This window comes from Elgaria multicarinata, chromosome 6, assembly GCF_023053635.1.
Source record: "Elgaria multicarinata webbii isolate HBS135686 ecotype San Diego chromosome 6, rElgMul1.1.pri, whole genome shotgun sequence".
NCBI classification, from domain to species: Eukaryota; Metazoa; Chordata; class Lepidosauria; order Squamata; family Anguidae; genus Elgaria; species Elgaria multicarinata.
This window is the reverse complement of record NC_086176.1, coordinates 62174781-62463138: the sequence shown is the minus strand read 5'-3', so window position 1 is coordinate 62463138 and position 288358 is coordinate 62174781. Positions and strand designations below refer to the sequence as shown.

General features: G+C 40.7%; 1 protein-coding gene across 2 annotated transcripts; it reads left to right on the top strand.

Moving 5' to 3' along the window:
* The first annotated feature begins 110254 nt into the window (after window positions 1–110254).
* Window positions 110255–246728, top strand: PRR16 (proline rich 16). 2 transcript variants are annotated; one of them, XM_063128602.1, is made up of 3 exons: window positions 110255–110461; window positions 198827–199279; window positions 245429–246728. In XM_063128602.1, the coding sequence occupies exons 1-3, from the start codon at window positions 110267–110269 to the stop codon at window positions 245486–245488; spliced, it is 708 nt and encodes a 235-aa protein (XP_062984672.1). In that variant the 5' UTR covers window positions 110255–110266; the 3' UTR covers window positions 245489–246728. The 2 variants fall into 2 exon arrangements, with proteins under 2 accessions (XP_062984672.1, XP_062984671.1); XM_063128601.1 differs by having other exon boundaries at window positions 198827–199723.
* Window positions 246729–288358: the final 41630 nt, after the last annotated feature.

The following is a 288358-nucleotide window of genomic DNA, read 5'->3' as shown; positions in this document are numbered from 1 at the left end:
AGGTTATGGCAACTAGCTTGATTGATAACTGGCGAATAGAGGGAGAAAACGTGGAGGCAGTGACAGACTTTGTATTTCTGGGCACAAAGATTACTGCAGACGCTGACTGCAGCCAGGAAATCAGAAGACGTTTACTTCTTGGGAGGAGAGCAATGACAAATCTTGATAAAATAGTTAAGAGCAGAGACACCACACTGACAACAAAGGTCCGCATAGTTAAAGCAATGGTATCCCCCGTAGTAACCTATGGCTGCGAGAGCTGGACCATAAGGAAGTCTGAGCGAAGGAAGATAGATGCTTTTGAACTGTGGTGTTGGAGGAAAATTCTGAGAGTGCCGTAGACTGCAAGAAGATCAAACCAGTCCATACTCCAGGAAATAAAGCCAGACTGCTCACTTGAGGGAATGGTATTAAAGGCAAAACTGAAGTACTTTGGCCACATAATGAGAAGACAGGATACCCTGGAGAAGAGGCTGATGCTAGGGAAAGTGGAAGGCAAAAGGAAAAGGGGCCGACCAAGGGCAAGATGGATGGATGATATTCTGGAGGTGACAGACTTGACCTTGGGGAAGCTGGGGGTTGCAACAGCCGACAGAAAGCTCTGGCGTGGGCTGGTCCATGAAGTCACGAAGAGTCGGAAACGACTGAACGAATAAACAACAAACTTTAAAATAAATTGTAATTTCCATAAGAAATAACGTTTATTTTTTTAAAAAAGGAAAGAGATAGAGATGATTTTGTGAGCCATCAAAACATCCTTAAAAGTTAAGGGAAGCAAGAGTAATCAAAACAGGTCCTGCCCCCTCCCTGTCGAACTCTGGTACACTGCATTTAAAACTAATTGAGGCAATCTTTTATGTAACTATTGCATAGAGCTTGCATTTTATTTGCCAAGCTAAATGAAGCTCTTCTAAAACAATAACGATGATCCAGCCAAAATTAAGCTCTTTTAAGGGCTCCATTAATGACAATGACTGAAGTAAGCATATGCATGTGCTTCACTCTCTTCTACTGAAATGGCTGAAAGATAAATGTGTTTTAATTTTGTTTGGCTCATTGTTAATAAATGTTCATGTTAACTACAGTTTAGCACAGAATTTGGAACCCTTAAGGATATTGTAATCAATGGGCTTCATGTGAAACCCCACCACCACCACCACGCTATATGGGATTGTGGTTATTTTATACAATATTATTATGGGGTTGGGGTTGGTCTGAATGATATTTTGGAGGTCTCTGACAGCCATGTGCCTCTGTTTGCAAAGAGAATCAGGCAGTGGTGGTTGGTCAGTGTGTGTGTGTGTGTGTAAGTGTATCCACTCTGGGTTTCAGCCAGAACCAGTCAGAACTCTAAAGGAACTAAGGATAGCTCCTTTAGAGTTCTGACTGATTCTGGCTGAAACCCAGAGTGGATTCACCACCCCAGTGACATTAGAGTTGCCAGCCTCCACTTGAATCAAGTTCCCTCCCAGCTTTGTCATTCTTAATGCAAAGATTTGTGTACCTAGAGCTATCAGCGTGGGTGCCTTGAAGAAATCTTTTAAAGATCTGACAGAGGATGCTTGATGGCTGGTAACATTCTGCTGATGTGTTTCAATAGGAGCTAGGATGGCCCAAGAAGACATAGGTGATGGGTGGGGATGAGTCATCTTTGTTTCCCCTACTAGGCAAGAGGACCGGGAGAGTGGTGTGTGTGTGTGTGTAGCAGGAAATCAGTCTGTGGTGGAACGGAAACTTGAAAGGAGACAGAATATTAAATGTTCTCTCTAGAGGAAATCTTATAGCACTATGGATCCCCCCAGAAATCTAGTGGGAAACAGGAATATGTTGGAGTATAATGCTGTGGACCCTCATCTTATGCTCAGCATATATGTATGCATAGAGAAACCTTATATCACAGAAGCTCTGTAAATATCCAATGACCTCCTTCAAAGGAAATGGGTGCTAGAGGAATGAGTGTAGCCAGGGTTTCCATTCATTTCAGTAAACCACAACCCCCATTCTGCTTACAGAACAACAATTTTCTCCTTCTGTCCACACTTCTTTGCTCAAATATCAGTGCTTATGGAACTTCTGTTGGTGAGATCTCCTCATGCTTCAAGACAAAGCTCAAGGGATACCAGCCACTGAGGAACAACCATGGGAGAAGGCCCTTGCACTCATGCCTTGCTTGTGGGCTTCTCAAAGGCACCTGGTTGGCCACTGTGGGAAACAGGATGCTGGACTAGATAGGCGGTTGGTCTGATCCACCAGGCTCTACTTTTGTTCTTATGAGTTTTCTGCTTCAGGAGATAGCATGTCTTTCTGCTTCCGCAACATTTAGCTCAAAGTGACATTATGAAGTGACAGATTTAGTGGCCCAGTGGAATCCACATAGTGAAGAATAAGCTAGCAGAACTTGATAAGTATTGTTAAGCATCAGAATGAAATATTATTCCCAATGCATTGGAGACTCCTGCATATTCAGTGAAAGCAGTGGTGGCCACAGATATGTGTGTTCTGCTGATGTTCCAGTCAAAATATTATGCCTGTTCAATGCATAGATGATAGTGACATGAAACAGCTTGTAGAAGGGCTCCATTGCAATTGCAGCCATAGATCAGTCTCAGTGGCTCTGTTCATGTGTTCTTCAGAATTCATGAGGACTCAAAGTGGGGACATGTTTACCCTGCCCCCAGTATTCCAGTGTGTGATTACCTCTGCCACTTCATTCCCTGGGTGAAGTGTGACTCTGGGTAGGGATGGACAAATCTGTCAATCTTCGGCTTTATCTAGTACTTTTGAATTGGTACTGAAGTACACTGAAAACTGTTAGGCACATTACACATTCCATACACCATTTTTCTAGTGTTATTTCTTGCTTTTTATTCTATATTATCCAAAATACTGCAACAGATGTCATTGGGTGGGCTACGAGCTATTGATGTGCAAAGGGGATATAGCATCACCATGATGGAATTGTACTGATATGAGATGAGGTGTAGATCTGGCCCAGGTTTCTTTCACATTTTTATTTTTCCAATCTTAGGTTTGTTTCATCCTAAACTTTGAGATTTTTTGTTTTAAAATTTGCATGAAAACTCACAAGCATTTTGTACAACTTTTTCTTTTATATGCATTCTTTTGTATGCACTCATACACATTTTTGCGAGCAATTTTCTTAACATAATGCTTCTACACAGTGTTGCCTTTGCAAGAGTTGACCACAGAGATTGGCACCATTTCCTATGTGATTTTGAGGAAGTACCAGTAGAACTATTCAAGTACAGTAAAACTCTGAAAGGAACATATTTTCATATGTGGAGGAAAATATAGGAATTTCCAGTCAATTAGGTGAAGAAATTTCTAGGGCTATGCTGTACAAACATTATAAACAAGGTTTACTGGAACTCATTAAAGCTTTATATATTGTATGTAGCTGAACTGCAATATAAATATCTCATTCATGATGTCATAAAGTACCCATCTGGTCTAACTATGTCAGCATTTCCCCCCATTCTTCTAGAACAACCTTAGCTTACAAGAGAGAAATTGTTCATGCTGTAGTATAACAGCCTTTGTATCTCCTAAGCAACATACCAAAATAACTCAGTTAGAAGACTTGATATTGCGAATCTTATGTAACTTGCTAAACAAATTTGGCCTGAAAATTCTGGTTTCCTTCAGCCAATAAAAACTTGTTAAAAGGCACATGTATGAGGCCTCACTTACCAATATTTACCAATAGAACCAATATTTGCCAGGTTATCCTTGCTGGGAAGATGCTGCAAAGCGGCTATTGCAGTTAATAGAATGTGTGCAAGCTGAGGACAAAGCATCAAAATCTTGGGATGCTGAACCAGGCACAGTACATTTATACAGCGGTTCTGTAAAACAACATATACGGTTTAGCTATTCATCTCTAGTTAGTACTTTTATAACTATTGTTTTGGGGAAATTAGTTAAGTGTAATGACCTATAAGAAGATAAGAAGAGCCATGCCAGATAAGACGAAGGGTCCATCTGGTCCAGCACTCTGGTTATCTGCTGACCAGGTACCCACAAGCAGGACATGGTGCAACAGCACCCTCCCACCCATGTTCCCCAGCAACTGGTATACATAGGCTTACTGCCTTATCTGTTCTTTGTTGTGTTGTGTTGTTATTTGAACTAGTTCAAAATAAAGTCTACTTTAAACTTTATTTAAAACCATGATATTAGAAGGAGAAAGCTCCTCATTTTTGCACATTGCCAAACTTGGAAAGAGATTGCAAGACTTTCCAGCTTTTTGCCATTTTGTTTCAGTGGTCCACATTATGCGCTGGTCACAATTCTCCACTTTTTATAATCTGCCCTCCTCAGCTTGGTGCCCTTCTGTTCAAAGTCATCCTTGCTTAATACCTAAAGTGCCTTGTTGAATTTAGGACTGCCCCCCCTTGGTTTTATTCCTGTTTGGCTCCCTGTCCATCACTGGCCCACCTGCCCAAGCCGTGCACATGCCAATTAGCCAAATGAGAGAAGAAAACTGTTTCAAAGGCAACAACAGCAACAACCCATATCCAACCACAGTCAATCAGGTGGACTGAAGACATTTTTTCCTGCCCCTCTTGAAGGGTGACTAACACATGCACTCCCAGGGGATGACCTGTACCAATGGGTGAGTGGGTTGAGACAGTTGCCTGTGGAAGCCACACTAATCATCAAGAGTAGGAACCAGGTATAAATGTTTTCATTTAAATACTTCCTACTGATTTCAGAAAGAGTATTTTATGTTTTTAGGCTAAAAATGAAAGAAAGTTACAATAGAACTTTTTGAGTTATGAAACAGACTCCATCCATAATGTATAAGGTGCACTGTGGATAGTCACAGTGTGTATACTGGACAAAGTGTGAAGCTCTTTCAACAATTTATAAATATGCAGCCCTGTCCTGTGCATGTTTACTCAGAATTAAGTCATACGAGACGACCTTAGGTTTACAGCTTTCCTTTCATGCAGACATGCTTCACCATTTGAAAAACAACAGCAGCAATAGACAAATATAGATACTGCTTGGCAGAGGAGCTGCGTTAGCACTCAATTATGTGAACAATGTGAAACTATGCTACTGTGAGCCCAGGGGAGAAAAATGGCACAGCTGCTCAGAGATGCATTGGCAGTTTGGTTCACAGCAAATGTAAATAAACAGTGGATTGTCATGTCCTGATTTAAAAGGAGTTGACAGGGCCTATCTGGTTTTAAATAAGCCCTTGAAGGTTGTGTGAATCAGCCTGCAACTCTGTAGCAGAACAAAGACACAAAACAACACGGAGTCAGACTGGTTTACTGGGACCTGAAGCCTGATGGTTAAACTTTTTCCATATTGGTCATTGGTGCTTGTATAATCCATTTGCAAAAGGAATTCTTTCTTAACAAAACACAAAATCAGCACATAGAATTCTTGGTCATAGATGGTTGTGATGATCATTAGCGCAGGTTTTAAAATGATTTAAGTTGAGGAAGTAAAAGTTTATGATTATCTCTTAATAGATAATCCTGTAAGTTCAAAGACAGTGTACCATTGTTGAGCCAAAACCAAGGACCAATTATAGAGAACAGCTATCATTATCATGCCATACCTATGAGCCTTTCAAGTACCTTTGGGTGGCTACCATTGGTAGATTTCAGTATGATCCAGCAATGGAAACATAATGCCATGGCTTGTGATATTCCTCATATGCATAGTCAGTACATCTCATCTTCCAAAGCCAAAGCCAGGAGACTGGTGTTCCTATACTTATTATTACTTCCTACCTAATTCATCTTAGGCATTCTTAATGTGGTACTAAGTAGGCTAAAAGGAATGTAAAAATATACTTCAATGCATATTTGAAGTATATTTCAAATATGAAGTATATTAAACTGACAAAATGAATTTGGGATGGTGGCATTGGTTCACATGAGCCATCTCACAGACCAAGGACTATATTTATTTTATTTATTTAAAATAATGGAAAATCTTTTCAATCCATTTTCATTTTTACTAGACATACTTGGAGCATCTCATCAAAATATAACTTGCATAAAATGACATAAAACATTTTCTGTTGCTAGACTTTTGGTATTAATACCTTTAAATGTTTCCGAGCCCAATTCAAGGTGCTGGTTTTGACCTATAAAGCCTTACACGGCTTGGGACCACAATACCTGACGGAACGCCTCTCCCGACGTGAATATACCCGGTCACTACTTTCAACATCTAAGGTCCTCCTCCGGGTGCCTACTCCGAGAGAGGCTCGGAGTGTGGCAACAAGGGATAGGGCCTTTTCGGTGGTGGCCCCCAGACTGTGGAATGATCTCCCTGATGAGGCTCGCCTGGTGCCAACGCTATCCTTTCGGTGCCAGGTTAAGAATTTCCTCTTTGCCCAGGCATATGGCAGCACATCTTAATCACCCACATGTTTAGTTTTTTAATGGTTTTTAATGCTTTATGTGTGTATGTTCTGTCTTTTAAAATTTTAAATTTTGTATACTTGTTTTTATCTCAGTTTTAGAATTTCTGTAAACCCAGAGTGCTCTCGCTATGGGGGCAGTATATAAGTGAAATAAATAAATAAATAAATAAATAAATGGAGAAATTCTAAGTACCATATTCCCCATTCAGTATTGAATAGACTGCTCAGCTGATGGGTACACAGGCCCAGTGAGCTTCTAATAAGAAGCTCCCACAATCTAAAATATATAGCACATATTTATACCTTTTTGTGTAAAAAGTACCTCATAAATAATATTATCTACTGTCCCATAAATTAGGGCTCACAGTCTTAATTACCCCATTGTTACAAAACATTCTTAAAAAATAGAACATATAAAAGGCTTACATGTACACCTTTCAAGTTAAATAAGATCAATTTTGAATTATACCCTTGAGAAGATAACTCCTTACTCAAAATTTACCAATTAAACTTAAGTCTCTCTCTATATTTTTCTAGACATTTGTATTTCAAGCTTTTTGATGTGTATATGTTACACATTTTTTTTTGCTCATTAATTGATAAGCACAAACTTTGAGAACACCTTTTTTTACCTGGAATAATGCAACCTCACACCTGTTCATTATTCAAATAACTTTTTGGCACAAGTGATATGGCTTTAACTCAACATTTTATCTTTGGACACCATCCATGTCAACTTGACCATTATTTTTATGCCAGTATTTATTGTGAACTTGCTTTTGTCTTCTCTATTGGTATTAGTTACCTTGTTATTTATTTAATTCCCTGGATTCCTAATTACCTTTTGTGCAACATGCTTAATTGCCTGGGGGCTTGGAGCTCTAAGACAAGTCAGCTTTTGCTTTGCATGTGTGCATGTATGGGGTGGGATGGGGTGGGGTGGGGTGGGGTGGGGGAGGGGTAGTGTTGGTGATGGTTGGTGGAAATAGTCACTTCCTTCAGCAATCATTATTGAAGGGCCAATGCCACCAACCTTTGGTGGCAGATCCATGACACTGCACTGCCTCTAGAAAAACACTGGGCAGTATCAAGTGCTGGCAATCCACAAGCGCTAAATAATGCTCTGCAACTTTGTTCATTGTGCTAGTGGGAACAAGCATTAATGCAAGGAGAAGCTAGCACTTGCTAGTGCAACCTGGTAAACTAGCTGAAACTACACCAAGCAGTATTGACTTTGTCCCATTCCAGAAGTCATAGTTTCAGCTAGTTTCTTGCACTAGCTTTCCATTGCACAAGTGGATAATCCCCACTACCACACTGGAAGTCTTGGCTACTGCCCAGAGTGTACTATGGACATGTCTACACCATGCCTATATCCCGGGGTAGTCCTTGGATCATCCCTGTGCATCCACATGATGCACAGGGGATCCTGGGGGCAACCCAGGATGAGCAAGGACTTACCCCAGGATATCAGGAACTGCAGAAAACCTGACTTTTCCATGGTTCCAGGACCATCCCGTGGAGCGTGGGCCATGTGGCTGCTGCTCCCAGGTTGTCCTATCCTCCCTGCAAGTAGTGGGACACTTGAAATCGGCATGGAGTTGCACGGTAGCAGTTCATGCCCATTGGGGTTTCCCCCCCCCCCAGGATGTCGCTTAGCCATCAAGACACCCAGGGAGGAACGCAAAAGTCTCCGATCCTCCCCCTACACCCTTATGGTGTAGACATGCCCTATGTCTCTTGTACCAGGGTCAGGGCCCATTAGTCTCAAAATAGCTGCCTTGACCATACAGGAACACCAGAGTTGCTGTCTATCCTAATAAAACCTAGAACATTCTATTTAAGGATTGAGACAACAAGAGAGTAAACATAGTGACTGTAAAAGAACTTCTGTATTTAGAGGTATACCACTGAACACCAGTTAGGAGCAATTATAAAGGGGACCTAATTCCTTGGTGCTCAGCTTGTGAAGTAGAACCCAGTAGAAGCACTTCTTATACTTATATTGTATAGGAAGAGTAGTAAATATTCTAGCCTTGAGTACGAATTTCAACTATAAAACTAAATGCAATACATAGTTCCTCTGCTTCCAGATTTGGACAGTTCCAAACTCATTCCTGAACAAATGCAGATTATCAAGCTGATAGAAACTCAAAACAATTGGTTAAAGTAAGTGTGTTTTTGTGTATGTGTGTTTCATTAATTCAAATGATTTGCCCCAGTGTAGGATTTAAAATAATGTTCTGCAACTTTGTTCATCCTTCAGGCGATGGATAATTAAGAAAAATACTCTGCAACAGCATTCTGTTATTCCCTGATATACAGCAAATACATTTTCTGCAGAATGGTGAAGGCCATCACCTCAATAAGCAAAAGGCTCTGTAAGGTTAATGCAGTGATGGATACAGGAGATAAAATAAGAAGAGCTACCATAAGAAGCAAGATTGTGAAAGGACACAAAACCCAAGTAAAATAAAGTTGTTAGGCTAGACTAGGCCACTATCCTAAGTGCATTGATGTGAGAGCACTGGTAAAAGCAGGGGGACTTGCCTGCATGAGATTGTTCTAGTTAAGTAACTGCTTCTGGCTGTAGGATCTCTAGGAATGTCTGTGCAGACTGTACCATAAAGTTTGCAGAAATGAATTCAAGAACTCATCAGCTATGCATCTGAGCAGACACCGATATGGTTGGGGATAAATACACTGCATTACCAATGAGATGCCTCAAACTTGCTTGTTCGTATCTCTGACTAAACACCCACAGACACCCTCCCTACATTTACATCTACATAATCAATATCTATATCTCAGCCTCCCCCAACCTGATGCCAACAAGATATTTTGGACTTCCACTCCCATCAACCGTAGCCAGCATGACCAATGGTCAGGAATACTGGGAGTTGTATTTCAAAACCCCTGGAGGGTAGCAGGTTCTGAAAGGCTAATCTCACTTCACTTTCTTTTATTACAGTTGTTTAAACCTGTTCAGGTTAAACTACAAAGACACAAATATGTGAGCTTGTATATTTTTAAGAGACATCAGATAAGAAGGTGAAGTATCATAACTGGGCAGAATCCCTTGGGCCCTGGGAAAACAAAACACTTTGAGCCCTCATTCAGCATTTCGGTAACATACAGGCTCTTAAGTTACTGCTAAACTGAAGTAAATCTTGAACTTGAAAGCCCAGTTTTCTATTCAGAAATCAGTCCCACTGAATTCAACAAGGGTTTCTCCTAAGGCCGGCCTAAACCCTCCCTTGACCTGGGATAACCGGATCCGTTTGTGGCCCAGCTTTTCCGCAGTCCAGGGCTGCGGAAGGTCTAGTTAGTTACATGGCTTTTCCCGGCTGCTCACTTACTCACGAGTAGCCGGGAGAAGCTCCACACTGTGCCCATCGGGCTGGGGGGGAGATCACGGATGGGGGGCAGAGGGGGCATCGGACATGGCGAGTGAGTGAGCGAGCGGGGGTGGTGGTGGACAGGTGAGCGGGGTGTGTGGACATGGCAAGTGGGGTGTGTGGACATGGCAAGTGGGGTGTGTGGACATGGCAAGTGGGGGGCATGTGGACATGGCAAGTGGGGGGTGGACGCGCGAGTGAGGGGGGTGAGGGGGCAAGCGAGCGAGGGGGTGAGCAGACGGATGGGCGAGCGAGGGGGGTGAGCGGGCGAGGGGGGCGAGCGAGTGAGGGGGCGAGCGGACGGACAGGCGAGTGAGGGGGCGAACGGGGGGCATCATACATTGTGTGTGTGGGAAATCGGGGGCAGGGGGAGCGGGGAACCCTTTTAAAAAAAAGACTTACCTTATCGTTGGTGCACTCCTGTGCACATGGTCCCTTTACGTTTTTTAAAAAATGAAGGATGCGAGGGGGCTTTCCTTACCCCGTTACATCTTACGTGTAGAAAAGGGCAACGGCCCGCGCTAGCTGCAGCGCAGCCTCGCTCCTTCTCCTCTCTGGATTAACAGGTAGGTCTAGCAAGGCCCTTAGAGTGCAGTTATTCTGTATTCCAGGCAACACACCAGTTGGGGGAGGCAGGTTACTTGTTGGCGTTTGTTAATATTTTTATTTAACATTTTGATAATAATTCTAACATGTAATCTCCCTTGCAGTGCTCTGCTCATTCATTCTAATTACTGTTGCTCTTATACTGAAAACTGTTTACTACATTCATTCCATTGTGGTTTGTGCAAGCTGTTGCAAACAGCAGCTTTATATCACAGTAGTAATATTGGCAACCAAATGGCATAAAGAGCAAGGTTAGAAATACCGACTCTAGATCAAACATTTCAATTGAGTGTAATCAATGTTTCCATTGATGCTGATAAGCTACATTTGGTAGACACACCGCAAAGTGTGATTTAAATGGTGCACTGCTCCTGCCTGAGTAAATTTTGTAAAGAGAAGGACTGGCAGTATTCTTTTTGAATCATTTCCATTCAGTCGGTTTACTCAAGGGGAAGTGCAGCAGCATGCTGCCTAAATCTCAAAAAGATTGATTCACTGCACTGGAGTCTGGTGTCTGAATCCTGGTGGAAGTAAGCCACTACATTGCCATATTTCCGCTTCAGTAAATTTATGTGAGTAGAAATATGGCAGCAAACTTTGTGATCCTATGCATGTATTTGTGAACCGCCCAGAGAGCTTTGGCTATTGGGTGGTATAAAAATGTAATAAATAAATAAATAAATAAATAAATAAATAAATAAATAAAAATAGACAGAAAAAAGTCCTACGAAGTTAGGATTTAAAGTAACCAAATGACACACTGTCATCTTCTAAAATAAATGTCTTGGTTGGGAGTTGTCAACTGATTGTTCAGATGTTAATTATATTTATAAATGAAATGATAGGGTTTTATCTACCATTATCCCATCCACATATTTTAAAAGGCTATTAAAATATAATAAAAGTTTAAAATACAAATGGCATAACCTACTGGCATGGATGAATTTAAAATAGCCCATCTAGTGGATATCTTCCCCTCTTTTGTGCCCATACCTGAAAGAAAGGTGAGCCACGAGTATTGGGCTAACTATGGCCACAGTTTATTGAATGTTAACAAGAGATCTGCAGCAACTCTAAAGTATGGGAACTGGCTGAGGGGGGAGCCATCAGCTGACCTACCCCTCCACGACAAACTAATGGGGTGGGGGGGTAACCTTGCTTCGAGCCACAGGCCGCCCAATACCTGCCCTCAGTATATCTGGCCACAGCATCAGGTGCTGAGGGAGGCCCTTCCAAATCACAACCCTCCCAAGCCCCACATCTTTATGTTTGTGACCTGGATGAGCCTTAGAGGGGATCCATTCCCTGCCCCACAGGTTCCAAAGTCCAGAGAAGCCGGCTCTCTGGACTTTGGTGATTGGGTACTCCCCAATCACCATAAAGACAATGCAAGGCACTCCCAGTTGGCTGTTGCTGTTGTTCTTTTCCTATACTACAATGTCAGCTTGACCTTCCTATTTAAATGGTGTTTCTCAGGCCAATATTCCATAAACCTATCCAGGTGCAGTACAGGATAGGCAAACAAACAAACACCTACTTCCCAAAGCCAATTAGGTTCACAGATTTTTTTTTTTAAAAAACCCCAAAGTAACCTGTCATACCTATGTTGACACCTTTAGAGTGGGAGAGTGAGAGAGAAACAAGAGGCTGGACAAGAGGCAGGGCATGCTTACATGTTGCCACTGCATGGACCCATCCATTTCCTCCTGCCTCATCTCCTGCTGAGCCACGGGGAAGAAATGGCACACTACTTTTGTCAAGAAGTGGTGAAACCTGGCTTAAAATTGCACTACTGCTTTATAGCAGTACTGCAGTGAACTGATAACCGTTGGGGCAGATTACACGTCCCACAGACTGCTTTCATAGTGCTATTTCCTGCTTCTTCATTCCACATTATCCAAAATACCACAACAAATCTCACTGTGTGTCCTACAAGGTATAAATGTGCAAGAGGGATATGGCATTACCATGATGGCATCGTCAGGATTTGACTCAAGGTGTAGATCTGGCCCAAGTTAACTAAACTGACAAAATGAATTCGAATAAGACAATCCTGTAATTTCTTTGAAGTAAAACAGTCTTTATTTGTGTAATACATGAAGAGGAAGTTTGGTTCTGTCAGAATATCAAACATTGTATTCAGTTCCAGTATGTCATATGCTCTTTTGTTGTTTGTTTAGAAATATATATACACAAATGTGTGTGTGAGAGTAAATTGGAACTTTGCAGAAGTAAACAGACCAAGGATTGAGTTTCCTATTTGAGTGCAATTTCCCTGTTTTACATAAGCAGTTATTTGTAGATCTACACCTTGGGTCTATCATTATGGATGTGGAATAAAAAGCAGGATGTAATACTATGAAAGTGGTATATGGAATGTGGATTGTGCCCCAACAGTTATCAGTGCATTTCAATACCACTATAAAGCAGTAGCGTGGAAGCACCTTCAGATGGGGGCGGGGGGAAATCACATCTTCCCACCATCGCTTTGCCTCCAGCTTCTGTCACACAATAAGGATGAACAGCTTCCTGTTTCTTCACATGGGGAAGAAAGAGGAAGCAAGTAGTGACCACATGGCCCATTCAGTGGCCGTTTTTGTAGCGCAGCTTCTCTGGCACACAGCAGGAAATAGTGACAATTATTGTGAAGGCTAAGAAGAAACGGATTTTCCGGGTTGTAGTTTGTAGCAGAAAAAACAACAGAAGAAGCAGGAGACGAGCAGGAGGATCACTGCATCGTCAAGATGACCCACAAAGATCTGTAAGTGGCCAGTCATGAGTGTGCAATAAGCCCTCGTCTGAAGATGCTTTAGATCTAGCAACTTCTGATACATTTTGTACTGTTATTTCTTTGCCAAATTAGCAAGGGGAAAAAGGGATTTTTTGAAAGGCTGTGGTCTCTTGGCTCAGCAGCATCTCACCAAAGTGCCATGGTAAGACTGTTTTCTTGTTTTAATGTCTAAAAGGAACATTTTCCTGCCTTGATATTTAAACCTGATGGGTAAGAACAATATATCAAAAGCCATCATTGCCTGGAGATGATGTCACTGCTGGGCTGACACTGAAACAGACAGTTTTTGATCATGTCATGGCAGATCATGCTGGGCTGAGGCTGATTGGTGACATAATGAGAGATGAGAAAAACTAGAAATACCCTGGTTTATCAGAAATAGCTTATCTTCTTTATTTTACTATATATGAAAGCAGCCTCATTTTGACTGGCACCTCATTCCCTTAGATTCTGTAAATCAGAGTTTCGGTTCCTTCTCCCCCCTTCTCCCTAGTGTATCTTCAAGCTATCATTTTTGTTCATGCAATATTTTGCTTATTGGGAACTTTTTATCACAAACAGTGTTTTGGCTGTGCGTACTTGGAGTCCCTGTCTGTCAGTGGAAAGCAAGCTGGCTGTGATGAGCACACAGTGATAGCCTTTGCTGCTGGAACAGCCTGGCTGCCTCCCCAATTCTTTGTCTGCTCCCCAATTGTTCCACTTCAGCTTGAGATCTTGCCCTTTTAGGCTTCCTCGTTCTGTTGCCACTCTGCCTCATCTCAGCCCAAGTTGTGTATTTCATCACAGCTAAGATAAATGAGTGGTAACGTCAGTCACACACTAACCAATTTAGAACTGAATTACCCAGTGCTGGCTCTAGGCTTTTGAGGGCCCTTGAGCAAGACTCCCTTAATGGACTCCTTCCCTCAGCGGGCTTTGCTTTTCACCACCATTTTCAGCAGCTGCAATTACCACCATTTTCACCATCATTGCTACTACTTGTTTGCTTGACAGTGAGAATGTAGGCAATGGCGCATTTACTGCTCGTTCTTCTCACCCCCACCATTGTCTGACCCAGAGTGAAAGGCAGATGAACAAGCCAGTGGCAATGAGGAAGAGGAGGGGCAAGTCCAGGGGAGACTTCTCAAGGGCCCTCAGCAGCCTTGAGGTACCTCAGCACCCTCTATCTGTAGTTTGTAAGCTGACTTAATTGCAAATGCTTAATGTCCAGACTATGGTTTCCTGAGCTTCAAGTTGTTCAATTTAGCACTAAAGCTAAACTGAAGGGAACAATAGGTGACCAACTTACCTTATAGGAAATGTGGGGAAGTTGGTCTGTTCCTTCAATGTGTGTACTAAAATGGAGTGATTCATGTGACTGTATCGCTGACTGTTGCTCCAACCATGGTTACTGTTCTTATTTTATTTATTTTAAAAATAAATAGGTTGCCTTTAAGGGTAAAGCCATCTCAGACCAATTTGAATGTCTATAAGCTCTCCTCCACCATATCACTCTACTAAAACAATAATTATGCAGACAGATTGACTAGAGATGGATGGACTCACCTCTTTCCATCCTCACCAGGTGCTCGCCAAGCACCAGGCCATTGTGAGCCGCCCTGCAAGAGCCACTGGCTGGCCTGGCGAGTGCCCAGGATGTGCCATGCAGCTGTCTGCTCCCTCACCAAGCTGTCATTTTGCCTAAAAATGGTGGCTTGTGCTTTCCCATAAATTTAGTGTTACATAAATGGTGGTTGTAAAGAGGCTATCGACATGACATTTCAGGCGTAAATGGATCACGCCACACTTACCCAGTGGGGGTCCAGTAAGTGGGGTGGCTTGGCGAGTGAGGTCTGGGGAGGCTGAGTAGGTGGATGTCCCTTGGGCTCCACCTCACCTCCCAGGTATCCACGACATTCCTAATCATGATATCTGGGCCTAATCTGCATCTGCCATTTATCCTAGGGTCAGTTTGAGGTTGTTCCTGTGCATCTAAATGATGCACAGGGGATCCTGGGGTCAACCGGGGACAACCTCTCAGTTGTCCTGGGATAACCAGGACTGTGGTTATCCTGATACCCTTAGGACCGCAGGTGGTGTGGCGCGGGATCCCAGGTCCTCCCTTCTCCCTGCGAGTAGTGGGGCTCACCAAACAGACATGGAGCTCTGTGTGTGTGTGTGGGGGGTCCATGCCCATCGGGGGTGGAGTGGGCAGCATTTTTGCCATACTTGGGATGGCTCTCAGTGTGTTGGGCCCCTGAATTTCCCCCAAAATATTTTTTTCTTTTAAAAAAACTTACCAAGGCACTGGATCAGGCCCCCCAATTGTGCAAATGTCTCCCATAAAAAAAACAAAAAACTGCCGTGCCACGAGCATCCCTTTTCAGTTCCAGGATGACATGCTGGAGTTGAGATCCAGGGGGATGATCTTGGAAGCAGGTAAGCCTGGGATCCTCCTCCCCCATCCTGGAAAGCCTCTTAGGTGTAGATGAGGCCCTAGTCAGCCTTGCCTTTTATAACATCTGGCCTGATGAAAAGATCTGGGGATCTTGATAGCTTGCACATTATTTGTGACTTTTGAGTTGGCCTAATAAATGTATTACACCAGTATGGATTTTGGAATTCTATCAGTGTAAATCATGCCAACATGAAGCAGGATCCAATACTGCCAGTGCATCACTGTTACTTGTTGTGCTGGCAGGACCCACCTCTACCACAATGGGAAGCTAAGAGTTCCTAGAGCAACCCCAGAGTGCTCATTTCTGGAACAGGACAAGTCAGTGGACTTCCCTTCTGCTATCTCCACTAACCTACTCGGCTACAAAAACAAGCGTCAGCTCATTTCCCGCTGCTCTAAGAAGCGTTAGCTTTCCATTGAACTAGTGTTGGGTCCCACTAGTGTGTGGGCAGTCTTGGATACTGCCTGTGGTATTCACTATATTTGTCTCTGTTACAGCATGTAGAACTGCACTGCAAAACAATAGGTGAAAAATACACCATAACCAGGACTGCTTTTTAGATACACAACTAAAAATAGAAGTGACAGTCCATGCTAACCTCTTTGCAATGTAGGCACAGCAGGTAATAGAACTTATTCAATGAAAGAGACTTCCAGTCCTTTTTTATTTTTCAATAAATTGAAATATTCCTTAAAAACGTATTTACTCTTTTTCTATAAATAGAATTGCCACTTTTTTTTTTTACAGCTCCTTAGTCTTTCTTTGAACCTGAAATCTGTTCTAGCCACATGGAAAGGTTATTAAAGAGGTATAAAAATAAGGCCCATCATTCCATAACAGAATTCAAAGAACTGTAGCACAATCAGTTTGTAAGATTATGGGATGTGACATTATTTACATTGGCCTTGCATGGATGATGATGATGATGATGATGATATAATAATAATAACAACTGGTGAGATTTGGATTGTGGCATGGGGGAATGGAGTTTATCTATATGACAACATCTTCTTTAGATCAAGGCTTTTTCAACAAGAAACTAGTTTAAGGACATGAATAGGAAACAGCTAGTTGGAACAGGGATGATAGATTCTACACACCACTGGAAACATGGGTCATCCAGACCTGTTGTGATGTCAGGGTAGGCAGAAAATAGATCTCCAGATGTTTTGGATCTCAACTTCCAGCATTTCCAGCCATTGGCAATGTTGGCACTGTCTTCAAAACATCTGGAAGTCTACCTTCTGCCCATCCCTGGGATGTTATGGTATTGTGCTATTTTAACACTGTTTTGGCATCTCATATCACTTTAGTTGTTAATTTCATGAAGTGTCAAATACTATAGTGAATGTTTACATTCAGCCATAAATCCTAAGATAGCTCATATGTAATTGTTTAGTCTTCGAAGCCAGACTCTCATGGTTGCCAGATGGCTGCCTTACGATCCCTGCCCTCTGCAAACATTTGCAAAGTTTAATTGCAAATCATGCCAAGTGCCATTGGTCTGATGCTTGATTCTTGACTAACAATCTTCCTCCCATATGGCTGCTTCTTTTACAAGGTGAATATTGCCCAAGTAGTCTTAGCCAATCATGCAAAAGGACTCATCAAGAACATTTGTCCTACGAAAATGGATTTAACTTTTTCTGGAGAACAGCTCAATACTCTCCTGACTTCTTCAAATTCATTTGAAACAAACATGTTCTGTTTTGGTATCACAAGCAATTAATCTTTTACATAATGGTGCCATGACCATGTTATATAACAGGAATGTAATATTCCCAGTCTCCTGAATTATGTAATGCTCTTAGCATTAAACATCTCACTTCTTAAGATGAAAGTCTGAGAGTATATTGGATTATCATAGTATTGCACTAATGACAGATAGAAAGATGCCAACTGTCTTATTTAGGTCACCATATGTACAACTCTATCAGCACGCTCATTACTGGGCACTCATGGATTTTTGCAGGTCCCTCTCATGATGTCATCTGCCTCCTGTGTGCCTCCTGCCTTTTCTTGCCTTCTTTGCATCACAAAAAACACTCCAGTAAGTCCAATTTAAAATTAAGACAGAAGTTGCTGCTACCTCCTGCTGTATGCAGGAGAAGCAGTGCGATCAGAATGGGCCAACTGAATGGGCCACGTGCAAGTTGTTTACTTCCTCTTTTGAAAGAGGAAGTAATAAGCAATGAAAGCAGGGACAGAGAAGCGATGGCAGGGAAGTGTAATTTCCCTCCATCTGGTGGAGATCGTAATGTCTCTGGGCTCAGACTCTCTATGTTCAGGGGATGATTTGTCATGGACTGTGAGTAGGGGCTGGAGTGGGAATAACCTTCAACATCGACCTCTAGATCACCCCACTGCCTCAGAAGCCCCATCTGAGGAGTCCATCTTGCCAGCACCTCTCCAGTTTGGAGAGGAAAATATGATGAAGCCACAGTCTTTCCAATGCCTCTAGAGCCCATAATTGCTAAAGCAGCTTCTCCCAGTAAAGGTGCAGCTATCCATACAGACTGAGTTGCAGCCCTGTTTAAGCCATGGGCTGGCTAGAGAATGCTAGTTGGATTTTTTTCTGTCTAGGTATGTGTCAGGTTGTGTCCTTAGTCAATTAGAACATTCTTAACAGCTGTCTGGACCTCTTTCTCCCACTTTCTGCACTCAGATCAAACTAGTATCATGACAGTCATGTGATATCCATAACTCATAACAACAATAGCCATGCTAACAATTCATATCAACAATTTATTGTTGCTTGGGTGTTGGGAAACATCCATTCCTCATTCATGGAATGGAGGAGCTATTTTGAGAGAAGAAATGTCATGCTTGTGTAAAAAGTGAGTAATAACTGACCATCATTGCACACATTCATCATTTGAGATAGTTCTAAGTTATCAAGTAGGGCTTCATATTGGTGAATGAAGGAGATCCCATAGAATATTTGGGCTTTGAAATGCTAAATTAATAATAGTACATTTTGTCATTTAATTTCTCTGTTTAATCTATAGCTTGAATCCATATTTACTATTTCTCTTCACTACTTTTTTGGTCACTGTGTCACAATGAACATTCATGGCATAGCAATTTATTGATACAAAACCAGATGATTCAGCAAAGAGGGTGAGATGAATCATGCCCAAGAAGATCCTGAAATGGGTGCATTCAGATGTATAAAGAAGACATTTTGAAGAACGCTCTCACCAGAACTTTCAATTCTCCAGATTCACAAAATGAAGGGAAACCATCATTTTGAAAGAATAACTGAGATTGGGTTTGTTAACCAATTCCATAAGTATCTTGCTCTGGTGGCGTGACAAGACCCAGAAGCAAAAGGACAGCTGATGGCAAGAGATAGGTTGGGACAATAAGCTGTTGGTAATGAGAGCAGGTTGAAGGAATAGCAGTTAGTAAATCCGAGGCTGCAGACAACCATAAGATAGACAGTACAGAGAAATTTCTTCAGGCAAGCTCTGAGCCTGTGTGATTTCAGACCTGAACATGGACATGCTGATGACTTGAATATGGGTAGAAGCCTTGAATATGGGTGAATATGACTTGCATATGGGTAGTAGCCTTCAGTCTTGCAATTCTGCTCTGGCTCTACCACTGCCTCTAACTCCTTTCTCCTCAGTCTGCAGCTGGGAAAAGCTAATAAAGCACTCCAAAGCTGGTTCCCTTAGCTTTCTCCAGTTGGAGACAGAAGCAACAGTTGCCAGTGAGGAAAGCCAAGACCAAAGAGCTTCATCCAGTGCTGATTTGTCAGATAGCACAGGTTTAGAGACTGGATGGAATACTGCTCAAGTTCTCTCTTTATCTTCCAGCTGTCTTGATTTTCAGTAGGGGTGTGCACGGACCCCCCGCTTCGCCCTGTGGGCTGATCCAAAAATTTTGGATCGGCCCGCTCTGCTCCGCGCCGCTCCGCGCCGCTCCGCGCTGCTCTGCCCATACTCCGCTCCTCTTCACCGCGGAGCTCCGGCTCCGAATCAGAGCTCAGCAGTGGAGTGGAGTGGTGCCAGGTAAGGCCGGGAGAGGAGGGCGGGGGGGTTACCGGGCCCTGCCGCCGTCGCCGCCCATGTGGCGACGGCGGCAGAGCCCGGTAAGGGACCAAAGAGGAGGGGGGCCTTACCTGCCTCCGGCCGTGGTCCGTCGGCTTCTTCAATTGAGCCCGTGGTTCAGCCAGGAAGTCTGGGCCGCAAGTGTGGCCTAGACTTCCTGGTTGAACCGCGGGCTCAATTGAAGAAGCCGAGGGACCGCGGACGGAGGCAGGTAAGGGAGAGGAGGGGGGTTTACCGGGCCCTGTCGCTGTCACCACATGGGCGACAGCGACAGTGGCAGGGCCCGGTAAACCCCACTTACCTTTCCGGTGGAGCTCCGGATTGAGGCGAAGGATCCGCCTTCACCTCGATCCTCTTCGCCACGCTCCGCTGGCCCCCCAATCCTCTTCGCTAAGGGGAGGCGAAGTACCCCGCTCCGCTTGTAATTCGCCGGTCCGATTAGAAGCGGAGCACATCCCTAATTTTCAGCCCAAATCACAACCAGAAGCAGCATCTGCAGGATATTTCTTGTATCTTGGGAGCAGAAGTTGATCTAGCAAGTGACAAACTGCATTGCTATATCCTTGTGTGGACTTGATGACTGCCTACCCCTGTCCTTCAGAGGAGAATGAGAAAGAGATAGCATTGCTTAGCAGCTTCCTGATTCTTCCCCTCCCTGAAGCCCCACCCTTTGAAGGCTAGGAGAAAGAAGTCCTCATTTTTCTCTCCAATCAGATATAACAGGGGAGATCCTTCTGCCTGCTCACTTTGTCCACCTTGCATCCTCCCAATGGCTTTCTCTAGCTGACGGAAGCTTGTGCTCAGTGAAGCTGGATCCCTGGCTGATGCGCCAGTTGGAGGAGCTTCAGCCAGGGAGAGAATAATGTCAGGGGTGTGGCTCCACCCACTTACATCATTTGGTCCACAGAGGGCTGGGGTGTGTGTGTCATTTCAACCCCTCCCCATCTAAAAGCAGTTTCCCAGTCCTGCACTGAACTATTGGTTGAGCTTTACAAGCAATTACAGCCTACAACTGTCCAAAAGAAATGAATGCCTTGGAATACAATGAATGTTCAAACCACTTTACCACACTTTACAATTTCTGTCTGGCCTCAATCTGAGCTGAGAGTATATGGTGCCCCTCCTTTCCATTTTCTGTCCCAGCTGCCTTCCTCAGTTGTTTCAAAAAAGATTCCATAAAGACTTTTTTTTTAAAGAGATCCAGTGGGATCCAGGAAATTACAGGCAGGGTAGCTTAATGCCTGTTCAGGGTAAATTGGTTGAATGCATATTAAAGACAAAATTAGTATGCTTTTAGAATTCTTTGAGAGTGTAAATAAACATGTAGACAAGGGTGATCTAATAGACATTGTTTACTTGGATTTCCAAAAGGCTTTTGTCAAAGGCCTTAGCTAGACCTAAGGTTTATCCCGGGGTCATCCCGGGGTCACCCCTGCCTGCTCCCGGGGTATCCTGTGTGTCATTTACATGAACAGGGATGACCCTGGGACGATCCTGGGATAAACCTTAGGTCTAGCTAAGTCCATAGTCTCTTATCAAATACTCCTGAGTAAACTTAGCATTCATGGAATAAGAGAGGTCCTCTTATGGATCAGTAACTGGTTAAAGAACAGAAAGCAGAGAGTAGGGATAAATGGTAAATTCTCCTGATAGAGGGAAGTAAATAGTGGGGTCCCACAGGGATCAGTATTGGGACCAATGATTTTCAACTTCTTCATAAATGGATCAGGAATTAGGAGTGAGCACAGGGTGCTGCACTGGTGGCTGGGCTAGCAGGTGTGACTCCACTCCACACACCATGATTCGGGCTATAATGTACATCACTTGATTTCTAGTCTTGACTGTTGATTGCTATGCACTTGAAGGCTGGCCACTGTAGATATGAATAGGTTCCAATGAGAAGTGCAATGACAGTTCAATCTGTGCTCTCAGGTTTGTGAATGCCTCCTATTCACAGATGTAAGTCGTAGCCATGAAGTGCTAAATATACATTTGTGAACTCATCCTTAATACTGTTACGATGTTATTGGGGATGTGTGTTTCCTGTCCAGTCTATTAGTTATTATGACTTACTTCATTTCTATACTGCCTAATAGCTGGAGCTCTTTGGGTGATTCACAAAAAATACACATCACAATACAAGATCATCTCTAACCTATCTGGACCCTACAGCCTTCCCTATCCTGGTGTCCTACAGTTGCAAGTGGTGAAGGAAGCATGGAATAAAGAAACAGACACCAGAGCTTGGGATAAACTAGGGCCTCTTTATTTAAATAAGGGAACTTTACCCCTCCATGGATCTGCATGTGAAAGTGTGGGAATCTATTAGATCCTTTCTTCAGGCACTTAGCCTGCCATTGAACTACAGCTTCTATTAAATCTGGGTATTGGCCATCATGGTTGGGACTGATGGGAGTTGTAGTCCTAAACATTTGGAGAGCACCACATTGGGGAAGGCTATATTACTATCTATATTCCAGAGAGTTATTTTCTTTCGTGGGGGCAAGGAATTAAAAGAAAAGCTATACTAGATCTCAGAATAACAGCATTGCCAATGACAATTTCCCTCGAGGGAAAGTCCTTTTCGTAATGAAGAGAAATGTTCTTTCTCAGAGAATTAATTTTTCACTACAGTGATCAAATTGTTGCTGATCACGGCATGAAGCTGAATAATTGCTGCCGAGACAGATATAGGGGAACTGTCATCTTACTTGCTGTCATCTCTTCTGTCTGAAAGTTCCATGTTCCACTTACCTAGGAAATTACTGTCTCCCTAAAATAATACGCTGCAACACAATCTGTACAAATTGAAATTCTTCCTATAAAGCTTTGCACCTAAAATGGTTGGCTTTGCCTCTAGCTTCTTGCCTTGTCTTCCTTAAAAATTCTACATACATTCTACCTTAATTTAAGAAGAAGTTTCTAGATAAGTGCTTCTTATGCTTTGACATTCCTCTTGCACTCCTAATTTGTTTTTCCTCTCCACTTAGGTATATGTGCCTGTTTCTCTTCCATGGCCAGGGTGCAATTATAATTTAAAAGTCATGAGCATTCAAAACGTTCTGATTTTCAGGATTATAATGAACAAATTGCTATCCCTATGGACTGTGACAGGCTGAAGATTTATAGAACACTGATGATTTGACTTTCTTGAGGAACGGTTTTATTATTCAGAGAGTTTAAGGCTTAAATATGAAAGGATGATTCTTGACACAAATGAGTAGAGGAGTCTTATGAGGAACATATAACTATGAAGAACATGTAACGAGGATTTTTCAATGACCTTGACCTGGCTGTGTTTTCCTTGTATAGATCCTGATAGGGGGGTAAATGTGTAAAGCACTTTTCATACACAGTGACAGACCTTTTCTCTAAGGATGCAGTATCTGGAAAGACCAGAGGTTAACGAAGGGCAGAAATGAAGGTCTTAAGCCAACTTTCTTTGAAATCAATAATGTTTCATCACTTTGCATTTTTCATATCCTGACTGCTCAATGCAAGGACCAAGAGAGACCATGTCACCTTCCTTCTTTCTATGGGGAAGGAATCACTGTTGTCATAGGTCAACCTGAGCATTTGACCTTTTAGAGTTCAGCTTCTCCTCCTATGATTCTGCCCTCCAAAAGTAAGAAAGCTAACTCTGGTGAGCAAACCTACACTAAATTTGTTTCAAATTTGGCTTGGTAATTGCCAGTTTTCTCTGTGATTGAAAGGTCATCTGTTCTTGGAGAGTTCTGTCTAGGTTTATCATTTTGGTGTATGTGTGCACCTTGGGATATTTTGTTTGTTTATTTATTTATTGCACTTCTATACCAACTAACAGCTGAAGCTCTCTGGGCGGTTCACAAAAGCAAAAACCATCAAATACAAATCAAAGTATAAAAGCACAATATAAATGCACAATATAAAAGCACAACCAGGGTAAAACCAAGCAGCAATGCAAACATTTACACAGATTTAAAATACAGATTTAAAACAATTAAAAGACTAAGGCCAGATATACACCAAGCAGGGTATAGCACTATGAAAGCAGTATATAAGAGGCAGGAGCCACACTACTGCTTCATAGTGGTATTGAAGTGCACTGACATCTGTTGGGGCCCATTGACACATAACATATACCACTTTCATACCATCATACTGCTTCATAGTGCAATATCTTGCTTGGTGTAGATCTGGCCAATGATGATAAACTGTTAAATACTGGGAAAATAAGAAGGTGTTCACCTGGCATTGAAAGGAATATAACGTAGGTGCCAGGAGAACCTCTCTAGAGAGCTCATTCCACAGCTGGGGTGCCACAGCAGAGAAGGCTCTTCTCCTGGTAGCCACGTGCCTCACTTTCTTTGGCAGGGGCTCATGGAGAAGGACCCCTGAAGATGATCTTAGGGTCCAGGTGGGCATATATGGGAGGAGGTATTACTCCCGATAAACTGTCCCCAAGTTAGGGCTTTGAATGTTAATACCAGCACTTTGAATTGAGCCTCGATCTGTACTTGTTATTTATTTACAATATTTATATACTGTTCCACATCCAAAGAGGGATTGCTATGAAGGGTGGGAGGTGCCGCAGCCCCCTCCTCCCCAGCAGTGATCCCCCCACTGCATTTAGGCTGCATTTAGAGCAGGGAAATCAGAGTTAATTTGATTTTCTGCAGAGACCAGAGATAAGAGATTTTCAGTTATGAAAAATCTCTTATCTCTGATGAGCTGATGAGTGGAGATAAGAGATTTTGGCTTGGGAGTAAAGTGGGTAAGGACAGGGAAGAGAGGCTGGAGATAGAGGGAAAAGCTGGCAGGCCAGATGGGGACCCCTTGTGGCTCATGACAGGGCACAGTGTGGAATTTCTCCATCCATGACTCAATGTAGAGCAAAACTAGGTCCCATCTTGTATAAAATATCAAACTTGCATTGCAGTGACTACTTGGTCATGAGAGAACCTTGACCCAAGTTTTCCTCATAAATCTTCAAAAACTGATGAAGCAACTCAGCAAACAACATTCCCAATTATACATGGCCCTTATTGTGGAATATAGTCAAAGACACTACTCTAACTTAATAAAAGAGTGGTAGAGAACAATCCTACACTTGCCATGGCTCTGCTGTCTGGAGCTCTAATGTTGGGGCCTCAATCTAGGTCTTGCTGACAAGGTGGAAGGAACCACAGAGGCAGGTTTCTCCTGTTTTCACCCTGCCATGGGATCATTTTTTAGTTCAAGAAGATATTCCTTCTCATTGCAAGCAATAGGAGGGAATGAATTAAGATCAGCCTTAGGGCTGTTCTAACTTCCACTTTGTGTTTGGAGCATGATTGGTGTTGGAGAAGGCTGTGGATCCATATCCTTTTCCTCCCTGTCCATTGCTACACCCCCAATATGCCCCTTGGCCCCTCCCCAAGTTTGGGATTCTGATCTTGAGGAGGAAGTCACCACAGAGGTTTCCACAATGTCTGGGAGAGGAGGTCTGTGTTTGGATTTTACTCTTTGAGATCGGGGAACTATATAAAGTACCCAACCTCAAATAGCCTCGACTGGCTGCCTGTTTTCCATTAGGCCAGGTTTAAAATTCTAGTATAGTGTACAAAACCCTAAATAACTTGGGGCCAGGATACCTGAGAGAGTGCCTTCTACTTTACCGACCTGCACAATCACTGCATCGGAGGTCCTGTATCAGAGGACATGTTCCTGGTGGTTCTACATGGACCTATGGTCTGATTGGAGTCCATCAGGAGAAGAGCCTTCATGGTGGCCCTCTTCCTATGGACATCTCTGCCTTTGGAGGTCAGGCAGGTGCCAACATTGTGTTGCTTCTGGCACCTCCTGAAAATGTTGTTTCAGGAAGATTTCCTTGAGTGACTGGTCATGGTTCTACCAGAACTCAGGTTTTATCAGAACTTTTACCGTAAATTTGTAATATGGTGTTTTTATTCTTTTATCCAGTCTGTTGTTGACCATTCCAAAATCTTTTCAATGTGGAGCAGTATATAAATATTATAAAAAAATTGTTAAAAGCCTTTGAGAGAAAATTCATAGTACAATCTTATGGCTCCAGGGACACCCTCCCCAGGACCATAGGATCACTCTCTTAATGAAGAATATCTACTAAGCACATGGATAGTTAGCAGGAGAAAAGAGGATATAATAAAAAAGTTAAACATGTAAATAAAAAATGAAGAGAAAAATGAGTGCAAAATAATATGCAATAGAAAACCCACTGCTCTCTGCTTAGTGCATTTATGACCTATTTTTAGACATTACTTGCTTTTTAAGTGATTCAGCATGTTCCTGAGCTAACTCTTACACATTAAAAAACCCATTAGTTTCTACAGTTTTCACTTCAGCAGAATCACATGAGTTCAGGTTTTGGTTTAATATAATGTCTTCTGAATTCTATGGGACATGCAGTACGCCTAACACAACTGAAAAATTAATATTGCTTCAAATTGATTCTTCCTTAATTAATATTATTTTATTTGTGTGATTCATGACCAAAATAGTTGTGGAATTATCAGTATTTAATTACAAGTACACTCTTGACTTCATTAAACCATTTCTTCTTCTGGAACTATTCATGGCTCAGCTTCTAACTGACAGTGTACTCCAATAACTGATAGCAATATTGCAATAGATGTGTCTTGAAATCCTCAAAGGGAGGAATAAAGAGAGATTTATTCCAGCACTCCTTTTACAACCTAATCAACAAACCAACCATTTAATTTCAATTACCTGTTTTTAAGATTATTTAAATCCATTAAAACCAGTGGGACTCACCCTGCCCTGCCCACACACAGCTTCCAGAAGTTGTAATTGTAACATTTAGCAAATGCACATCTCTGATAAGACATGTATCTAGTAAGAGAGGCAGAGTAAAGCATGAAACCCTTTATTTAAAAGTATACCTAACAGAGGTACCAGAACTAGCAGCTATGCCTAGAAATAAACATATGCCATTGATCCTTTTACAGACTGCCTCCTTTCAGCTTGGTATAATCCCAGTTCTCTTAAAGATACAATGACTGCAAAATCACAAGATTTCTCCCCATTTTAAGAAACCTCCATAGTCCCACCACCCTAATCCAAGAAGGAGTTCATCTGACACGGAGAGGTTTCAGTTTCACTTTCTTATTGGTCAGGCACAGCTGCAGGTGTACTGGAATATGCATTGTAGTGGGCAGAATTGATAAGACTTTATTGTATCATGTAGTTGTTACTAGTTCTGTATGTATGTGTAGTGAGATAACTGTGAGGAATGGAAAATATTCTTGTAAATGAAAGAAGGCTGCCACAAATGGGTCAGTCAAGTGCTGGAAGCAACACATAGCTTAACTTGGCAGGGATACCGTAATCTGAGTGTTACTGGTATCAGTAGCAGACCTGGCAACACTGAGAACAATAGGAATGGTGGTCCAAAACTAAAGATGAGGTCATCGGTATCATGAAGGTTATAAAAAAACAGGTTTGATCTGTTTGGAGGGGGAAATTCTAGGAGAATGAGAAACCCACCATACATGATTGGGTTGAGTTTGCCCACCAAGTCCTCCATTTAAGTAAACATGAACCTTTGAAATTGAATGTTAAATTCAGAGGAACCTAGGTTTTACTATGGCCATAGCTAGACCTAAGGTTTACCCCTGGATCATCCAGGGGTCAAACCTGTTCATCTAGGTGACACACAGGGGATCCAGTGCTCAGGCAGGGGTGAACCCTGGATGATCCCAGGATAAACCTTAGGTCTAGCTGTGGCCTATGTTAACAATATGTGTGCTACTATTATCATTATTCATAGAATCATAGAATCATAGAATAGCAGAGTTGGAAGGGGCCTACAAGGCCATCGAGTCCAACCCCCTGCTCAATGCAGGAATCCACCCTAAAGCATCTTTTAGTGATTATAATTAGTGTGTGATTCAGAATGTTTGTGATCTGCCTCATCTTAGCTAAAGCTTGTTATTCTCTTAGGGCCTTCCTAGACAGGGCTTTACCTCGGTGTGAGCCCCGGGCTCACCCCTGTGCATCCAGATGATGCACAGGGTATCCCAGGCTCAGGCAGGGCTCAAACAGCCTTGGGCCTGGAGTAACCGGCACCACTTCAGGCTTGGTTTTTCCTGCTGTCTCAGGCTGAGCCCGAGACCACAGGCGTGTAGCCAAGTCCGCTGCTTTTCCCAGCTACCGGATTTACTCCCGAGTAGCCAGGAAAAGCGGCGGGCGGGCTGCAGTGCTCCACAGGAGTGCTGCGGCCATCAGAGCTACGGTTGGGACATGGGGGGCAGGAAATGGAGGCCGGGGAGATTGGGGGGAATCGTGATCCAGGGGAACCGGGTGGGACAGTGGGCGGGGATCAGAGATCACAGATGGGGTGGGCGGGGAAGAAGAATGGGGCTGGGGGAGCAGGCAAGGGATCAGAGATCGTGAATGGGGCGGGTGGGCGATCGGAGATTGTGGATGGGGGCGGGTGGGGGAAGGAGAACGGGACGGGGGCGGGCAGGCGGGGGAAGGAAAATTAAAAAACAACAACCCCTACTTACCTTTCCTGCGTCCTGCTGCTTTAACAATTAAAAAATGGCAGTCACGACGGCTCTCCTCAAGAGCTTGTCGCGGCTCCCATCTGAATAAGGGCAAGATCTCGCGTTATTCATAACGCGAGATCTCCCCTCCTCTCCCCCGGATTTTCCACCAGGTCTAGCAAGGCCCTTAGACTGTTTGAGCAATAAAAACGTATTCTTTAATATCATAATTGTGTTGTCTGTTGTGAGAGAAGGTTCAGGGACCACTACTCATGCATTAATTCTTGAACCCAGTAAAGTTTTATAAAACTATCACTGAGTGGGATCTGTCCTTTAATATCATTGTGTTCTCTCTTGATCTGATGAATCTTAGATTTACCCATTCAAGTTTGGGAAATAAGCTATTTGGATGGAGAGAGAGGTAGTTACTCGTCTCACTGGCTTAGGCTGGATCTACACTAGAGCTTCTTATCAGTACAGTAGTGCACCATTAACTGTTGGGACTCATTCCACATTCTGCATACTCCTTTTCTAGTGCTTTTTATTCCATCTTATCCAAAATACTGCAACAGATGTTGTTGCGTGTGCTACAAGGTATAAATGTTTAAGATGGATCAAATCAAATCAAATTTTATTTTCACTAAGCCAATGGCCATTGCAATTTATAACAGCAAAACAAACATAAACGTACAGTAAAATGTCCAATATTCAAGAGAATCCTTAACACAAATATACTCAGTATGACCAAGCAAACAAAAACATTGAATGCGGTTAGGAAGGATATAGTGTCTCATGAGAGATCAACAGGGATATAGTGTCACATGATGGGATTGTATTGATATGACACAAGGTGTAGATATATCCATAGTCTCTAGCGTGGAAAGGCAAGTCCTCTAACACAAAATGAGTATACACCTCATTGCTGCAGTCTGCTGGAACAATGTGAGAAGCGTTCCACAAACAACCACCAGAAAGTTTATAAGTATAAAGTCATTTTCTTTCAACAGCTACACAAGGGGGTGTAAATCTCTGTTCTCCCTTTCGTAAAATCCCATGTTTTCCAACTCAAACAAAAGAGTTGCTTTCAAATCTCTGTTCCTTAGCACCGTGACAGCTATGCTTTAGATTTCCTTTGCTTCTCTTCAGCCATGTCCCTCATCTTAGATTCCTAAGGTCTAGGGCCAGATCCACACACAGGCTTCGGGACGCCCTGAAGGCGCTTTAGGGCACCCCGAAATCGATGATGTAGACCCTACCTTAACCGTTCCAAGAAGAGGCGGAGGAGGAGGAGAAGGAGGCGGCCCCGCATCGCCCCTTGCGGGGACGGGATAAAGAGTTGCCGCGCCCGGCAGCTTCGCCAGGGAATCAGCTGCCGCCCACCTACCCGCCGGCCTCCTTTTGCCGGCGAAAGAGCCACCCGGGCCCACCCGAGTCGGAGAGCTCGGCGGAAGAAGCTTCCGCCGGCTTCCGCCGAGCTCTATGACCCAGGCGGAAGCCGGCGGCGGCTTCTTCTGCCGAGCTCTCCGACCCAGGTGGGCCCGGGTGGCTCTTTCGCCGGCAAAAGGAGGCCAGCGGGTAGGTGGACGGAAGCTGATTCCCCGGTGAAGCCGCTGGGAGCGGCAACTCTTCATCCCGTCCCCGTGAGGGGCGATGCGGGGCCTCCTCCTCCTCCTCCTCCTCTTCTTGGAATGGTTAAGGTAGGGTCTACATCATTGATTTCGGGGTGCCCTAAAGCGCCTTCAGGGCGTCCTGAAGCCTGTTTGTGAATCTGCCCCAGGCTTTAACTTCCCAGCCACATTCGATTTACTGTGCATCTCTCTTCCATGCAATAACTGTGTAGGATCTCTGTGTTGTTGCATGATGTGTAGCTCTATATATTTGCAATAAATAAATAAATAAATAACCAGTAGCAAAGGTTTTCCATGCTTTCCCTTCTAACTTAGCTGTTTGTAAACTCTCTGTCGCGATTCTGTTAAACCCTTTGATCTCCCCATTACCTTGAGGGTAATACAGAGATGATCTCCAGTGAATAATATTCCACTCAGTTAGAAAGGTTTCAAATTCCACTGTGGTGAACTGAACACTATTATCCAAAAACAGTTCTTTAGGATTTCCTTTTCTGCTAAAATCAATGAAAGAAAGATAATAACTGCAGCTGAGGTAACTCGGGATGTGAATGCTACTTCAGGCCATAATGACAATCAATTAAAGTAATAGCATAACGGCAATCAATTGCAAGGGAAGAAGGAAGTTTCCAGAAATAAAGACACAGACACCATAGCTTTGGGGAAAATTAGGGCCTCTTTATTTACGCTTGGAGATTCTCATTCCAAGGACCTGTGCATGAGCATGTGGGAAACAAGTTGTTTTATCTACAGGCTCTAGCCTGTCCCTCAGGGCGAGCAACTCAGTTGAAAAGTATGGTCGGGAATCCCGGCCCCCTTTCAACTACACTTGAGTGTTTGGTGAGACCTATTAGCGTCATCCCCACCCTGGCTGCAAAGCTAAGGCAGAAGGTCTCAAAAGGCAAACCATATCCTGGCATGCAAGCTGCAAAGCTCACGAGGAGCAGGACCTCTGATTTGCCAATCACCGTAAAGGTGCCATATTGTTCACTGTCCCTATTCTGCCTTCCACAATTCCCACACAAACCCTGCCTTTATAATTAACCTGTTTATCCTCCCCTGCTAATGATTGTACCCAGTATGGAGTAGGCAAAAACCTGGTCATCACTAAATGCCAGGGAAAATTTCTACTCAGCCATTCCACCAAAGGAAGTGACTAGTTTTATCTCATACTGATTTATAGGGAGGGTGGGTGGGGCCAAAATCAAAGGAGGCCGGAGCATCATAGGGGCGAGCCATTATACTCAGGCTCCCCCCCCCGCCTTGCATGGGCTGCGTGCGTGCCTGGCACACGTGCAGTCCATGTTCACTTCCTTTCTGGCTCCTCCCCCCTCACAACGGCCAGCCCGTGCCCAAACCATTCTGGATGGGTGCGGACTGGATTTGGAGCAGCCTTAAAAAAGTCCTACAATATCAATTGTAACCTTTTCCCATGTAGTACCTGGGCGTGGAACTGGCTGTAATGATGATGCCCGTGACTCGTGACATGATTTTATAGCTGCTTCTGTTTGGGAGTCCATCCCTGGCCACCAATACAGATCACTCAATCTCTGTTTAATTCTAGCAATCCCTGGATGGGTATCATATGTGAAACATATAAATGTCAACTTCAATTCCTCTGGCACAAATAACAGATGTGATCCCCGGAATGCTTATCCTTCTTGTAATGAGAGTTTGTCACATGAAGCAACAAAACGGTCTCAAGCCTTTTCTTATTTTTAGGCCTGTCAACAATCCCCATGGCTTTTGTTGGATTGGGCATGCCAAACATACAGCTAGGAACTGCTTTTGTCTAATTGCAGTAAGTGCACTAGTAATAATGACAGCTACTTCTTCATCACCTTCCAATGAATTCTCAGATGATGGTAAAGGCAGGTGATTCAAACAATCAGCTGTCACATTTTGAGGTCCTGGTCTGTATGCCATTCCATATGTACAGTAAAGGAAAGTAGTTTTGTTGACCATCCCACAATGCAATTTTCTACTCATCCCACTCCCTTTGTAGTTAACAATGTTGTCAAAGGTCTATGATCAGTAATTTAAGTACACGGCTCCAGAGTGGGTGGGAAGGAAGGCATTATCCAGTTGCTCCCTTTGGAGGGGGGTGGGCTGAGTAGGAATTTTACCTGCTGCAGGTTTTTGCCTACTCCATACTGGAATTGCGATTAGCGGAGGGTGAGTAAATAGGTGGATTAGATTGGATTGACAGGGGTGTGCGGGAATTTGCATATTACAATAGGGACAGTGAGCATGCTGGCACCTTTTCATGACCAGCATATCCAGAGGCCCTCTATGCTTGTCTTCTATGCTGCTGGGGGGAGTCATCCAGACATTTGGGGTGAGGTGTCATCAATATATGCATGAAATTGAGATCAATCTTTCATTTCCATCTACTTGTTCCAGGGAGGCTATGGAACTCTTGACTTGGTGTTTGGAGGTGGTGTTGTGATTGTTCAGGGCAAACAAGCTGAAACTTTATCCAGACAAGACAGAGGTAGGGAATCTGACTATTCTGAATGGAGGCTTGTAACTGGCTTTAGACTCCCTGCACTCCTTGTGAGTACTACGTTTGGCAGTTGCCCTGAATGTAGTACTAACTGAGGAAGTGCAATTGGTAGCACAGTGGTGGCCAGGAGTATATTTTTTTTATCAGCATAGGCTGGTACACCAACTGTAACCCTATCTAAAATGGCAGACCTTGCTTCATTTATCCATGCTGCAGTGATAACCAAGCTGAATTATATAATGTGATCTTTGTGGGCTGCCCATAGAAATTGGACATTTCTGGGGTTCTGCAAAATTATAACTTATCCCCTATGCTTTTAAATATCTTCACGGAATATACATAATGTAGCTGTTAAAGAACTGGTAAGTGATAGGCAGTTGGATAATGTAATACCTACTGTATATTGTACCAGCTGCACTGGCTGCCAGTGAGTTTTTAATAGGGCTGTGCACGGACCCCATGATCCGCTTCTCTTCCAGATTTGCAACTTCCGGATCGGGTCCAACTTCCGCCCCGCCTATGGTTCGCTTCGCTTCGCTTCGGAGCTCCGAATCCTAATCGGAGCTCTGCTTTTCCCCCATAGACTTGCATTGAAATCCAAAAACACCTACAACTTTTTTTCTGTTAATGTGTCCACAAGCTCCGCTTGTGGTCGCTTCTCTTCACCATGCTTCACTAGCCCCCCGATCCGCTTCTCCTCCGCCTGTAGCGGAGGCGGATCACCCCGATCCTCTTCTGCTTCTTCGATCTGAGGAGAAGCGGATCACAGCCCTAGTTTTTAAGCCCTGTTTAAAGTGTTGATATTGCCCTTAAATCCCTAAATGCTTTGGACCACCCTAATTCATAACAACTTGTACACACTCTGAGATCAACACCAGAAGCCTTGCTTTTGTGCCTGCCTGTCAAAACAATTGGGCTGATGGGCACCAAGTCTGGGACCCTCATGGAAGCCCACCTAACCCTTATGAAACACTGTTCCAATTGGCAACCTCCAGGCCCCATCATTATAGTACTTCAAGCAGGCTCTAAAGATTTACTGATTTACCTATTTAATTGAGTCAGGACTTTATCAGGTGCCATTGTATATATGGTATCCTCTGGTTCATAATTGATAATTTTGATATTATTGTTTTATTACTGCTTTTATTATTGTTTTACTGTGTTTTGTGGTTTTAAAATTTTGTATACCACCTTGGGAGAGTTAATCCTAAATGGTGGCTTAAATAAACAAATGCGGAATAAATGAATGGCCCTGCATCGTTTTAAGGCATTGTGGGTAAATAGAATGGTGGCTGTCACACGAAAAAGGGTTAATATAGCACAGTAAACACTGTAGCTTACAAACAGAGGGCATTTCTACACTGGGGATGGAAGGGCGAGGATCTCGTGATATGTCGATCACAAGATCCTCCCCCTTGTCCACACATGGCATGCGACTTCCAGGGACGAAGGAGGATGTTGCGCCCGCCATTTAATTTTTTTTTTTTTTTACTGAAGATGAGCGCATGAATGCGCCAACAAAATCAGTTTTTTTTAAAAAAAAAAATGATCCCAAAACCGTGGGAAAAATCAGGCTAAAAGCTGATGCACCCAAGCCTTGGGTGGAAAGTACCTGTCCAGATCCAGATGTCATTTTATTACAAGCTCTGCAAAACTGTCTCCCTGGCTTATTTTTTCATAACTTCTTTAGCTTATAGCAAAACTAAATAGACAAAAAAATCCTTCTAGATGCTTGAGTGTTCAGTGGAAATGCTGTAGTTTAATATAGTGCAAGAAACATTACTCCTTCTAATGATGACAAAGTGCTTAGTAAGCAATGGGGGGGCACCCAACAACAAGAGCCTGCTCATGGGAAACTGGAGGTTTGCTGAAGTGGAACAAACTATCCCCCCCCCAAAAAAAAGGACTGAGCATGGCATGTTGTGAATTTTGTGGCTGGGGGTAGGTAAGAATGGAAGTGGCCGCTGAATAGAGGGCATGTTCATGGCAGCCCAGGTGGCTTCAAAATACCCTTGGTGAGCTGCCTGGCAGATTGGCTAGCTGAGAGAGAAGGAAAGGAACCCAGAGAAGGTACATGACAAAGACAGTGGAAGGTGGATGGTTATATAACCATTTTTGGGAAGAGAAATAGGGGAGCGAGAGCGTGCAAACTCTGGAAGGTATTTTTTGGGGGATGCAGTTATCCCTTTCTGAGGGTTTGACCTGGAGCAGTGGATTTGCTGCTTGTAGAGTGCTATGCATCTATGTTCAACTTGTAAAGAAACCCAAATATTAATAAATCCAAATATTACTAAACACCATCAATCTCCTGTGACGTCTCCTGCAAAAGGAAAAGAAACCCAGGTAAGCCCTGTCCCCAGTAACTTCTCACCACTTGGAGAAGTGGGGAGTGCATGACAATCCATATAATTGATGAACTCTTTCTGATTCAAAGTGGCATGAGTTTGCCTATGGCTCCTGTAAAGCAGACTATCCAAAATTAGGGTTTCTGTTTTCATCACTGATACATCACCAGTGATACATCACCTGCAGTGGAATTTTAGGATGTTTTTAAGATGCGTAAATAATGTGTACTATGTTTTTAATGAATTTTATGTATTTATACTTATTGTTGTTCCCTGCTTCGATCCAAACAGAGAGGCGGGTAAGAATTATTATTATTATTATTATTATTATTATTATTATTACTATTATTACTATTATTATTATTATCTTACTGCCACTTCCTGATTTACCCTTTTTGAAGGGCTCAACAACTGTTAATAAAAACAGTATCACATCTGCTATTACAGATCTGCCAGTTTCTTCACTATGGAAAGTATTCCATTTTGTTCTTACATCAATAGATTCACAGTCCTGCTTTCTCAAACGATGCTATGCAGGACAGTGCCCAGCCTTCGGGTGATTTCTAAAGAACTGAGGTCAGCTGATTTACTGGGTATTAGTAATGCAAGACTAAATGGTTTATAGTTAGAAATAAATAAATTGTTGTCCTGAGGAGATCACAATTCATTAGCAGAAAGGTGATGAGTCAAAGACCATTGTTTCTGTCCCAATTTGATGTTTAATTAACCTGCAGAAAAGCACTTCAGGATTTAAAAAGGAACATGCTTATTGAAAGCACCTTCTAGTGTCAAGAAATGCTGTAAAATTTGTGGCAATAACCTCCACCCCAAATTGACAATCCAGAGGCAAAAGAGCAGTTCTAGTTGTGGCACTGGGATGTGCTAGCAGGGCATTTTTGGGTGGTGTAAATTGAGTCTTGGCCTGCCAATTTAGATGCCCTCCAGCAACCAGTTGCTGACCAGGGCCATGGGGTTGCTGACCAGGGCCATTCATATTTGGGGTTGCAAACACAGCATAGTCAAGTGAATTGCAAACTCTATCCCTAGTCAGAGCTGCCTTTTATCCAGAGCCTCTTCTGCTAAGAAGGCGTTATATGTAACCACCACAGCTCAATACTGGAAGCATTTAAATCAAGAGAAAGTGTATTTTGTTATGGTTTAGGTAGTCCCATAACAAGCTGTAAGTCTGCTGCATATTATGTGAAAGCTGTTCTAAAAGTATTTCTCAGAATATCTGGCAAAGGATATAGCAGAATATGTAAGAGTCTTATGGCTTCATATTGCCCAGGGAATGTGTTGAAGCTGGGTATTTAGAAAGAGGTGATGCTTCAGTCTAATGTATCCAACAATGGACAGTTTTAATGTACCACTTTTGTGAAAACTGTCCAGCTCTTAATTGGAATTGTCTGTAACTTCCTATAATAGCTTCTGTTGTTCTAGCACACTATCAGTAAGGCTGAATCGCAGCGAGGTTAAGTTAGCATTCAGGGCTCTATCATGGTTTGACAATTTTGAGCAGTAAACAGATCACTGCCAGATGTTTAGTAACACAGCACTGTAACACGTCAGTGATGTAAGAGAATATTGGTTGTTTTCCCCTTCAGAGAACTGTATCTTTCTAGAGGTTTACTACACAGCCACAAAACATTGCTTCAGGGTTAACACTTAGCATAGGGATGATTCATTCCACCTCCACAAACTCAAAAGAAATACCAATGTTTGTAAAATGTTAGATGTGTTACAAAAACAGTATTTGTTTAGGAAATGTCTTCATTGTTTTCTCTTCAGAGTTCTAGACATGAGCACTTGCCTTAGTAAAAAGCTTTGAGGATTTAAATAAAATATCTGTTTCATTTAGTTGCCTTTGTCTGTCTGTTCATATATATGTGGCTGTGTATATGATCTTTCCCACAACTGAGGGGAAAAAAAGAGTACAGGAATATATGCAATTCCTGACAAATGGCCCATGTGGGATTTTTCATAACTATTTTTTCTGCAATATGCTGTATTTCTTGTCCTTTGACAAGCTATGCATAGCTTTATATTTTGCACAATAGACATTCTTTTTTCTCTGATGTTTGGAGTTATTGTAGTTTAACCATGACTAGTATAAAAATACCATATCATCAGAGCAAATGTGTGAGTGGGGGGTACCTTACCTTTTAACACTAGATGGCTGAGGGTTTATTATTTTATTTCTTTAAAAGCCTTCTTTGCTGTTTACCGCCACTGGCATCTCCTTAGGGTTGCTGTGTTATATGGTCATTTGTATTGTTATTAATGAGTAATGCTACTGATATGCTGAACAGGAAACTATAAAAGGGGCAGAAGCTATGAGGAAGCTTTTAATTAAATGTATAGTATCCCTGAAAGGTCTCAATAGTATTTTGTTAATCCGTATTGGACAGGCTGGTGCTGGAACTGTGTTTTAAATTTTAAGATAGACTCACTGCAAATGTGGTCTGAAAAAAGACAGAAGGAGAGAGAACAAACAAAATACTGTCATGAAACAGGTTAGCAATAATGTTGCATAGATTCTTTGGAAAAAAGTGAGACAATAAAGGATGGCAATTCCAAATCAAATTGGAAGCAGCCAATAGAAACAGCAAAAACAAACAAACAACCTAGAAATTTACTCTTTTTGCTTTTTATTTTGGGAAATTAGTCTTTCTTCCAGCAATAGGAGACATGATCAGTGGCACATAGTCATATTACCTATGATGTCTGTTGTGGCAATATGAAAAAAAAATCCTTGTGCTACAAATCAAACCATTTGTTACCCAAGCAACAAAAACATTATGGAAAAAATACAAAGGACTTCACTCTTCAAATCACATTTTAGGAGCTTCAGAGAGATTGAGGCCACAGCTAGACCTAAGGTTTATCCTGGGATCATCCAGGGTTCGCCCCTGCCTGAGCACTGGATCCCCTGTGTGTCACCTAGATGAACAGGTTTGACCCCTGGACCATCCAGGGATAAACCTTCGGTCTAGCTATGGCCTAAGACTGACTTGACAAACTAGTACTTCTGAAATTAGTTTCAAATTAGTCAAAAATTCAAAGATCAGATGTTTTGCCATTATATCTAATGGAAAAGTTGGAAACATCTGTCCTCTTCCTAAAATGTAAACAATAACACACTTCCCAGCTTTCCACTTATAATACATGTTTCCAATTATTTTCCTGTTCTCGCTCTTGTTCTTTCATACAAGCTCTGAGTGTATGTTTTTAAAGATTAAGAACAAGCTTGGGACTCCAATGGCTTCTCTCTTAATTAGTTCCATATGCACTGTAATACAACTCTTAATTAGATGATCAAATGCATTTAGTCAGCTATCAACAATTTCATGCAGTTGAATAGCCAGCTCTTTTCCTGTTTTGAGATTATTCTACCCTTTAACTAAAGGCATGGGTGCTGTTTTCCATGTGGTCCTGTCCCATGCAATATCAATAATATCTACAGATGGGCTGTTATATAGGTCAATAATAAGTATAGTGTTCTACAGTCTTTGTTTATTCCCCCTTTTCATTGAGTTATCCAGAGCTTTGTTTCAGCTAGAGGATTGGACACAAAGTTACAATACAGATATGTATTCCATTCCTTCTACATTTCTTATGAACATGTTGCTTGTCCATGAAATGTCACCCTATGAAATTGGTTAGGTAGACTTTGAGCTGTTTCTCAGGTCCACTTTGTCCATTATGGTCTGGCTTTCTGCCTTATATATTTTTAAAAAATGCCTACATATTGTGATGACAGAATTCTCATTGTAGTTGAATGAAACTCACATTTCCAGTCCATCCTTTGAAGGTTCGTGACGATGTTTTCAACAACAAGCTGGTCCTGGGATGAAAACTTCACACAATTGCTTAACTGCAGACATACTTCAGCCAAAAGAAAATCTAAGCTGAAAAAAATGACACTCATCATTGGTAGAATGGTTCTTGAAACCAGTCTTTAATAGTTTTAAAATATGAACAGAATCAGGTTATGGGTAATATCCACTGCTGCCATTCCACTTACACCACTGGCATAGGGCTACAATAAGTGACCTCTAATGCAATGCCAATACCGTATGCTGGAGTGATGGGTTTTATGGGGGAAATCTGTTGTTCCAGTGTACACTATTGGCATTGTGCTAGATGTCACTTTGTGCTAGCACTATGTTAGTGGTGTAAGCAGGGTATTAGTGGATTCTGCCCTGTGTGAGAGGACAATGTTAGAGAAAGAAGCTAGTAGACAGCTGAGAACAGATTTTTCCAACAGAGCAAATTGCTTACCAGGTTTTCTGTTGCACAGGCTGATTTGAGATAAGAATTTGATTGCATGTGTATAACAAACTGCAATTTTTAAAATGTTGGTGAGTTCATACAATTTTATGCTTAAAGCTACAGGAAACCAGATTCCATCTGGACATCAGAATAAAAACTTCCTGACTTGTTAGAGCAGTATGACAATGGAACCAATTACCTAGGGAGGTTGTGGGCTCTCCCACACTAGAGGCTTTCTAGATGCAGCTGGACAGCCATCTGTCAGGGATGCTTTAAGGTGGATTCCTGCCTTGAGCAGGGAATTGGACTTGATGGCCTTATAGGCCCCTTGCAACTCTACTATTCTATGATTCTGCTGATTAAAGCCTTGAATGTTTTTGAATTTGTATTGTTTGGATTAATACTGTGATTAAAACTGAAGTGAAAATCATCCTTCTGAATTTACTGAAGTGAACTAAATTGTGTGAAGGGTTTGATGTATTTCACCCCTCTCATGTGAGCTGTAGCTTGAGATTTATGCTTGAAGTACCATGTGCCTGCAGTAATGCTAAGACAGCAGATGGAGAAAAATGAGGACAACAACTCTGTCACATAAGTATAATACCACAAGAACAGTGAATGGAATGTTCTAGCCTTCCACTGAACCTTTTTTTAACCTGTGAAATTAATATTTTAGTATTTCGTATTATTGCCCCTTTGTTGCTGGTTTGAGAACTGAATCCCTGTGCGTGAAAACTTGATCCCCTCTTGAGGAGCATCCATTCTCTCTAATAGAAATAAACTTTTCATTTTGACATCACTATTGGCTATTGTGGGAATTATTACTTCTGTGTTTATATGGTGCCTTTCAAAGGTCTCAGAGTACTAAAAGTGCAGCTGAGTAATAATACCCTGAACATAAATATTATAAAAGCAATGAAATGGCTTTATCAAAAAAAACATTCACTTCTTATTCCTACAAATTATTTCCATTCGTGCCAACAGTCATGCAAAACAAATACACAAATTGATAAAAATGTTGGGAATGATTGCAACTATGTGTCAGGTGGGGAAACAACCCTATGCACAATACCTTTTTTCAGCTTCTAGTTGCATTCAGTAAGGTTGGAAAGGAACAAAATAATGTGCTACGTATAGGTGAATAACAGAAAAATGTTAAACAAATATATGAACTACAGAGGGCTTTTTAAAAGACAGAGAGAGAGAGAGAGAGGAAGGGAAATGCTCCTATTAGAGATCACATCAGAACTACAAAGTAATGGGAGGATCCTTCACACATTTATTTGTAGTTTACTTAGGTCTACTTACAGTTTACTTTTTGAAAGTATATATTACCATGTTTTCGGTTAAAAGAACTTAAAAGGATATTCATCAGACTTCTCAACATCATGAGACATTGAGAACTATTTGTATGTTCTTACCTCTTAAAGATATAAACATATACCACAAAACACAACTTTTATAGGCATGTGTATTTTGGTCCACCCTATTCTCTCTCCTTAGGTTCTTTTCAGTCCTTTATCATGCAGCTGACTATTAGGGTTGTGCTCTCTGCCCTAGAATTATCTGGTAACCACAAACATCCGCAGAGCATTTGATCTTTCAGAGCGGAGACTGGCTGCTTAAAAATGCATCAAACAGTATCAGCGTGGAGATATGCCCAATCAGAGCTCCTAACTAGGGCTGTGCTCCTCTTCTCTTTGGTTCAGAGAAGCAGGAGCGAGGCGGCCTGATTCGCCTCCGGAAAAGGCGGAGGCAAAGAGAGTAGGGAGGGCTGCTGATCGAGGCGAAGAGGATCGCCTCAATCTGGAGCTCTGCCTGCAGGTAGGTGGGGGGAGGGGGACTCATCTGGCACTGCCAGCAGTGCTATCCATGTGGCGGTGGCGGCACTGCCGCCAGGTAAAGGAGCAGGGAGAAGGGGCCTTCAATTGAGGCCCCGGTTGAAGGCAGAAGTGAAGGCCTCAATTGCACAGATGCAGGTTAGGTGGCGGGGGGGCTGGCCTACCTGGTGCCGCCGCCATCCATGAGGTGCCACCGCCGCCGCCGCCAGGTAAAGGAGCAAGGAGGAGGGATGCTTACCTGCGTCCATCGCAGGCTTCAATTGAGGCCCTGGTTGAAGGCGGAAGTGAAGGCCAAGGCCTCTTCCAGCTTCAACTGGGGCCTCAATTGAAGCCCGTGATGGACGCAGGTAAGGGGGCGGGTTGGCTGGCCTACCTGCACCACCGGAGCCGCCATCCATGTGGCAGTGGCGGCGGTGCCAGGTAAGGGAGCAGGGAGGAGGGACGCTTACCTGCGTCCGTTGCGGGCTTCAGTTGAGGCTCCGGTTGAAGCTAGAAGTGAAGGCCGAGGCCTCTCCCGGCTTCAAGCCAGGGCCTCAATTGAAGCCCGCGATGACAGACACAGGTAAGGGGGTAGGGGGGTGGCTTATCTTGTGGCGGTGGTGCTGCCGCCGTGCATGTAGTGACAGCGGCGAAGCCAAATCTGGCTCCGCAGAGCGGGAGACGGGCGGCGCAGTGCGAAGAGGATCGGGCCCGATCCGGATTTTCTGGATCGGGCCACGAAGCGGATTGGGGGGTCCGTGCACAGCCCTACTCCTAACAACTCCAAAATTATCCTACTATTTTGTGTGTGTGATGTGTCTAATTGAAAACATCCCAATAAGGAACATGGGATGATGGGGTGGGGTAGTTTTGATCATTGTTATTGATATCTGTAGCTATCTAATTAGAAATTGCCGCAGCACTCTCCCTCTCTGTTCTGTTCTCCTCCAATCAAAGTGTTTGTGGGAGGGAATGCCAATTAGTGAGATTAGGGGGCATTTGTTTGCAAAGTGAGATTTGGAGAAGGAGTGTGTGTGTGAGAGAGATAGTGCAATCTGGTTGCGTGTTTCTGCTTGGATGCATAGAAGTCAGCCACAGTGCTGCTGGGCTGAGTCAAGCAGGCTGTTTTTTAGTTAAACTATTACTCCTATTGGCTGGCTGGGCTTCCAGTGCAGGAGGGGGAGGGTCCTTGTCATCGTCCTCCTCTTCCTCCAAGACATGCATAGCCTCCTATGGGGAAGCTGTTGTTGCCCTGACTCACTCCAACGCCTGACCAACAGTGGGGGAGGGGTGCCTCCTCCTCCTCCTCCTCTTGCAAGCCTCCTGTCCTCTCTGAGGATGGGCAAGTTGTGTGCTGCTCTTGTGGCATTTTATTAATATAGATTTACTTAATTATTATTGTGCCAAGTGCTTCTTGCTGCTTTGTTTCCCTCTCTCTTACCATACAGATCAAGGCATGCGAAGTGCCCGATAGGACATTTCAGTTTGGACTTTAAAAATTCTCTATAAATGACTGCACTCAGGGAACTGCTCCACAGCTGGCATACCGAAAGCCCTCTTTAAAAGCTGACACCATGCCCATTTCCATGTGTTTATCTTTAAAACTGAGTGAGCTGTGAGCATTTCAGTTAATTCCCATCAACGAGAATGTACTGGTTACCCGAAAACAGAATGGTTTTTCATCAAACTATCTGGCAGTGTGGAGAGAGGGACCCACTCTAGAAACCAGGGCAGGGAATCACCTCTATGGAGCTTTGTTCACCCCTACTGACTATCCTATGAACAGTAACTGCTGGCATCATTAAGTAAATATTCCCCAACTGCAATTTTTAATTAATTTACCATTTCTCCTACTGGTCAGTGTTGAAGCATTGACAATTTGTGTCTGTGTATCTGAGACAGTTATAACTGGGTTTTGCAAAAGCCTGGAAGAGAATAAACATGGCTGAGAGCTCTGTGTAATTGGAGATAATCCATTAACAGCAGGGTCAGGGAATGTTCCACATATGCAATAGAGTTTCATTTATGGAGCACTCTCACACGTTGAAATGAAGGAGAGCAATACGTGATCACACCATTCACTGTGTGTTTGTCAAACCTCATGTGTTTATTGCAGGACTACAGAACACTGTCTGGGTTTGGAACCTGTCTATGGATTGACCCTTCCTTTGTGTTCTGAACCATGGAGATGGCAATGGGGAAACCATGTTGAGGAGGCTCTCCGTGACAGTTGTAGTGATTAGTCTTTGACTGTTCTGGGCAGGATCTACACTATTGTTTTAAAGCACTTCAAAGCACTTCATAACAGTTTTGACAACTGTTGGGGCCCAGGACACACTGCATATACAGTTTTCAAAATGTTTTCAAAATGCTTTAAAGCAGTAGTGTAGATTCTCTCCCCGCCCCTGGAATTTCTGTTTTGGAGGCTGTAGCTACTGACAAACACCTATATAATTTCTGAAGGGGAAAACCATTAAGCTTTTGCTGTGAGATTTCCTGCAATAAAATTGTCTCAGTGATTTGGGTGTCCCATGTCAGTTTGCCAGAATGCGTGATTGCTGAGGGACCGGGAAACCTGAGAGAACACTAATACTGGGAAATGCATAATCTATAATTTGAAAAGAATTGGGGCCACACTCACTGTTATGTAAGTGGACTTCAGCTTGCACAGTGTGACTTCGTCTTCCTCTTCTCCCACCTTTCTGTTCCTGGGGAACCCCCAAATCTCTAGATCAGATTTGGGGAGGTCTAGAGCTTGCAGGAGGAGGGGAGATCAGTTCCGCTAGTGGCACCATTGGATGCAACACAAAGAAAGCAAGATTTCTTTGGCTTGGGGGCAATGAAGGGAGTTGTATTGGTCAGTTACCATGGAAACATAAAGCATTACCTGAGCGAGGACTTTCTGTGCACTAAGGCTTGCATTCTCTTCAGCTTTTGGTCAAAGTGTTGTCAGATTTTTTAAACCATCTATGCTGTTACACTATCTACCTGATTACAGATTGCTGTAATCTATAGGCAGTTTCATAAGCTTTAAGGATAATGGCTAAAGTGCCCCCTTGGAGGCTCATAACTGATTCTGCAAGATAAAAGAATATGTGATTGTTCCACAGCAATACTATCCTAATGTGCATGCAAAGGAGTAACTCCAATTCCTTGGTGTACAATCATTGCAGTCAAACATTTGTGCAAGATAATAAGTGTGTGTGTGTGTGTGTGTGTGTGTGTACTTACTAAGTGCATTTGGTTTAGTTTGTTTTGATTGCTCCTTTAGTAAAGATTTGTTTCAAAGAAACTCACTTGCCTTCAGAACCAGATCCAGTTTAGTTTAGTTACCAGAAAAAGAAACACAAAGGCTTCTATAACAGAAGGGGGAATCTCTGCTGGATTCCAAATCCCATCAGCCACAGATATCATAGCTAGGGGGTTGGGACAACATCTGGAGGGCCAGAGGTTCCCCATGTTCTGTAGCATGGCAGCTAAGAATATGAGCTGCGAGCAAAGAAATTTAAAGCTTGTCATAGCCATTAACCTCACTAGACAGTATGTTGCCTGCAAATGGTCAGTCATCCTCAGCATCTGCACTTACAGAGATCAGTATTATTACTGCCCAATCTTACAGGGGCGACTAAGCAAGTGGCTTGATGTCCCCTCCCCGGGGGTAGGTAGGAATGGGCACCCAGAGAGGGATTTTGGAATGGTGAGCATTCATAGGCACTGTTGTGATTACTGGTAATACCTGAGGCCCCCAGATTTGAGCCCCATGGCCTGGCTGGCGAGATAAGGGTTACCTTTGAGGGCAACCCTTCTCACCCACCCAGAGCCCTGCGGCCTGGGTTGGGGGTGACACTGGAAGGTCTCTCTACCCCGAAAGGGTGCCAACCCATGGGCCATGGATGGCTTGCCGGACTCAGAAAGGCCTGTTAACAGGCCAGGCTGGATGCCCTATAGGGTTTCCCCTTTATAGATCTTTAATAAATGTGGTCCTATTTAAATCCAATGTTCTGTGTTTCGTCTCATTATTTATCAACCTCTGTTCCACAATACTTTATGCAGCTTCAATACTGTATGGGCAAAAATGTATATTAATTAAAAAAAACTCCTATGGTTTATAAAACAACATTAAGGCTCTACAGTTTTCAACCAAGCACCAAAAAGCAGGGAAATTGGGAGTTAAGGCTAAGTCTTAATACCACATCCTCCCTAAGGAGGCAGAAAGTGCAAGTGCAATTCTCATTCTCCCAAAGCAGATAAACCATGAGGACAGGAAGGAGAATAGGATATGCAGAGGTGACTGTGGGGTTGTAGAAAACTGATGATGAGCAACTTAGGTTTCAAAGTTGTACACCAGCCCAAATTAATTAAATGAAGTACTTGAAGCTTTCAACTTTATAGCAGTATGGTCCAAACTCTTAGAAAAAAGGAAGGGAGCAGTGTGTGTGCATGAGGGGGAGGGATTAAAAGGAATGTATAGCTACCTATTCCAAGGACAGATCGGAAGACCAAGTTATCAGGGATCCAGAGGAAGGTTAAAAGAGATGTTTCCTAGAATCCAGGGTGTAGAACTCAGCAAAGCCCAAGTGGGGAAAATTAATCCAGGTAGAGAGTGTAGAAAATATTTTAAATGAAAAGTGCTGTGAAGCCCAACCTTCACCAGTGAGCAAAAGCAAACAGGGGATGAAAACTATACCAAGCTACTCAGGTACCTGGGTCAGAGGAACTCGGCTTGGGAAAAGATAGCCCCAAATAGTCTCAAAGCCAAAGAAAACATGCTCCAAAAGAGAAAAGAGGACTCTTCCAGGCCGAGCCTGCTTCTCAGACTTCAGACAGCAAAACTCTCTGCCCTCAAGGAAAGCCAGGTCTATTTATGAACAAAAATTTCACGCCCATTCAGTTCCATAGCTTCCTTGTGGTAGGGTCTGATCACGCTGAGGGGATTGGTACCATTCATGCACAAGAGGGAGGTTTCGGGGGACTTGGGGGAATCCAGGGTTTGCAGAAACACACACAGAGAAAAAACAGCATGCTGAAATCCAAAAACAGTGAGGACTGAGCATGTTCAGTGGCCATAAAATATTGAGTTCCTGTTGGAATAGGGAATGGTAAACTGAAGGTGGGTGGGTAGCTGGACAATGGAGTATCCATGGCTAGCTAGCTGGACAGCAGCACTCTGCATGACAACATTTTCTTGCACTTCTATTCCAGAACAAATTTGTGCTTCCCCCCTTTTTTAAAAAGTTCATCTCTGTGCATAGTGAAAACCAAGATGAACAATGAGCTATAAAGGATATGTACATGAAACATTAGCATTAGATTTACATTTTAACAAAGGTCTCTTAGTTGTTCATTAGAATGTAAATCATGTATTGGCAACCAGGATATCATGTAATTAACTATTATAAATATGGACCTATATTGATACCAGTAGATGTTTTACTTGGATCAGGACAATGTGATCTGTTAATCTGCATACATTTGTAACAACTTACCTTATTTGTATTTAGAAGATGCACATTAGGCACCATTTAGGAAAGCCTTTCCTAGGGGTGGGAGATGCCTTTCTTCATATTACCAGCTAATATCCATTAACCCAGTTGTCATTGTTGATACATACCCAGACACACATTACTTAACCCAGCTTTAAATCAATTAATTTTACTAATTATTTGACTCTAGCTGTAATCTTGTGGCCTTTGGTAGGGTGTCCTGAGGGCCATAGGAAAAAGGGGATCTCCCTCTCAGTGTTGCAGTTAGTTAATTCATGGCAATTTTGAACACAACTAGCCTCGGGATCTCTATAGCCTAGAATGTGGTTTCCTGTGGTTTTTTCCTCCTCACATGTTTGCTCTCGCACTGTTGCTGGTATAATGCCACACAAAATAGACTGAACAAGAATATTTGTGAGTAAAACTGTTTTCTTTCCTTTACTTAAGAAGGGTGTGGTCTTTTATTATTCAAAGATATCCTGTCTGCATGTGGGACTGGTAAACCCTCACTCTGTTTTACCTTTTGTTTTTCTCTGCTAATTACCTTTCTAACAGGAAGCATCATTAGTAAATAATCCCATCCAAATGGAGGCAATGCTCAGAGCAGATCAGGCGACAGCCTGGCTCTGCAGGGTCCAAATCACTCCTGTTTCCATTAATCCCCCACAAAAAACCGGCAGCTGAACTAAACCAATTCTAGAGCTGGCATACTTAATTTCCCCTCCACTGGAACCAACGGGAAGGAGGTGGAAAAAGGAAGCCAGATGAGGAAGTTGAAGCCCCTCCTCCCAAAAAAGCTGGCTTCCACCTGGTCAGTGTGAGCTGAGCAGGGCATAAGAAAAGGTGTTTTGTCCACCTCTTACTCTCCCTCCCTTGTGCTGTAGGATTGCTCTGTAAACGTTGCAGCCCCTAATTATTGTTGTAGGGTCAAAAACGATGAAGTGTCATTATGCGTAAACTACCTTTTAAAAATTGTCAGCAAATTCTAAATGTAACTCACTTTTAAAAGACACACTGCCACTAATTGGACTGCTGGAGAGAGCTGCAGATCAACCCCAAATGGGATTAACCGAGGCAGCCATCAATTCCGCCAACAACCACAGAGAGCAGGTGGTGAAGCCCTGTTAATGCACACACTACCTTGCTGCAGTTTTGCCAAGTTTTTACAAAATGTGCCCTTGTTTTAATAGAACATCTCACATTACACCAATCTAGGGCTAATTATCACCATGCATAATATCTGTTGAGCAATTTAATTAAAAATTAGCAGTACCTAGTGAGAGTCTAGCATTGAACAGACTGAATTAGATCTAGCTACTTATAATCACTTCGAGAAAAACTACATGTTTTGCGAATTGATTAGCATGTAGCTTTTTTTTTTACTCCAGTGTAAGCACATTAATCCCAGTTAATGCTCCAGTTCAGATCAGGATCATCATGCTCCAGGATGGTGGGTTAAACTTTCCCCACTGATTTCCATTCCCCAAATTTCGTTCCTGATGGAAGGATTAAAAAAAGAAGTATTACTAGGCATCAATGGAGTCTTTTTTCTCTTTTCCCTTACCCCCCCTTGCTCCAGAGTAGTTTGGCTCCCATTTTGATCCCTGGTAACTTGTCCAGAGGCTAATGGCATTTTTACTGTAATAGTCACTACTTCACTGGAAGGTAAGGTTGCTATAATGCCTGAAAAGTTGGATATTGCACAGATTGCAGGCAGATTGGTGGCTGTCCACTCACCATTCAAGGCTTAGTTGGGCCAGATTTTTAGGTTTTCTTTTTTAAAAAAACAAAACAAAAGGATAAGAGCCCAGCCCTACCTATTGATCGGTGAATTTGCCCTAAGTGAATTTGTTATTTGCTCAGAAAGTAACAAATTTATCCATGTATGTTGAGCTGACAGATCTCCTTTAATACGGAATCTTATTCTGCAGTGTTCACAGTGATGACAAAGGAAGCAGCTAGGTGACTGCTTCAAGTAAGTTTTTTGAACCTGGGACTACAACTTTATTAGATTGTAAGCCTATGCGGCAGGGTCTTGCTATTTACTGTGTAATCTGTACAGCACCATGTACATTGATGGTGCTATATAAATAAATAATTAATAATAATAATAATAATAATAATAATAATAATAATAATAATATATGAGTTTTTGGGCATGCATAATATCAAAGTGCATCTTGGGAGCTGTAGTTTAAAATTGTGTAGTGTGGCATGACATCATGTGTCACCGTTCTAACTGGTTTTTTTTTTAATGTGGCCTTTGAATGTATTGTTTACTGATCACAGGCATGAAGATGAACCCACAGAGTCCTCCTCTTCCTCTGAGCCAGAGCTGCAGTGTTCACAGTGATGACAAAGGAAGCAGCTAGGCGACTGCTTCAAGTAAGTTTTTTGAACCTGGGACTTCCTGTATAGAAGCATGTGCCCTACCACTGAGCTATGGTGCTGCTTCCAATGGTAGCAGGTGGATGAGTAGAGGAATGGAGATTTAGGTTCAAGTATGACTGGGATGGAGGGAAGCTCATGGGTGTGTTAGCGAGGAGTTGTTTACCAGCTCAGTTTAAATCTAAGCCAGAGAAAAAACTTGGGAGTGTTTGTAATGTTCATATTTGAGGAGAGAATGATAGTTGCTGAAGTTTCTAAGCTAAGGGCCTGTGAACATTGACAACATTTCTAGTATTAAACTGGGGATCAAAAAGTGTGGTCTGAGGGAAAACCCCAACACCACCTGCTACAAAAATCGCAGTGGTACTACCTGGGGGTTTCCTTGCTAGTGCTAGTAAAGGATTCCCTTTCTTATCTCTAAGCTTTGCTGAGTTACAATTAGACTATTATGGTTGGCCAGGCTGCTTTTCTCTGACCTTATTTCTTTCCTTGTCTTTTTGCTCTATCTCTGTCTAATCCTCCTGTCACAACTCACAAGAAGTAATATGTCAGCTGAGCCTATTTTTTTGGGTTTTATTGTTGTTTTATTTGGTTGAGTTGCTTCAGTATAACTGAAATGAATACTTTTACATTTCTCAATAACATCTAAAGTCCATTTAAATAAAGTGAGGTTGAGGGAAACCACACAAATACACAAAGGGCCAGTTTGTATTATTGCCGCAGCCCTATATGGCTTATTTAAGTCATAGTGGGTTGTGGTATGAGCTGTCTATGCTTTTGAATATTCAAGCCGCAGTGGACAGTTGCCATGGCTTATCGTGTCATGCAAACACAGCAAGGGTGGCTTATTCAAGTATTAAACAACCATCGCATAACCCATGGGCTGTTTTAGGTTGTTTAAGCCTTCCATGGGTTGGGCTGCAATGATTGTGTGAACCCAGTCAAAGCCTTCAGACAAGCAATTTGGCATGAGATTGCATGTTGCCTATTTGCCTATTGCCAGACAAATCATTGCCAGAGAATTGATTCATAATTCAGAATCTGACAGATGGCCATATACTGAGGCAGTGTATGTCCTGCAAACTAGCTCTGTAAAAGTTACAATGACCTGGAATAGAGGCAAACCACAAATTCTTTGGTGCTACAGAACTATACATTCCAAGCAATAATGTTGAAGTAATGTGTAATTAATGTGGGTTTCATCATATTAGCACAAATTCATAGAATCTGGCTCTATTCTAAATGAAAATAGATAGTCTTCTGTATCTGCTTACGCTTTTTTCAACTATTGTCTTTATTTTAATCACTACTCTTTTAAAGAAAGCCCTATTTCCCAAGTAATGAGCAGCATGAAGTAAACACACATCTTCACAGCAGGCATGCACTGTAATTACATTGGCAAATGGAGAATAAAACAAGATACCATAAACTGTTGTATTGTCCTAGGGTGGTTTAGTCATCAAATCTCTCACACACAGTTTGCAGCAGCTATGTTAAGAATGTAGATGAAGTCCTAGCTGGAGCTATGGTTGATAAGAGACACAGAACTACTCAGAACTACTGTATACATTCAGGCTAGAACTACACCAAGCAGAATATAACATTTTGAAAGTGGTTTGAAAATGGTATATGGGATGTGTCCTGGGCCCCAACAGTTGTCAATAGTGTTATAAAGCAGTAGTATAGAGCCTGTCTGTTTTACCTTAACCTTCATTGCTTGACTTCTGTTGTCTCACAAACAGACCACCATTGTAAGGAATTGTTATTAATATTATTATTATTACCTAACTGATCTACCACACCAATATTCACCCCACTGATCATGATTAGCTTCCTTAGCATATACCTGGGTGGGGTCACCATTAAACCACTCACTTGTAAGGGCCAGCCTCCTCTTTTGCCTCTTGATGATGATGATGATGATGATTATACACCCTCATAACCAAAGCTCTCTGGGCAGTTTACAGAGATTAAAAACAGTTAACATTAAAGACAAATATGCAAAATTTAAAACCATAAAAAGCATTATAGATAAAATGGGATTTGGAAATAAATTTAAAACTATAATAGAACAGTTATATAGTGGTGGTAAATGATGGACTCACTGAAAAGATACGACTAGCCAGAGGTACAAGACAAGGATGTCCGCTCTCGCCGGTTATGGAAGTATTGGCGAATGCATTAAGGGATGATGGAGAGATAGAAGGAATTGGAGAGGTAAGGGAAATAAAGTTGAATATGTTTGCGTATGATACCTTATTGACTATTAAGAACCCAATAAGAAAAATAGATAGAATCAAATCTCAATTGAGAGAATTTGAAGAAGCTACAGGGTTAAGAATAAATTGGTCTAAATCAGAGATGATGTTGTTTAATTATACTAAGAAGGAAGAAAAGGAATGGGAACATAAGGGAATAGAAATAAGAGTAAAGGAGGAGATTAAATATTTGGGAATTAAACTTACAAAAAACCTAGAGAATTTAGAAAAGGAGAATTTAACGAGGTTAAAGAAAGAGGTATTAGAAAAATTGGAAAAATATAAAAGACTAAATTTATCTTGGTTTGGAAGAATAGCACTAATAAAAATGAAGATTTTAGCTAAAATTAATTTTGTGTTTAGGATGTTACCAATAAAAATCTCAGAAACTGAGATAAAAAGTTGGCAAAATAGTATTAATAAATATTGTAACGGAGAAAAGAAAGGGAGGGTAAATAAGAATAATTGGTATTTAAGCCAAAAAAAGGGTGGATTGGGTCTCCCAAATATAAAATTATACTATGTAGCAAATAGATTAAGACATATTGTAGAAGCAATTATAGGAGTAGGAGATTTATATTGGATGGAGGATAAAATTACAAGTAATGTAGAGATGAGTTTGGAAAATGTCTTTTTTAAGGAAGGAGGGAGAAAGTGGGTTGGAAGTATAGATAATCCACTCCTGAGGACTCAATGGGAAATTTGGAGTAAATTTAAAGGGAAGCTGCTTCCGAGCAACTCTCCCTTATCACCGGTAATAATGTTAAAGAATTTTCCAGAGGATCTGAAGGGTAGATTATGTAAAATATTAAAAGAGAAAAATAAAATGAAATTAAAGGATTGGTTAAGAGATATAAAAACAAGAGAAGATATGGAAAATTTGTAAAAGGAAAAAAAATTATCTTGGTTGGAGTATGGGCAATTAGAACAATGGAATAAAAAGTGGATTAAAGACAATAGAGTTTGTAGAGAGATGACGAAGTTTGAAGAGTTAATAGTAAATAAGGAAAAAGGTAAAGGAGGAAGTATAGTTTTAAAAGGGTTAATGAGCGAAATATATAAAATATTGTTAGAAAAGGAGTTAAGGGATAGCTCAGGGAAAATGGTATGGGAGACAGATTTGAAGGTACAAATAGGGCGACAGAGCTGGGAGGGACTGTGGAAACAAAGAGTGTTGCGAAGTATGTCAGTGAGAATAAAGGAGAATTATTTTAAAATTTTGTGGAGGCGGTACCTAACCCCGATTAGACTGAATAAGATAAATGAGCAATATTCAGCAAATTGTTGGAGAGGTTGTGGAGAAATAGGAACATATTTACATATGTGGTGGGAATGCAAATATGTGCAAAGATTATGGAAGATGGTGTTTTTAGAAATTGAAGAAATAGTGGGAATGAAAATAGATCAAACACCAAAGATTGCATTACTGTCACTATTTGAAGATTTAAAATGTGGGAAAGAAATTAAAGAGTTGATATCGAGTTTGCTGACTGCAGCACGATTGATGGTAGCTAGGAACTGGAAGATTCAAGGGGAATATTTTATTGAAGAATGGTATAAAGAAGTATGGGATATAGCTATTAATGATAAATTGACTTGTAATATTAAGTGGAGAAAAGGCATAACTAAAATAAATGAGTTTGAAGGAATCTGGAAACAGTTCCTAATATTTGTGTTTACTAAGGGAAGTGGGAAACCGCCAGCAGAGGAAACGATAAGATTTTGGAATCAGGAATAGATCCCGAGGTGGGGGGTGCACTTTTATGTTAAGAATGATTATGCTGTGGTATGATATTTTATAGTTAATATCTATTCAACATATATGTATTCAACATTTATTTAGTATGTATGTAGTAGTTGTTTGATGTTGTTTTTTTATTATTGTAATGTTGTATGTATAATTAATGTAGAAAAATAAAAATTTAAAAATAATAATAATAAAAAAAGCATAAAAACAGACAATATCCATTTAACAATAGTGGCCACAGTACAATGTGGAGCTACAAGTATTGGAATTCTTTGATTTCAGTGGCCTTAAACACACTCAAAAGCTGTGTTTCCATGGGGCCCTCATCTCTTTCCAATAAGCACTGCCATCCTTAACACCGTTCTTGTAGCCTTGGTGTCAACTTCCTGTGTTGTACTTTCGGCCCTTTTTTCTTCTTCAGTCAAGTAAATAGAAACTGCATTTCTTATTTGCGTGGAAGATGGGCATGGAGCAAACCTTGCAATATGACCTTAAAAGGCTCTTTTCCTAGAGCACTCAGGTGTTCTAATTCATAAATGTCTTCTGTCAAGATACATAACAATTACTAAGTGCAATGTTTTTTTTTTTTTTTTTTTTTTTAATGACTTCACGTAATGTGGAGGTATAATCATATTCTGGCTAGGGGTGACTCTTAGTCACAAAACCACATACTGTACAGAACAGTACTCTTGCACAAATGCACAAGTGCATACATGAACATTGCCAGGGCTCCTCCATTTAATTTACATTAAATCAAGCCCAGTGGCATACATTCGGAGCTGCAAGGAGTGCAGCCATGCTGTAGAATGGGAAAGTGGAATTGACTTCTTTCCCATGGAGTCACCAGCATGGAATTTATTTATCTATGTATGCATTTGTTACACTTTGAATAATACCGATGTTCTTTGGGCGATGTACAAGATAAAAACAACACAGAAAATAACAATAAAAAATGATATTCAAATAAGTCAGATTAAAAAAAAAAGATCAGAATAGCAAGAAAACACAATAAGACCAAAAATAAAATCAGTAACAGGTGTAAAATAGTGCACAGATTTAAAAGCACTACAAACAGTTCCTAAAATGGTTGGGAAAATAAAAAAGGTCTTTACCTGGAAATACCATAACGTAGGCACAGGCAAGCCCCTCTGGGAAGGGCATTCTACAGTTGACATACCCCCTAAAAAGGCAAGTCTCATTTGGCAAGAGCACCTGAAGAATAGGCTAAGATGAAGAACTTTGGGTCTGGATAGGTAAATATGGGAAGAGACATTCCTTCTGAAGCTATTAAGGGACTCAGATGTAAAAACCATCACTTTGAATTGGGCCCAAAAATGGACTGACACCTAGTACAGATGAAAAAGTTAAAGAGTTCTTAGTAAGCATAGAGTGAGAAAGAGAAGCCAAGATGTGACTGAAAAAACCTCAGCAATTCTACACTATTCTAATTATCCTAGTATGCTGGTTGCTGATAGCCAAAATACATGTGCTATATACACATGTTTAAACAAGCAAGCTTGCAGTAAACAGCATTTGCTGGGCCAAAATGCAGCCAGGTAGGAGACTAGCAGAAAATTGGTGTGATCCGTATCAGGATCACCCAAAATGGCCATATTAAGCACGTTAGTTTAAACAGATGATGAATGTTGACTGAAATTCAGCCCTGAAGTTCATGGTAGGAGAAAAGCAAGCTCTGAACTTGAGCTGTGGCCACAGCTAGACCTAAGGTTTATCCTGGGATCATCCAGGGTTCGCCCTTGCCTGAGCACTGGATCCCCTGTGTGTCACCTAGATGAACAGGTTTGACCCCTGGACGATCCAGGGATAAACCTTAGGTCTAGCTATGGCCTGTGTCAGCAACACCACCTTGTGAGGGTTTTAAAACCTGAGAGGTGTTTTAGAAGTCTGCTAAGAAACCCATAAGTATAAAATCAATACAGTGCAAAGAGAAGTTATTTTTACCTCCAACTCCCTATGTTGTATGTATGGGTCAATTTTTTGGAGGGGAAAATTGGGGTTAAGGGTGCCCCACAGTGCACTGCCTCACTGTGAGGTTTCTCAGATGTTCTTTTCACCTCTCATGCCAGGATACTGCTTCTTTTAAGCTAAAGGAATTATTTTGTTTCACTTAAGAAATTAAAATATTTCTGCATACTTGGGGAATATCTTAGTTACGTATAAATCTCTACCTTGGGTGTAGATGGATCTATATTATTGCTGCATAGGTAGTCATAGGTTTGCTGATATTTATTTATTTACAGTATTTGTATACTGCTCCATATCCAAGTAAGTGCCAGTTTGCAGCCTTCATGTGCAAGTTGATATCACAACTCCCTGTGTGTGGGATAAATTATTGAGAGTCCGCTTTCTCTTTATAGCTCCATATCATAGACTGTGGAGTTCTGATTGCAGAGGTTTGGGGGCAAAGTGAACAGAAAGTTGTTCTTCTAGCCTTGAGCCATATAGTGTGTGTTTGGGGGTAGGTATAAGGGGAAGAATCATATTTTTACTATTCCCTCCCTGTGTTGTACAGGAGAACCTTGGACGAAAACTGGGGTGAGAGAATGCACATCATTGGGCACATATCCCTGAAGGAATTTCTCCCCTCATTCAAGGATACTTTAAACCCCTTTCATAGCTTAAAAAGACCATGGGGCTGTTTTCACGGACCGGGTTGGTGCCGCTCCACTTTCAAACCCCATGCTATCCCTGGTGCATGGTGGCGGCAAGATATTCTAATGAAGGGAGGCAGTGCGGGCGTTCCAGCAGCCATTGGATTCACCAGGCCCGCCCCTTCCCCTTCCTGCAGCTTCCAGCAACCAATAGGAGATCATCTTCCACCTCGGAACACACCTGGAGTGGCTCTGACTGGTGACAGATTGGTGGAAAAGCTGGGCTGCCCTCGATTTGGCTGGAAAAGTCGGTGTAAGTCCCCAACTTTTCAGCCACGCATCTTCACCTCTTTGCCCTTGGGTGGCTTCGAACTTGCGGCTGTGTCATCCAACTGACACAGCATGGATTCGGACCACCCTGGGGCAAAGTCAATGTCAAGACACATCTCAAGTAGGGTGATTAATTAGGACTGTAGGAACAGCTTTCCCACCAATTCTAATTAGAGTTGGATGCAATCCTCTGACTGTGGTTCCTCATCTTCCTCCAGGATACTATAAACTGCTGAGGTTCTCCCCCCCACTTCTGTTTTCCTTTTTTCTACTTCACATGATTTTCAGCTGCAATCAATGTTCCAAGTCTGTGAGAGATTTTGGCAAAAAACTGGGGTCACTTGATGGTATCTCTCTCTCGCCTTTATTTTGTCCTTCTTTCCAGTGTACTTATGTGCCCTCTCCCCTTTGCAATCAAAACAGTCCCTGTAGAGGTGAATATGTGCTCTTCCTCATGTCCTAATTGGTACTACCCAGGACTCCTTTAGCGTTAAAGAGGTAAAATCCTTTAAAGGCTGATAGTATTCTTGAATTGGGGATACTGTGTAGACCCTTAGGAGCTCTATCCCCATTCCATTTTCCAGTTTTTTAAAATGAACATCCTTAGTATCCAGCCCCAAGGACTCACCTATGCAGTGTTGTCCTTGTTGCTCAAGACACTGTGAGGGTGAAGCACCCCAGCCAAGCCGGGACTGCAGTGGTTCTGCAGCTGCTGTCTTGGTCATGGCGGGTTTGCCATGCATCATTTGACCTGTACCAGATTGGAGGGGGGTGTCATTTAACCCATCCCATTTTAGTTCTCCCCCTCCTCCGCTTTATTGGATGGTTGATAGTTGATAATGGGATAACTGCCCTCATCATAAGAAAACCATTGTTGAATCCATCCTTTCTTAGCTTATCTGAATGGGGAGTGAATGACTGTTGTTATGTTATTTTGAGGACATCTGTAGCATCTGCTTCTGTTCCCTGTCAAAAAAAAAAAAAGATACAGGACCAATGGATGAGCCATGATTCAGTCATTTTATATTCAGTGGGAAATGGCTCCTTACTGTCTTTAGCTGTTCATGAAGAAACCTCCGATAGTTAATTTAATCAATTTTTAAAATTGAGATTATAATTCCTCTTGAGTCAGCAATCTGTTCTGGGCAATGGAATTCTTTTGATGCTGCCACTCATTTGCAAGGGCTTCCCTATTTGTTTCAGTGGAGGGCCCAACTCCACACATAAAAATGGCCTGGTCTCTGGAAAGCATCCCAAGGTAATAATGGGAATAATGTATTTCAATTATAATAATGGTCACTAATGTATATTGCCTTTCATATTGATTTCTGACATCTCTATTGATCTCTTTACACAGTTATGGAGCATGGCTCTACTTCAAGTTTGTACTGTATTCTTGGAAGGTCCTGGCATTCTAAAGAAGCATCACTGGGTATTATTAATTTACTTCCATGTAAATATGCATTTCAAAGCCTCACTGCATTTCAAAGCCTCATTTATCCATTGAAATAAATGAAGGTATATGCTTGCTTGAGTTTATATTTCCATGAAACTAGGGCTCTAGATTAGGAAGAATGATTTTTTGCAACAACACATCTTGTTGTCACCTACCTGCATCTGCCACCTGAGGTGCCTGTTTCACCCTACCTAATGGTGGGGGGTTCCCTGGGTGACAGGCTAGCTTAGCGGGCACAGGGTCAGCCATATGGCATTCCCAGCTCCAACACCATGCTTCCATTCTTCATCCTTGAGCATCTGTTGACTAAAGCAGCTGCCTGACTTTATTTAATGGTAGGACCAGCCCAGGCTGTGATGTGAGGAACAAAGCACACCCACCTTGTCAGCCATCATTTTCTTGGCAAAACATTTATTTTCTCTCTCAGTTTTGGCAGGATGTGCACTTCTGGACTATACAGCATCAGTAGGGGAGTGCCCATTCAGCAATGCATGCTTAACAGGTCTCAGTTTTCATGCAGCTGCTTGGCTCTGATATGTTTCCATTTTGTTTAACTTGAGGGGAGAACAGCAGCATTGCTTTCCCCTCTCCCACCCCAGCATGGGTACTTTTCTGTCTCATTGTAATGGTATTCCGTGCTCTCCTACCCTGTAATGTGAGAACTGGATATTATCTAAATTACTCCTTATGGTAAGAATGTACACTACAGAAGGAGGCATTTGGGGGCACAGATGGTTTGATTGTGTGGAAAATCCACTTGTCTTGCTTGCTCATTATCCATTATCTAGTTATCTGTTTCAATAGCAATTTTTCAATGCATTTACTCCAGACACATTGGTAGCAATTCACTTTCGGTATAGTCAATGGAAAAGCTCCTATTGATTCAAATATTTCTGGATAGCATCCATTACATTTACCATTTCATCTCATGCTGAGATTGTTCAACACAATGCCAGTTTAAGTGGTTGCTCAAATTATATGGGGTTTATTTTGTTCAGAAAACAAGGACACCTGCCCACCATTTAACTTTGCTTTCCCCCTTGCTTTCCATCCTTAATAATGGAGCTCCATTTGAATTGCTGCTTTGTATTATCAAATTCTACTCTAGCTTTTCACAGTGTATACCTGTTACTTATACGGGCAAAAAGCACAACAAACATACCTTCAACTCGTGTTAGATTTTGATGATACTAAATGCATACTAGTCCCCCCCCTCTTCTCCTGTGTTTTTAAGTTCTTGTTCACTTTGCATCTAACCCTAAACACAATGAGTTTAAAGTAATCTCTATTAACATCAGTGGGTTTGACTTCTAAATATGTAGACTCAGGATTGCAGCATAAAGCTCACAGTGTTAGAATCTGATTGTTTAATTATTATTACTTCAACCTTGTTAGAGGCATCTTTGAGTAAAGAACACTTCTGAGGCACAGGCACACCAGGCAAATCAAAAGGATAGGGAGGTTAAGTGCAATCAAAGAGATCAAAAATTAGTTTAAAAATATTATCTGTTGCTTGGACAGGCAAGGAGAGAATTCACTGGAGCTCCTGGAGAATGAAAGTTGTAACTGACTGAGTAACTAATCTTTTCTCTCACATTCACATTTCTTAAAGTTTTTTCTGTTCCGTTTATGGGCTTTTCTTTGCAAGACATTTATTATGCCCTCCTCATGCTCTCATGGGTTCTCTAGATGATTTAATGATCCTCCAGTTTCACTTCTGTGTCCAACAAGCACTTTTGTTGAGTTTTTTTCAGAGCAGGAAAAATGCGGCATTTAATTGTGAAAGTGAAAGAAAGCGCAATTTCCTCTTGTGTATTTTGTGCTGTTCTGCTACACCACAGTGCCACCTAGAGGTTATGTAATGTAAAAGCAGGAAAGGAAATGCTCCTCTTGTAGTGCTTGGATCTCAATTCTGCAATGGGTTAACAGCAAATTAACAGCCTCATGTAGAAAAGCTCTATGAAGAAATTTGTGGATTTTTGGTAAATTCTTATCAAACAATGAACTGAATTAAATTCTTACTCATCTGCATTGGCTGTATTCAATAGGTATGGCTATTCAAAGAGAGGACCATGCTGTACCTATCTCCTATGTGGCTGTTAAAGATGTGGAACCTGTCAGGAAAAGAGGTGTCAGCCCTAATACAGCATCACAAACATGGCTGAATTCACAGGGAATCAAAGCCTGATTTTTTAAAAGCTAAGCACTCAAAGCCCTCTGCCTGGATGGACACATCTATCCATTTCGCTTTCTTGCACATTTGTGTATTTTAAAAAATATATATATCAAATTCTTTCCATCCCATTTATGAAGAAATGTGCAAATGTTTTTTAAGTTCTTGTCAAGAAATGAACCAAATGAATTTCTTGCCCATCCCTTATCATCTATGCTGTATTGTGCATACACATGGTTTCCGTTTTCTCCAACAAGCCATGATTATTTTTGTATCTTCACTTGAAATACATTTTTGAGATGTAATGACCTAATCCGACACAAATGCAGCTGTTTATGTCCTTCAGCGCAGTGGCTATATGCACGGCACACCTTCCACCAAGCAAATGACCAAGAGCAGTGATTACAAGCATTCCCTTCTTCAGTTGTACTTCTGAGGCAATAAATTATAATTAGGTGAATTACCATAATGATCGTAGTGCTAAGAGACACCAATACGAACTTGGCTATTTCTGCGATTAGCACAAGATAGGAAGGTTACAGTCATTCTTGCCGCCATCATCTTCACTATCATCCCGGCTGGGTATTTTTAAAGACTCAAGGCAGATAACATGAAAATGTTTAAAATAAATGTGTGGAACTCCCCATAAAATACAAATTGTAAAATAAAATAAAAAATATGTTTTATTGTTTGATTTTATTTTTCTCCCTTAAACTTTCCAAATAGCTTGTGGGGTGGGAGGGATACCAACAGTTCAAGAAAAATAAGAATAGACTATGGCTTTGCACTAACAGAAATCAGTTTTGCTCACCCTAGGCAGCAGGGCAATTGGCTTTTTGGGTCCCTCCTAACCCCTGCAGCCCCGTGTGTCCTTCAAAGCCATGCTCCTCGGGGTTGAGAGACCCTCCAGAATTGTTCAGGAGGGTCCCTGAACAACTGTGCAGAGGACTGCTGTAGGTAGGTAGGATGGTGGAAAATGTGGTGCTCCAATTTGGACAAGTGGAAGCACTCTCCACTAAGACGAAGTCGCCATTGGAATCAACCCAGAATATGTAATAGTCTAATCTCTCTCTCTCTTTCTATCAGACCAGCACTTCTAACAAGATAGGAATGGCCAGCTCCACTTCAACTGCTTTCCAGTCTGGTTGTGTCTTGTGCAGAACTTTGGGGACCATGGCAAAAGGGATATATCTGCAAACCCAAGCCACAAATTGTGGAAATGGCTCCAAGAATACTATGGCATACTCAAAAGAAGAGGATAATCATGAACTAGAACGCATTTGTTCTTGCTCTCTGTCAAGAGAAGATAGCACTGCAGAGCAATATCAGTTCACCAGCAGACATCAATCTAGCCTACACTTATGTTTTATTATCAGTCATGCAGCCAGGGGAGTTCTTACTGGTGAGAAAATAAAAAGGAAGTGTTATTTATTGTTTTAGCCTCTATACTGCATTGTGTGAGCTTGGCTAGGATTTCTCTCCAGAATAGGTTAACTCATACACTATTGTTATATAAATGATATTTTATTTTATTAAAGAAAGATACCTACCTCATGTCACTAATGCCTGAAATTGCAACACTGAATAGTACCTGCATAGAAACTGAGTGGAATGGGAAACTAGCCAAACCATTCAGGTTTGAAGTGCAGACAACGCTCCACAGCACAGTTTATGAATAAAAGCCTCACTTCACCTGCCGGTTCGGTAGATCACCTTTCAATAGCAAGTAACCGCATGGCTATAGTAACTTAAGGATTAGAAAGATTCTGTTGTTGTTGTTGTTGTTGATGATGATGATGCTATGGAATAGGGGGCTTTCTGTTTCATAGTAATAAAATTACTATGATTGCTTTGTTGGCTTCCTTTAATATAAAAGGGAAATCAATCACTTTGAAGTATCTCTCAAGTGATAAGAAAGAACAATTGGAAACAAAGAGGCTAACATGGATTGCATCATAGTCCTATTCAAATGGGCTGTTGTACATATTCACTTGCCATGTACAAGCATAATGTATTGAATAATGTTTTTGTACATAGAATTTTTTATTTGAATAATGGTAATTTTCCATGAGTTTCAGCTGGGGGAGATGTACTTCCCATAATGTCTTCAGTTTAGGATAACTATAACATATAAACTGTTGCCCAGTTTGTTGTTTATTCATTCAGTCGTTTCAGACTCTTCGTGACTTCATGGACCAGCCCACGCCAGAGCTTTCTGTCGGCTGTTGCCACCCCCAGCTTCCCCAAGGTCAAGTCTGTTGCCCAGTAAGATGTAGTAAAGGTTGCAGATTCTTCCTTTCTCCGCATACTGTAGTAAAAGCCACCTATCTTGGGAAACATGACATACTTCTTAATCAGGGCACTGTATTCCACTCAGGGCTGTATGAATCGTTAGGCTTAGTGTGCTATATACAGTCCCCAGACCCAGCCTGGTCTTCTAGTCTAGCATAATTATTTTGGAATACCATAATGAGGATAGCAGGGCTGCTTTGCTTCTTGCATCTGGCACCTTTAAACCCCACCATTCAAAGCATGATAGCTGAATGGAAAGCAGTAGTCACATGACTGGAGGTTTTCATGTCCAAAAACAGTAAATACAGTTGGATTTTTGGGAGACAAATGGCTTCTATTTCTGTTTTGCATAAATGAGTGTTAAGAGGAAATACACCATATACGCTAAGGGTGTGGAACAAATATGTCCTCTATAGCAACTCACTAATACAATTCAGAGCTCTCCTGAAAATATTATAACCATTCTGATGATTTTAACCTTACTGGAGGTAGTATAGCAAATCAGCTGGTTTATTATCTAATCCCAGGGCATGGGCTGAAGGCAACATGTAGCTACCTTGAGTTCCATGGTGGAAGAATGGTGGGATGTAAATCTAATTACCACCATCATCTATCCTTTTCTATACATGGTGAAATGTTGGCTTGCCAATCTTGGCCCATACCCCACTTGGCAGGTTTTAAGAATGTTGGAATTGCTAGCTAGCCCCACCCCATTGCCCAAGATAACTTGAGAAATAGCACATCACACACACACACACACAGAGAGAATTGTTTTCCTCCAGCATATTGCCATTGATGGAAATATCATCCCAACATTTTTGAATTCCATGGACTTTACCTTGTATAACACTGAGTAAAATGTTTCAATATTTCATTGATTGCTTCCTATGTTATGTGAAGGAGGGTATCTTCTCTGTCCCTTGTATGAGGGATTTCATTGCAACTCTTTGAGAATGTTAATAGTTAGCAGGACTCTCCCCAATATGGGGCAGAGCAAATCCCGCTTGACCCAAATGTAGTCAATCAACCTGATACCTTGGGTTAGATCCAGGATCTGCCTTGTGCAAGAGGAAGGGCTCCACTCATGAAAGATAGCTTCACCCAATTTTGGGGGGATCCTCCCTCCCCACCACACAACAGCTTGCCACATTCAGCAATTTATTAATATTAATATTTATTTATATAGCGCCATCAAGTTTTCAATTTCTGTGAGCTGAAGGGGCAGCTGTGGAAAAAAGTCCACTTCTACCAGTACATTTGACTCTGTGTAAGTCTGGACCCCTTGTCTTTACTAGAGCACTGCAATTTTCAGATTTGGTCAGTTATTGGAGTATTCAAAAGACTGGTTATTTTTAGTTTCTAAAGTAATCATTTTTTCTAGCCAGGTTTTTTTCAATATGCTGCACAGGATTTAATAAATCCCCTGAAATATGTTTTTAGCATGTACCATTTTATTCTTTATTAGAAGTAGATGTCTTCTTTTCTTGAAAATGACTAATGTAATATGTCAGGTCACCCATTTTTTACTTGCCAACCGCCACTGATCGCAAATCCCAAAGACAACAGGATATTGTCTTGAAATCACTGACAGCACAGTAGAGTTTACAATTTAATGCTCAGATTAATTAAGTTAAGATAGTGTCATCATGATAAAAACGTTTTGATGCATTTTATGGTACTGTTAGCTCTTCGTCTGTTGAAATGTGCACAAGAGCCACATAAGATTTGTTATCAGTATTAGCTGACACACTTTCAGTGGGCTTTCCAGCCAGAGTTGTTTAATGCAGTTTGAAACACACATCTTGTGCTTGTTTAATGCAGTTGCTTGCTTAATATAGTGCGTAATTCATGAGGGTGTTAACTTGGATTGCTTAGACTTGACAATTATTTCTCTAGATTTGAGTGCAATGAAATGAACGAACCCCTCAAATCATGTTTTCACTGTCAAAAATCCAAAACATTCAAATGGTTGAATACAGATTACTTTGTGCATTTGATGAAGAGGGTTTTAAGTCCTGGAAAGCTTGTGCCACAAGAAGTAGTTAGTTTTAACGTTGGGTATGTTTTAGTGGGGGAGGAATCTTTGCAGGCATGGGCAACATGGGTTTTGCTGCCCCACATAGGTTTTAAAAAGGGGTAAACCAGTGGTTTCCCACTGAAATTCAGCTGCAAATTGCTACAGAGGTTACTAAGGATAACCTTTGCTTATTTTCAAGCCATTTTTTTTTCTCCTGCTGCTGTGGCAAAAATGTGGCCCATAGGTATGTGCATGTCAGGGGGAATTGGCTCCCAATCCCCCTGAAATTGCCCACCCTGATGTAAAGAAATAACTCATATCAATATACACTATAAAGAAATATGCAATGGGAGATGCAACTGAATGAAGGTTTCTGGTATCGCACTGAACATTCTGGATGCTTCTAATTATAAACCAAACCCTCTTAATGTTAGCATTTGCTCAGCTGTGCTCTAAGTTGGACAATATCTTTTCTAGGCTGATGGTGAGCTTTGCCAGAAAGATGCTTGTCTGCCAATCTGTCCAGCATTCTCTTCTCAAAGGAAAGGGGTTTGCTGAAAGAGGATGCTAATGAATGGCTCTACTGAGATTGCCATCCTTTGGGAACAAGTGTGCATTATGTTTATAGTTAGGAGCCAAGTAAAATGGTGTTTCATCATCAACCCAGTCATTTATTAGATGGAAGTGCACATTTATCTAATGGGGAAAATGAAAACAACCAAATACACATTGAGATCTTCCCATTGGTGGCCTTTGTTCAGGTATGAATATTGGTATGTAGTGTTTCCTAATAGCTTGTTCCAAAACAGCCTGGTTTAATCAATGCTCAGCCTTTCAAACATGCTTGGTAATTAATTTGTTAAAGAGCATAAAGAGTGTTTATTTCCATCCCTCTGCAGTCTGCGATGATCTTGAGAAAGCCAGTTTCCATTTTTTCCCCTAAAATCAAATGTTTTAATATCTTTATATACCCATGGAATGTATTGTAATATCTTGGAAGTGGGCAGGAATTCATCCAACCAAACAGCCATGAACAGGAGTACTCTATTCATCAACATTTGGTTGCAGGTCCCGCTTGTCCCCATAATTTTGGAGGGAGCAACAATGCAAAGGTTACAGGAAAGAATTGTTTGTGATCTGGGTGACTACTGGGCTGTCAACCACACTGATTACTGTAAAAAGATAAAATGCAGAAAACCTTCATTCATAAGATTATCTATAGAGCAGGGGTGGGGAACCTCAAGCCCTGGGACCAAATCTGGCCCTCTTAGGTCCCAATCTGCCATCCGGGGTGCCCTAGGAGGCCCCACCCCCTTCATTGAGCCCCACCCCTCTTGTTTGTTTGATGTTTTTTCCCCATTCTAAAAGATTGAAATGACTCTCTTAAGTCTTAGGGCCTGGCAGTAAAAGCTTTAGGTCGAATTATGCAGCTATTATTATTATTATTATTATTATTATTATTATTATTATTATTATTATTATGGCATTTCCAGTCCCACCCCTTCTGCCTTTGGCTCCTCCCCCTTTACCTTTAGCTCCACCCACTACTGGAATGCAGTCCCCAAGAGTTTCTCCAAAACTGAATTTGGCCTTTGGGCTGAAAGAGCCTGATTACTGTAGCCCTGTTACTCCGGCTAGATGGAACTAAAGTGTACTAAATTTGTATGCCGTCTAATTGGACATAACAACTCCACAAATATATTGAGCTTCAACATTCTGGAAGTGATCCTTTTAGTGCCTTGTACTCTCTATACCAAGCAAAATGTTCCCGCTGTACTTCATCAAGAGAAGTAACCTATTTTTGGAGCAGCAATTCAGCTGAAACACCTGAGCTGCATTCTGACATTTGATGTAGAAATGAAGCCTTTTGAGAAACAGCAAGTGGCTTAGCTTGACAGAAAATTGTCCCATTACCCCTTCTCTCTCTCTCTCTCTCTCTCTCTCTCTCTCTCTCTCACACACACACACACACACACACACACACACACACACACTTATAACCAACACTGGCCATACCAGTAGGCAGAGTGAGGCGGCTGCCTTAAGCACTATATGCTGCAGTGCAGAGACTGTGGCTGAGATGTTGGAGGACAGAGCTGTATGTGTACCACCCAGAGGGATTCCACACGTCGTACTGAGGGCGCTTCCATGCGCCCCCAGTGCGCCCCCAAAGCCATCGTGTAGCTTGCCTGTTCGAAGAGACGAGGAAGAGGCGTCCTTGCCGCCACCCGCCACCCACATACCTCCTCGCCGGCCGGGTTGGAGAGCTCGGCCGAAGAAGGCGGGGTGGAGAGCCGTTTTCCACCCCACCTTCTTCCGCCTAGCTCTCCAACCCGGCCGGCGAGGAGGTAGGTGGGTGGTGGCAGCGGCGGCGGCAAGGACGCCTCTTCCTTGTCTCTTCCAGGCAAGCTACATGATCGCTTTGGGGGCGCACTGGGGGCGCATGGAAGCGCCCTCAGTACGACGTGTGGAATCCCCCCCAGTCTGCCTGACTACTCAAAAGCTAGACTGCTGCCTTTGATGTGGAGCATGCTGCCCTGTTGCCAGCATTGAAGTCCGATTCGACTGCCAGTCCAGCTGGCTTCTGTACATGGAAATGGTGGCGGAACACCATGTCCTCCTCAGGCATAAAAACCATGAACCAAATTTCTCTGAATTTCAATGCATTTGCATTATAGAAATAGCATGTGCGTGTCAGCTTTAAGAATGTACAAGTCAAACACTCCAATGCAATATTGGAGAGGAAGTCTTATTGGTTTCCGTGGTGTCAGCCTCATAACAGTAAGGGCATCTTTATCTCTGAAATGTTCTCTTTGTACACAGTTCAGCTGATAGCTGCCAGTGCCCCTGCCTTTGGGCAGGGCTAGTATCTGGCTCCAAAACAAGCCTGAGAGCATCAGTTATGCTCTTGCTTCTGTGTTAGGACCCTTATTCCCATTGCTATCAGCTGTGATGCTTGCAAAGTGGTTCATAGGATTGGTCCATTAGATGGCATCCATTATTAATTACCTGCAACTTCCAAATGGTAGCAAAACAACAGATGCTTTCATTAGGTGTTACTTCAAACTTATTATTGGTCTTACATTTTTTTAAAAAGGAATGTATAGGAACATTGTGTTGATTCTGGAATTTTTGAAAAAAGCCCATCCTACCTCACTGATATCAATGGAACAACTTTAAGCCTTAAGGTTAGATCAATGGAGTGTCAATTTGCTTTGCTTTGGCTGGATTGTGCCTCTTTTATTTTCTGTGTAAATTGCAATTACGCTAATTGCAATGCATTAGTGTTCCCTTAGCAATTTTATTTGCAAATTGGATTGACTTAACAATGATTTAGTTTATTAAATTGTAAGCCTTAAATGAATATATCGTCTTGCGATAAGAAATGCATTATACATTTTAACATACAGCCAATTTGTATTAACTACAATTGAGCTAATTATCAGTTTATTTCAATGTTACACTACTTTCTAGAAGTCTGTTGCATTTTTTTTTTTGCATAGCTATCAGCCATATTAAATAATTAAATCATTATTACTGATTGGAAGTGGTAATCATTTCCAGTTGTTGCATGCAGAAGGTTGGATCCAGATTTAGGTAGGATCTACACTACTGCTTTATAACGGTATTGATAACTGTAAGGGTCCAAGACACATTCCATATACCTTTTTCAAACTGCTTTTATAGTGTGCTTGGTATAGATCTGGTATAGAGTTTGGTATAGATCTGGCCTAGGTCCTACTTTGAATAGGCTCATTGAAACCAATGGGACTTAAGATCATCATGACTTCATTAACAGGTCTCTTTTATTTCATTGGCTTTACTTTAGGCATGACTAAATCTGGGATCCAACTCTTCGTATGTGCTTCTCTTTATAATCTGCAATTGATTTATACCATGCACTGAAATACCAAAGGGGAGGGGAGACTTAATTGTAAGATATGGAAGTGGAACAAAATGAAGATTTAAATTCCAAGTGATGTGCATGTATATATTTTACCTTTGTGTGTGTGTTTGTGTGAGTGTGTCTATAAAACAATTACAAAAACATTTGAGATTCAAAGTTATTTCAAGGTTGCCTGCTTTTCAATCATGTTTAGTATGGAAGTTAATTAATGAAACAATTGGAGAATGTAGGCTTACATACATATTAGAAGATACTTAAGGACCATTTGGGCCCATGTGGTAGTATATTCTCATAGCATCCTCTCTGGCTTTAGAATGCCTTAACCATTCTAACAAGTTCTCTGGCTGTTCAAAGGAAACATACAGCAGACTGATCAGCTGGAGGTCATAGTTCTTCTTGTTTTTCTGATTCTTCAGCAGATGCCTCCATCATGCATACTGGGTTTCTTCTACTTTTTCTCTGAGAAGGCCTAATGGCTTAATCCTTGCAGCATCAGCAATGGTTTCATTTCCTTATGCCGGAGGCAACCAACGTATCACTTAACAATGTACCATGTGGATTGCATGCGTCCATGCACTTCCACTTATTCATGTGATGTCGAGCAATACATATCAGGAAGCAAAAATGAGAACTTCACAAGAACCGTATTGTGTTAATATGTAAAATAAAAATAAAAATTGTTCCCCCTATAAGAATGCAAGCCTCTATAAGAATGTAAGCCCCTATAAGGCTTAAAATATTATGTATTTACTTATATATACCATCAGAGTAAATCACTGATACGTTCTTGGGCTGATGGAAATGAGTTATTCTAATTGATCTTGGTATCACCATCACCAAAAACCACCCCAGGATCTTTTACATTAAATTGGTTCTAGGGCAGGAATCTTAATGGATCCAACAGCATCAACAGCCCTCTTTGACGGAAGCAGCAGCCCGGAAATCACTTTGGTTCCTTCCATCTGTAATAATCTATAATTCACTAGCAGTATTCAGGAATTCCTGAAAGGGCTTATGTAAACATGTAAGTAGGGAGCCATTGCTTGTGGGGTTCTGACTCATGGGATCCTGACTCGAATGGAGGCCCATGCATGTTCAACCAAACACATGTAGTTTTCCTGTCTCCATGAGACATTTTTGATGTACTTGCAGACACTGGGGGAGGAGGCAACACTTGATGCAAGGGGTGGGGCCCTGCTCCTTATTCATGTGTTTACTTAAGGTCTTAAGAATAGACAATGGCAATCTATTGTTGTTGTTTATTCGTTCAGTCGTTTCCGACTCTTCGTGACTTCATGGACCAGCCCACGCCAGAGCTTTCTGTTGGCTGTTGCCACCCCCAGCTTCCCCAAGGTCAAGTCTGTCACCTCCAGAATATCATCCATCCATCTTGCCCTTGGTCGGCCCCTCTTCCTTTTGCCTTCCACTTTCCCTAGCATCAGCCTCTTCTCCAGGGTATCCTGTCTTCTCATTATGTGGCCAAAGTACTTCAGTTTTGCCTTTAATACCATGCCCTCAAGTGAGCAGTCTGGCTTTATTTCTTGGAGTATGGACTGGTTTGATCTTCTTGCAGTCCAAGGCACTCTCAGAATTTTCCTCCAACACCACAGTTCAAAAGCATCTATCTTCCTTCGCTCAGCTTTCCTTATGGTCCAGCTCTCGCAGTAAGCTCCACTGTTTTCAATGGGACTCACTCCTAGGCATGTCTAGGGTTGCAGCTTTAATCTTTTTTCAGCAGTTTCTTTAGGGCTCTCCCCATATTCAGGCAGCCATAACCTTGAATTGTTCTCAAATGTGCATGTTTCACTCTATGTGCTGAATCCGTAGTATAACTAAGTCCATCTTTTTTTATTCTCTTTGATTCTAGAGAGAAAATTAACAAAAATGTGCAACAATTATAAACAAAAACTAATGTTGTTCTTTAGCAACAGAGTTCCAGTTAGTCCTTCACAACTGGCAAAGAGGAGCAGCACCCATTTTTCATGCCCTCTTTGTGACAAACATCGTCTCTGTAAATGCTACTTTCTAACAAGACCAAATAAATAAATAAAAAAAAATGGAAATTGAGGTCAGGAATTCAGTTTAGGGGTGAAAGTTCAGGACTTTGAAGGGCAACCTGAAAGGGAAAGCATTAACTTATTTTGGATTGTGTTTAGCTGCTGCTTTCAAAGATTTGTTTATGCATGTGTGTATACATATGCCTATGGGAAGAGCCAGGCTGTCTGATCACATTACAGTGCAATTTCTGAGTCAAGGCTTAACTTAATCTACTCACAGAAAGATGTGTTAGATGCTTTATTCTGGCCTGATTTGGTGCTTGGGCCACCAGGTTATAAACCTTGAACTAATTATAAAATATCTGCATCTCTGAATATTGAAGATGAGAACTAGGGCCTGAAAGTGACACTTTTTATCCTAGAAGGCTGACCCCTTAACCCCACTGTCCACTCTCCCCCCATGCAGCCTCTTTTCACTGGTAGTTTGGTTATTAACAATTTCAGCATTCCATGCTAGGGAAATACAAAACATCAAAGAGTCAAACATCAGGGCCGTCTTCTGATTTGAGCCCCCTCCCTCCGGCAAAGAGCCCTGTGGTGGGCATTCTCCTACATCAAAGGCCCCGGTGACATCACCTGGCAGTGATAGTTGGCAACAGTATTGTTATCAGCACTGTGTGTCTTGGAGTGACCATATTAAATTTCTCTGTTTCTCTTGTTTTCTTCTATTGGCGCTTATGTAGTCCCACTTAAAATCTCTAATTTTAACGGTATTTTACTGTTTTAACTGTATTTTATTGTTCACTTGTTCTGACATGCTGGTTATTTACCATAATAAACTTGAAACTTGGTTCCACATTGAATTTTCCACAATGCCCCTGATGTAGTGTCACACTGGAGTATTGTGGGAAATGTAAAATAGTACCTCCAAGGCACTACGGTACCCAGGACAGCACAATTACGTGCCCTATTGGGGCCCAGGTGCAGCCCCAAAATGTTGTGCACTAGGCAGGATAAATTGCAGTCCCTAGGCATTTTCCTAGCTAGGAATGCTCAAATAAGAGATTGGCAGTGAATAAATTGGAGGCTCTGCTTATTGCCTCATGTATGTATGTGCAGTTTGAAGAGTGACCACTCAAAGTGGTAATGTGGGGGATGAACAGCATAGGAAGTTATGACCTGATCAGCCAAAGCTCTCCGTTCTCTGAAATGTTTTCTATGTTTCCCTTTCCAAATGAGAAGGGTTTGGGGTGCGTGCAAGAACTGGGGAGTTTAATCATAGTGGGGCACTTGACAGCCCAATTGTCTGCATGCCTACTCAGAAGCAAGCCCCTGAATCTAATGGGGCTTGTTCTCAGGTAAGTATGCATAGGATTTCAGTACCATTTGAGATGCTGTGAATGTATTTGAATTGAGAAGATCTGGGTTCGATATCTCTTCAGCTACCTTCTTAGTGAAATAGGAGATTCTGTGTACTGTGGCTAGAATTTGTATTTGGTTTCTAGTATCTTTGGTAAAAACAAACAAACAAAAACCCCACCTCCCACTCATGCAAAGTGGCACCCACCTTAACCCTAAAATCTGACAGCAACCAGCCATTTCTTGCCCTGCCACTGTGACAGCTTCATCATTTTCCAAAGTCAAATGTTTGCAGTTTCTACTCAGCATCCATCACCAGGCTCCTAGGCTGCCAAAAAGGCCCGATGCTTCACCTGCCAGAATGTTTTTGTCAAAATTTGTCAAATGCCTGCCAGTAGGCGTAAGTGTGTTCCTTCGTTGACATGTAGCTGGTTGTGGGCTTTATGATCCCCATCAAAAGAATATCTATATGCTGCCCGGTGCTGCTTCCCCCTAACTCTGTCATATAAATCAAAGACGTCAGCAACAGAATCAAGACAAGTGCTGGATGTGATTCATATTCTGGTAGGAGTGTGGGAATTTGGACAGAGCTTCCGCCGAGGTTCCTCGCATATGTTTGGCTGCCATAGTGGCTCTTCTCTTTACCCACCCCTGCAGGAACCTGAATTAGCAACCAGCGTCTGCATGTGGGCCCTGAAGGATGGACGTTTGGTGGCTGCCCATGACTGAAGTAGCAGTGGGAAGCTAAGTAGTTTATGGTGCAGTCCTTTGCATTTCCATGCAATCATAAGACCTGCTAAATTTAATAGACCTCAATCCCAATTAAATGTGTAAAACTATTCTTTCTCAACCCAGTTCTCCCCAGATGTGTTGGAATACAACTCCCAGCATCCCCAGCCATGCGTTGTACTCAAAATGCATCTAGCAGGCACCAGGTTAGGGAACGCTGGTCTATAGGATTGCAGCTTTAATTCAGTCCTAAATCCAGAGCTCACTGCTTAGTTCTTTATTTAGTTTGTCTGGCAGATTTGAAGGAGGAATAAATGGGTCTTTACTTTCCAGCAGTGGATGAATTCACACAGACTGCAGGAGGTGGACTTCATTCTTTTCCTTTTCAGATAGCAGCTTGCTGCTCAAGGCTATATTGGTGTGCTAGTAAGGACTGAAAATGTTCTTATTTCTAGTATTTTAGGTTTGAGTTTAGCTTTAGGGTTGTTGTTTTTAATTGTGAGAGGCTTATTTATTCTGTTTTTTAAAAATAAAAATAAAAATAGGGATGCCCTCCTTAGTAGCCACCCACCTCACATCATTTGGCAAGCTATACATAAAGAAGGAGTGCAAAATAAGAATCTTTCTAAGTTCTTTTGTGTAATCAGATCATTTTAAGATGGCATCATATTGATAATAATTTGATTAACTGTGTTCCTTACAAGGAACCATTGAGCAATTCTACAGCAATTCACCAAGATGGTTCCTCTTCCTCTCTCTGAAAACTTGAAGTTCACCAAAAGCAAGGGCAGGCAACATATGGCCTGCATACCAAATGCACCCTCCCAGGGTCTCATGTGTTGATGGTATGGCCCCATCATTGATGCATTCCCAGCAATTTTGCTGGGAGAGAAGGCAAGCGTTCCCCACTCATCCTGTTTCCCAGTAGAAATGCCAATTCTGCAGGTTACACAAGGATCATGCACCCACTTCTCTGCAGAATCATGTGTCCCAAAGCCCAGCAAACATTTTATTTGGGGGGGGGGAGGCTGGAGGGAGTGCATTTTGCTGAGAAAGAAGACATGTGCTCCCCCTGCAGGCCTTGCTTCCCAGCAGAATATCTAGGAATCCAGCCACATGGTCACTTCTGTTTGCAGCTGTTTGCAAGCAGCTCCTGGAAGGTTCTCAATGACAATGCATGACCACCACCACAACCCTCTGATCTAAAAAGCCTTTTTGCTGTCAGAGGAATTCCAGTCAGTTTGATCACAAATCTGAACCTTCAGCATTTGTAACTACTTTATGAGCCAACTGGTCCCTGCCGTATCCACAAGACAACAGGAAATGTAGAAACTTCTTGAAATACCTTGAAGAATTTGACCAACAATTTGCTGAATCATACATCAAAGGTTGTATGTAGGGAATGATGGATGTTGTTAAATTTCCTCAAACTATGTTTCACAGATTGTCAGGTATCTTTCATTCCATCATCCACACATTGACAGAATCAGTTTTTCCCCCTCCCAATTTTCCAAATGTATGTTCTTATTGTTAATGTGCACTTCTGAAAATGTGCAAAACCTACCCAACTGTGCATTTGCACACTTTAGCATATGGGGGAAAATATGTATTTTCTGTAGGGTTTTTTTAAATAATAATAATAATAATAATAATAATAATAATAATAGCACCATTAAATTTGTTTACAATTCTGGAAAGTAAAACAACAACAACTAGTCCACAGGTCCACCCAACTCGAGCAACGCTGAGTTGCAGAATGTGCAGATTGCATTCAAGAAATCCAGTCTCATTGAAATCCATTGTAGATTTCTCCAACTTCCCTAGTTATATGCAGTAATGGTTTTGCCTTACCTGAAAGCACATCCGCTTGCACAAATTGGGGCACCCATTTTTTTTCCTGTTCGTACCTACAGAAGAACATAAGAAGAGCCATGCTGGGCCCATCTAGTCCAGCACCCTGTTCACACAGTGGCCAACCAGCTACTGGCCAGGAACCCACAAACAGAACATGAGTGCAGCAGCACCCTCCCACTATGTTCCCCAACAACTGCTCCCTGTAGCAGTCCTCTCTGCACCACATCCCATACTATTCCAGAGGGTCTCCCAAGCCTTTGCAGCAGCTTTGAGGAGTAGGACTTAAGTGGATAGGAAGGATAAAATGAAAAATGAGTGCCCCACTTGGCATGAACAGCCACCGTAGTATTGTTCCACTAGTGAAGCAAAAGTAGTCCTCTTCAGTAGATATAAAATGTAGGGGCATCTCCTCTAGAAATGTTAAGCTAAACGAGTATGCTGACTAATCAAATTATCCATAAATTGTTTCAAGATATTAAAGAAATTAGGCAATTAATCTTTAATTATGACATTTTAATAGGGACCACAACTTTATTAGATTATTGAAATTCATAACTACTGTTGATAGATATGGTTGATAGAGAACCAAATGGTCTAATGCAGTCTCAAAGTAAGGAAGGGAATTTGTCTCTTACATCTTTTTTCCCCATGGCCTGTTACAAACTATTCAATGGGCACACTCTATCAAGACTGTTGTACCTTCGATAAGGAAGACATTACAGCAATCATTCCCTAAAGCATAATTGGATTCTTCCCAGATACATCATAAAACAGCAGTGAATGATGCCTTTCTTCATTCAAATTTGGGAACCTGAGAAATGATTGACCCAGATCCTCTATTAAACTCTGTGAGATGCAGACTTTCCCTGAATCCCTTGGTGAAGCTGTATTGATCGATTGAAAACAATCACATTGCTAGATAGATCCAGCAGGTACTTTATTCTAAGGCTGAATTTAATCACCAACCTAATACAAGCAAAGTACTGAGAGATTACTGGAGAGAGAGAGAGAGGTTTCTCAGTAAGTTACAGTAAGTAAGTTATGAAAGGATGAAGTTATGGATGGTTCACAATACAAATAATTATCACCCTAGATCACCCTGTCTGGGTCTTATAGGAGCTGTAGTCCAAAACATCAGGAAGGCACCCAGAAGGGGGAAGTGAAATCTGGATTATGGAAAATGGGGCTGCATTTTGATTTAGAACATCTAGCTGTGATACTTTCTAAAAAGAAAAAGTGCCCATGAGGCTTTGCTTGTACCTGATGATGATGATGTTTTTAAACCTGTTCCCTCCCCATGTTGTCTCCTGTTAGGAAAATAGTTTTGATTTAGAATGATTCCCATCTGGATAAAAAGGCACTGTTTATGTTTCTTGTACTACTCCTTTTTGTGCATTCACTCTTCAATCTTGGAAGAAAGTTAATCATAGGAAGAACAGGTGGCTTAATCGTTGTGGCTTTTCCAATCCAACTATGATTCCTCTCTCTTTTTTTTTTTTTGCTCAATCAAGCTAACCATAACAGCAGCCAGCTATGGCCTGGCTTAATCCTCATGACTTTGCTAACCTAAATATAATTCCTGTTTCACCTCTCTTCAAGCTTTGCATTTATATTTGTTTATATTAAATTTATATAGATCGCTTTTCCACCCAAAAAGGAGCCTTCAAAAGAGCATATGGCCAATCAAAGAAAACAATAAAAAACAAAAACAAAATACAATAAAAAGGATGTGCAATATTTGACCAATACCAACAGTACATTTAACAAACACTCTATACAAAATACGTTAACACATTAAAACTACCAACTTCTAGAGAGTCAGAGTTCATAACAGTTATATCAACAAATCCGTCTAAAATCACAGAGTACACTCAGGGGCTAAAAAGGTACGGCATGTTATTGCAATTGCACAAAATTTTGCTACTTTATTAGTAATATAAGGAATCTTATCCAAGAGTAATAAGGAAATATAAAATTTTGCAGTTCTACCCGGATATTTATATAAAATAGGTAGAATAAGATCGTTCCTAAGATCCCGATAAAAAGAGCAGTATAAAAGTACATGACTCACCATTTCAACATCCCCGTTATTACAGGGGTATAGACGGTCTTGGAATGGTATTCCCTGGAATCTCCCCTCCAAAAACTTGGAGGGCAGAACATCGAATCTGGCCAAAGTAAAAGCTTTTCTATAATTAGGGTAAGTCAGATAGGTCAGATAAGCACTTGACTCAAAGGTCTTATTTCTTAAGGGGCTGGCATAAGGCAATGAGCTGACATGCTCTTGCAATACAATATCCCAGATTCTCTGTTTGACAGCTGCCTTGGCATTTGAATAGCCTAAAGCTATTAAAGCATTGGGAGAAAATCCCAATAGAGGTAACTCCTTACCCAAATACTTTTTCCATTTCGATTGAAAGGAGTCCAACAATATCAAAGGAGCCAACTCAACTGGTAAGAATGTAAGTTTCAACCAATAATTTATCATATGCAATTTGGTACGGGCTTCAATGGGAATTAAACCAGCCTCTAGCCGCAAAGCAGCATTGGACACACAATGAGGTATTGAAAATATAGTTCTTAGAAATTTGGTCTGAATAATTTCTAAAGGGCGGAGGTTATAATAGGCGTACAGCTGAGATCCATATAGCATTTGGGCAATAGTTTTGGCCACAAACACTTGGATCGCGGAAGGGATATGTTGCCCGCCTTTAGTATAAAAAAATCTTATCAGTGCTGCAGTGCTCCTTCGTGCATTTGTCACCACATGATTTATATGAGTGAGCCATGATCCTGACGCATGGAACATCATTCCCAAATATTTATAGCTAGCAACCTGCTCAACAGGATTTTCATTAATCATCCATTTATGTTTTATTTTCCTCTTGCCAAAGACCACCACCTTGGTCTTTGAATAATTAATTGTTAGTAGCTCTTCATTACAATATAGATGCAAAGCCCTCATTAAGCGTCTTAACCCAATACTGGTTAGAGATAACAGCACAGCATCATCAGCATATAAAATAATTGATAAAGAGCAATTGTTCAACTTAGGTGGATGGAAGTCAGGGTTTGATAGTCTCTTCACTATTGAGTTAATATAAAAATTAAACAAGGTTGGGGCCAAAATACACCCCTGTTTAACTCCAATAGATGTAGGGACAGGTCTTGATAAAACCCTTTCCTTGTTGCAATTTACTCGAAGCCTGGTGTTTTCATGCAGACGCCGCATAAGCAGCAATAATCTTCTGTCAATGTTCTCAAATTTGGCCCATAATTTATCTCTAGGAATAGAGTCAAATGCTGACTTAAAGTCGATAAATACAGAGAAAAGGGCACCAGCTTTAGGAGAGGCATATTTATCAACTAAATGTTGAAGGACAAAACCTTGATCTGTTGTTGATCTCCCTGTTCTAAATGTGCAATATAATATAAGCCACATAAAAACAACAAGCATGAACAATAAAATATTTAAGCAGCAGAGAAAAACCGAATGAAGAATTTTTCTACAGGAGGCTTTTAATCCACAACTTTACCGAGTCTTCTGCTTCCAGAATCTTTGTGGGATTAAGATCAGCTTCTTTACACACATTTCCCTCCCCCCTGGTTTTCCTTTCTCTGCCTTTTGATATTTTCCATTACACAACTACTAGGTGGCAATATAATATAGAGGAATTCTGGAAATATACTAGGGCCTAATCTACATCTGCAGCCCTCTGGGGAGTAGGGAGGGATGATCACAGGGTTTCCAGCTTCTGAGATTGTCCCTCAGGGGCTACACATCAGAGAGTTTTCCTAGAAGTAAAGGAGAGCCATTATTATTATTATTATTATTATTATTATTATTATTATTAATTTATTTATTTATTTATATAGCACCATCAATGTACATGGTGCTGTACAGAGTAAAACAGTAAATAGCAAGACCCTGCCACATAGGCTTACATTCTAATAAAATCATAATAAAACAATAAGGAGGGGAAGAGAATGCACCAAACAGGCACAAGTTGGGTAAAACTAACAGTATAAAGTCAGAGCAAAATCAAGTTTTAAAAGCTTTAGGAAAAAGAAAGGTTTTTAGCTGAGCTTTAAAAGCTGCGATTGAACTTGTAGTTCTCAAATGTTCTGGAAGAGCGTTCCAGGCGTAAGGGGCAGCGGAAGAAAATGGACGAAGCCGAGCAAGGGAAGTGGAGACCCTTGGGCAGGTGAGAAACATGGCATCAGAGGAGTGAAGAGCACGAGCAGGGCAATAGTGTGAGATGAGAGAGGAGAGATAGGAAGGAGCTAGACAGTGAAAAGCTTTGTAGGTCAACAGGAGAAGTTTATATTGGATTCTGACGTGAATTGGAAGCCAATGAAGAGATTTCAGAAGTGGAGTAACATGGTCAGAGCGGCGAGCCAAGAAGATGATCTTAGCAGCAGAGTGGTGAACAGAAACCAACGGACTGATGTGAGAAGAAGGAAGGCCAGTGAGAAGAAGGTTGCAGTAGTCCAACCGAGAAATAACCAATGCATGAACAAGAGTCTTGGCAGAAGAGACAGACAAAAATGGTCAAATCCTGGCAATATTATACAGGAAAAAATGACAGGATTTAGCTACTGCCTCAATATGAGGAATAAAGGAGAGCGAGGAATCAAATATAAAGCCAAGACTACGAGCTTCCTTGACTGGAGTAAGCGTAACATTATTGACAGTAAGAGAGAATGGGAGATGAGGAGAAGGTTTAGGAGGAAAAACAAGCAATTCAGTCTTTGCCATATTAAGTTTCAATTGACGATGAAGCAACCAAGCTGAGATATCTGAAAGACATGCTGAGATACGATCGTGAACATCAGGAGAAAGATCCGGAGATGAAAGATATAATTGTGTATCATTGGCATACAGATGATATTGGAGGCCATGAGAATGAATAAGATTACCCAAGGGCAACATGTATAAAGAAAACAACAACAGGCCAAGCACCGAGCCTTGTGGAACCCCTACTGAAAGGGGAAAGGAGGAAGATGAGCTGCCATTAGCCAACACGCTGAAAGAGCGACTCGCTAGATGGGAGGCAAACCAGTTATAGACAGAGCCACAAAATCCGAGGTCATGAAGGGAATCTAAAAGAAGATTGTGATCAACCGTGTCAAAGGCTGCAGTTAGATCAAGGAGAATAAGAACGGAATAAAGGCCTTTAGACTTAGCAATAAGAAGATCATTGGTAATCTTAGTAAGGGCTGTTTCAGTGGAATGCAAAGGACGGAATCCAGATTGAAAATGATCCAGAGCAGAGTTACTAGAAAGAAAATCAAGACAACGAGAGTAGACCACATGCTCCAGGATCTTTGAAACAAAAGGCAACAAAGAGACAGGTCGGTAGTTAGACAGAGATAGCCTATCAAGAGTAGGTTTCTTGAGAATAGGAGAGACTGTAGCAGAAGGAAATGAACCAGAGGACAGAGAAAAATTAATAATATGAAGCAAGGAAGGGAGGATAGCGGGAGTAAGATTAATAAAGACGCGGGAAGGAATCGGATCACGAGAACAAGTGGAAGGCTTTGAAGAGCGCAGTATTGTAGACAGTTCATCAGCTGAGACCAAAGGAAATGCAGAGAAATTTGCAGGAGGAACTGGCAGATGAGGAACAGGAACTGGAAGAGGAGCAGAGCTGGCCAGATCAGAGCGAATAGTTTGGATTTTGGCATTGAAAAAAGAGGCAAAGTTATTAGCAGACAGAGAGGCGAGGAGCAATGGTGGATTAGGCTTCAGAAGAGAATTGAAGGACGCAAAGAGCCACTGAGGATGCCTAGCATTTGACTGGATCAACGTTGAGTAATACTGCTGTTTGGCCAATGAAATGGCAGAAGAGAAAGAGGAGAGAACAAATTTGTAATGGACAAAGTCCGCCCAGTCCCTGGTCCTACGCCAAAGGCGTTCAGCTGCCCGGGAACAAGAGCGAAGGTAGCGGATGAAAGAGGCGAGCCATGGTTGGGGTTGAGAAGGGCGAACTATCCGAGTTGTAGATGGAGCAAGATTATCAAGAGTTGAAGATAAGGAGGAATTAAAGAAGGAGACAGCTGAGTCCAAGGAGACAGCCGAAAAGACAGAAGGAAGAGAGGAGGCTAGAGACTCAGAAAAAGCCTCATAATTGATAGATTGCAAGTCGCGACAAGAGCAAGAAACAGGATGAGAAGGAGGAGGATTATGAGTAATCATGAAAGAAACTAGATTATGATCTGACAACGGAAAGTGAGCAGTAGAAAAGTCCAAAACAGAGCAATCCCGAGTGAGAACAAGATCCAAACAGTGTCCAAGGGAATGTGTGGGTGCATCAGACCAAAGCTTGAGATCATAAGAGGAAGATAATGAGTGAAATCGTAGAGCTGCAGCGTCTTGAGGGTCATCCACATGAATATTGAAATCACCCAAAATAAGAGTAGGACAGTTGTCAGAGAGGAAAAAGGACAGCCACGAATCAAAATCAGAGATAAATTTTGAGGATGAGCCTGGGGGGCGGTACAGAACTGCAATTCGCAGTCGCAATGGAGCGAAGAGCCTCACCACATGTACCTCAAAGGAGGAAAAACAATGTGAAGGTGGAATGGAAAGAGGCTGGAACTGGCACAAACTAGATAATAAAAGACCCACACCACCACCCCAACCCTCTGGGCGATAGTGTGAGAGAAAGAGAGTCCTCCAAGAGAGAGGGCAGCAGAGATGGCGGTATCATGGGCAGGAAGCCAGGTTTCAGTAAGAGCAAGGAGGTGAAGAGACCTAGAGATAAACAAGTCCTGAATGACAGGGGCCTTAGAAGCAACAGATCGACAGTTCCATAAGGAACACGAAAAAGGCAGCTGAGAAGAGGGGAGACACCAAATAGGAACTAAGTTAGGAGAGACGAACTTGGAATGAGCCATAAGGAACAGATATGAGGAGAAAAGAATTGAGAGGAGAAATGAGGAGAGAGAAATAGCAAGAAGCCAGAGAAGTATGTCCTGAATCAGAAAGTAGCAGCATCCGGTCCGCGGCTGGGGTTCTTCCTCCGAAGTAACAGTTCCGCTTGACCGGCTTCGCGCCCACAGCAGAGAGCCTCAGGCCGAGAGCCCTTGTGCTCGCGCCGAAGGCTCGCGCCTCCAGCAAACTGCAGGCTGAAATACCTGAAAGAGGCGGGTGAAGGTGGTTTTTTTTACTTCTCCTACCACTTGCGCAAGAGCAGAGGTGTGCTCCTTTGTGAAGCTGTGATTTTTTTAAAAAACAAACACACTCAGTGCTGGAAGAAGCTGAGACCCCTCCAAAACATTGTGAAAATGCTCTCCCCTTCACCCCTGATACCCATGGGCTCACCCCGCTGATCCCTGCTACTTGTGAGGAACAGCAACAACCTCGGGAGGTGGGGCACACTACCCACGGACCTTGGGATTGTCCCGAGAGAGGGGAAAAACCTGAAAAAATGCAGGCACTGATATCCCAGGAAAATGGAGTGGTCGTTCCTGGATCGCTGTGGGAGTAGGTGAATGTCATGTGGCGTGGTAGCGATGACCTCGATACTATCCTGGGATAAATGGCAAGTGAGGTTAGACCTAAACCTATTAGGTCTAGGTTTCAGACTGCTATTCAGAGATATTCCAGACTTCCCTTGATAGAAAAACAACACTAAACTTGCTATCTTTTTAATTGTATTTTGCTGCAAAGCATGGGAGAGACTCTTGATGACGAAAATGTCTTATAAGGACCTGCAAACTACCATGAGTGAAGAATCATGACTGCACAATAACAGCCTCATGTTGAAAGCTGCAAGTCAACCCATGATTCCACCTTATTTTAGCCATCCTACTGATAGCAATGTCAAAGAAATGTCAAAGAAATCTACAATAGATTCAAATCAGTTTGGATTTCTATGGTACGAATTTCTTCAGCAGACTGCCTTTTCCTGAGTCATGCATATTCCACAGACTTGAATACCAGGTTTCGTTTCTGGAATTGTATGCAAATGTAATCATACAAAAACATGAAAAATACAAAAACAAACTTAACCCCCCCCCCAATGAACATTCCTCCACCTCCCCACCCCCATAGGCTAGAGCATTAAAATATGGATGTTTGGGAAATTGAGAAAAATCCAACTCTGTCAATAAGCGGATGACAGAATGAAAGATGCTTGACAATCCATGAAACAGAGACGGAATGGATTTCACAAAATATGCACAGCCTTACCTGCTGTAGAAAATATGCTGGTAGAACATTGATGCCTATGGCACAGCATAATGCTGGCATATTTGAGCTGCCATGGAGACAACATTTCTAGTGTTCTTCCATCATAGTGGGACTTCTTCCACACCCTGTAGCCCCTCACTCTGCATAACAGAAGTATAGGACTTCAGTGTAGGTCCCACATGGCGATGCTTAGGATTGGAGCCTCATTCTGAACATTTTGAGTATGGATTTCGTCTAGATTGCTGTTGGGAAAAGACCCAAAAGGAAAGCTGCTGAAAACAAATAATATTTTCAAAAACCAAGGAAAGTTAGTGCTTCGAATGGCCTTGCTTTTTAATGGATTCACTGGATTTAAATTCAGATGTTGCTAGCTTTGCATTTGATTGTAGTTGGTGTGATACTGAAATTCAGCTTGACTTGCCAGCCATAAAGATCTCTTGTTTTTCCCCATGGCTAAAATATTTTATAACTGTATACATCAAAGAAATAATTTGTCTTGTCACATCCATTCTTAAGAAAGGTATTTAGTTTTCTGACGTTCCAATCTATCAAAACAAAAAACATATAGGGAGCTTACTCACATCTAAGCCCTGGACTTTGTAGTAGTGTTTGCAGGGGTGTGTGAAACTGAAGACCTTCCTAATTCTACAGTGCAGTACTTGAGGACACTAAGGTTGTAGTCTACAAACCAGGAAACACTGGCAATGATTTCCAATTATATATGGATTTTTAATATCTAAATATTTCTAATTTTATATAATATTTAAAATCATTGTACTTTGTTGATTTTCATAATGGCCAATGGCTAGATAATAAACATTAAAGACTGATAGACTGATAAAATTAATAATCTGCTAAAAGGGAAGATGAACAGAATTAGTACAGCAGTTGCATTAGATGCAATAGCAGCTGCTAAAATCAAGACAAAATATGCTCAAACAAAAGATGGCTAATTGTGAAATATGTGTGGCTTGACAAATTAGTGGCATGATTTACCTTTAATACAATTATGTGCTGGATTTTGTATCATTCTAATCTCATTTGTTCACTAGTTGAATTTTTTTATTTTTTATTTTTAGGAACTGATCCTATCGGCCAATTATATTAGCCTTTCACTGTTTATAGTTATGTTCAGGGTGCTTTGTGTTATACATGCTAGCTGTTCACTGATAAGTTCTAATGTCTAAACAACAATAAAGACTTTGTATAATATGATTCATACCCTGAGCAATCCTCATATATTGCAGACTCTCAAGACCTTCCTTTCAGAAGTAAAGGCCAATACAAACAAATGGGAAGAAACAATCACATTTTTTTTAGGTTGCTCCTTTCAAAACATCAGAAGAAGGAAAGAAAGAAAAAGAGAGAGAGGCCTGGTTCAGACAACACGCTAAACCATGCTGCTTAGCGTGTTGTCTGAACCAGGCCAGAGAAAGAGAGAGAGAAAGAAAGAAGGGTTGGCCTTAATGGAATGCAGATGTCACAAATGTAAACCTTAACTTAGGACATTGCATCAATAAAAGGCTATACAAACATAGCCCACATTCACCCAACTCCCATGCTTCACTGTAGATAGATCTGATCTTTGGTCCCAACTCCGACATGGCAGGCCAGCTTGCATTTGTGGAATTCTCAGCTATTTCTGTTAAATGAGTCCCTGCTCCGGATGATTAGACCATCTTGCTGAAGTGGAAATGAAGGATAGGTCTGGCCTTACTATGAAAGGTCATGAAGCAATAGCTTCAGGTGGCAGATTCTGGAGGGAATGCTCTTTTCCTGCTTCCGCCTTGTTCTTTGTTAAGCAGAGTCTTATTTTAAACCAGTGGTCAGCAATTTGTGGCCCTCCAGATGTTTTGGTCTACCACTTCCATTATTCCACACCATTGGCTATATGGGCTAAGAATGATGAAAGTTGTGGGTCAAAATGTCTGGAGGATTACAAGATGCCCACCCCTGTTTTAACTGTTCATGTAGTGCAAAAAATATGTCAGGCAAAATTGTGTGAAAATCAATGCTGCATAATAATAATAATAATAATAATAATAATAATAATAATAATAATAATAGTGTGTTCAACTGTTCAAGACACTCCACATGCATTAACTAGCTGTAATTCCTTACAATAACCCTGTAGGGTTACCCCCCAAACATTCTAGAGTTGTCAGTGGGAAATGGGGTTGTTTTTATCACCATGGAAAGTGGTTTCTCCCCATTGCTTGGTTAGGAGGAGAAGGCAGTCAATTATTTTCTCTACACATGCTGCAACACTACACTGTGTGATCAATGAGTGACTTTGTTAATTTATATAGAGATAATCATATGTATAATTTTTCTTCTCCATATGATCATTTATATATTCCTAATCCATTCCAAAGTATGTTTCAAATGAATCTAAAAGCTTAACTTGCTCTATTCATTGTTATGTCATTCTATATGTAAAAAAAAAAGTCTTTTGAGATTTTTAGCCGCCTCCTCCCTTGTCATATTCCTTGCTTCATTCCAACATCTCTCTCTCTCTCTCTCTCTCTCTCTCTCTCTCTCTCTCTCTCTCTCTCTCTCTCTCTCTCTCTCTCTCTCAGAGTGTTGCATCTGTTTCTGAAAGGTTTCTCCTAAGGGCAGTTTATACCAGACATTTTCTTCTAAATGGAAGCAGTTTCAGTTGTTTACATGTAAGCATTTGCATGGAAAGGGCAACTTATGAGATGGCTGGTCTCTGATGCAGCCAATAGAAATTCATAGGTTTCCAGCAGCTGGAAGAAAGGTCACCCAGAACTGGTCCAAGACATTTTGCCACCAGAAACAGTATGCCTCTTTTTCACGGGGCGGGGGGCGGGGAGGGATGTTATTGTACTTATGTCCTCCTTCTGGCCTTTCCACAGGCAGCTGCTTGGCCACTGTGTGAACAGAAATCTGGACAAGATGGACCTTTGGACTGATCCAGCATGGCTCTTCTTATGTTCTTATGAGGTGGCCCAGCCCAGCAGCCACTATGAACACTGGCTATGGTGGCTTCCCGCATCCCAGTATGCAGCCATCCCTGGTCCTGTAAACAGGGCTCTGCTTCCTCTGATCATATTTGCAATTATTCTGGCATGGGTTCTCACTTTTGCAAATGCCCCAACTCAAATGCTCATGACACCACTCATTAGCAAGGGATCAGGTTTAGCTCCATGCTTTGAAAACCATCATTGCCTTGATCCATCACTGATACTACCATTTCAGTGAGGAAACAGCTCAGGCAAGAGCATAAAGTGGCAAAGTGGCACAGATCTGGAGCAGATAAGGTTCAGGATCCCAGACAGTGGCAAAGGTACTGGCCCAGATTTTTTTGGCTTGGATTCAGGACCCTGGCTAGCAGTCCTACAACTAAAATAAGTGATAAGGCACCTCCATACTGGCCTGAACCAACTGCTAAGGTTTTATAGTCTGGCCTGGTCAATTCTTCTAGGAGTTACCCCCTCCCACTCCCCCAAGTACTGCACCTAGCTATCTTAAAGGGCTAGCACCTTTTCCTGACATTTCTGGTTTCTTCTGGGGTGAATGATTTGTGGATATCCCCAAGTTTTTCCTACTTACTGGAAGAGCCTGAGGTCTACTTCTTGGAGTCCTAGGGAACAGATACATTTCCAGAGTTTAGCTGCTGCAACTGCTGGAGACCTCAGTCTCAGTATGTGTATGTATGCGTGTGTTGGTGTAGGTCCATAGCAGTCGTGTGCTAATTGTCTGCATACTTTATTAAAGGCAGGAGCATGCCAGGGCATTTTTTTATGGCCAGTTGGAAACCCTATCATCTGGAGGAGGTGTATGGATAGGGCTTGGTTCTCTGACAACTAGGGCTTGGTTCTCTGTGCTGTTTGCCTATTCACTATTGTGCCAGGTTTAAGGTTCTAGTACTAGCATACAAAGCCCTTAACAACTTGGGACCAAGATACCTGAGAGAGCATCTTCTCCCTTACCAACCTGCTGAGTCACTGAGGTCATCAGAAGGCATGCTCCTGGGGGTTCCACATATACCTACTGCCTGATTGGAGTCCACCAGAAGAACAGCCTTCCTATGGAATTTCCTGCCTTTGGAGGTCAAGCAGGCACCAACATTGTGCTGCTTCTGACATCTCCTGAAAACACTGTTATTTCAGGAAGCTTTCTTTGAATGACTGGCCTTAACTGATTCTGTTTCTTTTAAAAATAGTAATTTTAGCATTATTATTATTATTATTATTATTATTATTATTATTATTCTATATGCTGTTCACTGGTCCAAAATCTTTTGGATGTGGAGTGGTATACAAATATTACAATTAAATAAATAACAACCATGGACATCCCTTCATCTCCTCCTTTGAGATGGACTAGAAGCAGTGGGGAAGCATAGCAGTTGCTGCTAAAGAACCCACAAGTGCTTCTTCTATTGTTCCCATTATTCTCCCCTAAAATATATACCACCATTTGGGGAGGGGGTGCTTAGGGCTATGAAGCAGAAGATCTAGTGATGTCAGAGTAGGCTTTGACACCACTAGATTTACATAGCTCTCATGCAAATCATATACCTCAATACCTAGTTTCTGGATTATATAATCTATTATATACATTATAAGTCTTTTGTAGTATACTAAACAAATTCAAATTTGATTTAACTGAACCTATATAGGGCATCACAACTTATATTTACTTAAAGGAAGCCCTTGTGGGCAGGATGAGAGATGCATATATCAACACAGTGTTAGAGGCAGTTAAATAGAATATGTTCTGCATCAAGTGCCAATGAACATTGTGAAACACATTTTTAGAGGACATAGTCTTCTCCCTCTACCCTCTCACTGCCTAAATTCTGTGGATGAAACCATGCCATTATGCCAGTTTCCAGTAAGTATGACAAATGCCTCTAATTAAGCCAATTTAAAATAACAGCTTTATGGAAAACATATGTGAAACCAAATGTGTTTAAAAATTAATTTTCTATTGCTCTTTTGTGCAAATGAAAGAGTTTCAATCAATGCAAATATGATTTACAAAAATTAGAATACTTAGGGCATGCTAATTTGTGACAAAAATAAAGAACATGTTTGGGTAATGCAGGAATATGCTATTAATTCAACAATCATAACTATTTTAACTACACTTTTTTGCAACTAATTGAGAAGTTGAAGACAGGCAGGCAACTTTACATGCATTTTTACTTTACATCTATTACTCTTGAATGCAAAGTTATGATTTTCCTGGTATTGCTAAACATTTAGCTGTATAAGTGCTCCTTTATTGATATTTTCATCTTCAATTATCTTTCAAGATTTCAATGCTGCAGAAATTCTAAATTTGATCTGCAAGCTCTCACAACAGGGATCCCTTCATTACCTTTGAAGTATATATAATTTAGGTATGTCAGAGAAATCCAAAATAGATTCAAATGAGTTCGGATCCAAGTCACATAGATTTACTTTTGGGGTGGGTGGGATTTGTACAGCTGTGCTCTTGTGCTAATGAGTATTAGCACTAATGTGCATTAATACAAGTGTAAATTAGTGCAAATGCACATTACCGCAGGTGGAACAAAATACACCCCTAAAAATAATCTGATTCCATCAGTGATTAGAAAAAGGAATGACAGAAGCTTGACAATCTGCAAAACACCGACAGAATTTATTTTACTAAATCTGTACATTTCTAAAATCAATCCTGTGGTGCCCCCTTAGTAATTATTTGTCCTTATTCTAAACTGAGAAAGAGAGGGGGATTTTGCTTTTGACTGAAGTGAACTTGCTAAGAAAGACTGCAGATTAAAATAAATGGGGCTAGATCAAGAGAGGAAGGGATCTTCTGTCAGAGAAAGGGCTCTGCCCAGGTAAGATCCCTTTGCCTGATTTGGGTGGATCCTCCCTCTACACCACACCTCATACCATTCAGCAGGGTCTCCAGACACTCTGTGTTGTAATTTCAGGGGGCTCAAGGGCCTATCTGGGAAGGAAGTCCACTTCCACTAGTATTGTTGATCCAGCATAAAACTGAATATAAAGTTTAGAAATTAAAAGCTCTGTTTAGCATTTACAATGGGTCAAAAAGAACCCACAGAGTCATATTAATGGGCCAGAAGGGATATTCTGTGGTGGATCTACTTATCTGAGAGTAAAACTGTGTTCAGGGATGCACCAGTGTGAACCCAGTCCTTTACAAAAACAAACAAACACACCATTAGGAATAGGCATGGACTTGGAGAAATTATGTCTACTTATGTCTATCCTGCTGTCTGTTTCAAAGCCTCAGTGAAGAAGACTGAGATAGTCAGAGCAGTCCCCTAGGAGCAATCATGTCAATGATCCTAGTCAATTTCTCATTCAATCATTAGAATAAATACCCATGTGAATAGGAAACACCTTTGGACTAAGCATTGCACATATTGCAACTTCTGCATTTACTAGAAGGGAAGTCAATATATCCCATTTACGACTTTGTCTTCTTCTGAGGAATCCAAAACAGGATGATATCCAGCAAAGGCCTTACAACCACACCTGGCTTGCACGGACGTGGGGAGGCAGTTGCAGGTGGGGGGTGAAGGAGATGTGTGGAGGCTCACCATTGCCAGCCTCCGGCGCTGGGAGGGGGTTAGTATCATATTTTATGGGCTGTTGCCCCTCCCAGCTACCACTTCACTTTTTTTGACCCTAATCACTTCTGGTTTTTTTTGCCTACTTCACACTGTAAGACAATGGGGGAGTATTACATAGTATAATTGGTTGAATTTGGTCACATTTTATTGGGGCAGCTGTGTGGGCATCAGGAGCAAGGATAAGGTTGGTGAACATTCTTAGGCACCATTGTGGTAATGGGTCACACCTGAGGCCTTTAGCTGGGAGTCCTGCAGCACCAGATGATGGGATAAGGGTTATCTCTGAGGCCAACCTTATTCACTTACTCAGAGTTTTGCAACCTGAGTGGGCGGGTGACATCGGAAGGCTATCCTACCCAATAAGGGGAATCCTGACAGATGGTGATATACAGGCATCGCCTATCAGGATATGAATGGCTCGCCCGATCCCAATTACAACCAAAACGTTGGCCAAAGATAGGATGCCCGCTTAGGCCTCCATCTTCCCTTCACAGAATTATAAATAAATGTGGCCCTATTTAAATCTATTTTCTTGTCTTGTCTCGTTATTTTGCCTTCCATTCCCACAACTGCATTTTCCCCTAGGGATGAGTACATCAGCAAAACTCAAGCTTGGTGAGGTTTGCCAATTTCCTCCTCAAAGCTTGTTCTGACTCACGGCCAGATCAGATTGTAACCTTTGGTGTCCCATCCCCCACTTTTTGCATGAACACATATATTTTTATGGACTTTTTTTTTCTTTCAAATGTGTGCATCAATTGTGCCATCCCCCCCACCCAATGTATGCACGTTTCAAATGCATTTTTATTGTTGCACATTGCCTTTTCACACATACATTTGAAGTAAGAAGAGCCCTGCTGGATCAGACCAAGGGTTCATCTAGTCTATCATCCACTTCAATTAGTTCCCTATGACTAGCCTATAAGCAGAACATAAATGCAATAAAAAAACATAAACCTGTCTCCAGCCCCCATAAGTGCTATAGAACCCACTACTATTGGATTCTGTATTCTCCTGTCCATGCCTCCATTAACTGATGGAGGAAGAGGAAGAGGACAACACACACACACAATTTCTATCTGCTTTGGCAAGAACACAGGGTGGATTTCAATTGCATTTGTCCCCTACTCAGGAGCTGGGAACCCATCACTCTCCAGATGTTGTTGGATTCCAACTCCGATCAGCCCCAGCTAGCATGACCAATGGTCAGGGATGGTGACAGTTGTAATTCAATGGGAAGGCCACATATCCCCCTTCCTTAACTGCAGGGAGCTGAACTGGATTCTCCCCCACTTTGAAACCTACACAGTCATTGAGAAAGAAAAAGAGAAAGGAACTTGTCAATATCAAGACCAAAAAAGTAGGGCAATTAGTATGGGGTCTGCAAACAGGTTAGATGTTTGCTTTCTCGTGGTGCTCTATGGCAATTAAATATCAACCATACTGGGTTAGATGGACCAAGGGTCTGACTCCATCTAAGGCAGGTCCCTATGGTCCTAAGTGCAAAGCTACAATGCTATGTGAAGAACTGGGAAATCCTTTGACTCCGGTCGTGGAAGTGCTATGGAGAGAAAGGCCTTAGCTAGACCTATGGTTTATCCCGGGATTGTCTCGGGGTCATCCTTGTTCATGTAAATGACACACAGGATATCCCAGGAGTAGGCAGGGACGATCCCGGGATAAACCTTAGGTCTAGCTAAGGCCAAAGTCATGAAAGTACTAGCTGGATCTTGCTGCTGTGCTTTGCTTCCAGAGAACTGTACTGGCTCAGAAAGAGATTGCACTGATAAGCTTGCTGAGATCTTAAAGAGACAGAAGCTCTGTCCTCAGATGACATACAGCAAAACTAATTATACAGGAATAAGTCCAGCTTTATGTAATCACACAGGAGTCTGTTTAGACTTTGTGGTGAGAAAAATGATTCCTCCACTCAGGGATGTGGATGTTCTGCAGGCAAGCTACATTTCAAATGTATATTGACCGTGTCTTACATTTCAGAGGGAGGAGAGACTTAGAGAAATTATTTCATTTATTTTGCATAGATACTCAATAGTGTTTAAGCCCAAACTCAATTGGTTTTATGTATTATTCACAAAATGGTTTGGCTAGCAATTATCTTAAGATGTGTTGTGAGCGATATAGTAGAGTCATAGTCAGCCCATTATTCTAAGCTTCAGTTTTTTACAGAAATCAAAGCAACAAGTGTTTACTCACACCCATGTTCACCAATGGTGAGCTGTATGCTGGAGCAAGGATAAACTTTCTGTATCTGTGCTAGAGATGGATGAATCTGTCAAGTTTAGATTCTCTCAATTTCTCATTTTTCAAATGTTATCTTGAACTTTGAGAATTTTACAAGTCTTAAGTTTGGTTTGTCCCGAACTTTGAAATTTTTGGTTTTAATTCACGTGAAAAGTCATAAGCATTTTTGTGCACATTTCTCCTAATATGTGTATTCTTTTGTCCAATATACACAGATTTTGCAAGCATTTCCTGCAATATAATGCATACTTGTTTTCCCTAATGCACGCATTCTTATATGTATGTTTGGTTGGAGAACTCCATTTCAAAAATTCAGAGAAGTTTGGATTTTGAAGGATAATGGAGTTTCAGTTTGCATAGTAGTGTAAATTTCTTCCCTAATCTGTGAACACAAAAAGATGTTGTATGGTAAGAAATAATATATGAATGAATGAAATATTTATTACTAAAAGCAATAAGCCATCACAATTTGATATAATTAGAAAGATAGAATACAAGTAAGAAAATGAGCTAACATAAACACAATAACAACTGTGAGTTTAAAACAAAATAAAAATGGTAAACGAAAATACGAGAATATAAAAATGCAGAATCACATTAGCATAAGTTAAGAGCTCCCCTATGGGGTACTACACCAATGTATTTAGGGAAAGTAAAAACATTTATGCCTCCTGATTTTGGGATACTTCTCCGGGCTGATGTGAGAGAAATCTGATATCTCAAAGTGCAAACTAATGCAGCAAAAGATAGAACTTTTGCTTGTGAGGGCTTTCCCACCATAAGTATGGGATCAATATAGAGAAAATATAGTTGCATCTTATCTACCTTGATACTTGTTGAATAAAGGGTAGATACCTGGGAGACACAAGCCATGCCAATTTCAGTAAACTAATTTAGTTTGAATCACTTTTTAGTTCAGATATAATTTTGATTAGGTCTTCTTCGGGCACTGGTGAGATTAGCTTGGGAAAACCCAAATGAACTTTAATCCAATTAAAGCATCACAGTTGCTTATATGTTGTTTCTCTAGTACAGGATACATAACAAGCGCACCAAAAATCAGTTTAAAAGAGGTAGGAAATGATCTTTGTAAGTATGAGACAAACAGAACACAAATATTTCACTTCCAGCTAGCAGTACTGATATGCATTTGGGTTTGGATCTAGACATGCCCTCCCACAAATGGAAGGGCTACCAATCCAGTAGAGGGTTCTGCTTGAGGAAGGAGGGTCAGGCTATTTTCACCTATTTCCTCTTCTCCCTGGAGTATCTAGCACCACCTCCTATGGTGCTCCAGAAAGTCCCCCAATCCTCTGGAGCAGGGGGCATCAGGGGGGCAGGGGAGGGACGAATGAGTGAACATGCATCTTCCCCCTTTCTCCAGCAGAGAGCCCTGTGAGTGGAATTTGGAGCCAAACCATGGAAGTTTGTAAAACATAGGAGTGATACATTCTAAACCAGCCTGGATGGAGGAAATAATGTACTTGCAAGTACATTTGCAGGGTGTTGTGTCTTTATGGTGAAAGATACATCAAACTCTGACTCTTCATCAAGCATATTTTATTGGAAGATAATATAAGCTGCATAAATCTCACCACTGATTACATTATTCCTCTTACAAGCATCTTTGATGGTACTGTAGATGTCTCCTTCAAAGTACCATTTCTTGGCCCACTTTATTCTCATATAGACCTGTGATGAATGCAAGATATTATTCGGCATGCACTTTGCTGGGATTGATGTTTCCAAATCCAAGCTCTTGGAAATAATTATGAACAAGTTTGACAAGACTTGATAGCCTGAAGGTGGGAACTGTAGGGAGTACATATCTGCTACTACACCCCTTGAAGATTTGTCAGTTGGAATAGGCTGCTAGTCATAAGGTAAGGTCCTGACAAATGTCCAAAAGAGAACTTGCACTGGCACAAAGTTCTCAGTGAGCTGGTTGTCAGAGTGTCTTCAGGTGATAATTTGCGAACTTCCAAATCCATACAACTTTCAACTGTGATAATTGGGAGTGATTCATTTGGGCACCACCTGGTGCTAAACTCCTACACTAATTCCAGTATATTGTCTTTGGCTATTTATCTCCCAATGACCTCAGTGGCATTTAAGTAGATCATACACATGATTGGAACCCTTAATTCTAACAAACAAAGAAATCACACTTTGCAGTCTTACAATGAATACCCTGCTTTCCCATTCTGTGATGACAGTTTTAACTAAAAGCTAGGAATAGACATTACCCCAGGCACAGAATGAAAAAACAAAGTATGTTCAAGACCAAAAAGACTCCATGATTTGTAGAGCTATGTTGACATGTACCACTTTATAGTGCATTAAATTCCATTAACTTTATGAGTTTCTGCTCCTGCATTAAAATCAATGATACTACTGTACATTCATACCTGAAATGTGAGCATTCTTGGCCTTCCCCTTGCTCACCCTCCAGTCATCTTATGTTGAGAAAAAAAATCATCTTGCATTCCATTGCAAGAGACCTCATTAGAAGTGAAGCCGGGCCAACATTCATACTATCCTACTATTTCTATTCAGATAGAAAGAATTATTTGCTATCATAGAAATGCTCTCCAAAGCATTTTATATTGATTGAAAATGGAAGTAAATAAACCCCAAACACTAACACAGCTGGATTGGGCATTAATTAAACCAGGTTTTAGCAACACCATCAATAATATAAACAATATAGCATATTTCAGGAGTCAGAAGTGCCTCTCTGATCTTCGTATATATAAAAGAGTTTTTACCTCTAGCAAGCATGAATGTTATCATAGTTTGAAACATTACCCTTGGTAAATTCTGGGTTTACAATGTATATAAAATGTATTTATTTATTTTGGACCCAATCAGAAATCACCAAATCACGATCTATTTGCATGTGGGGAGGGAGGTGTGCAGCTGATTGTGTGCATATGAAGGGCCAAGTTCTAGTTGCCTGTGTGATGTTGGAGGACAGGAAGTGGTGAGAAGGTATTAGGAGACAGAGCTGTGTGTGGTACGTGGCCACCCCTGTGCCCGCTAAACTAGCCTGCTGCCCTCAGATGCAGTGTAAGATGTGGTCCCATCACCAGTGTTCAAGTAAGATTCAGCTGCCAATCTGGTCAGTTTTTGTAGATGGAACTGGTAGGGGGGAGTTGGGGGGGGACTTTCTTGTCCTTCACCAAGGGCAGCAAAATGTCTTGGGCCAGCCCTGTCTTTCATATTTAAATATCCATAAAATTCCATTCAATAATGTACCTCACATGGACTTCAGTGCTCTTTGTTGACATGTAAATGCAAGTATTGCTGGTCTTTTCAGCCTTAGCTCCCCATTTTCAAAATGAAAATAGTAGTCTCCATGGATGGAATGAAATACAAACCGTATTGCCACGCCACACATGCCAATATGTGATCAGCGATAATGGACTCTGCACCTTTGAGAAGGGAGTTTTCATTCATTATTATCATTTACATAAAGTTGCCTTTACAGGAATTATGCTACTCGCCATGTTATTCTTAAAAAGTGATTTAGATTTTAGGAACTATCAGAAGGAAGAAGCTGGGGGCATGTGAACAAAATCTGGATTTTCTTATATTGTATAACTGTTTAAATCTCTACTATATAGAGTTCTACAGTGAATGATGCAGAAGGAACTGAGTACAATGGATTCTGTGTATATTTACTGCAATTGTTTTTAAGGAAAACAAACTCGTTTATCCTTCCACTCCTAATAATGATTCAACGTTGTACCTTTCATTCCCACATCCCTTTCCTGTTTTTACCCAGACATCCCTTTTTCTCAGCCTGCCTTGATTGTGCTGCTTTTGGAGAGAATCCAGGCAGTGTTTCTCTGCATAACTCCAGATGTTTGCAATAATGTATGACTGAAGTGAATGCCAGTGGTGAAGGGATACTTTTTCAACGGAAATAGTTTACATCTGACACTAAGCATTTCTCTCTGGGGCGGGGAAGAACAACAACATTTGCTAGCTGACACTTATTCAATAAACAAAAACAAAATAATAGGAAGACATTTAGAAAATCCCCCCACCCCAATTCATGCCATATTGAAATTACCATGTGTACAGTCTACTGGTTAATTCTCCAACACATCTCCCGTTGTAATGAATGGGAATCTTGCACAGATGCCACTTATTTTAACTGGGCTTGTATAGAACATCTCTATGCAGTGCTCAAAGATCCATCAAGTTCAGGAGGATCCTATTTCCCAAAGTAGTTAACCAGATGTCTCCAGGAACCCCACAAGCAGGGACATGAAGGAAATAGCTCTCTTCCAATTGCCCCCCTCCCCAGCAATTGCTATGCAATAGCATAGTGCCTCTGAACATACATTTTACATTTAGCCATCTAGTTAAACTTCTCCCACAAAGTTATATACAAGACAGTCTAGGTCTTATTCTTCCCACCCACCACCCCTGGTGATTCCATTTATTTATTTATTTATTTATTTAATTTCATTTCTAAAATGCCTAATAGCCGAAGCTCTCATGGATGGCCAACTTGTGGCTGTCTAGATGTTTTGGCCTGCAACTCTGATCAACCCAAGCCAGCATAGCCAATGGTGAAGGATCATAGATGGCCACAAGTTGTCCAGTCCTTGCTTAAATCTTCTCATCCTTTTAATTAACGATAATAAAAATCAACAGTGCAATCCTATACATGTTTAAGTTGGCTCCATTTGAAGAAGATACAGAATTGCACCCTAAAGGTGTTTATTGTTTTGCCATGTGTTCAATTTATCCTCATTGATAGTAAACTTAAGGAGTAATTGATCCAACGTCAAGTACAAATTACGGGGTGAATGTTGCTGTGCAGAAAAGAATGGACAGAATCCAATGGGGTACTTACATGCCTGCCAATTCCTTGAGCCTCACAGATTCTGTTGCACAAGCTGCGGGTCCTGCTGATTCTATTGCACAAGTGGGACCCACCACTTGTGCAAAAGAGATTTAGCATTTCCCAGAGGAAGCCCTAAAATGGGTTGAAACACTCGATTCTCGATTGGGACAGGTCAGCGGAGATCCTGCTTGGAGCTCTGCTGACCTACCCTCTTTCAGAAACAAAAGGTCTCACTCATTCCTGGTTCTTCCCAGAAGTGCTATATCTTTGTTCTGTGAGCGGTTGGCACCACTTGCAGATAGGGACTGGTGGGGCACCAGAGAATCGGCAGAGATGTAAGCGCCCAGTTGGATTGTGTCCTTAATATCCACACCATGGTGATCATTCTCATGACTTCATGTAATCCATGCCATTTTTTATCTCATTCCATCTAACTGCATTATCTCATTCCATCTAATGACACACTGCAGGGTCATTAGGCGAAATGAGAGGGCTGCCTTTGGCCATGGATGCTGGGGGCAGGAGTGGGGCAATTTATTTATTTATTTATTTATTTATTACATTTCTATACCGCCCAATAGCCGGAGCTCTCTGGGCGGTTCACAAAAATTAAAACCATTCAAAATATAAAACAACAGTATAAAACCATAATATAAAATACAATGTAAAAGCTCAACCAGATAAAAACAGCAGCAATGCAAAATTACAAATTTAAAACCATGTTATTTAAAATTTATAGATTGTTAAAATGTTGGGAGAATAAAAAGGTCTTCACCTGGCGTCTAAAAGCATATAATGTAGGTGCCAAGCGAACCTCCTTAGGGAGCTCATTCCACAGCCGGGGTGCCACAGCAGAGAAGGCCCTCCTCCTGGTAGCCACCTGCCTCACTTCCTTTGGCAGGGGCTCACGGAGAAGGACCCCTGAAGATGACCTTAGGGTCTGGGCAGGTACGTATGGGAGGAGGTGTTCCTTCAGATAACCTGGCCCCAAGCCGTTTAGGGCTTTAAATGTTAATACCAGCACTTTGAATCGGGCCCGGACCTGGGCTGGCAGCCAATGAAGCTGGAAAAGGACTGGCATAATGTGGTCTCGTCGGCCAGTCCCTGTTAGTAAGCGTGCTGCCCTGTTTTGCAGCAGTTGAAGTTTCCGGACCGTTTTCAAAGGCAGCCCCACGTATAACGCATTGCAGTAATCCAAACAAGAGGTTATCAGAGCATGGATAACTGTAGCTAAGCTATCTCTGTCCAGATAAGGGCGCAGCTGGTACATCAGCCTGAGCTGATAAAAGGTGCTCTTTGCCACTGAGTTCACCTGTGCCTCAAGTGACAGTTCTGGATCCAAGAGCACCCCCAAACTACGGACCCGATCCTTTAGGGGGAGTGCAACCCCGTCCAGGACAGGGCAGACATCACCTCGCCGGACAGAAGAACCACCCGCTAACAGTACCTCCGTCTTGTCTGGATTGAGTTTCAGTTTATTAGCCCTCATCCAGTCCATTACCGTGCCCAGGCACTGGTTCAGAACAGCCACTGCCTCACCTGGGTTTGATGAAAAGGAAATGTAGAGCTGGGTATCATCCGCATATTGATGACACCTCAGTCCACATCTCTGGATAACCTCCCCCAGCGGCTTCATGTATATGTTAAACAGCATAGGGGATAAGATAGAGCCCTGTGGAACCCCATGGCTTAGGTGCCACGGCACAGAGCAATAATCCCCCAGCACCACCTTCTGGAATCTGCCATCCAAGAAGGAGCGGAACCACTGCAACGCAGTACCTCCAACTCCCAGCTCAGACAACCTATCCAGAAGGATACCATGGTCGATGGTATCGAAGGCCGCTGAGAGGTCTAGGAGAACCAACAGGGTCACACTCCCCCTGTCTCTCTCCCGACAGAGGTCATCCCACAGGGCGACCAAGGCAGTTTCCGTTCCAAAACCAGGCCTGAAACCCGATTGAAATGGATCTAGATAATCCGTTTCATTCAAGAGTGCCTGGAGTTGTCCTGCAACCACCCGCTCAAGCACCTTGCCCAGGAAAGAGATATTAGCCACCGGCCTGTAGTTGTTAACATCCTCCGGGTCCAGGTTAGGCTTCTTCAGGAGTGGTCTAATTGCCGCCTCTTTTAAAGAGGCCGGCACCACTCCCTCTCTCAAGGAGGCATTTACAACCTCCTGGACCCAGCCGGCGATCCCCTCCTTATTTGATGTAATGAGCCAAGAGGGTCAAGGGTCAAGCACACAGGTGGTCGACCGGACTTGGCCAAGCACCTTGTCCACATCCTCGGGCCTCACTAACTGAAACTCATCCAATAAAACTGAACCGGACGGTGCTCCGAACACCTCTACTAGTGGAGCTGCGTTAAGTGTGGTGTCCAATTCATGACGAATCTAAGTGACTTTATCTTCAAAGTGCCGTGCAAACTCGTCGCAGCGTGCTACCGAGGGTTCCACCATCTCTCACCCTGGCCCAGAGTGTAACAGGCCACGAACCACACGGAAAAGCTCCGCCGGACGACACTGAGAAGATGCAATGCTGGTGGAAAAGAACTGTCTCTTTGCCACCCTCACCACCACAGAATAGACTCAATAGTGAGCTCTAGCCCGTGTTCGATCAGACTCAGCACGAGTTTTCCTCCACCTGCGTTCTAGCCGTCTCCCCTCTTGCTTCATTGCCCTCAGCTCAGGTGTATACCAAGGAGCTGACCGGGCTCTGCTCAGAGGGAGAGGGCGCTTGGGTGCGATTGTGTCAACCGCCCGAGTCATCTCTGCATTCCACAGAGCGACCTGGGCTTCGACAGGAGCACCAGCCATACCAGCAGGAAAATCCCCCAGAGCCCTCTGGAATCCATCGGAGTCCATTAGCCTCCAGGGGCGGACCATTTTAATAGGCCCCCCACCCTTGCAGAGGGGAAAGGCCGCCGAAAGTCTAAACCTCAATAGGAAGTGATCTGACCATGACAAGGGGGTAGATGTTAATTCCCCCACTTTCAGATCACCATCCTCCTGCCCAGTTGAGAAAACCAAGTCAAGTGTGTGTCCCTTTGCATGTGTTGGGCCGATGACATGTTGAGACAGCCCCATGGTTTTCATGGCGGCCATGAAGTCCTGAGCTGCCCTGGATACAGGAGCCTCAGCATGGAAGTTGAGATCCCCCAGAACCATCATCCTGGGGGTCCTCAACACCAGATCTGAGACAACCTCCGTCAGCTCAGGCAGGGAGACTGTTGGGCAGCGGGGTGGACAGTACACCAGCAGAATCCCTAATCTGTCTCGAGTACCCAACACACAGTACAAACACTCCAGACCAGTACTCGACTGAACAGGAAGCCTAGAGAGGGAGATTGTATTTCTATAGACCACGGCAAACCCCCCTCCCCGGCCCTCAAGTTGGTGCTGGTGCTGCACCAAAAACCCAGGAGGGCAAAGTTGGGTGAGAGTAACTCCTCCCAGTTCACCCACCCAGGTCTCCGTGATACATGCCAGGTCAGCCCCCTCATCCAAAATCAAATCATGGATGAGGGGGGGCAATCATTCCCCCTGAGCCCTCTGGCCATTCCAGTCTGCTGGAAGACAAAGTTACGTATGGCATGTGACCTGCCCAATACCCTTAGCTGGGCTGCTGCCTGGAGGTGAAGTAGGGAACATTGTCCTGTCACCAGTATACATTCAACTACACTTTGGTCAGCTTCTGTATGCAAAATTGGGGGTGGTGAGCCATCTTGTCCTTCACCTCAGGCAGCAAAGTATCTTGGATCAGAGTTGGCCACAGTGTCCTTTGCTTCATAGCCTTTGGCCATTTCTAGACATCATGCCTGCTGCTTCTTTCCTCAGTAAGTGGTGAGGAGAGACAGTCCACACTACAGGGAGGTCTGAGGCTGTGGTTTTAACACATTTCATGAATTTGCTGGATTCTGCCTTCCTTCTTAAAACAGATCAGGTACAATGGAAAGAAGCAGCACAGTGGAGAATGCTTTTGCTGGTTGTGACATTGTGCCTGATCTGGAGATCTGAAAATCTTGCACCTATTTATGACCTTTGAGTTTTTGTGTCACTTGAAGAATACTGTATTTATTTAGAGTGACCAGATAGAAAAGAGGGCAGGGCTCCTGCAGCTTTAACTGTTGTGATAACATACGAATGACACCTGCTGAAATACTCTTTTCTATACAACTGTTAAAGATACAGGAGCCCTGTCCTCCTTTCCATATTGTCACCCTAATTAGGACAGCTTTGTATATGTGGCAGCTGATTTTGATCTTCCACAAAGAGGGTAATATTTGAAGTCCAGTATCGTACTTCTGAGCATTGCACTGCCAGGGAAAGAAAGACTGATGCTCCTCAGGAATAGTTATTTAGAAGTGTGCTGGACAAAGAAGCAGATATCACGTATATTATGTGCATGTGGAGTGGACAAGGTTGAAGTAACAGCTTCATTTCTGAAGTAACCTTAGCTGTGGTTGATAAATACTGCCATCCTATGCATGTTTACATGTAGGTAAATCCTGCTATGGAGCTTACTCCCACATAAGCAGTCATAGGATTGCACATATATTTTTAAATGCACATACAATATGTCTTTCTTTTTCAACAATTAAAGCACCTTTGGATGGGGCATAATACCTACTGTGCCACTACAAAACATCCGTTATGCCTACACTGTGGGCAGATGTTCCAGTGTATATTTTATGATAGAATATTAAGGTTTTAAAAGTTGGGAAATAGCAAAATTAAACTAGTCCCATAGCACCAAGCTCTAACATCAGATATTTAAAAGTTTTCACCTCTAGAAAGGCAGGAATATTTATGTTGTACTATTATATTAGGCTGATGCTCTGTGTAACATTGCCAAGGGCTTCCCAAAAGAAGAGTGAAAAGGCCTTCTTCTGGTCTTGTCTAACTATTGTTCTCCAAAGGTAGATTCCCAGGTCTAAACATTTATTTTTATATCTTGTGGCTTCTTGTGAGAAGCAAGAGACAAACAGAATTAACAAGAAGTGCTTAGTACTTTACATAGACTTGCCAAGTGACCAGGAAAAGTGCCCCATACTGCTCTTGTGCGTTTAACAGCAACCTGATATGTAAAAATCAAAAGTTAGGAGAAAATCATTTACCTTTTAAAATCTTGTTATCTAGGGTGGCCATACGTCCGGTTTTGCCCGGACATTACCAGAAATGGTGCCCTCAAACCAGGAAAATCCCCATTTTCCTGGTTTTATCCGGGCAAAAAGGGGTTGGAGCATGGGTTCTCGGACTTCTGGGAACGTGTGTGCTGTGAAGCAGCCCTCCCAGAGCCGCTCTAGGCTTCAGCCGAAGCCTACAGCGATGCTGGGGGTGGTGCGGGCAGTGCATGTGTTCTCGGACTTCCGGGAATGCGTGCGCTGTGGAGCTGCCCTCCCAGAGCCGCTGAAGGCTTCAGCTGGGTGGGCACAATTGCGCCCGCCCAGGCCCATGGGGGTGGGTGAGAGGGCAGAGGACGTGTTCCGTCCTCCAGATCCCTCCCCAGCACAATTTAATCCTCTTCTCCTGGGCTGGTGTGAGCATCAGCTGAGGAAGAAGTAGAAGTAGAAGTAGAAGTAGAAGTAGAAGTAGTAGTAGTAGAAGAAGAAAAAGAAGAAGAAGAAGAAGAAGAAGAAGAAGGAGGAGGAGGAGGAGGAGGAGGAGGAGGAGGAGGAGGAGGAGGAGGAGGAGAAGCAGCAGGAAATAGGATGTATGACTGAGGGTTTTCCTCCCTAGGGAAATGGTTTAATAGCCACTTGGGGGTGGGGGTAGGGAATGATCTTCATCAAGATCATGGTAGAGGGGAGGGTTGATGATATTGATAATGCTGCTGCTGTTAATGATAATGGATGTTGATGATGATATTGATAATGATGCTGATGCTGCTAATGATGGTGATGTTGATAATGGATGATGGTGATATTGATAATGCTGCTGCTGCTAATGATGGTGATGCTGACAATGGATGCTGATAATGGATGCTGACCGAGGCCATGCCCCCTTGGGGCCGAACATGTTGGGGTGGCCACACCTCCTGAGGGGAGCCATATCGTCCTCCTTTTTGGTTTCCAAAATGTGGTCACCCTATGTTACCTGTTAATGTGTGCTGTACATCAGACTGCTATTAAAGGCACAGCTACAGAGGATAGTCAAAAAGTTACCAAGCATACCCTCACACAAGCTTGGTACCAGAATACTTGCAGGTCACGTGCTTGAAAAAAAAAGGTAATGAAGGGAAATGAATTGTTCTGCATTGCAGAAAATAACTATCATACGTCTGAAGTACACCAGAGAAGGTATTGCCAGTTGTGAACAAGCCCTACTGATGATCTCACAATTTGCCTTTTCATATCAGACATTGCCACCTTTGACAATTTTATTATACAGGTGTCTAAGAAACAAGTACAATTTCGCTGAGGAAAGAGATCAGAATATGAGTTGTTTGCAATCTGTTTTACTTTGTACAGCACCATGTACATTGATGGTGCTATATATATAAATAATAATAATAATAATAATAATAATAATAATAATAATAATAATAATAATCTAACTCATGCAACAGGCTTCCTCTCCTCTCCTTCCTGCAGCCCCAACCCCACATATCCCAAATCTGCTCTGGAAGGTCCCCCAACCCTCTGGAGCAAATCTGGGAGGAATGTGGGGAGTTGCAGAAGAAAAGGGGAACTATATTTCATTAGTGGTTCAGTTTCAATGATGGAATGACACCATTGGCTAGATCCCTATGTTTCCATTGTGAAAATGGGTATGTGCTGAGTGCTAATGAAATTTTTTATTTATTTATTATTTATTTAAAAAAGATAAAATGAAAAAGAAGTTGAGGATCTATAAATGTGAAGAAAACTCAATGGGCTGTATTTATTGAGTGGTATCCAACGTTAGTCTACATCTAGAGCCCTTTTGAAAAGCAGGAGGGATGATCGCTTCAGTGATCGTCCCTCATGGGGCACATTTATTTATTTATTTATTTATTTTATTACATTTATATACCGCCCCACAGCCGAAGCTCTCTGGGCGGTTTAAAACAATTAAAAATACTAAACATTAAAAGTATACAAAAATTAAAAAAAACATAAAAACAGTATAAAAACAACAGTGAGTTTGCCAATGAGATTGCCCACAATTAAGGAGATCTGTTCTGGGGTGAATTTTTTTTAATGACTCCCAACTCTTGCACAAGAGCAGAGTTGCGATATTTTAAGATTTTTAAAACACACACACAAACACACACTTGGCACTGAAAGACCCTGAGACCCATCCAGAACATGGCTGTTTCTACACCTGCCTTTTTCCCCAGGATTGTCCCAGGATCATCCCTGTGCATCCAAATGACACACAGGGGATCCCGGAAGCAGGCAGGGGCGATCCCTCCATTTTCCTGGGATAATCCTTAGGTGTAGAAAGGGCCCATGTTGACAATACTCTCCCTCTCACCCCCAATACCCATGGGCTCGCTCTGCACAGCTGTTTGCCTGTTTGCTGAGCCACTTGTGAGGAACAGCAACAGCTTCAAGAGGGGAGGGCACACCAGCCATGCGCCTCGGGATTTCTGCGAGAACAGGGGGAAAACCAGGACCAAGCTGTCATCGATATCCCAGGAAAACTGAGATCACTGTGGGATCAGCTGTGCATCATGTGGCGCGAACGACCTTGATACTATTCTGGAATAAATGGCCAATGTTAAGCCCCACTCATTTCAACAAGTCTACTTCAAGTATGACTAACATTTGACACAGCCCCTTTGGAGAAAAGAGGATAAAACCAGAATGGAAAGATTGACTAATATTTTGAGAATATTATTAAATGTTGTTGCTGCTTTTAATTAAAGATTGCAAAAACCACATTGTTATATACACCAAGATGACTCAAAGAGGCTATGCAAAGATTTTTTATTATGAAATTAGATACTGAGTTAATGTTGGGTTTCTAAAATTAAAAATTAATGTTTACACCCTTGAATATTATTTTTTATTTATGTATTGCATTTATATCCCACCTTTTTCCTCTAAGGAACCCAAGGTGGCATACATAAACCTTCTCCTCTCCATTTTATCCTCATAACAACCCTGTGAAATAGGCTGGGCTGAGAGTCTATGACTGGCCCAAACTCACCCAGTAAGTTTCCATGGCTGAATGGGGACTAAAACCCAGATCTTCTGCCTCCCAGTCCAAGACTCTAACCACTATACCATACTGGCTCTCACATTACTAAATGAGATGCCGGGCAGTCTTATGCACATTTTCTTGGAAGTAAATCACACTGTGTTCAGTGGGGCTCAGGTCTAGGTACACATCCAATTTCATGGAAGTAAGCCCCATTCAACTGAATTTGATTTCCTTTCAGAACACATAATATCATATATAGGTACCACTTGAATAATCAGCAAAAGACTAAAACTGTGCAAGAAAGGAATAGTTTCTTATCAACATAAAGAAATGGAAAAACAAAAGCATTCGAAAATGTTATGAGTTTGATGTTTTTCTGAAAATGTTGTTTAGAAGTGAGAGTCTGTGATAATTGATTATGGAAGTCTGAATTTTTTAAATTTCCACTTCTCCATAAATATGGCAGAACTATTTACAACAAAAAGTGCCTTTTCTGTTTTGTTAACAATGCAATATTGGTTTTGATTGAATATACTCAACTACTTGTATTAAATAGCTCAATATCCCAAGAACCATCCATTTACAAGTTGTACACAGTGTATTACTGGCCACTTAATACCCATGCAGAACACACACCCCTCCCATGATGAACAGGTCTTTCAGAAATGCTGCAACAAACTGTTACAAAGATGTAGTAAAATAACTAAATTTGCAACCCTAAACCCACATACCAGGAAGAAAATCTCATTGAACTCAATGAGACTCAACCTCTGTACAAGATTGCACTGAAAATTCCTCATTCCAGTTTTTATATGAATTGTTATATAATCAGTTGTCTGACCTGCACACTGCTCCCAAACACTTTCAAAATAGTTTTAAAACCAAACAAGCCAAAAACACTCAAGAATGACTACTACTACTTCCCTATAGGAAAATGACTTCTCTTGCTTAAACTAACGTTGATTTCATAAAATAGTTTCTGGCAGTTACATGATTCATTACCATTACTGTGAGATGCAGTATTGATTCCTCCTTGGTAAAAGTGACAACTACGAAGCCACTGAAATGAACACTTCATCAGCTCGGTTACTATAGCAAAGTCCCAACTTTGCTTAGCTCATGAGAGTTAGCTCGTGTCATAGAGCCAGTCACCTGTGCTCCTGATCTGGGTTGAGTCTGGCGTGCCAGAAATCACAGTCACACCATGATGGGGGTAAACACTTTATTAATCACACATATAAGATCTGGTAGGATTCCCATGTCCCGGGGCCGGGACCACGCATAGGGGAAAAGACACAGCACTAAAACAACCGCCCAGAGAGCTCCGGCTATTGGGCGGTATAGAAATGTAATAAATAAATAAATAAATAAATAAATAAACAAGAAAGGCAGGGAGACAAACACAACATTCACACACTCAACACTTCCCTTCCCCTGCTGTATACAGCAATTAATTGTATGCTGTATACAATATATATTTAGTGAGCATTCATTAAGCAGGTTTACTTGTATTCATTGGACAGTATTGTATAAACAACATATTTGGATGAGCTTTTGTTTGTTTGGTCTATTCTGTTACTCTTCACAGATTAAAACCATTGAATTGTGGTCATCTCATAATTTCTATGGCTAATTTCAGAAAACTGTCAACTAATCACCGGCCTTCCCCAATAGAGAACTGCATATTCATTAAGATAATCAGAGGAGGCTTTGCTAGTTGTACCACAACCTGCAGTTTGCCATTTTGCAGCAATCTGCAGGCAGGCCTTCTTTGTGGTGGCACACACCTTATGGAGGTGCCTGGTATTTGGGAGGTGCCAACTATAGCTTGTTTAAGGTGACAATGAAAGGCCCATCTCTTTACCCTGAGTGAGTGCATTGCCCAGTTTGTTAATTGTGGTGTAATTTATTATGGTATTGTATTAATGTTTTATATAAATAGTTTTAGTAATTATGTATTTTAATTGTATATCACAATGTATTTTAAGATATTTTAACCTTCTTGTAAGCCACTTAGGCCTTAGCTAGACCTAACGTTTATCCCGGGATCGCCCCGGGGTCGTCCCTGCCTGCTCCCAGGATATGCCTGCTCCCGGGATATCCGATCCCGGAATAAACCTTAGGTCTAGCTAAGGCCTTAGATATACTTTTCAATATGGTTAGCAGTACATACATCTATTAAATAATAATTAGAATAATATTTCAAGAACTGCTCTGTTCAAATTGCTACTCAAATATGAACATTGCTACAGAAGTATATGTGTATATAATGCTCATCAATGACTGAGAGTCTTCATGAAGAAAATTAATAGTTGGATGATACATATTTACTCAGAAGTAAGGCCGACCGAGTTCAACAGGGCTTCTTTCCAAATAAATATGCTCATGATTGTACTGTCACATTTCAATCCTATGCAGTCCATTTCAGTCCAAAGTCTTATTGGATGTTCAGCATAGTCCTAGTAAGCCCCATTGAGTTCAGTAAGACTTACTACCTTGCAAGTGTATATAAGACTGTATTCTTAACAGGATTTATGATGAGCAAATAAATATAGAATAAGGCTACTACATTTCAATGTTGTTTCTTCTTCTGGGCTAATAGAAACCCATGAGATGTCTATGATTTTAAAAATCAATGCATTGGTTTATTGTGCTCCTGCCAAATGAGGCAAAGTGAGTGGCTACAAAAGAGAGAGCGAGAGAGTATGTCTACACCTTAAGGGTGTAGAGGGAGGGCTGAGGGAGGATTGTGGACTTTCCTGCTTCTGGGATCCTCCCCCAGCGTATTGACAGCCACGCAACGTCCTGAAAGAAAGAGGGACATTGCGGCTGCCATTTTTTTTCAAACAAGGAAGACGAGCGCAGTTGTGTTCCTCTGCAACAGTGAATAAAAAAATCAAAAACAAAACCCACCCAACCCTGCTCCCCACCCCCGATGGGCACAGACTGCCCCTGTGCAGCTCTGTGTCCATTTTAATAGCCCTGCTACTCACAGGGAGGATGGGACGACCTGGGAGCAGCAACCACATAGCCTATGCTCCTTGGGATGGTGCTGAGACAATGGAAAAATTGGGTTTTCCGCAGTTCCCGATAACCCGGGGAAAGTCCCTGGTTGTCCTAGGATCCAAGGATGACCCTGGGATATAGGAATGGTTTAGACATGCCCAGAGAAGGCCTTTTCACTGGGGGTATCCCATTTGTGGAACACTCTCCCCAGAGATGTTCGCATGGTACTTATGTCTTTCTGGCACCAGGTGAAGACATTTTTATTCTTCCTGGAATTTTAAGTACCGCTTTTAGTGCTTTCAATACTCTGTGCTGCTGATTTAAATCTGGTTTTATGATGTTGTAATGGCTTTATTTTTTGCTGCTGGTTTTATATATTTTTATTCTGTGCTTTTTTCTTTTAGAAAACTATTTGTATGTTTTAAATGTATTGTACACCACCCAGGGAACTTTGGTTTAAAAGTACAGTAAATAAATAAGTAAATAATTTTGGGGAAGTGAATGCTAGCAAAATGAATACAAAGTTGTTTAAAGATAAGTGATTAACATGTTGGAATAAGTAGCTTTCACATAGCGAATTTGCTAACTCTATGAGACATTAAGAACCAAATTTTACAGTTTTTTTACCTTGTTCAATCCCCAGTAGAATTGTGGAATACAAGAGTGTTTTTCAGTTATCTTTACTACTGATCAATAAAAGCCACTATCTCCACAGTACCTCTGCGAATTACACAAGACTAGAATTTGGCTCTAAATGTTTAATATTTATCATTCCTCAGAAATTAAAGTGTGCATTTTAGAAGTTTTCTCTTTCTACTAGGTCAGGTGCAGGTTTCTGGGCTATTTTATCCAAGCGGAACTGTTTGATAGAATTTTAAAGACAGTACTTATAGTTCTCTGCATAGTTCAGGCACAACTTGTTATGGAATGTAAGGATTAAGAAGAAAAAGTTGAATCCTCACAAATGAATCTACCTAATAGATTTGGGACACAGCTATCCTTCCTTGCTAATTTCCTTGAATTTCTTTAAAGCTGATGTTCAAAGATAGGAACGTACTTCCCCATATTTTTCTATTGTTGTGCTAACTGCACTCTTGTTATTGTTTTCCTAGCTCATACGAATTGTCCTAATTTTTTGTTTCCAAACCTATTGCCATTAATCCAGTTTCCAAGAAGTTGCCAGCACGTTGTCCATTTGTACCCCTCTGAGGGAGAGGCCATGACTTAGTGGTAGAACACAAGTTTTGTATGCAGCAGGTCCCAAGGCTCAAACCCCGACTCGGGCTGGTGCCAGACTATTTTGCGCCCTAGGCAAGGCAAGCTACTTGCACCCCCCCCAAAAAAAAATGCCTACTTCGATTTTAAGGACAGATGTTCTATAGAAAAAATAAAAGAACAAAACTTGAAACTGCTACATTTATTTTAAATTGCAAGAATAAGTAATAATCAATTTTTGATTATCTTTCACAAATACAGAAGAAAATATTTTGGCACACAAATCATTTTGAACTAAAGGGCATACCTCCGCCATTGGCAACACAACATTAAAACCTTTTACTTCACACACCTTTAAGCATATATACTATTTAAGGTTACTTGCCGTAACCAAACCATCATGTTAACATACACCCCTCTGAGGTCTGCGTCCCAGGCGGCTGCCTAGTTGGCCTAATGGTAGCGCTGGCCCTAACCCCGACATCTCCAGGTAGGGCTAGAAAAATTCCTGCGTAAAAACCTGGACAGTCACTGCCAGACAGTGGCATGGGTATACACATAATGAGAAGCTGCTGTGGGTGAATTTCCTCACTGGGCTTCTCATTGGATATCTGAATATTCAGAGCACGGCAAGGGTACACCATAGTTTCTTGTTCTGTGCAAAACCTAGTGAGGGTGCGTTGCCACCAGCAACCCTAATATGCCCATGGTCAACTACCCCATCAACCCACCCTTGCCCATTTTACATGTAACGAGAACCGTTGTGCCTGGAAATAGTAAAAATGGTGTCTACTGCTGCAACTAGAAGCCCCATGTGGAAATTCACCCATAGTGGCTTGTTGTTATGTATGAACCAGGTCAATGTTTCCCTTTTGTCATTCTCAGTGAGCATTTCAGATTCTCCTCATAATTACTCAAATGGCATCCTATTTACTGCTCTTTTGTTATAAAGCCCATGTAAAATGACTGGAAATGGTTATTTGTCCCCTAATAACCCAGTAAAACAGCTTTTCTAACTGATTTATATTAATTGCTTGTTGTTGTTGTTGTTGTAATTTTACTTCACGTATGACCTACTCTGGTTTACTATTAAAAGTCCTTTTGGCTTCCACTGAGGCTGTCCTTCCCTTTGATCTCTTCCAGCCGCCTGAAATGTCCCGAGAAGTTCCATCTAAAGTGCTTTTTTATAGGAATCCTTTATGTAATATGAAACCCACGGAAAGCTACTGGCCTGCGTCAAGATTGCATCTCTTTCCTTTCTTTTGCCCAGCTCCTTAATTTCATTTTAAACGATTTTCTAATTTTCACTGCAATCGCGTTCTCTCTCTCTCTCTCTCTCTCCCTTGCAGGCTTTATTTTCTAAGCGATAATAACAACCACTTAATGGCCGGGTAGTAGCAGTTGTGTCATCATTTGGCATTCGCTCTCTCACTTTCTCCTCTTTGGCTAAAGCGCTAGAAGAGCCATAAAGGTGTCATTCGAGAAGTACTTTCTCTGGCTATTTTTTTTTTTAATTAAAGCCATCTGGCTATCTCTATCGAGAGAAAATGCTGTCCACGAGAACTACAGCGTCAAATTTGGGTGAGCGAAGCCCCAGTTCCCCGGGACCAATCCACGCCGCCAGTCTCGCCGCCTCGCTCTCTGACCCCGAAAGAACGGGAGGAAGCTCCCGATCTGTTCCGTGTAAGGAAGGCACCGAACCGTAGCTGATCTCCTGCGATCGGCATCCAATGGCATGTTCTGATCTCGGCGGGGACTGCGTGCTGCAAGCGAGCCGGGCGCCAACGAGGGAGGGCGGCGAGTCTCGCTGGGGAGGCACGATCGCCGTCGACTTTCCCCGCCTCCCCGGGCTCTGCCGCGCTCGCACCTCTCCCCCGTCGCAGTCACCACAGAAAAAGAAACCCTGCTCCCGCGGGCGGCCTTTCCAGGCGCTGGGCAAAAAGGGGGAGTTCAAGAGAGGCAAACAATTCTTTTCGTTTTCCCAGGCGGGAGGCGGCGGCAGCAGCGCGGGGGGAGTTGACAGAGGCGCTCCGCTCTCTTCCTCGTTCCCTCCCTTCTCGCCGCCGCCCCCGCCCCCGTTTCCCCCATCCCAACGACACAGCCTGTAAGCGCTGCTCCGCCGTCCCAAGGATTAGAGCGGATTGGGGGTTTTAAGCGACCCACGCGGCGAGGGCTTCGAGGCACGCGTGCCGCTGCCCGTCCGCCCGCCCGCCGCGCGCGCGCTCCGCGGGGGGTTTGCCCGCCTCCTCGGCGAGCCTCGGGGCGAGCGGAGCGCAGCGTCCTGCATGTCTGTGTCTGTGTGTAGCTGTGAGGGAGGGAAGGCAGGCAGGCGCAGGCGCAGCGCCCGCCCGTCTGCTCGCCTGCCCGCAGCCCGGGCTTTCTCGCTCAGTGCAGTTGCCGGGGAGTTGATGGCAGAGCCAGAGCGCGCCGACAGCACCGCGCCGCGGGGACCCGAGCCCAAGATGTGCAGCCGGGACGGAGGCAGCGGCCGCAGCAGCAGCAGCTCCGGAGGCCCGAAGAGGGACGGGCACGGGCGTCGTCGCCGCCCTTCGCCGGCCGCTCAGCGCTCCTGACCTGCCTGCTGCCGTCCGTTTCCCCCCCACCCGGCGCTCCCCCCAAAGAATGTCCGCCAAGTCCAAGGGGACCACCTCCTCCTCCTCCGCCACCTCCTCGTCCGTGTCCTCTCCAGCCGAAGGGGCGCCGGCAGCGGCAGCAGGAGCCTCCAAAGCCAAGGTGAAGGAGCAGATCAAGACCATCGTGGACGACTTGGAATTAGTCCTGGGGGACCTGAAGGACGTGGCCAAGGAACTGAAGGAGGTGAGAGAAAGATCGAGGGGGGAGAAAGAGAGGGGGGGAGAGAGGGAGGACCCCCCCCGGTAACCTGGGGCGGGGCGTGTATCTTCGGGGTGGGGGGGGCAGAAGAGGCGCAGGATGTGGGGGAGAGCCCACGCCGCCGCTTTCCCTGGGCAGGACTGGCCCAACTCTTGGGGAACTGTAGAGCGGCGCCGCCACATCAGTCAGAATCAGAGTGGACCGGACTGCGCCAGACTTGTTACACTTTCCAGTCTTGCCCGGGCCCGAGAAATCAACTAGTGTCTCCCTCCTTCCCTCCCTCCTTCCCACTTTGGGAGTCCGGCTGGAAAAGCCCGGGCAGCCGCTGTCTTTGAGTGGGTGGCCGGCCTCGCTCGCTTTCCAAAACGCCGCTTGATCCGAACCCTCCGGGGAGGATGTGAATGAGACGCGGCGGCGGCGGCGTAGCCTTGCGTTTGCTTTGGAATGACTAAGAGAAGCGAAGACTGCCGCCTCCCTTCCCCCGCGCCCCACACAACCATCCCCTAGAGAGGGGTGGGGAGAGGGGGGCTTGCCTGCTTTGCCCAGCGCTCCCCATTTCCACCCACTCTTGAGTTTGGTTTGTAATGGGGGAGGGAAGAGGAGGAGCTGTGAGTCTCCATCTCTTCGTGTGAAGGGGCTGTGTGGGCATTTCTCTCCCCTCCCCTCCCAGGATCTGGGGATCCAGATTTAGCGTTTAGTCATTGCATTCGCTAACTAAGGAGACGCTTCCTTCTCTGACAGCAAGCAGCGGCGTCTTTTAACGCCTTAGTCCCCACCCCCCCTTTCTTTCGAGGGTGGTTATTTCTGTTCTTTCGGCTGCGGATGTTATTTTTAGGAGGTTGAGGGGGGAGGTCGCAGCTTTGAGCCTGTCAAACTCATTAAAGTTCCTAGGTTGAGCAAAAGGGGATTTGCCATGCAGAGAAGGGCAGTGGGTCGGGCAAAAGGCAGGCAGCCTAGGGCTTCTAGGGGGATTCGGCTTTCCTGGAGGGGACTGCTTTCTTCTCAAGTTCCTCTGTCTAAACCCGGATGGTGTCTTCTCTGCAGAACACCACAACCACGACCCCGAGCCCTTAAAACCGCCCAAACGAATATGCATGCAAGGATCTGGGCACAAGACATCGTTTCTGCTTAAAATCAGGACTTCATCAGCACCACAATTTAAATAAATGTGTACCTGCACTAAGTGGGTGCCTAAATGATTGTGCTGCTGCAGTTTCCGCAAACTTCATTACATAGAATAGTGGGGTGGGTGGAGCTTTCTCTTTCTAAATGGACTTTTACTAGACTTGGACCTTTTGTTTTGCTTTGATGGCTACAGGTTGTGACAGAGTGTGGAATGTTTTTAGTGCAATGGAAGCAGAAGAAATCTCTGCTCATATAGTTGTATTTTGTATTGACAGCTGTCAAGTTCAGCAGGTTGCTTTCTTCTTCTTTGTCTTCTTCACACCAATTTGTGCATGCAGAACTGGGTATCTGGGGGAGTCCATGAGAAATGGTAGAGAGAATTAATGAGCCATCAGCTCCCACTCACATTGTTTGACATTATAACTTTAATGCAAAAAGCAAAGATACATTTGTTGGCCCTAAAAAAAATGTAAAAATCCAAAATCCATATTAAGGCAATACTTTTACTAGGCAAAAGGTATTATTCTAATAAGAATGTTGTAACTTTAATGTTTAACATTATGGAGTTGGTATCTGAATTGGATATGTCTAAATGACAAGAATGAATTCCTATATAAATCAATGGCTGATATAACCTATTTGGAAGTAAATCCCATTCAACTCACAGTGCAATGGGTACATGTGCACTCAGAAGTAAGTCCAGCTGAGTTCAATGAGGCTTACTCCCAAGTAAGTGGGTAAAGGATTGTAGCCTCAGCAGGACTTCGTAAAGGAGTTGGATTGGGGAATGGAACAGTTGGAAGTGCATCTTACATTTTAGAAAAAATTGCTAGAACCCACCTGAATCTTCCTTTTCAGGCTTGAACCACAGAATAATATACATAATATCTATTTGTCACATCTGTCTTAGAAACCAATATAGTATGTCCTTAGCCAGTGGGAAGTGTCAACTTCTATAACTAAATTTGCAAACAGAATGCAATTACTGTAGAGATGTTCTGAAATAGCAAAACATTGCAATTCAAATAATGCAACATGTATGCCCTTTTCAGAGCTTCCAAGATCTTTATTAGTGTGTGTGTTTGTGTTGCGTGTGCTGCACAACTGCTGGACAGATGGTTGGATTATGCACTGAAATTCAAGTCCATAGCACATGTGCATCCTCTGTAATCCTTTACATTACATTATACAGTTCTCTCCCCTCCCTCATTTCCTAATTTCATAGAGGTTTAACAAGGGTTTTTTAAGAGGCTTTAGAAGCAATTTTTCATTTCCTGGAGAAAGTTCTATAAAAGGTTCAGAAATAAGTATCTTGTATCTCAACCTTTCTTTCACCAGGGCACGTTACTATTTTTTCCTCTTGCAAATATGTCAGTAGCTGGTTTGTTATCTTAAACACAAACATTCTTCTGTCTTCCAATGTTTGTGGGTGTTTGTTTGAGATTTTCATGTGAACACTATTTAGAGTAATAACATATTTTCTTTTTAAATGTAAAATGGGCCACCAGTTCTACGGTAGTGTATACTGTTTAGTGTCCACAAAAAATACTTGTTTTCTATCCCATGAATGTTGTATCCTATTCATGCTGTATATAGTTTCTGATGGGCTCCCTCTAGAAACCAAGCAGGATTTCTATAAGTAGAAGTCACGTATTTGTCATTTACCGTGACTTGGTTTTAGGTAAGCAGACTTGCTTACTGTCATTGGCTGCATCACTGAGGAAAACAGTAACAGCCAATGTGGCCTTTGCTGATTGCTGCCAGGAGTGTATAGGCAAGTTACTTGCTCGTAGCTCTGAGAATTTTCATGGAAGAAGTGAAACCATGGTGTAATAGCCTGTCAGGAAAAGCTACAGCTTGTAATTACAACTTTATGCACCTAAAATAGTCAGTTTTAAAGTACTGGTTACTGTGAGAAGATACAAAGCACTGTTCATTAGTGCAAAGCTCATGTCTTGTCTTCAAATTGGTGAATAAGTGTTCATTAAAATCTTGAAAAGCCTGACTCATTAAATGACCCTTGCTAAACATGATTCTTCACTGCCTTGACAGATTTCTGGATTTATAAGTTATATTTTATTTATTTTCCACTTCTTGTCCATGGAATGCAAGTGGTGCACATAAGGTGCTCAAATGGTCTCCCATCCAGGCACCTGACCCAAACTGCTTAGCTTTAATAAGCATGCTGTATAATGTGCCTTCAGACTATGCCCTCAAAGTTTGCTTTGAAAGTAACAAAGAAACACTGCTAGTAGTCTTTCTGGCTGTGTCTACACCATGCATATATCACGGGGTCGTCCATAGGTTGTCCCTATGCATCATTTGGATCCTGGGGTCAAGCAGGGACAACCAGAGACTTTCCCTGGGATAACTGGGACCATGGATTTCCTGGTTTTTCCACGGTCTTGGGACACCCCCAAGGACTGCAGCCAGTGTGGTGTGCGATCACAGGTTGTCCCTTCTTCCCTGCGAGTAGCAGGGCTCTGGAAACGGGCACGGAGGTGTGCAGAGGCAGTCCATGCCCATACTAGATGTGAAGGCTTAGAACAAACCAGAAGAGTTTGGAGAAAAGCACATACACCCACATTCCCAGAACGTTGTTTGTTTTCCCCAAAAACTTCAAAAATATTGAACAATGTTAGATTGTGAAATATTTTCTTTTAGAATTTATGGACAGAATGTTTAAGACAGGATGATCACATATTGCTACCTGCCCTTTGCTCCCACAAATTGATTTCTGCATGAGACTAGATATGTAAAAAAAGTCTGGAAACGTTAAAGTGTTTGAATTGTTTTGATAGTAATTCTCTCATTTAGATTTCAAGCAGAGTTATTTCTTTCATTTGTTGCTTATTAACATTATTGATCTAATGTATCTTTAACTGATAGTCATTTAGGGATGCTTTAAGCCATGCACAATTTACCAATGTGTGACTAGACTTACCATATCATAATATGTGAAGAAAATGTGCATTCTTGACCAGTGAAGTTAATTTTTGGAAAATTTCCCAGTGCTTTATTTTTCCACAGATTTTTTCCCCCCTGTACCTATGACCCTCCCCAGTCAAATGCGGAGGTTGACAGATCCAGAGGAGCAGATTGTGTGCTTGTGCATATATGCACACAGGGGAACAAGAGCAAGGATAATCCCATTGCATGAGTAGAAGTCGGCTCAATTTTTTTTTATGGTTCTATATATTTCAAAGGGTGCGTATTTCAACCGGTCTAGTCTAAATAGGATTGAGTCTGGATCCAACCCATCAGGTTAGTCTATGATGAAGCCTGGTTCCATCCATTGCAGCTTCAGATATCTGTCATTTCATTGCCTTCTCCCATCATAATGAGAAATTGATATAGAATCATAGAATCATAGAATAGTAGAGTTGGAAGGGGCATACAAGGCCATCGAGTCCAGCCCCCTGCTCAATGCAGGAATCCACCCTACAGCATACTTGACAGATGGTTGTCCAGCTGCCTCTTGAATGCCTCTAGTGTGGGAGAGCCCACAACCTCCTTAGGTAACTGGTTCCATTGTGGTACTGCTCTAACAGTCAGGAAGTTTTTCCTGATGTCCAGCCAGAATCTGGCTTCCTGTAACTTGAGCCCATTATTCCGTGTCCTGCACTCTGGGATGATCAAGAAGAGATCCTGGCCCTCCTCTGTGTGACAACCTTTTAAGTATTTGAAGAGTGCTATCATGTCTCCCCTCAATCTTCTCTTCTCCAGGCTAAACATGCCCAGTTGTGGATGTTGCATATTGACTGTAAGCTTTGAAGCAGCAACTGTGACACTTCTATGTTTTGTGCAATACCCAGAATGCTGTTGATGCTAATAAATGTGCAGTAGCAATGTGAGAGGAGTATGATTAATTTCAGTAAAATCTGGATATACAGGTCTTCCTTAAATTAAAATTCTTTCCTTGTTTTAAAAGGTGGACAGCATACAGCAGCCAAAGGTAATACCAAAGTTTCTGTTAACTATTGGATGAGGCTCTTTGATGTCAAATGTTCTATCTTCTGAGAGGAAGAAGCTGTTAGGAATAGAATGCTGACAACAGTCCATCTTCAGTGTAGGGAGTAAATGTTCTCTTTGAGCGCCATCAGATGAGCGTTTTATTGCACGCTCATTACTGGGCACTCACCGATTTTCACGGGTCCCGCTCATGACGTTGTCTGCCTTCCATGCGACTCCCACCCTTCTAGCCTTCTTTGCACCACCAAACACACACACACCCACACCCCAGTAAGTGCAACTTATTTTTAAACATGGAAGTTGCCACTATCTCCTATGTGCAGGAGAAGCAGAACAATCAAAACGGCCCATTGAATGGGCCATGTGCACGTTGTTTACTTCCTCTTTCAAAAGAGGAAGTAATGAGGGACAAATGCACGGGCAGAGAAGTGACGGTAAGCAAATGTGATTTCCCCCATGTGATGACTTTCTTTGTTGCAAAATACCTCTTGCACCTGTAATTGGAAATGAATAGTATCAGGAGATAGAGAAGCTGAAGGGCAGGGTGCCCAGCAGCTGAGTGGCTGAAGGAAGGACTAGAAAATGGAAGGGTTTAAAAAGATAGGAAGAGAAGAGAAAAGGAGAAACCAATGAGATGGAGTCTTGACCCAGATAGCCTCGAGTCAATGAGGTTCCAATGATGATTTGATCTGCTTTGTTCACAGATAGCCAAGTCCAACATGAGGCAATTGTAAGCTGGGTTGCTCTAAGCAGGTATTATCTGTTGGGCATGAGATACCAGTGTTGTGAGCACTGGCACTAGGCTTAATTCTGTTCCTCCCTGCAATGTTAGCTGCTCTGCCTTTTAACAAGAAGAACAGAACTGCCATGAGAGGAATCAGAACTAGCCTAGGCCTTTCTTCCAGAATATTCCCTCTCTCCTTCCCTCAGGGATGTAGCTTTTACATGAGCCAGAATGATGGTGTCAGGCTTCTGTTATTTAAAAATAAATATATATTAAGAATATACAGTTTTTGATTTGTGAATTTTATGGAAGCCAAAGCCTAACTCATGTTCACTGTGCAGTACATCCCACTGATTTAAATGGACTTAATTTTAGGATTCTTAATTCTTAATTTTAGGATCTTTTGGATTCTAGCGTAGTGACAATTAGATTAAAGGCGAAGTGTTAAACAAAATCTAAATCAACAGGAGAATGCATTGCTCCTCCCTCCTCCTCCGCTTTACACATTAGGTTATGTTTATAACTCAGGCATGTAGCTCTTTTTGTTTTGGGGTTGAGGTGTGTTACAACTGTACAGATGTTCATACTTTCCTTCAAAATTAGTTCTTTTGCTACACTTTTTCTACTAAAGAATGTATTAGTTATTCTTGTAAAGTAGAAACATATGTATCGCTCCACTGAACAATTCTGAAAATAATTAATTGGTACCCATCCATGAATATGCATAGGAAGCCTGGTTTCCTTGTTGGGATTCTTAAGTTGCTTTGCCAATGGCAAAGAAGTAATCTGACATCCTTTAAATCCAGTAATTTTATTATGCTAGTAATTTTCATTGTAAAGGATCAGGAAGGATCTGAGCAAAATCATAGTCAGCACAAAATAATCATACCTGATTTGTGAAGCTTTCAGAAATATTATTGGCATATGAATTTAATGACTTGTATGATGTGAGTCTAGTTCTAACCAAAATAATAAACCTGTGTCTGGACTTTGTTTAGATTGAAAGTGGGGGTTTACATTGTTGAATATCCCCCCAAATAATAATAAAGTAAAACACCTGCACATAGAAAATTAAAAAGTAGGGGAAATAGATCTGTAGTCCTTGGAACCCAACTATGACACAGGTAATGCCAGGAAACATCCCACAAGAACAATAAAGTGATTAAGTGGGAATCAGGATCCTAGTAAATAATTAAGAAGCCACACAGTGATTTTAGCTTGGTAACATTTTATTACGTGCATTGTGTTCAAGACTGGTCTCTTGGCCAGGGAAACTACAGAATATTCAGTTCTTGTGGCACAGAAAGAAGCCCAACATTTCCAGAAATTAAGGTATAAATTAAATACAGTTGTACACAAAGGAATCTTAATGTAGTGATATATAAGAAGAAGGTGTTGCTTACAGCCATATCTTGATTGCAACTAAGGTTGCAATACTATACCCACTTACTTAGGAGGAAGTCCAGTTGAACTTAGTGGGTCTTACATTCTGAGTAGGTACATAGTGGCACTGTAAATGAACAGGATAATCTGAGTCTAGATATGGTGGAGCAGTTTAAGAAAGCTTTAAATTTCAAAGAGGTAGATGACTATGCTTAGTGAGGTATGTACTTGATGGTTTCTTCCCAGAAAGATTATGTGTAGGGAGGTCAGATGCAAAAGATAGGGCTCCTGCACCTTTAATATTTTTGTAGAAATGGGAATTTCAGCAAGAGTAACTGTTAGAGGTGCAGGAACCCTGTCTTCTTTTACATCTGCCCACCCAGTCATGTATCATATTCAGGCCAGAGACTGCTTGTGGGAATAGAGGTCAGTTGAAGAGGATGAGTAATAGCTGCACTGTCTAGGAATCACCTGTTGATACACTTTAAAATAAGAGTCTGAGGTTAAAAAATGGCACCTGAAAGACTTGAATCATTGTCTCTAATAAAGCAGAGATTACCATGTCCCACACATAGGCCAACAACCACTAGCCTAGCCTTTTCCCAAATACATTCCATTATGTGAGCTTGTCACCTGCAAACTATAGTGATACAACTGAAACACAGGCTTACTACCTTAGTTCCACATGAAATCAGATGCAAGTCATAATTTTGTGTGTGTGGTGTATCTACTCCAAGTGAGTATAAAAGAAGCTTTGGATCTCAACCCTTTAGTCCTCATTCCCTACTGAACCTAATCTTAAATATATATGTATGTGTTGAACTTCTCTTATTTACTTTACTTTCCAGCTTCCTCCTATCCATCTATTTCCTCTACATGCTGAATTTTAGATTGTAATCTCCATGGGGTAGGGACCTTTATTTTGTTGTTACTCTGCAAATGCCATGCACATTGATGGTGCTAAGTAACAATATTAAACTTGATCTGTGTTTGTCTTGAAATATGAGCTGAAGAGGTGGCAAAAGTAAAAGAATATTGCATAAAGAGAAGCTCAAATTCTTGTTGGGATCGTACAGTTATAGCTGTAGGTTTTTCTCCCCAGGATTTCTTGTGGGTTTGATTGACCTATAAACTACTCACTTTTAGAGTAATTCAGTCTGTCACTTTTTAACCTCCAATCCACTTAAAAAATACCTTGATGACCAAAACTGGTTTTTCCACATGGTAGGGTACATGAACAAGTATTGGGCTCATGGACTCTCCTCTGTTATGCATAATAATCTATAATAAGATTTAGGGTTCATGTGTAAGTCAGCAAGAAATCTAGAGTGCTCTTTCAGAGAAATTAGATATTGGAAGTTGTGTAAGGTTACTTCAAAGGACTGCTAACTCTAAAATCTCAACCATCAAAGTGTTGTGTTGGCTGAGTTTCCAGTGATGTCAGTGTTTTGTTCTGTTGGACTGTCTGAACTCTGTTTGAGTTATTGAGAGCAGTGGTTTTCAAATGTTACTACAATGGATGCTTCTTAAGTAAATACTTAAAACAGGAAAGACTTTGTGAGTCATAGAGCAGCAGCCCCACATAATTATGCCCAGGACAATGTAGACTGCTCCTGACCTTAGTGATGAAGAAGATTTTTGTTTCAGTTTGTTAAACATTGCCATGTTTCCATCCCCCAATGCAAACATATTTTTTTTGGCAAAGCTTGCTTATTTCCAAGTTTGTAATTGTGTTGGCAAAATGCATTCATTGGACAAATGCACACTTTAAATGTACATTTTAAAAAACAACAACAACAACGTTTTGGAAAACAAAAACACATTTCCATGTATTAGTTAATGGAGAAAAAGTCATTTCAGTGCTCATTTTTTTTTAAAAAAAGCTCACCTAAATGAGCACTATTTCTCTTCGAACGACAATAAAAGCTTTCATTTGCGAATGGAAACAAGGCAGAGTTGACATTGAAGTGGAACTCGGAGAACCTCAATGAGCCCCGGCCGCATTGATTCTCCCATCCTTAGCTGGCCTGTGGCTGGGGTCTCTTGTCTGTCTATATGTGTGATGTATCTATGGCCACATCAATTCCTGTGGTATTGGTAACTGTTTTGTTTTTTGAACAACCACAATTGCAAGTATTAGTGTACCCATAGGCACATTATCCTCATGGTGCTTAACCAAGGGCATGGCTAGACAAGAGGGGTGGAGGGAGAGGATCTCGCAATATGATGATCGCGAGATCCCCCCTGTCTACATGTGCGCGTGATGCCCAGGAAGGAAGAGGACGTTGCGCCTGCCATTTTTTTTAATTGAGAAAGACTGCAGGAGCGCTCCTACGAAAATTTAAGGTTTTTTTACCCACGCACGCACCCCGCTTCTGCTAACTCTACCTCACCCTTGTGCCTGGCTCCTGGCTTCTCGCGGTTACTCATGAGGAGCCGGGACAAACTGCAACGCTGGGCCACATGTCCCATGGTCTTGGGAGGAGCCCGGGACTGTGGGAAAAACTGGAATTAAACTGTAGGGCCATATCCTGTGGCACGGCAGGGATCATCCCTCCCTGCCCCCGGGATCCCCTGTGTGTCATGTGAACGCACAGGGATGATTCCGGGGTGATTCCCAGGATATCGCTCCGTCTAGCGATGCCCCAAGTCTCAAGCCCAGTAATGGCTCTGTGTGCTCTTAAGTAATTTCCTGAAGGCTATTATATGTCCAAGGCTGCACTCATACAAAATTAAATGCCTTACTTCACCTTATCTCAGTTCTGGCATTAGAAAGATTACCAGAAAAGATAGTGGGCCAAGTCCTGTGGGGCCATTCTGTGTACTTCAACATCCCTAAAGAACAGCAACTGTTTCGTGAAAAATGTCATTATCACTGTCAGTATTTAATTCCCTTCTGATGTCACTTTTTCCTATTCTGTCTCCTTATCTATCTTGATAACACTCTATGCACGTGATAGAGTGGGCTATAACCTATGAATGTTTAGGCCAGAACGTTTATGTTAAGGTAAAATCCAACAGAAGTCCTATTAGAATAGACTCATTCAAATGAATGGGACGTAAGTTAGTCATGACTAAAGGATCATTAATTTTAATAGGTCTACTCTAAGTAGGACTTATGTTGGATTTTATCCTTAGTATTTAAGGCACAACAAGACTGTTTGGTTTTGCTGTGATAGATTAACATGCCCCCGTCCCCGCTCTAGAAATTATTTGTGTTCTGTGTTACATATACAAATCCAAGTATATGTGGTAAAGTTGAGGTTAGGCTCATCTTTCACTTATCAGGAGACAGTAGGCTGATATTTTGGCACTCTTCTCATCCAACTGAAATGCAATCCTATCCCTGTGAACTTGGACATCTCCCATTAAGTTCAATGGAGCTTTGTCACAGGTAATAATGTAGAAGATTACAGCCTAAAACATATACTCAGCCTACCTCCATGTTTCTTAGGTTAGGGTGGTTTTGGTGCTTGACAAAATGCACAATTTTCCCATGTACGTTTTGTGACTTGTGCAAATTGAATATAGATTATGTTTCAAATACTTGAGAAATGTAAGCTTGTAGTCAAGACCAAATGAATCAATAAATGGATGAATTAAACAAAATAAAGTTAGAACTGATATCATAGTTCAGACACATCTGGTTTTCATGACACTGTAATTGTCAAGGCTTTCTTCCATCCAGAATTTTCTGATAATGTCATGCATATTTTAGTTTTTCAATTGATTGTACAAGAGAATTTTCTTGAATCGCATCACATGGTAAATACTTTTGTGGATATAAAACCTCATCAGCCAGAACAAATTCTCGAAAGTTATTTGTGAAATATTTGCATAACTTTTAATAAGTGAATGAACGTGCTTCAGCTTTTTATCAAAAGGGAGCAGACATGTAGCTGTTGCCAATAAACACAGAAATCAGTCCAGAATGGAGAATATCTATATTGTATGGTATGCAAGGAAAATAATGGCTAGTGTGCATAATTATTTTGGCTTCATGTAAGTGTTGCCCACACTAGCAATTTGTTCAGTTGACTGCTTGCCATTAAACTTGTGGTTTCTGTGCATCAATGAATTTTCCATTACTGCCTCCAACTTGCAATGTTTTGATTTAGTGAATAATTTTCTATGTCTTAAAGTATTTACTGTTCCACTTCAATAAAGATTTAAGCAGGAAATGCAGATATAAGCAGAAGTCCAGAAACATAAAATATACTCAACTCTCTTTCATCTCTACCTATAAAGCGGAAAGTATGTGTGTGTCACATATGTCCTGAAACGTTTACCCACTTCCACATATGGTACTGCCTTAATGCTGTTCACCCAGACAGGTTTCGTGTACATGGATCAGAAAAAATCTAAAAACATTAATTTTGGGGTTTTAAGTATTTTTTTAAAAGAACTTAATAAAAACCTAGGTTTATACCTACAACTCCCAGCATGCCTTGGGTAAAAAACCCCAATTCCTCATAAAAGGAAACAACCCACATAAATGGGCTGCATCCATTTGTGGTGCCTCCTCCCACTTGCCATGAGTGGTTTTAAAATCATAACTAGATACAACAGCATGTCTTTGAGAGGCCAAACTCTGGACATGCTCAAAGGCATCTCGTCCTGATATCAATGGTGACCATATGGAAAGGAGGACAAGACTCCTGTAACTGCTGTCTCACGTGGATACTCACGTGAGACAGTAGTCGGATTCCCCCCACCCCCAATTCCACCTTGTAAGCCAACTGTGCCTTTTCTTGGAGAAATCAAAGTTGGACTTGACCATCCATAGTCTTGTCACCTCCTGATTAGTTTACTGTAATATGCTTTACATGGGGATGCCCTGGAACATAGATTGAAAACCTCATTTGGTTAGAAATTGGCTGCGAGGGCTCTGAAGAAAGCTTTTCATGGGTACTGTATAACTGATAATCTTCACTGGCTTCGAGTTTACTTGTGGGCCCGACTTTAACCTCTAAAGCCTTAAATGGCCTGGGACCAGAATGCCGTAGGAACTGCATCCCTAGGACCTCTGTTCCACTTTGTTTGGATCCTGTTACTGTCTGGGCTGGGTGCATATCTGGGGAGTGGGTATGAGTCCAGTAGAGTCCAGTTGTGGTGCCTAGTATTTGGAATGGGCTCATTAGAGAGATATGCCTCTACACTGCTGCTTTATAGTGGTATTGAAGTGCACTTATGATATTGGTACACAATCCACATTCCATACCACATTATAGTGGTATAGGCGCACAATCCACATTCCATATACTGCTTTCATAGTGTTATATCCTGCTTTTTATTCCACATTCGTAATGATTTGACACAAGGTATAGATCTGGCCTTAGACAGGCTTTTACAGAACGTTGGTTTTATTGTGAATTTTACTGTTTTTAAAATGGCTGCTTTAATATATTGTTTTAGTTAGGGTTTTAGTTATAGGCTACACTTTATATTTAGTATTATGTTGCTTTTTGTTACATTGTTAGCCACCTTCGGGGGTCTTGGGTATAAAGATGTTAGAGAAATTAATAAATAATACATTCAGAAAGTGTGTGGTCCCACAACATCCACCTTGCAGACTTATTTATGGAAGTGTTTTATGGCTTTTAAGATGTAATGCTGGATGACTTTATTCATTGCGTCCATTCAATTAAGTTGAATTTGCAAGATGCAGAAATGGCATGGTTGTCACATAATGTGTTTTTCAAGTGGATCCAGTGATGATTTGGCAATAAATTCTCTGAGGAGTTTGTTTGCCATTGGCCTGGATGTTTGAAACCCAATAGGAATTTTGCCTGTTTGTAAGAATGTTGCTAATGATTGTGTTTGTGCATCATCCAAGCAAGCTCACTTTTTAGGCTCTTAAGTCACCAGATATAATCAGAGTTTCATGGTGAAGTCTGAATCTTTGTGACCTTAGTCTGATCTCTGTGTTCCCTGAAACACCTCTTATTCTAAAGATTGGCAGTATTAAAATTACCCATCTGTACTGCGTGTTTATTCAGGGTCTTCCTCTTCTTTTGCTAAGAAGATTTTTGACAGATGCCCTTGTGTTATAGCACCTGAGAAGTGAATACTTCCTGGGTTTAGCTGAAAATTTATTTATTTATTTATATACCGCCCCCATAGCCAAGGCTCTCTGGGCGGTTTACAGAAATTCTAAAATTAAGATTAAAACGAGTATACAAAATTTAAAAACCTAAAACACGGAACATACACACATAAAGCATTAAAAAACCTGTTAAAAAAACCCTAAACATGTGGGTGATTAAGATTAAATCACACATTAAATCACACATCATGACATCTGTTATGGGCTATCCTTGACATCTAGGTCCAAGTTTCATTATATGTGGAAGTATGTTAAAAGTGAAGTAATATAAAATTCTTCAAGATGTACAGTAATAATAACATAGAACTAAGATCATGAAAAGTCCCTGACCTTTTCATGCATATTTTATGATGATCGCAAACCCATTTCTTGCTAAAGTGAAGCTGGGTGAAATCATTTTGCCTCTACTGTGCACCAATCTGCAAGGGCTTTTAATTCTAGCATAATGCTCTCTGGAAAGGAAGGACCAGCATACATGTTTGGTGCAGTTCATGAGCATCATGTAACCTGACAGAATGGTGCATGCTGTCACATTTGTGTTAGCTATTTTGTTTTCTAAACATTTGTGTCAGTTGCAGTCAACCCTTTTGTGCAACTGTAGAGTACCTTAAAGTGTAGAGTATATTGCACAACTGTGAGCTAATTAGAGCATATATAAATTCTGGTTTTCAAACAAAGTAATTCTGCTGTAGCAAGACATCCTTCTGAGTCGAAATGTGCTGTGTTCATGCAGTCTGCCAGCTGCCAGCCGTGAAACACCACAAACAGTAGCAAAGCATAGGTATGACTGTATCCATCCCTTGGAGCTTTTGGGAGTTCTGCTTAAATGATAAACTTTGCAGGTGAATCATGTGCACTGCACATGCACTTGCCAGGGAATCTGACTGAAATCAGTAGACACTGAGCAGCACAAATATTGCTTAGGATCAGAAGATTGCTGATAATGTGCTCAACAGAGGAAGCTGTGGCTTAATGTTTTACATGCACAGGCAAGGGCAATAAATTGGCTGGACGCTTGCTGCTGCTACTTGTATTCTCCAGACCAGAAAGGAAAAGGAGTGTTCTTTTCCCATGTCTATGCAAAACTCTGCAAATATTAATCGTTAAAGGCTAAACAGTATGTATGAATAGTATGCACATCTAATTAGAACCAAGGTGGAGAGGTACTGAGCTGGTCTCAAAGTGCCAAAGTGATTTATTTATGCCCAACGCATTTTGGAACAAAACTGTTTCTTCAGGGACAATTCTTCTCATCAGCAAAGGAGAAAACCGTAAGAGTTCACCTTTGCAGGTTGCTTATGTGCAGAATTGCTTCTGAAGAAGGAATTTTGTTCCAAAACAGTTTGTACATTAAAAAAAAAAAAATCACGTTGGCACTTTGAGAACATTTCTCTCTTGCTTTAGTTACCTTTTTGATTTTGACGCTTGCACGTTAGAAATATATAGCTTTCTTTTTAAAAATAAATAAATAAAAAGCACACATTAAGAAATAGAATCATAGAGTGGGAAGGAGAATATTTAGTCCAACCCCCTGCTCAGTGCATGCTCAGTACTGCACAGTACAGGTACAGCATGGCTATCAGATAACCATCCAGCCTCTGCTTAAATATCTCCAGCAAAGGAAAACCCACCACACCCTCGGGCAACCTGTTCCATTGCTGAACTGCTCTCAATGTTAGGAAATTTCTTCTAATGTTAAGCCAAAATCCACTTCCCTCCAATCCATCGGTTCTTGTCCTGCCCTTTGGAACTACAGAGAGCAAGTCTGCTCCATCTTCTGCATGGCAGCCTTTCAGATAAATCTCTTTCAATCTACAGTACTAAAGAAATCTCTTTGGTAGAGAGGGCTAAGCTCTCCTAGGTGAGAACAGTTACCCGCATGCTGTTTTCACCATTGCGGTGCTGAATTTCCCCCCTATATTTTGTATTTCATCCATTTTCATTCAATTTGATAGAAAAGAAATAAATTACTTTTGGTGCAAAAAAAATCAAAGGAGAAAGAAAATTTCAGAGAAACTGGTGGGTGAGCTGTTGGGTTCTTTGAGTTTACCTTAGTTAAGAGGTGACCAAAGTGTGTGGGCGAGTGAGTGTCCTGTCCTTCATTGTACAATCATTTTTTGAGTGGTCTGTGGCTTTCTTGGGTGTCTGGACTTTAGTTAATGTCCAAAAGAGGCATAATGATGTAACATCTCCCATGGATAAGTTATTTCTTTTTTCAGAAAAGGAAGTGCAGGCAGCTAGGGAGGATGGAGTGATGGAGATAGGTGTAATAGAACAGAAAAATACACACAGAACCCTTTGCCACCTTGCAACGATAAGGGTAGCTAAAAAACAAAAAGCACTGGGGCCTGGGCATGTCTACACCAGCCATTAATTCTGGGCTGGTGTCATGTGGGTCCATATGATTTGCAGGGAATCCTGGGGGCAAGCAGGGATGGCCATGGGCTTTCTGCAAGATATTGGGAACTTGTTTTCAGCTGTGTATATTTACTGTTTTATACTAGATGCTTTTATCTGTACGCTGCCTGAGATCTTATTGATATAGGGCAGGATATAAATGTTTTAAATAAATAAAAATAAATCAATAAACTATTATTATTATTATTATTATTATTATTATTATTTATATAGCACCATCAGTGTACATGGTGCTATACAGAGTACACTGTACAGTGTACATGGTGCTGTACTGTGGAAAACCCCATGTTTCCCACGGTGAAGGAATTATCCCGTGGACCATTGGCGGTGTGGCTGCCGATCCAGCTTCTTCCTTTCCTCCCTGTGAGTAGTGGGGCTCTGGAAATGTGCACGGAGCTGTACAGGGAAGGCTCCATGCCCATGGGGATGGGGGAGGGTTTTTTGTTTTGTTATCAACTTACTTTTTGGTGGAGCGCAGTTGCGCTCCATCTGTTGTTACAAAATAAATAAATGGCGTCCATCTTTCCATCTGGGACATCGCATGGCCATCAAGATGCTGGGGGAGGATCACGGAAGCAGGTAAGTCTGCATTCCTCCCCCCTCCCTCCCTCTACACCCTTAGGTGTAGATATGCCCCCTAGTCTACACCAAGCAGGATATTGCACTTTGAAAGCAGTATGAAAGCAGTATATAAATGGCAGGAGCCACACCAAGCAGGATATAGCACTATGAAAGTGGTATATGGTATGGGTCAATGGGCCCCAACAGTTATCAGTGCACTTCAATACCACTATAAAGCAGTAGTGTGGCTCCTGGCTTTTATATACCATTTTCATACCACTTTCATAGTGCAATATCCTGCTTGGAGGAAAAACAGAAGCATCTTTCATGGGGGAAAGACATTTTCAGAAAATCGGAGAACTGATTATATCGCAGCACAGGTTTTTGCAGTTTATCCTATCATTTATGTGCTGATTGGCCTCAGTGCCATGAAAGTAGATCTGGGAAGCATGAAAGAATGACTTTCTGTCTTACCTGGGTAAGAAGAGAGATGCATCCTGAATTAGTTTGGCCAGACTGCCAGCAACTCAGCCCCTCGGAGCCCAGGTCTGTGTAATACAGTAGTGAGGATGCTCATCATTTTGTTTGGACTTACCCCACACCCTTGATTAGGTCTTCAGTACAGGAGACAAGTATGGATAGTTTTGATTCGTCTGGCAGCTTTCCCCCAAATCTGATACAAAATAAGAAGAGACCTGTCAATGAATGGTGAAGTAGACAAGACCCAGTTTAACGGGTTTTGCTATAAGAGCACTATGTTTTTAGGCACCTATCAATATTGCAGCCATAAAATAATTGCACAGCAGTAACATCAGTCAAACCCTCAGGAGCAGCAGATAAATGGAAGCAGACATTTGCTTAAACATACATAGTTTGTTTTACTGGTTTTAGGCTTCATTTTTAATTGATGAATATGTCTTGTTCTACAAATTTAAGAAAATGAATTGCTATTATTCTAAGTCAGTTGTCTTTATGAGATGATATACTAGAGGTAAGAGTTACATAAATGCTAATTTTCTAATCGTAAATCATAATCAACTGGTCATAAATTTTGGGTTGGATCCAGACTAGGTTAGTTCACTTGGTTCCCATTGAATCAATGGTACTTAAGGCATAACTGATTTATGCCATTGATTTCATCAAGATCGAAGTCTAGATCCAACTTCCCCCCCTTTTATTGTGAATATTGGCAAAATATAACAGAAAATACATTGTGAAAATGGAAAAAAAACATACATTAAGTATATAGGATTATCATCCATTTCCATGTATACCATTCATTTAAAAAAAGGGGGAAAGGGAGAGAATTATACAAAGGTTTCAAGAAAAGCAGACCAGATATCTGTGTATTTGTCCACTCGCAGGTTGCCTCTATATAACACCCGTTCAAATGTTGATAATGTTATTAAGTCCTCGATCCATTGCATTATGGGAGGTGTGGATTTGTCCTTCCAATGTGATAGTATAAGATTTTTGACTGTCGTAAGGGCTCTGAAAATTCATCTGCACTGACCAAAATTACTTTTTCTGATGGTTAAATTGTGTTAGAAGGTGTTTTCCTATGCATTTTCTAGGGACCGGTACATTTAAAGGGCCAATGAAACATTGCAAGCCCTCACTAGACAGGATATGACCAAGCATGGAGTTAGGTATTTTCTATAGGCTTAAACTAACCTTTGTGGGTCTTGACCACAGTCTCTTTCTTTCTTTTCCTACCCAGCTTTCAAATGACCCTTTTCCTATCCACTCTTGCCAGTTCAAGAGGAGAAGGCAGGTAGAGACAGACTTGTTGTCATGTGAAATGGTAACACAGGAGATGAGTAGAAGTCCTGAAATAATGATTGGTTATTTTGTCTTGATGACAAGATTTGATGATCTTACACCAAATAATATTTTGGAAGTGGTGCCAGACATGATCTTTTAATCCAAGCTGTAAACTTTCAACATTTAACAGGATACCTTGGGTCTGCTAATGAGATAAAATGTCAGTGTGCCTGCATGTAGGAGAGTAATTGCCAAATTCTGAAAGTTGCACAGCTGCTAATTATTTTTAATAGAACCTGGAGACGAAGCTTTCCTACTCAGCATTTATGACTAATTGTTGCATATTACTCTCGAAAGGTAAATATTGCTGTTCAACTGTCAATAAAATCTCTGGACATTAGAAGGTAAATTTTACTGAGAATATAAACAAATTGTAAGAAATAAGAATGCTGTTATTGCCTCGGGTTAATTCAAACTATTTGTATAGTGACGATTTAGTTCTAATGTTTGAATAATTGCTGATTATGGAAGTATCCTCTTCTACTGTATTTTGTTGAAAAAAAGTCTTAGTACTGCAAAGTATTACATCAATGGTATTTCCACAGGGATTGCTGTGTCAAATATTATTGTGATGTGACGTTGTTAATAGGAATGCAATGTTCCTAAAAGTGATATTTTTGTTTCCGTTTTTTCTTCATATGGTTTACATTTATATTATTTGGGGGGAAATAGAGATTTGAATATGTGGTAGAATCACTAAGGTAACAACAATTTGTTGTTTTGTGGCATTAGTAGTTTATAGTTGGTAGATATTGGCCATATTTCTTAGGGTAAAAGCAACATTATGTGGGAGTAAGACCCACTGAACTGAGTAGGACCTATGTATTAGAAGACATACTTATGTACGTCATTGATCAATTATTAACTATGCAAACATTTTAAAAGACAAACCTTTGTAATAACAGGGAGTTCTGTCATAAGCCTGAAGTACACAGTATCCAAGTAGAGGACCAATTAGGAAAGAGTAGTGACAGTTGTTTTCAAGTAATACGAGGCGTTGGGACTGTAGTATGTAGCCTTTCCAGCAGCTTTCCTATGAAAACAATGACGAATCCTGATGTGACATTTTGTGTGTGTAGTGTATGAGGTTGAGTCCATGCAATTTCATATTTAGTAGTAAAGCATCATAATGTAATTTGAGTGTTTGGAATTATTTTTAGGTCAAAAGCCATACCAGTTGGGTCATTCATTGTTTAATAAGACTGATAATTTCTGAATAGGAGATGTTAATCCACTATGTGTAAACTGTCCAAAGCCATCTTTCATTATTTGTGTGATTGTTCAATTACTTGCTGTGTGTAAGTAATTTGTTACTGAACAAATTACAAATGTGTACTTCATTTGTTACTGAAAGAAAATAGTGCTAGATTTAATTTTACTGGGAAATGAGTTCAATTCCTAGGCCAGTGGTCTCCAACTGGTGGACTGCAACCCAAAAGTGGTTCATGAGATCTGTCCAGATGGGTGGTGCTATATAAATAAATAATAATAATAATAATAATAATAATAAAGCTGTTGCCGCCATATTGGGCAATTGTGAAATTGTAAAAGTGGGTCTCATGTTGCAGGTTGGGAGTCTGAAGTGGGTTTCTGGTCTGGACCAGTTGAAGACCACTGTCCTAGACTATCATGCATTTCTGTTACATGTGTTTTGCTAAGTTCCTTTGAAAGACTCGGTCCCTCTTTGGAAACAAGAAATTTTCTTTTGAGCACTGCAGTGGCTACAGTGATTCTAACTGGGAGGACTAGATCAGGAGGTAGAAGCTATTCTGCAGTGATGAAGAGGCTAAAGTCAGGAGATATAAAACTACCATTTAGTATGACTTAGTAATCTGTTAATTCCTGAATAACAAGTAAAACAAAAATGTAATGAGATAATACTCATCACAATATAGGAAAGAACAAGAAACTTCAAAGCAGTTATATTCATTTCCAAGAAATGTTTTTTTTTTACCTTTTGTTGACCCAGTTTGTAGATAATGATCTGTTCTGAAAGACTCTTGTCAGCAGCTGAAGACTGAGAAGCATCTGGAGGGGAAGAAAAAAAAGCTACAACTAAAGCAAAATTTACTAAAAGCTCAATGAGTAGATTTTAGAAATATATATGAAATGACAGTTATGAACACTTACATATTTTTTTAGTCACTTAACCTGTAAAATGTGCAGCATGTACTTTATTTTGAGCCACATACGCTTTTCTGCTATTCATTAAACTCTCGTATTTTTCAAAAGATAGCTGTTTCCTTGTTGGATCCTTGGAAAACATGTGATTCTAATTTAGCTTAGAGGAGGAGGATAAAGTGTCCCTAGGAGGCTTGGGCCCTTTCTACACCTAAGGATTATCCCAGGAAAATGGAAGGATCATCCCTGCCTGCTCTCAGGATCCCCTGTGTGTCATTTGCATGCACAGAGATGATCCCAGACGATCCCTGGAAAAAGACAGGTGTAGAAACACACAAAATAGCAGAACTTAGAGAAGGAAGAATATGCAAAAACAAAAAAACCCTGACTATTCCCAGTTAAGTGTGTATAGGATTGCAGCCTAAGTCTGTTTTAAAGGATATTTTGTAAGATTACTCCCCTGCAATCTCAAGCTATGTTTTGTTAGTTTTTATAAGTTAAATAGAGTTGGACGTAGTCAACAGTTAAATGGAAGACAGGTGGTAAAGCTATATAACTTGCTGTTGGTAATTAATTGGCTCCAGCAGCTATTGGCAAATTAGACAAATTAATTCAGTCCTTACTCGCACAATTGGGCTAGATGGAGTGCTCTGATCAGCTTGGATGAAAAAGACAATACAGGATCCTACAGATAAAATCCAATTCATACTGTATCAGAGCTTCAGGTGAACTTTCTTACCCCTAATTTAATCATATGTTCCATGTAGCCTATGTGCAGTTCATAAAATGAGTTGGGTCCCAGTGATTTTTTTAACTAATGTGGCTTCTAACTTTTTGTGCAATGTGTTTTAAGTATGTTCAGAAGAATAAGGGCACTGGGTTGTTCTTTTTCAAATTAAGGGCTCTAGGTGTTTTTATGCTTGTATGTAAGTATAGATTATTTTAAGTCAGTGCATTTCTTTATGCTAAACTCAGCTGTCCTTATGCATTCCTTTCTTGTACTTTGAGCTCATACTTTCTGCAGATTAATGAGTAGTTTTAGGGTGTAATAAGTTCTGAACCTGGGCCCAGTTTGTCATCAAAGTTGCTTTATAAGCTTATGGATTTCCATAGTAAAATCTGATAGCCAAGAGCCACAAAACTATCTTTCACTCCCATGCCATCCACTTCTGCCGACCATTGTTTTGTTCTCCCAGACACTAGTCTGCTGTTCCTTTCCTCCTTTTCTCCAGGTTGATTAAATCTCCCTGGACTCGGGATGTTTGAGAAATTTATTTCAGTTCATTTTTTATTAGTATTTACTGAGCTCACATTTTTGGGACCTAACAGAGACTCCGATGCAATCTGTGGTTGAAGTCTGTACATTTTCGGGCTTCCAATGTGATTGGCAGACTAAAGATTTGTGTTTGACAGCATGTGTACATTTGAAAAATGTACATGGGAAAATGTGTACATTTGAAAAATTCACAGTAATGTGCTTAAATCAATGGGAGAGGAATGTATACATTTGAAAGATTCACTCAGTTGAGCCCTACATTTGGAAGAATATCCATGGATTTTCATGCTAAAAGAAAACAAGCAAACAAACTCACAATCTGATACAGACTCAAGTCAGATTGAGCTTCAAGATTGAATTTGGTGAGCTCCAGTTTTGCTGATTTGCAAATCCCTACCCTGGACATCCCCACCCTAAATATTCTACTCCATAGTTTTGCAATTACTGCCACTGCTTCTGCCACAACAACTCCTGGGGCTTTATCAGTGATTTTTGTTTCAGTTGGAGATAAATGTCCAGAATAATGCAACAATTTTTGGATCAGATTTGATGCTAAGAAGAACAGACTCATTCAAGATGTTTCACATCAACACTACAGAACACAGAAAGTCTGAGCATTCAAATGCACATCAAATGGGTGACACCCATGCAAAGTTTATACAGCAGTTGCCTGATTAAAGAACTCTTAGACAATTAATTGTACCAGTGTTGATTGATTAAATCTCCATAGGAATAAAAGAGCTGTGAAGAAGGAAACATTCCATTTTTGTTTGTGTTTTACATGATGCATGTGCTGTATCAAGCACCATCTTAGAAGAGGCATCTAAAATAGTGCCTGCCACCCATGGTTTTGAAATGGCTTATATTAAATATATATTAAGTTAACAGTGTGTGGCCGGATTTGGATTCTGTTGACTTTTTTTAAAAGGGAACTTGGAGCACTTAACTTTTGTTGTATTGTGGAGAAAGTTTCTGAATATGAGAATTCTGACCAGTATGGCTTGTACTTCTCTAACTCAATACCTCAGCTCAGATGATAGAAAGCTTGTGTGTCATACAGACCTTGCACAGGCTGGGTTGGGAAGAGTTACTGGAGCACAGAATTATTGTAAAGAAGTGAAACTTTTTATGCTTGTTCTTTGCGTTTCCAGAAATGTAAAATATTGTGCTCCCTGATATTTCTTGCTCTCTTCTTTACCGGTCTCCTTTCCTTACTTTTAGACCTCATTTGGATGTAGTGACGGTGTTTGGCAGCAGTTCATGGGTTAATTAAAAGGCGGTATTAATTAAATGGCAGCATTCGGCAACAATTTGTGTGCTGTGTGCTGCATGCAAGCCACTTCTGGATTCCAGCAACCACCTACAAATGCAGCTTTCATAGGTTGTTCCCGTGATGTGTGAATCCAGCCACTTGGGGTTGTTCATGAGTTAGACAACTCCAGAATAACCTAAAAGCAAACCATAGATTAATTTGGAGTTGTTTAACCCATGAACAACCCCAACTACCTGGGTTCACACGGGAACAACCTATGAAGGCTGCATTTGTAGGTTGTTGTTGGAAATTGGAAGTGGCTCGCATGCAATTTGTCCCTGCAGTTTGTGGGTTAATTAATTATTGTCACCAAACACTGCTGTTTTGTCTGATCTTCATGACTACATGGGTGCTTGGACTTTTACTCAAGTCCTGTACCCCATTCATACAGGTTTTTGTGTGTGTTATGCTTGTGTATTACTGGGTGTGTGTTGCTTAGTTATGTATCTTCCATTCCCTTCTGCAAGTCTGATTTAAAATAAGACAGGTCGAGTCTTCAGTAGTTGCTGTTAAGGAGGATTTTGTTTCATGTGTATGCCCGATCTAGTATGTCCGATCTTCGAACAAAGTGAAATTGGATCAACCCCCACCCTCCCATTGATACTTCAAACCCTATGTTTTTTCCTTTTCTTTTCCAGTGCTCAGGCTATTAAGTTTAAAAGGTTTTCTACACCATATGTGTAGATTAACAGTGTGACTGACGCAGCCTGATGTGAATGATCACAGCAAGATTTTTCATGTCAAAAACGCTAAGAAAACAAAAGCAGAGTTCTGGAAGGCAAATGCTGAGGAAAACCACTGGTAAAGACGCACAAAGGAGAAAAACAAACATGCATTTTTTAAAAAAATATCGAAATGTCTCTTTTCTGCCTGAATTTATGCCCTAAGCAGAAAAAAGGCTAGATACTAAAAGCTTGGCAGGTAATAAACTCTTTCCATAGATTTTTCCACTACCCACAGAGATAGGAAGTACAGAGTTTGTGTTCCAGGATATTAGAATATCTTGTCTTTGTCTGGAGCAGTGTATGAGGAAAAATGAAAAATGAATGCTGACATAGCAGTGTTTGGTGTCTCAGAGGCTTGATCTCCACTAAGGCCTTTGCTAGACTTACCTGGAAATCTGGGCGGGAGGAGGGGCGAGCCCATGATACAACTATTGTGGGCTGTCGCCCTAGACTTCACGTCAGACGTGATGGGCTAAAGGAAAGCCCCATCGTGTCCACCATTTAAATTTTTTAAAAAAGGGCTGGGTGCGCAGGAGCGCACAAATGAGAAAAGGGAAGGTTTTTTTTTTAAAAAAAAGATTTCCCCACTCCCCCCACCCTGTCCCCGATGGGCGCAGCTTCTCCCGGCTCCTCGCTACAAGTGGAGCCCGTTATCCCAGGGCAAGGGAGAGTTCATCCTTGCCTGAGCCCGGGATCCCCTGTGCGTCATCTGGATGCACAGGGGCGATCCTGGGTGTCAGCCCGGGATAACCCCTCGTCTAGCTAGGACCATAGTGTTTGATCTGAAGGACTTTCATTAAGCTCCTCAGCTATATTCTGGGGACCTAACTACATGTTACATATCTGTGTAAACCTCACAAACACAAATGTGAAACCCTGTGTTTCAGGTTTTATGACAGGGTGAGGATTTTGTGTGAAATATCTTGAGTAGCTTGGGTTGATTTTTATCTATGACTGTGTGAATATACAAAAAGAGGTGTGTGAAGAAACTGGCCTCAGTGTTTATCCCTTCCTTAGATTTATGTAACAGATGGCACATGAAGTGATTTCAGTGCAGCTGAAATATGTAGACCAGCCATACAGTCGTGGTGATGTAGCTTCTTTATTTATTCAAACATTAAATTCATTACCTTTTTTTCATTATAAAATAATCCCAAAGTGGGATACAAAATCAATAAAATACAATAAAATCATACAGTATCAACCAATAAAACAGTTAAACTGGAGAACAGAAACACAGATAAGTAAGTTTACAAGATGCTGCAACAGAGATTCAATCAAAGCCTGGGTGAACAAATTGGTCTTTAGCTGGTGCTGAAAGCTTGTAAGACTTGGCACAGACCATATATGAGAAAGGAGGGAGTTATAATAACTAAGTTCATGATGATATACTTCATTAACAAGACGAAAGCTAAAGACTGGCCCTCAATTAGAGGGTCTTCAGAACCTTTGGATGTCTCCTCATGCTGCAGACAATAGGAGTTAAATGTCTGTTTTAGGAGTTAAAGGTTAACAAGATCTTAGGGAAATGTTGATCTTTGGAGACAAGTGTTGGAATCCTCATATAGGGTTAGGGCTAGGGTTTGTGAATCTCTCTTAGTAAATATGGGAACAGTAGATTCAGAATATTTGTAGAAGAGGGAAGTGCTTTGAAGAACCATTGGCCTTGTCACTTCATTTGTTTAGGGTGACCATATGGAAAGGAGGACAGGGCTCCTGTGTCTTTAACAGTTGTATTGAAAAGGAAATTTCAGCAGGTGTTATTTGTATATATGGGGAACCTGGTGAAATTTCCTCTTCATCACAACAGTTAAAGCTGCACGTGCCCTGCCCTCTTTTAAATCTGGTCACTCTGGTATAGGTCCTGCAGCTTTAACTGTTGTGATGAAGAGGGAATTTCACCAGGTTCTCCACATATACAAATGACACCTGCTGAAATTCCCTCTTCTATGCAACTGTTAAAGACACAGGAGCCCTGTCCTCCTTTTCATATGGTCACCCTACATTTGTTATCCCTCCAGCTTGTATTTGAAGTGCAGGCAAAGTTTCACTCCAATGATGAAGGTCTAGAACTTTAGTATTACTAGTGTTGAGAAGCAAAGGTTTTCTAGAATGGCTGCTGTTGAATGCCTTACTTAAAAATGAAAAACTGGCAAATCTCCCAGATTATACATCTGCTTTCATAATTAACACCTCAGGCTCCAGTGCCCATGATGGCAGTGAAGACAAATGCAATCATTCACAGCAGGTGTTCTTCTCCTGCTGAAATTATGTACAGAATCCTCTAAGAATATGGCTGCTGGCCAGCTAGTTAGCTGATAAACGTAAGTGGAAATGCTGATGTCGGTGGTAGATACGTTTAAGTATATTGTACAACTTACGGTGCAGTTGTTAATTCCTCTGCAAAATATACCATGTGTTAATGGCTTCGTTACCATCTTCTGGAAGGAACTGGGGAAAAGTAAGAATGACTTTATTTTGCTTTTTAGCAATGCAATTTTTTTTAATGTTGTGTCATTGGACAGAACCTTAATACGTATAGTATGCAAATAAGTAGAAGGTTTCAGGACATCCTTGGAACACCTGGAATTTGGACAAAAAATTGTTGGAAGACTTTATAGATTGCATAGTGAACAATACTTTTAATGACAGATCACTTTAGGGGGACTTAGCCCTTGTGCTCAAGATGGCTTTTGCTGGACATCCAGCTGCTTTCCCTTTCTCTTCTCTTCTTCTTTGCCTTACCTCAATCAAGGAAAGTATTATGGATGGAGAGACCAGAACTCATCAGGGAGAGGAGGAACCTTCTTTCTCACCTAGAGTGGCCATGTGTCCTATTTTACAGAGGACATTCCTCTATTTCAAAGGCTGACAGAAGACAGTCCCCTGTTTGAAAGGCAGTCCAGTCAAAGTCTGGTTTAAAGTTAAAGAACAATAAGAAGGGAAAGTGGGGAGGCCCCCCGAAATTGCTTGTCCATAGTTTAGCACCTGGACAGCACACTGAGCAATACATGCACAGATCACCCTCTTTCCTGCTTTGGCTATGCGTAAGTGGCCATTTACTCTCACCACCACATTCCCTGTCTCCATTTTCTGTTCTATACTGCTTTCCCTGAGGAAACACTTTGAGCAGGAGGAGGTTTTTTTCTTCCCTTCCACACTTGTATTTATTTATTTATTCAATTTATACCCTACCTTTCTACCAAAAATGGCACTCAAAGCTGTTTTTATACTTGCAGAAGCCAAGGATGGGGGAGGGGAACGATTTAGTACAGCCTTCTTCAAACTGGTACACTCCACAAACCCTGTTCATTGGCCATGCTGCCTGGGGTTCATGGGAGTTGTAGTCCATATCATATGGTTGGTATCAGATTGCCTACCCATTCTGGTGACAACATTTCCCCTAAATAAATGTATAACATTTCTGCTAGGGTTGAGATCACTATTTTCCTTGCTAATTTTGTACTGACAGAACAAATACAATAAAAAGTGGGAAGTATGTCATGAATCTTAAAGAATATCTTCAAGAGACTTATGCAGTATACACAACATTACAGTGGTGGCCAGGATTAGAGCTCTCTATGTATTAGATGAAAGTTGACAATAGCTCTAACTGTCTGATGTTTCATGTTTGATTCTTGTTTTTTCATGGATCTATAGATCGCAATAAAGATGTATGGTATGGTATACACAACATGCTCAACAGTGCACATCCTTGTATTTACTACAATACATATATAAATAATAAAAAGTATGTATGCAGTTCACCTTCTAGTTCAAGGGGGGCAGGTGTATTCACACAATACATCTGCAGCTAGAATCTACTCTGGGTTGCATCTTAATTTCCTGACTTCCTAGGATCTATTGAATCAAGCTTCCTACTGATGTTAGCTTCTAATAGTCAGATCCTGATAATGTAATGCAGCCATAATGCAGGTGATAGTGTAATGCAGCCATATTGAACCCTGGTTGAGTTGGAATAATTAGAACAATAATTAGAATAATTAGAATAGCCATGGCCATTAGAAGAAATGCATTATTACAAATAATAAATACATTTATATCCCAGCATTTTTGCTCCTGCAAGAAATCCAAGGTGTCTTACGTAGTCCATCTCATCTCTATTTTACCTTCACAACAACCCTGTGGGATGGTTTAGGATGAAAGTCAGTGACTGGCCCAAAGTTACCCAGTGGGGACTAGAATCCAGATCTTCTGAGTCCCAGTGCAACATTCTAATCACTACTTCACACTGGCTCTCAATGAGTACTTACACTAGCTGGTTGAAAAGAAATGTGTCAAGCAATGAGTGAAATGCTGGGATTCCTTTATGAGCATTCTTCAAAATGCTAGGATGTGTCTCTGTCAACATTACTCATGATTTGATGGTTCTATGCAAAAGAATAATCCTGGTTGTGCTTTTATACTGTACTTTTATATTGTGTTTTTATACTGTTATTACTTTGAATTGTATTTGATGGTTTTAACTTTTGTTAAAACAAAAGTTTTAACAAAAGAGAGCTTCAGCTAGTGGGTGGTATAGAAATGCAATAAATAAATAAATCAGAAATGCAACAATTGACATATGCTGGCCCAAGGACCAAATTCAATATCAGAGAAGCTCTCTGGGATCATATTCCAGTCATGGGTGGGGCCAAAGGCAAAAAGGCAGGCTCAAAATACCAGCATATTTTGCCTTAAAGCTCTTACTGCCAGTAAATAATGTACAAAATCCTTGGAACAACCAAATGATCAATAGTTGGAGAAAAGGGGTTCAGGTCATCTGGGGGCCCCAGAGGCCAGATTGGGACCTCAGGTGGGCCAGCTTCAATCTGCAGGTTTGAAGTTCATCACTCTTGTTTTATAGCATTGCAACTTGTGTTGGAATAATAGCTGGCAAAAGTCATGTTTAAGTTAGGGCTAAGACAAATCGTTCCCTCTATTGGATCAACTTTGCAGAATTTTTCAGGGAGCCCCACACATTGGGGCAGAGTGATTCTCCATCATGACAGGGGCAGTTATAATGGAGGAGTTCCTGATGGTGGCATCCACAATGCCCAACCCTGTTTGGTGCCATTTCCCTCCTTCAGCTGCATAATGTCAGAATGATGGCAGAAAGAATCAGCCTCACTCCGGTTTAGCTGGAAGAAAAATGTGTCAAGCAGTGGTAGAGAGATGGCATTTCGACTGTTGGGTCCTTAAAATGGTGGTGATGAAAGGGTGAATAAGGTAAGCATGAGAGCGGAAGTCCTTCTACAAAATATGTTCACTCTCCAACCCCAGAGGCTGAGCTGCAAGTGTTTGGTTTACAATATTCAGCTCAGCCTTGCTCATAGAATTAATGATTTGTTCCTATTAACTTGAGCAAATACATTGGAATGTTTTCAGTTAGATGTTTACATGCCTTCCTTGGCACAGCTCTGAAGTACTGATATCAAGTTGGTTTTAGAGCAGTATGATTAAGCATTAAGTCTCACAGCGAGTGTCCATAGGGAGTATGCATATCTGAATCCTGGACACTGAATTAATGCATCTAGTTGCAACAATTCAGACAAAATTCTCAAAGCACATTTTGGTATACTCCTTCCAATTAAACAACTGAGTTTGAGGATATGGGTTAATTAATAGGAAAGAAAAAGAAAAAAGAGGTACTCTTTTATCTTAACACAGAGAAGTGTTAAAATTACTTTTTTTTATGGGCGTGTGCAAAAATGTGCTTACAGCTATCAATAAGAAATTATTATGGTAGGTTGTATGAATCACATACAGAATTGCAATCACTTTGGAGTGAGGTATTGATAGCGGATGTAACTTCCATAAAGTAAAGTCCATTTAACTTGAGAAATCACTGAAGAGTCAAAATCCATTTTCATTTACATTTCATAGTTGATCAATTGAGGTTTCCACTGTGCTTGACAAATTGTTTGCCAATTTGTCTTTGCAACTGAATGTATTCTTGATGCTGTAGAAATTGTACATAAGAATTTGGGGAGGAAAAAGATTTGTGGGGAATCTATTATTGCCGTTTATTGCAGGATTGAATCTAAGGCCCCTTCTACATCTAAGGATTATCCCAGGAAAATGGATGGATCGTCCCTGCCTGCTCCCCGGATCCCCTGTGTGTCATTTACATGCACAGTGCTGATCCTGGAACGATCCCTGGAAAAAAGGCAGGTGTAGAAATGGCCTAAGTTGTCACTAACGGGTGACACGACATTCACCTGCTACCGTAGGGATCTCGGCTCCACCTCTCACTTTTACTGGAATATCCCTGACTGCTTTGGTTTTTCCATCTCTTTCGCTTCCCTTCCGAAGAATGTTTGCGGTGTGCCCCACTTTGCGAGGTCATTGCTGTTCACCATGAGTTCCGGGCTCAGCAAACAGCCAATCAGCTGTGAAGGGTGTGTGCATGGGTATCGGCATGTTTTACCACCGTGTTTTTTTAAAAATACAAATGTATCTCTGCGCAGGAATACATATTCAACATAGTTTCTATCCCCCTGATGTGTTGCTGTGTGTCTGCGCTCCCGTGCATCCCTTACGAGTAGCTAAAAAAAAAAAAAATCCTGTGTCCTGTACCCATCTCCCTAGCCCTGCCCATTTCTACTGATACACATGCAGAACTGCCATAATGGGGCACACATGCTCCTGCAACAGCACTCCTCTAATTGTGGTATAGATCTGTCATGTGTGCCCCATGAGGGGTGATCACAGAAGTGGGGAACCTTCAGGCACATGCCTCTTCCATTGCGAAAGGGCTGCAGGTGTAGATTAGGCCTTGGTAGGATAAAAAACTAGATGTGGCCTATCTACAACTCCACCATTGGTTGAGCTGCTGTGATTTCAGAGGCTATTTCAACTGTTCAGGAGAAGAGCTATAGAATGTGGGAAAACAATAGAGATCTTAGGAGGGAAGTGAGGGTGGCTTGGTAGGAAAAGCCTTACAATGTAACAGATTGGAAGGGAAGTGTGTTGTCGGCAGGAAGGGAGGGATGCAAGGGTGGCTAAGATTCACTGGTTAGTTACGTTGGACAAGGATACCAGAGATACAGGATAGGGAAGGGGAGATCAGGGCAGTGGGTGGGGCTTGCTGAGGGAATGCAGTTCCATGGAGCTTATTCAGCACTTTGCTGGAGAGCCGCCAGCATCTGCTGTTGATCACCACAGCAGTCAGCAGCTGCAGCCTTCCATATTGGGTAGGTAGAATGCCTTGCAGCCTTGATTCTTTTGGTAAGGGTGACTGATCAAAAGAGGCTATAGTCCACGGTAAGTAAGCAGAGGAACTGAAAAAGCAGGTGGAGGAAAAAGTGGGCTGAAATAAAGGAAGGGCCAATGAGAAAGGGCATGAGAAGAAACTGAATGCAGGGACTGGGAGGCTTCCGTGTGTTGATGTGAAAGGGGCTTGGCAAGATATAGGTGACAGTAGGCCAGAAAAAGGGAATTTTGGTAGACTTAATGCAATTATTCAGATATGAACAGTTTGGTATCAACCAGATTATTCTTAATAAGAGATATCCTAATGCTTGTTCTGTTGGATAGCTTTCTTTTGTAAAAACAATTGTGTTTCTTCTGTTAACATGGCTTTAAGAGTCAGCTTATTTAAAGTTTATATAATCCCTTACCCCACTGTAGTCACTCAGTATTATCTCAGTATTTTAACACCTAATTTAACTTAAATTTAAACTTTTCTGTTTTAATTCCATATTTTAACCTATATCAATTTTTGCTGTGTGGTTTTATCCTGGTTGTGCTTTTTATATTGTATTTTGTATTTGTGTTTTTAGATTGTTGGTTGTCTTTATGCTCTTCATGATTTTAATTTTTGTGAACCGCCCAGTGAGCTTCGGCTATTGGGCGGCATAAAAATGTAATAAATAAATAAATGAATGAATCCGTAAGAGCTGATTCTAAAAGCCTTTTAGCCATATAAGGCCCATTGTTGTGTGGTTTTGATTATCTCAGACTTTATATACCTGGTAATAAATTACTTCTTTTTTGTACTTAGAATATATGTATCTTGAGTTTTTAAAATGGAAGCTGAAGCAAATCAAATATAAGTAATCAGTACTTTTTCAAGATTTGCAAACAAACATAGTTTAATGTGTCACTCTAAATCTGAATACTTGTTGAAATGTGTAGGCATGATAGACTGCTGAAATCTTTTAAAAAAAACAATAAAATGCATTCAGAGAGATTGTATAACAAATCTTAAGCATGGCATTTTAATAATAATAATAATAATAATAATAATAATAATAATAATAATAATAATAATAATAATACTTATGCTACTGTCTTTGTACCAAGCTTCTGGGTGCCATGTGTTCATTTAGACTTCAAGATTCTGGCATATTATGACTAGAGTGAATTGCCCTGTACCAAACTCTTATCAACTTCCCACAGTGTCATGTGGTAGGCTCAGTGGCTTTCCCCACACTATTCTAATTTGTCCAAATGCACTTGGTGTATCCATTGCTCTCTTCCAATTTAGTTGGGGTGAAGCTAGCTATGGAGGGATTGAGGACAGGCCCTTTAGTAACTAGCCAACACCTTCACCTTCCTCATATGATAACCAGGACTAACAATAGAGCTGAGAGAGGAGATAGAATGCCAGGAGCATTTATCTGCAAACCCATTCCTTCTTTCTAGCTGTCTAGGGAACTATTGTCATGGAATGGAAAGCCTTCTCCACCTGACCAGATGGAGGAAAAGGAAGGGTCTCATTAAGGGATTATCAGACACTGAAGTGAGTCAAATATAGGCCTGTTGTCAACATCTACTTCCTTCCTGGGAGAGGTTATTATTATTATTTATTTATATAGCACCATCAATGTACATGGTGCTGTACAGAGTAAAACAGTAAATAGCAAGACTCTGCCGCATAGGCTTACAATCTAATAAAATCATAGTAAAACAATAAAGAGGGGAAGAGAATGCAAACAGGCACAGGGTAGGGTAAGCAGGCACAGGGTAGGGTAAAACTAACAGTATAAAGTCTGCACAACATCAAGTTTTAAAAGCTTTAGGAAAAAGAAAAGTTTTTAGTTGAGCTTTAAAAGCTGCGATTGAAGTTGTAGTTCTCAAATGTTCTGGAAGAGCGTTCCAGGCGTAAGGGGCAGCAGAAGAAAATGGATGGAGCCGAGCAAGGGAAGTAGAGGCCCTTGGGCAGGCGAGAAACATGGCATCAGAGGAGCGAAGAGCACGAGCGGGGCAATAGTGTGAGATGAGAGAGGAGAGATAGGAAGGAGCTAGACCGTGAAAAGCTTTGAAGGTCATTGATCAACTTCAGGAATTGTTTAGTGAAACTGACACTCTGCATCCATTTCAATCTGGCTTCAGGTCTAGTTTTAGAACAGAAACTCCCATAGTCACCCTCTGGGATGACTATATGAGAGTCGGTGGCTGGCCCAGAGTCATCCAGTGAGCTTCATTGAACAGTGAGGACCAGTTCTCCCCAGTCCCAGTCCAACACACTGGGGCTGGAACTAAACTACTGCTTTAAAGCGCTTTATAACAGTTTTGATAACTGTATATGGAGTTTGATAACTGTATATGGAGTGTGTCCTGGGCCCCAACAGTTGTCAAAACTGTTATAAAGCACTTTAAATCAGGAGTGTAGACCTGCCTGGCTCTCCTGTGGAGTAAGGCTATCTTAACCTTTACATAGTTCTTTTCTGGGTTAATATCAATTTACTAAATGTAAATGGTGCAATAGGATACTCATTTCTTTGGTGTGCCCTATGCTCATAGACAAGAAAAGCCAAGAATTCCCCTAATTAACCATTTGATTTTTAAAAGAAGCAGGAATCTTCTGATACATTTTGTAAATTACATTGTAAAATTATAAATCTTTCACATACTGTTTTAGACACCAAAGTATGAGCTTAAGTCATTGAATATTAATTCAGTCATGCTGCACAATTAATAGGAGTGTAATATGCATATTCTTGTTAATAGTTTATCAGAGTATGATTGGTAAAACTTTCATTTCTTTATCTTGCACCTGCCAGGATATTTCTGATGCGTTCAACTCAATCATGGTATCTCAGTACTCAAAGAATAATTAAGAACTGTTCTTCCTCATACTTGCCTTGCTTGTCTTCAGAAACCAGTGAACTAGCCTGACAGAAATTTTAAAATATTGTTTTCAGTTACTGTCACACTGTATAAAGCTGATACAGATGTAAAAGGAATGAAAGTATTTATAGATGAATGTCTTTGTGTTACAGTCATTTGCCAGGTGGGAGAGAAGTATAAAGCAAACTTTATACTTAAAGTGACAGAGCGCGGATTTCATTTGAAAGGTCTAGAATTTTAAAAGTCAGTCACAATGGTTGGAGAAGTCAGACAGACAGTTTTAAGTTTGCAAACCTTATTCTATCATGGCCTATGTATAAATGCAGTCAGGGTGAACAATCAGCTGACATTCTGAAGTGTGGTCTGAATACACATTCTCTGAAATAAGTATATGTTTAATGTAGCAGCTATGTGTTCAAACCTTCTCCACCATTCTTAGAATGCAATCCTGTGTGTGTCAACATACTTTAGGGTGACCGTATGGAAAGGAGGACAGGGCTCCTGTAATTTTTAGTAGTTGTAAACAGGAGGTAATTTCAGTAGGTATCATTTGTATGCATACAGCACCTGGTGAAATTCCCTCTTCATCACGACAGTTAAAGCTGCAGGAGCCCTGTCCGAGTGACCAGATGCAAAAGAGGGTAGGACTCCTGAAGCTTTTATCAACACCACACCATCAGATTTTGGTGGTGTAATGGTAGCAGTGATTGGGGGGGGGGGCTACAAAATAGGCTGGGAGGCTACATACAGTCTGCAGACCATGTATTGCTCACTCCTTCACTAGAGTAAAAAAGATCAAAGATATAGCTGCTTACTGCATGTGTAACATAATATTCACTATGTCTTGGACACACAGACTTTGCGGCTTCAGCATCAAGCTAGCTTTCTCTCTCTCTCTCTGACCTCCCCTTCCAAATGTACATTTTTCTTAACATCCAACCAGAAGAAGAATTCTGGAGAACTCAAAAGACATGCTCACTATTCTGTAACACTTTGGTTGTAACACATGGTATTGCCCTACTGTGGATTTTGAAGCTCTATGATGACTCTTTCATTACTTCTTTAAGATATGGATTCCCTTTTGTTAGAAGCACTGTGCTGCAATTAGTCATATCTTGAAATCAGATATATATGTCAATACTAATAATGCTTTTTCATGTCATTCACATGAGAGGCAGCTTTTCACCAAAAACCAAAGGTACTGGATCTTGAACAGAGTAAAGAATATTTATTTATTTATTGCATTTTTATACCACCTAATAGCCAAAGCTCCCTGGGCAGTTCACAAAAATTAAAACCATTCAAAGTATAAAACAACTAGTATAAAAACATGATATAAAATACAATATAAAAGCACAACCAGGATAAAATCAGCAGCAGTGCAGAAATACAAGTTGAAAACAGCAAAGTTAAAATTAAATTTATAGACTGTTAAAATGCAAGGTGACCAAAGTAGAAAGGGCTTCCTTCTGCAGTCTAAATGCATCCGTAGCTTTGAGTCACACCACATCTTACAGCATGTTAATATACTTTATGCCTTTTACAAAATAATGCCTAACCTACGGTTTGCCTTTCCTTCGAAAGGAATTGCTTTCTTGAATTTTTGGGTAGCTGCTTTTTTACATTTTACTGACTCCTACAGTTATGAATGCTCCCCGATGGACAGGTTCTAGTGCTACCAATCCAGAAGCATTGGGCAGCTAGTCACTTTAATGGATTTTGTGTGTTAAGAAAAAGACAGAAATAGCAATAGAAAACATGGGTGGTTGCAAGTGGAAGATGATGTCATCTGAACCTCCACTTCACCTCTAAAATGTCTTATTTGAGCCAGGACAATTGCACAATAAAAACCTTGTCTGGAATCACCCTTAAGTATGCCAAAAGCAAGTAGACAGAAACCTATTCAGTGGCTTTGGGACATGAATTAGATGTCACGAAAACTTAGCTTTGATTGCCCTCTTGGAATATGTAAGCATTCCATAATGTGGGGATGAGAAAACAAGTTGCAGTGTCTCGTACTGTCAAAGCAGAAACCATGGCCCACTTCATACAGGTACTGTGAGGCAACACCTCAGTAGTGTTGAATAGTTGTCGGATCCTTCCCTCACCACACAAAAGGGCACTTCAGTGCGAGTTGGGGGTGAGTGAGGGTTGTGCAGACTGTGAGCTCACTCAGAGCCCTCACTTTGAACTGTGCCCTCTGTGTGGAGGAGTTTGCAACTCTCCTCTTCTGGCTCTTTCTCCACACCATTCCAGCACCACCACTCTGCAATGGATGGAGACATTGAGATCTCCCTCTGCATGCTTTGTCTTCACAGACTTTTAATAAGCAAGTTCTGCTGATTACACATAGACAAAAGAAATTGCAGACAATTTTGAGAAGACATATGTGAGAAGATGACAGGGACAGGGGAAGGAGGTAGCCAAAGTGGTGCAGTGGTCAGAGCAATCTTCCCCAACTTAGTGCCCTCCAGATGTTTTAGACTTCAATTCCCAGCAGCCACAAACAGCATGACCAATGGTCAGAATTGATGGGTGTTGTAATTGATGTTCAAATCCAGGTTGGGGCTGGCTGGTTGGCTTAGAGTTTCACACTAGGGATTGGGAAGGCCTAGGTTCCAATCCCCGTTCAGCCCACATTCAGGCCAGTCATTGTTCTCTTAGCCTAACCTACCTTACAGGGTTGTACAGATAAAAAAGGATGGGGAGGAACCATGTACACTGCCTAGAACTCCTTGAAGGAAAGGTGGGCTGTAAATGTAACCAATAACTCCTTTCTATGAAGACATTTGATTAAGGCATGCCTTGTGCAAAGTTAAAGCTTACTGCTATCATGCTTGAACAATTAGCAACCATGGTGCATCTGTAATCAAGTAATTTGCATATGTAAGGCATCTTGCTTTTTGAAGAGTTTCATTTGAGATAAAGTTTAAAACACATGGGAAGACGTTCATGGAAAGTTCAACAGCATTTCCTTTTTTTTTTTTTAAAAAAAGAAGACAAATATGATTTTTGATGAATTCTCTTATTCAAAGCAATGCAGAAATGTTAACCTGGTAAAACAGCTTTTGATGAACTCATAAATTCAAAGAACCTGAACACAATAATTGGAAACAGCATTTTAATATAGTTGTCAGTAATAACTTTGGAGTCACCAGCAGTTACTCTTGACAGATTTGTTAGCTGCGATTTAAGCCTGATTTTCACTGAGGTCATAAACCTGTGCAAAGTTGTGCAAGCCATGCTTTGCCTCCAAAACGGAACTGGAAACTATTTGAAACCATCTGGACTTGGGGTGAACATGTTAGCCAGACATTTGGGTTCAACTGTGGTTTCCCATTATGTGTGAACTGAGTGATTGTTGTGAACCACACAGACAGCTTCAACTACTAGGCAGTATAGAAATAAACAATAATTCTGTACCTTTTCGCCTAGATAGGATTTGTGAAAGACAATGTTATATTTTACTTATATTCTTCATCTACCTTATTTTTAGGTGGGTTGGCAACAATATTTTAATAATGTAACCGTATAAAATATACCATAAAGTCTTTAACATAAATTAAATTATCAGTACATGTGTTATAACAAATGATGATTCATGTGTATCTTCTTAAATAGGCAGTATTCTAAACTTCTCAGGAGACAATACTGTGTTTCAAAGACCATGTGAGACAACATATATAATTTTTAGCAACCTTTGATATTACTCTTGAAATAAAGTAACTGGGGGACATCTAGTTGTTTTATTGGAGGATTCAGTGGAGGCAACTGCCTGAGTAACTGGATGTGTGTCAGGAAGAAAAATGTGAACAAATATTACTGGGAGGTTTTGATTAAATCCATGAGATATAAAAGACTATGTAGGAGGATTTTTTTTATAAACAAATCAGCTAAAACAATGTACATGTCCTTGCTGCCTGTGTGTGTATTAACTCAAATGCCCGGGGGGCGGGGGAGAAAACAAACAAAACACTTACAGGATCCCTCAGCTAAACAAATATATCTGTTGTCCTTTACATTAGGAAAAAAAATTGTGGCTATTCCTAAATTTCTTCTGGTGCTTTTCCCCAGCATGTAGTGTATATTTCCTGTCCTTTCACTTGAACAAAATTTGTAATAAATCTGCTAAAAATAAAAAAATAGAACATATGTAACGCCTTGGGTAGATATAACTTGGGTAGATATAACTTTTTTTCTAATGCAGAGCTTTTCAGCAGAAAATTTGCAAAATCATCCTCTTCAGTATTGGTGACCCACGTCAATACTCTTTGTCAAACTGTCTTTTCTCAGTAGTCCAATCTAATAGAGCTGCAGGTTCCTGTGGTAACATATAGGGATAGATCTGGATTAGACATGTGTAGATTTCTCCAACCCTCCTGAAATGCTTCATAGAAAGTCAGGGAACCTTGCTAAATGGGCACGAGTCATGAAAGGTGCCTCTGCCCAATTTTAACGACCCCCCATTTCCCCTCAGACCCCTGTACCACAGCCTATTCCATTCAGCAGGGTCACCAACCCTTTTCATACCATTTTGGTGGGGAGGTGGTGGGGCTATTGTGGGCCAGAGGAGAGAGAGGTTCCACTTCTGTGAACACACCACAACCCAACCATTGTATTTATTATTATTATTATTATTATTATTATTATTATTATTATTATTATTATTAATTCAATTTACAGAATAACTGAGCTGGCATACACAGTGAAAACAGTTTAAACAAGATAAAACAATAATTTTGATTATTGAGGCAGCATAAAAATGTTAACAACAATTTTAAAAGATAAAACAATCGATAAAACCATACAACATAAAACCTGCCCCAAAATGACCGAGTGCAGTGATAGCCCTGTTGTCGGCTGAAGGACAACACTGCTTTTCTGCTGGTAGGGTGAAAAGGGAAACCTCTGCTGTCTCGTAGTGCCCTCTTCTGCTGACAGTTAATTAGTAATGTGATAAGAACATCTGTTGGATACCAAGGAAGAGATGCCTGCATTCCATTCAGGTTTTTACTCTCACAAATAATTGCTGCTGCAATACTGCTTCACAACATAATGCCATCAAGATCAGACATGTTATTTGCTCCAGACTGTCCATCACCAGCATCTTAGTGTTAGCTGGGATCAGCTTCAGTTTGTTAACCCTCCATCCGTGTAATGGAACATCACCTCCATGCAATGTAACAAGTACTGGAATGATGACATTTATCAGATTTTAAAATTTGGCTTTCTGGCATGGAAAAAATAAAGGTATGTTTCAATTGTGTTTGAGCTTCAGCACTTTTTCAGACATGGACTAATTTAAGATGCTTAATGAAAAAATCTTCAAAAGGTATGGCAATGTTAAAAGCAAAAATATAAGAGACTAATGTGGACAGATCAAATTGAATTCCAATAGGTTCCTGCACTGAAATTAGCCATTTGGTCAAAAGCATTTGCCACTCTGAGAGGGAATACTGTTCTTTCTTTCCCATTTTTCTGACGTCCACTCCGATTGTCAGCGATAATATATTATTATTATTTATTATTATTTATTTATATAGCACCATCAATGTACATGGTGCTGTACAGAATAAAACAGTAAATAGCAAGGCCCTGCCGCATAGGCTTACAATCTAATAAAATCATAGTAAAACAATAAGGAGGGGAAGAGAATGCCAACAGGCACAGGGTAGGGTAAGCAGGCACAGGGTAGGGTAGTCCATGCTGCTTTGCCAAAATATTTGAATATTAAATATTTGTTAGGCCAATACTTTTGGCCAATGCTGAGGTCACAAAAAATGTGTAAGCTTTATTTCCAAATGTCTTCATCAGGCAAGATGTTTCGAAAATCAAGAGGGAAGGGAAGGAGAAGGAGAAGGAGAATAAATGTCTACTTGATGTGAAGGATTGATTGATGTTGAATTCCGTATGGTCAGAATCCTAAAGCTTGAAGTCACCCTTGACTTCCCCCCTCTCTATCTCAACCCCACTTGCTTGTTTGGTAGCATCTTGCCTGATAAAGCAATCTGGATATCTCAAAAGCTTACTCATTTTTTGTGAACATTGAGTTTGCCTAATCTGGATTTTGAACTTTTTATAATGCCCTGCATGCTACTGTTGCCTTTTGTGTTAGTTTACATAGTGCTGAAAGCAAACAAACAATAGATCGCAGTTACTTTACACAAAGCTAATTTCATCTTTTTTAAAAAATAAATTATACAATAATAAATTATACATATAATACATTATAGATGTGCATTTTTATAGTTGGGTTAGAAGTTGTCTGAGCAATTTTTAGAGTCATTATCATACTTGTAACATTGCATATAACTGTTAGCACTTACTAATACTTCTATAGCATTCCACTGTGCCATTATTTTCACTTTCCTGCAGTGTTTTAAATCAACAAGTTACATTTCTGCCATCGAATCGTTTTCTGCATGTGCTTAAAGCAAAACTTCTCAGCTCTGTACTTTCTGTGAATGGAACACATCCCTCAGCAGAAGGCAGATCCTAGATTTTTATTTTCAGTCATGTTAAACAACACATCCTGGTGTGTTAGTTCTGATGTCATGTGTGTTTTGAACATTAAGTGGTGGGTGCAGGATAGGGGCACTCTCAATAGTGTCCCTATCAGCTGAAGACCTTTTTATTCTCTCAATATTTTAACACTTAATTTTAACTTAAATTTAAATCTTACTGTTTTAACTCTGTATATTAATCTTATATCAATTTTGCTGTGTGGTGTTATCCTGGTGGTGCTTTTTATACTGTATTTTGTAATTGTGCTTTTAACCTGTTGGTTGTTTTATTGTGGTTTTAATTTTTGTGAACCGCCCAGAGAGCTTCGGCTATTGGGCGGTATAAAAATGTAATAAATAAATAAAGAGAGGAGGAAGAATAACTTTGTTTCAGCACATCATGCATACATTTGGGGAGTTCTTAGTTTTATCATTTAAATTACAGGTGAGCTTAAAATTATGTGTTGAGTTTCAATGTACAATTAAAACATATAAATATAAATTACAAAAGTTAAAATAGAATTAAACCCACAGTAAAATTAAAAATTAATCTTATATCAATTTTGCTGTGTGGTGTTATCCTGGTGGTGCTTTTTATACTGTATTTTGTAATTGTGCTTTTAACCTGTTGGTTGTTTTATTGTGGTTTTAATTTTTGTGAACCGCCCAGAGAGCTTCGGCTATTGGGCGGTATAAAAATGTAATAAATAAATAAAGAGAGGAGGAAGAATAACTTTGTTTCAGCACATCATGCATACATTTGGGGAGTTCTTAGTTTTATCATTTAAATTACAGGTGAGCTTAAAATTATGTGTTGAGTTTCAATGTACAATTAAAACATATAAATATAAATTACAAAAGTTAAAATAGAATTAAACCCACAGTAAAATTAAAAATATGTTACATTTTTTTAAAAACTGCAACATATTAAAAGGGGGGATTCTAATACATTAACACAGGTCCAGTATATATAGATTTAAAGCAACTCTTCTGACTGTGACTTACTGCAATCTCCCTAGGCAGTGGAGAGATCCTGTAATGGTTTTGTGATCTTGTACTCTGCAGTGCTTCTGAACAGCTCAGGAAGTCAATGTACTTTACATGCCTGTAAATGCTTCTATTAAGCCCCCCTCCCAAATCCTCCTAACTCCCCATGCTGCTTTCATATCTATTTTAGACTGGATGAGAAGGCAACAAAACCATTTTTACCTTTGAAAGGCATTGGTCTAGCATTTGGTCAGAAGGGAAGAAAGGTCACATGTTCAGCTAATATGATAGTAGCTTCAAGTTGTCATGGTAAAGATAAATTGTACTCACTGAAGAATGGGTGGCTTTGAATGCAGAGAGTGATACTGTAATATTAAGAGTGGTCAGAGCCTTCCAAGATCTGGCTATAAAGGCACCTTTAGCAGTTTTCTGGTCTGTTTGAAGACACTGTCCTTTTGCCCTTCCAAGGACTGAAATAATTTGTAAGTTCAAAGAAACATCTGTGACAAACCAAGACAGCTTAACTGTCAGATGTACAGTAGATGAGTCTCCCATTAATTGTCCCAGTGCAAGCCATATTGCTTCCCCATCCCCCACCCCATGGCAGGCAGCTGTTCACAGATATCAGAAATAAGCACCAAGATTCCTGTGTTTGTGAGAAGTAGCATCTGGAATTACTTTCTCGGGGCCAGGTATTTTATATTTGGAATTTATTACATCAGATTGCATTGTTAGCTCCTACTTTGAGTTGAGAATGGCAGGAAATAATAAAGTGACTGGAGCATTATGAGCATAAACTGTACCACAATTAAGCTATGAGAGTCAGTAGGGCATTTGATTCTGCTCTCTGAATCATACAGCCTAAACCTAAAGGTTGTTGAAATGAACCAGTTACTTCCATTTGCTAAATGAAGTATTTTTCTTGTTTATGACCAGAGGCCACAAATCTTGGCTTGGCTTGGCTTGACTTAGAAGCTAGCCATTATTTATCGTCTTCCTAAGTCCCCGTTCTCACTGCTCCCACAAATTCTTCTACACATGCCAGATCTCTGGAAGATGGTTTGGATCTTGTTACCCGGAAGTGGAAGTAGTGTGACACAGACAAGAAGACTGATGCTAAAAAATTATTTCACACACGCACACATGTATTCCCACTCACAGAGGTGGGCTATATTTCTTATATATGTTCATAGCAGCCTGCATCGTGCAGACACTCGTTCTTCAAAGAAAACATTAATAGGGGTCTCTATGTACCATTTCAGGCTTACTTCCGATATAGACGTGTGCAGTGGTGCTTGCAGAGGTAGATTTCTCCAACCCTCCCAAGTCAGGGAACCCTGCTAAATTGGGCAGAATCATGGAAGGTGCCTCTGCCCAATTTTGGAGATCACCCATTTCTCCCAGATCCCTTCTACCCCCTTCCATTCAGCAAGGTCCTCAACGCTTTGCATACCATTTTGGTGCACACTGGTGGGGCTATTGTGGGGAAGAGGAGAGGGGAGTACCACTTCCATGAACTGCATTGCACACACAATGATCCAACCCATTGCTTTCCTGAGAAAGACATACTATGCATGTGGACCTGTGCTGCACTCCTACCACTGTGGCCGCTGGCATGACCTCTTCCTGGGGATCCATGATACCAGTTCACCTACAGCAATTGGGCAGGGGACAGGGCTTGACATTTCTTTTTTAAGATTGGTGATAGACATGTTCCTGGTTTTAAACTTTTTATAATAAGGCAAAGTTTGCCATTGGATTGCCCATTATTCATGCATAAAGTTTGTGCACATATTTAAAGAAGAGCACTTAAAATGCCCAGGCCATGTTTTTCCTGCATTTTCTTTTGTAGTTTGCTTGTCATTGGCTACTTAGAAAGGAGATTTATAGAGATCTGTATGCAATTATCTTTCTGGGGCGCTTCAAAATGAGCCAGAAAGCAGGATCAACCTTGATTTATGCTCTTGGTTTGCAGGTGAGCACAAACCATAGTTTGGACAGTTAAATGAACTGGCAATGTATGTGTTGCTGCAAAACCGGTTTCAAAAGTTTGTTAAGAGCGCAATCCTCTACATGTTTAGACAGAAAAAAGTCCTACAACTACCAGTTTTCCCCAGCCAGCATGGAGAGCTGGGGAATACTGGGAGTTATAGGACATTTTTCTATTTAAACGTGCATATGATTGTACCCAAAATGTAGCATGCAGGAGGCTGGGGTGGGGGAAGGTAAGAGGGAGAAGGAGGTTCATGAGTTTGAGGCATGTTTTTGTAAAGCCATGTTTCTGAATCTGTTCAGATTTTAGATCTAGATTGGATCATCCTTTTAAAATTTATTATAAGCCTGTTGTTATTTGCTCTATGGATGACCCTTAATAAAGACTATATTGGTGTTGAAGGTAAACCTGACAATACAACTGAAAGAATCTGACATACTACATTAGAACAATCATCGAAGCTTTCTAAGGTGTAGTAGCTGTATAATATCTTAAGGATGCTGAACTACAAGGAAAAAAAGGTATATTGTTTAGTTTAATGCATGAGTTGCTATGCTTCTTCTCACTTATACATTAAATGTGATATAGATCACTCATCTTTAGGCTGCATAAAGCCTGAATCCTGAAGCTCAGAGAGTAAGATATACTGGGGGAAATTATTCGTTGCAAGGCTGAATACAGCAGGGGAAGCATCTGATATGGTGGGGAGTAATCCTTGAAAGTATGATTGTTCCAATAGATTTCAGCATCTGGTTTCCAAAGATGAAGTAAATGGCATGATTGTTTCATAATAGGAACTTGTTTTACTATAAGGACACGGAGGGGGCGGAGCAGTTTTCTTCCACAAATGCATTGTTCTCTTCACTTTGGCAACATACACCAGGATAGGTCATTTTACAATATCACATCTACAGTATGTATCACACTTTACTTAATTGGCTTACCTTGTTCTACCAAGCCAGTTAAATTTATAAATGTTACTTGATTCATTTGCTTGCTGGTTGAATAGTCTCTCTCTCTCTCTCTCTCTCTCTCTCTCTCTCTCTCTCTCTCTCTCATGCCTTTTATTTTGAATTTTTTGTAGTTGCTATCATATAGTAGTTGTCCTTTTATAATGTTATGAACATCGTCCTTCGAATCCTTTGTGGATGATGGGTAGTTAGAGATTTAAAAAATAACATAAAATGTGCAGATTTTGCAATGCAAATGGGAAAATGAGAATCAGACCTAACACACACAGTATGGTCACTTTTAATTTTATGAGAATTATTGTACAGCATTTTGGTATTTTCCTATCTTCTTCTTATAAATCCATACTATAAGTACAGCTATAAAACCTTGCTTCTCACAAATTAATTATTGGCCTCTGAGCCAATTTTAAAATATTATTGCTAAGCAAGATGATGTGTATTTATAATACTGAAACACAGGATATACTTCAGAGATTAACATCAAGGGCTACTTCCCACTTTGTTTTAATATTAGAGGTTGATATATCCTGCATACCATTTCCATGTCCAAAAACATTGCTTTGGATCCTAAGATAACTTAAAGAAGTTCATCTCCACTGGATTTTGAGATTCCTTTCTTCCCCAGCAGTACCCCACTCCCATGCCACATCCCATATTGTCCAGGAAGACCTCCTTATCTTCTGGAGAGGGTCTTCAGGGAGTGCAATGGAGTAGGGAAAGTCATAGGGAACTTTCCTTTTATGAACCTCATTGTATCAATTAGGAACCATGGTATTCTGTGGCCAGATCTATACCAAGCAGGATATAGCACTATGAAAGCAGTATATGCTATGTGTCAATGGGCCCCAACAATTGTCAGTGCACTTCAATACCTCTATAAAGCAGTACTGTGGCTTCTGTCTCTTATATACTGCTTTCATACCACTTCCATAGAGCTATATCCTGCTTGGTGTAGATCTGCCGCATGTCTCTCTGTGTGAGGCAGTGGCTGTAAATTTGACTGCCTCCAACCAACGCCTGCATCTATTGAGAAATAATCTGGGAATCCATCAGTCTTGTTTTGGAGATGGCAACTTCAAAAATAGCATCTCTAAATTCTTACATTGCAGCTGTTGGCTCTGGGCTTGGAGCAACTGATACATTCCTAGGCTCTAAAAAAAGTATCATGGGAAGGGGTGTTTGGGATTTCCTGCTATGTTGAAACAAGTGGCTTAAAGAAGGAACATCATTGAATATTTTACAGGTCAGCCCTATAAATCTTGGCTGTTCAGTTGATCTGATTAGCTTGTTTGTTTTGTACAAGCCCTGCAGGTGGCTTGTCATCTTGTCTGTGGGGCAGTAGAATGAATGGCATTGACACTGAAGATGGAAAAATGACAAAGATATTGTGGAAATAGTGACAGGAGCTGTGGCCACCTTCCTTTGACTATGTAGAACAGGGATGGGGAAGGTATGGCTCTACAGATGTTGTTGGACTGCAATTCCCATCATCTCTTGCCATCAGCTATGCTGGCTAGGGCTGATGTGAGTTGAATCCAACAACATCTGAGGGCATTCCCCACCCCTGCATTAGAAGACACATCCTATTTGGGTTCTCATGAAGCAGATCACTATGTCAGGTTCATTCTTTAAAACTATGGAAATGTATTACTATTGCCAATGAATGGCTATTAAAGACACCAATTTGCTGCATGCTTATATGGGAATATTGAAATAAGAGGGGCTTACTCCCAAGGAAAAACCTAAAGGATTGGCTTCCAGCTATGAGTTTGTTGATAAGTGTGCATTTTACATTTGCTCTGTACTATTTGGGAAAATCCCAACTGCTGGATTTGTTTTCATGATGTAGCTATTAAAACTTTGAAATTACATTGTGCTGAGAATGGGTCTCAGTAATACCATTCAAGCCTGGGCTATAATTCAAAACAGTGTGTGTATATGCTTGCTTATTTATTATTTATATTTGTTTAGTTGTTTTATAAATGTGCTCTTTTGAAGTCATACAAAATTAAGTAAAAATGTAAGAATAATACAATAAATCTCATAGAAACCCAAATACACACATTCTAACACACATACAAATACACACATTCTAATACAAAATAAATTATAGAAGTCACTACAACCAGCCACTCCAGGATGTAAATTCGGTGCCATGGGAACTAAAATAGTAAGATTTAGGAGAACGGAAAGGTCTTCGCCTATCATGGAAAGAATAACCATGTGGGTGTCAGGTGAGTGTCTGTAGGAAGAGCATTCTATCGTTGCGATGGCTTTCTGGCTTGACTCATACCACTTATCATTCAGTGGTCTGAAGATCTTACTGCTCTTGCCACATTTGGACATATATACTGAAGTCGTCAATTTCATCTAGATGCTTATTTAGATATATAGACTGCTCATATTCATATATTTGTTTGAAATAGAAGTGTTGGACTTTTCCTTCTTTTTGATTTATGGTACTGTGAACAGTTACTGTGAATGGGTTTTTATGCTTTGTTGTTCATTGTTGTTGTTTTCTCCTCCCCCACCCATTATATATGCATTGTTTTTTCTGTTGTAATCTTTGCATGGGAATTGTAGTATGAGCAGTAACCAGACATTTTGTATATGTAAAATGCCTCTAGGCATGCTCAAGCCTTGGGCTACAATGTGCAGCTGTGCTTTTACAAACCAAATTTCGGGGTGAGGGTGGGATTACATGCACAGAAGTTGCTTGGAAAACAAGGATATCTGAAATGCTCCATGGGTTTTTCATGATATCCAGGAATATAGAACAGAAATACAGGGAAACTCCATCAAAGTAGTGGGACCATTTTTCATGATCCTAGCAATGGATGTATAGGCAGCAAATGAAAGGAAATTGAGAGCCGAATTGTGTTAGCTATTCAATCTTATGTTGTTTTTTGTGCAGTTAATTTGCATCAAGGGGAACTGCTGGAGGTGAAAAAAAAATTTTTGGTTGAAATCTTACAAGTTCTATGTTGATGCATAGCACTTGCTCTTCAGTAAGCATTGTAATGATTTTTTTTAACCCTTCCCCCTTCTCAAGTTTTTGGCATTAAAATTTAATATGTAGATATATTGTTGTATTTTGCATTTTCCTTGTACTTAGGTTATGATGCAAAATATAATATGACAGCTGTTCTGTTCTGGAGAATGAATAGTAAAGACAGACTTAAAACTCCTTTTGATTATTTCAAAAGAAAAATCACTAGTATTAAAACCAGTGACATGGGGCATACAAAAATCTCAGTGCCTTATTTTTCCATAGAAAACTTACCATTTCATGAGATCATTAGTTCAAACAATTGTATGCCAATTGAAAATACATTATTAGGCAAGCCTGGCAGTTTCAAAGTTGTAATTAATGTTTTTCAGGTGCTTAAACCTAGCATAGACTTATGCTATTGAAATACATCTAAAGCCATGGCTAGACCAGGCCTATATCCCGAGATTGTCCCGGGATCATCCCTGTGCATCCAAAAGACACACAGCGGATCCCGGGAGCAGGCAGGGATCCCCTCCATTTGCCTGGGATAATCCTTAGGTCCAGCTAAGGCCTGAGTCTTAGTGTGAAATGTAACTTATAAATAGTGAGAGCAAAATTGAAAGTCACCCCACCACCTTAGTGGAAGAGAATTGAAATAGGTGCGGTTTTCAGCATGTGATGCATATTTCTTTGGGTTGCTAAAATGAATAAGTGTGTCAGCAGTTTTGATTACCTTTGTTGTTGTTTTTTCTTAAATTCAAACAATGTAAGGGAAGTGCAAGTATTCTGCCCATAGGGGAAGGGACAGGAAGGAGTAGAGAAGAAGGCTGCAAAGGTGACACTAATTGTATGCTGAAGATAACTGAAAATCTGCTTCCCCTTACATGGTAATATTTTGGTTACAGGTAGAGGCTCTAACAAACTTTAAGGAAAATATTTCACAGGATTAATTAGAACATGTTATACATGCTGCTGCTACAAACTGTAATCTAACTGGACTTTAAATGGAATTAATTTTCTTATATCCGAGGTATTATAGTTTAGCGTTAGTAACATTTGTTCAAAAACTTTGAGAAAGAGAATAATGTGCTTTTCCTTTTTGATACAGATAATTTTTTAACTAAAGGCCACATTGTTTGCAACTGTTTTAAAGATGAACTAGTCTGCCACTGAAATTTGCATAGAGTACTTAGTGTGTTTCTTTTAAAAAGAGAACCCTGTAGATCTACAGCAGCTTTTGTAGTAAATATACTATACAAACATTATGTATAGTTCTGTACCTTACTGTGCAAGCAGAAATGTAAAGAATATGCTTCCCATCTCCTAGCCAGAAATCCTCAGTGTACTTTTATATATATATATATAGGAAATTGGTTCACCAGTTTTCCAGTATGCAAAGTCTAATGTCTCAAGAACTAATAGCAAGTTCAGTTTGGGCTCAAGGACATTTCCCATTGAATTTATATAATAAATTTACCCTTTTGCTGCATGCTCTATTCATTTGAATAAGTAATAATTGCTGAAGGCTCATTTCTGGGAAAGATCTATTAGGCGTTCACCACTGTATGAGCTAAGGGTTTTTTAGCTTATGAGAGAAGTTAATATCTTGCCTGTATAACCTAAAAAGAAATGGAAACTTTCGAAATGATGGATCTCATTTTGGTACATTTTTTTAGCAAATATATTTATTCTATTTTGTCTCTAAAGTCTTAAAGCATTTCAGTATAGAAACAGCAGCAAATCATGGAAAAGCTAACAAAGAAACATACGTTTAGCTTGTTTGATACACAAAGAAAACTCCAAAGTCAATATGCTTATAAGAAAAGAAGTATGTTACATAACTTCCAGTTATGTAGGCATAATATAACCAGTGTTTTTGTAAACATATGGTTTGTATGTTATGCTAATGCCCACTATTATTGACTCCTATGTATTATTTAGTAAGGCAGCTGCTATGCTTCCCATTATCACATTTCAGTGCCTCCAGAGTGCTTTTTCGATGGCACATTTGGCTATTATGGTTCAGCTTCCTTTATATGAAGGGCCTGGATGCCATTCAAAACCATGCAGTTAATATTACATTTGCTTTCTGCAAGACCCTGCCTCTAAACACTCAGAATTAGGAAACAACCCTCCCACATTATCAGGTTTGAAACCTGATTTTTAGCAATGAATACTAACCCAGACCATAAAAGAGATAATTCTTGTGCAGGAGATAACCATGTATGCAGCTGGGATTTTTAATGCTGTGTTTCATACCAATGTTCACTACTAAACTGTTCACTTTTCAACAGTATAAACATTTGCAGCAAATAGTGGAAGCAAAACTCATATCTGCACACACAAGTGTGGGTTTTTTTTGTTCACATTGTCATGGAACTAATAATGGGAAAGTAGGCATGTTAAATCTATTGCACTGAAAAAGCATACTGTCCTCTAGCAATTTAGACTCCAATTCTACTCATACTTCTGAGTAGGATTGCACTGTCAGATGATTTGTCTTATGAGCCATCCATAAGCAAAAGCCTCCTTTATAAGATACATACAATCAATATACAAGGTAATGGGTCTATTACTGCTGTCACAAGGTAAAAGTAGGAATGTGAAGTAATTAAACCAGTTTTTGAGAATCCAAATGGTTAATGGCAAGGTGCTACATTTTTATTTATTCATTTTTTTGCTTCTATAGACTACTCTTATGGAAAGAAGACAGCAGATTAGTAGTTGAACTACAGAATGGCACAAGTAAAATGCTGCTATCTGGTGAGGTGTCCAATGCATCATCTGGTTCAGCTGTATGGGACCAGTTTAATCTTTTTAGGCCTGAAGATATAGTCAAGATGCTTGTAGCTGTTTAGCCTATGATCTGATCTCAGCTCTTGCCCACCTTGGCTTATTTGAGCTAGCCGAGAAGGGTTGGCTGGGTGGATCCAGGGAGTGGTGAATGCATTTTTGCATGATGGAGTGGTGGTGTCTATCGCCTTGAAGAAGGCGGTGGTGCATCCACTCTTGAAAAAGCTCTTCTTTGAACTGGAGAGTTGTATCAACTGCTGCCCAGTCACTAATACCACTTTTTTTGGGTGCTTAGGAGGGTTGTGACTGGGCAGCTGCAGATGTTCTTGGAGGATACTGATGATCTCGACCCATTTCAGTCTGGATTCAGGTTTGGGTTGCTCTGATGGATGATCTTCTGCAGGAGAGAGACAGAATGAATGTGACTCTGTTGATCCTGCTTGATCCTGCTTGATCCTGCTTGATCTCTCAGCAGCTTTTGATACTATTGACTGTAGTATTCTTTTCAATCATCTCTGTGAGTTGGGAATTCAGGGCACTGTGCTACAGTGGCCCTACTTGCAGGGACGGTTCCACAAAGTAGCATGAGGGACTGTGCCTCGGCTTCCTTGCAATTATGCTATGGGGTTCTGCAGCGTACCAGCTTGTCCCCCATGTTATTTAATATCTATATGAAGCCACTGGAGGTAGTCATTAGGAGTTGGGGGGGGGGAATTCCAGCTCTATTTCCCTGTTACATCTGAATCAGGAAAGGACATACATGTTTGGAACCAGTGCCTTGATACAGTGATGGGTTGGAGGCCATTGCCTGAGGCAGCAGATGCTTGGAGGAGGCAGCAAGGTGTTGGAAGAGAGAGACATGTACCTGTGGCCTGCCCTATTCCCCTTAAGCTAGCTTTCAGGTATGGTGAGGGACACCACCCCATGGTCAGTGCTGTAGAAACATTAAACTGCCAAGCCCTTTCTATGTAGAATTGGAGGGGATACCATTTTGTTCTTCACATTGGATACATTGATTAGATTTCTTTTGTTAACTTTCACATACTGTTTCCCTGTGCTATAATCATTTATACCTACTTCTGTCATTACTAACAGTCTCTGCCTATCAATGGTAACTAATACTTTAGCATCAAATATCAATGCCCTACTCATATATAGAGTCTAACAGAGATAGTTTGCTCCATTTTTGGATGAAAAATTGTGAGCAGTGTACAATCAGAAAGTGATAATAGTGAGGTCAGAATAAGTGAGGAGTGCTGGTAATGGAACTGTGGTTCTCAGCCTGCAAATACATTAAGTGTGGTCTTAAACCTAATGCAGCCTATAAATGATGGTTTAATAAGATTTCTTAAATATTTAAGTACAAACATCATTGTTTTTGCAATCAGTGACCTCTTTCAAAGGTTTGTGCACTGGTTAGCTGGTTCTTTTTAAAACTAGGATATTTTTTACATTGTATATTGTTAATTATAAAAATGCTGTATCAACAGAAGGCCTATTCACATAACTTTTATCAGAATTTTATTGTGGGAATTCAGTGATACAATTTCCTGCTGCTGTTGGCACTAAGTAAGTAGGTGGAAGACTTTTTTGTTTTGTTTCCTGCACAATTACATGAGAATAAAAAAAAAAAATAAGCTAAACAATTTGGCCAAAAAGAAGCTAACTTTGTTTAACATTCCCTGCGCTAACTATTGATGTGTGTCCTCTTAAAGTTCCTTGCTAGTTTTCTCTTAGCAGGTCGAAATATATCCTTCTGTAATTTCACCTTCATGAGGCCCTTTGGAAATAGATTCAAGTATTTCCAGACCTCAGTTGGTAGTTATATCCAGCCTGGATCCAATTCTGAAGATTGGATGGTACCATTGCTGTTTTGGAACAATGATATCTCTGCCTTCCATGATCGTTTTCCTCACATAGCAGTGACCGGTACATGGAAATCCACCCCCCCCCCCCCTTACCTTGCAATCGACTGAAGGGATTCAAGCAGCATCTAAATCATGACTTACTTAGGGCCATCTGACTATATTCATACCAATAAATATAAAACCTACATTTTTTGTTTCTTTCTTTGTTTTAAAGTCAAGTCTATATACAGTTTCCAACTATAAGATTATAAGCCTTAATGCCACATCCAATCTAAGGAGGCAGGAAGTGCAAACAGAATTCTCATTCTCCCAAAGCAGATAAATTACATAGGATGAAGAAGAGGTCAGAGGTGACTGTTGGGTTGTGGAAAACTGATGATAAACATCTTAGAATTACCTACATCTCTCTCTTTCTCTCTCTTTAGAGAAGCCTTCCCCAACCTGTCCTCCAGATGTGTTGAACTGCAGCTCCCATCATTGCCAGGCAGAATCCTGTTTCCCAGAGTTAGGATAGAGTCCTCTTGTCTCCTGTCAGGGCAGGCAGATATTCACTTGGCTCCTTCCAAACTTCTAATACAGAGATGGGACTAATATGTCTCCCACTTACATTTCTGCCAAGGCTCACCCAGCATTGATATGCTAACTACTGTATCTTACTTCTTTCAGTAAAACTCAAGGAGTCCTCACAGCTCCTATCAGGGCAGACAGAAGTTTACCTGGCTTATCTGAAATGTCTCATATAGACAAAAGACTATCTTTTAAAAAACAAACAAACAAACAGAAGAATAGAAAGCCATTAATATTTTAGATGACAATATTTTGTCTATTCAGGAAATATCACTGTTAAAAAAGTCATCAACATTTTTTCAAAGTCACTTTTGATGGAGGGACTTGTAAGTAACTCTGTCTGAAAGATACATAATATTGTTGCCTGTATCAGAAGTTCCTCCTACCTACATATTATCTCCCAAACATTTACTGTTCCAGAGAGATTGTATTCAAATCTATTTCTAAGTGCTAAATGCTGTGTACAGACACTGCAGTAAAATTGGCTGTTTATATACGGGTAAAAGCAGGGCTACTCCGGAGACTAGACACAATGTCTGCGATCATGGGTTTTTGAGAAAATAAATGATCAAGGATTGTGTTGTAGCCATAAAAAATGTGTCTTTGTTAAAATGTATAAGCCCTGAGGATTGCTTGTTGACTTCAAATCAGAGTTCTTTTTCCCCGTAGCATGACTACTCCTCTTCCCAGAATAACATTAAAAATCACTACATAGTGACCACAAGTTAGAGTACCAAGAACATGAATCATACCTTCTTTTGTAGTGTAAAAACTGCTAAATATTGCTCTGGTAGCAGTAGCACATTAAGAACCATTAGGGAAGCTAATAGAATTCTTCCCATCTCAAGTTATTCTTAGATTATTTGGTTTACTTTTCAGAAAGGCACCAACAAGATCAGTATTTGCTATTCTTACATTATTATTTTTTATTTCTGGAATTTCAGACTGTTGCTGATGTACTTCATCACAATTTTAAATGTGTATCTTATTTTTCTTACTGGGTATTAGTGTGCACCTGCACAAATATGTGCGGATTAAATCACAGCACAAAGAGGTATTATGAAATGATTGAATACTTTTTGCACTTTAATTTAATATGGCAAACTACATGTGCTCCAATTCTGAAAACCATTTTGGAAATTCTCCAAGGCCTAATCTATACCAAGCAGGATATTACACTATGAAAGCAGTATGAAAGTGGCATAGAAAAGGCAGGAGCCACACCAAGCAGGATATAGCACTATGAAAGGGGTATATAGTATGTGTCAATGGGCCCCAGCAGTTGTCAGTGCACTTCAATACAACTATAAAGCAGTAGTGTGGCTCCTGGCTTTTATATACCACTTTTATTGTGCAATATCCTGCTTAGTGTAGATTAGGCCCAGGTTAAACTGGAAAATAAGTAAAGCAGAATGTGGAGAACAGCAAAATCACAAAAATACTAACACAATGTGGAAATCCACTCATCCCTAACATCCATGCATGTTTCACATTTCTTCAGCACTAATAGAAGTCAAGTTCCAATACAGATTCAGTTTGATGCAAATTAAGATAGCTAACAGCAAATGTCTTAGAATGTGACCCACATCCATCAGTATGTAAAGAGCAAGCTCTGTAAGTATTCTTAAATGCATCATGCCTTCAAGCTGGTGTCTCCAGGCATATTGGTCCACAACTCACATCCTATACAGCATTTCTGGAGGCACCAGGCCAGGGAAGATGGATATTCCTGAGTACTGCAGAAGGTAACACACTTAATAATTCAAATATCCCTTTAGCTTTCCTGCATCTGTGCCCAACTGTCAGGAAGAGGCATGTTCTCCCTAGTGTGGGGGATGGACTTCCAGAGGCTGAATCTGATTTGGAGGTTGAAAAGAAGACGAAGACGTAAACCATTCAAGACTGGAAGCGGGAAGGAGATTCTCCAAGACTCTCCAGTCATCAAGGGGAATCTTTCCAGGAGGGTATCGGACAGGAAGCCAGGCTCAGATACCACCCTTTCTCCTCCCGGGAACAGTCTTTGTCAGAGGGGGAGGGAACATTGCAGTTGACAGACCCCAGAGTCCATCACAGGGTGAAATGGGCAGAGTTGAGAGGAGGTGAAAGGTGGTCTGCTAGGTTGGCCACTCAGCAGAGGCTTCACTTTGAAGACCCTTCTTGAAGGAGAAATTCAGTAAAAGCCTGTGGAAAACTGCCCATTTAGTTGATAAGCAACTGCCTTGTTTTGTTAGGCTAATTAAGCTTATGCTAGCTCCTAGCCTACATACTCCCTTTAGGTGTGAAGAGACAGCTATTTACTGAATAAAGCTTTGTGGATTGCTCAACAGACCTCTTTAGTGTCTCACATCTCAGTGGGAGGCCTTGGAATCACGACAATAATTCAGAAGACAGCCAAATATCAATTCTTTTCACCAGAGCTCCAAAACATATTGATTAACCTCCTACAAAGACTATTTTATTTGTCTTCAAATCACTCCACCTGTGTTTACCAAATAATGCTTTGTAGTTTCAAGTTAAAGACCAAAGTTTGGGCTTTTGTATGAGTGGATTTCCTACAGATAAGGAAAATTGTTATTAATCTAGACATCACATGCTTGAAAGTACAAGAGCTATGAGATATAAGATTGTTTGGGAAGGCAACAACGACAATGTATAATGTGAACAGCCTTTTGGGGGGTGGTATTTCTTCCTTCCCCCCCTCCATCTCATTCTGAACATTTGTGATAGGTGATGTATCTATCTTATTTATCTATCTATCTGCCTATCTATACTATGTTTCATATTTTTTCTTCTCCATGCTCAGGTTTGCTCTAATGTATTCATAGAGCTCCTGTGTAAATGGGTTCTCCAGTGAATTTAGTGTGTATTTCTTTTGGACTGAATTTTGAACGTGAGTGTTAGCTGGAGTTCTAGGTTCATATTCAAAAATGAGAATGATTGCTGCTGGATTGGGATGATATTACAACATGGCAACAAATAGCCATTCTCAATAATGCTACCATCTTTCAATGCTACCATCTTCTCCCCTATTCTCAGTTTGTTAAGTTAAACTTTAGGTCTGGATCGACTGGTAGATCTCTGGACAATGTGCAGTAGAACAGCAAAAATCTGTGACTTCTGACTAACAATAGCAGCAACAAAATGACCCCATTTATTATATTGCTGAATTGAAGAAAGTTTGGATTAAGTAGGAGTAGTTTTTGTGTGTGGAAGGACTGTGAGCTCTGTTTTGTTCTGGTATTACCTAGGACAACTTCCTGGGCTCAGAATTCTTTTTCAATGTATTTATTTTGTACCATGTTCTTGTTGGTGGATCTCAAGATGCTGTAGATGCCAAGGAAACCTCCTGTTCTGGTGTGCCATCACAAGCTCTCAAGCTAGCACACAATCTAGAGGTCATGAGCAAGACCTGCTAACCATAATTACTTCAGCCTTGACTAGATTCAGCTTCAGGCAGTTAGCTTGCATCCAGTTCCTGGCCACAGCCAGTCACTCAGTTAAAGGCAGTGGAATTACAGTGAGACGAAAATATTATATTAAGACTGTAACAGGCCTACTCAGTTGAATTTTAAGATGCCATTTTAATGATGTGCTGCTTTTAATAATGTATTAGTTTTAAATGTTTTAATTAGTTATATGTATTTTATGGTGGAAGAGGCAGGTAACAAATAAATATATTATTATTATTTTTAATAATAATAATAATCAAATGACTTACTGTTTCAGTACTCAAAATAAGTGGCTTCAGGATTTCGTGCTTGGTTTCTGACAACTGCCTTGATATTCAGGAACACAGTTGGTCATAGATTATTTATTATAGAATATTCCTGCATGAGCTTGCGAAAATTTGTACGTAAATTTGTTCTTTTTTGTGCTCATTTTTCCTAATATACAGATCCCCACATATATTTCTTGTGCACGTTTGTAAATGCATGTTTGCAAATTTCCAACTTCTTTGTATTGCCAAATTCTGTTTTGAGTACACTTTTCTGTAATATGTGCATTTTCCCCAAGATAAGTTACATCAGAAATTTCACAAAAATGCAGAGTTTGGAATGCAGCTCTGTCTCTCACCTTGATGAAAGAGAAGAGTGTTGGTTGGTGCTGACATGGAGACAGTAACAGCATTGAACAGGGCAGAATAAAAAAGCTTCAGGAAGGTGTATAACCAATGAAGTTTCAAAAGTTGGGAGGTAGAGTATAGGGTAGTGAATATGGTATAAACTTTGTGAATATTGATGTTAGAGTAGAACAACAAGCAGTGGTTAATAATTTATTTAGTCACAAAATGAATGTATATTTAATATTCCCATCTTTTCCCCTTATTATCTTGTCATACTGTTGTCTGCTTCTATCAAAGAAGTACACACACACACACACACACACACACACATACACACATTTTAAAGTCAAAATACCATTCCCAACAGAATGAAAGCTCTATCTATAGTCTTTATTTTGATTCAGTCAATATTTGTCCAACTCAACCAATATTTGGTTTCCTTGGAATAGCAAACTGGCAGAGAAGTGTAGTCTTCTTTGTACATAGAAAGAACTTCATTTTTCTTTCTTCTTTTTTTAAAAAAATAAGGCAATTCGATCAGTTGGATAGATTTCAGCTCTTCATGTTGCAATGTTATATGTCAAATCCAGTTTCTGCCACTGAGATGACAGAAAAGGGCTGATTCAGCTGTTACAGCAGCAATGGTGGTCACTGGAAATACTCTATACAGCTGCTGTAGCATGCAAAAGCTGTTTACTAGTCTCAATGCATGGAGATTCTCTATGTCAGTCATCTTAAGAAAAGTGGAAACTGTCCACTTGATAAGACTGATCTGTGTGATGTTACTTTTCCTTGCTGCAGCATTTCCAGAGGAGGCTTCCATATAACTGCTATAATATTTTAAACAATCTAAAGACTGACTTAGGAATATATGGTAGAACATTCCAAAAAAACTGCAAAGCTGTGAAAAGGTTTTTCTTCTTCATTAGAGCTTCCTGATGTCCCAACAAACAGAATTTAGATGTTTGGCCAATATTTGCTCAAGTGTTGAAGGTCTACATCCTGTCATGGGTGATCTTGTTGGTCTGGTCATAAATATTAACCAGCTATCTGAATTGTGGGTTTGGAAACAATAACTTCTTTTAGGGTTCATGACATTAGCTTCCCTGTGAAAACTATGACCCTATTCAAACGACATGCTAAGCCATGGTGGTTAAGCATTTTGAGCTAAATATTATGGCTTAGCATGTCATGTAAACCATGGTTTAGCATGTCATGTGAACCATTCCTAACCATGGCGGCTACATAATCATGGTTTAAACATGCTCACTAACAATTTGCTGCAAAAGGCTTAGCGGCCTAACCATGGTTTAGCGTCTTGTCTGAACCAGCCCTATGTGTCCCAGAGCTTCTGCGTCTAACATGCTGTAGAAGCATTAGAGTTGCTGAAGAAGGAGGAGGAGAGACCCTCCCTCACCAGTACAGTGTGGCCATCACCTAGGAGGAGGGCAGATGAGGGTCTCAGAGGAGAGGGTGGACAGAGAGAAGAAGAGCGAGAACTATTGAGGAGATGTGGGGGAAGAGGCAGGAAGAGAGCCACCTAGAGAAGTAGCAGTCATCATCAGGTAAGAGTTAATGGCAATTACAAATCAATGTAGAACTCTCTGGATAGGCATGGGGGGAATCCAAGCATTCTCTGTACAATTTAAGAAAAGAAGAGTATGAGGATTTTGCTGGAGAACAAAAAGACAGAAGGGAATGGAAGGAATGGCGGTGGGCAACGACAATAGAGGGGATGTAAAAATGGTGAAGGATGGCTGGGGAACCAAGAAGGCTTCCTCTGCACAGTCCTCCTTCTTCAAAGATGACACTTGACTGAATTTTACTTTGAGTAGTCTAATAATAATTGTGTTCAGCTGCATAGTGTATTGAAATGTATTCATTAAGGAGGCTTGATGGTAGAGTTTGCAGGAAGACAGTCTTAGCTTTAGGGACATGTTCTTAACGGCACTCTCTGCTTACTCCACTTCACAAGTCTGAAAATTATAACTGTGTCATAAAAACTGTGATCTTTCTGAAATAAGAGCAAAATGAATTCATAGCCAAAGAAATTAGTTACAAACTGTGCACTCTAATCATGTCTCAAGGCTATCTCTATGCTTGTGTCTGCATAGGACAGTGATATAAATTAAGCAGTGATCAGTAAACAGTCCCTTTGGGCTACATTTGTATTTCTTGGTTAAAGCTCAGCATCCAAATGAACTACAATAAGATTAACATTCTGAACACCCTATAGTCACTGCTGTTTTGCCTTGCTGGCAGAAGTTGTAGATCAAGAATGGAGAAAAACGGGCACTAAATAAACTGCATTTTGCTGAATGCACCCCGTTGTGTGTATCTGCATCACCCAACTGTATTTAATTGGTTGAGTAACCAAGCCTCTAATCCTAAACACATTAACTAGAGACTAAGCCCCATTGAACACATTTGAGTAAACATCCATTAACTCACGATGTAAATGTTTTATTATTCAATCATGTTATACATGTCTACAGAATAGCAAGATATAAAACGCAAAGTATTAATTTGGGTATTTCTTCCATCTTGTTAAGTGTCAAGTTCAGTCCTATTATCTCTTTTTGAAAATTTCCATTCCAAGCAATAAATATTTTCTAGAAACCCATGGTAATGAGAAAAAGTTAATTTATCATCTGATTTTCATAAATTAAGCTTCAGAAAATATATTGCTGGCCCATTCACACTAAGGGTACAATCCTATGCATATTTAGACAGCAGAAAGCCCTACAACTTCCAGCACTCCCCAGCCAGGAATTGCTGAGAGTTGTGGGACTTTTTGCTGTCTAAACATGCATCGGATTGCACCCTAAGTCAATTGAAAAATTATGTAGGGGAGGACATATTTTTTTAAAAAAGCGAACTAATCTTATTAATAGGTTGAGCATTTTTATTATACTACTTAAAATTGATTGCCCTTCTCAATAAATGGTCATTCTTTGAAGACTGAAGCAGCAAAAGCAAAGTTAAAATCATGAGGAAAACAAAACAAAACCCACAAGGCCATCTTCCAGGTTCAAGATGCCTCAGTATAGGAGTCAAGCTACAAAGTTACTGCTTCCTCACTTCAGTAAGTGTATTTTTAGGGAGACCCAGTAGAGGTACTAGTGTTGGATTTAGACATCTGAGCTCCAGATTACTTAATACTCAGCCAGAAAGTTACTTGGGTTGTCACTTTAGTCAAGTCATACTCCTTTGCCTATGCTACCTCCAGGGCTGTTGCTGGAATACTTGTAGGTTGGGTAGTGTATAAGTTTATTTATTTATTTATTTATTTATTTATTACATACCTGTACTACCAAATAGCTGAGCTCTCTGGGTGGTTCACAAAACTTCCTGGTTGAATTGCACCTGTAAATTAACAACAAAGTAGATCATGTTATAAGCTACAGTAGAAACCGATGATTTGTATCTCTTGTATGTCTTCATTATTAAGCTACTGATGGAAAACAATGATTGCATACAAATATGGGAAGGAAATATTGCATTGTAATATTTCCAAGTTAAGGGGGAAAGTTTATGTAGAGGGCCCTGCAAATAAACATTTAATTCTATTATTTTTTTAAGGTTGATAATAAGTTTCTCTTAACAATTAACCATGTGGTTGATTTATCATACGTTAAGGTCGGAATAATCCATTCTTCTTTAAATGCCATGTGAACATTAACATCTAACACTTAGAAGATCTTTCAAAGATTGATTTACAGAGCAGACAGATAATTCAGGATAGTACAGACTTTTGTAATATTATACTAAATACTACTTTCAGAGGGATCATTGCTTTCAGCAGATATGAATACTAAGTAAGGCTAATGCAAGATGTGGTCAAGGTCACTAACAGCTTTTGTTATTTTAATTTTGTTTTCTCTTTATAAGCTCTGGGTTAGGTTTTGTGAGGCTCCCCTTCCCCCATGTGTTGAGTAATTGGATAGGAGTGATCCCCACACCAATCATATTCAAAAGGAATTTCACTGCAATCTACAAAGGGATTGAGTCCACTAGTCTTATCACAAGCATTTCACAATGAAGTAATCAGAGTCAACTTTTTTAGGCTTAAACTCACTCTCCCCATATAACTTATAGTAAGCGACAGTTTCATGTTGTGAGTTTCCCTGCTCCTCCTCACAAAAAGTAGCCAGTGAAGTAGAAATTTATGGCACAATGACATGTTTACACTTAAACAATCAATCAATCAAACAAAAAACAAAAACATATTATGGGGAGAGAAGAGAAGGAGACATGAGACATACACTTTCCTTAACAACTATTTAGTATTGAGAATTCTAAAATATAACTTCAGGGGATAAAATGGCACCATTAATAACACATAACTGAATTTCCACATATGGAGCACTCTTAGGGTCTGTTCAGACAACACGCTAAGCTGTGGTTAAGCCTCTAACTCTTTTCAAGCAAGTGGATAGCGAGTGTGTTTAAACTATGCTTATGTAGCCACCATGGTTAGGAATGGTTCACACTACACATTAACTTATGGTTTACATAACACACAAAGCCGTCATGTTAGTTCAAAATGCTAACCATCATGGTGTAACATGTCTGAATATGGCCATAGTATTCTCTATCATAATAGTGAACAGATGCATAGAAAACAAGTTGTAGCTGAGGCTATGTTCTAAGGAATTTTCATCCTGAAACAGAAAATGTTCACCTATCAATCCTCAGAATGTCACAAGTCATCACTTTTAAGATCCAGGGAGAGATTTAAGAATATGCTTAAATTTCAATTGAAATAAATGGGTTTGACAGGTGCTTAACTTTGCCTGGACTGTATCCTAAATTACTAATGACTTCTCTCTGTTTAGTGAGGAGGCCTTACATATAAATATGCATTGTTGAGTGTTTTTCTTCTTTTAGACTTCTGGAGATGGTAGTTTGACTGTTCTTTTTGTCATGAATAAGACTTTCCACCATTTGTTATAGCTGGTGGCATTATTGAATTTCATTCTTCATGAATATTTCTGTCAAGTACCAATTGAATTTTGTCATCTTATCTTTTGTAATTAATTGCCTTGGCTGCTGTTATGGATTCTTTGCTCTTATCCGTTTCAAAGCTAATAGTTCACTTCAAGTTTGACCTGCAAATGTGAGTGCTCATTTTGTTTTAATCTTGCCTTTTCCCTTTGCTGTGATAGCTTTCTTGACATTCAGGAATGTATGGAGTGGCAGTATGAAAACTAGGCCTCCAGAGAGATGAGGCAGAATATGATTAACTTTACATTTTGTTCCTATGATATTAATTCAGGCTGTTCAGGTAGAACATTTTATGTTAAAGTCATTTGCCTATGAAGTTTGCTAGAAGTTTTCCAGCAAGAAGGAGTACAGCTGCTTTTAGGCATGTGTGAGCTGCCCTTGCATATTTTCAAAGCACTGCTACAAACTTCAGTGCGAGTGCAACTGAAAAGCTTGGGCTTCTTTTTGTGAACTACATTTATGTTTCTGACTGATAGAATTTAACTTTTTCCTGTTATTCTCTTGTTTCCTGCCTGATCATGTGCAACTGGTAGCTGCAGCTTTCTTAGAGAAACCTGACTGTGATGTTTTGTAAGAATCTGCTTGGTTCCTGTTGGCATTTTAAAAATAACTTAGGCTCCCCTTCCTTTTAGTCTCTCCCCCCTTCCCATCCCAATTCTTGGATTTCAAAGTTCCAAGAATCAATTTTTTCTGAGGAAGCTGCCGAGAAAGAGAGAGAGAGAGAGAGAGAGAGAGAGAGAGAGAGACATCCTCTGTGAAGTATGGCCCAGAATGCAAGTAATTGTTCATGTGGGACAGAATGCGGATATAAAAATAATAATGCAGGGATGTGAGGAAAGTATAAAACTCTGAGATATGGCGCCTTGCTAGATGACGGGGTAGCCCAGTGCAAGCCCCGGCCCGGCCCCTGTGCATCCAGATGATTCACAGGGGATCCCAGGCTCAGGCAGGGGTAGCCCTCCCTTGGCCCGGGATAACTGGCACTGTTTGTGGCCTGGTATTTCCTGCGGTCTCGAGCCCGAGACCGCGGGCATGTAGCCTGTTCCGCCGCTTTTCCCAGCTACTACATTTGGAGATGGGAGATTGCGGGCAGGGGGGATCGTGGCTAGGGTGGGGAAACTGGGGGCAGGGGGAGCGGGGAACCCTATTTTTTTTTTAAAAAAAAAGCCTACCTTAATCGATGGTGCGCTGCTGTGCACCTGGCCCTTTAAAAATAAAAATGGCAGACACGACGGGGCTTTCCTGCAGCCCATTGTGTCTGATGTTTAGACTGGGGCAACAGCTTTTAGTGCAGGCTGGCCCCTCCTCCCAACCAGATTCAAAAGTAGGTCTAGCAAGGCCCGTGGTATAGGTGTTTTTACGTATGGTACAATTTGCACTGTGGATTCAACAACTGCGAATCTTTATGTGCATTGGAAAAGCATTTCAAAGTTAGTATTTCCTCAAGCTCATTAGTGTTTCCTCATGCTTCAATGCAATGGAAGTAGCCATTCAGGATTTGAAGAGTGTAAGGGTATTGTTACCACATAAGCTTTGGCAAAGTGGATGTTGCCATATTTATTTATTTATTTATTTACATTTACATACTGCCCCACAGCCGAAGCTCTCTGGGCGGTTCACAAACGCTAAAAACAGTAAACTTTTAAAATACACAAAATTTAAAATTTAATATTGAATAGTACTACTAGGGATGATTTATTTATTTTTTGCTTGACTTATTAGCCACCCATTAATTGTTCACCACCAAGCCAACCCTCCTTCTCACCTGTCCTGAATGCTGAGACAAGTGCAGAGAACTTAGGGACAGGAGTAGTATTTTCTTTCACTTTGCTCTGGCCTTTGCAGTTTCACTGTGAAGTGTTGCTTATGCCTTTGCAACATCCAACAAAGGAAAGATAAATGACCTGCCCCTTCCAGAAGTAAGCATTACTGCTTGTTTTGTTGCTTGGCCACAGAAGAGCTACATCTTGGCTGCTAGTAGTAGGGGCTGTATGCGCACAACCAGCAGCAAGCCTGGAGTGCCCTCACAAGGGTCTTGTTGGGACCAACCCCTTGAGTTTTTGCTAAACTACAAAGAACTCCGATGAAATGAGTTCTTTCCAGCGGTCTGGGATTACTGAACTTCCTAAAAACCAATTACTTGAGGAAAAAACAAAAGAAAATATCTGGCATTTTAGTTATTATTCTCCAGTCCCCAGAAAAAGAAGGAAAAGGACGTCCACAAAAAGAGCCACTCCTGCATGGGAGCTTTGCATTGCTGGCACATCTCCATAATTTCTAATTTACCAATAAAGTCTACAATGGAACCTGCCAATGTTCAGCTCAAGAACATTAAGTAGTAGAGGGCACCTGGGCATGTGCAAAGAGCTTTTTGTATTCATTGTTAATCACAACCAATTTGGATTAAAAGTTGAGCAATAAGTTGGGCACAAAAACCATTCCAGGCAGCTGACTTTTTTTTTTCTAGGTGTAATCCACCATCAACTGAATATAATCACATGCAGTTTGGCAGACCTCATCTGCCAAAAGAAGTGCTAAGCTAACTGAGTCACTGCCAATTGCCTGCTCTGTCTTAGGTGTGAAAAGGACAAACCTTTTGGCATGCTCCTGAGGCATTTACACCAAAAGTACCTCAGCTTTGTACAATGGGTGCAAATGGGAAGAGCTTCTCACTAGACAGGTGAGTGGATTTGGACAAGTGACTTTGAATCCTATATGTGTACACTTATTAACGTATCCTATCTTTGGAGTGAAGTTTCCAAAGGGGCTCATGACATTCATAAAACAACAGTTCTATTCAAACTTTACAATTTAAAAATTAAAACTGTAAGAAAAACATCCATGAGGAGACATTGGAGGAGAGAATAGGGAAAAAAGGTTGGACAACAGAAATTTAAATACTGAACTATTTAAAAACACACAAACACCTAGACACCAAAAAGCACTCGCAAACCAACAAATAGTCTTCTACACATAGAAAATGTTCAGCTCATCTGAGCGTGAGGAAGACATTTGAGCTGAAGCAAGAGTGAGTAGATGATGGTGTCTGACAGGAGAAGAGAAGGAATCAGTCCAGCTGAGCCAGAAACAGCCATGCACATGCATGGTGTTTCCACCTTGCGCCTTTTCCTCATGGTATTTCATTCCCATTTCAGTAGTGCTTTGGAATTCTCCGAGTACATTGCATTCATTATCTAAACCAGTCTTCTCCAACTGGTTCCCTCTAGATGTTTTGCATTGTGACTCTCATCATCCCAGGCCATTGACCATGCTGGCTAGGGGTAATGGGAGTTGTAGTGCTCAATATCTGGAGGTCACCAGGTTGGGGAAGGCTGTGAAAAATATACCCATTTTGCAGATACTGGGGAAAAGAGGAGCATGGCTGGCTAGGGAATGCTGGGAGGCGATGTCAGACTTTCTCTCTCTCTAAGCATGCGTAGGCTTGCACCCTTAGTCAGTCTGTGGCAAGGGTAAGATTTGATCCAGGGACTTTCTGGGCCACGCCACAGTCACTTAGCCGAAATAAAGAGGAATGAATGATTGCTAGAGGGCTGTTCCTGAGCTAGTGCCTGCCAACCTGATGAAAATTGATGGTGAACCTGTAAGCAGGGCTTCAGATATAAATCTTATAGCCCTGGCAGGCTTGGATGACTGCAGGTGGTCCTTCAAATAACCTGATTCCGGACAGTTTAGAGCTTTAAATGTCATCATCAGCACTTTAAACTGAGTCTAGAAATCAAAGCAACTGGCAGAGTATCGGTCTACCAGAATGTCTTGTCCCCACAAGCATCCTAGTGGCTGGGTTCTGTACCAGTTGAAGTTTCCAAACCATCATTAAAGGCAGTGCCATGTAGAGCAAATTACAGTAGTCTAGGCTGGAGACCGTGGCGAGGTTCATTTGTTTTAAATATTTTCTTTTTTTAAAAAAAATAGCATCTGCAGTTTGCTAGCGAAAGAATTAGACATTTAGTAGCACTTTGTTCATTCCAACAGGAAGTGTGAAAACTAAAATGTAAATATCATTGGATGAAGTCCCACAATGTCTATCCACCAATGGAATGGATCCCAATAGCAGAACAGATTTTCCCTTCGTCCTACATCCCCCTCTACCCCATGTTCCAGTTTGTCTGGGAGGCGTCCGGTGCAGATCTAGGGGATTGTGAAGAGTACAAGAGGGAGGAGAGGAAAGGGAAATCCAGTTGTATGAACAGATGTTTGGCATTGGATGGAATCCCACTTACGTTAGGAGCACTATACATAAATATATATAAATAGCTGAAATGCACTAGAACTGATATGATACAAGTTTAACTAAAATTATATATGTGGAGGTTTAGGATCATATTTATGCAGACTGATCCATTATTTCTTTCTCTACTTTACTACTACAATCTCTTTGAAGTTGGATTAAAGTATATCTAAATGATGGATCTGCAATAAAAATAATCCATTGCTTTATGGCAACTTTTCTTGTAATAACCTTTTGCTTAGTCAGTAAAATATGCCTGCTCTTCTGAAATAGACTTTACTGAGCTAAACTTAAATGTTACATAGAGATCTCATTACTAACTTGCCTTTGAGAATGATAAATATTTCTCAGGCACAGTTAGAACATGAGTTTTCTGTTGAATGCATATTATCAAGTTACATTAATAGAAACATGCCTTGTACTCCAGATTCCAGTTTAACTCTGGGATCAATCTGAAACATGCCTTTAGGACTGCAGCTTAACTACAAAGTCTTCCTTTAAAGATTTACTTATTTGGCCACCATCAATTGCAAAAAAAAGCCAGCAGAAGTAAGATGTGTAAGTACTCAGTATGTAAATGACATCAGTTTAAAACTAAATTGCTGTCAGCTATCTTTGAGTGCCTTAGATAATTTTCACCATTTATTCCATTGTTATGATCCCATCTACAATCTTAGTGCCCTGACGTCTGCGGGCTGAAAATGCCCTAGCCCAAATGTGGGGTGCAGGGGTGGGGTTGCAGGTGGTGGTGGGGGAGAGACATGTCCTATTGCCATTGGTGGGCAATAAGGTGGCGCCACTAGCTGAGGGTGGGGCCCACTAGGCTATATTAGCCTCAGCCTCTTTGATTTGCGGCTCCTTCCCTCCCTCCAAGTATGCAGTGTGGGTTTGCTGGTTGTCCTTTTGGGGGCTGAGTAGGATTTTTTGGTTCATAGTCTGATTGACCAGGGCTATGTGTCTTTTTGCCTACTTCACAGTGTAAGTGTCTTTAGGCAAATCCAACTACATAATTTAATTGTTATGTTAATTGGTCACAATTTTCTGATAGGTTGGTAGGAGAAGGTACACTTAGGGACATCAGGGATGGTGAGCATTCTGACAGGTGATGGCTGGCCTCCCACTGAGGGTTTTGCGGCTCCAGTGGGGGGGATAAGGGTTAATTTTGAGACCAACTCACCTCACTCACCCAATGTTTCACAGCCCAGGAGGGGGTGACACAGGAAGACCTTGCCTCCCCAAATGGGGTAGTCCTGGAGGTGGCAATCGAACAGATGCCACCATGCAAACATGGAATGTTTTTGCCCAATATCTTGCTGGCAGAGTTTAGTTTCCCACTCAGTTATTTCCTTTGCAGATCTTATTTCAATAAATGTGGTACAATTGTCATACATGTGTCTTGTCTCTTTATTTCCCCCTTCCTTTCACCTGCAATAGAGATTACTTTAAATGTGGGTGTAGCAGCTGTGGCTTTTCATTTTTACTCTAGAGTAGGCCAGGGTGCCTGATCTGGATGTTAAAATCCTCCTACCTCCCCCATGCTATTGGGGGTCCTGCACCAACTCTAGAGTAAAAATGGAAAAAGTAATGTGTTAAACACACATTTAGAGTAATATCTTTTGTGGTGCATAGGTTGAGAAATAATGAGACAGACAACAATAGATGGGTTTAAACAGGGCCATATTTATTTAACGATCTGCAAAGGGGTGGAAATCCTATCAGGCATCTAGTATGGCCTGCTTGCAGGCCCTTCAGGTCGGGTGAGCCATTCGTAGCCCATGGGCAGGCGCTGGACCATTTGCCTTTCCATGGGCCTGCCCCTTGTGGGGTAGGGAGACCTTCCTTTGTCACACCCTAACTCAGGCTGCCCAGCTCAGAGTGGGTGAGTAGGGTTGACCCCAAAGGTAAGCCTTATCTCCCAGGCAGGCTCCGGGGCTCAAAGCTGGGAGCCTCAGATCTTACCAGTCACCTTGAACAATGCCTGTGAATACTCATCAATTCGCAATCCCTCTGGGCACCTCAGGGCCACAAGACTGGGAGGGGACTAAGAAGTCTTAAAAGAAAGACTCACCCCTCTCAGCTTGCTTGCCATACCTTTCTACCAGGCCTGTGGATTCTTCCACTTCCAAAGTAATAAGAAAAGAAGAAACTGTGATTTACTTATTGTACTAATTGATGTAAGAATAATTTGTACTGAAACTTGCAGATGAATACATTAATGTGATTGAGTTCTACTTTAAATTTTGATCTAATTTTAACAATTGGGATCCCTTTTCAGTGTTTCTGGAATGTCTGGAAGATTACTGACTAGTGATGCTTGCAGGTTGTATTACTTTTTGCATTGTGCTCTTGGTTTAATTAGCCATCTTCACTTTATCAACAGTCTCTCTCTTTCTGCCTCTCTCTTGCATATGCACATGTTATTATTATTATTATTATTATTATTATTATTATTATTATTATTTATTTATATAGCACCATCAATGTACATGGTGCTGTACAGAGTAAAACAGTAAATAGCAAGACTCTGCCGCATAGGCTTACAATCTAATAAAATCATAGTAAAACAATAAGGAGGGGAAGAGAATGCCAACAGGTACAGGGAAGGGTAAGCAGGCACAGGGTAGGGAAAAACTAACAGTAGAAAGTAACAGTAGAAGTCTGCACAACATCAAGTTTTAAAAGCTTTAGGAAAAAGAAAAGTTTTTAGTTGAGCTTTAAAAGCTGTGGTTGAACTTGTAGTTCTCAAATGTTCTGGAAGAGCGTTCCAGGCGTAAGGGGCAGCAGACGAAAATGGACGAAGCCGAGCAAGGGAAGTAGAGGCCCTTGGGCAGGCGAGAAACATGGCATCAGAGGAGCGAAGAGCACGAGCGGGGCAATAGTGTGAGATGAGAGAGGAGAGATAGGAAGGAGCTAGACCGTGAAAAGCTTTGAAGGTTAACAGGAGAAGTTTATATTGGATTCTGAAGTGAATTGGAAGCCAATGAAGAGATTTCAGAAGCGGAGTAACATGGTCGGAGCGGCGTGCTAAGAAGATGATCTTTGCAGCAGAGTGGTGAACAGAAACCAACGGGCTGATGTGAGAAGAAGGAAGGCCAGAGAGAAGAAGGTTGCAGTAGTCCAACCGTGAAATAACCAGTGCATGAACAAGCGTCTTGGCAGAAGAGACAGACAAAAATGATCGAATCCTGGCAATATTATACAGGAAAAATCGACAAGATTTAGCTACTGCCTCAATATGAGGAATAAAGGAGAGCGAGGAGTCGAAGATAAAGCCAAGGCTACGAGCTTCCTTGACCGGAGTAAGCGTAACATCATTGACAGTAAGAGAGAATGAGAGATGAGGAGAAGGTTTAGGAGGAAAAACAAGCAATTCAGTCTTTGCCATGTTAAGCTTCAAGCGACGATGAAGCAGCCAAGCTGAGATATCTGAAAGACATGCCGAGATACGATCGTGAACATCAGGAGAAAGTTCCGGAGATGACAGATATAGTTGTGTATCATCGGCGTACAGATGATATTGGAGACCATGAGATTGAATAAGCTTGCCCAAGGGCAACATGTATAAGGAAAACAACAACGGGCCAAGCACCGAGCCTTGCGGAACCCCTACTGAAAGGGGAAAGGAGGAAGACGAGCTGCCATTAGTCAACACGCTGAAAGAGCGACCCGCTAGATAGGAGGCAAACCAGTTATAGACAGAGCCACAAAATCCAAGGTCATGAAGGGAATCTAAGAGAAGATCATGATCAACCGTGTCAAAGGCTGCAGTTAGATCAAGGAGAATAAGAACGGAATAATGGCCTTTAGACTTGGCAGTAAGGAGATCATTGGTGATCTTAGTAAGGGCTGTTTCGGTGGAATGCAGAGGACGGAATCCAGATTGAAATGGATCCAAAGCAGAGTTACTAGAAAGAAAGTCAAGACAGCGAGAGTAGACCGCACGCTCCAGGATCTTTGAAACAAACGGCAACAAAGAGACAGGTCGGTAGTTAGACAGAGATAGCCTATCAAGAGTAGGTTTCTTGAGAATGGGAGAGACTGTAGCATGTTTAAAAGCAGAAGGAAATGAACCAGAGGACAGAGAAAGATTAATAATATGTAGCAAGGAAGGGAGGATAGCAGGAATAAGATTAATAAAGACGCGAGAAGGAATCGGATCACGAGAACATGCTCACATGATCTTTTTCTAGTCTTTTGCCAGTTTTAGATTTAAAATATATTTATGCTGTTTGGAATCTTTTTTCCTGTTAAAAGGGAAATTTGTATGAAACTATTGAATGGAACTGTTGCATGGATTTATTGCTATCTTAGGTTTTCCTAATAGTCAAACAAATATAGAAGTGAAAGAAATTAAGTTGTGATACTAACTGGGTTAATGAAATGAGAAATCTGTTATATGCCTCTAGTCGAGGTGAAACTTTGTTTCCTTCATTTATTAAATTAATCCATTTTCAATAGGAATGGTATCTATAGTTCTTGCTTGTGTATTTCAGGCACTATTCAACTAAGTTCGATGTAATTGTCTGTGCTGTCTGCACTACATTAGGTAGCAAGAAAATTATTTGTAATCAGTCTGTTCTTTGAAGAACAGAATTGCATAGCTTTGAAGCTTTGTGAAATAGGAAATAATGCAGCATGTCCACTTTTAGAGCATGGTAATGTAAATAATTTTGAAGCTCTCAGAAGTCCGAATTGTCATCACCATCTATTTACCTACATGAATGTCAATTATGTGTTGCACTATGCAACATGAAAAGTTGTAATGTCCTTCTAGTATTACCAGCGTACTTCTTTTGGTCCATCACAGTGATGGACTGAAGAAACTATAAACGCTAATGTCTTAGATATTAGAGTTAACAGAAAATAGGCATGTTCAGATCTTTATGAATGCAGCTAGTTCTAGGCAGCAGGGGAGAAGCTCCAAGGAAAGAAAATTAATTCCCTTCTGTTAATGCATGCTCAGGAAATGATTCTTATTATTGCTGCTCTGAAGCTCACCTGGTTGCAAATGCCATAGAAAAATGAAAATAACATACTTTTACAGGAATAGGCAGTATTTTAAGTTATGTGCTACGGGTCTTTGACTGCCAGAGACAGTATTGGGCAAGTAGTAATACCCAAGATTACAAAGAAAAAGGTGGAGAACATTCATATACAAGTTTAATTAAACAGGGGGAATGGGGGGGGTTGTTGAATTGGTGGTTTTAATTAAACCTTACCTGAAATTAAGGAAGAGCAGCACAGGTGGAACCCGGGTTAACTGACAAGCTAACATTTTTATCTTTCTGCCTGAGTCAATGTGTGTGATTTTATTGTGTGTTTTATTGTTGTGCACTGCCTTAGGAAGTCACCTTCCCTGAAAGGTGGCCAAGAAATATGATAAATGCATACATAAATAAATGGACAATGGGATATCAATTAGAATTTCATGAAATACAGCTTGTCCGGTGTTTTCCAAATAAATGTTGGGCTCACCCCTGGTACTATATTAAAATTTTGTGAGGTGGTCCATTGGCCTTGAAACGAACAGTGACACCCTTTCGTTATTGACTTCATCTCCCTTCCCTATTTGTGAGTGTCTCAAGTAAACGGTGAAATTAATGGATGGAAACACCATCAGATTCAACTCTTCTCCCCCAAGCCAGGGAGGGGCCATAGCTCAGAGTGATAGAGCACATGCTTTGCATGCAGTCGGTCTGAATCGATCCCCAACTTCTCCCAACTTCTCCAGATTTACACCAAGCAGGACAGGGCATTTTGAAAATGTTTTAAAAACTGTATATGGAGTGTGTCCTGGACCTCAACAGTTGTCACTACTGTTATAAACAATTTTAAAGCAGTAGTGTAGTTCCTGCCCAGTTAGGGTGAGGAAAGGAATCCCTGGAGGGCCACTGCTGCCAGTCAGTATAGACAGTAATGGATTAGATGGACCAAGGGTCTGACTCGGTATAAGACAGCTTATTTTTACTTTTTGTCTGAGAAACATATTCATTATAAATCAGCTAGGAGAGATGTTTTTTGAATTCTGTGCGAAGTGACTTGGTAGAAGTATATTACACAATTTAACAGCACAGGCAGACTATGGCCTTAGCTAGACCTAAGGATTATCCCAGGCAAATGGAGGGGTCGTCCCTGCCTGCTCCTGGGATCCCCTGTGTGTCATTTCGATGCACAGGGACAATCCCGGGATATAGGTCTGGTCTAACCATGACCTATATCTGTAGATTAACTGTTTAGTCTCCCTTATGTCAGTGTTCTAGAACTCTTCTCAAGCTGGTTTGATCAATGCCCATACTCTTTGTGTTGATGCTACACTGGTATTATCCCCAGAGTTTGTGCCAGGCAGTTCAATAAATAGTGGTTCTTAGAAGTTAAATTCTCTTTACAAACAAAATTATACTGTAGGTCTGTATAAACATCTAGAGAGGAAGACTGTATATTCCATCTTTTGTCCCATCAGAATAATTGCTTTGGCATAAAGGCCAGAAAAATCTTCAGTGTTACCATCTATTTTACCATAGTTCTATTCATTGCTCACCTTTGCTTTTATGCTCAGAGGTATATCATTGCTTCTATTCCCTGGAAAGAAGAGTTTTGCTGTTGTTGCTAGAGGTATGACTTCAGTGCCCACATAGCTCCTTGTTTCTAGCTATGACTAATAGAATGAAAAACACAAAATAAAACTTTGTCAATTTGCACAGTGTATAGGTTGCAGAATTTTCTTTGCACAGAACTAAATTTTATTAATTTAATTGGCTTTGTTTGTATCACTTTCTGCTCTGATGTGAAAGCTTCAGTGGTATATGTACTGGTTTGAGGACATTGGTCTCTTTCTGCATGTTTCAAATATGTGAGATAAAACCCCAATGGGTACTGCCAGTGATGGATACCTATGGAGATTTCCCCCCCTTTTTTAATCCTCCCCATGGGTTGGTGGTGGAATTTCGGGCCAAAAATGGTAAGGGTAAAGGTTAAATTCCCTATCCTGAATCGCCATGATCCCAATCCAAATCAGGCCTATTTGTGCTTACATTAAAGTAAGTAAGCCAACTATGCATAGCTCTGCTATGCAGGATTAACAGAACATTTTATTTGACACTTCAGACAAAGCTGCTATGGAACTCTTTGTACTCAACCCTTTGCAGATGGAAGGAGCCCCTTTGTCCATGGAAGACATAGTCTGGAACCAAGCCAATAAAGTAAATAAGTAGTAACGAAGCCCCATAAAAACTTCCTACTTCTTTCCTTTCTTCTCTTGGCTAAATATATTCAAGTATCTTTTCCATTTCTACTACTGATTCTCCTGGTCAGGGATAGCTTGGCCATGGTGGTACAGGCATTAATAAACTCAAGCCTGGATTACTGCAATGCACTTTATGTGGGGCTGCCCTTGGAAGCTGGAGCTAGTGCAGAATGCAGCAGCTTGGCTGTTTTCAGAAGCTGCTCCTTTTCAGCATGTAACTCCTTTGCTGAGGAAACTGCACTGGCTGCCTACTCGCTACCGGGCCAGGTTTAAAGTTCTAGTACTAGCATACAAAGCCCTAAACTACTTGGGACCAGGATACCAGAGAGAGCACCTTCTCCCCTACCAACCTGTCTGGTCACTGAGGTCATCCGAGGGCATGCTCCTAGTGGTTCCACGTGGACCTTCTTTTATCCTATTTGTTCACTGCTCTGAAATCTTTGGATAGGGAGCGGTATATAAATATTGTATAAATAAATAAATAAATAAATAAATAAATGTACCCAGAGCAGATTTGGGGGCAAGAGGCATGGAGGGCTGCAGAGAAGAAGGACAAACTGTCAAAATTCACCTCCCTCCCCATTTTGCAGATGGATGCCTTTTGATTGTGGGGTGAACACAGTTAGATACAACCCTATTTATATATTTTTATTTAATTCTACTGAGTTTAAATATCAGCAGTACATTGTTTTTATAGTGCTTTCCTTTTCTGTTAAAACAAGGAGATAAATAAGGACCTATCTATATAAATAAAAATGTAAATGTTCGTTCGAAACAGACGTTATATCTCCGAAAGTTCTTCACCGATTGCTTTGAAATTTTGACACAACGTTGCATTCGAATACGCGAGCGTTGTTATGTAACTATGTTCTATATGGGGTCAAAAGTTTGTCTTAAAATCGAAGAAATAGGCTTCCTAAAAACCAGTCCTGCTGATCATTGTGACATCGCCAACCAGTAGGCCAATCCACTGCCTCTGCCTTCTCTCCTATTTGCATGTTCTCTCCTATTTGCTCTTATAGCTCCTCTCCTATTTGCATGTTCTCTCACAATTGGCTGAGTGAATATAGATATCACACCTGTGACAGTTACACGTTCTGAAGAAAGGTAACTGCCAGGAGTTTCCACTAACCTCCTCACCGTAAAAACATCCTTTTTTAAAACCAAACAGCAGGCCAATCCACTGCCTCTGCCTCCTCTCCTATTTGCACGTTCTCTCACAATTGGCTGAGTGAATATAGATGTCACACCTGTGACAGTTACAGGTTCTGAAGAAAGGTAACTGCCAGGAGTTTCCACTAACCTCCTCACCGTAAAAACATCCTTTTTTTAAAAACCAAACAGCAGGCCAATCCACTGCCTCTGCCTCCTCTCCTATTTGCATGTTCTCTCACAAAACTTTGCAATGGCACACAGCTTGCAGTAAAAAAATTACTGAGCAACGTCATAGAAGGAACAATCTTGACAGGACCTTTCAAAGGTGAAGATGTCCTCATTCCTCGCATTCCTATGATTCCAACAGATATGCCATTTCAATTTAAGAGATTGCAATTCCCAATTCGATTGGCGTTTGCAATCACCATCAACAAAGCTCAGGGCCAATCTTTAGAATTGTGCGGTTTAGATCTAGACACAGATTGCTTCTCACATGGACAATTATATGTTGCGTGTTCTAGAGTCGGCAAACCAGACAATCTCTATATCTACACAGACAGTGGAACAACTAAAAATATTGTATATCCACAAGCATTGTGAAATTAAACATATTAGAAACATCCGCTTTGTCTTTTCTTTCTTTTCAATTTAACCAGACTGAGCCACAGCAACGCGTGGCAGGTTACAGCTGGTAGTAAATATAAATTGCCAAGTTCGACCTGAAACTGACATTCCAAGTATGTTTTTATTACCTGTTAATTGTGTTAAAAAGTATTTTACAAAATGTCAGAAATTTTAGGTAATAATCCTTTCCTAGTTGAAGATTTACAAGCTAAATTCTAAAAAATTTGACAAAGTCATACTTAATTTATCCATATTTATATTTCTTGTGGCATAGCTATGTAACTGTAAATATTGAAACCACTGTAGCAAATTATTCTCTAATTTTAACCCAATATCCATCTTAAACATGTTTTATCATGTACAATATATTTCAATCTTAAAACATTACAATGGATTAGAACCAGACAATAAGTTTATGTAGCGGTTTACCACTTTAAGCCTACTCATGTTGTTAGTCACACTTTAGTCTTATTGAAATCAATGGGAGAAATTAATAATTATTGAAGTCCAATTGATTTCAGTGGGCCTAAAGCATGACTAACTTTGGCTGTGTCCAATAGTATTTTTTTTCAATTAGTCATATTACTACTCAATCTAAAGTCATCGTTAATCATAACAGAGGATAATATGAGATGCATAGACCAATGTACTTATTATTATTTTCTCTTTCTTCTAGTACTGAGGCTACACAAGGATTATTTTACCTTAATTATAAAGTTTGAGTGATTTTAGTTTGTAGATTTAAAAATAGATACAGAGGTGCAAGTTTAAGGGCAATAATGCAACTTTCTTTGATAACTTACTAATAAGGACCATTCATATTATTAATTTAAATTTATTAGTAACATTTATACACCACCTTATTTGCTATAATGCCATCAAGAAATAATTTCTGTTGTCTCACACGTTGTTGTTGTTGTTGTTACTTGTTATTATATTTGGAATTCTCAATAAGATTTTTCTAATTTAGACATAGCAATCCTTGTCCCTTTAGAAAATTCATAATTATTTCCTAGCATTTTCTAAACATTTTGAGTTGGAATTGAAATCACAAAATTGTCAATTGCATACAGCAACCTGGGAAATATATTCATTTTAGAAACTGAAATTTTTCCAACCCAAAGAATTCCATCTTTTCACATTTATATTAATCCTATCACTCAAAGGTGAAAAATAATCTCAAATAATTCAACAATTTAACATATAAGACATTTTCCCCAACTAAAAGATATATCTCCAAATATTTAATTGGTTCAACTGACCGTTTAATATTATGCTTTGCAGCAGTTGAGACAATTGTTTACTAAGTTTAGTTACCTGTATACATCTATCTCTGGTGAGCGTTCGTAGTTATAAACATACATTGTAGATATGAAGATATTATAAAATGTCTTCTGAAGTTCTTTGATACTAGCTTGTGTAAGTGTCTGTCTTTTATTTCATACTGGCCTGTTCATAATTCACATATTAAATATTTGATTTTCCCTAGCTGGTCTTTTCCATCTGTATACACAGGGAATCTCTCCAAGCTTGTTCTTTTTATTCTCTACATGAACTAACCTTTGCATACAAGGCAGAAAAGTCAGTGTTTTCAGTGTCTAGGGAGAAACTAGTCTACTGAATGTTAGAAAGAAAGAAACCCAACAGCTCTTCCCTTCTGACTTTGGCTGGTATGGGAGGCAGATATACTTGAATCATTTCCTTCTACTTCTGGAATTCTAATTATGGTCCCAAGGGGTTTGGTAAGCTTCTAGCAAGCTGTAATTCAGTTGTTAGTTTACATTATGCAATCTCATTTTCATACAGCTAATGACAAACATTTTCACAACTGCATGGCAGGCTAAACCTCACTTATGTGCCTAAAGAAATGGATTTTGAAAGAGTAATAGATGTATGTGTACATTGCAAGCCATATCATGTTTGTGTAGGAACCTTATAAGTATTGGTTGGATCTAGACTTAATTATGCTTAGAGTAGATTTACTGAAATCAATGGAACTTAAGTCCCTTTGACTAACTGAAATCCCATTGGTTTCAATTAGTCTTCTCTAAGCATGACTAAGTTTGGACCTAACCCATAGATTTTGTCACAGTGATGTCAGTTTTGAAAACATTTCCCTTACAGGTTTTCTTTTGTCACCAAAGGGCTATTGGAAACAGTTGACCTTTTGCCCAGTCTAAAAGCCCATGGTCTAACCACAATCATTCCCAAGCATACAGAAATTGCTAAACTATAGCCTGTCAAACACCAATAGGATGGCTTTTATTTCTTGAATTCTTCTCAGATTATAGTGAATAAATTATATTGTATTAGTTTTGCTTACTGAAGGGCGTAGTCTTTTTCCCACCTATATCAGTTTTGCATGTTTTCATCCATCCATCCCATTTCTGCAATTAAAAACACACACACACACACATAGAAGTTCACATTATTTTTGTATTTCTTAAAAAACAAAACATGCATTTTCTATCCATTATAACTTAGCATACACATTTTTATATACATTTTGGTATACTTTTAAGATGAGAACTGTACTGAACATTCAGAAACACGTTTTCTGATCCACATAATAGTCCAGGAAGTATGAATCAGGTCAGCTCACTTAAAACTGCAGATCAAAAGAAATCCTTAAGCATTCCTATTTTTGCCTAGATTTCTTGCTTTTCCATTTATTTCGGTTAGTTTGAAGAGACAAAATTAAAAGTGTAGAGTTAGTTGCCTCCACCTTGTGGAAATGGCAGTAATAACAGGGTGCAGAAGTGCTGACTTTGAGTGCAGGGAATTAATTGCAGTGTGGAGAGCCCTACAATAAGGATGTCGTAGTGTTGCAGGATGTCCCCACTCTTTGAACAGTTTGAGAGCACAAATCGTTTTAGCGCTATGGCATGTGACAAATATTATCTTTCCAGCATAGTTGCTGTTAGAGGTTTGAATTATGTGGATGCTCCTCTGAAGCTGTTGTATGAGGCACCACCTGCATGGCAAAGGCTGATTTTAACCCTTTAAACATGGCCCAGGTGCGGTTAATATTGGCCCAAAGCTCATGGCGTCATGTCCTTACATAGCTAACTGATTGGAGTGTCGCTCCCACGGACTGGGCCAGATCTACACCAAGCAGGATATAGCACTATGAAAGTGGTATGAAAGCAGGATGGAGGCAGGATCAACACTACTGCTTTATAGCAGTATTGAAGTGCAGTGACAACTGTTGAGGCCCATTCCATATACTACTTTTATAGTGTTATATCCTGTGTGGTGTCAATGGGCCCCAACAGTTGTCAGTGCACTTCAATACTGCTATAAAGCAAACAGTAGTGTAGTGTATAAAGCAGTAGTGTAGATCCTGCCTGTGTTTCAAGGGCTATACTATCAAAATAATGTTGCTGGTTTAAGATGTAGGTAGGGTTGGAGCTTTGAAAGTATGGCCACTGCTGCAGTTATTCTCTCTTACTGTTTTTTTCACAGATGCCAAGAACATTTCTCACACATAAGGCATTTTAAGCCATTGGCCTACACTGTCTTTTCCAGCCCACCAGCCATCACAATCATATATTTTTAGTCAGTTTATGGCACGATGGCAGCCTCTTCTAGTCCACAAAAACTTTTCTGCCTTGTTGCCTAGAAGTGAAATTCACTTGCTAGAAGCAACCAGATTCACAACCCTGCTCTTAACAGGCAAGTACTTGTGCATTCTATCCATGCCTATGCTAAGAGGTGACGACTAATATAGGGAAGCAGTCCTTGACAGACTCAGATAATCAGTGCAGGGTAGGGCACCAAATTATTTTAAATAAGTTTGATACAGCTTTGATGTCCCTAGATTTAATCTGATATGATCATATCTGATTCTGCTGTAGACACTGTTGGTGTCTAGCTAAAAGCTGTTGTCTATGAAAGAGTTCCTAGCCCAAATTTTCTTTTAGCCGCAACGCTGTGAGCCATGAGGCAGATGTTTATGATTCTATGCTGCTATTTCAGGATAATATTCCTTACAGCATACTGTAGGAACAACCTCATATCCATGATTAGTATAATCTCATATCCATGATCACAGCCATCTGATGGGTTGATTTGAGCACTACAGTACTTTCTTGGTAGTCACAATAATTATGCAATTAAGGCTGCAGTCCTAAATAAGTCCTGTTTTTCTCAACAGGGTTTATGTCTGACTAGAAATGTATAGGATTGCATTGTTAATGTAATACAATGTTTTAAATTCAGTTTGGTTGCAGACAGGGTCATGAAGGCCCACCTGAATGGAAATTGCTTATGGATGCACAGCACTGGGAATTCCTTTCCATTCAAGCCCAATGGGATTCCATAACATTTCCATTCCTGTAAGTGGTGGGACACTAGCTGATTTTTTTTTCTGATTCCAGAAATATTTTGTGCATCATTTTCGGGTTCTGCCATTGGTGCAAATTGTAATTCTTGTAAATTGTAATCTGTGCAATTTTGTGGGGGTTATCCTCAAATTTCTCTAGCAAAGGAGATCGTTACCTTGTCATGGTGCTGGAGCTTGAGCACCTCAAGGATGCCATGAGCTAAACCGTGAAGGGACACCCAAGACGGGAAGGTCATGGTAGAGAGGTCAGACTAAATATGATCCCTGGGGAAGGTAATGGCAACCCACCCCAGTATTCTTGCCATAAAAACTAAATGGATCAGTACAACCAGAGATATGTTGGTATACCATCGGAAGATGGGACCCCCAGGTCGGAAGATGGTCAAAATGCTACTGGGGAGGAACAGAGGATAAGTTCAACTAGCCCCAGATGTGATGATGCAGCTAGCTCAAAGCTGAAAGGATGGCTAGCGGCCGACGGTGCTGGTGGTGAACAATGAATCCGATGTTCTAAAGATCAACATACCATAGGAACCTGGAATGTAAGATCTATGAGCCAGGGCAAATTGGATGTGGTGAGATGTCAAGATTAAATATAGATATATTGGGTGTCAGTGAACTGAAATGGACTGGAATGGGTCACTTCACATCAGATCACCACCAGATCTACTACTGTGGACAAGAGGATCACAGAAGAAATGGAGTAGCCTTCATAATTAATAATAAAGTGGCTAAAGCAGTGCTTGGATACAATCCAAAAAATGATAGAATGATCTCAATTCGAATTCAGGGTAAGCCATTTAACATCACAGTGATCCAAATATATGCCCCAACCACAGATGCTGAAGAAGCAGAAGTAGATCAGTTCTATGAGGATCTGCAGCACCTACTGGATAATACACCAAAAAGAGATGTTATTTTCGTTACAGGAGACTGGAACGCTAAGGTGGGCAGTCAAATGACATCTGGAATTACAGGTAAGACTCTAGGTGAACAAAATGAAGCGGGACATAGGCTGATAGAATTCTGCCAGGACAACTCACTGTGCATAACAAACACTCTCTTCCAACAACCGAAAAGACGGCTTTATACATGGACTTCACCAGATGGCCGACACCGAAATCAGATTGACTACATCCTTTGCAGCCAAAGGTGGCGGACATCTATAAAGACAGTAAAAACAAGACCTGGAGCTGACAGTAGTTCAGATCACAAACTTCTTATTGCACAATTTAGAAACTAAAGAAAATAGGGAAGACCCACAGATCAGTTAGATATGAGCTCACTAATATTCCTAATGAATATGCAGTGGAAGTGAAGAATAGATTTAAGGGACTAGATTTAGTAGATAGGGTCCCGGAAGAACTATGGACAGAAGTTCGCAACATTGTCCAAGAGGTGGCAACAAAAACATCCCAAAGAAAAAGAAAACCAAGAAGGCAAGATGGCTGTCTGCTGAGACACTGGAAGTAGCCCAAGAAAGAAGGAAAGCAAAAGGCAACAGTGATAGGGGGAGATATGCCCAATTAAATGCAAAATTCCAGAGGTTAGCCAGAAGAGATAAGGAATTATTTTTAAACGAGCAATGTGCGGAAGTGGAAGAAGACAATAGAATAGGAAGGACAAGAGACCTCTTCCAGAAAATTAGAAACATCTGAGGTAAATTCCAGGCAAAAATGGGTATGATCAAAAACAAAGATGGCAAGGACCTAACAGAAACAGAAGAGATCAAGAAAAGGTGGCAAGAATAGACGGAAGATCTGTATAGGAAGGATAATAATATCGGGGATAGCTCAGACGGTGTGGTCAGTGAGTTAGAGCCAGACATCCTGAAGAGTGAAGTTGAATGGGCCTTAAGAAGCATTGCTAATAACAAGGCAGCAGGAGACGACGGTATCCCAGCTGAACTGTTTAAAATATTGCAAGATGATGCAAGGTGATGCATGCCATATGCCAGCAAATTTGGAAAACACAAGAATGGCCATCAGACTGGAAAAAATCAACTTATATCCCCATACCAAAAAAGGGAAACACTAAAGAATGTTCAAACTATCAGACAGTGACACTTATTTCACATGCCAGCAAGGTAATGCTCAAGATCCTGCAAGGTAGACTCCAGCAATTCATGGAGCGAGAATTGCCATATGTACAAGCTGGGTTTAGAAAAGGCAGAGGAACTAGAGACCAAATTGCCAATATCCGCTGGATAATGGAGAAAGCCAGGGAGTTCCAGAAAAACATCTATTTCTGTTTTATTGACTATTCTAAAGCCTTTGACTGTGTGGATCATAACAAACTGTGGCAAGTTCTTGGTGGTATGGGGATACCAAGTCATCTTGTCTGCCTCCTGAGGAATCTGTATAACGAACAAGTAGCAACGGTAAGAACAGACCACGGAACAACGGACTGGTTTAAGATTGGGAAAGGAGTATGGCAGGGTTGTATACTCTCACCTTACCTATTCAACTTGTATGCAGAACACATCATGCGACGTGCTGGGCTTGACGAATCCAAGGCTGGAGTTAAAATTGCAGGAAGAAACATTAACAATCTCAGATATGCAGATGACACCACTTTGATGGCTGAAAGCAAGGAGGAGCTGAGGAGCCTTATGACAAAGGTGAAAGAAGAAAGTGCAAAAGCTGGGTTGCAGTTAAACCTCAAAAAAACCAAGATTATGGCAACCAGCTTGATTGATAACTGGCAAATAGAGGGAGAAAATGTGGAGGCAGTGACAGACTTTGTATTTCTGGGCGCAAAGATTACTGCAGACGCTGACTGCAGCCAGGAAATCAGAAGACGTTTACTTCTTGGGAGGAGAGCAATGACAAATCTTGATAAAATAGTTAAGAGCAGAGACACCAAACTGACAACAAAGGTCCGCATAGTTAAAGCAATGGTATTCCCCGTAGTAACCTATGGCTGCGAGAGCTGGACCATAAGGAAGGCTGAGCGAAGGAAGATAGATGCTTTTGAACTGTGGTGTTGGAGGAAAATTCTGAGAGTGCCTTGGACTGCAAGAAGATCAAACCAGTCCATACTCCAGGAAATAAAGCCAGACTGCTCACTTGAGGGAATGGTATTAAAGGCAAAATTGAAGTACTTTGGCCACATAATGAGAAGACAGGATACCCTGGAGAAGAGGCTGATGCTAGGGAAAGTGGAAGGCAAAAGGAATTGGGGCCGACCAAGGCCAACATGGATGGATGATATTCTGGAGGTGACAGACTTGACCTTGGGGGAGCTAGGGGTGGCGTCAGCCGACAGAAAGCTCTGGCGTGGGCTGGTCCATGAAGTCACGAAGAATCGGAAACGACTGAACGAATTAACAACAACATCCTCAAATTTACACAAATCATGTATTTTTTTTTAAAAAAGGTTTTATTGGTAATCTTGCGCAATTCCAAATCCGCCGGTCTATTATGTAGTCCTGAGGATGTATATTTCCCTCTTGCCAATATCCTTGTCAGTTTCATCCTCTCCCCACACTACTTCCTTTAGCCCAGCAGAGCCATATTCTGAACTTGTCAAAGAACCTGTCAGTCCCCCCCCCCACCTGCCATCTTTGCTGGGGAACTGGAGGATGAAATTAAATAGTTCATTAACAAGTACAGACAATATATGACATTCATTTGTGCACATTTCAAAAGCCATCCCCATGTGCAAATTGCAGCTATTAAACAATAAAAATAAAACAGAATCCATGTGTTAGTTCAACTTGCCAAAGATTGAGTTGACTCCACCAAGCAGAAGCGAGGGAATGTAATGAAATACATAGGGCCTAAACAGAACAATCTGTCAAGTTTTCACCACAGAATTCACATACATCCTATGTTGGATCCAGAATTAATCATATTTACATTAAAATCAATATGGCAAGGTAGTCAAGACTAACGTAAGACCCATTCATTTCAATGGTTGTACTATAAGATGACTTAGGCCTTAGCTAGACGAGGGGTTATCCCAGGCTGATACCCGGGATCGCCCCTGTGCGTCCAGATGACGCACAGGGGATCCTGGGCTCAGGCAGGGATGAACCCTCCCTTGCCCTGGGATAACAGGTGCCACTTGTAGCCTGATATTTCTGAGCCCGAGACCGCGAGTGTGTGGCCCGTTCCGTGGCTTCTCCCGGCTCCGGCGATTACTTGCGAGGAGCTGGGAGAAGCCGTGCATGAGGCGCAGCACTCCACATGAGCTGCGCCCATCGGGGCAGGGTGGGGAGATCAGGGCAGGGTGGGGTGAGCGGCCAAATGTTGTTGTTTTTTTTAAAAAAACACCTCACTCTTGCCGCTCCAGCATTCGTGCACAGCAGCCCCTTTAAACCAAAAAGAAAATATCGGGCACGACGGGGCTTTCCTTCCCCTTGTCGCACCTGACATGTGGATTAGAGCGACAGCCTGCGATACTTGCATCGTGGGCTCGCCCCTCCTTACGCCCGGATTTTGAGGTAGGTCTAGCAAAGGCCTATGTCTGCATCCACACCTATGTGTACAACTGCAGTTTAAGCTCATGTTGGCTTTAATTTTTTATATTACATGGCAGAATATATGCATTGTGCACAAAAACGGAATATTTTTCAAGAATTTTTATGCCAAATTCATACTTGAAATATTTATCAGCATGAAATGCTCAGGATATTTTAAAAATTCAAATATTAGATCCTTGTTTTAGATCTTGCTGTCTTATCCTCTGCTATTCTACTTGTGGCTCTCCAGATGTTTTGGCCTACAATCTCCATAAGCCCTAGCCAAATAGAGAGGGATGATTGGAAGCCAAAATATCTGGAGAGCACCAAGTTGTCCCCTGCTACCATGTGGTTTATACATTCTGGAACTATATAATGATGGTTAGGCCACAGTAGTGTTAATTTTCCTTTCCGTTATTATTATAAGTACAGCAACTGAAACATATATTTATATTGAAATTAAATTGAGGTACATGTGTGATTCCAAGTTATTCTAGATTGATGGGGCTATAGATCAGTGTCAATCTACTTCAGTAGACTTCAGAAGATATAAAATATGGATTATCTCAAACCTTTTAAAAATGACAAGTTAACTTAAATAATCCCTTGTGTTGTATTTATTTTCTTCCAAGGTTCAGGCATGTATGCAACACTTTTCTTGTTAGTATTTATGTCCTAATATTATATAGCACTTACACCATTAAACACAAATATATATGTAAACGTTATGGCATAAAAACTATCTGTCATTATAGTCATAACCCTAAAAGTCCAACTTGTCTAATATCTTTCTCCAAACTGCACCTCTATCCACTTATTTATTTTCCTGTATGTCAGCCCAAACTCCAGGATGCCATAAGGAGAAAGCTTACTGACATGCAAAGAAGAAAAGCCCAAAATGTACTTCAAAACCTGCTATGTGGCAGTTAGTATCGTTCTTGAGAGGCATGATAAGAATCTTTAGAATAAAGGATTATTTTTAGGGTAGATGCAAAGGTAGCTTGTAATAGTATGGGTACCTGAGTAAAAAATACATATACTATTTATCAAGCCTAAGTCGTTGTTGTTGTTGTTATTTTGGAATATTCTACTTTAATATATACGTGATTTGCTTCTGCTTGTATATATTTTAAAAAGGGAATGCACCAAGACGTATATGCAGGGGTTGGCATGTGTGGGCAGCGGCTGCCCAGATGCTCAAAAGGACCCAGCCTTACTCTGCTGTAGCTCTGCCAGGATAAGACTGCTGCTGTGTAATGGTGGCTCCTCCTTCCCCTGTTCCAGTCTTCCTTCTTGCCCACTTGGCCCCACTGGCAGAATGGAAGTGCCTGCAGAGCCCACATTGCTCCATTTCAAAACAAAAACAGTCCCTTACATTTTGAATAGCAAGACCAATCAGATGCTCCCAGGGAGGGGGGAGTTGTGTGGTTTGTAAATGGGGGGGCATCAGCAGTATTATGCCACTAGAGCCTGGCCGTGGCCCTGGATATATGCACGAACTCTTTCTATTGTTTGGGCAGAGCAGGCACTTTGTACTTGAGTATCCATACCAGTGTTCATAGAAATGCCATGATAAGTCAGCCTTTGATTAATGATCACCTTAACCCTGGAAAGAAGTGTGTGCGTGTGCATGTGTGTGTGTATTTGCTTCGTCAAGGGAGAAGATTGCAATGAAAGTTGTTCCTCATCATAGAACGAATAGGTTAATATGATATTCTCTGGCTCTGGTTGACCTTTGACTTTTCCCCTGCAGTAAAATTATTCTACCTTGTTTCTGTTGCATTTTTACATTCTGATTGTTTCACATGAAAAGCGTACACTATTTATGATCCCCCCCCCAACATTTTTTACAATGAAACCTGAAGAAATTCACTCATCTTGTGGAATTTTTGCTGTGACTTTGAGGGTAAATGACTAAGATAAAACATATGGTACTTCAAACATTTTTAATCAGCACAAATAGTTTTAACACATAGCAGTGGTTAAAAGTGCAGTTTGTAGTGCAATATGTATCAAGTAACACACTAAAATTAACTATTAGAAAGTATTTTTCCATTATCTTAAAATGGCATTGTAGTTTTAACCAAAAACATTTAATGAACTTCAATGTACAAGAAGGCTTTAGCAGATCACGTTGGTAGTTTATGATTTTATGGGAAGATGTGAACTATAAAAAGCAGTTTTGAATGATAAACAGCAGTTTATAGTGAGTTTTGGAATTAATTATTGAAATTCACTTTCCCATGATTCTAATTTATTAAATAGTGTTTAAATGCTTGAATATTTGCTTATACAGGGAAAACATCTAAGAGAAAGTCTGTTTTAGAAAAAGCATTTGTTGGAAATATATACTCCCATATTTTTCTGTAGTTACAGTGACTCTAAGAACTTTCAATTTAATCCTTTTTCTATGCTCTGAGAGAATATGAAAGAGCTGAGAAATGAGTAAAAACTTTAAAGGTTCCCATTTCTTTGTACTCAAACAACTGTAAACTACTGTTTAAACTCCCTTTTTAATTTCTCTGTTTTTTTCTTTTTAAAATGTCATGGTTAACATTCTCTACAGAGATGGGAAAGCAGTAAAAGAGAAATTGCTTGAAATTATTTGAACATTTGACTTTGTCAAGTTTACTTTGAGCTTTCTGGAAACCCCCCCCCCATTCCAGTTAGCTTAGCAAAAGGGTTTAACCACAGTGTTCTGGGATACTTAATGTATTGAAGTGTTTTGTGGAATGGGTGGAAATGATTGCTCAATGCTAGAGCAAATGTGCCACATTTCACCCTCTTATCAGGTTATATGTAGGGCCTCTGCCTGATGCCTTGGGGAGCTCCTGTCCTTCAGAATAGACAAAACTGGACTAGAGGGAAGATTTCCCCCAAAGAGGCAAAGGGCATGTCTACACGGGGGGGGGGGAAGGGGAGGATCTCGCGATATGCTGATTGCGAGACCCTCCCCTTTGTCCACATGCGGTGCGCAACGTCCAGGGAGGAAGGAGGATGTTGTGCCTGCTTTTTTTTTTTTTTTACTGAAAATGAGCGCACATACGCTCCAACGAAAAGTTCATTAAAAATAAACCACTCCCCCCCACCTCCAATGGGCATGGAGCGCCTGAAGAGCTCTGTGCCCCATGCCCATTTCCCGCCTCCTCGTGTTTACTCGCAAAGAGGCAAGATGAAACCGGAACGGCTGCCCACACCTCCCACAGTCTCGGGACGATCCCAAGACTGCAGGGAAAATTGGGCTAAAAGCTGTCCCAGTTATCCCGGGGAAATGGAGGGATCTTCTCTCCCTGCCCTGTGCATCATGTGGATGCACAGGGATGGTCCTGGGCCGATCCCCGGGATAAGGCATGATCTTGACATGCCCAAAATCTCAAAATGATGATTGGAGTAGAGAGATGTATTAAGGCTGCAATCCTGGGCCTATCTTCTTGGACGTAATCACAGTAGAACTCAATAGGACATACTTAGGAGTGGACTGGTATAGGATTGCACTGAAGAAGATTCAACGTCTCCTGTATGTTTTGGTGGCACAAAAGCATTTAGAAAAAGAAATGTAAGTAATGGGTCAAATGGCACTGCATTGCAAAAAAGTATCTTCTGTGACAGTTCTATTTGACCCCGCTCTTTAACATTTCCATCTCTATATTCTTTCAAAAAGTAATGCCTTGAATCCAATGTTAGTCTCACATATAGTAGACCCAACGGAAATGAATGGGACTTAAGTCAGCCATTTTAATGGATCTACTGAAAGTAGAACTAACACTGAATTCAACCCATAGTGTTACTAACCCCTGCAACTTCTGTTCCATGGGCATTTGATCACAGGAATAAAAAACAGAAAGGAATGGTCAAAGTGCTACGGTGGATGTTTCCTACATGGATTTGCAACCATGCTTTAGGAAAGAGAAATATGAATGCTGCTTGCCAGTTGATATAAGTAGGTAACTGTAGATAGATTTATAATGGTTCAAAGTAGGAAAATGCGTCCTCTGCTTCATCCTATAGATTTATATTTTCATAATTTTTTCATCTCGATATACAGTATATATATATATGCTTTGTTCAGGGTTGGCTCTGAGAAGTAGGGATGTATGAATCTCTTAGTTTTGCTTTCTCCCACATTCATTTCTTTTAAAAAAACAAAAACAAAAAAACCTCAAATACTTTCTCTTCTATTTATGAAGAAATCTGTAAGTTTTGGTAAGTGCTTAAAAAAATAAAGCCCTAACAGAATATGGCATGTGGCCAGGTTTAAAAGATACAGCTGTTTTGACATGGAAAGGACCATGTTGTGCCTGCCATGTGGCTATGAAAGAGGTGGCAACCCAAACACAAAGTCCGTTGAATACACAAGGATTCAAACCCAGACTTTTAAGAACTCAGCACTCCCAGCTCTCTGCCTTGATAAATCTTTCAGTTTTGCTTTCTCCCATACACATTAAAAAACAAAACATGTGAGTTCTTCCCATCTTGTTTATGAATTTTGCTAAGTTCTTAACAAAAAAAAAAGTCAACAGAATGAAATTCTGACCAATCGTGTCTTTTATGGTAGACCTACTTTCAAAATCATTCCATCCAAGCTAGGGATCAGTAATTTAACTGTCACTTGTACAGTGGTCATAAAGGTGTTCCCAGGAAAATAGATTCAGAATTTCATTGCTGTGAAGTTCTAAAATGATATTTCTTTGGAATTCTAAATGAGTACAGCAAACATAATATTTTTAGATTAAATAGGAATTAGGGGGATAAAAGGAAAGAAAGTATGCTTTGCAAAACTGCATATTAAATAGAAAGAACTTACACCTATTAATAAAATCAAAGAAGATTGTGAACTGACTTCCCATCTCCCTTTCATTGTCATCAATCTTTATTACAATTTGCATTTGGTTTTCATGCAGGTGGTTGATCAGATTGATACACTGACGTCAGACCTGCAGCTAGAGGATGAGATGACTGACAGTTCAAAAACAGACACATTGAACAGCAGCTCAAGTAGCACAACAGCATCAAGTTTGGAAAAAATCAAGGTGCGTGCCAATGCACCACTCATCAAGCCTCCAGCCCACCCATCTGCCATTCTTACAGTCCTAAGGAAGCCCAATCCACCACCACCACCTCCACGGTTGACTCCTGTGAAGTGTGAAGACTCTCACCGGACAGTTATCTCTGCCAACCCTGTAAAGACTAATGGGACTCTGCTACGAAATGGAAGTTTACCAGGAGGACCAAATAAAATTCCAAATGGAGATATATGTTGTATACCTAATAGTAACTTGGACAAAGTTCCGATGCAACCTCTGATGCACAGATCTGAGAAAGACAGGTGTCCTCAGCCTGGAACACGAGAACGGGTACGATTTAATGAAAAGGTGCAGTACCATGGCTATTGTGCTGATTGTGATGTTCGGTATAATATTAAAAATAGGGAGATTCACTTGCACAGTGAACCTGCCCACATGCCGGGAAAGCTCCCTCACCAATGTCCTCCCTTACCACCACCACCTCCTCCACTTCCTCCTTTTCCATTAGAAAATGGAGGGGTGGGAATAAGCCCTAGTAGTAGCTTTCCTCCTCTCAGACCTGCAACTGTGCCTCCACAAACTGCACCAAAACCCCAGAAGACCATTTTGAGGAAATCGACCACTACAACAGTGTGATGTATCCCACTTGGAAAACTCTTTGTTTTTTCTTATGTATAAACATACAAAAAAGGTAACGAGCACTTTCTACTCAAGCAATAAAAAGCCCAAATATATTACACCCTTTCTTCTATGAAGTGGCATAAAAATAATGTGGTAAGTACAGAGAAAATCATTCAGTGATGTTTGATGCACACATCTAATAATTTCATTGCTGAAAACTAGTGTATTTATTGTAGAGCAGGTCATCACTGGTATATATTACTAAAGCAGAACACCTTTTTCTATAACCTAAAGAATTAACAGTTTATCTGGGAAACTGTAGACATGCAGTAGCAATTAATGGTGAATTAAAGCCCTCTATTCAAAATACAATAATTTCTCCAGCAGTGTAGGTTTTAAAGCAGGGATGAAGAACATGGCACCCTCCGGGTATTTGATTGCAACTCACATACACCTCTACCAGTGGTTTGCTGGCTAGAGTAGATGTGAGTTGTAGTCTAACAACTTCTGAACGACCACACCTTCCCTACCCTAGTTTTATAGTATGTCATACTTTCAAAATACATTTTCTAGGAATGTGTTATATGATTACACAGAATGGTCTGAAACTGCAGAGATTGTGGAATTTGCAGCAGAAGCAAAGAAATGTCCTAGAATATTATATTGCAAATCCTTTTCTTCTCAAGAAAATATGAGCTGTTGTTTGACAACCCAAATGTTCATCATCACTTTAAAATGTCCCAGGTGGATAACAATATTTTCATCAAGAAACATGATAGGATGTCAGCTTTCACTGCCCGCTCTGAAAAATGGAGCAAATGTTGTGTATTTGTTAATGGTAGGTCATATGTTAAGTCTTCAGTTTCTTGCTTATATTCTCCTTCTACAAAAGCAATAATAATCCTTTCAACAGCAATAGGAAATTTGCCATAGGTTATCAGCCTAGGAGTTTAAACAGTTGAAACAGACTTTGAAGATAGAAAACATTGCCCAGAAACAAATTATTAGTATTCAAGAGATATTTTCCCCTCCCTTCCCCCACTCCCCGCTCCAAATTCTTTGTATTTGGTTAACTGTTGAAGTGATGGAGAAGAATACTCTGATATTTAAAAATGGTTGCAGAGTCAATAATCTTGAAAGTTTGTAGGTTGTAAGGAAAAAATGATAGATGAATCAGTGAAGTGGCATGATAGCGAGACTTTTGTTTACAAACATGCTTGCAATTTCAAATGAGGTTGCAGGAAATTCTTATACCCACCTTTTCTCCAATATAGAGTTACTTGATATGGGGATAACATTTCTTTGGTCTTAGAGAAGTCCAGGTGATATAACTGGCTTAGGTACAAACTTCTGTGAATGGAACTCTGAACATGGACCAGGGATTTCCCTCTTCCCACTTTCTCACTGTAGTTCTGGTGCATCCTGATTCGCCACTCAGGGGGATTGTTGGATATTCTGGAATGGTATGCTGCTCTTATTGTGTGTCTAGAGAGGGAGGCTGAAGTAGGAATTGGGAAAATCAGGGGACTCCCCCTTTTTGCAAGTGGAATTGCCTTCCATCTGCACTATGGCTCCTTTATAGCCAAGCCATAACTGCAACCTTTAATACAAAATATTAAGTTAAATGAGATTTCAGTAGCTCCACCATTTAGTTCTCATACTATCTGTTCATATGTTTACAGCCTTGGTTGAGCATTGAAACAAAACAATGATAAAATTATAATTAATGGCACAATCTGGCCAAAATAAAGCACTTTAAACTCCCATTGATTGCAAAGGGAAGGAGATGAGCACCTCTTTAACTTTAATATCCATATTTGGAGTACAAGCCATTTGTAGTGAAAATTGTTAGTGAAAATTTTCATTTTATGCAGATATGCTTGATGAAACATTTCACATCAGCATTATACTCACGATTTTACCCTGAGTTTTGTTTAGCACAGGGATAGGCAACTTGGTTGTCCTCTAGATATTTTGAACTATAACTCTCAGAAGCCTCAGCCAGCATGACCAATGGTCAGGGATCATGGGAATTGACTCCGAGTTGTTCAGCTGTTACTCATATTAAAAACCCATGCAGGCTGCAAACTTATAGACATGTACCAGGGAGTAAGTAGACATTGAATTCAGTGGGACTTGCCTCTAAGTAGACATATGTAGGATCATCCTCTTAATCACTTATGTGCATGGCTGTGTCAATGAATTAGCTTGGGAATGCCCAAAGCCCTCTAAACTCTTGGATATCCTGTTCAGGGGCTATTAACACTGTATTGACCTGCTCTTATCAGTGTCTCTGTGTAGTTTATTATGGCATTTCAACTGCTTGGTGTAACTCTCAGTGCAACTGCACTATGTCTTGCTAATATGGTAGCAGAACATCTGGTGTAAGTTCCAGTGCCTTATCTAATAGCTACAGGTTGTAAATTGATTTTAGAAATGAGTGCCTATAGAACGCATAATATTTTGACCGTCCCAACAGTCATAGTGCAACTAAGGGGCATGTCTAGACCATAGGGTGTAGAGGGAGGGAGGGGGGAGGAACCGTGAGGAACCGGGACAATCCACGACACCCGTCCACACATTCCGCGGTCTCGGGCTCAGCCTGGGACCATGAAAAAACGGGGGTCAAAGGGTAGGGCGAGATCCTGGGGCAAAGGGAGGGTTCATCCCTCCCTGATCCCGGGATCCCCTATGTGTCATATGAATGCACAGGGATGATCCTGGGGATCGCCCCGGCATTTCGCCCCTTCTAGCTAAGACCTGAGATAAGCTTACCTGTCTATAGTTAGAGCACATATGTAAGACTTACTTGCACTTGTGTTTTTTTTTGTCTCTTTCCTAGCTTACTAAGTATACCAAGATATATTTAGTGTTGCTGTCATATACAGAATGCTCTTTAAGGAGATTGTAGGGAATTGTACATTCTAATAAGAGATTTGAATGCAATAGAGAATGTTATAATTTTGGAGTGAACATTGTGTTAAGAACAAAAAGCCAGTTCTGGTATCATCATCTCTGTGCTGCTTGAATAATGCTCAACAACTCTGCAGATACCTGTGTAACCGAGATTTATAGGATAATGGAGATGCATAAGTCCTTTAGCAACCAAAAAGCTAAAATTAAACTGTAAGACTGCAATCCTGTACACAGTTACATATGTACAAATCCTATTGAAATTGATGAAGGTTCTCAAGTGGCAGTTCCAGATTGCAGTATTGAGTCATTTATAGTAAAATAAGTTAAAATTATGTTTGTACTTTAATATGCTGATTATTCTGTTCTGCTTCCTAATTTGGTGTGATGCTTCTTTTTTTCTTTTTTTCAAATTAGTACAATTCATATGCATATTAGCATTTTAATTCCACTGCAACTTTATTTTTTTTATTTCACATTGATTGATTTTGTTGTTTTTTCTATCTGATTACGAATATTTGTTCCTAATCTATGATTCATTTATGATATATAATTGTGTCTACACTTATCATTCCTTATCTTATAAACCCATCCATGATAGTTTAAACCTATCACAAGATACTTCTTTCTTTTGGCAATAGTTATGATTATGTCTCTCCTATGATAGAATTGTACAGGATGGTACACTAGGTGAATACTTCAGAGGCGGTTTCTGATGATCATGTGAAAAGCAGTTGAGATTCTAAAGGGAACAAAGCATTCATATGGCAAACTTATTTGCAATGTAATCTTAAACATATCTACACTGAAGTAAGTTCAATTTATTTCAATGAAGTTTACTCCAAGGCAAATGTTTATAGGATTACACCACTACAGAGTATTCCTAGCTATTAAGGGCAATAAGCCAAATATTCATAATTCTGAACTTTGGACATAATTTCAAATTTGTAGGATACCTTACAAGCAGAATATAAAAGTAACATCAAATGTAAGGAGTTTTGCATATTTGCTTATCTCTTCTATTGGACTCAGTGAGACTTAACTGTGCCTTTGTTTGACTGGATCATCTAAAGGATTCATAAAATAAAGGACCAACATATAATTAAGAATAGCATCCAAGAAAATTTAGTTAGAAGGAATGGAATAATTACTTCAGCAGCATATTCTCAAAGATATACAACAGGTTACTAGATTAAGTACATCATTTAGAATACCTAAAATCTCAAAACAAATTATGTTTCTATATATGGAGCCATGTATAGATTATAACTCACTCCCATTATATATTGGAATTTTCAGTGTTCAGAATCAATTAGAATTATGCAGTTGCATAATTTAATATAAGGGCCACAGTGTCAAGGTGATGTAAGTGCACAATGGTGTAGCTCATAAAAATGCAATAACATGTTTATCATAGTTCTGTATCAGATAGTGATGGGTGAGCTCTCTTGGCTTGATTTAGAATTGGCGGTGTATTTACGAGCTTCGTCAGCAAACCTTCAGGAAAAGTCCTTCAGAGTGTTTTTTCTCATGTCATAAGGCTGCCACAAACACACTTCTTGCGCCATTCCTTCTAGGAAATGTAGTTTGGTTTAGTACCATGTGTACAACTGGAATTGTGACTAAAGCAAGTGCTGCTATACCATGGCTTAGCCATTTCCCCAGTTTATTTTTTATTTCATGCATTATTATATTGCTTAGCAAATTTAAGGGGAACATGGGAAATGAACTGTGCATTTGTTGGAGCATCACTTTTCATGTAGCAAATGGATTTGCTCTGCCTGAGCCACAAAAATCATTTATTAGCTTATAGATCCAGAAGCTCAGGAAAGGATGTGTTGATGTAGGAGTGACTGACTACAGGGCATACCACATGTGTACATAAGGAAAGAGATTTTCTGTGAAAGAGGAAAATATGGCAGCAGAATTGTGGTACTCAAATAGGCTTGGAACACAGAAGAAAGGTCACTTGGTTGTGTTAAGTAGTTTGGTTGAATTTGCAATTAAGTAGGGATAGCAGGAAAACCATCTGTAATTTTTAATCATTTATTCTGCATAGGTATAACCACTTAAAGTTAATTGATGACTAATACCAAGTACAGCCACTGTTTCAATAGTGGTTTGCATTTCCTGTCACTGGCCTGTCAAATCTGTAGCATAGAGACCCTTATGACTTCCTCTGAATGCATGAATGGCAAAGGTGTGACTGTTGGGAGTGGTTGCAGGGGGCGAGGCTAGCCAGAATGGCCCCACTCCCTATGTCATACATCCTTTCAACATGTAAGGCAGGAGTGTTGATCTTCTTTCAAGAGCAGGGGAGACTTGCTAGTGTTGCTAGACAGGCTTCGCAGCAAGGCTAATTCAGGAAGGGGCCGTGAAAACGACTGAGGGGGAAAACGGCTTGGTCTTAAAACCACTCTTAACAACGGCCTCAGTTCCATGTGGGTGAACTGGAAAAACAAACTAGAGACAACCCATGGTTCTGGATTGGGATGTATTGACAACTCATGCTTCCATCAACTTTGTGACCTTGTTTGCACGTAATGACAATTCCTAGATTGTTTAACCCAGGAATTACCAATATCTAGTGATAGTGAAAATATCTATCAAAATATCTGGCCATCTTAATATAGATATGGGATTTCTTCGAACAGCTACTTTATTGTATAAAGAGTCTAAAAACTGTCCACAAATAAGACTGCTGACGCCCTACATTTTCCACACTGTGTTTAAATGCATTTCTTTTCTCTTTTCCTCAATGGAGTTGTGCCACCTCTCTTACTTCATTCAAATCCCTTCTCAAAACTCCCTTTTCCTTGAAACTTTTAGCACATATTTCCTAGTTCCCATGCCTTAATTGGCCTGAAAATAAGCATGTGGAACTGAAACTACTGCATATTTGTTTCCTTGTTTACCCGTGCCTCCACTTCCCTTTCCTTCTTGTGTCAAATTTAAGATTGTAAATTCTTTGGGGCAGGGACCTGTCTTCTTATACTCCATAAAGTGCCATGTACACTGAAGAAGCTGTATAAACAATGCATAATAATAATGACAACAACAATATGGCTCTCAGTAGTGTCACAGTACTTAGGAAAGAAATTTGGAAGAACAGAATACTTATGCTCTACTACCTACATCTGGATCCTGTGAGTGATCTAAATCTACTGCTGCTACAACAGTGGTTTTGTAATTAGTACTTCACGTTTGCTCAGTCATTTCTGCAGTCCATCGCACAAAAGAAGTAGAGGCACAGCATCTGCTCTTTCCTTAGCATGAATGCTGACACTATCTAGCATCTCCAGTTGGAAAGTAATTAATACATCCTGCATTTTTTTTTTTGTATACCAGAGTTCCATCAGATGCAAGTAATTTTCACATCACTGCCAGAGATGCTGAACTTGTGCCAAATTGTCAAGGCTAGAATCTGCTTGGTTCTACGGAAAGATATGGTTGGCAAACTAGTCAGAAGATTCTCCACAACACATTATGTTTTGCAAAAACGATAGAACAGATTCTTCCAGTGCTCTTTTTGACCCTGAGGTTGCATGGGAACCAACCATACATTTACAGTGTGTTTGTGTGTGTGTGTTACTTTGTAACTACTGTAGAGAATTCATACTGGAATTTATTTCTGAATCCTATGTTAAACATATCAAGAGTTCATAAATTAGTAAGACTTTCACAATCACAAAACATGGGTATACTGTTTAATAACCAATTTGTCTTATAACCAGCATGCTGCAACACTGGAATGCTGCTATTTACCTCTCAAGCAGGAAAGGAGGGAGAGAGGTGATGTCGTTGCTGTTTACTTTTTGTGTGTGCACATAACCACTAGATACACACTACATTTTCATTACTAGAAATGTCTGGAGGCAGCATACATTGTTGAGAACAAATTCTTACCAAGCTGCACTGCTGTGGATATAAAAGCTGCTGCGTGTGCTTATTTATTAGAGCATAGGATTGCTTGCTGTGTTCATATAATCCTTATTTCCCCAGAGAATGGAAACAGGTTGTTACATTAATAAAAGCCATAATTGTATGGTAACATAATAGAAGATATAGTTGTACCTAGGAATGCCACTGACATTTCAGATGTGCCATTTGTAGTTCACAACAAGACAAAGGGCTTGAATAGCTGTTAGCTTTGCGGAAGTAAGCATTAAGGTAATTGGTTTAACCTTATGAAAGCACAGGAAATATTTTATTTGAAGGGAAATGCTAGTGAAAGTTGCAATTCAAAATAACACCTCCAGCGTAATGCAAACATCATCACTACACTTTGCCCCACTGTATGGCATTAAGTCACATCACTGGATGATGTTTCATAACAAATTGTGTTAATGGATGCAAAGCCATTTGGCCAGAGCCAGCAGCAGGAAAGGTAAATAGTGTGGTGTTTTGTCAAGGGGAAAACCAAGATGTGTAAGGCATAGACTTGAAGCATTGATTAGAAATGCAATCTATTTTATTTTATTTTATTGCAAGCATTGAAATGCAGAAGTGAGGAAGTCGGTGCCAAATTATTATTTCTAATTATGCTGACATTTTGAAAAGAATAGTAAGTCCTAATTTAAAACTAGTGTTTGAAAGTGTACAAAAGAGTTAATTTCAATATGAGAAAGACTCATAAGAGTCCACAGATAATCTCACAAGTTCTTGTCGCATACTTTATTGTAATTAAATTTTAGTTGCTTCCTCAACTTTTCAGTAATCTTCTTCTGATTATTACCATAACCAACAAGTAGTTAACAGAAGAAATAAAATGACCAATAGAGGAGCACAGGTCTAATTTGATCTCTGTGTTATAAATGTCTAATTTAGTAAACATTTGCAAAGCTTTTGAAAATGTGAACTCATTTTATATTATAAAAAGTGGGGCCTTCAATAAAATGTAGTGTGGAATGCTCCTGTTTGGAAGGCCACCCAGCCAATTACTGTATTCCAATCCCCCCCATCAATCAGCATTCTGTGCTCACTGAGCATGCTCAGTCCACATTGAGCTGTTTCTTGTCCCCGCCTTTCAGGGTTTTTCTAAAGCTTTTTCTACTTCTACAAACCTCTCCTGTGGATTATAGCTTTCAACAGGAGGGTAGGAGTGACTTCTAAATAATTTGTTTTAATTTATAAAGTATAATTTTCTGCTTTTTGAAACAGCCGTGCAATCTGAGCATCAGAGAGCAAAAAAGCAAAAACAAAAGGTCTTGTAGCAGAATGAATAAGCTAGGAGATCAGGTTATTTATTGTTATTGTTACTATTTTAGTACAAGCATTATTAGATGGGGGGAAATTGCATTTCCCTACCATCGCTATGGCCTCCTGCTGCTGTCCCACATAGCAATGATTTCTTTATGCAGGGAAAGAAAGAGGAAGCAGCAACAACCATGTAGCCCATTCAGTGGGTGTTTTTATTGTGCTGCTTTTCCTGCACACAGCAGGAAATGGTGGCAAGTTTTGCTTTAAAAAAATAAGTCGGATTTACCGGGGTCTATTTTGTCATGGAAAAAAAACCTAGGTAATGCCTACTCAGGAGTAAGAACATAGAGTTAAATGGGACCTCCTTCCCCCTTCATGGTTGAATGGAAAACTGCCCCACCCTCCTATTTGTTAGCAAGACTGCCCTTAGACACACATTCTCCCAACAAAGAATGGGATGGTCTGATAGAATGCAAGGATAGCAATAGATGGGAGGGAGAAGTGTATTTATTTCACATGGAGGGAAAATACCAGACTTTCCCTGCTCCAAAAAGTAACGAAAAATGGAGGGAATGAGGTGAAATGAGGTGAAATGAGTGGAGGATGTGGATGACATCATGTGAGTATCGGGCTGCAAAACCGCATACCAGGTATAGCAAGTGTGTGATAAATCGCTGGTGTGATGGAGCCCTTTGTTAAACTTCTTTTTGTTTGGCAATTGGAAAGATTTATTCTATAATGGAACATGGTGAAAGAGAGAAACTATATTAAAATGGTATCTAGAATCATCAATAGAAATATACACTCAAATAATGTTCCACTTACCATTTGTGTACATGTAATGAATTAAAGATATCAGCACTTGCTGCTCTAAGCTTCAGGCAAAGGATGTTCTTTATTTCTAGCGAAAAATAGAAAATAAAAGCCAACTTCTATTTTTAGTTTATTTTGGATAATGCATTTCTGCTAATGCACTTTTATTAATGCTACAGTGTTTTTGTATAATGTCTTTCAAGAACACGTTCTCAGCAAAATTGCGTTTGTCAGTTTTGTTTTAGTTTGAGCTGCTTAGGTTGACTAGTTTGCCTTCATGATCAAGTGGAAATTGAACCAGTCAAATTTAACATGAATGAAAAATTATGTGGAAACAGTATTTTTTATTATTTCATACCAGCAATCAATCTCCCCACTTGTTTGTTTGTTTGAAAACAAACCGAATCCAGCCATTTCTCACAGGTAATAAGTCATTTTCGGTAATATGCTATATTACCAAATTAGATCATCGATCATGTCAGGATAGATAAGACGGTTGTTAATTTATTGTACAAACTGATTATTGTTTAAGAAATAGCATTTTGAAATCTTCCTTTGAAAAAGGAATTTAACATTTGAATACTTTGACCTCTTTGTTTCTTCTGTTTTGTTCCCCCCACTCCCACCCCACCGCAAAACCTGGCTTCATTGCTCTAACCACATGTTTATTTTCCGTTTAATCTCACTGGCCCTCATAACATCTGCATTTATCATAGACTCCTTTTGTCAGGTAGGAAGATTGCATTTTAAGTATATATTCCACAATAGCTACTGCAATATTTTCATAGTATTTCCATATGGTCAGGAAATAGCAAGACATGCTCTACACCCGTGGATAATGACTACATGGTTACTATCCAGAAATCATTTAAAAATGTAAATAGCATTATATATGATGCTTGTTCATCCTGTTACATTATTTGTAGGTTTTGTAAAGCCATATGCAGGATAGTCTTGCCAACTGGATTCTTTTGCTGTAAATAAATCACTGGGGATATTGCATTTATTCATTGGGCCCAATGTAAATTGGAAGAGGCTCATGAATTACAATTTTGTCAAAACAGTATTTAAAACACATCCTATTGAGAGTTGAAGAAGACTTAAGGAATTGGATATTATATCTGACAGGAGCCAAAGTGGTCGAGTATTTCATTAGATCACTTGTCACTGACAAGATCTGAACTACATAATGGAGTAAAACAGGCAATATATGTGATATATACCATATATATATGCATTTGGGCTTTGGTTTTTTGTTTTTATTTAAATGCATGCAGTTTCATGGGATTTGGTCAAAATTAATCATGCTGTATTGATTTTGACATGTCTCAGAGCTTGCTACTTTTCATTACTTTTATTGCAGTGTATATTTACTTTGTTGACCACTCAGAGCCCCTTAACAATGAGAAGAGCAGAAAGTTACTAATATTTGTGGACTGCCTTTTCTGTAAATATTTTGAACTCCCTGAGCTTAAAGCTCATCCCTTGCACTGTGATTTTTGTTTTATGGATATTCCTTTTGTTTTACTAATTTGAATCCTGTTTTAGAGAAAGGCATGTCAGAAATGGAAATAATAATTATTATGTTAAAGAGTATTTTGGGACATAATGACTAACACATTTACTAAGGCCTCAGAGTCCCCTTTTCAGATACATGAAGTGTTATCTTAGCTTGGCAGGTATATATACACATGGTTGGGTAGAGGTCGCCATGTGAGCAAAATATTGTTGATGACAACAGAAGAAGCATTGTACTGGTAGGCTAGTTAATGCCGCTAATGGAATAAAAAGTGTGTTATCTCAATTCAGGTAAGTGTAAGTTGTAAGTGGAGCACAGGACAACCAACTGGCCTGAAAGGCAATAGACTGAGAGGTGCAGTCTGAACCCCAACACACTAAATAACTGTTTTCAACTCATAGATTTCAGCATCAACAGCTGTTGTTGTTGTTGTTGTTTTTAATGTGGGAGGGGTAGGGCACCTTGACCAGCACCAAGAAATATGTCTGAGGACACATTGGTACCAGTGAACACCATGTTGCCTACTCCTGACATAGACTAAGGACTGACCTGTTTAGCCTAAATAAAATGCAGAAGGGAATGGCTGCCATATGATAGCATATATCTTAATGCTTCCTATAAATAGAAGAACAAGAAATGTTTAGCATAATGATGAATATGCTATCAGAAAAGAGAGGACATCCAGCTAATGACTGAAAAGACTGAATTATACTAGGGATGTTTAATTCTAAAATAACCTCTGTCACCCATCTTCGGATAACACAATAAGAGCGTCATCACACAGGGAAAATCACGTTTACTTATCATCGCTTCTCTGCCGGTGTGTTTGTCCCTCATTACTTCCTCTTTCGAAAAAAGAATTAAACAATGTGCGCGTGGTCCATTTGGTAGGCCGTTTTGAACACACAGCTTCTCCAGCCCACAGCAGGAGATAGCAGCAACTTCCGTCTTTAAAAATTATTATTATTATTATTATTATTATTATTATTATTATTATTTATTTATATAGCACCATCAATGTACATGGTGCTGTACAGAGTAAAACAGTAAATAGCAAGACTCTGCCGCATAGGCTTACAATCTAATAAAATCATAGTAAAACAATAAGGAGGGGAAGAGAATGCCAACAGGTACAGGGAAGGGTAAGCAGGCACAGGGTAGGGAAAAACTAACAGTAGAAAGTAACAGTAGAAGTCTGCACAACATCAAGTTTTAAAAGCTTTAGGAAAAAGAAAAGTTTTTAGTTGAGCTTTAAAAGCTGTGGTTGAACTTGTAGTTCTCAAATGTTCTGGAAGAGCGTTCCAGGCGTAAGGGGCAGCAGACGAAAATGGACGAAGCCGAGCAAGGGAAGTAGAGGCCCTTGGGCAGGCGAGAAACATGGCATCAGAGGAGCGAAGAGCACGAGCGGGGCAATAGTGTGAGATGAGAGAGGAGAGATAGGAAGGAGCTAGACCGTGAAAAGCTTTGAAGGTTAACAGGAGAAGTTTATATTGGATTCTGAAGTGAATTGGAAGCCAATGAAGAGATTTCAGAAGCGGAGTAACATGGTCGGAGCGGCGTGCTAAGAAGATGATCTTTGCGGCAGAGTGGTGAACAGAAACCAACGGGCTGATGTGAGAAGAAGGAAGGCCAGAGAGAAGAAGGTTGCAGTAGTCCAACCGTGAAATAACCAGTGCATGAACAAGCGTCTTGGCAGAAGAGACAGACAAAAATGATCGAATCCTGGCAATATTATACAGGAAGAAACGACAAGATTTAGCTACTGCCTCGATATGAGGAATAAAGGAGAGCGAGGAGTCGAAGATAAAGCCAAGGCTACGAGCTTCCTTGACCGGAGTAAGCGTAACATCATTGACAGTAAGAGAGAATGAGAGATGAGGAGAAGGTTTAGGAGGAAAAACAAGCAATTCAGTCTTTGCCATGTTAAGCTTCAAGCGACGATGAAGCAGCCAAGCTGAGATATCTGAAAGACATGCCGAGATACTGGGGTTTTTTTGTCATGCAAAGAAGGCTAGAAGGGGTGGGAGGCACATGGGATGCAGACAACATCGTGAGCAGGACCCACAAAAATCCATGAGTGCCCAGTAATGAGCATGCAATAAAACACTCGTCTGATGGAGCTCTAAGCTACAGCAATCCCTACCCAAGGCTTGCATATTTGTAATGGTGGACAGCACATACTCCATTGCCCTGAGGGTAGGGATGTCATAGGAGTCTGGTTGGAGCTCGAACTTGGTGATCTCTTGTTAGCTTGGCCCCCCGGATGCCAGCCCATAGAACCCCGGTCTTACCCGACTTGGTACATTCCAAGTTGGGCAAGTGCGAGGATCCCCACATATCTGTGAGCTGCCATTTGTGTAAAAAACGCTGTTCAGCTAGTTATGTAAATCATAATTTGCATAAAATGGAGGACATAAATAGCACCATTGACACAAAGTTACAGATGTCAGTGCCTGCTCCCAGGATGGGGGATGCTACACGCTGCTCACTGGACACCTGTGGACTGTTTGGCAGCTTGCTCAGTGCACCGAACAGGGGTGTGTAAGTGACAGCAGTCCTGCATGTGGTGCATGGAGCGGTTTGTCCATCCCTACCTGAGTGTTAATTATTTCATGGAGGGCTGACGTGACATAAGGTCAGGATCAGGACAAAGGGCTGAATCCAATATTAGTACTACTTAGAGTAGACCCATTGAAATGAATGGGAGTTTTAGAACTTGTCCATTTTTTCAGGACTATTGTAGCTCTCATTCAGTTCAATGGTTCTACTCTTAAGTAAGACTAACATTGGATTCAACTCAAATAATTTTTCAATGTTTCTATAATTATCTTACTTAAATCTTCCAACATATGTATAGAATTAGTTTCCAAAATATGTATTTATGAAAGCAATACCATCTTCTAGCCATTTGTTCAGCATTCCCCACTGCCTTAGATCATGTATAATTTATGTATTTATTTGTAACTCTTGCAACATGCAGCTGTTAACTTTTGCAGTAAGAATACCCCATAGCAACCTATAATTGGCCATTTGGTACACTATATATCTGAGACATGTTAAGAGAACCACTTCTCTCTTGATGAAAGCCCATTTTAAAACCATGACCACCTAAATCAAGAATCTCATTTTCCGTTAAAGAATGCCTTCAGCTGGTAAAAAAAAAAAAGATATGACTTCCAATATTAGGGCTTCAGGATAGAATTTGTGCAGTTAATGCTGATCCCATTTGATATCTCTGCATGAACATCTTTTGAGTTCATCTGTGAATTTAGGTCAGGTCAAGTACAAAATAAAACAGATAACAATTAATAAAAATGGTAGAGATAACAACTAAATGGTAATTATACTAGAAAGCATCCTTATATTTAGGTGCAGTGGGATTAATCCACAGAACAGACCCATAAAAATGCAATATCAATACTTCTAGCTATTGAACACAGTAAGGTTGGTCTAGAAACCCTTTCTTTAGAATGATATTCTAAAAACAGGACAGCTTTTCTTAGTAATGAAATTCCATGTAGGAATTCATAAGAATATAAGAAGAGGCATTCTGGATTAAACAAAGGTCTACCTAGTTCAGCATTCTGTTCCTGCAATGGAGAACACTCTCCAGTTAAGACTTTCCCCCTTCTTTTTTAACATCCTCCCTAGGTATTTGGATGCAGGGGGGAATGTGGGTGGGAAGGTTTATTTCTCCCCTTCAGAACATTCTGGCCCTTATCTGAATTGGGGATGTGCAGTTACACTACAATAAATAAAACTATTGACCACATGCTACATGATTATCAAAGCAAGTAGTTTGGCCTTTACTCTTCTGTGTGTGTGTGTGTGTGTTGGGGAAGGCAGAAGAGTACCCGCGGTAGCGACTGGTTTGGAGTCATGGAGCAGGACTGAGTGAGGGAGCACACAGAAACAAGTGAGATGGTGACTCAATACATTCATTCACTTTTATTTATAAAGCTGCTAGAGAAGCTCAACTCCTTATTGAATATAAATATATATTTATTAAGGTGTGTTGATTCCTCCGATTTATTTTATGGGTGCTCTCATTAGCCAGTTTTCTTACAGAAAAGTGTCCCAGTTGTGGTTCCTTCAATACATTTGTCTAGTTGCACAATGAAGAAGCAATTATGAACCTTCCTTTTTCTGTCGTGATAATGGTGTTTAATTGGCTTGTAATTCAGAAGCATGCCTGTTAAGTCTGTGGATTTTGAACATGTGTCTATAATGGATTTGTCATGTCTTCCACTCCAGCACACTGAAAACTGCTGTTTGTTTATTTATTTATAGCAATTAAATTACCTCTGTGCTCAAAGACATCCAGTGCAACATGCAACATTTAAAGCTTTTACAACCAATAATATAATTCAGTAGCCTTCTAAATTCCAATAAAATCTAACACCATATTTAACATGATGTGAATTATAGCTTCTTCTTTTACAAAGGTAGTATCAAAGTCTCTGGATTGTTGATTTTTGCAGGCAATCTATTATTAATTTGTTTGGAGTGGAGAAGAAGAAAGTGATGGTAATAGAATATTACTCCGGAATGATGCATTCCTCAAGAACCTTTAAGCAGAATGAAAGGCTGTGTTGCTATTTTTATTTGGCTCTCTTCATTTGAAAAATTCATAGTAATCTTTGGAATTACAATCATAATTTGTGATAATATTGTAGACCACTATTTTCATGATGCACATCGGGGTGGTTGATTTTTTAATTGCTTCCTCCAACATGTGGTAACTTGTGCATTCCCATGGTGGGTTGGAATGTAATGGAACAGGATTGCCTGAGCAGGTCAAGTGCAAAATAGATTCATCTATCTAAGTCCTTTCATCAAGCTACAGTTCCCCAGTTCTGCATCCATTTAGTGACTGTAAGAGTCACTGTTTGCTGGGGTAGGCCTGGTCTTTCTAAATCCATGTAAAAAGGTATTCAGGGGAGCAAATTATTTCTTGGTCTCTTATGCCTGACAGTTTCTAGGGTTAGGGTTTCACACATTCAAGCTACCTATCATTGGAGAACAAAAGAGGAAGGAATGGTTTAGGGAAGACAGAGAATGAAAAGCTCATATAAACACTTGGGCCACAGCTAGACCTAAGGTTTATCCTGGGATCATCCAGGGTTCACCCCTGCCTGAGCACTGGATCCCCTGTGTGTCACCTAGATGAACAGGTTTGACCCCTGGACGATCCAGGGATAAACCTTAGGTCTAGCTATGGCCTGAGATTCCTGAGGAAATATAATTTGTATAATACTCTAGTGGTACTAAGCAGGTAACTGAAAGCTACTTAACTGTAAACATGTTTGCTATTGATTAGGAAATGGGAAATTCCCTCCCCATTCCATTTCTAAGAGCATTTGCACAGATCATATCCTTTGGTTTCTGAACCAAGAGATGGTGTTTGTTTAAAATGTAGATCCATCTAGAGAAACCAATAACCTACCAGGGGCTAATTGCAACCTGTATCTAACTTCTGAAGAAGAAACTTGCATAATGTGGTGGCAGATGGTACCTACCCTCAAGTGCTGGCTTTTTGCAAGCCCTAAATGGTTGTTCAGTAATTTCAGAAATAATTTACATTATAAAGGAATATTGAAAATTCCAAATGTAGATTGCCCCCCACGCACACAAAAAGAGGTGTTTTCTGGGAGTGGAAGGTGGGGGTAGAATAGCTCCCACTTGGAAAACAGTGAAGATCACTGCTGTTAAGCTCCTCCTGATATGCTAACAAGATATCTGCTACTAGAATATGCAATGGTTTTAGAACTTTACTTCCTACTGTTTGAGCTGACCTTGCCTGACGGGACCAAATTACAGAATGTGCTGATAGCCTCAGAAGGGAGATGGACAAATTCTGGAACATTAAATATGGAAGAAGAGTGAAAAAAAGTAATGCAAAAGCAATAAAATCTGAAAGAGATACTTTTTTTATTCAGGAAAACTGAACATATTATTACAAAATGGTAGACTAAACTGAAGACTGGGAAATTGCACTTGCAAGAAACGTAGTCAATTTAATACATTTAGGGTACAACCCTATGCGTGTTTAGACCGAAAAAGTCAATGCTGGGAGTTGTACTTTTTTCTGTCAAAACATGCACAGAATTGTGGCCTTAATTATAGTAGGAAGGAGGGGCGTACATAATGTTGGTACACTGGCCTAGAGTATTTTACAAATAAAAGGAAATGGCTAAGTTCATTGCAAATGAAGTTTGTTTACTAGCAAGCTAGCACAAATTTGAAGTATAAGACTGAATTGCTCATTTTTGATAGTTCTAGTCTCAAAATATTACTAAGTAGAGTTTAATATCATTGGTAGAATTTGCTTTGGGAGCAATGGTAGAATTTGCTTTGGGAGGTTTGATAGAATTTGCTTTGGGAGAGGTTTGACAGGGAGAGGTTTTGTGAATGAGATTGCAACAACAGCAACAAAACCATACCCACGTCTGGGATCAGCAAATATCTTATTTATTTAAGGAATTATAACTGACCTTTCATGGCATATAACCCTCACAATGTGGTTTAAAGAAAGTTGTAAAGATGTAAAAGCATCATAAAATAATTAATAAATAATAACCAGTAGGTACAACATTTTTCAATGTAAGCATTAAATTAAAACCAGCAGCAGCTAAACACACACACACACACACACCAAGACATCTTCAAAACTCTCTTAAAAACCAGCAATGGCAACGCTATATATATTTCCCTGTGGAAGAAATTCCAGAGGCCCTGCGCCCTTGTACCCATTAGTCTCACAGGTCTTAAAAGTGGGCCAGAGACCAGGGTCTAAGATATGAATGTCAACACTTGGCCAATCTCATACAAATAACCTGGTCTCAAACTGTTTAAGGAATTAAAGCAGAAGACCAGCCTTTAAGTTGGGCCTGGAAAGAAGGAGCAGCTATAGTAATTGGGACAGAACTGCTGTAATGTGATCTAAACACCTACATCCCACAAGTATTGTGTTTCATTGGCAGGGCTGGTGTCTACGGTAGGCATGGTCAGGCACCTGCCGAGGGTCCACACACCGTCAGGGGCCCACTGACAAGAGCCTCCCTATGAGAAGAAGTTGCACCATCTGAGGTTGTTTAGGCTTGAAAAAAAAGTCAGTAACGGAAGGCATGATAGAGATGTACAAAATTATGCCTGAGGTGGAGAAAATGGAGAGGGAAACATTTTTCTCCCTCTCTCATAATACTAGAGCCCAGGTCATCCCATGAAGCTGATTGGTTAGAGATTCAAGACAAATAAAAAGAAGTACTTCTTCACACAGCACATAGTTAAACTATAGCATTCACTAACACAAGAGGTAGAGATGGACACCAATTTGGATTGCTTTAAAGGGCGATTAGATAAATTCATGGAGGATAAGGCTATCAGTGGCTAGTAGTCCCAATGTCTATATGCTACCTCCAGTATCAGAGGCAGAATGCCTATGCACACCAGTTCCTGGAGAACATGGCACATGGTTGACCACTGTGTGAACAGAGTGCTTAACTAGATGGAAACTTGTTCTGATTCAGCATGGCTCTTTTTATGTTCTTATCTCCTTGCACTTGCTTTTCTCTTCAGCATTGCAACCTGCTTGCTTACCTGCTTCTCACAAGTGGTAGTAATGATAAAAATAGGAGGTGCAATAGTAGCTAGTGATAATGGCAGAAAGGAAGTAGACTTACTGTGGGAGGGGGTTGTTCAAAGTGTCTTGCCATAGGGCCGTTCAAAAATTTGTTGCCGGCACTGTTCACTGGTAATAGCTTCTCTTCAAGTACCCATGAAATACTCAATTGGGCAGTTTGAACTTTACAGCTTAGAACAATAGAAAACAATATATGGAATGCAGGCTGTAAATTGAAATTGCCCAAGGCCATTCTTCCTTCTAATCAACCTTTCATCATTTGTTAAATGCTCTTAAATGGTGGATTTAACTATTATGCATATGATTTGTGGCATCTGGGGATAGTTTCATATTGATTGTCAGCGCTGCGTAAAATAAGATATTGGTTCCGATTAGTCATGCTTTGAGTAACCCATTGAAATAAATGAGACTTGTTAGTCATGACTAAATTAAGTCTTATTGGTTTCAGTGGGTCTACTCTAAGCATAACTATGTGTTGATCAACACACTATTAGTTAATGATATAGAAAGTACATTGATTCTGATCAAGAGATCTGGCTGTCCTTACTTTACTGTGTAATCTTACACATATCTACTCAGAAGTAAGCCCAATTCAGTTTGATTTCACTTACTACTAAGCATTATGGGAGCACATCCTTAATCATCTATATCCCTCTTTCTGCTTGGTTTGTGTGATATTCACTTGAACTGAAAAATATCTCAATTAAGGCCACAGCTAGACCTAAGGTTTATCCTGGGATCATCCAGGATTTGCCCCTGCCTGAGCACTGGATCCCCTGTGTGTCACCTAGATGAACAGGTTTGACCCCTGGCGATCCAGGGATAAACCTTAGGTCTAGCTAAGGCCTGTGTGACTAACAAATGAGCATAACACAAACATTGGTCTCCATATAGGTGACAAACCAATTTCTTTCCAGTCTCCTTTGTGATGACTCCTTTTGTCATTCAAAAGTCGGCATAACTTCTACCAGCAGGATATGAATGAACCTAATTCATCCACTGTTCCTTCCTCCAGGATAGCAAAGACTGGAATAAATTATACTGTCCTATAACTAGCAAATAAAAATCTTCAGTGAGTGATTCAAAAGCAGACATAGGATAAGAAGCTAAAGAATAGGGTGGTGAAGGGCAGCTTTGCAATAAGAAACATCAAGCTTTACTGGGCAAAGCAGTTCAATAATGGCTGCTGAATGGCATCAATTTTTCCCAGCTGTTCCTCTTTTTACATTAGATTCTTTCATTTGCTAATAAAAGCTACAAGCATTAATTCCAAAGCTTCATGGGCTGATCAAATTTTGGATACCAAGTCTGCAAGATATAGAGAAAATTACAGGTGATCAGAATATATAACTTTGTGTGATTTCATGTATTAAACCAAAAAGAGCTGGTTGTGGTTGCTGTTGTCACTGTTTTATTTAAAGCATTTTTACCCCTCTCATCAGCCAGCAAGGCTTCCAGAGTGGCTGATGGATCACTAAAGCCAAGCAGTCCTTGCCCTGAGGCTTATAATCTGAAAGGCCACAACACAAATGGAAAAGGGATTGGGAGGGGAAAGGAAGATGAGAAAGCTCAGGCCCCCATTCAGGAACTACTTAATATTATAAGGATTGTGTCATGATCAGCTATAATGCAGCTATACATTGTTGGTCTTCTTATCATGGCTTCTTCGAATGGTAGGTGCTTGTGGCGATGCAAATAGCTTAAAATTACATAAGGACTCCTGTCTGATTGCTCCCTAATGTAAAAAACCCTTTTTGTAGTAATTTAAAATTATGTGAAATTTGGTTTTCATTGCCTCCCAAGTTCTAGTCATCTTGCACAAATGGAAGAGATTTCTTGCAGCTGGCCTAAACATTTCTTTACATAAAGTCTCAGATGAGCAATACTTTCTATTTGATGCTTTGCCACCCCCCTCCCTCCCTGGACATTTCCTTCTGGTGAAAATATATGAAATTGGTACACTGCATCCTAGACGTTAGTGGCAGAATATTTACCACTAACATGGGCATAATATGTTTCACAAGCACAACAGCCAGTATCTCTCATTCTCAGCACTTGTGTGCAGCAAGACTTGCAACACAAAAGCTTCATAATAATGAATAGTTTTTGCAAACCAACTATTTTATGTCTACGCAATTTATATTTTGACATATTGACTGTATCCCTTTTTTGTTAAAAAAAAGTTTATGTATGTTGTCATATGTTTTTTGTTTGTTTGTTTGTTTGTTTCACATCTCAGTGGTAGAGCAAATGCATTGCATGCAGAAGGTCCCAGGTTGATCACCAAGTAGGGCTAGAAAAGAACCCTGCCTGAAACCCTGAAGATCCCCTGCCAGTCAGTGATGGCAATTCTGGGCTAGATCAATATAAGACAGTTTTCTGTGTTCCTGTTTATTGAAAATAGAGCATCACATATTCCTGCATATTTCTGCATTTGAAAATAACTAATTTTTTTATGAGCCTTTCTATTTTAAATCCATTCTTTCCTTTTGATTCACAGAAACATCGAGTATGTCTGAGTACATAGTACATGGTGATTATTACATTATATTTCCTTCTTGTCATCTTTGCTTCCTCCCTGTTTAACAATTTATTACCTTTTCGACAACCATCAGAAGTTCATTTAGAATAACAGATGATGCAGGAAGAAAGATCAAATCTAGCTTCCAAAAAAAAAAAAAAGCCTTTCCGTTTGGGTTGGCAAATTTAATGGGAGTATATATAATGGAGAAACTGAAAGGCTGGATTAACTTCACAGGATTCTTTTGAAAATAAATTGGGATAACTTGATTGGGATATATAGTCTCGTCTCATTACACATGTCTATCCCAGGATTCACATTAGGCAAGTGATGCTTATGCTCTAAAGTAGTCTCCTCAGCCTGGTGCCCTCCAGATGCATTGACTACAACTCTCACCATCTCAAGGTCAGCACAGGTGGTAAGCACCAGGCATTGTTCCTCTTTTTTTTTCAAGGGCAGCAAGATTGTACTTGCAGCTGTTATTTATTTATACCACTCCATATCCAAAACAGATTCCGGAGCGGTAAACACAAGAAATATATATATATGAGAGAGAGAGAGAGAACATATTAAAATTATATGTTTTTTTTTTAAAAAAAGGCAGAATACCAATAAAATCATGGCTGTCAATTAAGGAACGCTTCCTGCAGTAGAGCTGTTTTCAGGAGGCACCAGAAACATCACAATGTTAGTGCCTACCTGACCTCCAGGTGCAGGAAGTTCCAAAGAAAGGGGCCAACACACTGAAGGCTCTTCTCCTGGTGAATTCCAGTCAAGCCATAGGTCCATGCGGAACCACCAGGAGCATGAGAAACCATCAGGAGCTCTTAGGATACATGGAATATGTGGCTGATATAAAAGTGCCTGCCCCTCCCCCACCTCCAAGGAGCACTGTCCCTTATTGGTTATAGCAACAGGGATGAATATTTGGTATATTAGAAGGATTTAATGCATGCTTTCAGAGAGAGAGAGAGAGAGAGAGAGAGAGAGAGAGAGAGAGAGAGAGGACATGTCTACAGCAGGCTATTATCCCAGGGTCATCTCTAGGTCATCCCCGTGCATCCAAATGATGTAAAGGGGATCCCGGGGTCAACTGGGGACGACCACAGGATAACTGAAACCAGGTATTTCCCATTTTTTCCACTGGTGTGTCACAGCCTTCCAGTCCTCAAATGGGCACAGAGCTGTGGGGGTTGGCTCTGTGCCCATGGGGGTGGGGGCAGCAATTTTGCCAACCCAGGGATGGTGGTGGGGTTTGTGCGCAGAGTTTGGTGGGGGTTCCTTACTTTTTGTTGTTATTATTATTATTATTATTATTATTATTATTATTATTTATTTATTTATTTATATAGCACCATCGATGTACATGGTGCTGTACAGATAACACAGTAAATAGCAAGACCCTGCCGCATAGGCTTACAATCTAATAAAGTTGTAGTAAACAATAAGGAGGGAAAGAGAATGCAAACAGGCACAGGGAAGTGTAAACAGGCACCGGGAAGGGTGAAGCTAACAGTATAGAGTCAGAACAAACTCAAAGTTTAAAAGCTATAGGGAAAAGAAAAGTTTTTAGCTGAGTTTTAAAGCTGTGATTGAGTTGGTAGTTCTCAAGTGTTCTGGAAGAGCATTCCAGGCATGAGGGGCAGCAGAGGAAAATGGACGAAGCCGAGCAAGGGAAGTAGAGACCCTTGGGCAGGCGAGAAGCATGGCATCAGAGGAGCGAAGAGCACAAGCGGGGCAATAGTGTGAGATGAGAGAGGAGAGATAGGCAGGAGCTAGACCGTGAAAAGCTTTGAAGGTCAACAGGAGAAGTTTATATTGGATTCTGGAGTGAATTGGGAGCCAATGAAGAGATTTCAGAAGCGGAGTGACATGGTCAGAGTGGCGGGCCAGGAAGATGATCTTAGCGGCAGAGTGGTGGACAGAGACCAGCGGACTGATGTGAGATGAGGGGAGGCCAGAGAGAAGGAGGTTGCAGTAGTCCAACCGAGAGATAGCCAGTGCGTGAACGAGAGTCTTGGCAGAAGAGACAGACAAAAATGGTCGAATCCTGGCAATATTATACAGGAAGAAACGACAAGATTTAGCTACTGCCTCGATATGAGGAATATTTCACCATGCGGGGCTCCTCTTCAAAAAAAAATGGCACCCACAACATCCCTCTTCCCTTCTGGGACATTGCACAGCCATATAGACGTTAGGGGAAGATCACAGAAGCAGGTAAGTCTGCAATCCTCTCCCTCCTACCCACTACACCCTTAGGTGTAGATAAGCCCAGTGAGGGAGAATTACAAGTTATTTTTTCTTTTTCTTTTCTTCTTTGTAGCTTGCCATCTTTCATTTCAACAGGCCTAGATTCTTCCCTGCTGCTGGCAGGAATTCAAGCAACTTGCTTTTGGTTGATTATTTAGAAAAACATAATTGAAATGGGCCCTAAAGAAAACTTTCCTAGGAATGGTAAAAAAATAAAATTAAATAAAACCTCCCACTCAGATGCAATCTAATTTTATAAATTTATACAGGAAATTATTATGTCATATATAACATTGCCATGCCACTCTGTATAAATTCCTAGCAACTCAATCCAATGCATGCTTACTCAGTAGTAAATCCCACTCTCTTCATGTATAGGATTGCAGCCTAAATCATTAAAGCCTTTTATAAAAGGCAAAAATTGTGAAATATTTTGGATGCTACGCCTTTCCTTTGTTATAAGAAGGTTATTGATGACGGTAGATGATGACACATTGCATTAATCATGAATGTAGGTCAGTTTAAAGTATTTGATACCAGCATGAAAGGATCAGCTCTTGTGGTTGCCAAGAGATACATGGGGCCAGAATTGTTTTCCACAAAGGAGCTTTAAACATGTTTGTGATCAGGAATATCATTACTTTATTACTTTATTAATACATCATGTTAATGTGCCACTCACAACTATCTTCCAGTTGCCTTGGCAACATACATCATTGTATCTCACAGTGGACATACAAAAATGTGTACGTTCCTCCAAGTCTTTGAAGAAGTATGGCAGAGCCATTGATGTCTCTGTTCAAAACGGGCATTGATGTTTTGCTGGAAGGCAGGGAGAGCATCCTTTGGCTTTCCCACAACCATCTACGCAGATAACTGCATAGTATGGTAAGCGTGGTTCTCTGCAATTGACATTCAGAGGTTATCAATAATAGTGGTGGTGGTGGTAGTTAAAATATTTATACTCCATCTCTCAAATATTGTCAAGATGGTTCTAGGAACATAAGAAGCTGACTTATATTGTGTCAGACCATTGGTCCATCTAGCCCAGAATTGTCGATGCTGACTGGAAGCAGCTCCCCAGGGATTCAGGCAGGATTTTTTTCAAGTGATGCTGGGGATTGAACCTTCTGCATGCAAATCAGATGCTCTACTGCCTTACATGCAATCTCCCTATCAGTTAAAATTTAGCCGCCATTCTTCCCATAGGATCACCCAGATCACGGAGTTCTGCTCGGCACAACTCTGGATCCAACTCAGTGTAGATAAATATGGCCTTAGCTGACACCTTAAAAAGAAAAGTCAGAGTCCTTTGCCAATGAATAACAGGCAGGGGTTTCAAAAACAAAGTGCTATGATTGAAAAAAAATGGAAGCAAATGGAGGAAGCAACTCTGAAGAAGATCCTTATATTGTGATGATTAAAAAAATGAATACAGTTTAAAAGATGTTGGGGATAGTGATACAAATTTGTAATACATTGTGTGAAAAGAAAATACACAAATGAACATCAATGGTTAAGCTTTAAATGAATTGTTAGTAAATGTAAGGCTATTTTGTTACTGAAAAACCTTCAAACTGTTTTTTTTTTAAGGAATATCTTAATAATAATATGGAAAGAGATACACATATGGGAGCTGGCAGTCCTTCACATCCCCCAGCATATGTCCTCTAGATCTTTGTCAGTAAAAACAAACTAGCACTTTAAATCATGCCAGGAAATAAATTGGTAGCCAGCAAAAGTATTTATGAACTATTGAGTTGTTTTACATAGTGCCAGTGTGGGTCAGCAGCCTTGCTGCTATATATTAAACGAATTGGAGTTTCTGGACAGTCCCAGTAGAGTGTGTTTCAGTAATCTAACCTAGATTTTAATTTTTAGGAAGGCAAGTAAGCTTGATACCCGGTCTTGTTTTTCCAAGAACGGCCGTAGTTGGTGGCCCAACCTAAGTGGATTGAAGGTGGCATAAGCCATAGAAGGTATTTGAACAGTAATCCATAAGGCTCTGTCTAATAGCACTGTCCGAACGATGCATCCAGTTCTTTAGAGGAGTATGTTATCTCATCAAGAATAGGCTGAATCCCTGCTCCTCGGTCAACTATGTTACTCCACCAACAGTACTCCTGTCTTATCTGGATTGAGTTTCAGTTTATCGCCTCTAATTTAGCCCATTACCAATTCCAGACACCTGACTAGGACATCCATAGACACACCTGGAGAAGATGGAAATAAGAGAGAATCAGCAGTGTGCCCCAGATCTCCAGACAGCAACATCTTGCAGTTTTATGGGGCATGGCAGACAAGATAGAAGGTTGTGGACCTCCATAGCACAAATACTATAGCAGTTCCCTAGTCTCACTTTCTGAAACCACCTAGACAAATAGAAATAGAACCACCAAAGTACAGTTCTCATATCCTACAGAAAGTTGATGCTATCAAAAGCTGCTGAGAAGTCCAGAACAATTAACTCCCTCTTTGTTCTACTGTTGATGGTCATCCATCCCAATTTGAGTATCTGCAGTAACTGCAATCTGTGGCTTGCTCACATGGCAGAAGGGCCATCATATTATCCAGTTGCTGCTGCAGGTTAGGGAGAAAAGGGGTCTCTACTTGCTCTTCAACTTACACTTTTTGTCAACTATTTGAACACATGTTGCTGTTTCAATACAGCAAAGCTAAAATTGAATAGAAGTAATTAAAGTTGGGGTGGAGGATGGGGGATGAGGAAGCATCTACTTTTGTTCCCACTTCAACAAGCCCCTCTCTTGGCTTCAACAGTATCTTGAGGCAGAAAGAATGAATTCACTGTCTCTCCCAGCTTTCATTGAACTGGAGCAATGAATAATACAAACTTGTAAGTATTCAGTTAGAAAGATACATTAGAAATGTATTTTCAATGTAGGACTTGTTATTTTTAACTTTGATATACTGGCTGTGATGTATAATCATTATATACCCAAAATGGCACTTAAAACAGAATACCATTTAAAGAAGTGGAGACAATCTGTCAGGCAGGGACGATCCCTACATTTTCCTTGGATAACCCTTAGGTGTAGAAAGGACCCAAGACTGGCCCAAAGTCACCCATTGAGCTTCCATGGCCGAGGTGGGAGTAGAGCCCGGACCCCCCAACTCCCACTCCAACACTCTAGCCACTACACCACACTGGCTTCCTTTAAAATTAGAATATTTTTTTCTGGTAACTCTAGAAGAGATACCTCTTCAGAAAACCTGATCCCTAGCCATTTGTCAAGAGCCAGCACCTTCAGTTGAGCCCAGTGGCTTTTTGCTGCCAACAGATTGTTCACATTGTCAGTGCACACGGCTGCATTTGTGAAATGCTGTTATTTTCATTACAACAACAGGGTAATGCCAAAGAGTCTGTCATTATATCATCACAATGGGCACTGAGCCCCATTGAAAACACCCACTTAATCATATTCTTTACAATGTGTATTTGAAGAACAATCATTGCATATTAAGTGCTGTGGAGTTAACAAGTCCTCCTTTTCTATGCCAAAAATTTCCATCCCCTTGGAGATTCCCTATATTTTCATTTCTATTGTGATGAGATATCCCTGTATTTCATCCAAATTAATAGGCTCCAAACTATGCAAGACAGCTGTCTTTGATTTTACCAAGGTAGAGTTGGCAATGAAGACATTTTGAGAAGAATCTACCTGTCAGAAATACATATCTGCCCTTCTGAGTAAGTTTTGAATCAAAATGTACTTTGGATGAAATATCCACTTTTTAAAACATGAATGCCAAAATGCAACATGTGCAGACGGTAGGTGGGTGAGATACCTCAGTGGAAGAGAGAGTCGTGTTCAAAATTCATGCCATTTAAGTTGTTCCAAGCTTTTGAGACCTAACATGACAGCTATTGATTTTGCCATAGACAGTAAAATTTTGTGCAGAAAATGGGTTTACACTATCTCCCTACTATCTTCCATGATCATGAGAACAGTGTTCCATGGCATAGTGCTAAGGCATATAATACAGCAATTTTGCTGAAACTAAGCATGGCAGGGGCTGATCAGTGCCTAGATGAGAGACCATTTGAGAATTCCGTATTTTCCACCTGAGTTTCACCAGGAAAGGCAGGATATAAATGAAGGGGGAATTCCACCCCCACCCCCCGTATCTGCAAAAAGTGTAAAAGGTTGAATCAGAGACATTCAGGGTACCTTAGGAGACTCTAGAAATGAAGCACAGGCTTCATTTTTCTCATTGCCTTACTTAGATCGATCCATTATCAGGTTTTCTCTTTGCACATTCATTAATAGAAAAAAGGTGAAAATTGCAATGGTAATAGGCAGTAGGGCTGTGCATTGCTAGAGTTCCAAATCTGAATGCTTTACCGAAGTGGGATGATTTGATCTGAACCTGTCCAGATTCAGATCAGTCTGAAGAGGGTCAGATTGATCCGGATCACTTTGGACCGATCTGGGTTATTCTGAAGGCCAGAGAGCCTGTTTAGGAAATGTAACAATTTGTTCAAGATTAGGGAGGGCAGGAGAAGGAGTTGGGAGGGAAGAACTGAGCCTTGGAAAGTGACATCTCTAGGTGCCAATAGGGTGGATTTTCAAACCAGCAGCCTCTAATCACAGTGGTGGAGGAGGTGTCAAACAGGACATTCTGCTTTCATTTCTCAGTATGAGAAGGAAGTAGAAGGAGCAGAGTTCTTTATTATTGGATTGTGCTAGTGCAACTTTGTGTGCTTGTTCTTCCCACAGTACCTACCCAATTCCATTTCTGAGGCCTTAGCTAGACCAGTCTTTATCCCAGGGCGAATCCCGGGATCGTCCCTGTGCATCCAGATGACACACAAAGGATCCTGGGATCAGGGAGGGATCATGCTTCCCTGGCCCCGGGTTACAGCTCTACACTTTGGGCCTACTTTTTCCGTGGTCCCGGGCTGAGCCTGGGACCGCGGAATGTTTGGCCCGTTGCCGCAGCTTGAGCCAGCTCTGCGCGATTACTTGTGCAGAGCCAGGAGCCGTGCACGGGGCACTGCACTCCTCAGGAGCGCTGCACCCACCAGGGGTAGGGTGGGGGGAGCAGGGAAATGACATTTTTTTTTTAAAAAAAAAACCCTACCTCTGCACATGAGCGTTTGTGTGCTCCTCTTCGTTTAAAAATATTTTAAAATGGCAGGCGTGATGCCTCTCTTCCTGAGGTTGTCGCGCCTTACGTGTAAACGGGGGCGACAACTCGCATTAATTCCAAAGCAAGGTCTCTCCTCATCTGCCCTGGACTTTCAGGTAGGTCTAGTTACGCCTTAGTCTTCCCTTTCCCGTAAATCCTTCTTTTAGATTCATATTAAACTTTTTGTTAGGTTTCGGTTTATTTCCTTGCTTTGTTTACTGCTTGTTCTTTGGTTCTCTCCCCTCGACCTTCTCAATTTATATTCCTTTACTTCCCATTTTTAACTCTTCATTTATCTTATATATATAAAAAGCCCACCCATTTATCTTCTGTTGGGCTTTAGATAGCTAGTTCATCTTTAGATAGCTAGTTCATGTTATCCCCCCAAGCTTGTGTTGGTAGTCCCCCAACCCTGTATCTGTTTATCATTTGGTCTTGTATGTGTGTGTACTGTGCAAGTGCACAAGCCAACAGTACTCTAATACACAGTTCAACATATAATATTGGTAAAGATACTACAAAGATACTACATTAGGGGTACCACCTTCAGTGGTGCTGCTCTTGGCAGGGGCAGAGGTGGGCAAGAGTGAGGTGCTTTAAACTTTTTTTTAAAGAGGCACTGAGAAACTTTTACCTTCCTGTGAAACTTGGCAGGGTCATCAGCTATCTCTGAAGATGCTACCACCTTGTCCCCAAAGTTCATGTCCTTATCTTTAAAAATAATAGTAATGGTTGCACCTATTAACTTTCATTGATTTTCCAAGTCACTTTGCTTGTCAGTTGTTTTCCCTTGAGTACATGAAATGACCATAGGAAGAATATGATCAGGCTAAGCTATATGTACTTTTTAAATTGTTTGCTTCCTCTTACTCTTTTTTTTACAAATGGGGATAAGGGCTACCTGGAAGGGTGCTGGAATAGCTCCTCTATAAGGAAAGGCTTCAATGTTTGGGCTGTTCAATTTAGAAGAAAGGGAAATTAGGAGGGGTGTTTATAGAATTATATGGAGTAGAGAAAGTGGAGCAGTGTAATAAGCTCAACTGAGTTCAGTGTAACTTACTCCCAGGTAATGTGTATTGCAGCCAAAGAGAGGTTTAACTTTTTTCTTCCCTTAATGAGAAGAACCTCAGGTCATCATATTTGTATACTGTTTGTTTTATACTTTGAATGGTTTTAGTTTTTGTGAACTGCCAAGGGAGCTTCGGGTGTTGGGCGGTATAAAAATGCAATAAATAAATCCAGTGAAGCTGAATAGTGGCAGATTCAGGGCAGACAAAAGGAAAGTACTAAGGGAGAGGAGTTATTTTGCACTTCAAAAAATCCTACACCAGATTTTAGGGATAGTGACCTAATTGTCACCTTAAACACCTTCTGATAAGGATCTCTAATCCTCTGTGTGGCTCAACTAGTTGTTGTTGTCATTATTATTATTATTATTTTACCTTTTGTTTTTAAGTAAAGGAAACTATGAATGGCTAGCAGAAAAGCCACTGGACCTAACTGTCTGAAATTTGGCGAGTTCATTTACTTCATAGGGGCTGCCACATTCCCAAATGCCATGCACTTATGTGGGAGCACAACAACATTATAGCTCTTTGCTTTAACAGGTTTTCTACAAATAGCAAATTTTAATCATCTCCATAGGGACTGCCAGCTCTCCAGAATTCATGAATTTATCATATAAGCTAAAACTGTTATGGCCATTTCAAATGTCCAATGCAATTCAATGGGAAGATGTAAAAGCCAAATAATTCTGTTTTATTTATTTATTTATTTATTTATTTATTACATTTTTATACCGCCCAATAGCCGAAGCTCTCTGGGCGGTTCACAAAAATTAAAACCACAGTAAAACACCCAACAGTTTAAAACACAATTACGAAATACAGTATAAAAAGCGCAACCAGGATAAAACCACACAGCAAAGTTATAGGATTAAAATACAGAGTTAAAACAGTAAAATTTAAATTTAAGTTAAAATTAAGTGTTAAAATACTGAGTGAAGTTTTCCAAATCTTGCTTCAGATCAAGAATATGAAGCGAATCAGGTCAGGTCTGAATAGCAGATTATGGCCAAATCCAAAGCTCAAAATCAGCTCCAAAGTGGGTTGGGGAGGTCAGTGCACACCCTTATTAATAGGGGTTATGTGAGGTTTTAAATAGGAAATTATTGATTTGAAATGTAATGTACTGCTAAAGTAGCTGTTTTTATTTTTATATTTTATGCTAGAAATAGGCCATTAAGTAGATTGTGCAGCAGATTCTTTCCTACTTGGTTTCTCTCACTTGAACAAGTGGCTATACAAACCAGAAATAGCTTGCTTAGCATTTTGTTGATATCCAAGATACTGGCTTGTTCCTCTCAAACAAACCAGGATTCATAACCTTGTGATCCTGGCTTGTAAAGTGGATGTCAGGATCCTGGGTTTAGATGACATATTAAGCAAACTATTTTTGGTTAGTTTGATTGCTTGTACTAGAGAGAGTAAACCAATTGTGTACACCAACACACAGCTTGTTCATGGTAAGCCAGGATTCTTATGAATCCTGATTTACAGTTCAGTGTGAATGTCATTCACTTTCATTCTTACTTATCTACTTGTGCACAAATGCACATTATCACAAACCCAGGAGCAAAAAGCTGGGTACCTGCCCTACTTGCTGCTGCTGTGTATCCTACTTCTCTTAAAAGCATCATCCACATTCATGAATCTGAGGTTATCCCTGTTGTATATGGGGAAAGTCCTATCCATACCCTGCATAAGCTGAAATATAAGTTTCTCATTTATAACCCAGTAGGAAGTGGGAGCTCTATTAGCTGCTTCAGCAATTAGACCTTTCTTTCCCAGACATGGGAGATCAGGTTGGATCCCCTGAAAAATACTGACATCAGTTAATAATGGGAAAAGACGGAAAGGTAAAATTATAGCCAACTATTTAAGAATGTTTATACCAAGAAGTTATTTTTCTATGAAGTGTAACTGTGCAATGATGGAACAAAATATAATTAGGAGAGTTTTTTAGCTAAGGAAATTTGTTTTAGGAATAACTGACAGGTAAAGTAATGTACCAGGCAGCGCTATGATGTAGCTAGAAATTTGAGTCTCAGATACCATACTTGTAAAGCAATCACATTTTGTTCGCTTGGGTTCAAGCAAGCTTTCTTATTGCCTTTGTTGTTTATTCGCTTAGTCGTTTCCGATTCTTCGTGACTTCATGGACCAGCCCACACCAGACCTTTCTGTCGGCCGTTGCCACCCCTAGCTCCCCAAGGTCAAGTCTGTCACCTCCAGAATATCATCCATCCATCTTGCCCTTGGTCGGCCCCTCTTCCTTTTGCCTTCCACTTTCCCTAGCATCAGCCTCTTCTTCGGGGTATCCTGTCTTCTCATTATGTGGCCAAAGTACTTCAGTTTTGCCTTTAATACCATTCCCTCAAGTGAGCAGTCTGGCTTTATTTCCTGGAGTATGGACTGGTTTGATCTTCTTGCAGTCCAAGGCACTCCAACACCACAGTTCAAAAGCATCTATCTTCCTTCGCTCAGCTTTCCTTATGGTCCAGCTCTCGCAGCCATAGGTTACTATGGGGAATACCATTGCTTTAACTATGCGGACCTTTGTTGTCAGTGTGGTGTCTCTGCTCTTAACTATTTTATCGAGATTTGTCATTGCTCTCCTCCCAAGAAGTAAACGTCTTCTGATTTCCTGGCTGCAGTCAGCGTCTGCAGTAATCTTTGTGCCCAGAAATACAAAGTCTGTCACTGCCTCCACATTTTCTCCCTCTATTTGCCAATTATCAATCAAGCTGGTTGCCATAATCTTGGTTTTTTTGAGGTTTAACTGCAACCCAGCTTTTGCACTTTCTTCTTTCACCTTTGTCATAAGGCTCCTCAGCTCCTCCTTGCTTTCAGCCATCAAAGTGGTGTCATCTGCATATCTGAGATTGTTAATGTTTCTTCCTGCGATTTTAACTCCATCCTTGGATTCGTCAAGCCCAGCACGTCGCATGATGTGTTCTGCATACAAGTTGAATAGGTAAGGTGAGAGTATACAACCCTGCCGTACTCCTTTCCCAATCTTAAACCAGTCCGTTGTTCCGTGGTCTGTTCTTACCGTTGCTACTTGTTCGTTATACAGATTCCTCAGGAGGCAGACAAGATGACTTGGTATCCCCATACCACCAAGAACTTGCCACAGTTTGTTATGATCCACACAGTCAAAGGCTTTAGAATAGTCAATAAAACAGAAATAGATGTTTTTCTGGAACTCCCTGGCTTTCTCCATTATCCAGCGGATATTGGCAATTTGGTCTCTAGTTCCTCTGCCTTTTCCCCAAAGTGATAACTATTCCCTTGGCTTAAGTAGTGCATCAGCTTCCATTTCCATATTTCTTCTTTTCTGGTCACAAACTAGTCAACATTTAGGGTACAGCACTGCTTGCCTGTCTCCTGGGAACTAAATCCTGTAACTATGGCCTTATCCACACCAAGCAGGATATAGCAGTATGAAAGTGGTATATGGTCTGTGTCAATGGGCCCCAACAGTTGTCAGTGCACTTCAATACCACTATAAAGCAGTAGTGTGGCTCCTGCATTTTATATACCACTTTCACAGTTCAATATCCTGCTTGGTGTAGATGAGGCCAATGTCCTTGAAAATGTTAAACAACATCAAATCCAGGTTCTTCCTCCTTCTCCCACAGAAGAGAGTGGAGTCTTTAGAAAATCAGGTAATCATTAATCGGTAGCTGAGGAAGATTTGGATGGTACACACCCGGGGTGTTCACTTCAGACATTGCTTTTGGCCATCATTTTGGTCTGAACACATGGGAATTATAGCAAATCAACGATGATCTAGGGATGTCCAGATTTTGGGAAATCCATCCTGCATATGTGTCATAGATTCTGCGATGCCATTCATTCTGCATCTGTTCACAGATGGATTTAAAATTAAAAATTCCATTATGCAGAAAAACACACAAATAATTCTGCAAGGTTTGCAACAATTTACATAATTTATATTAGTATCTAACATTCAGCATATTGTCCCCCATTCCATTCAACTTTTCCCCACATATATTTTCCAGCATGACATTTGTCTCAGGATAAACTTGCATTTTGTCCTGCAAATAAATTTGCATAAATTTCAAGAAAGTAAAAAAATATACCTGCCTTGACCTGGGGAATAGCCCTATAGGCCCCTTCCTACTCAACTGTTCTATGATATCCAAAAGTCCGTGGACATTGCATGACCTGGCGAGGCAAGTCTTCAGCAGTTCTGCAGGTTAGTTTCTTAGAAATCTGGACTCATTTTAGTCTCTCTTGAAGTTTTCCAGCATCCTACCAGACGTATATTGTTTTTAACTGTGGCAAGTGTTGCCACAACAGAGATGTATAACCTTCCAGTTGATATGAAAAGTTGACCACTCCTGCAAGTTAAGAAAATGGCCGAAGCCTATTTTAAATTATGATCATGTTCTTGTTTTTACATTGTAATAATCAGGGTGTGACAATGAAAGCAAAACTCAACTGTGCTGCAAGACAGCATCTTAAATCATATCACCCACCTTTTTTTCTGTGATATGTCAGAGTGCTCTGCATTCCCGTACTAGTGCATTAGAACATAAGAAGAGCTATGCTGAATCAGACCAAGAGTCCATCTAGCCCATCATTCTGTTCACACAGTGGCCAGCCAGAGTTCCACCAGGAACCCACAAGCAGGACTTGGCTACAAGTGCAACAGCATCCTTCCATCCATGTTCCCCAGCAACTGGTGTATTCCCCTTGATACTGGAGGTAGCATATACCTATCAGGACTGGTAGCTATTGTAAGCCTTATCATTCAGGAATTTGTCCAATCCCCCTTTAAAGCCATCCAAATTGGTGGCCATCAGTACATCTTGTGGAAGCAAATTCCATAGTTTAAATATGCTCTATATGAAGAAGTACTTCCTGTTATCTGTCCTGAATCACCCACCAATCAGCTTTATGGGATGACCCCAGTTCTAGTATTATGAGAGAGGGAGAAAAATGTCTCTCTAATCTATATATTTTATTGAAAGTTTTTTTTCAGTGGGGAATAATTTTATGTACTTACAAAATATTTGTGCCTTTGAGTGCAGTATCTGGATATAAATTAACTACACTTTACCAAAAAATAAATAAATCTGAAAATACTTTGAATACAGTTTTTGTGTGTATTAAGGGGGAAAAAAACTTAATTTTCAGTGAGACCTTCTGAGGGACTTTCACACTACCTTCTCAAGTGGGGGCAGTGTCCTATGAACAATCCACTCACATTGCTTATAATTAGGGAGAAATAGATGGTTGTGCTTTGATCATGTATATGCTATTAATATTCTTGTTTGATCAGGACAAATTATGTAGAGTTAATGCAGAAAGCCTATGTAATTTCAAAGAATTAATTTAGCATTAATTTATGGGGGCAATTTCAAGTGTAACCAAATAAAGACATTTAATCAATAGCTTTGTTTGTATCCAGTGAACTTGGTGACACCATCTTACCTGATGGGACATGGAAACAGCCTCTATTTTAAAAGCAAATAAATTATGTGTTTTTCATTAACCCATTGACATCAGTGGATCATGAAGAAACTAAGACACCTGTGATCAAATCACAGAACATTGTAGAGTTTTTTTTACTGTAAAAATCATCATGCAATTATTAAACTAAGAGGAAGAAACTTGTGTCTGAATTTAAAACAGTAAATGAACAGTAAATGAAATATTTCAACTGCTGCTAATCCTGTCTTTTGCATTTTCTATTTATTTATTTTATTTATTTGTTTATTTATTTATTACATTTTTATACCGCCCAATAGATGAAGCTCTCTGGGTGGTTCACAAAAATTAAAACCATGAAGAACATAATAAAACAACCAACAATCTAAAAACACAAATACAAAATATAGTAGAAAAATCTGTAACTATATATCTTGAAGTGCCTGTGGCCTTAGCTAGACCTAAGGTTTATCCTGGGATCGTCCCAGGGTCGTCCCTGTCTGCTCCCGGGATATCCTGTGTGTCATTTACATGAACAGGGATGACCCTGGGACGATCCCGGGATAAACCTTAGGTCTAGCTAAGGCATATACTTTCCATTGGAATAAGGAGAGATATAGTCATACCTTATCGCTATGTGTATAGTGAAAGTGGAGAAGGGGAATGGAGTCACATTTCCAGCCTCCGACCATAGCATATTCAGCAGAAGGTGCAAAGGGGGTTTCTATGTGTGTAGAAATCTCTTTCATAGCTGCTGCTGAATGCATGAAATTTAAGGGGATGAGCTCCTATCTCCCTCCTCATATTCAGTATAAACTTTTCTTTTTCCTAAAGCTTTTAAAACTTGATGTTGTTTGGACTTTACACTGTTAGTTTTACCCTACCCTGTGCCTGTTTACCCTACCCAGTGCCTGTTTACATCTCTTCCCCTCCTTATTACTTTACTATGATTTTATTAGATTGTAAGCCTATGCGGCAGGGTCTTGCGATTTACTGTTTTACTCTGTACAGCACCATGTACATTGATGGTGCTATATAAATAAATAATAATAATAATAATAATATACATGGAGGGAATATTTCTCACCTGCCTGCAGAATGATCTCCACTCTGAAGTGCATCAGGCTTCAACAGTGGTGGATTTGGGGCATTTATTGAAAATCTATTTGTTTACTTTGGCTTTCCCCCAGCCATGCAACTGTGAGCTATCTTTGTACCAGCCCAAGGATGTGTGTGTGTGTGTGTGTTTTGTTTGTTTGTTTTGATTCTTTTGTAAACCGGTTTGGGATTTCTTTCAAATGAGAAGTGGTATATAGATATTGCTATTCCTTCACTTATTCATTCATTTATTCATCAATGTCACATCTCCAACTGATGACTAGGAGACTGAAGCTTTGTATCTAAAGCCAGTAGGCATCCTTTCTCATTGGCTGGAGCTAAGTAAGAACAGCCAATCTCTGCCAGGCAAGGCATGGCACATGTGTAGCCATTGACTGAGATGTTAGGTGACTCATAACCATCAGTCTCCTGTAATTGCAGCATTTCCTTTCAAACTCACTATCGAAGCAACTCATCTCTAGTAAAATCTGATTCTCCTCTTTTCCATCTTTCTAGTCTATGGACTTTGCCAGCTCCTTTTGTTCCTTCAGCTTTCCTTGCTTCTTGGGTGGATGCTCTGACTAATTGGGCATGTTCCCTATTCATGGATTAAGTTCCACACTGTAGGAGCAGATCAACTGACTTCTGGTTCTCACAATGGCTGATGAACCTCAGCCAGAGGTTTATTCCTTTGTTTTTGTCTTTGTTTTTTTTGGCTGCCATTCCTCCTTTTCCATTCTTACTACGTTCTGAACATGAGTCTGCAAGACTTATGGCAGGTCGGATCTGCCAATACTCTGGGAGTCTATTTTAATGCTAAAAATCCATGCAATTTTAAACATTATTTGATTGTTTAATGTAAACCGCTTTGAGCTTTGTAAAAGATGCATACAATTGCCTTAAATAGCCTGCTTTTCAGAGACTGCAGCAACAGTTTCCCTCAGTGTGTGAGTGATTTCAAATTCCCATTGATTTCAAAGAGTGCAGCCTGATGCTGCACAAGTACCCGCAGTTGTGTGAAGGCAAATCTTACTGAAGTAACAAATGAACAAAACGGGATAGTACAGTTAAGGAACAGTTTGATGTACTAACGTATCAAGAGAGCATTTATGTATCTAAAAATATCTACATCCAAAAGCTTCAACCTTATAGTTATTCTAAGCTTTAGCTTTTATTCCTTGCTAAGCTATCCATTGTTTCTAATCATTCTTAGCAGGTATATGAAGAGAGAGAAAACTCTCCCTGGATGCACAGACATGTAACAAAATGGATTCCTATCAATATATATCATGAGTTCAATGTAGCCACTTCATCCTTGCTGCTACATTGATTTTTGCCATCTAACCGTCTTTGTTAATCAAATCCTCTGCCAGAATCTTCTGACGGACTCGGCAATCTGTCTCATGCAGAGAATGAAATGCTTCACGAGGACTTTGAAGCAGCAAGAGCACCATCTGTAGCTTGGCTTAAAGGGCTTAAATATATTTGTGGTGAACTCTCACTTGTATTGAAGCATTGAAAATTGTCTCATTCCTGACAATATGCAAACAGTACTAGGTTTAACTTTTCTCTTCTAAATACAATATGTAGGGCTACTATTGATTTGGATCAGGCCATCATTAAAATGCCATTTATCCGAATATGAAGCAGGGGTGCTCCTCACTAGCTTTGATGAGCTACTACAATTCCAGGTAGGTGTTGATAATAATGGGTTATTGCCAAAGCTGTCCATCCATAGGCAAAACAGATCCCCCCCCCAGGCCCACTCAAATCTGCTCTAGAGGGTTGGGGGACCCTCCAGAGCAAATTGTGGGTAACATAGGGGGAGGAACTTCCAGTATACAAGCAGACATCTGCAAGCATAATACTGGATGTAGCTGAAAGAATGGAATACTGGTGACATTCTCAGAACCAACAGAAAGTTTGGTCACCCTATTGCGATGCCCAAGGGTTTGCATCTGAAAATTGCTAGCATTAGAAACATATAAAGTAAATAAAACAATTTTAAATGTTCCATAAATAAATAACTTTAATATATTCTTTGTTCCCATTAAGCCCCCATACCATACAACAGTCACAGTAGCTAGTTTTTCTTTTTCAGGCTCACTTAAACATGAAAAGGATAGGAACCTTGGGGAGGGGGAGAAACACTTCAAACTAGGGGGAACCTGTGTTGGGCAAAACTGAGCAGGAAAGGTAGGTAGAGTTTGAAGCACTATTATATTTGAGGGAGCATCAGCCACCACTCTTTAAAAAATAAGAAAGGAAAAGAAACCAGAACCATTCCTATTTTAAAGCAAGGAGACATTCTTTAAATCTCTCAGTCCCAACACCATCACAGGCCTGGTGGGAACATGGGAGAGGGCCTTCTCACTGGCTGCTCCAGTGCTCTGGAACTCTCTTCCCAGGGAAGCTAGGCTGGCTCCCTCTTTGATGTGTTTTAGGAGGCAGGCAAAGACTTCTTTGTTTCAGCAAGCCTTTGGCGAATAATCAGGACCTCCATCTTTGCCAAGGGCTTTTAAAACTGTCATTTTAAATGTTAAAATGTTTTAATATTGGAATATATTTAAAATATTTTTAACTTTGTATATTTCTATTTATAGGTTTTAAATGTATATGTTTTAAATTTTGTAATGCCGCCTGAAGGCCCAGCCTTGGACAAAAGGCAGGATATAACAACAACAACAACATAAAATCAGGGATGGGCAACACTATTTTTGTATCCCCACTGTGTTCCCCTGCCAGCATGACCGAATTTGAAACCACAGTAGCCAAAAACAAACAAAAACACAGCAATTCTACAGGAAACAAGGGGCACAGGGAGGATACACCTTGTTTTCAAGCTCACAGAAGCCTCCTGGAAGGGAAATTTTGTTTGAAGATAAGGCTCATGCTCCCAACATGCATTCCATCACAGTGGCAGTGGCAAATTGAGCAGGTGTGTGTGTGCAGTTCCCAATAGGATCCAAGAGGGGGCAGTGCAGCTCCTCAACCCCCAGAATTTGCCCACCCCTGCTTTAAATGGAACCTGCCATCTCACAAATGGAAAAGGCTGTTTTTGTTGAAAGTCTATGGAGTTGTATTCAGTAGCCCCAAACTGATACTGACTCTTATGCCTTGCAAGTCTCTTATGTCTTGCTTGACTGGTGTATGGCTTCTGCCAAAGTGAAAAAAGTTATTATTCAATTCACTATTTTTGGGTACCATCAAAGGCATATATAGATATGTAGATGGGGTTTTCATGTCATTTTACAGAAGGAGAATCAATACTTGTGGTTCTGAAAGTTTCATTAGATTTCAGGAATGGTTTGCTTAGTGGCATTGGTGTCTATGCACAGTATTTTATTTATTTTGAGGCTGCATATTCTTTGTGCTAGTGGGCTATTATGAATTAAATTCAGAAGGTAACTTAATATATTTTGAAAACTTTAACTCTTTGGACAGATGTCCTTTTTAAAAGCATGTTTGTTTGTTTTAAAAAAGGCATCTCTCTGAAGCAGTTTGTTCTGGCAACCAAGATTTCAGAAAATGTTGAGATGGGGTAGGAATTTGGGTCAATCTGACATTTACATGCATTCTTCAAATTAAACAACAAATTATGTGTATGGGATTTATGGTTTTGAAACAGACGTATATAATGAAAAGGATGACATATATAGTGTTTGGATAGAGTCTCATAGCTAGCATTTTGACAGCAATTCGTGCCAGCAGTTTTACCAAAATAATTGATTGGTAAATTCCACCATGCCCTGTGCTGCTGCTTTTGTTTTTCTCCTTCAAATATTTATTTCCAAAGGTTTACTGGATTAGTGACCTTTTTGTTAACAAAACAGATGGGATGGGTAAAGAATAGGAAAGATTTAAGCTTTCCAAAAATTATAAGTGGAGAAAATATGACAGTTGGAGATGGCATTGCTTGATTGATTAGGGTTCCAATCCCTGTGAAGAGAGGTCTATGGGTACACACTTTTTAAAGTGTGCATTCCAAAAGTGCACTCCCACCCTCCCACCCTCCACTGACTAAAACAGGCCTTGTGGCCTTCTAGATGTTTTGGCCTACAACTCGTATGATCCCAAGCCCGCATAGCCAATGCTGAAGGCTAATGGGAATTGTAGGCCAAAACATCTGGAGGGCCACAACTTGCCCACCCTTGGACTAAGATGTGAAAATGCATATTTTCCTAAAATATTTATTTATTTATTTATTTATTACATTTATATTTCGCCTTTCTCCCCAAGGAACCCAAGTCGGCATACATAATCCTCCCCTCCTCTTCATTTTATCTTCACAACAACAAACCAGTGATGGGCTGAGAGTCTGTGACTAGCCCAAAGTCACCCAGTGAGCTTCCATGGTTGGGGGATGACGACTAGAAACTGGATCTCCCAACTTCCAGTCCAACACTCTAGCCATTACATCACACTGGTGTAGGTTTTTTCCCTCTCTTTAATACACAATTTTTGAACCACTACTGGGAATGGGCAAGCTTTGCTTACAAAAATCACTCACTTTGATGTTTGGGCATGCAGTGGGAAAGTTCTGGTCACAAGTGAACCATAAGAAAATTCTCAAACGCCCTGTTTTTGCCCTCTTGAAATGATGTCAGTCAGTGTCATGGGGGCAGGGCTAGCCCAGTCATTTATGTGATCCTCTTCATGTGTTTGGACATAAAGAGGGTTTAGGCATGGAGGACAAAGAACAAGTTTTACCTCAACAGTTGGAAGAAAAACTCCAATGGGTAATTTTATGATAACAACAAGGTATAAAAATAAAGCATAAGCAGCACAGCTTTTGTTGAAGTCTAAAAGTTGTTGTAAAGAATCCCCCCCACCCCAGTTACACAACTGCATATCTGTGGAGGAAGCGCCATCTTGCTTCATGCTCAAATGCCGAGTATGGAGAAAAGAAAAGAAAGTGTTAACAAAAATCAGGGCCAAAGAGATAAATGTTGTGCTCTGAGGTAAACAATATTTATGGGCTTCTACCTACTATTTGTCTTTACTGGCAGATTGCTCCGAATAGATGAATATAGAAGGGGGGAATATGAAATGTGTTTTTCTGTTTTCTTTTTAGCTAGAGTTTAAAGCACTTGGCTTAAGATTTGAATAATGTGGAATGCTGCTTCAATTGTACCCATAGCAGAAACTTGTAGATTCAATATTTATTAAAATAAAAGACTTTATGTGGCTGAATGGCTAATGTTGACTTGGATAGGAAAAACTCAGGTTTAAATCTCAACACATCCCTTAAGCTTACTTCGGCTGCACTCTAGTATCCTCTTACTTAGGTATAAGCCATACTGAACTCAATGAGGTATAAGAAATGGGTGTGAGTTCCATATTTCTGCCCCCCCCCCCCCGCAGAGTAAGTCCTCTGGTTCATCCATCACAGGATGATGCATGGTGAAATATCATTGTATTCTCCCTACAAATTGCAAGAGCTTTTTGAATAAAAGTATAGTTCTTCATAATTACATATAGTTTTCTCTTGTCTTTGGCTTCTAGCTGTGGGTTGCAAACTTAGCACACTTATGACCCAGAGTTAGGTACCTCTAGGTGTTCAGAGTAGGTACCTCTAAGCTTATTGAAACCATTGAGTTTAAGCATGATGAACATGACATAAAATATACATTTATTTAACTGTGTGAGATACAATTTCAAATGCATTTGTTTAGGAACATAGCTATGCTACACCTCATATGCATAATCTTCCATTTACTTTTATATAAAAAGGTTTCAGTGTTCACTTTTCCATATCTTCACTTCTGAAGATTGCACCATTGTAGCCCCAATTCTATTATTTCATTTCATTGTGTGAATCTGAGATATTTACCTTTTGCTCCCTATCCATATGGGTAGCGTGCATGAACGAAGGGGGAAGTTGTTACTGGATTTCTCCATTGTGGAAGGAGAAGTAACTGAAATGAAACCAATATTTAGGCATCATGGGATGTTGGGTTTTTTATGTATATAATTTTTATTTGATTAAATGGCATAGCAGACAAAACATAAATTGTATTCACTGGAGCTGGATCTGACAGGGTGTTGAAACTTATGTTCAGCAGGCTACATACAAATGAACACAAATGTCATATTGAACTCATTAAAATCTTCTTAGTACAATCAAAACTATGTCCACCTGCTCAAGAGTCCAGTGTAGATTCCAAGTATTCAACAATGACGAATCCCTGCATTTATTCTGATTATGTAATTTTAACAACTTGCTTGTAAAAAAGAAAAAGGGGAAAAATCACCAGTTATTTTGTGTATCATTCTGAAAGCCTGTCTTATGCGTAGAATTCTAGACTCTGCTTTACTAAAGAAAACAACGTTGCTGCTTAACACCCCTGGTAGAGACAAAGAACCAAAATAGCTGCAGGGAAGTGCTAGGGATTCTCTCTTGGCTCCCTGCATCAACAGAATTTCTAACTAAGATCCAATTACAGAATATTCATTATTAATGATAATAAGTGAGCTGTAAAGAACGCACATTTACTTTCTGATCCAAGGCAGCTGGAAGTTTCAGCAACCTTTTAATACTTGTAAACTCAGCACCTTTCAAATCAGCTTAAAAAACACCCAGGTTTCCAGGTTGTATTCAAAACAGCAGAATTATCAGAGCTATGGCATGTGTTTCATTTTATCCCACCTGTCTAAGGAGCTCAGAACAGCACACAGGGTTCAGTGGACGGGAAACACTTTGCATGGACGAGATTCCAGCCTCAATACCTGGCACCTTCAGTTAACAAATCTCAGGATGGAAAGCTGGGAAATTCCTCTGCCTAGTTCCCACGAGAGCTGCTCCCAATCCAAGGAGACAGCAGTGAGCTAGTTAAATCAACGGTTTATGGTAGCTTCATATGTTCTACGAGTTAGGTTAAATTGGGACCACAATACCTGATGGAACGCCTCTCCCAACATGAACCTACCCGTACACAACGCTCAACATCTAAGGTCCTCCTTTGAGTGCCTACTCCGAGGGAAGCTCGGAGGATGGTAACAAGTGAGAGAGCCTTTTCAGTAGTGGCCCCCCAATTATGGAATGATCTCCCAACGAGGCTTGCCTGGCGCCAACATTGTTATCTTTTCGGTGCCAGGTTAAGATTTTCTCTTCTCCCAGGCAGTTAACAACATGTGCTGAGTTTTTTAACTGACCCCAGAATAGCTGTGTTAAACAGATATTGCTGTTTTTATGCTTTTAAATTTTTGTATATTTGTTTTTAATGTTCATTGTTTTTAACTTTTGTAAACTGCCCAGAGAGCTTCCTCTATGGGGTGGTATATAAATGTAATAAATAAAAAAATAAATTGAGCGAAAGGGACATAAGGTATGGAACTCACTACCGCAAGGTGGAGTGATGGCTACCAAATTGGATGGCTTTGAAAGGGGATTAGACAAATTCATAGAGGATAACATTAAAAATGGATAATACTCATGTTGGCTATATTTATTACATCCAGTACTGGAGGCAGTATTCTGCTGGAGAACACATATGGGAGGAAGCTATTGCACTCACGTCCTACAGGCATCTGATTGGCCCCTGTGAGAACAGAACGCTGGACTAAATAGACCTTTGGACTGATTCAGCGTGGCTCATATGTTCTTATGCCTGTCATGGATACTAAGTGAGCTTCTTGGCGGAGTTGGGATTTGTACTAGGCTCACCCAAGTCTGGCAGCTCTATTCACATCACATGGGCTCTAGAAGCAAGGATGAGGAAAGACAGCAGAGGGAGATATGTTATGGGAAGTGTGTGCACAGAACAAATAGAATTTGCAGCTTATCCTTATGGTTCTGTAAGTTAGCCATTCTCTGCACCCCAAGTTCAACAGGAATTCTAAGGTCACAAAATGTTAACGTCTTGATCCTTCTCCCACTTCAGGAAGTTGTGCACCTACATTGTTTTCAACAGAATGGGCCAGATGCATGGGCTGTCTTTCCCTAGTTAGGATCAGGAGCACTTGTCCTAAATGGTGCTTCTATGCAAGGTAGGCCTCAATTGTGTGTCTCTGTGCCCATGTTCCTTTCAGTCATTCAGCAATTACAGCTGAATACTTTAGTCTAGGAGAAGCTTGCACAGTTTGTAACCCACTAAGCTAAATGCAGCCTACAGGCTTTGTCTCAAGTGTTCCCAGGGTATGTGATAATGCCTCTGGTTTTGCAATCCCAGATTGGCAAATAAACTGGGACTTAGGTAGCTGCCAGATACTGAGTCGGAGCATTGGTCCATCTAACCCAGTGTTGTAAACACTGACTGGCAGCAGCTCTCCAGCGTTCCAGGCAAGATTCCTTCCTAGTCCTACTTGCAGCTGCTGGGGATTGAACCTGGGACCTCCTGCATGCAAAGCATATGCTCTGCCATTGAGCTATGATCCCTCCCATAAACTTGTATTGAACCTCATGGGCTTTGCCACATAAGGCTGTTGGGCTATGTTTGTCTTGGTGGATTTTACATTTTGCTGGCCTGCCTAATAGGGGCAGAGATAAGAGAGCCCTGACACTCCTTAGTTTGGAAATAAACCACCATTGTTTTAGACTTTTCGTATTCCCATGATAAAAAAAACCATGGATAAAACCTGTATGTTAAACTTAAGAACACAAGAAGAGCCTGTGGGACAGACCAAGGTCTCTCTCTAGTCCTTCATCCTGTTTCTCACAACTGCCTATGGGAAGCCCCAAAGGAGAAGATGAAGGCAACTTGCTTCTCTCAATGTACACACTGCAGATCTCTTTGTAATTGGACTTGGCAGCCACAGTTATGATCAGAGTCTGGAAGAGTTTGGAAAGTATTCACTTCGACTTTCCAATTGCTTTGGATGGCAGAATAGTGGCCCTCCATTTGGTACTAGCGGTCACGTGGTTTCTGAACATTCCAGTGTAAATGCAGACTGCAACTGCCTCAACAAATCCTGCTCTTTAGCTAGGCTGAGGAAAAGGGAGAACTATTATGATGGATTATTTAATAGAAGGAATTGTTGCAATATTTATATTTTAACAATGTACCAAGGCTTCTGTTTGAGATCAAACAGATCATTTAAAAACTTCTTTTTTAAATGAGGTCTGACTTTCCAAATGTTCCATGCAGTACGGAAGTCAGATTTCTTCCTCACAATGACCTCAGGGTTCATTTAAATGTAAGGATTATGTCAGCGTCTGGAGATGGTACTGAGTACAGTCATGGTGCATTTAAATGAGATTTGGTTTGAACGATGGGGTAGTCCATGGGACAGGACAACAGGCATTTACTGAAAAAGCTGCTGCTGTCTGCATGATAAGTGTGTGATACGTCTGCCATCAGAAGTTATTAGTCATTGAGCTCTTAGTAGGAAACTGGATTCGAAATGGCATTTTCGATTAGCCCAAGTGTCAGGGGAAAGTCACAAGAACTACCTTGTAAAAGCAGAAGCATGTACCTGTCTTTATTGAGACTCAGCGGGACTTGGTTTTGAGTAGTCATATACAGGATTACACTCTGAGTATCTAAAATAATCCTTTGATTGTTGCCTAAAATCAACTGATGTAATTGTATTGATTTTTGTGGAACTATTATTTACTGAAAAGCCACAATTCTGAACTAGCATTATACATCCTAGTTCAGGGGTGGGCAGCTTTTGTCCCTCCAGATGTTTTGGCCTACAACACCCATGATTCCTCATCACTGGCTGTGCTGACTGGAGTTGTAGGCTGAAACATCTGTAGGGACATAAATTGTCCACCCTTGACCTGGTCAAACTGAAACTGAGTTTTCCATTTTACCCTTCCCTCATAGGAATGAGTAACAGAAAATGTAAATGCATGCATTCAGGGACACCCTTGGGATAGAAGCTAAGACTGCCCCTGTATCTGAAATGAGAAGCAGGCGTTATCTCAGTTCAACTGTGTCCAAGATTTTAGCTCATTTACTTTGGCCTATAGAGCTCAATAGGAGACACTGAAAATGAAGTTACCACCTTCAGTTTGGCAAAACACTGAGAATTTGGGCAGCTGATTGAACAGAATGCTGGACTAGATGGACCATTTGTCTGATCCAGGATGTTTGTTCTTATGTTCGTAACTAGAAGCTGGATAGTTGGATCAATGGAAACAGAGTAGTTTGAGCATTCTGAGGTACATGCACACCATTTTTTCTAAAGAAAAAAAAAGATGGGATTTTAACTGAGTATATGCAAGTATACATATATGTGAGTGTTGTAACTTGCCTCTCTCTTTTCCTTTTCTCTCTTGCAGCTCCTTCGGGCTAGGAGGGATGTCAACATTTGGAGGCATGTTAACCAGTTTCTCCCATGACAGTTCGACAGTGCAACTTCTTTCAGGCCATATTTGATTATAACAACAGGGGCCCTCCTTAGAGCATGGAAACCCTAGAGCCAGAGCACAACTGATCACTGGTGTAATCTGCATTAAACCACCAGCCTCATGTCCAACAGCAACGAGCTGAGCCCTGACAAAAGCCACAGCCTTAAGTACCATTCGCTCTGACAGAGGAAGAAAGAGGAGTTACCCCATCACAGAAGCAGCCATCTCCAAGATCTGCTGTTCAGTGCTAAGAAATCAAGGACACTCAACAGTAATTACGTGGGTCCAGCCAGTGTCCCAAAATGTGTTTAAATATATGTAGCTAAATGAACGTTTAAGCACTTAATTGACTCCAGAGAAATCAATGCATTTATTCCCAAGAAGAGAAATTATCAACTTGGGTGGAAAAATAAGATCATGGTTGTCCCTTGTGCAAATTCAAAGCCATAGAAGAAGAGAGGATCAATGATGCTAAAATGCTTGGAAATATATTGTTTCCTGTCCTCTGCTGAAATATTCAGCTGTTACAGAATGCATCTCAATGCACTTCTAATATTTGCACTGTCACGTCCATTCAGGGGAATGATGTAGGCCATCATTTGCACAGATGGCCACATGAAATTTTAGCCCATGCAAAGATGTACCTTGAGGGGCTTCTAGAGGAAATGAAATAAAATCTATCTACAAAAATGAAGAAAATTTAATGCCCTTCTGTCCCTTCAGAGAGTTCTTTCTCACAAGGCAAATTATTGCTCCTTAAGACTGAGATGATAAAAAGCATCAACAGGCTAACATGGATTTTAGAAGAGATCTAATTTTTAATACATTTTTGTATCATTGTAACAACAAAGAAATGGACCTATACAACTCACATGTTCCTAATGAACATTAACATTATCCTCCCAGTTAATACAAGGAAGAGAGAGAGAAAGCATTTGTACTACATATTTGACGCATAACATTTTTCTAGGCAATTATCTGTCCTTCATGGAAAATGTACCAGCTAAACAGGCCTTTTCAGTTTATTTTTCTAAATAAATGTGGTGTTTGTATCCTTTGCAATCACTTACTTTTGCTGATTTCTGTTATTCACCTCTGTTTTGCCCCTTTCACCCTCCTTCACCAAAAAAGGGAGATTTAAAGACAAGAACCAAAACATTTGTTTTGCCATGTTAAATCATAATGATTTGCAGACTGAAAGCTTTAATATAAAATGTTGTTTGTAGAATTATAAAGTATATTTCTACTGGAAAATATGTATGGAAACTCAGAGAAAGGCTGTATTTTAATCTTTAATTTCAATATATAGGTTATTTTTTAATAGTCCCAAGGAAATATTTAGTTAATGTAGTTTGTTTGAAAGTTGTACCAGGATATTTTGAAGCAGATAGAGCATTCAAAAAAGCCACAGTAAAAGTTCTGAGCCTGTATGTACATCACATAGGACATGTACATAATGCAGTTGGCACTGATATCTAGCCCCAAAGAGCAGAACACATATGTGGTACGTCTGCTCCATGTGTGTGTTAGATACACACCTGAACAGCATAGCATTGTATTGCAATGGGAGACAATTCTCCAGTATATTCCAACATGTTTGTACCACATTGTGGGAATGAGGATAGAGTTGGAATGGGATGGGTGGATCAGCTGTGAAATAACCTGCTGGGTCCTGGTTGCCTGGTTGCTTGATCCGAGTTGCCATTGTTCACTGGTCTACTCCACTCTGTCCCAGCTCCCAGAATGCCAATGGAGGAATTCAGGCCTCCCAGCAAGAGCTGCAACACAGATTTATGACAGTCTACTTTTTCTCTTGGATCCAACAGCTGTGATTGGATACAGTTGCACACTTGCACTTCCTGCCACCAATACAGAAGCGCTGGATGATGCCTGTGATTTGCATGTCATTTCCATAACTAAAATTAGTGCCAATCCATACTTGGTGGACATGATGTACTGATTTTACTTATTTTGGAATGTTGCAAAAAGCTTAATTCAAATCTGAAGATTGCCCTGGGCTTCAGGCACTTTCACTTCTTTTCTTATGTATCACTCTTGAATGTGGCCAGTGCAATTTAGAAAGTGGGAGAGAGCCATTTTGAAATCAAGTTATTAAGTTCAAATGCCAATTCCAGAGTCAAAGTTATTTAGATCTTAATTGGATATAAGGATTTGCGATTCTTTCTACATGTATTTTGTTCCTTTAAATACATGCATTTTAATATTTGTTGAAATCATAACAATGAGGGCTAGAAGCTTACTTTTTTACATGAAATCCGGAATCTCAGGATTCTAACAAATGTCCATCAGTTGCAAAATCACAGTTAGCGGCTCTCTGCAGCCATGTTGCTATATATTGCTCATCCCTGCTTTAGATTTCAGAAACTAAAATAACTTTCAATATGGTCTGATTCCTAAATTACGCATGATATGGTGTGATACTTGCATAACAGGGATTTATTTACAAATTGTAACATATGGTACTGTTAAAGATGCCATTGTTAGGATCAGATTGATATAGTTTGGGAAATTTAAAAAAAATGAGAAATTGTTGGATAAACTTCATCCATAATCTGCAAACAGGAAGAGTCACTGTATCCATCCAATGCAGTATTTTATTATTTTCAGCTCATAGATTTCTTTGATGCTAGAGTTGTTTTGAATAAAAATATATATATTTTTCCTTTTTCCAGAGTTCTCTATTCCGTGTATAATTTTACATACATACACAGAGAAAAAAAGAGGCACTGAGAGTGTCTTTTGCTACCAAGCCTTCTTAAATCACCAGTTTCATGTAGCCATGTAAGAATAAGGTCCAGATGAAGTGTACAAAATAGCCTGTATTACAGCTCATCTTGGACTGCACATATTTGTCTTAAAGAATTAAAAATAATGGCACATGGAAACTTTTCATGTCAGAATGCTGACTAGACTAAAACTTTTTCTGACATGTTTACTTTCTTCGTGCTGGGAGTTCTTTTGTTTACTTTTTGTTTTGAATATGAATCAGCATTCTGTAATCTAATCTGTCAATCAGCAGTGTGGAATTCAAGGGTCTGGAGATGTCTTCCATTTCGGGGAAGCTCTCGGAGGACGGGGGGGGGGGATTCCAGGGGTGGGTGGGATGAAAGACAAAAGGGACAGGGACCCAAAAGCCAAAACTACTAAGTCTATTTTGGTTTACCATGCCTTAGGAGAGGCATTTCAACATTTTAGAATTGTGGGGGGGGGGGGGGGGGATGCACAAAATCCAGGAAACCACACAATGATTGGTGCTCAAGGGGAAAGGATGAGGCCAGGGGAAGGGAGACCTAAATCCTAAGAATAACTCACCAAAGCAGCCGGTGGGGTGGGGAGACAGTTGGGTTCCGGACGGTGGAGAGACGAACAAACTTTAGCCAGCAACCATGAAGACAAAGCAAGATTTCACAATCAAAGGCATTTCTTTGGAAGATGGGAAGCTTCCAGAACCTTGTTGGAAATTCATACTGACCAACCAGAAGCTTGAAATATCCTGATCAGGCATCCACCAGGTGATTCTTATATACACTTTGCAAGGAGATGGCTCATGGGAGCAGGTGAAGACAAAGGGCTTGTCTAGACCAGGGAGGGAGGGGGGGAAGGATCTCATAATATTCTACTCATGAGTTCCTTCCCTTTGTCCACAAGCGAGCGCGACATCCCAGGAGGAAGGAAGGATGTAGTGCCTGCCATTTTCTTTTCTTTTTACAGGCGATGAGCACATGTGCACTCCAACGAAAAAGCACATTAAAAAACCAACACCCTGATCCTGCTCCCCTGCCAGCCCTGATGAACACAGGGTGCCTGGAGAGCTCCGTGCCCCATGCCTGTTTCCCACTTTCTCGCATTCACTCATGAGGAGGCGGAACGAAGCCGGGATGAGCACTCACACACCTCCTGTGGTGTCGGGATGATCCTAAGACTGCGGGAAGAATTGAGTTAAAAGTGGTCCCACTTATCCCTCCCTGCTGCTGGAATTGATTTTGCATCATGTGGATGCACAGGGATGATCCCCGGGGTAAACACTGGTCTAGACATACCCAAATGTCAGATCTCTAATAATGCATATATTTTTATATCTACGGATGCCTGACCATGTCTAAGCATCATCTTTGGTCTGGAAAATGATTTAGGAAGGCTGGATTTGTCACAAGCCATGAGAAAGGAATTTGATTATCTGTTCATTGAGATTTCTAAATTCAGCTGGATTGAGACCCTTATTAGGTAGGCTTCATTTCTATTTATTTTTATTTATTTATTATGTTTATATACTGCCCCATAGCTGAAGTTCTCTGTTCAGATGACACACTAAGCAATGGTGGTTAAGCATTTTGAGCGAAACATTATGGCTTAGTGCATTGTGTGAACCATTCCTAACTGTGGTGGCTACATAGCCATGGTTTAAACATGTTCACTATCCATTTGCTGGAGTATTGGCATTATTGTCCTGGAGTATTGACATTATTAGAAAACATATCATGTTTGCAGTTATGAAATATGGTAAAAGGATGCTGCCTAGAGGATCCAATACTCCAGCTTGTCCTGCTTTACACATATATTCTGACAACCCAAAAAACACATCAATTTGTATGAAAATGGTACACATCATAGAGGTGTCTTCAGACAGGAAACCTGCAAAGTTTCAGAAGAATAGGTGTAGGGGCTCAGGAGTTATGATCATAGAAGACCAGTTTAAAGCTTTTCTCATAGTAAAGCTGGTGGTTTTGGAAGAATGGCCGTTTTACTCCCAGACCCATCCTTGCCCTCTCCCAAAGTACAACAATTGGATTCTTTGGTAAAACATGCCCTAGGATTAGAATGTGGATCTGTCACTCAACCATACTCCCTCCCACTTCTCATCAGTATTTTAGAGAAACAAAACCAAAAGACACTATTTAGAGAGGAGAGAGAATGTCTGCATCCCTACATACAAATCAGTAATGAAGTGAACCCTCATTCTGACCCAGTTTCAGTTCAACTCAGGAAGAATGAGTGGGGCCGACAGCGGAGGTGGGGCGAGTGTCCAACAGATCAGATGTAGATAAATTCCCTCATCCCTAAAAACCTGCCACATGTTTTGTCTTCCAAACTGCATGGGTTTCCCAGAGGATGGATGCTGCTAGATAGGAAGCCCACCGTTGAGGTTCTTCGTGGTGACATTCCGTTTGCTTTGGAATGCCAAACAAAGCTGTTCTATTAAATAGTCATAAAGTTCAGATACAACTCATACATATATTCCATCACTGTTTGCTTGTATACAACAATAAAGGTCACAGATACAGAGATAATGGAACTGAGAAATTTCAGCTTTTTAAAAGAACATACACATAAATGCTGTTTTCCTTACTGAAAAATTATCAACATCTCATCAATGCATTTTTGAAGGGGATGGATGTCTGAAGATAAGTCAGCGAAAACAAGGTCAACTACAATTATTCCTGTGGTACTTTAATCTGTTTCAGATTTGGCAAGCCAAATCTAGGATTAAAGCTGGGAGAAAATGTCTGTATGTACAAGTTAAAACAATTCTATTCAGGTTCAGATTAATGTTAGTGAAATCTTTCTGACAGTGTTTTGAAAGGATTTGCAGCTATTGTTACAAATAATGGGTTTTAAGGCTCTAAATCAAAAGGACCTGTATAGAAGTTAATCTTTAATCATGTGTAGTATTTTAAACAGTAAAAATGTACACTAATTCCATGCTGAAACCAGAAAATAATAAGAAAACTAGGGATGGAGCAAGCAACAGCAGGAATAAGCTGTCCACAATTCCTCATAGCAAGGCATAAAACGGTTCTATTCTGACAGTTTGGAACATACATTTATTCTAGTGGTTATGGGAAGCAGGCTTTCGAAAGAGTAGCATAATAATTCAAAGAACAAGACTCCATCTCAATAGCAAAGTGCAAAAGTTTGCTGGTCTCCGCCACACTGATGGTCAATATTCCTTTCAACTATGTACAAGAGAGTTCTACGTGCCAGTCACAGCAGGTGGCATACCTAAGAGCAGCATGAAACTTTACAAGAAATCCTTTTCTGACAATGTAGAGCCTTAAATGCCATTATTTGTAACAAACACTAACATCTTTTCAAAAGCCTGTATACACTTGACAGTTGACAAAATTGGCAGTCCCACATCAAGTTCCTCAGCATGAGAGCCGGGGTGGGTGGGGTGTCAATCCTCCTTTCTCTTGCATTTTTAATGTCTGCTACTTGATTTTATTTTATTTTATTTATTACATTTATATACCACCCCATAGCTGAAGCAGTTTACAAAAGTTAGAAACAGTGAACATTAAAAAGTATACAACATTTTAAACCATCAAAAACATAAACAGTATAAAAATTCAAAATCCAGCATAGTATCACACACCAAAAAAATGGTAGGTTTTACCTGCTACCAGCCCAATTCCTTTTAACCCTCAAGGCATTGGGAGATGCTTATTTCTCATATAAATCTTAAAATATCTGTACATCAGTAAAAAGCCAAAAACTTGACATGGAGGTGCCATGAGAAAGCTGGAGGGAATCTACACGTCGTACTGAAGGCGCTTGCGTGTGCCTCCAGTGCGTCCTCAAAACGATGGTGTAGACGGAGAAAGAAGAGATGGAGGAAGAGGCGGTGGAGGAGGGGGCTGGGGAACTGGCCGCGTCCTTGCCGCCGCTGCCTCCCCACCGGCCTCCTGCTGCCGGGGTAAGAGCCACCCAGGTCGGAGAGCTCGGCTTCTGCCGAGCTCTCCGACCCGGGTGGCTCTTACCCCGGCGGGGAGGCGGCAGAGGCAAGGACGCGGCCGGTTCCCCGGCCGCCTCCTCCTCCGTCTCTCTTTCTCCGTCTACACCATCGTTTTGAGGACGCACTGGAGGCGCATGCAAGCGCCTTCAGTACAACGTGTAGATTCCCTCCTAGTGCACTTTTAATAACATCCCTAAAAGTGCAGGCAGGGTTTTAGTGGAAAGGGCTTAAGGGCAGGAGATAAAGCTGTCACCCCTGGCCAGCGCTGGTTGCAGATCTGAGGGCCCCCTGGAAAAAGTGCACTCTGGTGGTGGGGGGGGCTGTATTGGTGGACCCAAGTGAGCTTACCTGGTAGACAGCAGCAGGTTTTTGACAATGCCCTACAGTAGCATTACGTCATGGACATTGTGGAAACTTTAAACAGGTCCAGACTGCTAGGTTCAAGACACTCTCGAGGGAAATTAAAGGGGAGTCAAAGGCAAGCATCAGTAGTGGGTCTTGCCTGGTCACAAGGGCCCTGGCAGTTGCCCAAGTATGCCAGATGCTGACTCCTGCCCTGCGCCCGGCAATTTCTTTTTGAAAGACTTGGTGGATGGGTTATACTCAAGGCTTCTTCACACCAGGGTTATACTGTGAAATCACTGTGAATTGCGTGCAAAGGACTCCAAAGTTTTCCAGTTAAGTACTGTGACTGTGAAGTACTCCCATGCATCCTGCTTTAATTGTGCTATAAAGCCAAAAGACCTGTCCTATTTTGATACCCTTTTAAGAGCAAATCATTTGTTGTTTTCCAATCGGCCACTGGGGGCGCAGGAGGAGGATTTGATAGGTTTAACCTACCAATTAAACAAATGCTTACATCTGCGTAAGTTTTAAAGATAAAGACACCAAAATTGGCACAGCAATAGATATTAAGGAGAGCTTTAAACATACCAAATTTGAATCAGATTGGGTCATCTGTTGATTTTTTAATGATTTTTTACATTTCCCCCCTTAACCCCTTTCCTGTTATGCAAAGGATCTTAGGAGCGCTGCCGCCCAGGGTGTGATTTAGCTAACAACAACAATGACCGTGTTATGCTGTAGGGGATAATTTGAGGGAAACAGGTATGTGGGATGAAGCTATCAGGCTCAGAACCTGGCTGACTGCATGGCATATGAGTAGCCTGGAAGGAGTTTTACCACTTGGGTGTGGGTGTGTGGAAACCCTGTGCTTTCCCGCCCCCAGGGTGGCGTCGGATAATGTCGATGACGAGGAGGGAGCATGAGGATTCTGGGTGGCCATTGCAGGTCACCTTCCACCAGGCACCACCTAGCCATGCCTCTGCTGCGATTCCGCAGTGAGGCTTTGGGGCTGTCTTGAACTGTTTTGCAAGTCCTTGCCCCACTCTGGAGGAAAAAACCTGGGCTAAGTCCCTGACTTTTTTTCTCTGCAGCTTTGGCAGAAAGCCTCAGGGTGGGTGTGCGATGGCAGCGGCGTCAAGTAAACAACCCCATGTCCCCGTGCACCCACCCTGGGGGCTTTCCGAGCACTTAGCCCCCAGGACTAATTGGCTGGAAAGACACCTAATGAGGAAGGTGGAGGGAGGGTGACTGTTTAGCATAGTGTTCCTCAACCTAGTTCCCTGCAAGAGTGTTGAGGTACACCTATATGCATGCTAGAAGGGGATTATGGTTGGCGTAGTCCCACACAACTGAAGGACAAAAGTTTAAGGAAGGCGACTTTCATGTATCCACTCCTGATTTTATTGGACTTCTGCTGGTGAAGTGTTTTGAGGATTGCATCTTAATGAATCAGACAAAACTGAATTATACAAGAGGTGGCGGTGGTGGAGGAGGAAGTTGTTTTAAAATGCGATTTACAAGAGGCTGCCTTCCGTTTAGGTAGACATAAAAGGTCTGTCTAGGATTCATACACATTTTACACAGTGCTTTTAAGGAGTTAGGAACACGTTTGTGTGAGAGGTTTGACTCCATCATAAGGACTAAAATAATTTCCTTAATAACTATACAGGCACTTCCTCAGCTTTACTTGACTCAACTGAGATGTTAGCAGCAATTAATATTTTATGATTATTAATATGGCTGCATAATCATAACTTCCCTGGAGAAGAAAAAAAAAATACTTTTTCCAACTTAACAGCAAATGGAGAGCAAGTCACAGTATACCGTTCTTATCTGGGTCTGCAGCAGCTGTGTATACTTGATAAAAAAACCCAAATGTCTTCATATGTTATGGTATAAACATCAGAATGTTGGAAATTTTTACAATAAGATTCTCAGCTTTAAACAGAAATGCATAGAAAATGCCTATATTAGGGAGAAAGTAAAGCCAAACATACATACATTAATTAAAATAACTTTAAGAAATGCATTAGGAAAATTGCTTACAAAATACTTACAATGGGCAAAATTACATATGAAACTGCATGTGTTTGAAGAAATGTGCACAAAAATGTGTGCAGATTTTCATGCTAACTTTGAAAACATATTCTTAAAGTTCAAAACAGAGGGTAGTGGTCAATGTTAGTCCATAGTAGAGCGGACCCGTTGGAATGAGTGGGACTTAAGTTAGTAATTTCACTCTATACAAGACTAACATCTCAAAGTTTAGGATGAATTGAACATAAGATTGTAAAAATGAGAAACTGAGAGAAACTGAAATTGACAGGTTCATCTATCCCTAATAAAACGTTGCTGACCAAGTTGTGAGAGAAAAAATAGCCAATTATCAGGCTATGAAGAACATAAAAAGAGGGTAAGGGGATGTAGGAAAGAGAGAGGAGGAAAAGAACAGGCTGAGAACACTTTCTCAAACCTTGCTCAACTGTAGCCAAAGCCAAAGTCAAAAAGACACCCAGAGTCCTGAGAATATGCTTGAGCTTCCAGTTGAATAAATATGGTGCAACGTATCAGCAAACCAAACCCTTCTACCTACTATAACCACTGGCTAGCCTTGCCATCACTGCCACCACCTCTTCATCCATCTCCTGTTGAAGCACCAAACAGCCACTTGCCTGAGACAGGAGAAAATCCTGGTCCATCAAGCACTCAGCATAAGCAGGAGAAAGAGAAGTCTGTGGTGATAGCAGGGGTAACAAGAAGGCAGGTAAGTGAATAGGGGAAGATAAACTTGCTCACTAGTACCACTTCCCCTTCTGCTCTTGCTGGTGGTGGTAAAGAAATGGCATCCAGCTAAGAACCTGGTGGGGTGACACCCTCTTTTATGAGCTCAGGCAAGGAACTGGGTATTAGATTCATGTTCCACCTCATGGAAAGGCAAACTTGTCATGACCATGACCAAACTAGCAAGTGTCTTGTTCCAGAAAGTTCGCCTGGTTGCAATAATGGGGATTGGGGAAAATGTTTTGTATTGGTCTATAAAAGAAAACTTATATGAGAACAATTAAGTGTTGTTAGTTCTTTAAAATTTAGAACCATAGAGTTGAGGAGAACTTGTGAATCCTCTAGTCCAGGACTAGACAATGTAGTCACCTTTAGATTTTTTAGACTACATCTCCCACAATCCTTTACTATTGTCCAGACATTCTGGAGTGGCTGGGAGTTGTATGTCCAAAACATCTGGAAGGTAGCCAGTTGCCTACCCTAATCTAGTCCAACCCTGAGAAATCGAAAGCCAAGAGTACTGTATGGCTTTGGATGGTTGCCTTCTCCAGCCTCTGCTGGAGACATTCAGTGAATGCTTGACACAGTCAACTGCTCTTAGTTCACTGCTCAACAGAATTTCCAGAAGTGATGACATGCAATCTCACTTTTATCTATGAAACTTCATAGCTTCCCTATGAAGAAACCACCATATCAAAATGTTACTTGGCATGGGAACCTCGGCTCTTCACTGACCACCAGTTCCTCTGCATCCCACTGACTTCATTTCTTCCTGAGAAAATGTCAGCATATTTATTTATTACATTTATATCCCACCTTTCTTCCATTATGATGGAACTCAAGATGGGTACATGCCTGGTGGTCTCCCCTCCAAGCACTGAGAAGACCCAGACCTGCCTAGCTTCATCTGCCTCTTTTGCCTTCAGTCCAAGCAGTACATGCCCTGTTGTGCGAGACAACAGTGCTGCATTTCTGAGTATGCGCTACAGCCCTGCCAGCGCATGTGGGATAGAAACATGATGTTTGAAATGAAGGACACTTTATTCTTCTGCATGTGATTGGCAATCCAGAGAGCACAGGGTTTAGGTCCTTTATTTATCCTTTAATTCCTTTATTTAACACTTGATTAATTTAATCCAAGCAAGTTTCATTTTTATTTTCCAGAAGGGCATGTAACAGCAAGCCATGACAGCTTTTGTAAAATCCTAACCACCTGCTAAAATGCTAAAAACACCACTAAATTTAAAGATAAGTAATCTCTTCATTTAAATAGATCTACTTTTGATTTCTTTTCAATATCTTCCTTTTTTAAAAAAAAACCCACACCATTCAGCTCCAATTGCTCTTTATAGTCCTCATGCAATGAGTGGATATTTATGTGAAGATATATTGTCAATTAATTTTCACAGTATTTCTCCAGCACCCCATCTACTTCTTTGAGACATTTCCCACTTTGTTGGATATACTAACATAATTCATCCAGCTGGTGTACACAACAAATGAGCAGGTTGGTTTCCAGTCTGGTGGTATTTATATTGACATAAAAATCAATCTTTCCAGTTCAATTACTATATTTATTCTGGTAAATATTACCCAATCTTTTATCAAGAAGCTGAGCTGCTGTGGTTTGAAAAATAATTACTGAATTAGAAGTGATCTTGGAGTACAGTATTTGGACATGTTTAATATTTTTCCCTCAGCACAAATAAGTTGAGTAACCCATCACTACAATGAATTAAAAATGCTGAGGTGGGGTGTGTGTGTGTGTGTAATAAATGTTAGTGGCACTGCACCATGAGATGAAAGGGGGATGAGTAAACCAACTAACCTAGCTCCTAATTTGCCCTTCCCCTTCTATAGTCTTCACTGTGGTCACCAAGTGACCAACTTTATATTTCCTGAGGGCCTCCACTGAAACAGCCATTTATCCTTTGTAACTTTGCTGTCTCCTGTAGATGCCCTTACCGACTTACCCAACTCATTGTACCAGCTAGAGCGGGAAGCGGGCATAGTGGAATGAATGAAAACCATTCTATGGTTAAACCAACAACAAATTTAGTTTTTACTAAAAGTTTTGAAAAGCAGCAAATTAAAGAATTATTTTATTTATTATTTATTTATTTACTACATTTCTATACTGCCCATTAGCCAAGGCTCTCTGTAACATTATTTGCAATGTTGTAGTAATATTTCTGGGGAAAGGACCACCCATTTTTAAAACAGTTTTAGCAGCTAACCATAACAGCAATTAGAATATGAAAAACATATGGAGGGGGGGACACACAGGGGATTCAGCCACTAAACCTTGTCTACCCTGTTTCCTGCCTAATGCCAAATTCCTTTCAGCTCAGTCTAGTCTTTTGGCAATACAGTTTCCAACCTTCTTGCTTTCAGCTCAGCTTTTTTTGTCCCTAGAATCGAGGTCCTCAACAACACTCTCCATCCCCACCTTCAGCAATGCTCTCCATTCTTCTTCTGATTCCTAGCTCTACCACTGACCTAACTGGCTGCTTGCCATTGGCCATTGCTGGCTGGAGCTGATGGGAGTTGCAGTACAAAGTATCTGGAAGGCACCAGGTTGTCTACCCCTGTGTTAAGCTTTTCAGGAGGGCAGAAGAGGTTGGCTATGTTTTTGGTTCCCGTAACAATTAGGCTTCTTTTTCCATGCTAGCTTTCAGCAGCCTCTAAATTCCAAATAACTCAATGTCTAAATGGAAAGCAACACTTCTATAAATAAGAAGAAACAGAAAATGACTAAACATTTTAACACTCACATATTTTTTTAATGTTTTGTAAAACTGTAATCTTATTGGGTTTACGTAATTGTAGGACAACTGTAAGTTCACAATCAATTGTCCTTTAAATAGGCTTATAAACATTGAAGCCCTTTTAAATATCTGGTAGAGTGCCCAGACATGAAGGCAGACATGGCTTCGGTACTGTTAATAGTTGTGTTGCAATGGAATTTCCGCAGGTGAAAATGTTTGATCTTGCATGATAAAATTCAATCTTCTACTTCACTGTTTAAGGACTCTGAGCTCATCCTCCTTCGCTTCTTGTTATCAGACTTTAAAAATAACATTATTTATTTTTTGGTGCATCACCTTAACAAGTATGCGACCTTTCAGCAAAAATTCTCTCAGCATTGATGAGATTATGAGAAAGGAATAATAGTGACAGAAGATACAAATTGCTTCTCCACAAAACCAGTAATAGGTTGGATTTGAGATTCCCCTCTAATTCATAATTCTATGAAAATGGGAGGTTACCTGGGTTGTTTGCAGTGATTATCAGTGAATGATGTGGTTCACATATAATGACAATTCCTGGCTGTTTAACTGCTGTCTCCTACACATTTCTGCTTTCAGGAACAAGGCATTCCTGGGTTGTTATTGTGAAGTCCAAACCTAGAACTCTGGGTTGTTTAAGAATTGAAAAGCCCAGAGTTAACCCAACAATCACCCATGGTTTGTTCTTGAGTTAACTCTGCTTTTTAAACCCTAAGCAACCCAGAATTCTAGGTTCACAATAACAACCTAGGAATGGGGTACACCTGGGTTGTTGGTTGAAAGAAGAAACAATGAGTGCACAGGAGGTAGTGTGCTCACTCAGTGCCACATGACCACAAATAATTATGGGTTAAACAACCCATAGTTACCTTTTGTGTGCAAACCAGGTCTACATGTTAATCTCATAATGAACAGTCTGCTACTGGAAGAAACAAGGCCAAAATTTAGTTATACATTCACACAAGTATATCTGAAGGAGTTTGATCATCCATCACATAATGCACAGTAATAGCAACAAGGGAGCTAAGTCTAAGCAATAGGAAAGTAGTCCCTGTTCAGTTAGGTGCAAGGGTTATTTGCTTTTTTTGAAGAAGGAAAATGACCACGTTGTATTGATCTGGATTTCCATGACTTTAAAAATGAGATCACATGTTTGTTTTTAAATCAAATGGTTTTTTTTTTAAAAAAGCCAATTAAAAAACAAAACAAAAAAGCTAAACCTGGTGCTGTTGAATATACAGAGATTAGAACTGGTGACACTATTGTATTATATCTTTATTATTGCACTTCAAGAAGGAATAAACAGGATTTTAATGAAACTTTGCAGACTTATTGAGTTGGAGGCATTTTGCAAAATCTGATCAAGACAGAAGTGTAATAAATGTGACTGAACATGATTAGCTACATAGGAGGAATACTAAAAAGTAAAGCTCAGTTTGACAATGTACATCAGGAACAGATCTACCTGTTCTGTATTCCAGATTCAGTAAAAAAAAACCACCAACCTGCATACACAGCTGCAGGGGCAGTTCTGGGTTGTAGGGGATTGAATCTATAATTTCATGGATGGAGCTAACAGAATTCATGAGGGAAGCTACTTATGCATCTTCCAGATACAGAGACGTGAAGGCTGGCTAATGGGGTCAAACAGATGTACAATGCCACCTGGCAAAACAATAAAGTGTTCCATGGAAAATGTTTGGATGGAGATATGAAAGACTGTAGTAGGCCTCTAAACGACTGTGTGTCGAAAACAGAGAGGTGACAAAAGACGGTTGCATTGTTGGTTTTCGTTCCCCTCAAACACCTGTAAAGAGAGCAGGGCTCAGTCTTGAAGTAGGAGAAATGATACAGATGAAACTGTACATAATATTCCCAGCCTCTGTAATCAGGGCTGTACCGAAACATGTCATTGCCTGAGCCTAGGCTGGCCGCTTACGGATGGCCAAAGAAATGAGGAAATCCATCAATGAAAAGAGGAGAAAAATAAGACGGCAATTTGCACAAGCCCCACTGGAACAAACAGAATATGCACAGCAGTAGTGCCTGGTGGGTTGAGACCACTGTGTGAATGCTTCTCTGAGTTGCCAGTTACGTAATATACTGCAAAGCTGAACAGTTCAGAACCTGACTTTTCCCCATATTATTTTGTATGCAAATTTAAAATAATAATTATGATTGAACTATCTCGTATCTCGGCATGTCTTTCAGATATCTCAGCCTGGCTGCTTCATCGTCGTTTGAAACTTAATATGGCAAAAACTGAACTGCTTGTTTTTCCTCCTAAACCTTCTCCTCACCTCTCATTCTCTCTTACTGTCAATGATGTCACACTTACTCCGGTCAAGGAAGCTCGTAGTCTTGGCTTTATATTTGACTCCTCGCTCTCCTTTACTCCTCACATCGAGGCAGTAGCTAAATCCTGTCATTTCTTCCTGTATAATATTGCCAGGATTCGACCATTTTTGTCTGTCTCTTCTGCCAAGACTCTCGTTCACGCACTGGTTATCTCTCGGTTGGACTACTGCAACCTTCTTCTCTCTGGCCTTCCTTCGTCTCACATCAGTCCGCTGGTCTCTGTCCACCACTCTGCCGCTAAGATCATCTTCTTGGCCCGCCACTCTGACCAGGTCACTCCACTTCTGAAATCTCTTCATTCCAATTCTTCCAATTCATTCCAGAATCCAATATAAACTTCTCCTGCTGACCTTCAAAGCTCTTCATGGTCTAGCTCCTGCCTATCTCTCCTCTCTCATCTCACACTATCGCCCCGCTCGTGCTCTTCGCTCCTCTGATGCCATGCTTCTCGCCTGCCCAAGGACCTCCACTTCCCTTACTCGGCTCCGTCCTTTTTCTTCTGCTGCCCCTTACGCCTGGAACGCTCTTCCAGATCACTTGAGAACTACAAACTCAATCACTGCTTTTAAAACTCAGCTAAAAACTTTTCTTTTCCCTATAGCCTTCAAATATTGAGTTTGTTCTGACTCTATACTGTTAGCTTCACCCTACCCGGTGCCTGTTTACACTTCCCTGTGCCTGTTTGTATTCTCCTTCCCTCTTTATTGTTTACTACAACTTATTAGATTGTAAGCCTATGCAGCAGGGTCTTGCTATTTACTGTGTTATCTGTACAGCACCATGTACATTGATGGTGCTATATAAATAAATAAATAATAATAATAATAATAATAATAATAATAATAATAATAATAATAATAATATTGAACTAGAGATACATTTCATCATAGGTCGGGAGAGTGTGTCCGTGACCTCCCTATTCAGTCTGCTGTCCAGGTGTGGTTGCTGAGTCACTCCAAGGCCCAGCTCTTCCTTCTGATAGTTCTTCATCTTTATAGTGTGATTGGCGTGGATGGACCTTTAAGCAGATAATGCCTTCAAATTGAGAGCAGTGCTCTGGCAGCCCTTCAAGCAGAGGGCTGTCCTCTCCTCTTTTATGTTTATCCCCAGTCTCCATGTTCTATTGTCTTTCAAATAATGTGTAAAATTTTATGTACATGACATGAAAGGTGTTAACCAGCCCAGTGGACCCCTGCTGTTGTCTTCTTTCAGTTAAATGGTTTCATATTGCCCAAACAAATGCTCACCAGCCCTGTCTAAGACACAGATTTTTCTCAAGTGAGGAGAAAATAAATTATTTTGTATCGAGGGTCAGTTCAAAGTCATAAGAGAAAAATCCAGGATTGTTAATCCTGTTACTGAAAATTAACCTGGCCTAATACAAGGAACAAGAGAGGGGCTTTGAATAAATAGAATAAATGCACACTGGACAGTTGTTTAATCTCCTGAAATCAGGTCCAGTATTTCTGTAACATCCATCTTTCTGACAGGGACACAAGCTGTTCGTGGTGGCTGTTAACAGACAGATGAAAATCCCCTTTGCTCCTCCTCAGCATGTGAAACATGCTGCCAAATAAAGGGGGGAGGGATCAGGTTGTGAACTATCAGCTTCACAGTATATTATGTAACTGACAACTCAGAGAAGCATTCACACAGTGGTCTCAACCCACCAGGCACTACCGCTGTACATATTCAGTTCGTTCCAATGGGGCTTGTGTGCAGCCATGATTTGTACATTGCTCTCATAGTTAACATTTTCACCAAGCAACTGTCAAAGCATACTAAACTGATAGGCTTACTTGCTGGTTAGGAATTTCAGTAAGTAGGATCTAGCGATGAAGCCATTTCCGCTCTTCCTTTCCTTTATCTTTCCCTCTGGTTTGGTTTGGTTTGCTTTTGATTGCACTTCTCCTAAACTCCAGCTAAAGTAGAAGAAATTTGAGAAGTCATTTAATTAGAATGTCCAGGTGAATGGGGAGGGAGAGAATGTGCATTGGGTAAATGTTTTTTAGATGCTTAGTTCCCGGACAATATTATAATTTATTCATTATTTTTACATGTTGTTAGATTGAAATTTTCAAGCAGCTTACAGAAAAATAAATAAAAGCTAAGTTTAAAGCTAAAAAATACAGATAACACAGATTCAGCCAATCAGTTTTAAATTTTGAGTAGTCTCAATGGATTTTCTTGATCTGAACACTGTGGCATGCCTCATTTCCTTGAGTTACCTGTTTCTTTGTATGGGTTTCTGCCACAAATTCCAGTAACATGGGGCATGTCTAGACCTAGGGAGGGGGGGAGGATCTCATGATATGATGATTACGAGATCTTCTCCTTCAGTCCACACGTGGCACATGATGTCCCGGGAGGAAAAGGACATCATGCCTGCCATTTTGGTTTTTTTTTAAATTGAAAATGAGCGCACGAGTGCTCCAGTGATACAGGGTTTTTAAAAATAAAAATAAAAATCTCGCACCCCCTCCCACCCCCTCAGGAGTTCCGTGCCCTGTGCCAGGTACCCAGCTCCTCACGTTTTCTCACGAGAAACCAGGATGAAACCGGGACAGCTGCCCACACATCCCACGGTCTCAGGATGATCCTGAGACCACAGGAAAAGTCAGGATTAAAGCCATCCTGATTATCCTAGAGAAAGGAAGGGATTATTCCTCCCTGCCCCCCGGGATCCCCTGGCGTGTGTGGATGCACAGGGATGATCCTGAGGTGATCCCCAGGATAAACCCTCATCTAGACATGCCCATAGGCAGTAAGCCTAGATACATCAGTTGCTGGGGTACATGGGTGGGAGAGTGCTGTTGCACCCATGTTCTGCTTGTGGATTCCTGGTTGACAGCCACTGTGTGAACAGAGCATCAGACAAGATGGACCCTTGGTCTGGTCCAGCATAGTCTTCTTATGATCTTATAATTGTCCTTCAAACCAGACTCTTAGCATCTGTCAAAGATGTTCTGGAATGTCTTCTAACTGTTTAAATATTTAATAACATGCTATATGGAGATATGGCATATATATTTGACTTGACATACAATCTGTGACTAGGCTTAGGGTCTTGAGTTTTGCACTTTTGTTCTTACTTTGTTCTAATTAGGGATGTAGAATAATTTTGTTTTTGTACACAAATTATGGGAACATGTCCTGTTTGCAATCCTGAATGTAAGCAGGAGTGCTTTTTCTTTTCTTTCTTTTCCCCTTTTTTTGGGTGGGGGGATGATCCACTGCCCCTGGTAATTGGATTACCAGAAAGGGAACCTTCAAAAGCCTCCCCCTTCCCCTCCCTCTCCCTCTCCAAAGCTGCAGTCTGTCATATTTCAGAGACTGTCAGGATTAGGTCTCTTCTTCCTAGTGTTGGGGAAAGGGTTTCAGGGCCTGAATCAGACTTAGGTGTTTGCTAGACCAGGGGTTATCCCAGGCTGATACCCGGGATCACTCCTGTGCATCCAGTTGACGCACTGGGGATCCCGGGCTCAGGGAAGGATCATCCCTCCCTGGCCCCGGGATAAAGCCCTACACTTTGAGCCTGCTTTTTCTTGCAGTCTCGGGCTGATCTCGAGACCGCGAGTGTGTGGCCCGTTTCTGCGGCTTTTCCCAGCTCCGTGCGATTAGGAGTGCTGCACCCATCTGGGCTAGGTTGGGAGGAGTGGGGAAATCAAGTTTTTTTTAAAAAAACAACACAAAACACTTACCTTGCCATTCGTCCTCTCATGCAGCCGGCCCTTAAAAGTTTTTTTAAAAGATGGTGTGCGCGTCATGGCTCTCTTCTTGAGCTCGTCGCGACTCACGTGTAATTGAGGGCCAGATCTCACGTTATTCATAATGTGAGGACTCCCCTCCTCTCCCCCAGATTTTCACTTAGGTCTAGCAAAGGCCTCAGAATCTGAAGGAAAAGAAGGACCAGGACAAGAAGTATATCACCAAAACAGGAAGGGGGGGAGGAGATTCTCCAAGACTCTTCAGGAGTCAAGGATGAATCTTCCCATGAGCTTAATGGTCAAGATGCTAAAGGGCCAGAGACCATCCTCCTCCCTCCCCTGGGAACTCAGCCTGTTGGAGGGAAAGGGGACTTCAGAGTTTGCAGCCAGAGTCTGCCACAGGATCAAGCAGGAGGAGATGAGAAGGTGGGAAGTAGTCCCTAAGGGTAGCCACTGACCAGAGGCTTCTCCAAAAAGTCTCTCCCTGAGGTAAAGTGCCAGTTGGACTTTGGGAAAACTCTCCATTGTATTTGAAGGGCGACTGCCTAGGGAGACCTCTTTATTGTCTCGCATCTTGGCGAGCAGGCTTGGAATCATGACAGAAACAAACATCACCTAAATCACACCATCCTTATCTATGACTGGGGAAGAAAAGACATTTCCTAGCCATAACAAATGCATCTACTGGCCATTTAGCCAGAAATTTCACTTTAAAAGGAAAGTATCAACAGATCTGGCCAGCACATTTGACCAACTTGAAGCAAAATGTCTGGTTGAATTAATGCTCTTCTGTCCAAACCCCTCCCCCGAATCTCACAACACAATTAAGTGCTAGATGATTTAAAAAGATGCATTATTACACAATGAATAAACAAAGACAGCTGCTTCCCAGTTTTCTAATGTAACACGACAGTAAAGTCACCATATGCTCTGTTCTCAATCTGTCAGACAATAATGTGATCAATATTGGTAATATCCATATTCTCGATCTTAATATATGACAAGATTACCCAACGTGGCATCATGTCCTGTTGCTTACACAGCTATGAAAGGCTTCATAAAGAAAGGCAGCCCTAAATAGAAGCTTTAAAATCTGAGAACATCCAGTTAAGTTGTGTAAAAGTGCTATCACCCCATGCAACCTGACATGCCTGGTCCCCTTTCATTAACCAAAACATCTTTGCAAATAAAAAGGCAAAAGCTGAACTATACCATGACAAATGTGGAACCGGCTGACTGAAACAACAATAGTGCAACTGGCTCAGGACAAATTAACATGCAGAGGAACAAACAACACTGATGGATTTAGATAAGGTGTCAAAATCCACATTGCAAGCAAAACAAATTTCTTTCAACATGGTTCATCCAAAGCAACAGGTCCAATACTGCCTGCCTGTTAGATTTGATTTCAGCATCACTATTTGGAGGCATCCAATTAGAGCTTGGAAAAAGGCCCACTACCCCCATACACACAGCCAGCTTGGGACTACATTATTTTATCAGGGCACTGAATTGGACGTTTTCAAAAATCTATTTCATTTAACAAACATAATCCATTTGCAATGTTTATAAGAAGATGGATTTCATCAGCCATTTCCCATCAGACACAGATGTACTTTCTGGACGGCTTTCTATATGCTGGAAATAAAGTAATAAAACATCTCATTCTCTGTATTGTGACAGCAGTTTGCAGTTCATGATAGCTGACACTGTCAGCAAATGGAACTGAAAAAGCTGATAGTATCCAGAAGCTGAAGTTGAAAAGGTTGGAAACATTGCAGTAATTGGGGCTCGGGAATGAATATCAATATTTCTTTTTAAGCAGGGTGTGAAATTAACAACTTAAGCTGCAATCCTGAACACACTTACCTGGGAGTAAATGTCATTGAACTTAATGGGACTTACTCTTGAGTAGACATGTATAAGATTGTGCTGTTAGGACTTTAAGCCATTTTGGCATCCTACCTGCTGTGAGGTACTGATGACAGCACCAGTCACAGGACCTAGATATTTCTGGTGGTTTCATCGTTCTTAAGGATTGGTGTGGGTAACTCATAAATGATCATCTGTGCTCTCAAGCACCTTCTCATAGGCGATTCATCTCTACCTATAAAGTGGAAAGCATGTGTGTGTCACGTATGTCCAGAAATGTTTACCCACTTCCATATATGGTACTGCCTTATTGCTCACCTAGACAGGTCTTTGTGTACATGGATCAGAAAAAAGCTAAAAACATCTGATTTAAAATAGAGTCCTCATTAACACAATTTCCCATTTATTCTAACAAAACAATTTGCTAACTCAACCAAACTAAAAAAACAACAACCAACAAAAGACGAATAAATTGCAGAGAAATTAATTATTTATCAAATAAATGTTATAAACATTATTCACGGACCCAAGGAATGCCGGGCATAAAAGCTAGTATTAAATAAAATTGATCCACATAGAAATCCCAGCAGCACAACTCAATGTATTTTTATTCAGAAGTAAGGACCTATTGTATTAAATGAGTCTTATTTCCCAGGATGTCACCCCGAGTCATTAATTCTGTAGCCAAAATAGCATCCTTGATATGGATCAGAATATGTTTCTATCAAACTGATACCCAACTATTCCACCCCAGGCATTAAAAAAAGCTAGCACAATAACATCTCAATATAATCTAAGACAAGGGTCAAAACACAGTAAAAACAAAATAGGCTCTACCCAGTGCCGTGCAAGTAAACCTTACAGGTGCAACACTATTTTCCCTTCCTCTCCCCCCTTGTACCTCCCATAGGTGCCCCAATCTGCTGAAGAGTCCTCCCAATTCTCCACGGCAGATTTGCGGCGGTATGTGTGTGTGTGCATTTTGAGCTAAACATTATGGTTTAGCGTGTTGTGGGAATAGACTCTTTGGTGTCTTTCCTCTGGCAGATGACATCACTGCATGCAATAAATCAGAACAGATAAAATAACAAAGCAAGAGGAAATTTGCCATCAGTAAAAATCAATCAAAACTAATTGATTCATATTTTATCTTGTACTGATTGCTGCAAGTTTTAATTGTACAGGTAGTGCTTAGTTGGGTCTGGGTGATGATGGAAGGAGAACGAATTAGACACACAGAGTTAGCTGTGATGATAAATTGGCCACAACATTATTGATGGTCACACGAAGAGGCTTGGCGGTGGCACAGGGAATGGATCATGTCCTTGGCCAGCCTGCCTGCTCTCTGATTCCCCTTTTCTGGCCCACATATCAGGAATGCTGCTGGTGAATGGCAAGGTCAGAGGAACACCATGGAGTGAACCCCTAAGGTGAACCCCTTTCCACCATCCCAAACTTGGCCAGCTCACAGCCCCCATTCTGGGCTGCTGGTGGTGCCACATCCCTGAGATCCCTTATGGGAATCCTCACTGTGGGGGAGAAGGGAGCCCAATCCTGCTGCCCTGCACCAATGGATCCAGCCCAGTGCCTATCATGCCTACATAGTTGTGTCAAACAGTATAAAGATCTTGTTCAGATGACATGTTAAGCCATAGTGGTTTAGTGTTTTGAGCTAAACATTATGGCTTAGAGTATCATGTGAACCATTCCTACCCAGTTGAATTTTAGGATGCCTTTTAATAATGTGCTGCTTTTAATGATGTATTAGTTTTGAATGTTTTAATTATACATATTTTGTGGTATTTGCATTTGTGTTGTACCCCGCCTCAATCCGGAGAGAGAGGTGGGTAACTATTATTATTATTATTATTATTATTATTATTATTATTATTCCTCCTAAACATGGGGTAGCACCTTAGTGTGTTGTCTGAATATGAAGAATCTTCAAAGATTTACTAACAGTCCAGATCAAATTATTTTCAATGGAATTAATCTTGCAATGGAGAAGGCAAAAACCCTGCACAGCCTTTGCCAATTGGTATGCAGGCAAAATTCTTCCTCAGCCCCCTTAAGTGGTGATTACTTCTGCCACTCCAAGAATGGGTAGCTTGGGAAGTCAGTGACTGCAATGCTGCAGCCACATCAGAGCCCTGCTTTTAAGGAAAGAGATCTCACCCTTTGGCCCCACCGCCATCCATCCTATCAGAGTGCAGATTAGCTCAGCAGACTTCTTCCTGGGAAGGCTTCATTAGCTCTCCTCTCCAGGATTTCCTCCCTTTTCTGCCACCCCACCCCACCCCAAGCACCTGCACAAATCATGGCTCCCTGGTAAATGGGGAACTCAAGTTGTCAGCCTGCCTGCTTCACTTAGGAACATAGGATGCTGCCTTATACTGAGCCAGACCATTGGTCCATCTAGACCAGTATTGTCAGCTCTGACTGGCAGTGGCTCTCCAGAGCTTTTATTGCCCTGCTGGAGATGCCAGGGATTGAACCTGGGACCTTCTGCATGCAAAGCAGGTGCTCTACCACTGAGTTACTGCCCTCCCACCCCACTGGAGTCTCTCCAGAACATATTGGATTAGTCAACTTGTGCCTATTTTACACTCTCATTTGCTTCCTTTTTTTACTTGTGTTTAGTTTAAGCTTCTTATATAGAAACATCTACATACTCTGGAGCGATGTTGACGTTTTTCTTTGATTTCTCTATGGTTTGCATCCACAATCTGCCTTCTGCAATAGGAAGGGATTGGCTTATGTAAGGTCCCTCCACCCAACTTTGGGGGATCCCCACTCCCCCAACCCCCAACACATGAACCTTTCAGCAGGGTCTCTTGACTCTCTGTGTAGCATTTACAGGGGCTGCCATGGAAAGGAGGAGGCAGGCAAGTCCACTTCTATCAGCACAGTTGATCCAGCATAGATCTGGATCCAACCCTATATAGTTGGTGTTCTGCGAATACTAATTTATTAAGCCCATACCAAGTGTTTCCTCCTAGATTCACTCCTCCTTAAATCTTGCTGCTTTGTATCCCTGCAATTCTCTTCCAGTTAATATGGGTGTGTGTTTTCAGTTATTTCACTTCCATACTCAGAGCAGCTCTCAAGACATTTCTCACCCTAGCCCCGCCACCCCGCTTGCTTTTTTTTTTTTAAAAAAAAAGCTTATTTTCTCTTGGTTTCTTTCTTCCTCATCTGACCAGAGACTGCCAATTTGTTCCCTTCTCTGTTATTTTTCCCCTGCCTTCCTTGGATTGCATATCTGGAGGCATAGTTTATCTCTGTAGAGTACCTAAAAGATTTTAGGTGCTTGTCAATCAGAAAAGCTTCACTGGACATTAAATTTCAGTTGCCAAGACTCCAACAGAGACAGAATTCTCTCATCCCTTAACAGCGTTGTGTTCTGTGCGCCTGCAATAGCCATTGTAACTTATTTGCAGCTCCATCATAACATCATGTTTGTAAGATGGTGTTGGAACAGCAATTGACAGGTCCTATTCAAAGCAGTGAATACTAGGGGTGTGCGCTCCACACCGGAAAGATCTGGTAAGCATGAACATCCGTGGAACATTCAACCTTCCAGAGTGGAGATTGTCTGCTTCCAAACCTATCGAATACTTTCAGAGCCGAGGCGCGTCCAATGGGAGCTTCTAACATCTCTGAAATTATCCAACCATTTTTTCAGGCATCAATGGTGTGTGTGTGTGTGTATGTCTCAATTGAAGTGACGGGTAGCTTTGATATTGACATCTGTGGCTAACCAATTAGGAATTGCCACAGCACTATCCGTGACCATGTTCTATTCCAATCACAGTGTTCAGGGGAGTGGGAAACACTAACTGGCTGCTGGTTCTGGCCGTGTGGGGGAGAGGGAGCACATTTCTGCTTGGACTCATAGAAGTCAAACATCCACAGTGTGAAAGTGCTGCTGGGCCGGCTGGCATCATGAGTAAGTAAGCTTCTACCCCTGAGTCAAGCAGGCTCTTTATTTCAGTTAAACTATTACTCCTGTTGGCTGGCTGGACTTCCAGTGCAGGAGGAGGGTCTAGAGGGCACCAGGTTGGAGAAGGCTGGAGCAGAAACTTCCACCAGCAGCAGCAGAGCTCTGCATCAGCAAGGCAAAGGATAAAAGCTCCCTTCATAAATGTGCAGGGTGTGTGCGTGTGTTTAAGGGGGATGGAAATGGCTTGGGGGGGAATTAAAAATTCCTTAAAAATCAAGACATTAAGGGATCTGTTTCAAACTTGGCATGCCTAAAGCCCTAGCTAAGAGCTATCATCGTACCAAGTTTCATCCCTTTATCTTTAAAAATGAGGGAGCTGTAAGCATTTGATTAATTTCCATTGACTAGAGTGGTTATCTGAAAATGGTAATCTGATGGGTAATCTGATGGGGCAGAGTAAGGGGAGCTGCTCTGAAATCGGGGCAGAGAATCGCCTCATCAGAGACCCACCTGCACACCCCTAGTGAGTACACTGCATTCAAAGGAGCCATCTTGTGGTATGTGTGTTTTGATCATTCTCTTAGGTCCTTCAGGCATTAGCTGGCAAGCAGGAAACAGACCATTTATAAGTAGCTCTTCAATAACAGGGATCGCCAAAGTTCCTAATCATAAGTGCTTTAAGCCGAAATCTTTCATAAGACTTCTTCCTGGCTGTTTCCCAACCTAAGAGTAGCCTTGGAACAAAATGCTGTTTACCACTGTTATTTCTCAATCCTTGCCAGATTTCTACTCAGTCTTTTTTATGGAGAAACTTTCCATGGTGGTCTCCATTCAACTAGTAACCTTATAGAAAGCAGCTTAATTTACAGTATGCTCGTAGAGACATTGGATCAATTTTATCAACAGTGCAGTATGTCTCATCATGCAAATCAGATGCTTTGCCCAGATGATGTCATCATAGAAGCTTCCCAACAGAATTGATGGGTTTATTTTGAAGAACTGTTAAATATTGCATTTAAAGTGAGTATGGAGCTCCTTATCTCTTTGACGCACTGTGGCTAAGGTCTCAGAGCCCTTTAGGCACATATAAGAGCTGAAGGATTGGTTGGACGATACATTTGAAGCTACCCTGACTTTCTGAGTTCCCTGCCAACACAAAGGGCCCCTTATTGCAAGCGGAGCTCCCAAGCTCCGCAGATGTGTGTGTGTGTAGGGGTTTCAAATGAAGACTTCACATCTTTGGCCAGCTCTACACCAAGAAGGATATTGCACTATGAAAGCAGTATACGGCATGTGTCAATGGGCCCCAACAGTTATCAGTGCACTTCAATACTGCTATAAAGCAGTAGTGTGGCTCCTGCCTCTTATATACCGCTTTCATTGTGCAATATCCTGCTTGGTGTAGATTAGGCCTTTAAAACATGCATGAGGGAGCTGTGTGGCTGAGCCCCCACCACTACCAATGCACCTGTCCCCACCAATGCACCTGCCATGCATGCACGCAGGAGAAAGAGCCCTGTGTGTGTGCAATTATTTGCTGAGGGGGTGGAGATCCTGAACCAATCAATGTGCAATAGCCAGTTGTTTTGCACACTCGCCATTCAACTCACATTACCTCGGCTATCTCTGCTTGGACACAGAAAGGTCACAGAGAAGGGAGGAGAGCGAGAGCAGTGAAACTGACAGATTGCAAAGCTCTATTTGTTTAGTTTAAATAGGAGTTTTGACAGATTGGAACGCTTAGTTTAAATAGGAGATAATCTGTGTCTGTGTGCATTTTTAATTGCCACTAAAATGGGAGACCCTTTGTATCCAATTTGCCTGAAATCTGGCATTTCTAAAGCCCTGGGAAGAGAAGTAGTAGAAAGCTTGAGTGTTTTTGCATCAATTCATTGTAAAATGTAGAAGTTATAAGCAGAAGAGCAGCTGGGTCTGTTATTTAATGTGATGGGAAGCTTATGGGATCTGCACCTTTTAAATTGCCTCTAAAATGGGGGGGGGGGAGAGAGAGAGAGAGAGAGAGAGAGAGGAGGTGGAGGTGGAGGAGGAGGTGGAGGTGGAGGTGGAAGTGGAGGAGTATGCCTGCAAGTTTCATTCCAACTGAAAAAAACAAAGTTACTGGCAGAGGAAGATGTGCTGGGTCTCCACTAAAATCAATGGTAAAACTGAAATGAATAAAAACTGAAGACAAATAACCAATGAAAAATGAAACAAATGGAACTTTAAAAATTAAAAAAATGGAAAAATGAAATGGAGGTATTCCCCCCCCCTTGCAGAACTCTAACTGGGAATTTTACAGTTACTTTTGCTGCTGAATGTTTGTATTTGTGCACTTTTGTGGGGCTTTTCATCTCCCTAAAAAAAAAGAAAAAGAAAAAAAGGGGAGGGGTTTGGCAACTTTCAGGGAGACATCTCCAACAATGTATTTTACCATTCCAATGAGATGGTGTTGACATGAATTTGGCCACTATCCAAATGCACAAGTGTGTGCGAGCCCATATCATATTAGTTTGGCTAGTCCAAAGTTGCTATCAAAGGCATCCTCCTGTTCTGAGAAAATCCTTTAGGTTGTAGCAAAGCCTTGATAGGCTTTTTCAACCCTATTCTAGCAACATAAGAGTCCAGGAGCGAAGTGACTGTCACTTGAAGTACCTCAAGAGCAGTCGATGACCATCAAATGTGTTGAATTCTTTATAACAGTTTTCTTCTGCTTCAGCTCACCTTGAGATGCCCAAAGAAATGTATAAAGTAGACATTAAAACTTGCACAAAATTTGGTGATCTAACAGCAACAAGGCACTACATAATACTATGTAGTGTCTGGAATGGTGCAACACACTTTTCTATGCTTGACATATTTAAAAGCTTGAAACAAATTGCATCTAAGCATGTAGGCTCTTGATATATGTTCTACTGGCATTGGGCTCGCAGAAGGAAAATGGCCTGCCACTACACTCATGACCCTGCTGCTGCACATGTAGAGAAGAATATCATTTTGTGAACCACCCAGAGAGCTTCGGCTATTGGACAGTATAGAAATGCAATAAATAAAAAAATTGAATGCATCAACGTTCACAATTGTAAGAAAATGTGTGTGTGTGTGTGTTTAAGACAAAACATATTACACCAAAGCACCACTAATTTATCACAGCTCTCTGAGGGCTAGGGTTGTTGTTTTTATTTGCAGATGGGAGGAGGAGGAGGAGGAGGGAAGAAAAGAAAAAGAAAAAGAAAAGACATTATACAAAGGCATATTTATTCACAATAATTGTTGTCAGTACCATTAATAAAAATAAAAAATAAAATAAAATTAGTTTCAAATATATTTGAAATTGAGATATTTTTTCTCCATGTGGGATAAAACCACCTTTCCATCCCCATGTATTGCTATTCTCGCACTACATCGCAGAATGTCCCTTCATGGGAGCATGTGCATTGAAGGGTAGTCTTGCTGATAAAAGAGGGCAGGGGTGGTTCTCCAGCGTGCAGAGTCAGTCAAACAGACTTTTGCTGCTCCAACCCCACTCTCATTGATTCCACCCATTTCAACTTCCCTTTTTTTTGCCCACTGTACAAGGTGCCGAGCTGATGAAACGCTAAATCGCTACGCTTTAGACAACAAAACCAGAGCAAGGGAGGGGGGAAAGCACCCACACCCATCAACCACAAGAACCAATGTACTGGAGTGGGAAGGAGAAGGGGTGGGTTTGGGCAGCGATACCAGGAAGCGTGCGCCGGTGCAGGTGAAAAGGTAAACAAGGCAAAATAGCGCAACAATGCATGCATGTGAAAGTGACCAGTGCTTGATGTGCTAATGAAAGAGAGGTGAAAATCATAAATGCATACCAGGAAAAAAAAGTAGGTGAGATGAAGCTCTTAGTAAAGCTTTTCTGGGTACTGCTCCACTTCAGCTGGTACAGACTGCAGTTGGATAATTGAAGGCTTGATTCAGCCCCAAATCATCATCATCATCATCATCATCATCATCATCATCATCATCCCTGCAGACAGAAAAACAGAATGTTATAAAGAACCCTACGCCAAACCTAGGAATGTGTGTGTGTAAGTATTTATGTGGGTAAACATTCAAACGTGCAACCCTCTTGGTATAGTATTTAATAATATTTATTAGTTGTAAAGTCTAAATGTGCAACACATAAGAACACAATCCCTGTCTAATAGGTTTACAATCTGCAGTCCAAGATAACCTTTCTCATTCAATTTTGCTGATTGTATAAATTTGTATAAATCCTGACAGTAGAGGATATGATGGTTAAACCTGCTCGAAGAATCTGCGTAATACCTGACCAGATTTTACAAGTTTCAATCCATAGCTGGAAAGCAACGAAAGATTCTGGTAGGCTCCACTTTTCCATTTTATACTGAGTATTCAACCATGTTCGTACTGAATTAGGGTTACTACTTCTTTTCTGACTGCTCATCTTTAACAGCTATCTGGCAGGCCATACAACATGGTCCATTCCGTGATAGGAACAGCTGTAACTATTGAATTTGGTCAGCATAGATAAGTGAGAATTTACCAACATTTGCAAATGTCTTCATATTTGCAGGACAACACGAAACTGACAGATTCATATATCCCTAAGAATACATAATGGCTGGGTTCACACAACATGCTACCTCATGTCAGTGGTTGAGTGTGGGTTGTTTTGAACCATGGGTTGTTTGTTGAACTGTGGGTTAGCAATTTGTCTAAACCCAGGATATTTTCTGCTGGGTGGCTTGTTAAATATGCAGTGTGGCTTATTAAACACCCTAAACAACCCAACAACAAACCATAGGTTCTGAAGGTGGCTTGTTCAAGGAAAAATAAGCTACACTGCATGGTTAACAAGCCACCCTGCAGAAAATGTTCTGGGTTCAGACAACACGATTCAAAGAACAACAAACAACCCATGGTTCAAAACAACCCACACTCAGTGTGGGTTCTTTTGAACTATGGGTTGTTAGTGTGTTGTCTGGACAGAAGTTATTCGAAACATTCACAGCAGACCCATTGAGAAGAGTTATGGGTCCCAAAGAAAATATGAGAGTTGCCCAATTTTGAAACTAACCAGTATGGCTCTGGGACTGGGGAGTGCTTCTCACTTTTGCTATATTCTCTGTTGCCTGGGGACCTATCCTGACCTTCTCAGTTCAGTGTTCTCAACAACTATAATCCATCTGCAATATTCCAACTACCAGTATACTAATTACACTCTTCAGTAAGAGGTAGGAAGTGAAATAAATCCAGAAGCAACAGATAATATTGATGCCCTCCATATCTGAATATGGACACTATCAATACGTAAAATTTTTAGTGCCCAGACCTGACAAAGTACAATGAACATCTGACAATGTTTATTGCACTTTTCAGTGGCATCTCTATATTTCTATATTCTAACTTCAGCAAATAATCTACTCTTACTGGCATAAAACAAAGATAGAGAAAATGTGGTTCTAATCTGTATGTGAATTCTATTTTCATATGGGAATAAGAAGAGGCGTGTGTCTTACAGCGTCTCCTGCAGAAGTCTTTAATTTTTATTTTTAATAGCTCTTTGAATCAGTGATATATGAACTCATTAGTGTACAACACATACTTCAGTCTTAATTATTATTTCAGTTCTTTAAGTGTTTTTCATTAGTGGCTGCTTACATATAAGCATGGTTACAGCAGTTTAAATGCATAAAGGGTCTGTGGATACAGAATGATTAACTGAAAGAAGAGCTCCCATGGGAGCAGTATAATCTCTGGATTAACTCAGAGCTGCCTTTTCATTTGTGTTCTTAGAGTCTATGCCATTTGTGGATCTCTAGCCTATTATCAGAAGACATCTAACCAAAATCTTAAATGTTGTTTGATGATCTTAAATACCTTAAATATCATTTGGTGCAATTTTAGGGCTCCTTTCATCTCTAAATAGTCCTCCCTTCTTTCACAAAATATTAACAAATATTGAGAAGCTCATATCATTATACTCAATTACATAAATGCAGTAGATGAATCATATCAACACACTACTTGACTGGCCATCTGCAGTGGATTGAAATCCAACTTATGTTGCCCTGATTATATTATTATATTAGGCTACCAACATTCATCCTATCATCATGTCCTCCTTTCTTTCTATGAGGATTATCATAGTTTTTCTGATTCCTATTGCTATTGTTGCATAATTGTAGATGCCCCGGGCTTCGGAGGAGCTGAAGCCAAAAGTGGATGAGACCAAAGCTGACAATGGGCTACTCATTTTCTTTTTGACACCTTCCCCACCCCCACAATTTCTGCCACCCCCTCCCTCAATGGGATAATGAGGCTTAGAAGAAAGCTCCCATTGATATGAATTAGAGTGGGTAGTGGGGTAAACCTAATTGCTGTGTGAGCGTCAGATCCCAAGGATCTGGACGCTGCATTGTGCCCATGGGGAATAGTTCCCCATCCCTGAGTGAAACAACATTTTCAGAGAGCAATCAAGGAGAGATAATGCAGAATTAGATCAAATTAACATACTTGTATTTCTCTAAGTATAAAAGATCACTTTCAAAAGCAATCACCTCATATTTGGCTCTACATTGTATAAAGAGAATAGGGGAACCAGCATGCTATAAATGATGTAGAGTATTAAACTTCAACCAAAGGGATTTGAATCACTCAACCAAGAAGCCCATTGAGTAATCTCAGGCCAATCACTATCACTCAGGATTATTACCATTAGCTGCAACAGTGCCTTCCCTCTCAAGATGAGTAGCAGCCATGGAGCCCTGAATCTGGATTGGGACCACAAAGGGAGCAAAGGGTTAAGGCCCTCTCTCTGTAGTACAGATTGGGTGGCCCAATCAAATATAAAATAAATAAATAAATAAATATGGAAAGGTCCAATCACGTGGTTAACACCATGTCTTCTTTGTTCCTGATAAACTGCTTTTTGAGAGTTCAAAGTGCATCTCAATAATCCTTACAACAACCCTTTAAGGTTGGTTAACATTATATATTTGTGTTAGGACCAAAGTAAACATTCTGGGCATCTTTACATTAAAGGGAAATCACATTGCTTACCTGGAGTGTTTGTGCTTTTTGGCATAATTGTTATGGGCTACATTACACAGGCGAAAAAGGGTGGCCACGTGGTTTGAATTGAATACTTCCCTTCTGTTCAGTTCTACTAAGACAGCACCATCTAGTGGTGGAAGGATATTAGCACTTTAAAAGTGGCTCTTTTATGGCAGAATTTTCAATTGATACTACGGGAGATGTCCTAGTCGTTGACGACATTGTGTGAAAGGCTCATGAACTTTTGTGAATGGCCAGTCATTTGCCTGTAATAAACCACTCATTTAGAAGAGCCATCTCTGTAGCATGCATACTAGTTTTTTATTATTTGTTTTGTTGTCCCCCATGCTGGTTGGCCTTTCCCCTCCCAGTCTGCTGTGATTTTAGAGTGTAAGCCATATGGCAGGGTGTTTTGTATTTTGTTTTGTACAGCACCATGAAAATTGATGGCACTATATAAATAATAATAATAATTATAATAATAATGCATTGTGGAACTATGCATAGTAAATCTCTTTACCACCATGTAAGCATGTGCAGCAATAATTCATATTGAGACCACATTGCTGTGTGTGTTAAAGCTGTCCACTCAAACCATTTATTTTGGTGAAATTCCACCCCACCCCAGTGTTTATTTGCTCTTAATGGAACAGGGGCTCCATTGGAGGTTTGAGGAGGTGACTTGCTTAAGGCTACCTAGTAAGTTCATGGCTTTAGTGAGGAATGAACCAGGACCTTTTCAATTCCTGTCCTCAGCTACCGTACACTGCACCAACTTAAAGGAGAATGTATGGTAAAGATGCTATCACAATACGAGTGCTCTTTTACTGCAGTATTATTAAACAAAATAGACAGACACCACTGAGTATAAGTGATCAAAGGAAAACACTGTGAAGTATTTATAATGTTTTCTTCACGCCTGTCTGGAATGTGTGTGTAAATATTCATATGATCAAAAGAATTTCCAAGTTTTCACTTTTCAGACATCCGTTTCTCCTGATCCTGATACAGAAATTCTAACAAGCATTTTATTATTTAAATTATAGTCATCTAAGTCACACAGAAGTAGCTGGCAGGTGGAGAGAGAACGGAAATCTAAAGTGACTCACACAACCTTTAAGGATTAGAGCCACTAAGTGGCTAACAAGATTTTCCAAAGAAATCTTTCATTATCTTGCAGCAATTCAATCCTGACCCAGATATTGGCTCCACTCTAGAGGCGAAGAGGCTGACTCATTGCCACTTAATGTGAATCACCTCTCAGCAGACACTGAGGGAGGAAATCAATATTTTCTTTAGCACTGTCCTGAAATGCAGCACAGTACACACAGAAAATACCCATGTAATGAAATGATGTCACACACAAACCTAAGAAGTTTCATTAAGTAATTGCATTACAATTTACTTCCCTAAATAAGATGCTGGCCCTATTCAGGTATGCACTTGCTGGGTAGGTCAAACACAAGAAGAGATCTGAAGAGGAGAACCTCCTATATCTGTGGAGGCTCTCCATGTGAGCCAGAACACGGGAAAATCCAAACTCTGGCTCCTGTGGAGAGCCACCATTGATGCAGGAAGTCTTCTCTTCACAGTGTTGCCCTTCATGAATAGAGGTGATGGATGCAATGAGAGAGAGGGACAGAGTTGGAATGCACTCTTCCTCCTTGCATATTTGATCTACTCAGTAAGTGAATATCTAGCATCTTATTCAGGTAAGTGAACAGCAATGCACTCACATAGAATCATAGAATAGCAGAGTTGGAAGGGGCCTACAAGGCCATCGAGTCCAACCCCCTGCTCAATGCAGGAATCCACCCTAAAGCATCCCTGACAGATGGTTGTCCAGCTGCCTCTTGAAGGCCTCTAGTGTGGGAGAGCCCACAACCTCCCTAGGTAACTGATTCCATTGTCATACTGCTCTAACAGTCAGGAAGTTTCTCCTGATGTCCAGCTGGAATCCATGATTAAACTTCTTAGGTTGAATAGGCCTGGGGTGGGTGTGTCTGCATGTGTGTATGAGCCAAAATGGTATTGTGCTTAGAGCGTTGGGTAAGTATTATACAATACAGCATTAACTTAAGTACAGTTAATTTAAACCATATTAAAATTTAAATAAGTGCAAGATATACCAGTAGGTCAGTTAACAATATCCAGTAGCAATGATAACTTCTATTCACATTAAACAATTCACTAAAAAGTTTGTGTTGAGGGACCTAACAATAAGATATTTTATTCAAATCAAACTCACATCAAGGAATGGAAAAACTACAAGGCATTTCAAACAGCCCAGCCCCAAGCTCACAAAAAGATCCTCCTCTCACCAAGATCCCATATCAAAAGTGTAGGAAGGGCACCTTCATCCTTATTAGCGTGACCGTATGGAAAGGAGGACAGGGTTCCTGTATCTTTAACAGTTGCACAGGAAAGGGAGTTTCAGCAGGTGTCATTTGTATGCATGCAGAACCTGGTGAAATTTCCCCTTGATCACAACAGCTAAAGCTGCAGGAGCCCTGCTCCCTTTTGCATCTGGTCAAGAGGGCAGGGCTTCTGCAGCTTTACCTTAATGCAGCAGAGCATTAAGATGCAGACTCTCCAAGGTGGAAGCAGCTGTGGCAGATGACTCCAAGCTGTCTTGGAGACAGCACAAAGACCTACACAGAGGCAGGCACACTGGCTGGCTGGCTGGCTCTCTCTCTCTCTCATAGCAGCAGCTCCCTTATGAAGGCTCATAGGGCTAGGGGTGTGGTAGAAATAGCCAAGCCCAGATGGCAAACAGAGGGCCAAACTAAATGTACATGAGTCATGCATAGTACAACTTTGTATGGTAGTTTAATTTACATTTGTGGAAGCATGCACAGTACCAATTTGAATCAGGGACAAAGTACCCTGGGAAGTGGGGTTAAAAAAGAGAGGAAAAAAGTTCTCAATTAGAGCCAGTGAAATCCTCCTCCTCCTCCTCCTCCTCCTCCTCCTCCTTCCCCTCCAATGGGGTGTTTATGGAATTTTGGAACAAAAACAGGTGTGTGGGGGACTGTTTAATCCTCTCCTCCTCAAGTGCCATAGTTCTGATTCAAATCAGGGCCATGTATGCTTACACAACCATAAATTAAACTACCATGCATAACCCCACTACGTGTGATTATATGAACGCTTTCTTTGTCTAGATTTTCTCTTGCCTTTTTTTTACAATATTTTATTGATGTATTGGTTTTATATTGTATTTGTTTTGCACAGTTTTGTTTTTTGTTTATCTTGTACAATCCTACCAAAGTTAAATGCTTGTAAGATCATCACTCCAGTTTCAGTGATAATGTTAGTTCAACATGTGACCCTGAACTATTTATAATGGAAAATGTACTTAGTAGTCTATAGGTGTGTGTGCTCCGCACTGAAAATCCGAGGGTCTGACAGAGCTCTGACACAGCTCCAAACTTTTGGTGTCGTTAGGGGGCATTTTTAAAACCATTGGATACCTGCAGTGCAGAGTGAAGGTCGTTCGGAGTTCCGTTCCGTTTTTGGATAACTGTTCCATTGTAGTCTATGGCAATTAACAGAAATGCTTACATCTCCATCATTTTTAAAGATAATGAGATGAAACTTGGCATGATAGATCTTAAGGAGGGCTTTAGACATGCCAAAAATCCCTTGATTTTTATGATTTTTTTTAAAAAAAACCTCAGACCATTCCCACCCCGCATACACACACACTTGATTCTGTGTTAATTCACCCCTGCACATTTATGGAGGGAGCTTTTATCCTTTCTTTTGCTAATGCACAGTTGAGCATCTCCAGTTTATTAAAATAGAGATCTGCTGCGTTCTCTGACCATTTTCTCTAATGGGGTGAAATGGGTGTGTGTGTATATATATATATATTTCTAGAAGGTATGTATTTCCTTCAACTTTTGCTGGTTTTCCCTTGTTTTAATCTATCTACACTTTCCAGTAATGAATGACATATCTTCAAAGCAAAGTAAAAGCAAGGCTCCAATGTATTCAGTTTCATTAGTACTACTGGAAGAAAATAAAGAATAAGAAAAAAAATCCAAGTTTATATTCCTACTTTTGGATTGGTTGCTCTCAGCATGCACCATGAAAATAAAATCAGACTGTCAACTTATAATATATCAATTCCTTCGAGGTTTGTCTCTAGGAGAGTTTATATGAGAAGATCAAACCTTCTTCTTCAAATTATAAGCAATAATCTTGTGTATCAGAAAACAGAATAAATGCTGGAAGTTTTAATGTGAGCCAAGTCTATTATACAGCTTCCATCAGAGCATTCAGTTGTCAGATGCAATTACCAAGAGGAGACCCATGAGACTACAAATTGAACTATGACATAAATACAGCCCAGTACTGGGAGATGTTTGGCAGTGTCCCACTCAGGAAAGACATGTGGCATAGTCAGACTAACAGCCTGATCATTGTCATGTATAGTTATTAGGTGTGTGCAAAGTGGGTCTTCTCTGCATCGAAATCTGATCTGGAGTTCCATAGAGGTATTGTCAATACTGACTGGCAGCAGTTCTCCAGGGTTTCAGGCAGAGTTTTTTTCTGCTCTGCCTGGAAATGCCTGGGATCGAACTTGGGACCTTCTGCATGCAAAGCAGATGCTCTACCATTGAGCCACGGCCCCTCCAGAGCCTTCCTGAAGACCTTTAAAGAAGGAACCTGACAAACCTCTGATGGAACCCAACTCGGAAAAGGCCCTGCTGGTGACCTCAGGGCAGACCTCAGCACTTGACAACTTGGGATCCTGCTACAACAATAGCAGCCCAAACCATGATTTGTGTCCATCATAGCTAATGTTGTTGAGCTGTTAGATGGGGAAAAGCTGTTGCCATTCAGCTCATTAAAACAAATGACTTGGTACAATAATATTGCAGTTTCGTACCTTTTGTAGACCTATGAGACCTATCCAAGCTTCTTCACTTTCAGAATAAATGAGCAGAAGTCAGAGAAAAGATTGTGTTACATATTTGCCATCATGCAGTAATTATTTGATGTAAATTCACTATTCGTAAAAAAAGATTTCAGTGCCTACATATTTGCATAACTACTGATTGGGAAAATACAATTATGAGAAATGAAACAAAATCTAAACAGATGAAAGCATCTGCAAATTATGTAAGCTTGAGATCAAAGTAAATATGAACATCATAATGAAAGCAATTTTGTTTTCAATTGCCCTGTTGCCATTAATAGTTCTTGTATAGATCAAGTAGTCCAAACACAGGTGAAAAATAACATCAATAGAAATAGCTATTTCTTGTAGTTTTAAGGCACAATCTGATGCATGTTTAGACATGCTGGAAGTTGTAGGGCTTTTTCTGCATAGGATTGCATCCTTAAAACTCTATTTGTCCTGACCATATTTCTTCAGTCATCAAGAGAAAGTGAATCATTGCAAACACTTGGTGCATTATTCAAGTGAGATGCTGATACTCCATTTATTTCATTTACTGTAACAATGCACAAAACCTACAAAAACTGCATAGATCTATATGTTATTATAACAACAATTCTAAAGAGTTATTGATTTTCATTTTCCTAACGGGGCCCAAATCTATGGTTTACAACAACCCAGTTCTCACATTTGGGGAAAATATTTTTGTGGTTGTTTTTTTTACAGCAATTACTTCTTAGTTACAAAATCAATTACTTTAATGTAATTTTGGTACCCACTGGATTTTATCCTGCCTTCAAACAACCCAGCACAATCACCTGTGGATGGAAGCACAGCCTTAATCATTCTCCTATTTTTGCTGCATTTTGGTATGGCGGGGTGATCAAGCATCTGTGCCAATAATATATGGCTGGAAATTTCCATTCTGCCTGTGGACCATAAATACTTTGGAGTTGCCTTACACCAAACATGATTTTGGCTAGATCTACACTACTGCTTTATAGTGGTATTGAAGTGCACTGATAATTGTCAGGGCACATTCCATATACCACTTTCATAGTGTTATTTCCTGCTTTTTATTACACATTTCCCAAAATACTGCAACAAATGTTATTGTGTGTCCTGAAGGCGCTTGCGTGCGCCTCCAGTGCGCCGTCAAAACGATGGTGTAACCTGTGAAAGAACAGACGGAGGAAGAGACGGAGGAGGAGGCTGGGGAAACGGCCACGTCCTTGCCGCTGCCGCCACCTCCCCGCCGGCCTCCTGCTGCCTGGCTAAGAGCCACCCAGGTCAGAGAGCTCGGCAGAAGCGGAAGCCGAGCTCTCCGACCCGGGTGGCTCTTACCCCAGCAGCAGGAGGCCGGCGGGGAGGAGGAGGAAGAGGCGGTGGCGGCCTCCTGCTGCCGGGCTAAGAGCCACCCAGGTCGAAGAGCTCGGCTTCCGCTTCCGCCGAGCTCTCCGACCTGGGTGGTTCTTAGCTCAGCAGTAGGAGGCCGGCGGGGAGGCGGTGGCGGCGGCGGTGGCAGTGGCAAGGACACGGCCGGTTCCCCAGCCACCTCCTCCTCTGTCTCTTCCTCCGTCTGTTCTTTCGCAGTCTACACCATCGTTTTGACGGCGCACTGGAGGCGCACGCAAGCGCCTTCAGTACTACGTGTAGATTCCCTCCTACAAGGTATAAATGCACAATAAGGATATCCTCGTTTCTAGCACTATTTTATTACAGTAATTAGCCCTTTGTTAGGTATTGAACTTATATTGTATGTTAGTTTGCCGTGGGTAAAACTAATTTAAGTCTCATTCTTTTCAATGGCTCTACTCTAAGTAAGGTGTAGGTTATCCAATATTTTGAATGGGAATATGATTGTATGTATGTATTTATTTATTTTATTACATTTATATACCGCCCCACAGCCGAAGCTCTCTGGGCGGTTTACAACAATTAAAAATAGTAAACATTAAACGTATACAAAAATTAAAAAAACATAAAAAGAGTATACAAACAACAGTATCCATTTAAAAACAACAAACAAACTGCTCTGACCATTTAACTTATGAGGTAGATAGAAACTAAATACATCAAATTAAACTCAAAATGTTATTCACCCTCCAGCTTTCAAAGGACAATATTAGATATATATTTATATTATATTAATAACTTTTGCAAAAAAAGTTATTTGAGCACTATTTGCCCTTTGTCTTATCTGGCCCTTGAGGGATAGCATTTTACTGCAACTTGTTTTTATTTAATTTGATTACCCAAATGTGTTTGATCGTTATACTTTAAAATGTTCTCTCTCTTTTAGATTACAGTAATTTCAAATAGTATTACAATAGCCTTGGGCCCTATAACTCATTTGAAACTGAGTTTAGTTTACACAATCTTTTATGACAGAGGAAAGTTCCTCATGGTCTGACCTTTCTTTCTCTTTCTTCAGTGGCGAAGCTTTCTTGTGAATTCACTCTCACATGTCCATATTTATATACCCAAATAATGATGCAATATTATTTTTCAATTTATTTAGAAATCCATGAGTCACCTTTCTGCCCCAACAGCCCTCCCGCAAGTGACTGACTTTTTTTGTTTGCTATGTTTCTATAAGGATCACAAAAGTTAAACCTCAAAATACAACATGATAAACTGTTTTTTTAAAAGTTGAAATTTTAAAAGGAAAGAAAAACATTTTAGGGAACAATCCTGCATTCCTTAGACAGTGTCTGGGGGGACATTGGATTGGTCGAAATCCTGGCTCCCACCGTGAAGACAGGGCTCCAAGCTGGGAGCCAGGAAACCGTGCTCACCTCCCCCTTCATAGGCCTCATCTACACCAAGCAGGATATTGCAGTATGAAAGTGGTATTAAAAGGCAGGAGCCACACCAAGCAGGATAAAGCACTATGAAAGTGGTGAAACGGGCTCAAATTAAAGGAAGCCAGATTCCAGCTGGACATCAGGAAAAACTTCCGGTTAGAGCAGTACGACAATGGAATCCGTTACCTAGGGAGGTTGTGGGCTCTCCCACACTAGAGGCCTTCAAGAGGCAGCTGGACAACCATCTGTCAGGGATGCTTTAGGGTGGATTTCTACATTGAGCAGGGGGTTGGACTCGATGGCCTTGTAGGTCCCTTCCAACTCTGCTATTCTGTGATTCTATGATTCTATGTGTCAATGGGCCCCAACAATTGTCAGTGTACTTCAATACAGCTATAAAGCAGTAGTGTGGCTCCTTCCTTTTATATACCGCTTTCATACCACTTTCATACTGCAGTATCCTGCTTGGTGTAGATGAGGCCGTAGTTGGCATGAAAAGGACTGCACTGTCTACCTCTCAATGCTCACAGAACGGAGCACAGAGACAGGAGAAAGGAAGTGTTCCTGGGAGTAGGGAGGGAAGGAGACCAGGGTCTAATCTACACCAAGCAGGATATTGCACTATGAAAGCAGTATATCAAAGGCAGGAGCCATACTACTGCTTTATAGCGGTATTGAAGTGCACTGACAACTGTTGGGACCCATCGACACATACCATATGCCGGTTTCATGGTGCTATATCCTGCTTGGTGTGGATCCTGCCTTTTATATACCACTTTCACAGTGCAATATCCTGCTTGCTGTAGATTAGGCCCAGGGCAGCAGCTATATCACAAATCCTATGGCTGCCCCACCCTCCTCCCCTCCCCAAAGCCTCTGCTAGGTGGACAAAATTGCCTGTCTAATTTAATGCAGAGTGGGAGGTGGGGGCACTCCTGCTCTGCATAAAATACTCATAAACCTCCAAGTTTGGAGACGTGCAAGTAGCCAGAGTTCCTCCCATTGGATTATGCCCTTAAAAAGAACAAATTTAATGACTTTAAAACATCAACCACAGCAGAACTAAGAGCAAGAGATAATCTTAAAAACAGAGTATTCATTTAAAATACTAAAAAGATATGTGGAACAAAGTCTGAACAAGTTACCTAAAACTGAACAAAGTAGGAGCTAGGCAAACTCCTTTTGGCAGCAGTTCACTGCAAAACATGAGAGCTCAACTGGGGAGGGGACATGGGTGTTCATGGAATTGCTGCCCCATTGTCCCTGCACACGTGGCTGAATCTGAACAGGGTTTAAAGCCACATTCAGCTGAATGGACTTACAAAAGTCTTCATGTTTTGGGGACCCTGATGAGGGTTCCTGAATGTGGGCAGCTTTTTAAGCTTGTTCAACCATGCACACTTACAACCCCCTTCCAGATCTTCATGCTAAATGCGAAAAGTCATCTAACAGTAGCTGGATGCATGAGGACATTGGGGGCAATGAGTTCCCATGTCCCTTCCACAGTTTAACCCCACATGTTATTTATTTATTTATTATTTGTTTTAATTGTACTCCGCCTTTCTACCAAAAAATGCCACTCAAAGTAGCTCACAAAAACAATTAAAATTGATTAAAACAATAAAACAATACATTAAAATATAACAAAAGCATAACAGTTATGGGGGGGAGGCATTATTAGAGACAGCATCAAACCCACAAGTGTCACTTAAAGGCTAAAGGACTTAAATAAAGTGGTCTTTGCTTGCCAGAAGAAGGACCCTACCCTTGGGAGGGAGTTCCAGAGCCTGAGAGCAAACACTGCAGGCAAATGCCTGTATAAGGCTTATGCTTCTTCAATCCATATTTGACAGCACACAGGAATGCATTCACAGAAAAGCTTCACCAAAGAAAATGAAGGGAGAAATGAACTTCACAACTGAATTGTCTTAGAAACTTAGCCTTGGGAAAGTCCAAAGTAAGGAAGGTCCAATCAGTCTGGATCCAAAGTGATTTCAGATCGGTCCAAAGTGGCCCAAAGCAGGTAAGATTGAATCTGAACTGCTTCAGCTTGCTTTGAACCAATCCAGAGGATGTAGCATCCCAGCCAGGACAGATGGGCACCCAGCTTTCCTGGGTGCCCACTGAGCAGCTACCCTTGGGTGCAATGTTGAATACACGTGGCTACCTTACAGCTGCCATTTCTATAGGATTTCTTTTACAGAAATTGGTGACTCCCTTGAAGAGGTGTGGATGGCTGTGGGTGCTTGCGATGAGTCCAGGTAAGAAGCAGGGGGCTCGTGTGGCTCAGTGGGTGCACCTGGAGGTGTGTGCGAGTGGGGGTGGCTGCTTGGCAGGCACCTGGAACAGAAGAATTCAGACATCCAAATTTTGCTTCCGAGCTGGATGCAGAGCAGGTCAGATCGTGTCTGCTGCAGGCTCAGGTGGATTGGGGCCAATTCTGAAGCTCCAAATAGGCCTCGCAAGCAGGTGGAGTGGGCCCATGTAGAGCCCTAATATACAGTAGGATTAAAAGGTGTATCTGTAGGCTTATTCGGGCATATTGTACCTGAACAGGGTAAAAATGCAATGAGTGGGAGCACAATAGCTGTGCCCCTCTCTTTCATTGCATTCATCACCCTCTACTTAAGGAGGGTAACTTTCTGAAGAGGAGAGACTCCTTGGATAGTATGTTTTAACAAGGGTCTTTTGTCATCCTCATTTGTTGTTAGCAGCCCAATCTCCATCAGCAGGGGATCCCACAAGATTACAAACATTCCTGGTTCTTTCATTACAAAATCAACATCTATGCACACCGGTCATCATAACAATAAACGTTTTGTTAATTTTAAAACACTCTCTTCTCTTTGTTTTAGGGAGAGCTGAGTTAATATTTTTTTAAAAAATGACCACCCATGTACAAGGAGAAGAATGAATGGAGGTTTTAGGGATTGTAAGTCTCATTAAAAAGCCCCTGGCAGGCGTATCATTCTCCCTGCATTTGCAGAGTTACAATAATTCACTCCTCTTACATGGGCTGTAACTCACCACCAAAATTACAGCAGGCTGATTCAATATGACCTTACAATCTATTATCTCACAGGCCAATATATTTCTCGCAGTGTAGATTGGCTTGAGGTAGCCATAATTAATAGTTTATAAAATGATGGCCTTTGCCAGTGGGCATAGGTGGCAAGAGCACATTGTGTCGTCCCCCCTTTTTGTCCTGTATGCATCTTGTGTAAGAATACAATGCAGTCCAAAGAGTGAAAACCAAAACAGGAAGGAGAAACATATAGATCAAGGTTGAGTTGCTAGGGATGGGCAACTCACCATTGGGTGTGATGGATAGAGCTGATGAGATTGGCAAAAACATTTGGAGGGCCTCAAGTTTCCTGCTTTAATTACAGGGGTAAACAGTAAATTATTTCATGGATGATAAAGATGGATCTAATGCCTGGCAAGTGCATCAGGATTTGTATTTTTTATCAACCCCCCCAACTTTAGAGGACTTCCAACCTTGCTGTTGGCTAGTGAAGGACTGTGCCATGAAAAAGATTCCGT

What these genes read in the sequence shown, in the direction of transcription:
- PRR16 (XM_063128601.1), top strand. Translation starts at nt 110,267, where the DNA reads ATGTCCGCCAAGTCCAAGGGGACCACCTCCTCCTCCTCCGCCACCTCC. An exon ending in TGGCCAAGGAACTGAAGGAG is followed by an intron (nt 110,462 to 198,826) that starts GTGAGAGAAAGA and finishes GTTTTCATGCAG; the next exon opens with GTGGTTGATCAGATTGATAC.